The sequence below is a fragment of the Mesocricetus auratus genome, unplaced genomic scaffold (genome assembly GCF_017639785.1).
Source record: "Mesocricetus auratus isolate SY011 unplaced genomic scaffold, BCM_Maur_2.0 Super-Scaffold_100676, whole genome shotgun sequence".
Lineage (NCBI taxonomy): Eukaryota > Metazoa > Chordata > Mammalia > Rodentia > Cricetidae > Mesocricetus > Mesocricetus auratus.
In genome coordinates this window covers 69,019,840-69,308,197 of record NW_024429266.1, presented here as the reverse complement: position 1 = coordinate 69,308,197, position 288,358 = coordinate 69,019,840, and the positions used below count along the sequence as shown (strand labels likewise).

At 38.2% G+C, this 288,358-nt stretch overlaps 2 protein-coding genes and 2 pseudogenes across 9 annotated transcripts in view; 2 read left to right on the top strand and 2 right to left on the bottom strand.

The window, feature by feature from the left end:
• The window catches only part of Epb41l5 (erythrocyte membrane protein band 4.1 like 5), a 113,427-nt gene extending 2,806 nt beyond the window's left edge, over positions 1-110,621 (bottom strand). Inside the window, exons 1-25 of one of the 6 annotated variants that reach the window (XM_005070295.4) lie at positions 110,437-110,621; positions 105,673-105,860; positions 97,208-97,312; positions 85,715-85,757; positions 83,770-83,848; positions 82,640-82,684; positions 82,141-82,193; positions 80,142-80,262; positions 79,925-80,012; positions 78,781-78,869; positions 77,793-77,862; positions 73,291-73,460; positions 71,952-72,058; positions 69,727-69,754; positions 63,413-63,452; positions 62,922-63,037; positions 38,162-38,325; positions 28,061-28,161; positions 25,227-25,355; positions 23,470-23,531; positions 7,042-7,132; positions 5,206-5,280; positions 3,302-3,343; positions 2,278-2,408; positions 1-1,548 (exon numbers count right to left, since the gene is read on the bottom strand). The exon at positions 1-1,548 is cut by the window's left edge and continues 2,806 nt beyond it. In XM_005070295.4, the coding sequence (XP_005070352.1) occupies positions 1,485-1,548; positions 2,278-2,408; positions 3,302-3,343; positions 5,206-5,280; positions 7,042-7,132; positions 23,470-23,531; positions 25,227-25,355; positions 28,061-28,161; positions 38,162-38,325; positions 62,922-63,037; positions 63,413-63,452; positions 69,727-69,754; positions 71,952-72,058; positions 73,291-73,460; positions 77,793-77,862; positions 78,781-78,869; positions 79,925-80,012; positions 80,142-80,262; positions 82,141-82,193; positions 82,640-82,684; positions 83,770-83,848; positions 85,715-85,757; positions 97,208-97,312; positions 105,673-105,852 (2,193 nt within the window). In that variant the 5' untranslated portion in view covers positions 105,853-105,860; positions 110,437-110,621 and the 3' untranslated portion in view covers positions 1-1,484. Of the gene's footprint in view, positions 1,549-2,277; positions 2,409-3,301; positions 3,344-5,205; positions 5,281-7,041; positions 7,133-23,469; positions 23,532-25,226; positions 25,356-28,060; positions 28,162-38,161; positions 38,326-58,482; positions 59,565-62,921; positions 63,038-63,412; positions 63,453-69,726; positions 69,755-71,951; positions 72,059-73,290; positions 73,461-77,792; positions 77,863-78,780; positions 78,870-79,924; positions 80,013-80,141; positions 80,263-82,140; positions 82,194-82,639; positions 82,685-83,769; positions 83,849-85,714; positions 85,758-97,207; positions 97,313-105,672; positions 105,880-110,001; positions 110,299-110,436 lie in introns of those variants that run through there. The other 5 variants (XM_021227232.2, XM_013113543.3, XM_013113542.3 and 2 more) reach the window with 5 other exon arrangements.
• Positions 110,622-118,309: 7,688 nt separating this feature from the next.
• Positions 118,310-280,671, bottom strand: Ptpn4 (protein tyrosine phosphatase non-receptor type 4). 3 transcript variants are annotated; one of them, XM_013113552.3, is made up of 27 exons: positions 280,411-280,671; positions 250,267-250,421; positions 222,321-222,428; positions 212,802-212,844; positions 212,626-212,725; positions 207,274-207,318; positions 206,812-206,864; positions 206,365-206,485; positions 202,458-202,545; positions 198,513-198,601; positions 183,521-183,584; positions 179,654-179,826; positions 171,152-171,220; positions 165,963-166,088; positions 164,017-164,175; positions 159,201-159,360; positions 157,780-157,863; positions 157,640-157,696; positions 153,518-153,674; positions 151,488-151,654; positions 150,118-150,208; positions 149,872-149,933; positions 144,555-144,701; positions 142,645-142,773; positions 139,759-139,907; positions 135,338-135,473; positions 118,310-123,955 (listed from the first exon to the last, which is right to left on the bottom strand). In XM_013113552.3, the coding sequence occupies exons 2-27, from the start codon at positions 250,402-250,404 to the stop codon at positions 123,869-123,871; spliced, it is 2,802 nt and encodes a 933-aa protein (XP_012969006.1). In that variant the 5' UTR covers positions 250,405-250,421; positions 280,411-280,671; the 3' UTR covers positions 118,310-123,868. The 3 variants fall into 3 exon arrangements, with proteins under 3 accessions (XP_012969006.1, XP_005070354.1, XP_040593537.1); XM_005070297.4 differs by having other exon boundaries at positions 212,626-212,704; XM_040737603.1 differs by lacking the exon at positions 280,411-280,671 and adding an exon at positions 234,011-234,107 and having other exon boundaries at positions 250,267-250,398.
• Positions 230,952-232,565, top strand: LOC106021143 (annotated as a pseudogene).
• LOC101823273 lies at positions 257,128-280,782 on the top strand (annotated as a pseudogene).
• Positions 280,783-288,358: the final 7,576 nt, after the last annotated feature.

Here is a 288,358-nt window from a genome sequence, read left to right as displayed (position 1 = left end):
TGCATGAGCTGCCTATTGGCTGAGGGAGCCAGCCAGCAAGAAGGGTAATTCTGTCTCCTGTAACAAAAGTGGTTCCTAAACTGTCCAGCTTCCCTAAACTGTAAGACTGAACCTCCAAGCTTCCCAGTCAGACAGTAGCATTTGAAGCCAGGGTAGTCCAAACCACAGCATTTGAACGACACAGAGCTGGATGTCCTTTAGCCAAGAAGAATGAGCGCTCAACCATACACACATCACATGATGGGCAGAAACATGAACAAACTCTGGGAGATACAGCTTAACATCAAGGCAACACCAATGGCTTTACCAATGTTTACATGTCATTCCCATCCCCATGGCAACTGAGGTCCTGATCTTTCTGCCCAAACAATAAATGTTACTTTAGTGTCATTTCTCTGTGCTGGGATTATAGGCACATATCCACACACTTTTCTACGATGAGCATGTATTACTTTAACAACAGAACTTCTTTTGGTACAAAGAATGGGGAAATCTAGGGAACTTTAAAAACCTAGTGTAAACGGACATCATTCACTATACTGTGCATAGCTTCCTAGGCAATTCATTCAAGAACCCAATCTCTCTCACCACCATTCCTCATTTCTGCCAGGTGTTTTTCTTTCCTTTTCAGCTTGAAAACCACCAGCTCACTCAGTGTATACGGAGAACTGGAGGCTGTCATACACAGGTCCCAGTCTGGAGCACTGCTGCGCTGACTGTCACGACTGGCAAGCCTATTAGGGCTGCATTCCCCCGTGGCTCAGGAAGGAGAGCACAGGCCTCAGGTTGACGACTCAGGTCTCTGACTAGACATCTGCTCCCTCCCCCCCACTGCAAAGTTATAGACAGGTGAACGATGCGATGCTTCCTCCAGGAAAGGGGGTCTGGGGAGCTCACACATGACTGGAGATGATCTCTCTGTAGCTCCTAACATTTACCTCTGAAGCAAATTCAGAGCAGTAAGGTCATTGCTGCTCAGGATTCAAAGTGTGGGTGACACACAACCTGTGTGCTCTCAGCTTCCCTGAGAGCCCTAGTCACTGAGCTCTGGCCTGAGATCTACCACACAGTGCTTTCACCTGTTTCCTGAATTCTGACTTCCGGGGCAATGCGCAGGAAAATGCCATTCATTTTTCTAGCAGGCACTCAGGTCAGGTGTGCTCGCCCTGACATTACAGGGAAATGGCAACGAAAAGGCTCTTGACAGCAGTCTTGCCGTAAATTGTTATAAACAGTTGCAGCCTCTAGGTGGAGACAAGAGCTTGAAGGAAGCTAGTGAATTCACTAATTGAGGAACTGTCGATGTACAGCTATCTTCAGTTACGTGGGGGTAGATTTGCAGTTGGACGGAAAATGTAGCTACTTTCTTCATGGAGCTGAAGTCAAATCCAGGTAGAAAGTTTTCCCCAAGTAAAGGACTCAGCTGGATCCAGGGCTGACGGGATAGTGTGGGGCATTCCAGATACAGTGGGGAGCAGCAGCCCTCAGAGCTCAGTAGTCAGCAAGCACTTCTGCTTCAAGGCTGGGTCTTCAGCCAGAGGAGCAGAGCTGTGAAGACAGACTTAATCAGTGAAGACTCCTGGCTCAGTGGCCCACATGGAGACACGAGAAAAGAGATGACAGACCTAAATGGTGATGCAGTGCCGCCTCACGAGCAACGAGACATTCTGCAGGATGTTTTCTGCATCGTTGATGCTCTTGACTACAGTCTAGCATACATCTAACCCCTTCTTCACCAGTCAAGCTTGTTGTGTGAGAGTAGTGCTGTACCAGCACAAAAGCAGCATGTTCTGCTTCCATCTAACCTGACTTTGCTTATCCGCTATGGAGAGGAGACTTTGGGATAACCCCAAAGGCCCATGTTCACACACTATCTAGTAAAAGCTACCAGAGTGGCCTCACCTTGGGAATGTCATACCCTATTTCATACTGCTCCTGGTCCTGTGTAGTAATGAGTGCCACCATTCACCACTATGAGAGCAGGCCAAAATCATAAGAGTAAAGCAAGAAAGGATAAATAACAACTTGGTTTTTAAAGCAGAAATCTACAGCCTACTATAATTTTTTTTAATCCAGCAAAGACTAAACAAAGAAATCCTAATAATTATGTGGAAAATTTTCAACAGCAAGCAATATTCAAAGACCTATATCCTTTCAATGGAATTCAATCAAGACCTTATAAAATCTAACATTGTTATTTTAAATATAATCAATGTTTCTTATCATTTCTCTCCTATCAGACAACCTGAAAGCTGCAACTGAGAAGCATTTCCTCACCTGGTCACAGCATCTACCAAGAACGGTGCTGGAGGGGCAATGAGTGAGAATCCATCTTTAGCAGCACACCCTTCTGTCCCTGCCACAGATGTTCCACATCCTGCGAGCCTGGTGGAGATGGCAGCACTCTGCTGTGGAGAGGTACAACATGTCTTTACATAGAGGCAACAGCACCACCCACCAGCAGCCTCACAGCAGCACCACTGATGGGGCAGGAAAGAGGATTTCATATTCCCAACTGCTTATTTTTTTTGTGTATAGTGTTTTGCCTGCATGTATGTCTGTGCACAAATGTGTGGCTGGTGCCCAGAGGCATCAACTCCCCTAGAACTGGAGTTACAGACATGTGTGAGGCACCATGTGGGTGCTGGAAATCAAACCTCAGTCCTCTGAAGAGCAGTCAGTGCTCTTACCCGCTGAGTCATCTTCCCAGTGCCCAAGCCGCTTATTTATTTTAATTTTATGTGTATGGGTATTTTGCTTACATGTATGTCTGTGTACCACACGTGCACCTGGCCTGGTGTCTGTGGTGTCTGAAAGAGGGAGTCAGATCCCCTGGAACTGGAGTTACAGATGGTTGTGAGCTGCATTGTGGATGCTAGGAACCAAACCTAGGCCTTCTGCAAAAAAAGAGTAAATACTTTTTTTTTCCATGGCAGGGTTTCTCTGTGTAGCTATGGAGCCTGTCCTGGAACACCCTCTGTAGATCAAGTTGGCCTCAAACTCAGAGATTGGCCTGTTTCTGCCTCCTGAGTGCTGGGATTAAAGGCGCGCCACCATCGCCACCACCTGACAAAAGTAAGTACTCTTAACTCCTGAGAAATCTCTCCAGCCCTTTTCACCTCAAATTTATTTTTATTCTGTCTGAATCATTCATCATTTACAGAAAGTTGAGCCACAAATCTGAAGACATTAAATGAACAGAGCTATGACAATGCCCCAGATATTTGTAGGAAAAACAAGAACCTGAGCCTTCAAGCTTCTGAAACTGTAACCAAAAGAATCATAAATAGTATGAACTTACTGGGATAATCCACCGGGGTGTGATCATGGATGATGAAGACACCTAAAACAAATTTCAAAGTCAGTTTCAGAGAAGGCTGACTGATTTCCATAATTACACCCATAATATTTTCTATTGTGAAATGCACTGCAGGGAATACAGTTCCCATGGAGTCTCCTGAGCTAACAGAGCTTTCAGCCCAGGCTTTTATAGCACACACACTACTCAAGAGACTGTCAGGACTCCAAGGATCTCCATAACAGGAAAAATTATAACTCAGGAATGCTGCTGCTACTGTTAGTTAATTTATTACCCCCCTTTAAAGACAGGGTTGTCTAATGAGTGTGTCTCAGAGCTTCAATTACATAAGTTAAATTGGATATGAACCCCAGTATTTCGATACAATTCAGGTTTCTTCTTGCAAAAGGAACCTCTTGGTAGTCTTTTCCTGCTGTTGTTGGTTCTCCTTTTCCAGGCATTAATTTTAGAGGCTATCTCTTATTTATTTCAAGATTATTTCAAGTCTGGTTCAAGATCAGATTTGGGATTATTTCTTCTTCTTTAGTAATGTCTTCTTATTTGGTAGTCTATATCACCTGAGAACATTTTTGTAAATGGGAATTTTGGAGTCTTCCCAAGATACACCTAATTTGACATATACTCAAGTTTGTTCATTAATGATTTACATAACCAACCTATACCGTAGAAAATGCCATCTGCACCCCCTGAATCCTTAGAAAGGCATTTGATTCCCACAGCAGCTCTTGTTCTACAGTTAACAGTCACTGAAGTAGTTTTGTGTTTCTAACTAGATTGGAAGTCCAGCTTTATGGCAATGGTATTGAGTACCGCTGCCTTCCAGGTTAAACAAGGACTGAGATTTTCAATACTATTCATTAATTATGCTCCCACTTTTTTTTTTTGTAAAAAACAACAACAACAACAAAAAACCATGTTCTTATAGTTTTAGACAGGCTTTTGCTATACGCCTGGCTGGCCTGGAACTTGCTCTGTGGATCAGACTGGCCTTGGATTTGCAACAATCTTCCTGAAAGCTGAGATTACATACATAAACCACCAAGCCCAGATTATTATCTTAACTCTGAATTTTAAAAAAAAATTATTTTATGTGTCTGAATGTTTTGCCTACATGTATGTAAGGACATCAAAAGTGTTCAACAAATGCTAAGACCAGAGGAGGGCAATGTATCTCTGGAACTTGAATTAACTGGTGTTGTGAGCCACTACATGGGTGCCAAAAACAGAACCTTGGTCCTCTGCAGGAGTAGCAAGAGCTCTTAACCACAGGGCTCCTTGTCTTAACTCTTCATGCTGGTACAGGCCCCAGGTTTTTGCTCATGCTATTTAATACGGTGTTGAATTATGAATGGGCTCATAGTGACATGTGACTTCCATAAAGCAAAATGCAATTCAAAACAGCAGAATTTGAGCACAGAAAGGCAATGCTAAAGAAGCAAATATAAGCACTTTGTGTTCACGCACAGGTGTGCACACGGCACTGTACATGTGGAGGTCTTAGATTTAGTCTGTTTGAGGCAGAGTTTCTTATGCTCCACAGGTGTGCACACGGCACTGTACGTGTGGAGGTCTTAGATTTAGTCTATCTGTTTGAGGCAGAGTTTCTTATGCTCCACTGTACACATCTGCTACTAGGTCTGAGAGTTTCTGGAAATTCTATTCTGTCTCCTCTATGTGCACTACTGTGTCCAGATTTATCTGAATTTTGGGAACCCAAACTGAGGTTCTTACGATTGTGTAGCAAGTGCTTTATCCAGTGAGCCATTTTGCCAGCCCCCAAAACTCTTATTAAATGAAAAGTTAGTTATTAAATAAGAAAAAAATTGGAACCTACCAGGAACATTTTCAAAACAAGTCTCTACCTTGCTGTTTTGAGGCACATTTACCTGGGGTGTAACTGTGTGGTCCATCAAATTCTCAGTTAGAGAAAGAAGCAAGGCATCCAATTCATCTGTAGCATCCTGTAGAAGAAGAGGCACCAAGAATCCATGAATAATTCGGCACTGCACTGAACTTTCCCACAATCTCTGAATTCCTACTAGCGACCTGGGCCTAGCTAGTGCTAACCCTTTAAGCAGAAATGAATATTTGGAAATGAGCTATCAATGATTCCACTTCAAAGAGGAGACTATACTATAAGTAGAACCAGGAAAAGTAGTGCCCTGTATTTCATGTAGCTATTCCATTTAAATAGACAAGACCTGCTAGAGTAAGTCAAAGACTGGCTTGTGGCAGGTTTGGATAGGACACTCACGGTGTCCCAGTTGAAAGGGAAACAACACCCAGGTGGTGGTGGTGAGATGCAGGCTGTTGAATACAGAAGGGGAGAAAGCTAATGTCCATTCAGCAGTAGAATGTAGTCACATAAGAAAAGAATCAGTTAAGTGTTCAAATGGCAGGGAGGGTTGACAAGAGAGGACTCAAAGAAAGCATATGCTTTTGATATGGTTTTGGAAGCTAAGGACTATAATTGCACCATCTTTTCATAAAAAAACAATTATTTCTCAAGTTGATGAAGAAGTTTGAATATATGTTTTTGGGTTTGATTTAATACTAAAAAAAAACTTAACAGATATGGTCAAACTGGAGGAGCCAGCTCACTGTGGGTGATGCCACCCCTGGCTGGTGGTCCTGGGTTCTATAAGAAAGCAGGCTGAGCAAGCCATGGGGTATGAGCCAGTGAGCAGCATTCATCCATGGCCTCTGCATCAGATCCTGCTCTGACTTCCCTCAGTGATGGATTATGATGTGGAAGTATAAGTTAAATCCTTCCTAAGTTGCTTTTGGTCATAGTGTTTTATTATAGCAATATAAACCCAAAGTAAGGTAAGCCCTAACTGAAATATAATATACATAAATAAGCATAGTAGTATTAAGGGTAACTTATAGTTTTCCCTTTTGTGAAGTACGTAAATTTCTACAACAAATGTACATTGTACAATAAAAATGGCGTAATCACTTGGGTTAAGTTAGAAAGAGCCTGGGTTTCTGTGATTTCTGCACTGGTTAGGGTACAGCAAGTGGACACATAAGGCGGATACTGGGATGAGCTGGTCATGCTGTAATACAATTAGTGAGAAGTGCCTGTTGTGGACCACATTTACTTGCCATCTACTGTTTGAGACAGCAAGAATACAGCAACGAACCAACAGATTATCCAGGAATGCTGGTGTACTACTGCAATCCTAGCCTGGGGAAAGTGAAGCAGAGGACTGAGTGTCAAGGCCAGCCTGGGCTACATAGCAAGGCTGTGACTCAATAAAACAAAACAGAAATCAACCCACCCATACAGCTTGTGTTTTCCTAGGAAAATCAGACTATACATTACGGCAAAATCCTAGATGTGCTGGACAGACACAGCCTTAACTCTTTCATCTCATAATTACTTTATAAATGTCTGTTTGCTTATAATAGTGTGTCTTAGATGTGCTGGACAGACACAGCCTTAACTCTTTCATCTAATAAGTTCTTTATAAATGTCTGTTTGTTTAGAATAGTGTGTCTTAGAGGACAAATGAAAGCACAGCCAAGACTGCCCCAAACTGAAGCCACTCGAGCAGCATGGACACTGGGGAGTCTAGCGGCTCTTGGGAAGTAGGCAAGGAGGCTCAGCTGCTCCTCCCACCTCAATCCCAGTGCCACCGAGAAGTCACCAGATGTCCCTAGTCACATCAGAAGTTAAACTCAACAGTGTCCTGAAAAAGCGGAAAGTCATCTCTTACCTTTAGTACAGATCCACTGTCTGCAGCTGTGGCATGCACCAGAGTGAGGGAATCTTTGCAGAGGGGCACACTGTTTTCATTTAATACAGTACTGGAAGGAAAAATAAAACAGATCACGGAGGACTTGTACAGAGGTGACACTGCTGCAGAACTCTTTGGGAAGAATATGGAAGCCATGGAGAGGAGTAAGATGGGGCAGTTGGAGAAGAACATTCAGCTTGGGTATCCAAGTCAGATACAGATCCAAACAGCACACTAGCTTGCTTACTTCCCAAAACACACTAAAATGAGAGAAGATTTGTCTTTAGAAAAAAAAATTAACCAATTAACAGTACCTCAAACTACTAAGGGTTGCCAGTGTAGTTTAAAACCTTCAGAAAATTCAGAATGATACACTTTAGAAAAGAATGATTATAGCCTAAAATCCAGAGAAATTATGTAAAAAATAAGAAATGAGGAGGATCTACAGACTGACTTTTCTTTCTTTCTTTTTTAATTTGTTATCTTTTTTGAGAGAGGGTCTCACTATCTGCTCTGGCTATCCAGAACTCACTATGTAGACCAGCTGGTCATGAACTAACAGAGATCCATCAGTTTCTGCCTCTCAAGTGCTGGGACTAAAGGTGTGGAGCCACCATGCCTGGCCCTGCTGGTTTGGGTGCCCCCCCCCCAGTCAATGATAAACTAGATGAATGAGAAAGCTCAGTGGATCACAGATCTGATACACAGCCAAGACAAAAGAGAAGAATGAGGGACCAGGCAGAGCCATGGTGACAGCACAGGTTGGAGAGCTGCTGCAGAAGGCAGAGGCAACACCCAGGATGCTCCAGATACTGCAACAGATAAGAGGATGCTGGAGAACCTGTGACCTGCAGGCCTGGCATATGACAGGGGTTCTTATCTCCTGATGACAGTAACAACAATGTTCTGTCATGGCTTTGGTGCCAGGAAGAAAAGAGAAGTCCACAGCTGATTATCAAGTCATTATTCTCACTATCACTGACAAGTGTGGAAACATTAGCATCTGCCCCCATGTATCCCACAAAATGGAGAAAAACAATAAAGGATTGCAAAACTCAACGCATGACAATGAATCGAAGGGATTCCTGTTGTAGTCGCAGGACTAGGGTAAAAACAAAGAAATGTAAGAAAGAAAAGTTATGAGACACAAAAGTGATTAAAATGTCCCAACAAACAAATACTGAATATTCAAAATCAAAAGCCTTATGATTTTCTAGAACCCACCCTGAATATTAACAATAAAAGTGGGCCTACACTAAGTCTAGGAATAATGCAAATACAGAAAGCCAACAGCAAATAGCAAAACCTAAGAGTTACAAGACAGAAAATCAATTTGTGCTTCTGAACAAGGAAATGACTCAGAAAAAGAACCAACCAAGCACTGAATTTTAAAGTATGGACTATATTTTAAAAGGACTTCTCCGAACTCTCCAGGAGAGCGGACTCCTGTGGAGCTTGCTGTGCTGCCCGCATGGGAAGCAGATGAAAGGCCTCCCCGCTACCAGTACATGTGTCAACCCAGCATTCCACATAAGCAGTCCTTACATACTACTGAGTAGGGAAGGTCACTGAAAGTAAGAATGAACAACCCTGGTAGACCTATGAAATGGCAGGTAAAATGAAGAAACAAAAGGTAAGTTTCCCACCGGGCGATGGTGGAGCATACCTTTAATCCCAGCACTAGGGAGGCAGAGGCAGGCAGATCTCTGTGAATTTGAGACCAGTCTGGTCTACAAGAGCTAGTTCCAGGACAGCCTCCAAAGCCACAGAGAAACCCGGTCTCAAAAACCACTCCCCAAAAAAGGTAAGTTTTCCAAATTCACAAACAGAAAAACATAAAACTGAAGGACACACATATTTTATCTTACTGATGCAAGGTTTAAAAACCAATATACGGTTGTTAAAAATTTATGTACATGATAAAGGTAATAAAAATATAACAAGAACCTGAAAAAGGATTGGGAAAATGGCTCAGTGGTTAAGAGTGCTTATTAAACACACACCTGAGTTCAAAACCTTGGGTGTAGCCCTACAAATAACATGTAACCCCAACACTGTAGGTGGCAGAAACAGGAGGGTCACTTGGGCTTGGTGACTGCTAGCACTGCACCTGACTCAGCGTCAGGCCCTCACGGGAAGCAGACGGTGACAGCACAGGGCACTGAAGCTCTCCTCTGGCCCTGCACCACACAGCTTCTTGCAGGCTGGGGTTACAGGCTTGTACTTGTTTTGTTTTAATCTGCCTATGAATTTCCTAGAAAATGATGCAAGAAACATGTGTACTTTGTCTAGTTTAGAACTTATAGAACACTGAGATGAACCTACAAAGATATTCCTAGGAAATACTGTAAGCCACCTGCTGTTCAGGGCAAACAAACAAACAAAAATCTCTAACAAAACACACCAGAAAACAAAAACACTACCAACCATCAAGAAGCCAATACTATGGAAATACAAGTGAGGAGTGACAAAGTCACAAAGCAAGAAATTCTGGGGGAAAAAAGACCTTTGAGTGTCCACACGAAATGGAGGGATTTAAAAATGATACACAAGGTGGTGGTGCACGCCTTTAAACCCAGCACTTGGGAAGCAGAGGCAGGTGGATCTCTGTGAGTTTGAGGCCAGCCTGGTCTATAAAGTGAGTTCCAGGACAGCCAGGGCTACACAGGGAAACCCTGTCTTGAAAAACTAAGGAAAAAGAAAAAAAGAAAATGATGCAGGGCAGGACTTTGGGTCTCCTTCTGTGCATGCAAGGTAGCACACCACCACTGAGCAAGGCAATCTACTAAGTACAGCAAACCATCTGAACACATAGCTAACTATAAAGACTTTTTGAGAGCATTTTCTCTATTAAAAAGTTTCATTAGGCCGGGCGTTGGTGGTGCACGCCTTTAATCCCAGCACTCGGGAGGCAGAGGCAGGCGGATCTCTGTGAGTTCGAGGCCAGCCTGGTCTACAGAGCGAGTTCCAGGACAGCCTCCAAAAGCCACAGAGAAACCCTGTCTCGAAAAACCAAAAAAAAAAAGTTTCATTAATACTAGTTTACATTTTTAAAAAGTATTGTGTCTGTGTAGGCAATATTGTGCCAAGGCACAGGTGCATGTGTGGAGACTAGAGGGCAATCTGTGGGAGTGTGTTCTCTCCTCCTACAACCTGGGTCCAGGGATTAAATTCAGGTTGTCACGCTTGGCCACAAGTGCATCTATCCATTGAGCCATCTCCCTGGCCCTAAAGATTTATTTAGTTTTATTTTATGTGTATTAGTATTTTGCCTGCATGTATGTACAAACATCATGTATGTGCCTGATGCCCACACAGGCCAGAAGAGTGTGTTGGGTCTCTTTAAAGTATAGTTATGCTGTGCAATAATGGCCCACACCTTTAATCCCAGCACTAAGGAGGCAAAGGCAGGTGGATGTGGATTTCTGAGTTCAAGACCAGTCTGTCTACAGAGTGAATTCCAGGACAACCAGGGCTACACAGAGAAACCCTTTCTTGAAAAAGCAAAACAAAACAGCAACCAGAGAGGGGGGAGGAAGAAGGAAACTGCTACAGTTATAAATGGTTATGAGCTGGCTGTGGGTGCCGGGAATGAACCTAGGTCCTCTGAAAAGTATAGAGCGCTCTTAACTGATGAGCCAGCTCTCCAGCCCCATTTCCCTCTATTTCTTCATTTTCTTTTTCTCTTATGTCTTGGCTCCAGCCACAGGACACCTCTGTCAAATCACTAGCTGAGTTCTAAATTAGGGCAGCAGCATCAGAGGCTGCAGCTTACAGAGACGTCTCCAAATGTTACTTTACACAGCCACAGTTATTATACAATCACACAGCAAGTACAACCAAGAAAGCCCAAGGGAGCGAAGACTCTCCTGCTGAGAATTACATCATCAGGATCAAAATGTTCACTGTTCAAATTCAATGTGACAGAGTGCAGCTCATTCACAAGGAAGACTATAGCAGAATCTCCCTGAGACAGCACAGACAACGGCACTTACTGGGCAAAGGGCTCAACTGGGGCAAATACTCCCTGAAAGCAAGAACTACAGTAGATCAGGACACTGTGACAACAGGCATAAAATGGACCAAATGGAAGATTTAGAGCTAGAAAGTGGGACTTTTTTTTCTTCCAGAAAGGGTTTCTTTGTATTGTTTTGGAGGCTGTCCTGGAACTAGCTCTTGTAGACCAGGCTGGTCCCGAACTTTGAGATCCGCCCGCCTCTGCCTCCTGAGTGCTGGGATTAAAGGTGTGCGTCACCACCACCTGGCGAAAGTAGGACTTTTTTATTTAAAATTTGCTACAGGGATTTCAACAGCAGATTTAGTAGAATTTACAGAAGAATCAGTGATCAACAGAGTTTATGCAAAATCAGGAGCAGAACCCAAACACTGAAAAAACAAACAGAGCAGAAAGAACTCCATATTCTTTGTCTTATTGCATCCTACTTTAAGGAGCACTTCATCATACCTCCACTCCATACGTACCAGATTCCTCTACCTCCCACAATCCCTCTCGTCTGTTTTTCCTAGCTCATCTCTATTCCTCTCTGCCAATCACTAACTGGCAGAATTTTCTACCAGGGACCTCACAGATACTACACTTGCCTAAGATTATGAGATGGCAACAGTAATCAAAGAATGGATCATCTACCCAAAGATAAGACCCAATATCAAAACTTAGAAACACCTCAATCATAATTCAGATACCTAGACCTCAATGCAAAACAAGCACAAATAGCCAAGACAATGTCACCACCCAAGCCTAGTAATGTTACTACAGTACACCCTGAGAGTTCAATATAGCTGAAGCACAAGGCAAAGACTTCAAAATAGCAAGGATGACTGTGTTTAAGGACCTTAAAAAATCCATTAATTAAGTCCACGAAAACACAAAGAAACAGTATATGAAAGAAGAAAACAATTCAAGACATGAAAGTAGAAATAGAATTACTAAAGAAAAACCAAACTGAAAAAAATGGAAATGAAAACTTTAGGATGTCAAATAAAAACTTCAGCGGTAAGCCTCACTAATGAAGTACAAGACATGGAAAAGAGAATCTCGGTGCTGAAGTCAAGGTAGAAGAAACGGATAACTCAGTAAAATGTTAAAAACAAACAAACAAGCAAGCAAACAAACAAACACACACACAAAACCCAGGCACAAAACATCCAGGAAATCTGGGACACCATGAAAAGACCAAATCTACAATTAATAGGAATAGTGGAAGGAGAAGAAACCCAGGTCAATGGCACAATAAATATTTTCAACAAAATCATAGAAGAAAATGTCCCCAACCTAAAGAAGGAAGTGCCTATGAAGGTAAAAGAATCATAAAAAAAAAACTTCAAATAGACAAGACCAGGAAAGAAATTTCCAATGTTAAATAATCATCAGAATATTAAATGCATAGAACAAAGAAAGGATATAAAAAGCTACAAAGAAAAAGAACAAGTACACACTCAAGAAAACACAAGGAATAAATAATCCCAGAGCAGTACATCAAAAGAAGGGAGGGGGACCTACAGCATGAACAAAATAACAGGCATCAATAAACATCGCTCATTGATAACTCTGAATATTCAAGATCTCAATTACCAAGAAAATGACACTAACATTCTGGATTAGAAAATAGGGTCTAAGAAACACACAGACATCACCTCATAGTAAATGGATGAACAAGGGTATTCCAAGCAAATGGACCTAACCAGCACACAGGTATAGTCATTTTAATATCTGACAAAATAGACTTCATAGCAAAGCCAATCAGAAGAGATAGGAAATGGTACTACATACCTATCAAAGGATTGCAACTCTCAACATTGATACACCAAATACAATGACACACAAGTTCATAAAAGAAACACCACTACACATTGATCCCCACACAGTGACAGTGAGTGACTTCAACTCCCACCACTCTTACCAATAGACAGCTCATTCAGACAAAAACTAAACAGAGACATGCTGGAGTTAAATAGCATCATAATTCAAATGGACTTAGCAGATATCTATAGAACATTTGATCCAAACACAAAAGAATATACCTTCCTATAAGCAGCTCACAGAACTTTCTCCAAAACTGACCACATACTTGAACAAAAAGCAAGTCTCAACAGATACAAGAAAACTGAAAAACCCTGAATTCTATCTGACAACCACAGATTACAGCTGGAATATCAACAACAGAAATAACAGAAAGTGTACAAATTCATGGAAACTAAACTCAAAACTGAATAAAAAATGGGTCAAGACAGAAATCAAGAAGAAAATTAAAAACTTTTTGGAATGAAATGAAACCATAACATACTCAAACAGATGGGACACAAAAAGGCAATTCTAAGGCAAGTTCATAGCATTAAGTGACTACATACAAAAATTGATGAGATCTCATATTAATAACTTAGTGGCATATCTGAAAGCTCTAAAACAAAAAGAACAAATAACACTCAAAAGAGTAGACATAGTGGGAAAGAAATAAAAACAGAACTGAAATCAGTGAACTAGAAACAAACAGACAAAAAGAATACAAAGAATAATGAACCAAAGAGCCGGTTCTTTGACAAAAATCAGTGGAACTTAACAAACCCTTAGCTGAATTAGCTAAAGACACACAGAGAAGATCCAAATTAATAAAATTAGAAGTGAAAGGCAACATTACACCAGACAGCAAGGAAAATCCAGGGAACTATATGGATACACTTCAAAAATCTGTACTCCATCAAATTGGAAAACCTAAAGGAAATGAATGAATGTCTTAATATATATGACCTACTAAAATTAAATCAAGATCAGTTAAACAACTTAAACAAACCCATAAACTCCAGTGAAATAGAACAGTAATTAAGTCTCCTGACCAAAAAACAAACAAACAAACAAACATAAAAAGCCCAGGACCAGATGGAGTCAATGCTTCTACTAGACCTTCAAAGAAAAATTGGTATCAATATTCCTCAAATAATTTCACAAAACAGAAACTGAAGAAATATCTCCAAATTCATTTACAAGGCTACAATTACCCTGATATTTAAACCACATAAAGACCCCCCAAAAAAAGAAAGAAAGAAAATTACAGATTAACTTCCTTATAAACATAGATTAAAAAGATTCTCAATAAAATACTTGCAAACTGAATATAAGAACATGTCAACAAGATTATTTTCCAGAGAGAGAACATGCTAATTAACAAAATCAGGGATGAGAAAGGGGACATAACAACGGACTCTGAGGAAATCAAGAGAATCATCAGGGCATACTTTGAAAATCTGTACTCCACAAAATTTGAAAATTTAAAGGAAATGGACAATTTCCTGGATAGATATCACTTGCCAAAACTAAATCAAGAACAGATAAATAATCTAAACAGACCTATAAGCCCTAATGAAATAGAAGCAGTCATCAAAAGTCTCCCAAACAAAAAAAGCCCAGGCCCAGATGGCTTCAGTGCAGAATTCTACCAGAAATTCAAAGAAGAGCTCATTCCAATACTCGTCAAAGTATTCCACACTATAGAAGCAGGAGGCTCACTGCCAAACTCTTTCTACGAGGCTACAATTACCTTGATACCCAAGCCACACAAAGACACAACTAAGAAAGAGAACTATAGACCAATTTCCCTCATGAACATTGATGCAAAAATACTCAATAAAATACTTGCAAACCGGATTCAAGAACACATCAGAAAAATCATCCACCATGATCAAGTAGGCTTCATTCCAGGAATGCAGGGATGGTTCAACATTAGAAAATCTATCAATGTAATCCACCATATTAACAATCTGCGAAAGAAAAACCACATGATCATCTCACTAGATGCTGAAAAAGCCTTTGACAAAATCCAGCACCCCTTCATGATAAAGGTCCTAGAGAGATCAGGGATAACAGGAACGTACCTGAACATAATAAAAGCAATATACAGTAAACCAACAGCTAACATCAAACTAAATGGAGAGAAACTCAAAGCAATTCCTCTAAAATCAGGAACAAGACAAGGCTGTCCACTCTCTCCATATCTCTTCAATATTGTACTTGAAGTTCTAGCTACAGCAATAAGACAACAAAAGGAGATAAAGGGGATACAAATAGGAAAAGAAGAAGTCAAGCTTTCATTATTTGCAGATGATATGATAGTTTACATATGTGACCCAAAAAACTCCGCAAGGTTACTCCTAGAGCTGATAAACAGCTTCAGCAAAGTGGCAGGATACAAGGTAAACTCAAAAAAATCAGTGGCCCTATTATATACAGATGATGAAGTGACTGAGAAAGAAATCAGAGAAACATCACCTTTTACAATAGCCAAAAACAGCATCAAATATCTGGGGATAATGTTAACCAAGGAAGTGAAAGACCTGTATATCAAAAACTTTGTGTCTTTGAAGAAAGAAATCAAAGAAGATACCAGAAAATGGAAAGATCTCCCATGCTCTTGGATTGGTAGGATCAACATAATAAAAATGGCAATCTTGCCAAAAGCAGTCTATAGATTCAATGCAATCCCTATCAAAATTCCATCACAATTCTTCAAGGACCTGGAAAGATCATTAATCAACTTTATATGGAAAAACAAAAGGCCCAGGATAGCCAAAACATCCCTATACAATAAAGGAACTTCAGGAGGCATCACCATACCTGATTTCAAGCTCTATTATAGAGCTATAGTCCTGAAAACAGCTTGGTATTGGCACAAAAATAGGCAGGTAGACCAATGGAACCGAATCGAAAGCCCTAATTTTAACCCACACACCTATGAACACTTGATTTTTGACAAAGAAGCTAAAACTGTACAGTGGAAAAAAGAAAGCATCTTCAACAAATGGTGCTGGCATAACTGGGTAATGGTATGCAGAAGACTGCAGATAGATCCATGTTTATCGCCTTGTACAAAACTTAAGTCCAAATGGATCAAAGATCTCAACATACATCCAGCCACACTGAAACTTTTAGAAGAGAAAGTGGGAGATACTCTTCAACGAGTTGGTACAGGAGACCACTTCCTAAACATAACACCAGTGGCACAGGCACTGAGATCAACAATTAACAAATGGGACCTTCTGAAACTAAAAAGCTTTTGTAAGGCAAAGGACACAATCAAAAAGACAAAAAGGCAGGCCACAGAATGGGAAAAGATATTCACTAACCCTACATCTGACAGAGGGCTAATCTCCAAAATTTACAAAGAACTCAAGAAACAAGTCTCCAAAACACCAAAGGATCCACTTGAAAGGTGGGGTACAGAGCTAAATAGAGAATTCTCAGTAGAGGAGGCTAAAATGGCCAAGAGACACTTAAGAAAGTGCTCAACATCCTTAGCCATCAGGGAAATGCAAATCAAAACAACTCTGAGATACCATCTTACTCCTGTCAGAATGGCTAGAATCAAAAACACCGAAGACAATTTATGCTGGAGAGGATGTGGAGATAGAGGATCACTCCTCCATTGCTGGTGGGAATGCCGACTCATACAGCCTCTTTGGAAATCAGTATGGAGATTCCTCAGGAAAATGGGAATTAATCTACCACTAGACCCAGCAATTCCACTCTTAGGCATTTATCCAAATGAGGCAGGTTCATACAACAAGGGCATCTGCTCCACTATGTTCATAGCAGCATTGTTTGTAATAGCCAGAACCTGGAAGCAACCTAGATGCCCCTCAACTGAAGAGTGGATAGAGAAAATGTGGTACATTTACACAATGGAGTATTACTCAGCAGAAAAAAACAATGGAATCTTGAAATTCGCAGGGAAATGGATAGCACTGGAAGAAACCATCCTGAGTGAGGTAACCCAGTCGCAAAAAGACAAACATGGTATGTACTCACTCATATATGGATTTTAAATATGGATCAGGATAGTGCCAGTCTGCACTTCCACAGATAGAGAGTCTGGGAAACAGGAAAGAACCTAAAAGATATGCATATATGCATAGTACCCAAGAGAAGAGGATGGAGACAAGATCCTCTGAATGGATGGGGAACAGGGCGAGGGGGGGTAGTGGGACCTGGGAAGAGTAGAGGGGGTAAAGAGGAAGGGAGTGGGTCATGGGGGAACAGGAAGTTGAGGGGGTGGGGGTAAAATAGGGGGAAGAGGGAATCATAGGATCGAAGACAGATCAGGCACCAGAGTGACCTCGAGTGATCTAAAGGTATAACATCAATTGGCAAGCTAAGCAATAGTGGAAGGACCACCTCGAATGCCCATCCCTGATAATGAACTTGATGTCTATAACTATCCGGGAGCCTTCATCCTGGGACTGATGGAAGCAGAGGCAAACACACAACTAAGCACTGAACTGAACCCAAGGAACCCAGTGACAGAGAGAGAGGAGTGATGAGCAAATTGGCAAGGAATGGGCTGGCAAAACCAGCAGAGACGGCTGATCTGAACAGGGGAGTGCTCTTGGACCCCAGACCGACAGTGGGGAGGCCAGAATGGGACTGATCTGGTCCCCCCAAATGTGAGTGTCAGTGAGAAGGCCTGGGCAACCTATGGGGCTCTGAGCTGTGGATCAGTGTCTATCCCTGGTATACAATCTGTCTTCATGTGCCTATGGCACAAAGAGAGATGCTCTCTCAGCCTGGACTCTTAGGGGAGTGCCTTGACCCTACCAAGAGTGAAATGATAGACTCTAGACATCCCCTATGTGGAGGGATTTGGCAATAGGGTGGGAGGGAGGGTGGAAGGGGAGTGCGGGAGGAGGGGAGGGAGAGGGAACTGGGATTGACATGCGAAACAAGCTATTTAAAATTAAAATAAAAAATGATTAAAAAAAAAAAAAAAAAAAACAGTGGCCACCAGAGCTACTCCAAACCAAAAAAAAAAAAAAAAAAAAAAAAAAGATTATTTTCCACGGTCAAGCAGGCTTCATCCGAGAGATACAGGGATGGTTCAGTAAATATAATTTTATAAATATAATCCACTACATAAACAGACTGGAAGACAAAACTACAAGATCATCTCATTGGATGCAGAAAGGGCCTTTGACAAAACCTAACATCCCTTCATGATAAAAGTCCTGGAGACGCCGGGTGTTGGTGGCGCACACCTTTAATTCCAGCACTCAGGAGGCAGAGGCAGGTGAATCCCTGTGAGTTCGAGACCAGCCTGGTCTACCAAGCGAGTTCCAGGACAGGCTCCAAAACAATACAGAGAAACCCTGCCTCGAAAAAACAAACAAACAAACAAACAAACAACAAACAAACAAACAAGTCCTGGAGACTAGGGATACAAGGAACATATCTCAATGTAACAAAGGTGATTTACAGCAAGCCCACAGTCAACATAAATATAAACTCAAAGCATTTCCATTAAAATCAGGAACAATACAAGGCTGCTCACTCTCTACATACCTATTCAATATAATACTTGAATTCTAAGCTAGAGCAATAAAACAACTTAAGGAGATCAGGGAATACAAATAGAAAACAAAGAAGTCCAAGTCTCTTTACTGGAAGATGATATGATAGTATACATAAACAACCCTAAAAACCCCACCTAGAAACTTCTTCAGCTAATAAACACTATTAGTAAAGTGGCTAGATATAAATTTAACAAGCAAAACTCAGAAGCCTTCCTATATACAAATGACAGACTGAAAAAGAAAATCAGGGAACACCACCTGTCACAATAGCTTCTCTCTCTCTCTCTCTCTCTCTCTCTCTCTCTCTCTCTCTCTCTCTCTCTCTCTCTCTCTCTCTCTCTCTCTCTTCCCTCTCCCCTTTCTCCCTCCCTCCCGACAACTCCAACCAAACAAAAGACTTGTACGATAAAAATTTTAGGGGTTGGAGAGATGGCTCAAAGGACGGGAGTACTGGTTGTCCTTCCAGAGGTCCTGAGTTCAATTCTCAAAAAAACCACATGAGGCTCACAATCATCTGTAATTAGATCTGATGCCCTCTTCTGGCTTGTAGGCATACATGCAGACAGAATACTGTATACATAAAAAACAAAACAAAAAATTTCAAGAAACAAAGAAAATTGAAGATGACATTAGGAGTTGTAAAATTTCCTGTGCTCATGGACTGGTAGGATTAATATAGTGAAAATGGTCATTGTGGTGATATATTATTTATGGTTTATTAAAACTGCGAGCAGAAGATCAGAAAGGCAAATCAGCCGGGCACTAGCTCTCATTCTATTCCAGACTGAATGTCGATCCTGGCTCCACCAAACTTCAGACTGTAACTTCTCCTCATCGTGGCTGGAGAATCCTGAGACTTCAATGTCTTCCTATCCTCAATGTGGCTGGAGAATGAATCCCTGATATTGACTACTGAAGACACTGCTCCTATCTTTTGTACCCCTCTAGTGCTGGGATTAAAGGTGTGTGATTCCAGGTGATGAGATCATCTTTGTGTGAGCTGTTTCTCTTTAGGACTGGGTCAATCTTGTATAGATCTGGGTGGCCTTGAACTCAGAGATCCATCTACCTCTTAATCCTGAGTTTTAGGATTAAAGGTGTGTACCACCACCTCCTAGCTTCTGGCTGCTGGGATTAAAGGTGTGTGCCTAGTTTCTGTGGCTTTTAGGTGACTTTGCTTTCTGAACCCTCTGGCAAGCTTTAATAAATCATAAATAATATATCACCACAGGCCATCCTACCAAAAGTAATCTATAGACTCAATGCAATCCCCATTAAAATTCCAATATGATTCTTCACAAAACTTTTCAAACACAAATTTCAGCTTCACATGGAAGTAATCTAAAAAAGCAAAAACAATCCTGAATTATGAAAGATGAAGGTATCACCATCCTAGGTTTTAAGTTGGACAACAGAGCTATAGTAATAAAAACAGCATGGTATTGGCTTAAAAACAGACACATCAATCAATGGAATCAAAACAAAGGCCCAGACATAAATCTATATACCTATGAACACCCGATTTTTGATAAAGAAGCCAGAAATACAAACTGGAAAAAAAAAGACAACATTTTCAACAAATGGTGTTGATCAAACTTGATGGTTGCATGTAAAAGAATATAGATTCATATTTATCATCCTGCACAAAACTCAACTCCAAATGGATCAAGGACCTCAACAAAAGATATCCTGAATCTGATAGAGGAGAACATGGGGAATAGTCTTGAACTCATTGGCACAGAAAAAGACTTTCTGAATGAGATATCATTATCCCAGGCTCTAGGACCAATAATTAATAAATGTGACCTCATGAAACTGAAAAGCTTCTCTATGGCAAAAGAGATACCGTCATTTGGACAAAGTGGCACACCACAGAATGGGACAAGATTGTTACCTATAATACCTCTGATAGAGGGTTAATATCTAAAATACATACAGAACTAAAAAACCAAAAAACTGGGCATCAAGAAAATAAATGACCCAACTAAAAAAAGAGATATAAAACTAAGTAGAGACCTCTCAAAAGATGAAACATAAATGGCTGAGAAACACTTAACAGAATGTTCAACATCCTTAGTTAGCAGGAAAATGCAAATCATAACTACTTTGAGATTTCAGACTGGTCAGAATATCCAAGGTCAATAAAGCTCATGATGAGGAGGATGTGGAGAAAGGGGAGCACTTATTCATCACTGGTGGGAGCACAAACTCATACAAACACTATGGAAATCAGTGGCGTGGTTCCTCAGGAAGTTTGGAATCAATCTACCTCAATATCCACCTATACCACTCTTGGGTATATACCCAAAGGACTCTATAACCTATTACAGAGACACTTACTCAACCTTGTTCACTGCTGCTCTAATTGTAACAGTCAGAAATTGTAAACAGTCTAGAAGTTCATCAAGTGATGAACAGATAATGAAAAGTGACATATTTATATAATGGAATATTATTTACCTGTTAAAATGAAATCATGAATTTCACAGGTAAATGGATGGAGTTAGGAAAAAAATCACCCTGAGTGAGGCAATACAAATATATTTTATGTTTTATCTTATGCATGGATGCTGCTGCTTTTTTAAATGATTTATTAATTTTAATTTTATATACATTGGTGTTTTGCTTGCATGAGAGAATTATAGACAGTGTGAGCTGCCATGTAGTCTCTGACATCGGAACCTGGTCCTCTGGAAGAACAGTCAGTGCTCTTAATCACTGAGTCATCTCTTCAGTCCCATGGGTGTTGGGTTTTAAGCCTTTCATATAGATATGCTATGATCTATATAGACATAGATGTTGGGTACCTAGTAAGGGACTAGAAGATGGGAAGAGAGGATCTCCCAAGGAAAGGTAAATAGAATACATTGTTATGAAGACATGGTGGGCATCCTTGGTGTGTGTGGGTATCCAATGGGGGAGAAGAATGGAAAAGACAGATAAAGGAGGGGATATGGGGAAGGAAAACTAATACTGTGGGCCGTTTGAAAACCTACTGCTGTAGAAACTTCCTAAAATATATACATATATGAAAGAAATCTAAATGGAGTCAACAAACAAGGGGTGGACAATGCCCTACCTAGACATCTTTCACCAAGTAAAACCTCCAATGGCAGGAGTACGTTACATCTAGTTGAGTCATTAGCCAAAGGGGCACTAAGGAAACCCCAAATACCTCAGGCCAAGGTCACTGGTTGGTCTTCACAACTGAGGGTAAGACCCTATTGCTGAGGACAACACTGGCATAATTTCTTCAGACATGGAGAAGTCAAGCTGGTGCATAATTAGAGGTTTTACTGATACAGGCTAGTGCTCATGGTACTGGAAAGTACTATGCACACATCAGAGCAGAATAGTAACCATCAGACTAGCCTCAAACTCTCTTGCTTGCAAGATATACTGGTTCAATAGTATAGTACAGATGTTGCGGGAATAACCAACTACTCTGACTGGATTTAAGACCCACTCCAGGAGCTAGAACCCATACCTGATACTGCTTGGGTGGCCAGGAACTTGAGACTGGATAGGCTATGTGCCTAGGGGAAGACCAAATATTATAGTTCTGCTAAAGAAACATAGCAATGATTGCTCATGACATTCTGTTATACCTATAGATCGGTGCTGTGCTCAGTTGTCCGTAGTCAGAGAAGCTTCTTGCAATAGATAGGAACTAACTGGAAAATAGGCAGACAGCCAGAGATTTTGGCGCACTCAGTCTTAAATGGTATATCTTCACCAAACTCTTCCCCTCAGGGCTTAGGGAACTATGCAGAAGAGGAGGTAGAAAGATTTTGAGAGCCAGAGGGGACAGATGGCTCCAAGGAAATGGTGGGATGACCCTAGAAACAACAGGACTAATGTCATATGAATTCACAGAGACTTTGGTAACATCCACAGGACCAGCACAGGTCTAAGCCAGATAGGCTTTCATTGCTGAGAGGTAGAAGTGGATACAGGACACAGACTCCCACCTCTAACCAAGAAGCTATCTGCAGCTGACTCCTGCTTGCAAATGAAAAGTTAGTTTTCTCCAACAGAGTCTCACTGGATATATAAACCATACTTCAGGGTAGGTCTTAGCAGTAGATGGCCAACATAAAATGAACATTAGTAGTATCTACTTTTTGTCTCAAATTGCTTTGTTTGGGCATTTTTTTTATCTTACTAGTTTTTTGCTTATATTTTGTTTTCTGACTCTGTGTGTTTTGTGTGTGTGTGTGTGTGTGTGTGTGTGTGTGTATGTGTGTGTGTGTGTGTGTGTGCATGTGCACATGCTCAAGAAAGAGACAAGAGAGAGATTTTTGATGAAAAATGCCAAATATCCAACAACAAAGCCAAAACAAAACAACACAAATAGAAAATCCAAGATGAGAAGGCATTGCATGACGTATTTAAAAGTGTTACTAGAAAAGGAAGAAATGTCAACTCAGCCTACATCCAAGGGAACGAGGGGGAAATGAAGACATTCTCAAACAAAAGCTGAGCGGGTCTGTCACAAGTAACTATGTCCAACAGAAAGGCTAAGGAGAGTTGGTCCACTGCTCCTTAACTTGAAACTGATAAAGAAAACAGAGACAACAGACAAAGAGGACCAGCTCATTGAACATTGTGATGAACAAAAACACAAAGTGGCAAGAACAATGGATAAATGCCCAACACCACAAGCAAATGGTGACACACTCATTGAGGAGAAGAGCAGCCCAAGAGAAGGAGGGCGGCAAGACACTTGCTCAGCTCATGTGAGGATCTTGGCACTCAGTTTACTGTGAGAAGATGACATTCAAGAGTCATAGCACACACCAGATAAAAAGGTGATTTTGCTCTATAGTTTGAATCAGGTAGAGAGAAATAAGAACATAGAATGACAAAGAATATCTTCAAACAATCTAAAACTAGAATCTAAAACTAGACATTACCTGGCTCTCTGATGAAGTGCAAAGAGTGAATTCAAGCTGTCTTCAAGTACTAAAATGAAACCACTGGCATATAAAAAAGAGGTAGCAGAAAAAATGATAAGAAAATCAACTTAATTCACTTTACCCAGGATTGTACCTGTTTGTGGCAGCTTCCTGAACACTGGCATTTTTATGAGTTAAACTATCTTCTCTTGCAGCCTAGGAAAATAAAATAATAAAAAACAAATCTTTGAAAGGATACTCAAGTAAGAAATTTATCTTTCTGTTAAAAACAGAAAAATCAACTTGTTCCTGTTCAAATAAGAGGTAATTATATCTCCCTGACCCCTAAAGATTTACTTAGTTTTATTTTATGTGTATTAGTATTCTGCCTGCATATATGTACAAATATCATGTATGTGCCTGATGTCCACACAGGCCAGAAAAGGGTGTTGGGTCTCTTTAAAGTATAGTTATGCTGGGCAATGGTGGCACACACCTTTAATCCAAGCATTTAGGAAGTAAGGCACCACCATTGCCAGGCTGAGTGATTCAAGAAATTTCCTATCCCAATTGAGAGGAGTACTGGTCTGGAATCTTTTTCTTGTAATACATTTCTCTAGATTTGATAGAGGGATAACACTCGTAGCATAAATTAGGAAATGCTCCTTCCTTTCCTATTTTCTGAAAGTTTGTATAGAATTGTTATTGCTTCTTTTTAAAATATTGTGTAGATCCAGGCATGGAGGTGCACACCTTTAATCGTAGCTTTTGGGAGGCAGGTAGAACTCTGAGTTCAAGGCTAGTCTGGTCTACACAATGAGTTCCAGGACACCCAGAGCTATAACAATAGAGAGATCTTGACTCAAAATATATAAATGAATAGATAAATAAATAGAATATTGGGTAGATTTTTTTTAACCATGGAGTCATCTGCTGCTTGAATTTTCTTTATAAGGAGGTCTGTCATTATAAAATAAAATCTTTGTAATTTAGAGGCATTAAAATTATTTTTCATTTTATTCAATTAAAAACTCAACAACTGAAATATAAGGTCATGTTGTCTTGGTCCATTTAGACTGCTGTAAGATGCCATGAACCAGAGAATGTGCAAATAACAAGCATTCATGACACACTGGTAGAAGCTGGAAAGTACCAGGTCAAGACACCAGCTTCACAGAGAACAAGCCAGTTCCTTGGCCCTTTTCTAAGAGCACTAAAAAATTCAGATTTTATGTTTCTTTTCCCTTTGCATTTATTACTTTATCTTATTCTTTCAATGCATTTTAAGGAAGACATTACCATTATCTTATTTAAAATAGAAAAGAAAGCTTGAGAAATAAACTAATTTGCCTCAAAACACAGAATTTGAAAGGGATAAAATAGAAATGAGTTTCTAAAGCCTACGTTTTCATATCTTACATTTATCATCTATGATAATAGTATGTTGTGTGTTTGTTTGGTGTTTGTCCTAGTAAGGGTTACTACTGCTGTGATAAAATACTATGACCAGAGCAACCTGGGGAGGGAAGGGTTCATTTGGCTTATGTTTCCCCATCACTATTAAATTCATCATTGGCGGAAGTCAGGACAGGAACTCGAGTAGGGCAGGAACCTGGAGGCAGGAGCTGATCCAGAGGCCATTGGCAGCTGCTGTTTACTGGCTTGTTCTTCATGCCTAGCTCAGCCTGCTTTATTATAGAACTCAGGACCACCAGCCCAGGGATGACACTACCCACAATGGGCTGGACCTTCCCCCACTAATCACTAAGAAAATTCCCAACAGGCTTGCCTACAACCCAATCTCTTAGAGGCATTTTCTCAATTTCTCCTTTCTGATTACTATAGCTTGTGTCAAGTTGACATAAAACTAGCCAGCACACATCAGGGCCATATCTATTAAAGGAAGCTTACCTTATGCACTGCTTCTACTTGGGCCTTCAGAATATTGCTCTTGAAGTCAGGAGGAACCCTTACTGCATTCAATCCTGGGCTCTCAATGGCATTATTAAGACATTTCTCGGTCAACTTTATCACTTCTTCCTGAACATTAAAAAATATAATCATTCTTGATAGGCCATGTTATGTGAAAATAGGAATGTTGAAAGTTCATATTCAAACGACCAGGAACTAATACACCTCAGACAGCCACGTGCTGTTCAAGACACTCACTCCTGTAGCTATCTATTGCAGAATGAAAGGGACTGACCCTTAGAGGGTCTCATCTGAAATCCACCGGGGATACACGTCAGCAAATGTCACATATCCTCCATGAATGTTTTAATTCAATCATTTCAGTAACGCAGCTGCTTAAAGACAGGAATTGGGTTCTGAGAAGTGTAAAGGCCCTTACCATTCATATTTTGTATTTCTAACTCTGGAGCTGTCATGAGGGAAAAATATGACTTCATGTAACAAATTACATGTAACAGTTAGTTAACAAATATGTAAACCTTCTCAAACACAGTGCTGAAACAAATAGATCCACTCAATAAACACTGTAATTAAAACTTAGCTATCAGAAATAAATGAAGATAGACTAATACATTTAAAAGAAATGCAAGCAATTTGTAGTACATTTAATATTCTGCTACACTTAAATAGTAATTAATGATAGGATAGCAGCTGGATCTAGGACTGCAGACCATACCTAACTTTCCAAGTTTGAACAAATTTGATGTACTTTCTACAATTTTGATGTTTCTCAATGTGGTCTACTTTAGCCTCTAGGAAGCACCCTAAATTCTGAACTTAAAGATCTTGTTTTCTGAGACTCTCCTTATGTAACTCACTCAGATGGGCCCTGAGCTAGTAACGCTCTGGTCCCAGTGTCCTGAAGACTGAGTTATAGGAGCACACTAGCAGGTCTGGCTCCAAATCTCAATTTTTAAAAGCTCTCCTATGTAATTCTGATATAAAACGTCTGAGAACCACTTCTTAAGATTTGATCTTGCCTGTACCCCCTTGTTCCTGTTAGCAGAAGGAAGTCTTTGTGTGTGTGTGTGTGTGTGTGTGTGTGTGTGTGAGTTACTGAGGACTGAACCAAGGACTGTGTGTATTCCTCTTTCTGGTTTTAATTTAGAACAGGATCTCATTAAGCTGTCCAGGTTGGTGCTGAAGTCACTCTGTACCGTTGGCAGGTCTTGAACTTAACGATTCTTCTGCTTTAGTTTCCAGGTATCTGGGATTATGGCTCTGAGCCACCAGGCTCAGCACACAGCAATTCTCTACATCCTTTAACAATCATGGTTCAGTCAAATGTACTGATACTCCCCCCCTTTCCTTAAGACTACTATGTTGCAGAGTTGTGTACTTCTTAATCATTTGCACATTACAACGATCCACATTTCAAAGTCTCAGAAACACAAGATATTAAAATTAAAAAATATACAAACCACTCCACCTATGACCTTCAGTCAGCCCAGTAATGCCTTTTCACCGTGTACTTATTTAGTTTTCAAATTATGTGTATGAATGTGACTGTATGTGCATGTAAATGTAGTGACCATAGTGGTCAGAAGAGGGCATCGGACACCCTGGGACTGTGGTGACAGATGATTGTGGCTGCTATATGGGTGAGCCTTCCCGTGGGTGCTGGGAATCAAACCCAGGTCTATGCAAGAGCTGCCAGTGCTCTTAACCACTGTCTCTCTCCAGTCCTTCAGTGTGTCTCTGAAAAAACCACTATGAGCTGGGCAGTCCCAGCACTTAGGAGGCAGAGCAGGCAGATTTCTGAGTTTCAGGCCAGACAGGTCTGCAGAATGAGTTACATGACAGCCAGAGCTGTACAGAGAAATCCTGTCTCAAAAACAAACACACAACAACAAAAACACCAGCAAATATCCATCACGAGAGACCTTAAATTTTATTTAGTTTTCTGACTAAATAAAGTTATTTAGTCAGGGTTACTTACTAGGTAACCCTGGCTGGCCATGTATGGTGAGTTTCAGGCCTTGAACTCACTGAGATATGCCTGCTTCTGACCTTAAAATTATTTTTTCAGTGTTTATTTTTTTGTGTTTTTCCTGAATGTGTGTCTAGTGTCTGAAACTGGAGTTACAGATGGTTGCAAGCTGTCACATGGGCACATGGAATCAAACCTGGGTCCTTTGCAAGAGCAACAAATGCTCTTAGCCACAGAGCCCCTTCTCCAACACCGACCACTGATCCCAGCCCTCTTCAGCCTCATTAAAATTCTTAATGTTGCCATGCAAGTATCCTCCATCCTACCCACATATCGACATACTTTACTTTTTAAAATGGGAACACAGGTCTATTAGAGCTCAACAGTCAGACTTCCCACCAAAAATGAGACAGTACTGCCTTGCTAGTTAGCTTTCTGCCAACCTGACACAAGCTAGGGCTTTCTGAGAAGAGGAGCTCTCATCTGACTAAATCCCTCATTTGTGGGCAGTTGATTAATGATGTGGTAGAGCCCGGCCCACTATGAGTGGGGCTGCCCTGGGTAGCGGTCACTGGCTGTAGAAGAAAGTACACCAAGCAAGCCATGGAGAGTAAGCCAGTAAGCAGCATCCCTCTAAAGGTTTTGCTTTACTTCCTGCCCTTACTTCACTTCATGAAGAACAGTAAGCTGTAGGAGGAAATAAATCCAGCCCTCTCCAAGCTGCTTTGGGTCACAGCCTTTCTCACAGTAATAGAAAGCAAATCAAGACAAGTGTCTTGGAAAGTAAGTCTTTCTGGGAACTATTATGTTACATAACAAGTAGATACAGAAGGGATTCCAATACCTGACTGGTGACATTAATGTCAACAACGGGAGGTCGAAGAGACAGCAAGATGTTCTGCTCCATTTCCAGTTGTTTGAGCTTTTCTGTGTCATCTTTTAATGCTAGAAAAAGAAAATAGCAAAACTTCTTACTAGTTTGCCTGGCTCTGACAGTTACACGAGGGTGTACACTGAAGTTGTTTTTCCTTCATTAAAAGAAGAATAAGCTGGATGGTGGTGGTGCACACCTTTAATCCCAGCATTTGGGAGGCAGAGGCAAGTGAATCTCTTGAGTTCAAGGCCAGCCTAGTCTACAATGGGAATTCCAGGACAGCCAGGACTACACAGAGAAACCCTGTCTTCAAAAAAAAAAAATAGAGGAAGGGGGTGTTATGAAGTTATGTCTTTTGGGTCAAAGGGATCTTCGGAAAATGCCTGTCAATAAACGCAGTAGCTTCTGTGTCTGGGTGTACATTAGGACCATTACCTAGGGCTTTCAAGAAATTTTGAATTCCCAGACTTGTTTTAATCTTTTAAAAATCTCTGGTTCTGGTGTGTGTAGGTCAGAGGACAACTCTCAGAGGTTGCTTGCATCCTTTGAATTCTTTCTTGCCACCATGGGTTCTGCAGATGGAATTCAGGCCACCAGGCTTACTTAGCAAGCACTTTTACCCACTGAACCATCTCACTGGTCAAGAATAATTTTACCATACTTTTAGGACAGTGGTTCTCAAAAGTCCTAATGCTGCTGGCCAACCCTTTTTATACAGTTTCTCATGTTGTGAATGAACCCCCTCAACTATAAAATTATTTTTGGTGTTATTTCTTAAGTGTAATTTTGCTACTGTTATGAATTATAATATAAATACCTGATATGTAGGATATCTAATATGCAGTCCCTGTGAAAGGGTCATTTACTCTAGAATACACTTTGATAATGGACATTTCTTAAACTCTCCATGGGTCTTAATGCACAGAGCTAAAACTCACTAACTCAATACTGGTCTTTATTAAATTCCTGTCTCTGGCTTTGTTATGTTATTGATTGAACTTAGCATGATGCTGATAACACATATGTTTTAGCCTGCACTGATAAACTAGTATTTTCTTGTTTTTGAACTAAAGCTGCTTGGCTGACAAACAAAAACAAAAACAAGCAAATATCTAGCTACTATTTGGACCTACTCTTCCCATAAGAAAACGTTTTTTTAACTGAGATGAGTAGCCTATTAAGGGCCAGCATTCCATCTTGTGAAACTCTGGGTTCATTCCTATTTAGATAATTCCTAGAGACCAGACCCAAGACTTTACTCTATCACACCCCTTCCCTTTGCACTGATTAGGAATTAGCCCATCATGTTAGACTGTAGGGCAGAGCTCCCACCATAGGGTGACAGTAAACTCGCTAACTTGGTGTGCTTGCTTGCTTGATATGGGGACTAAGCATCCTGACTACAGGAATATTATTTTACAATTTGGGGACTTATCCTGGATTTCAAATTGAAATCAGACATCCCTTTGGGAGACCATGTCCTACATCCCTGTTGTGGTGGTCCCCAGGTTTCCAGTGAAGAATGGTTCTTAGATCAGTAATCATTCCAGTATGTAAAATTTCTCAGCGATGTGAGGAAGGGCCCAGGAGAGCTCTGCAGTGACCAGGCAACTCCATGCACCAAACAAGGAAGAAATATTATAAGGAGTGGCAAAATATTTGCTTGGTATTAGGGGCATCCTGGATATATAGTGCTTGAGTGAAAGAGATGTGCTCTGAGCATGAGGTGAATGTGGAGCCTCGGTTCACAGTTCCACAGGTGCTCAGGTGACCTCATCTAGCTAATCAGCAGTCTTAGAGCTAGTCGTGATTTATATCAACCTGACATGAGGTGGCAAAGAGTACAAGAAGCCTCTACTCCAGGAAGTAGGATTCAGTCTCTAAGGGACTCTCGTATTTGGAAGTCAGGATAGGAAATAGCAAAAATAAAAAGAGTTCTAGGAGAAAATGAACGTAAGAATACAATTCTCTCTGATAGTTCACTGGGGATTTGTGTTTAACAACTGGAAGGGTAATGAGAAAACTAAAAACAAAAATAAAACACAGACATAAAGAACTGTTGCTTCATGAGGACCCAGGGCTGATCTGTAAGCCTTTGGTCTTATGGACTGAATTCAAGAGTCCCATGAGAACTGAGTCCACCAACTCCTAACTGAATTTGCTGGCAACAAGAATTTCATCGCTCAGGAAGAGATTGATGAGGTGGTTTCAGTAAGAATGGCTTCCATAGGCTCCTATGTTTGAATGCTTGGTCACCAGGGAGGGACACTACTTGAGAAGGATTAGGAACTGTTTCCTTGTTGGAGGAAGTGTATCAATGGGGGTGAGCTTTAAGGTTTCAAAAGTCGAAGCCAGGTCTAGTGGCTCTCTGCTGGCTGCAGATTGGGATGTAGAACTTTCAGTACCTCCCCAGTGCCATGTCTGCTGTGTGTCACCATGCTCCCAACCATGATGACAGAGGACTACACCTCTGAAACTCTAAGCCAGCCCCAATCAAATGCCTTCCTTTATAAGAGTTGGTGTGGTCACAGTGTCTTCACAGAAATGCAATGACGAAGACAACTGAAATATTCTCTGTTGGAGAAAGGGACTCAATCCTTATCTGATGAAAATGGAGATTAAGAGAAGTCCAATAACAAGAAGGAAATCTTCAAAATCTTCCTTCCCCTTTCCCCTAAGAGAAAACTTCAGATCTTACGCCTTCAGGCTTTTGTAGCTGACTGATAGCCATGTGGTGGAAACAAAATGTTAAGTTTAATTCCTTAACTTCAATTTCAGTACATATGATTTTCCTTTCCACCATGGTTCCCTCAGAGAACCTAGGAAACTTTGGACCAGGCTTGGGGGAAGGGAGGGCAGATAACTACTGGGAGTGGTTCAGTCTGTCACTGCTTTAGACCATGTGGTCCCTAGGCAGTCGCTTTACTAACTAAAAGCACCTCACAAGGCTGCTATGCTTTTCAATCAGGATGAAATATTTTTCACAAGTTGGTTCTGAGGGTCTTAATTTATGTCAACATGGATCAGAATCACAGATGTGTTGTGCCCAAATTCTGAACCCCAAAATCACCAAGAGGCCCATTTCGATGCAAAAACAGTCTTTTATTAAAGTTATTTAAGGAGCTAAACCATTTAGCTTGGGTCATTCACCCCGCCACCATGGAGGATGGCTGGAAAGACACCACCCACCCCAGCAACCCCGAGGCAGGGATCTTAAAGGGCAGCATAAGGGGAGTATCTAGGGGTATGAAACAGTCTCAGGATTGGTGTGCTTCCAGGTTTGGGTGACCTTCCCTGTGTTGATGGGTCAACTGGTTGTTATGGCCCATAGGCCCTCCCAGGGCAGTTGCTATGCTCTGCACATCACTATTGTGCACTGTCCATAAAGGACAGCCCTGACAGCTAACTTTTGATTGGCTCCTTGGCACAAGGAGGGCATCTGATCTCCTAGTGACCAGGACAGGAGCCGCAAGGTCACACAAGCACATGGTAGCCTGTCATGGCTGCTAAAATGGGGAGGCTGGTCACTACAGATGTCTGACCTCAGCCATCACCATGCTCAGGTGGGACAAAATGGTGCCAAGGTAACTTTTTCCTTCCCAGTGACCCCAAGTACCCTCAGAGCACCATTTGACTTTACTACCATCTTGGTTAATGCAACCATATAGAATAAACCAAAATGGTAGCACCTATAAATCTTCCTAGTGCCACTGGACATTGCCCTGATTCTACAACGGCAGTTAGTGTTATTCCTTCAGGGTATATGAATGAGAGAAATGATAAGAACAGGAAGTGCAAACTGGCTTGACAGTTTAGGGTGGAATATGCCCCTTTCCTTTGAGGTAACTAGTTTCTTGGCTGAAAGCCAGAATGTCTAGAGATTAGTGATGCCAGATGTGTTTGGCATCTAATCTGGTTTCTAAATAATGCAGGGTTACCTCTTAGAAAAGGTAAAGGCTCATTAAAAGAAAACTTTTAGTTGAAAGAGTATAATCTCTGACCTAACATTCAAGTTGGTCCAGGCCAATCATGGCCAAGGACCACTCCTAGGAAAGTGGCACACCTAAGTCATGCTAACAAATCCCTTGTATGTTAGGGACCTTGTCCAGAAGTTCATCAGACCACTCTCACATTTCCCAGTCACTTTTAACAATAATTTGTTACTAGAGACTTCAGAAGGGCTGTGTATGCTGGCTGACGTGGGAAAAACAATGCACAGTGTGTGTGTATGTGTGTGTGTGTGTGTATGTGTGTGTGTGTGTGTATGTATGTATGTATGTATGTATGTATGTATGTGTGCGTGTGTTGTGTGTGAAAGTCTTTTCTTTCAAAGATGGGCAACCACCCAAAATCAGTATTTTACAAACCTTCTTCACCTTGTGAAACTCTTGCATACATGCCTGTTTACCAGACCCCTGGATGCCAAACATTCCTGAGACTTGACTCTATTCCACCTCTTCCTTTAGCAGCATTTAGGAATTAACTAATTATGTCAGTCTGGAAGGATGAGCTTCCAGCAATGGGGTGACAGAGTCACCACACTGTGATAGGATCAAAATTAAGTGCCCTTCCCACCCTGTTGTGCTTTCCCAGCTTGGTTGGCTTGGTTGAGCACCCTTTGCAAAAGAGTTGCTGAGCTACTTTGGCCTTGTTCATGTATCTCTCTGTATGATTCTAGGAGCATTCTTCTCCAAAGTACTTCACACAATTCTTCTTTTTCATACTGTAACCAATATAAATTACAGAGTACATTGGACAGAAAATATGAAGTTAGGCATAAGAACTTATGCTTGCATTCCCAAGACCTTGGAGGCTGGGGCAAGTGGATCACTGCAAGTAATCCCAACACTAGCCTAAACTACATAGCATAGTTGGGTGAGCCTAGATTATATACTAAGATTTTGTGTCAAAAAAAGAAAAAGAAAAAAAAAAGATCAAACAGACTTTCACTCTCTAAACAATTTTGTATGTGTGTATGGTATATGTGCATGTATGTGTGTATGAGAGGATGTGGGTAGTACAGAGACCAGAAGTCAATGTTAGCTGTCTTCCTCTAACACTTTTTTTTTTGAGACAGGGTTTCTCTATGAACCTGAAGGTCATTACTTTAGCTGGATTGGCTTGCCAATGAGCTGGGGGGGAATCCTCTTGTCTCTGCCCTCCTTGCTGTCCTGTTGGGGTCATAGACATGTGCTGCCATGCCTGGATTCATGTGGATGCTGGAGATCTGAACTTCAGATTCTTATGATTTTGTGGCATTCACTTTAGCAGTGGAGCCATCTCCCCAACTTCTGCTCTTAATGTAAGAGTGCTCTAACTAGTCTCATTGATTGACTTTAAGGAGATGGTATTAATACGAAGTAAGTTACATGAATGAGATCCCTATATGTGGGAAGAATTACTTCTGACACCACTTCAATAGCATTCAAGGCTTTCTTGAGTACTTTGTATAATGAGAAACACACTAACTCTTAGGTATCTATATCTAGAGTATGGCAGAAGGAACTTAAAAATATTTTCCTTATACTGATACAAAATTTGCTTTGCTCCACTTGTAAATTGCTTCTCTAAAACTCATCAGAAAAGCACTGTAAATACTTCATATATAAATACTTCAAAGTATATAGAGAATTATCATATCTTCGTATTTTAAATTTTATTTTTATTATTGTATGTGCATGACATGTTTGTAGGAAGGAGTTTGTGAGTGCCACCCTGGGTAGAGGTCAGGGGACAACTGTTGAATTCATTCTCTTCTTCTACCTTTATGTGAGTTCTTGGGGTCAAACTCATATCATCAGATTTGTGCAACAAATACTGCCCTGGCTGAGCCATCTTACTAGACCCTTATAGAATTATTTATAGGGATCCCTACTGTTGGCATTCTGGCATAAAGCTACAATACCTACTCCAATGCCATGTCATTCTAACACAATCTTCGAACAATTACATACTTAATAATTGCTTGGTAATACAGGATTATTATGGCACTGAAGGAACAATTAAACTTTTAAAATTTATATAAAATAAAAGAGAATGAAAATAAAATCAACATTTCCATCTCCATAAAGAAGATGTAGGACACAGTCCTTTATGTCAATTAGTCACAGTATTCATGAGATGCAGGTGGGCCACTGGACCCTAACTGAGTGTCCAGCCACTCCTCCTAACTCCATGTGGGCCGGGGAGAAAGTATCTGGGAGGGGGGCTAGGGTATACAGGCTGGGGAGGATGAACTAACATGGATCCATTTACATGGCTATTCGGGAGCCCACAGCCATGCTGGATACAGACCTTCCGGTGTAGCTGTTCTAGATCCACCAACACTCACCTTTAACTTCTCGCTCACTCTGTAAGTAAGCCCAATCAATTCAACATTGCCCAGGGTGAACTCTGGTGGAATTGTACTTTGGTTTGTCTTGGGGACTCTCAGAGGAGGGATCAGATTGTGTTCATATCTCCGCCCCTCCCCCATGCCCAGGAGGAGGAATTTTATTCTTATTCTAGAAGTACTTTGCTTAAAGGTAGTCCTGCCTCTGGCAGGATCTAGATCCTGATAGCTTTGGTTTGTTATCTTGTATCTTTTTTAAGTTAAGGAAGAGCAACCATTTCTAACAGAAGGTAGAGTTCAGGTCAAGGTTATTGAAATTGAACTATTAAAAGAAATTATAACATAGGAAACACTAATATCTGACAAACAGAAATGGAGAATTTTTTAAAGATTTATTTTTAACTATGTATATAGGAGTGTCTGTGTGTGGGTTAGGTGCATATGTGCACAGATGGCCTCTGGAGGCCAGAGTTGATGTAGACCCCTGGAGCTGGAGTTACAGGCTACTGTGAGCCATGCCATGTGGGTGCTGGGAACCAAGTTCAGATCTGCAAGGGCATCTGTGCACTTTGCCTCTGAGCCAACTCTCACCAGCTTCTTGAATGAAGAACGTCCAGTGACTTACTGCCTTTACAAAAACTAAATGATATTACTTCAAAATTAACAACATAATAATTTAGCTAACTCTTGTTGCAGTGTAAACATGGTGAAGTTTAAACAGTATTATGGCATGTTAAAAGGGCTGCTTGGCAGGGTGTTTGCAGTGCTTACCTAGGATTTCATCTCTACCACCAGTGGTACTTCAGCATGATCTAAGAACACTCACTCTGAATGACTAAATGCCACTGTCATGCTCTAAACACTTCAGGCAGCGGAACACCCATGCTTTCTGAGTTCCTTAAAGATGGCATCTAATTTTACCTACAACAGAACTAAAACTGGCAAGAACCATACATATAAACACAAGCTGCCTGAAAATGAACCCAATATATTACACTGAGCTGCAACTGGAAACTCCTGTTTAAAACGATTTCAGTTTTCCAATTAAACCAAGCTTGCAAATACCCAAGTATTTTCAACAAGCAATCTACTTCCTTTGTATCCCTGAAAAAAAGGTAAGAAAGGAGAATTCATTCTGCATTCTTTGTTTTTGGCAACTAGGCAGTAGTAGCAAAATATCTTCTAGGAGCTAAAAGACAAAACATCCACTCAACCTTGTACCCCAGGAAATCTTTAAGGAGACTTTCAGAGACATGAGTCTCATTACTCACAGCTAGGCTGGCCTGAAGCCTCATAATCCTTGTACCCTTGCTTTCATTATCTTCTTCATTTGTATTCAAAGAACAAGTAAAAACCCAGAATGAACAATTATAAATTTATAATCACTCATGTATTATGAACGTTATAATATAATGTTACATTATCTTGGCTTGAAGTATAGCTTATTGATAAAATGAGGTTACCTTATCTTAAATTTTCCCCAGTGTTCTCCTTAAATCAAAAGGCAAGAAGACGAAAGTATTCTATTCTCAACTAAGCTATTAGGATACAGCACTTTTGGAGGAACTGGTTTAAATGTCTTGCTTCAAAAGGAGATGTAAGTTGTTTCCAGGCTCTGGTTATTATGAATAAAGATGCTATGACCATAGCTGAGCAAGTGTCCTTGTGGTAGGATAGCGTATCCTTTGGTATAAGCCCAAGACTAGTATAGCTGGGTTTTAAGGGCAGATAGAATTCCATTTTCTGAGAAACCACCATATTGATTTCCAAAGTGGCTGTACAAGTTTGCACTCCCTTCAGCAACGGAGGTGTGTGTTCCCTTGCTCCATATCCTTGCCAGCATGAGCTGTCACTTGTGTTTTTGATCTTAGCTATCTGACAGGTGTAAGATGGAATCTCAGAGTTGTTTTGATTTGCATTTCCCTGATAGCTAAGGACGTTGAACACTTCTTTAAGTGTTTCTCAGTCATTGAGGTTCTTCTGTTGAGAATTCTATTAAGATCTGTACCCCATTTTAAAACTGGAATATTTAGTTTTTGTTGTCTAATTTCTTGAGTTCCTCATACATTTTGGAAAATATTCGTCTGTCAGATGTGGGGTTGGTGAAGATCTTTTCTCATTTTGTAGGCTGCTGTTTTGTCTATTGACAATGTCCTTTGCCTTACAGAAGGTTTTTAGTTTCATGAGGTCCCATTTATTAATTGTCATAATAACCAGAACCCCGAAACAACCTAGATGTCGGATTGAAGCATGGATAAGGAAAATGTGGTACATTTACACAATGGAGTATATTATCCAGCTATTAAAAACAATGATATCATAAAATCTGCAGGCAAAAGATGGAACTACAAAAACCATCCTGAGTGAGGTAACCCAGACCCAGAAAGGCAAACATGGTATGAACTCACTCATGAGTGAATATTAGCTATAAAGGATAACCATGCTACAATTCACAGAACTAGAGAGTCAAAATAACAAGCAGGACTCAAGGGAAGATGCTCAGATCTCCCTGGAAAAGGGAAACAGAAAAGATTTCGTGGGTGGACTGGGGGTGGGTGAGGAGGGGAACATGAGGGATCATGGGGGGGAATAACTGAAAAAGATGATGCAAAGGGGGAGCATTTCAGGGTAAGATAGAACCCTGGTTCAAGGGAATGTCCCAAGAATCTATATGGATGACTGTAGCGAAGACTCCTAGCAGTAAGAGTTGCTTGGGCGTCTCCAGTGACCAGACAAGCCGTCCAGTGGAGGGATTGGGACACCAGTTCAGTCACATAACCTTCAGCCTATAGTCTGTCCTGTCTGTGGGATCTGCTGGGCTAAGGGTGACACAGAGATTGTGGGAGTGGTCAACCAACTGGCCCAGCCTGAGACCCATACCATGAGAATGAGCCCACTTTTGACACTGCCTGCAGTGCCAGGGCCCAGAGGCTGGATGGTTCAGTGATGTAACCCATAGGAGCTCACAGAGACTGAACCATCAATCAGAAAGCCTGTATGTGACTGACCTAGGCCCTCTGCATAGACCTGACAATTGTGTAGCAGCTTAGTCTTCTGGTGCAACTTCTAACAGTGGGAGGTGGGGCTATCTCTTTTACAGGCTTTTGGGACTCTACTCCTCATACTGGGTTGCCTGGCCCAGCCTTAATACAAGGGAAGTGCTTAATCTTACTGCAACTTGATATGCCATGTTTTGTTAATAACCATGGGAGGCTTTCCCTTTCTGAATAGAAACTAAGGACTAGTGGACTGGGAGCAGAGCAGCAGGGAGATAAGGGAGGAACTGGGAGGAGAGGAGGGAGGGGAAACTGCCATCAGGATAAAAAATAAATTAGGAGGGGGGTAATCAAAAGGTGTTGGAATAGAGACAACTCATTGGGTAAAGGTGCTTGATTGGAAACCTGAGGATGTGGACCTAAGTTTGATCTCTTCAACTCACATAGTAGAAGGAGGGAAGTGACCCTCAAAGTTGTCTCAAATCTCCACATGCACAACATGCTATATCCCACCAAATAAATACATGGAATAAAAATGTTGCCGGGCAGTGGTGGCGCACGCCTTTAATCCCAGCACTCGGGAGGCAGAGGTAGGCGGATCTCTGTGAGTTCGAGGCTGGGCTGGACCGACAGCCTCGAAAACAATACAGAGAAACCCTGTCTCGTAAAAACCAAAAAAAATAAAAAAAATAAAAAATAAAAATGTTTTAGATGTCATTGATAAATTACAGAACAAGTACTTACTCTCACATTCAACTTTGGGCTCTTCTAATTCATTTGACCTGGTAACTACATTAATGTCATCTGGTGCTGGAGAAGTTTCCCAAGTATCTGATGTACTTGTTACATCACCAATGGTTGTTGCTAGTAAGTCTGGGCTATTTAGCATATCGACATTCAGAGGCAAGCTGTAAAAGTAAGAGAAAATGTACTTAATTCAGTAAATTTATCATTAAAATACAAACAAAAAACAATGTTGGAAAAATTTAATTGACACGTTTTATTGAAATGGCTTTATTCACTTTTCAAAATCTTTGGATATACTTTTTCCAGGCAAGATGTAGCAAAAGGGAATGCATGGTAGAACGGGGGACTACCTTAGGCAACAGGATGAGACTGAGAGCCTGGTAACTGGAGATCTGTGAGCAAACACCCAGGTTACTAATGAGGATACCCTTGGTTGTGTCCTTTGCACATCAATCTAACGGAAGACAGACATCTGGAATGTGAGCAGCACCAGACTATGGACTGGGTCCGAGAATGAATAAAGAAAGGGGGAAGGAGGTTGGAGAGATGGTTTAGCAGGTAAAGCATTTAAGGGCATGAGTTTGGAGCCCCAGAATCCAAGCAAGGATAGATGCAATAGGCAAAAATCTGTATCCCAATGCACCTACAGGGGATGCAAAATAGAGACAGAAGCATCTCAAAGGATAGCTAGCCTAGTGTGCAATAATGGACCAGAGACTCTATCCAATAGGATGGGATGTGAGGATCAGCACCTGAAGCTATTCTTTGACCATACTCACATACAAATGTGCACACAGATTTAAAAAAATAATAAAAAGGGAAGCTGAGCACTGGCAGTCACCTTTATGTTTCTTAGTCAGCACCATGGACCAAGCTGCCCCTGCCATTGTGCTTTCCCAAGAAGATGAACTGCATTTCTTTTTTAGTTTTGTTTTCTTTTTAAATTTAAGTTAGAAACAATCTTATTTTACATATCAATCCCAGTTCTCTCTCCCTCCCATCCTTCCCCCCCAACTCCCCATCTCATCCCTCTTCTGCTCCCCAGGGAGGGTGAGGCCTTCCATGGGGGATCATCAAGGACTGTGTTTCTTTGAACTGGGAGTTCAAATAAACCTTTCCGCTTAATTTGCTTCTGTCACAAAAAGGGGAAAGCAGCTGATACAAGATCAAAAGCTGAGTGCCAGAGGAGCAGGCAGGGTCTCAGAGCTGAGCAGAGGCATGAACGCTAATAATGATGGCATTTGCTGGAAAATCACCCTTACGGCCTGGGAAAGAACTACTCAAAGGCATGAGAGGGAAGTCATGGTACTCACAGTTTCTCCTAAGACCGTAAAAAAACGTAATTCATAGAGCACTGAGTATTTCAGGAGCATACTGTCTTTGAGGCGGAGGGCACTAACACACAGAAGCACTATATGTGACAGGCCCACCTAAAAAGTCATAGAAATGAGATCTGAAAGGCTCAAACTACGTAAACCACATTTGAAAACAAATCTCAGAAGACTTCAAAGACAACCAAACTATGTAGTAAGCAACAAAGTAAGGCTGAGTCAGACTACTCAAAGGGGGCCAGCCATGCAGAGAAGCATCAGAAAGGAAACTCTCTGAGCATAAACAAACTAGACAGTTAAAAAAAAAACTGTCCAGTGCATACGCATCTTTGAGTATGTGCAGACATGTTTCAAACTGGGAGTAGTAGGCATAGGTGTGTCTCATTCTCGTGGGAGAACAGGTGATGCTGGGTGTCAGTTTTCATTTTCTACCTTGTTTGTAACAGGGTCTCTGATTGTTTGCTACTGTAAATGCCAGGCTAGCCAGCTCAAGGGTGTCCATTGTGAATTCTTCTGTCTGTGGGAGTGCTGGGATAACAGAATATATGCTACTGTGTCCAGTTTTAAGTAGATTCTGAACTCAGGTTCTCATACTTGTGAGGCAAGTACTTTACCTACTGAACTATTTATTTTTGTTTTTCAAGTGTTTGCCTACATATATGTACATGTACCATATATATGTCTGGTGTCCACGGAGGACAAAACAGGGAGTCAGATCCCCAGGAACTAGAGTCACAGACAGGGTTTTTATGTGTAGTGCTGGGAACCAAAACTGGGTCCTCTGCTTTTAACTACTGGACCACTCTACAGAGCCCTTACATTAGTTTTCAAAATGAGTTCCATGAACATTAAGGAGTGGCAAGGAAAAGATAGATGGCATTGTGGTCTCCCTGTGATAACTTCTATGAGTCTTTAGTTTGATTTGGCAGGTAGATTTAGCTCACAGAATTTTATGTTTAAGCCACTTTGAAACCACCAAAATAAAAGCATCACAGGACCATTCTATTCCTAAACACAGCAATGATCTATAGATGTCTTTTCCAATGATCCAACTGTTAACTGCCCTTAACGAAATACGAATCAACATCACCCACGGGGATCATTTTTAAGAAGGAAAACGAAGTAAAAGCAAAACAAAAAAACAAAAACTGGTGGCGATGAGAAGTGAAACAAATAATAGATGCCTGGAATTTATTGAAGCTGGAACATTAGCTTATTGGGACTCATATACTCCAACATATGCTTTTTGATATTTTCAACACAAATCTTTAAAAATGGATATGAATATCTTGGATGAAAGGATATAAAAACCAGAGGAAGTTCATCTCATACGATTTTAGCATGAACACATGACCAAAAATATTTTAAAGTACATACAAAATTACAACAAACGTAAGGAACAAAAGGGGAGAAACATACACAATTTTTGAAAGAAAAAAACAGGTAAACAGCAAATATTGGACCACTGACTACAAAGCCTACACAATTCTAAAATCTAGCTGAGTATGGTGGCTCACATCTTTAGTCCCAGCAATCAGGAGGCAGAGGCAGGCAGAGAGATCTTTGTGTGAACTAGACAGGGCCACAAAGTGAGATTTCCATCTCAGAAACGCTACTAAACAATTTAAAATCTAATCTCATGGTAGGGGCTACTTAGGGGAAATTTGTCATTCCACAGAACTTCTCTTCGCTTCTCCCTCTCAGCTGCTGGCCTCACACTCACTGATCTTTCTGCCTCAGCCTCCTGCGTGCTAGCTCTCAGGTAAGATCACTGGTGCCTCACCTTTTCACCACTTAGGATACCCACTGAAACACACAAGAGCTAGTGGATCCACTCACCCACCTTTTATCACATGCTCTTTTAAATGTTGTGTCTAACAGACCTTTGTACAGCCTGCCGTATCATACCTATTTTTTAGCTACATTAAACGTAGGTCTGTTATTCATTTGGAACTAATTTTTTTACATTGTTTAAAGGACAGTCTAATTTCACTATGTGTGTGGGCCTTCCAGCCCCTATTTCAGTCTATGTGGAAGTCTAATTGAGTCAACACCATGAATTCCATAAAAAGTAAAGTTAATGTGAAAGTGCTGACACACCACCTACAATCCCAGTACTCAGGAGGCAAAGCTGGGTGATCATAGTGAGGGGCCAGCTTGGGTTCCAAGCATAGGGAGACTCTGTCAAGAGACTGTAGGAGACAACAAGCAGCAGCCTGATGGTGCACACCTGTAATCCTAGTCCTTGAGATGGAGACTGGAGAACTGAAGTCAGTTAGGTTGAATGTCCCTCCACAATTAAACAATAGCAAACATAACTAAATGAACAGAAGTTATTAAAGAAAAAGACAGACCAGTTTCTTAATATGAAAATAAAAATTTGTGTTAGAAAAAAACCCAACCAATGTAAAATAATGAAATGAACTGAAAATATATTTGTAAATTGTAACATATACAAAAAACCAGCCACTTAAAAACAGAGAAGAAAAAGGCTATCAGGCTGGTTTTTAAAAAGGGGGTGAGACTATAAATAAGAACAGGCAGTTTAGAGAAGAAAAGCAAGTGGTTCATGAAGGAAACAAATATTAACCACACTGGAGACTTTCACCCTGAATCTTCATTGTGGTGTTAATTTCATGGCTGATTGAATGTCAAAGTTCCCCAAGGCCTTTTTTGGGGTGGAACTCAAGGCTGAGCTACACCTCCAAGTGAAATAGCTGTTCTCTATTGTACATCTAGTGCAGCTCAATAAAACTGTAAAGAAAACAAAAACATCACTTCTTAATGTGCACAGCAGCAAAACCTCAACATTTGATAATGCTCAGTGAGGTCTGTAAGGGGCCAGACTCTACTGCTCAGATATAGAATCCAATGAAGGTGATTCCTACACTATTTTATTGTCTGCTGCAAGACAATTATTTGTCCAATGTGGGCAGAGAAGCCAAAAAGTGGGACACCCTTGATCTACACTAATTAAAATGTTTTTACTATCAAATCAATTGTCTACACACAGAAAAATTCAGACCTGACAGAAGTATATGTGAAACACAGTGCTTGCTTATTCTTGGCCTATAAAAGGAGTACTGGGCAGAAACTGGGTGGGGCAATTCGGGAATTAACATAATATGGAAATCCTGAGACTGTTGAGAGCTAGATTCTCACCAAAAAAGAAGGGAAGTGGGAAGAAGAAATCCCGGAAAGCTAAGAACCACAAATACTGGCTTTAGATTTATCAGCATGAATTTGTGACTCTAACAGCAACATCTTGAGGTGTCCACTGCAGTAATGAATAGACTTACTTGGTCAGATTGTAGCTCTAAATACTACACCAAAATTGGTGTCTTAAAGAATGGCTGATGTCACAGTTAAGTGCAGAAGCCCTGGTAAGCACTAAAAAGAGTCTATAGGACAGATACATATGGTATAGGTGCAGTTTGATAGGAACAGTTTGCCAAAATGTTAACAGTCATGGACTAACAAATAGGTTGAATAAAGGAATTAATGAAGTCATGTGTAAGTAGAAAACTCTTACCGCAGAATATCAATTTACCAGTTTAGAAGCTACTTGGTCAATCATGATTTGCTACCATCACAAATGATACCTAATTTTTTACCACCAGATTACATTAAAACACTTATCTTTTAAAGTTATACTTTTAATTTATTTATTGTGCATGCCGTGGAGCAGGTGTGGAGGTCTGAGAACAACTTGTATGGGAGTCAGTTCTCTTCTTCCACCATTTGGATCTTGGGGATTAAACTTAGGTTGTTGGGCTCGGCAGCATATGACTTTACCTGCATGATCTTGCTGGTCTGGGTTGCATTTTTGAGGGAGAGAGAATAATACAATGCATGTGGTAAATTTATTATAAATACAGGTAACTTGAGAACATAAAACTTGATAGATATATGGTCTGGAGAGATGGCTCAGTGGTTAAGAGCACTTGAAGCTCTTGCAGAGGATTTGGGTTCAATTCCCAACACATGCATGGTGGCTTATGATCATCACTAACTCCAGCTCTAGGGGCTCTGACCCTCTCTACTGATTCTTTAGGTACCGGGCATGCACATGGTGTACATATATATATGCATACATGTAAACAGAACATAGTCTTAAAAAGAATGTCAAATGTATTAAAAAACCTTGATATATATTACTTTTAACCATTATAATCAAGTAACCAAACAACAGTAATGGGACAAACTGATATCAAGTATTCCCTAGTCTGATGAATTATAAACATATTATAGATCTTGTCAATAATGTATAACTTAGGTTGAACCATGAGGAAACAATCAGGTTAATCTAAATTGTCTGTGAAAGAAACACACTATTTAAGAACACAACTGTTAGACAGTCATGGTTAAGGAACGGATGATTAATAGACCCAAGAAACACAAGAAACTACTAAATATAATCTGCCATGGAACAAAGATATAGATACAAATGAAAGCACTGGGAAAAACAAGAAATCAGAATGTGGAAGTGACTATTAATTAACAGTAGTTTTTCTTTTTTATCATAGTTTTTATGACTTACCTTAAGCTATGTGTATGTACATCTGTGTATGGATACATGCACATGAGTGTAGGATGGGAATCTCTGAACTAGAGACACAGGAAATTGTGACTCACCTAATCTGGGTGCTTGGAACCAAGCTCATTTTCTCTGCAAAACTGGTACTGACTATTAACTGCTGAGACATTTCTCTAGCTCCTTGATTTTGAGTCTATGTAGTAACTGTCTCAGATACAAAAAAGATTACTATTTTTCTCCTAAAACATACCCACTGAAGAATCTGCAGGTTAAAGCTCATAATATCTGCAAATTACTGCCAACGAATTCAGGGAGGGAAATCCACTTTGCCCCTAAACAAGGAAATCTTTTAAAGGAGCAGTCGGCATGTCATTCTCCTGCTTAAAACTTACTATAGGCTCCCAAGGAAGAAGACTCTCCCCTGCACATCAATCAGATGCAGGATTCCTTACTTAGCTCCTTTAAACCCTTCTATACCATTGTCTTCCTTGATTAAGTTCTTCTGACCAGTTTTCATCCTATCCTTCATCACTTTTTTTTTTCATTTCAGAGGCCTCTGAACTTTTGCCTGCAATACTATTTTCTATGGCTCAATCCCTACCTCAATTGAGCCATCTCTTCTTATTCCACCTCTCATCCTGTAGTCACTCACTCACAGAGACATTACCTTGTTTGCAAAGCTCCACCTTCTACTTAAAAATCACTGCATCTTTGTCTACTTGTATATTAGCAGTCCTCTTCGAGAGTGTGTCACTGTGGTAGGAACTGTCATGTCACTGTTCTAATTTTAGAATCTAGGCTAGTACACATACAAAAAAAAAGTACTTAAAAAGTGTGTGTGTGTGTCTTTAAAGAGAGTGAGGGATGGAGGGGAGAGGGGAAGAAAGGCAGAGGAGTATCCCTTGTTTCTACTGCTGAGCTGTAATTCTCCTCTCTGCCTCCCATCTCATAATGAAGTACTGAGATTACAAATGGATGCTAGCACTTGTGGCTTTTTATGAGGGCTCTAGGAACAGAACCCAGGCTGTCAGGCTTGTGTGCTGGCACCTTTATGATGAAGTCATCTCTTCCCTCTTGTACTTTTTACTGGCCACATGTAACACAGATGTAGCATCTTATCCTCCTGTCTTTCCTCGGCCACCTTGCTAAAGCAGAACTTTTTAACTTCTTTATTGATTCTTTGGGAGTTTCACTTCATGCACTCCAATTCTGATCACGTCTTGGCTCCCTCCCCCATATCCTTCCCTTACCCCTACAGCAGAATTTCTACTGTATTCCTTTCTACTTTTCACTCTGGGGCCAACCAAGACGGGCACGTGCACAAGCTATCTAGGCTCTCAGACTATCTACATTAGAACTCTCTAAGCTGTCTTTTGGTATATATGTATTATGCACTTTAATTCTTCACCCACCTAAATATCTTACAGCACTCTCAGAATTAAATATTTATTTATGCTGTACCTATAGAACATTGCCAGGCCCAGAAGCATCACCACCATTTAGACTTTACTCAATTATGAGTCATCATTCCTCAGTTATATACACTGTATTTTGCTACTTTTAAAATTTCTTTTGCTAGAGAAACAAAGTTGTAACAAGTTATATCTGTCTGCAATGACTTCAGAACCTTCCTAATTTCAAGCTTTCACTTTTCTAAGGCTTTGCTTTCCAATGGCATGTTTCTATCAGGCATTTGGAAAGCTGCCTGTCCCCAGGTTGTCAATTTCTTGAAATAAAGGGCAACAGTTTGAGATTATTTCACATTCATTAATTCAAATATGTTCAAAGTTCCTGTTCTCATGATAAGTAAATGTTTTGTTTAATGGAACTGACAATTTACTGAATACAGATAGCAAAGCCATAATCATACTGTATAAAGTGAGGAGAAAAAAAAGGGGGGGAAGGGACTACAGAATATCAAGATTAAGGGTACATATAATTATTTCAGAGTAGTCAGAATAGTCCAATGATAAGAAACTTGAAACTGACATGGGTTATTAAAATAGAGGTCTCAGTGCTTGGTGTGGGTTACCTCCCTACTGAGTTATTAGTCCGGGAGGTCCTAGAGACCCCCCCCAAACAATATAGGATTTTGCTACTGCTCTTGATCATTGTGGTGGTTTGAAAGGAAATGGCCACTAAAAGGAGTGGCACTACTAGTAAGTGTGGCCTTGCTGAAGTAAGTATGTCACTGTTGGGGTGGGTTTTGAAGTCTACTATGCTCAAGCTACACAGTGTCACAATTTACTTCCTTTGCCTGCAGATCAAGACATAGAAACCTCAGTTCCTTCTCCAGTAACATATCTGCCTGCATGCCACCATGTCCTGCCATGATGATAATGTAATAAATTTCTGAAACTGTAAGCCATCCCAATTAAATGTTTTCCTTTATAAGAGTTGCTGTGGTCATGGTGTCCCTTCACAGCAATAGAAACCCTTGAGACAGTCATTCAGCAGAAGTAGATGGGAAGATCGCATTGCTGAAGACACCACACACTTAAGTTGCGGAGTTCTGAGAAATTGGGCTGGCACTGATCTGTGGTTGTCTCTCTGCTGGCTCGCTTGTGTAGTGCCAGAGGTGTTATGTAAGCCACTAAGGGAGAAAAGTCACCGACAGTTTTACCAGTGGTAGGCACTGATGGGGGATGTCCTTCTGTATGCTATGAATATATGTTTCTCTTATTGGTTGATGAATAAAGCTGTTTGGCCAATGGACAGGCAAGATGTGGCCAGGCAAGAAGTACAGGTAGACCTACCAGACTAGGAAAGGCTGGGAAGAACTCAGAGTCTCAAGGGAGACTTCATGTAGCTGCTGAGAAAAGCAAGAAGCTCAGGCACCACTGGTAAGCCAAGACCATGTGGAGATATACAGATTAATATAAATAGGTTAATAATTAAGAGAGAGCTAGCCAATAAGAAGCCTGAGCCATTGGCCAAACAGTTTATAATTAACATGAGCCTGTGTGTTTATTTGGGACTAAACAGCTGCGGGACTGGGAGGGATAGAAACTTCTATCTACAAGGCCCTACATGCTACAATACTGAGCCACTAGGTATGCCTACTGGTGTAACAGTGGTATGAATGTTTTGGGAGTAACCCACCTTTCTGATTCATTGTGGAGATTGGTTCACACAAGGATTCCATGATTGCTACTACAAACTTTGTCAGAAGCCCATATTGAGGTGTCACAGATCCACAGAAGAACCTACTTACCGTTAGTTTGCTAAATGGACATATTGTCAAACTGCCTTCTAAATATTTGTGTTTAAGTATATCCATAGATTACTGCTGCTTTTAACCTAGGTCAGCACAGCTGATTTTTGTAGTGGGTGGAGGTTAAAATAGAGATTTATAATTTACCAAAATGCTAAGATTAAGTGAGTGTATGGCCCTAGACAGAACATCTTTATGAATTCCCCATCCCACACAAGGCTCAGGCAACACTGTGGAGAAGCCAGCAGAAAGAACCAGAGGATGGAGAAGACTGCTGTAAAATGCTGTTTTATAGACACCAATCAGCTGTTCAACTCATAACTCATAGGAGCTGTGGTTACTCATCAATATTCCTTCATGAACAGGAGGAGAGGGCATAGGCCTTCTAGCTGTGGAGCTATTGGTAATGAGTGACTGCTGGGAGGAGTAGTCAATGTTCTTCAAGGGTGTAGATTTAGGTAAATTTTCTCGTCATTCAATAAATAACCCCACACATCCACATAAGCAAAACTAATTAAACATAGTAGGTTACTATTATTTTCAAAAAGAAGTACATGCGGAGAAGAGGGGTAAGAAAATTTAAAAGAATAAAAATTATATTTTAAAAAACCCTGAAATGTTGGAATGAATTATATGCACTTTGAGGTCAAAATGGCATCTAGCAATGGAGTACAAACAGGAAGTGATAGGGGATGAGTCACTGGAAGCAAGTGAGCAAGCTGAAGACTGGCAGAAAATCACAAGTGGGAGAAATGTTTGTTAATGTGAGGAAAATACTAGAAGGTTATAGTAGAGGGTAGTAGGATCTAAGTTATGGCTGCCATGGCCACTGAAGAGAAAAATCAAAGAAAAACAATGGCTGAAGACCAGGTGATAGGACAGTACCAACATAAAACTGAAACAGGTGGCAGCAGTAGAGATGTCATCAAGTGTCGGATTCTGGACGCATTTTGTTGAACTCACAGTTGAACTTCCTAGCTGACGAGTATGAGACAAAGAGGAGCAAAGGGAATGATTAGGGTGCATGGAATCTGCAGGACCCTCTGCCCTTCAAAACCTCCAGCCAGGAACTAAGGCACTCTGGAAATAAGAAAGTAAGAACTGTGATTTATCAAGTTAGGAAAATCTGTAGATATGGGAAAACTAAGGAGGTCAAAAGACCAACTGCTTCATTTGGAACTATTAAATCTGGGATACCACAGCATCACAGTATCCCCCGTCAAATCCACAGCTTCAATACAATCATGTGCAAACACCATACAAGCCCAAACTGAGGGGCATTCTGATTCAACATGATTTAATGCAACATGGAACTTTGCTTGAGACCCTGAAGAGCAAAGACTGGCAAAACCTGTCCAGCTTAGATAGCAGCAAACTTAATTTTAGGGATTTTCTGTGATGTGTGCACACATGTGTGTGTAGAAGTCAATGGATAACCTCAACTAGCTGGTGATGGGCACTAGGAATCTTGTCTCTACTTCTCCGCATTGGGATTACAAGTGAAAACCATTACACTGGAATTTTAAAAACATGGCTCAAGCTCTATTATAGAGCTATAGTCCTGAAAACAGCTTGGTATTGGCACAAAAATAGGCAGGTAGACCAATGGAACCGAATCGAAAGCCCTAATTTTAACCCACACACCTATGAGCACTTGATTTTTGACAAAGAAGCTAAAACTGTACAATGGAAAAAAGAAAGCATCTTCAACAAATGGTGCTGGCATAACTGGGTACTGGTATGCAGAAGACTGCAGATAGATCCAGGTTTATCGCCTTGTACAAAACTTAAGTCCAAATGGATCAAAGATCTCAACATAAATCTAGCCACACTGAAACTTTTAGAAGAGAAAGTGGGAGATACTCTTTAACGAGTTGGTACAGGAGACCACTTCCTAAACATAACACCAGTGGCACAGGCACTGAGATCGACAATTAACAAATGGGACCTTCTGAAACTAAAAAGCTTCTGTAAGGCAAAGGACACAGTCAAAAAGACAAAAAGGCAGGCCACAGAATGGGAAAAGATATTCACTAACCCTACATCTGACAGAGGGCTAATCTCCAAAATTTACAAAGAACTCAAGAAACAAGTCTCCAAAACACCAAAGGATCCACTTGAAAGGTAGGATACAGAGCTAAATAGAGAATTCTCAGTAGAGGAGGCTAAAATGGCCAAGAGACACTTAAGAAAGTGCTCAACATCCTTAGCCATCAGGGAAATGCAAATCAAAACAACTCTGAGGTACCATCTTACTCCTGTCAGAATGGCTAGAATCAAAAACACCGAAGACAATTTATGCTGGAGAGGATGTGGAGAGAGAGGAACACTCCTCCACTGCTGGTGGGAGTGCCGACTCATACAGCCTCTTTGGAAATCAGTATGGAGATTCCTCAGGAAAATGGGAATTAATCTACCACTAGACCCAGCAATTCCACTCTTAGGCATTTATCCAAATGAGGCAGGTTCATACAACAAGGGCATCTGCTCCACTATGTTCATAGCAGCATTGTTTGTAATAGCCAGAATCTGGATGCAACCTAGATGCCCCTCAACTGAAGAGTGGATAGAGAAAATGTGGTACATTTACACAATGAAGTATTACTCAGCAGAAAAAAAACAATGGAATCTTGAAATTCGCAGGGAAATGGATAGCACTGGAAGAAACCATCCTGAGTGAGGTAACCCAGTCGCAAAAAGACAAACATGGTATGTACTCACTCATATATGGATTTTAGACATGGATCAGGATAGTGCCAGTCTACACTTCCACAGATAGAGAGTCTGGGAAACAGGAAAGAACCTAAAAGATATGCATATATGCATAGTACCCAAGAGAAGAGGATGGAGACAAGATCCTCTGAATGGATGGGGAACACGGCGAGGGGTGGAGGGGAGTGGGACCTGGGAAGAAGAGAGGGGGTGAAGAGGGAGTTGGTCATGGGGGAACAGGAAGTTGAGGGGGTGGGGGTAGAATAGAGGGAAGAGGGAATCATAGGTTCGAAGACAGATCAGGCACCAGAGTGACCTCGAGTGATCTAAAGGGATAACACCAATTGGCAAGCTAAGCAATAGTGGAGGGACCACCTCAAATGCCCATCCCTGATAATGAACTTGATCTCTATAACCATCCGGGAGCCTTCATCCTGTGACTGATGGAAGCAGAGGCAAACACACAATTAATCACTGAACTGAACCCAAGGAACCCAGTGACAGAGAGAGAGGAGTGATGAGCAAATTGGCAAAGAATGGGCTGGCAAAACCAGCAGAGACAGCTGATCTGAACAGGGGAGAGCTCTTGGACCCCAGACCGACAGTGGGGAGGCCAGCATGGGACTGATCTGGACCCCCCAAATGTGAGTGTCAGTGAGAAGGCCTGGGCAACCTATGGGGCCCTGAGCTGTGGATCAGTGTCTATCCCTGGTATACAAACTGTCTTCGTGTGCCTATAGCACAAAGAGAGATGCTCTCTCAGCCTGGACTCTTAGGGGAGTGCCTGGACCCTACCAAGATTAAATGACAGACTCTAGATATCCCCTATGGGGAAGGATTTGGCAATAGGGTGGGAGGGAGAGGGGGAAGGGGAGTGTGGGAGGAGGGGAGGGAGAGGGAACTGGGATTGACATGTAAAACAAGCTATTTAAAATTTAAAAAAAAAAAACATGGCTTCTTAGCAGGGTGGTGGTGGTGCACACCTTTAATCCCAGCACTCAGGAGGCAGAGGCATGGGGTTCTTGGGTCAGCCTGGTCTACAAAGCTATACAGAGAAACCCTGTCTCAAAAAACAAAACATGACTTCTTGGAAATGATCTTGTACCTTCATGCTTGCAAGGCAAACACTACCAACTGATTTCCTCAACCCATTAGGAAAAACAAAAATGAGGGCTGTGGGAGCTCTCAGCACCATCCTCGCAACTGTTCAGTAAACCTAACACTTTCCAAACACTTTTAAAAAAATGAGATGCTTAGAATACTTAAGTAAAAGTGTGAAATAGGCAGTATGATATATACATCTGGAAATAAACAAGCCCAAGCTCGTGAGGCAAATGAAAACAAGCATATACACACCCTTCTCATTTTTTGTGTGGTGTATGTGCATGTGAACAGAGGTTCACATCAGGTGTTTTCCTCAGTCACTGTTCACCTTGCAGCCTCTGAGACAAGGTTTCTCATTCACTCAGGGTTTACCTTTTAGCTAGGTTATCTGGCAAGCAAGCCCTGGAATCCTCCTGCCCCCACCTCCACTTCTCTAGCATTGGGTTTTAGACACACCACTGTGCCCTGATTTTAGGTGGATGCTGGGGATCCACACTCAGGTTCTTGTTTGGACAGCGGCACTTTTCCCAGTGAACCATTTCCTTAGCCCCACAGACGGCCTTTAATAAATATCATACCACTAGATGAAATTACCTACAGTGAGTTGATACAAAAAAAGGTCCTAAAACAGTTCATACAGTTAGGCGCAGAAGGACAACTAGCAGTGGGAACTAAAGGTATTCGGGAGGTTAGGAAACAAGAGAGTGGTGTCCTTAAGTGAAAAAAGCATTTCATGAGGAAGAAAGCACTTGGCATGAGTGCTAACAAATTCAGTGTAAACTGATTGTGGGTAGAGAAATGTGGAGGTCACATGTAAACCAACCAAAGCAATTCGACAGAGGTGGCATTTAATAAGCATTTCCTAAAGATAAGGAAAGTCACTGTCAAAAATGTGTGAATTTCCTTTTCAATGATGTACTCTTGAGCAGTATGCAACCTGTCCTTTTGTATCAGATACAAAGTCCAACTGGGTTTAAAAGACTAAGAGAATGTACTGAGCACAGACAATTCTCTGTAGGCAAAAAATTGTTATTAGTGGAACACAGAAATGAGGCAAGAGACAAGGATCATGGAGGTTTCTTCTTAAATGATTTAACAGGGTTATTTTTTTTGCAGCTGAGAAAAATCTGATGAAACAAAGAGAAGACAGAATGGATAGCATGATGGCCCTAAATATAGTACAGAGGATTCACTGGGGCACTGACAGGAAAAGCAAAGGAGAGATGCTCAAACACAGACACATTCAGTGCTAAGATAGTATGAGTGCACAGATCTGACTGCTTAGTTTCTCAATAAAATAGTAAGTCAGAGCAGCAATTAAGAGTTAAAAATGAGGAGGTTATCATGGATTGAAAGAGGAGAAACACTGCCCCAGCATGGTGAAGAACGACTTTAGGAAATGTTGGGCTATTAGGGCAGCAGCCACACCTGAAGTAACTCCATTCAACATGGCATGCATAACCGGAAGTGAATAGAAGGTCAAGAAATTTTAGAACAAAAAAGTGTACGCATACAATTCCTCATGTTGTGGTGATGCCCCCAACAATAAAATTATTTCATTGCTACTTCAAAACTGTAATTTTGCTGTTATGAATCATAATGCAAATATATGATATGCAGGATATCTGATATGCAACCCCTGTGAAATGGCTGTTTGACCCCCAAAGGAGTTGTGACCCTGAGTTGAGAACCACCGCTCTACACTGTGCTCCAGGAGAGTCAGGACTACAAATAAACAAATGACTTCCAAATATTTTTCACTTAAAACTTAAAAATGAATTTCCAAGACCTCTTTATTCAATCAATTCATTATTTCTGGGTTAGTAGTTATCAACTTTCCAATTCACTCAATACTTTTTTTTTTTTTAATGAGGCAGGGTCTCATGAACTAACTCTCTGTAGCAAAGGATAACCTGAACTCTGGATCTTCCTGCTTCTATTCCCCAGGTGTTACTGAGACCATGCATCACCATACTTTTGATTTCTACTGCTTCAACAGGATTGTGAAATTTGGCTGAATACACATAATTATCTAAATCTTTCCAGGTCTTTCCAAAGACTCCCCAGGGTTTTGCTAATGGTGTCCCCAAGAAGAATTGATGAAAAATTTTAAACTTATATCTTCAAACTCCTAGAGTCTACACTTAAATATGAAGCCCTAAAGCTCAGTGACTACAAGCAAACCTCTGCTAGGTGAAAATGGTCCATTTCTGAATGGCACATTATACTGTGAGGTGCTTTGCATAATGTCTCTCAGTGTGACCACACTAGCTCCACAGATGAGCAAGCTAGCAGTCATCTTCCTGCTATTAACCCTTATTTTATAAACAATGATTAGCGCCTATAGCAAGATATTTATTAAAGAATATGCAATTTGTTGCAAATCCTAGTCACAAACTGATGCATCTACATTCTTTATTAAAATTAGATAAAACCAAAATAAAACTTTTTTTTTGTCCAACAGCAAAAATTAGAATTATTGCTGTTGAATCTATTTTTAAAGAGGAGGAAGAAGTTTATTATGACACTCAAGAAGTCTTCAGTCCCAATCCTTGGAGAATGTTGCTCTCCAGGTCAGGTTATCTTTTTCCTGCCAAGATAAACAGAGTGCTGTAAGGAACACATTGTGAAAAGCTCACTCAAGCTCTGACACCGCCAACTGAGGCCAGAGGGTAATTAATTAGTATTAAAAAAATCAGGAGAACAAGAATGTGTTCTAAACTCCCAGTAATAAGATCACAGACTGCTTTTTATCAATCTTTAAACAGATTCCACTGCTCAAAGTACAAGCATGAATTAGCAACTGACAGGAATCATTGAAAAAAAAATGTTTAACATTTTACATGAAAAGTTATGTGCTTCATGTGCTCTTTATTTTTTGAAATTAATTTGTATACATGTGTGTGTTCCATGCCATCATGTGGAGATCAGAGGACAACCTGTATGAGTTAGTCCCAGGGACCAAACTCAGGTCACTAGGTTAGTGGCAAGAACCTGTAACTTGCCCATCTTTCTGGTCATGGTATAATTGCTATACCACCAAGATTAATGTTTCAAAATTAAGCCTCTATGTCAAAGCATTTTACACATGAGTGCTCATAACAATTCTGGAAGGAAGACAAAATTAATGCTGTGGTATAATTTCTATTAAAATATAATAAGGAGTGGCAAGACAGCTCAGCAGGTAAAGGAACTTGCCTTACAAGCCTGGTAATTGAGTTCAATTCTACAAACCACATAAAGATAGGAGGAAATGACTCCACAAAGTTGTCCTCTAACCTTAATATGTACCATAGAATGCATACATAGTAACAATAAAAAATAAAACTAAAATGTAAGAGTAATACTAAGTGTTACTGGCACCAACATTTTATTATTTTTGCAAATCCATATAAGCTCTAATATCAAGAATAAAATAAATTTATGCAGTGTGGTATTACTTTCAAAACTAATGCCTAACAAACTTAAAATTAATGGCATTGGAAATGTAAGTTGGGAAAGAAGAGCTTGTTTACTAAGAGTCTTATCCACTACTTCCCCCATCAGTGCTGGATTAGTACAGAACAATCACTTTCCTAACTCTTTGGGTCATGTTAGCGAATACAAACAGAGCAGGAGTGAAGCCAAAGTTGAAGGATGCGTTATGAGCATGGGAAGCCAGGCTCCTCCCCAGTAAGCACCCTTCTTTCTCTTGAAAGTCAAGACTCAGGACTCGTCTCTCAGCCTCCCCCAGCTACTGATTTGACAAAAAGGGGAAAATAAAATTGTGTCATAGGGACATACACAAGTAATCTAGCAATGTTAACGGATAAAAATCATTACATCAATCAAATGTCTAGTAAATATCTACGTAGCAAAGCAGAGAAGTAAATAAACTGGGCACGTTGCTCAGCAATGGAACACTTACCACTGTAAGGCCCTGGGTTCAATCCCCAGAACTGGGGAGAGGGCATGTGAATTACCTTTATTACCCTAAAAAACAAGTAGTCTCACTGTCCTTCACTTAGTATATTTTTATGCCATATGTTCTAAATATGTTATGTTTTCATATCCTGACATATTTACACAGTGACTTTTACATCCCAGGTGACTGATGTACAATCTCCACTCAAGAGTTTAACAAATACTTTACTGTATTTGTGCACATTGGGGTGCATGTTTGTAGGCCACTTCTGTGCAAAAAGAAGTTTTTACTTTTGCTTACTTTGTCTGGCCTAGAACTTGCTGTGTAACTGAGCTGGCCAGGCACTCCTGCTCCTGACAAAGTACTGGGATTAAAGGCATGTGCCAGCACTCTCCATTCATCACTTTAATTGAGCTGATACGATAGTAAGATGTTTGTATATTAGCTGCTTTAAATAACAGGTGTATTAGTTTATCCTCAATGTCTAGCAGCCCTGGGCCAGACAATGCTCTGACCTTACTGAGCCCTTTGTGCTGACTACAGGAGACCTGAGAACCCTCCTCTCAGCGTGCTCTTAATTGTGTCCTTCTTAATGATGTAAGCATTTCATGCTTCCTGGCTGCAATGGGTAGCATGCAGATAAGAATTTAACTTGTTCTTGAATTTGTAAAACACATTTTTTATAATCTTCAAATTAAAATAAAAATAGCCATAAATAAAATATTTCTGTAACTTCATTTAAAATGTGTATGTGATTAGCATTTCAAGATCAGAAAAATTAGATCATACTTATAGACAGATAAAAACCTATGAGTTTTGTTTTTTTCAGAGGGTCTAACACTCATGGCAATCCTCCTGGCTCACCTTCTTCCATGCATGAACTACTATGCCCAGCAGAAAGTTTTTAATCATAAAAAGAATAATTACAGCTCATTTATGAAAATCACTTGCTTTTCTTTGTTAACCATCCCATCTATAAAAACAACAGAACACAACCAACCTAACTAAAATATTAGTTATATTCACTAGAAATATTATTCAGTACACATGGAGTTCTGTGCTGATGATTTCCTTTGATCAAAAGGATAGTGCTATAACACTGCGCCTCTGGAAGGATTTCTCTAGTCTAGATTATGTATTTATGTATGTATGTATTTATTTATTTTTGTTTTTTTCGAGACAGGGTTTCTCTGTATTGTTTTGGAGCCTGTCCTGGAACTCATTCAGTAGACCAGACTTGGTCTCGAACTCACAGAGATCCACCTGCCTCTGCCTCCTGAGTGCTGGGATTAAAGGCGTGTGCCACCACTGCCTGGCTAGATTATGTATTTATTACAGTTCATTGAGACAGGGTCTCACTATGTTGGTCAGGTTGGTTTCAAACTCCTAGACTTGAAGGAGCCTTCTACTTTGAGTTCCAGGGCAAACTCAGGTCATCAGGTCATCAAGCTTAATGACAAGTGGCTTTACTTTCTGAATCATCTCGTTCTCCATCTTCAAGTCTAGGACTTTGATCATTGAACCATTACAAGGAGAGACATCCATCCATCCATCCATCCATCCATCCGGGATAAACTACTTATAAATCCCTCACTGCTCCAGTCCAACCATGTACTGCCATCTTGAGACTACCAGTCACAAGAGCAAATATTTATAGTACAGTCTGGATATCCTTTATCCAAAATACTTGGAACCAGAAATGTTTTCCATTTCAGTTTAGATTTTCAAATATTTGCACGTACATACACAGATGAAGTACTTGTGGGATGGAACCTGAGTCATACATTTTCATGTACATGGTTGGACGGTTAAATATATGTAACACTTTTGGTCTGCTTACTGCTGCCTTTAAAGTGCAATCTTTAACAAGCATGAAACTGCTATCACATCAGTTATCTGGAGACTTGAGATTTTAGACCAGGGATAATCAACTTATCAATATAAGAGCCTAAAGTACATAGGACACTTAGGAGACATGATTCTACTGCCCTCTGTCTTTTATTGTATCTAACTCCTTCCCCATTAGAAATTTAACAATAAATTATTTCATAACTAAGTTTCAAAGAAAGAAAACCCATGATGTGATTCTGAACCGTTAAGATTGAACACTACTGACTAACTCAAATTCTAGGAATAAAAATGACTACCTCCAATATAAACTTTCATTACAAGCTTTTCAGGTTTCTAATTAAATTTGCTAGGATATACAGGAGATGTTCATTGTATCAGTGTCAGGCCTCAGACTGCAGGATTAAGGTTAGGTGATGCTGAGCCATGAGACTTCATAAAGGAACCGGCAAGTCTTTTACTCATTGCGACTCACTTGCATTATGGAAATGCTAGTGCCTTTAATTATATTCATGTCCACTAAGACTTTTCATGCACAAAGCAGAGCTTGTGTGCTTAAAATTTTAAGAGCTAAATATTTGTAAGAAAAAAGAAAAAGGCACTGGGTGGTGGTGGCACATTGGGGAGACAAAGGCAGGTGGATCTCTGTGACTTAGAGGCCAACCTGGTCTACAGAGCAAGTGTCAGGATAGGCTCCAAAGCTACACAGAGAAACCCTGTCTCGAAAACAAAACAAGAGGCTGGAGTGATGGTTCGACATTAAGAGCACTGGCTGCTCTTCCAGAGGACCCAGGTTCAGTTTCCTGTACCCACATGTCAGCCAACAATTATCCACAACTCCTGTTTCAGGGGATCCAATACCTTTTCAGGCCTCCAGAGGCACCACACTAATGGGATACACAGTTACACAGACATACATGCAGGTCAGACACCCATTCACACAAATAAACAAGTCTTAAAAATTAAAAAAAGCACCATTGGGAATATTTAGTAACTATAATCCAAGCAAAAACAGAAAACAAAACACAATACCATCGGAGGGTTATCCATTAGTGCTTTTTTAAAGCACACTAGATGGTGACTGTCTGAAAGGTTGGGCTAAGATATGCAACTGCTCTTATTCAGCATATGTTAATATTTTGAACATCTATCCTATACTATCTATAATAAATTTAGGCAATGATCCCCTTATATGACAAAGCAGATTAAGACTTGACTACAAATTTCATGTTCTAAATAAATGTTTTAGGCTACATATCTGCCTTCTACAAACAAGCCCTATTATATCTGTAACAGGAGCCCTTTACCAAAGCCTTCTGAGGTCATCTTCACTGCCTAGCAGAGAGAACCCAGAGGATGACGCCAACCTGAGGTAAGCCAGAACAGTTCAATGATACAATGTTTATAACAAAGCTTCATTATTTCAAAGCATCGATAATTCTCAACATAAATCTTCAAATTTCTCTGTAAAGTTTAGAAATTTTTCTAAAATTTAAAATAATTGTAAGAGGAAACACTGCTTATTTTAAGTAGTGTTTCAATCATCAGAAATGAACTTTACCAGCTAGTTTACTTCCAATGAATTAAACAAAAAAGCTTGAATTAACTATATTGCAAAGTTCAAAAAGGACTAAAAGTGTCAAATATATGCAGCCCATCATAAAATGGTTCCATTTTGACATCAGAACTTTATTTTAAAAGCTGTATAAGGCCAGATTATGAAGGTGTTACAAACCAGGGTGATCTGTCAAGGATTTTCAGTAACAAAGAAAAAAGTAAGAAAAAATTATTTGGTATAACCTTCTGCTAGTAATGTAACATTCAGTCTTGTCTCTCTACATGAACTATTCTGTTACTGTAATTTATAGAACTGCAGCAGCAAAACACATAAAGCATAGTAAATGTTTATTAAAACCACAGGTACTTAGCTGAAATTAAGGCACAGGTCACTTTAGAAAGCAGTATGTGAGAACAGTATTGTCAGAGTACCACAAAAGACCACTACACCATGACAGAACATGGTTCCTTTTGTGTCTTACTCTTTTTTTTTTAAGATTTATTTATTTATTATGTATACAGTGTTCTGCCTGCATATATTCTTACAGGTCAGAAGAAGGCACCAGGTATCATTACAGATGGTAGCAAGCCACCATGTGGTTGCTGGGGATCGAACTCAGGACTTCTGGAAGAGTAATGAGTGCTCTTAATCTCTGAGCCATCTCTCCAGCCCTTGTGTCTTATTCTTTAAACTCCATCTACTTTGAAGGCATGGGGTAGGATGACAAGTGACAGTTTATCATAAACATGAACATTCTAAGAGATACTCTGAGCGATGTGCTAAATACTAAAATTATGAAAACCCTTCCCAAGGCCACAGTGGTACGCACACCCTTTCAACGTGGCAACACCTGCCATCATCTGTGACAGCTTACAGCTTCTTCAGATCCTCTTCCCTTACTCAGAAGAAGTCAATCACAGCACTGTATGAAACTAGTGAATTGGTATGAAATACATTCTCTCCAATATTCCTAATGGATGGCAGTTCCATGGCCTAAAAGGCGTTAACAACTCATATTTCAGTCATGGCTGCACGGCCAGAAAAATGAGCATCATGATGGACTCCTGCATTCTTCACATTGTGCTCATGTACAAAGTCAGTGTAGTTTCTATGTGCAGTCTGGGGTGGGGACAAGGCCCTTGTGCTCCACTGGTTTCCACCACGTTGACAGCAGTCACTGGTAGCAGAGAGCCTAGACGGTTGAGGATTGGGGAGTACAGTTAGTCAACAGGAACAGAGAACATGGGTGTGTAAGGGGAAAGGCAATGTGAGCAGCGTGCACCACCATGGAGAGCAGTTCCCAAGCAGTGATAACATTCAGGAATAGCAGAGGGGGGAATACACAGTTACATGGTTCATGTAATGGAAAGCGCCAATACAGAGACACATGTAACTATAATCAGTTAAGTGAATTAATTAATGAAGAAAAGTCACAGCTGGCAAAACACTCTGTTATCTGTCCCTGCTGTTGCTGGGACACTCCTAGGTAGAAATACTGTTTGGAATTCTAGTGAAAAAAAATTCTAGGTAAGGCTTTATTCAAATATTAGAAGAAATTCTACTGAAAGACAAAGACATATATAGAAAGGGCAATTATAAAAATGATCTCCAGGGGCTGGAGAGATGGCTCAGAGGTTAAGAGTACTGACTGCTCTTCCAGAGGTCCTGAGTTCAATTCCCAGCAACCACATGGTGGCTCACAACCATCTCATAATGAGATCTGATGCCCTCTTCTGGCATGCAGACATACATGGAGGCATGATGTTGTATTCATAATAAATAAATCTTTTTAAAAAAAGATCTCCAAACTTACATGATTTTTTTTTTCAGTTTTATGAGACAGGGTTTCTCTGTATTGTTTGAGGCTGTCAGTCCAGCCCGGCCTCGAACTCACAGAGATCCGCCTGCCTCTGCCTCCCGAGTGCTGGGATTAAAGGCGTGTGCCACCACCATCCGGCTACATGATTTTAAAAAAAGGATAATCCAGGAAACAAAATTCAGGAGTATTTTAAAAAAAAGAAAAACAACTTGTCTTAGACATCAAGCAAGCTCACATCAGTGCTTCAAATGAACAATAATTATTGTACTCTCTGTAATGAAGTTCACAGGAGTACAAGCTGAAGCAACAGGCACAGACCGAGTGCCGCAAGCACAGGGGACCTGGAGGGCAGACATGCACAGACATAGGCACGTGCAGCTCTGGATGGAGTCACAAGAGTCCTCCAGCAGAAAGAAAAAACCTGCTATGGCTCAAAAACCAAACTTTTGTGATGTGACAAGGACAGGACATACTTCACTAACTACCAAGGGTACCTAAAATCTAGATAAAAAAAAAACAGTATTATTTTTCAAATTCAATGAAATACTAATTTAATTTTTAGTCTATTTACTCATAAAAACTGAAAAGACTTTTCAAAATAAACATGGAAGGTGTGTTGTTTGCTTTTAACTACTAACATGATTTTATTTCCTTCCATTGAAATTCAACTTGCTCATCTGACCTAACAAAACAAAATTCATGACCCTTGGTTTAGAGTCTCTAAAAATTTAGAGATTAAATTCGGCTTATGTTCTGGTTTAAAGATGCAAAAGTTCCAAGTTCTACTTCTTTTTGTTTTTTGATAGTCTCACTACATAGCCAGGCTGACATCACGGGTCTACCTGCACCTTCTTCTTAAGCACTGGGATTACAGGCATGCTTTATTTTGTTTTGGGATAAGGTTACTTTGTTGCTCAGGCTGGACTCAAATACCAGGATTCAGTAGAGTCTCTATCCTCAGCCTCTCAAGGACATGCCACTGTTATCTTACTTCTTGCTAACAAACAATGTATGTGTTCCAAGTGATATGAAATACCTTAATAAATTCTAAGTGACTGACATATTAAATCATTCACCTAGTTCATGGTATCTTTTAAGATATAGGGGGTAGGGCAAGGGAAGACTTGAACAGGAAACAGGCTTCAATTAAATTGGCTCCAAATCATCTGCCAGGAGTGAGAAATTCCACACTCTGCTGTCACCTGGTTATCAGTTCCCACATTTTGTTACCTCCTTCTAAAGGAGGACTGTTTTCTAGTCTCTGAAATACAAGCATGCAGAAACAGAGAACAGGAGGCAGAAGGCACTTTACATTAAGGCTGGAGAATCTCTAGCTCTAAGAGTATGTCATTGTATGTTCAGGTCCATGCCCTGCTAACATACTCTGAGGCTCCTCAGGTTTTCAGGGTCATCTCTACTCCATTTTAGCAAAGGAGGTATCAGCATAACCATATAAAGGAGGAGGACACACGGCTCCAAGGTTTTTTCATTTTTCTTGAAACTCAAATTCAATATTCTCTAAAGGCTACAAAGCAACTGGTAGTGCCTAACAAATCAAATTAAATAGATTTAAATACGTACTCATTAAAATGGAATTCAATAAAGACGTAGCATTCATAACATAGGATGTAAACTAATCAGATTCTTATTTGGTATTAAAGAAAGACATGTATATATTAAGACAGTTCTTTTACAGCTGAAGTCTGGTTACTCTTTACGTGACAATGGGCTTCAGTGGCACATTAAAAAGATGGAGCATAACTGCTTGCTGGGCTGTTAACTTCAGCAAGAAACTGAAAATTATAATGTCTTGAAGACTAAAACTTGACATCTGTAGATCTCACTTGTTTTCTTTTGGTATGTACATGTGTATACACATACCTAAATACTCTATATTATGTTCCCATATATGTATATATATGGAGCAAAACAAGGGAGAGACCTCCCCCCCCCCTTGATTGATTTTAACTGCAAGCTATCTGGAACTGAGATAAAATACAGTGAACCATCACAAGCAAAGCATCCTGTCGTTAGTTAAGCCAACAATACCAGTGGAAAGATTACACAGCACAGATCAGAGATAGTCACCAATCACTACTGACCACCACCATGAAGGAAGAACTGGCTGCATAGAAAACCAACCCAAACCTTGAGATCACCACAGAAACGCATTAGGTTTCAAGTATTAACAAACTAAGCTCAAGAGAAGAGAGAAAAATCCCATGAATCATCCAAGTGCATCCAATAAACAGACACAAAGCCTGAACAGATAATATATCCATAGGACCAATCACTTCCAAGGAACCTCCGCCAAGTCATATGGCTTTTAAGGAAAGCACAAACCCAACTGATTGGATCCAACAGGCCACAAAGTATCCATATTTGTGAGTTTGTTGACTACATAAATAACTTTACTTTCATTGAACTAGTTTTCTAGCTCTCCAAACTGGAATTTTTCCTTTTTTTTTTTTAAAGACTTTTTATCAGCCATTCCCAGATCACACTAATGAAAGTAAAGCCAGATGTCTTATTTTCTGCCTTTAGACAACTGTCCTCCTTTCTTCATCCACAAACTTATGCTCACCATCCCTGACTGCTCAGTCTGCTCCTTTTTGGATCACAAATATGAATAATTTGTTTTCAATCACATTTAAAGTACTTTAAGATTATAGCTTAAAAGTTTAGAATACAATTACACAAGCAATATTTTGGTTTAGGAGGTTAACAAACCATTTTCTGTCATGTTGGTCTGCTGCAGAATTCTGTGGAAGATTCTCTATCTCCACCAGCACAGGACCAGAGGATGAGACAGGATTCATAGGTACAGGAGACCTCACACCCCAAGCCTTTGGGCAAAAATCATAAAATTCATTTGTTTTGCCTATAAGCAAGGTCAAATACTAACAAGCAGAAATAGCAACACCAAGAAATACAACTATATAAATCTATATAGCACATAAATGTTTGAATTTTAATACACTAATTTTAGCTGATAAGTGAACATTCACAATGTACTGATGCCCCAGATTTATAGTAACAGAAATGTTTAACGAATTATCTGTTTTACTCATAGAATCCTAGTAAAACAAGGAGAAGTGGTAGGAGTAAGAAATGTACAAAACTTATAAAATATCACGCACTACAAAAATCCAACTATAGCATTGACAGTCACTAAAATTTACTATGTGCTCTGGAGATTTGGAAACTTACTATTGTCTTACCTGTTGGAAGTCATTATTCTGGGTTGAAGCATTATGAACACTATAATAAAGAGGGAAAAAAACCTATTAAAAACTTATATATAAGGATTTGGAGGGAAGAAAGATTAAGAAAGATTGGAATTAAAATACAATCTTAAAAAAAAAAGTTAAACAAACATGAATGAATACAGACCCAAATTGGAACTGAATTAATTACAAACCATTTACTTAAATCCATGCTTAAATCATTGTATCATTGAGAAAATGAAATCTAAGAGCATAATTGTGTAGTCTTTTGATAAGCCTGACATATGTATACACACATATATAGTTTACATTAACTTTTATTATTAATGTAGTATATGTATAATAAAGCATTATAGGTTAAAAAACCTTACATATAAAATTCCAGGATATTACATTCTAATTTTTTTTTTTGAGAGAGAGGGTCTTATTACACAGTCCTGGCTGATCCAACACTTGCTATGTAGACCAGCCTGGTCTCAAACTCAGATCTGTCTGCCTTTGGAGTGCTGAGATTAAAGATGTGTGATACCATGCTTTGATTTCTAAGATTATAATATACTATTCAAAGCAGTACCAATGATATTAATGTTTTGTTTCCAGCAAAATTATTGATGATTTCTCAAGCTATAATGGTCATAGTTTCGACTATCAAGCACTTGCATTTCTATGACCATTTGTATTTTCCATATACACAGATTTTAACTGTGCCTTACATTACTAGTAATCTTTCAACAAATGCCTATCAAGTGTCTTGAGCCAAACAGGGTATTGAGCATTCCCATCCTAGTATCATTTATATTTGGAACCTTCAAATTTCTCTCTTCTAGACCTTCCTGAAGAGTTCCTTTAATACAGTTCCTTGTGTTGTGGTGACCCTAACCATAAAATTATTTCACTACTACTTCATAACTGTAAACTTGCTACTGCTATGAGTCATAATGTAAATACACCATATGCAGAATATCTGATATGCGACCCCTGTAAAAGGGTCATTTGACTCGAAAAGGGGTAGTGACTCACAAGTTGAGAACCTAACTGGTCTTCTTCCCCATATCTGATTTTATATGTTGGTCTTCATTCCTTCTCCCGTGTCCCCCTTCAGGCAGGGGTTCTCTGTGTAGCCTTGGCTGTCCTGGAGCTTGCTCTGTAGACCAGGCTGGCCTTGAACTCACAGAGATCTGCCTGCCTCTGCCTCCCAAGTGTTGGGATTGAATGTGTGTGCCATCACTGCCTGGCTCATCTTTTAAATTAATAATTCTATTTTCACTTACAACCACATTTGAAGTACTCAGTTTTATATAGTTTATATATTTATATATTGTTCTAGTTAGTAAATAATAAGGTAATGGGACTTAAGCTTCACAAATATTACACTTTTGCGAAACATCCTTTATTGAAAATTTAAACATTTACTTTGTGCATGTTTGGAGATCAGGACAACTGGCCAGAGGTTCTCTCCTTCCACCACATGGGTCTTGAGGATTGAACTCAGGACATCAGGTTCTGTGGCAGGTGCTTTTATCCATCATCTCCCATTTTAAAAAATGACTCATTCTATATTTATGTGTATGTCTATCCATGTGTGCACACATATATTAAGGTACCTGAAGAAGCCAGAAGAAGGCTTGTATCCTTGAGGCTGGAGTTACAGGCAGCTATGAGCTACTCAATGTGGGAGCTAGGACTCAAACTTGGGTCCTCTGGAATAACAGCCAGCATTCTTAGCCACTGAATCCCAATTATTATTTTATTACTGACTACTAAGGGTGCTGGACTTCCAGGAGACCCAAGAAAAACATCTCTCATAATAAGCCATATTATCTAAATCAAAATTTCTAGAATATACTACTTTTCTCATAATTCCTTAATAATTAAAAAGCAGGGCTTAGGATGTAGTTCACTGGTAGAATGCCGGTCTAGCATCCAGGAGGCCCTGGGTTTGATGTTTAGTACCACAAAGATAGAAACAAACAAAGCATCATTAATGAAGAGACAATTAAGGTTAGTTAGTTCAAAACATTGATGAAGGGTCCAGTATTCAGCACAAGACACTCTAAGACCAAGGGACAAAGGGCAAGGAATAAGAGACAAACACAGGAGACAGGATAAAGGAGAAGGGAAAAGGAACAAGGGAGAGGGGGTAGGATATTTGTTCCTGGGAGCAGGGGCATAGGACTGCCTGTAGATATAGGAGAGACAGATATGACACATAGGAAAAATGACGGTTTATAAAGATAAAAGGGGATGTTAATTAGGGCAGTCAAAGGGGGCTTTTGATAGTTGGATTTCAATACTTTGATAGCTGGATCTTGGTAGTCAGTCTCAGGAGGAGAAAGGAGTCAAATAAGGGAACAGACCTTGTGGCTAGTTTTAGGAATGTAATCTAGCAGTTTTTAGCAAGGCAGAGGGAAATTGGGGAGAAGGTCAAGGCCTGCCAGAGTCATGTTTGTTATACACTGACTGGCTAGACTCCCTTTCACTTGATTTGTGAACATATTCAGGGCATCTTAGAGAAGGACTTTGTAAAGGATCATTGACCTTTTTGCTCATAGATAGCCTCTACTTAATTTCCTTCCCTTGTCCTGTTCTATGCTGTCTCTAAGCCAGGTACAACAGCTATATGCCTACAGTCTCACCACTCAGTGAGAAGGAAGCTCAAATAAGAGTCTCAAGTTCAGGTCATGGGGCTAGCCTGTGCATCATTTAGAAAAATAAAACAGCATTAGTAACCATGAACATCAATTATCCTTTAAAGCACTACCTTCTCTTAATGTACTTTTAGTGGAACCTCATGAGGAGAGCCCGACACCAGCAATTTATAAACCTGTTATTCAAACTGGGCATATTTTATGAAACAGCAAGTACAAGGTCGAGAAGTATTTTTAGGTCAAATAGTTAGACACCATAAAAAAGGCACTGTTCTCCATGGTCCACTGCAACAAAACTATTCATGCAAGCAGAACGGCAAGGGCAAGAGCGAAGGGCATACATGCCAGTTCAAACTCAGGGCTTCCCAGGATTGCATAAAAGAGACGCAGACGCCTAGTAACCTTCAGGGGGAGATGAGCTGTCTCATCATTTAACTTCTGAAAGACACAGGCAGGCAGGCAGGCAGGCAGACAGACAGATTTATTAAGGTTTATTTATGTATGTGCGTGTTTGTCTGTGTATAAGTAATACATGTAAGTATATGGATCCTTGAAGGACAACTCAGATCATCCAGAGCTGTGAGCCACCCAACTTAGTCTCTTATAATTTTTGAAATTATAATTGTATTATTTGTCCCTCCCTTTGCTTCCTCCAAAGGGTCATCATTTTTTTGTTTGTTTGTTTCCTTGTTTGTTTTCCAAGATACAGTTTCTCTGTGAAGCTTTGGAGCCAGTATGGAACTCGCTCTGTAGATCAGGCTGCCCTTGTACTCACAGAGATCCACCTGCCTCTGCTTCCCGAGTGCAGGAATTAAAGGTGTCTGCCACCACAGCCTTCATGGGCCATCATTTCCTTCTTTCTTTCTTTTCTCCATCATTTCTTACATAGCCTGTTTATGTGGTCTTCTAGAGCCAAAAACATCACTAATAAGGAGACAATGACATTTATCCACTAAAGTGAAATTAACTTTAATTCTAGAAAAGAGACCATGTTCATATTCACTATGCTCTGACTAAAAAATTGTATTTCAGAACATCTTAAGAGAATGAATTTTAACTTTGCAAATAAGAAAAACCTTAATTGTTCCACATCAAGTCACTGATTAAATATTTTCTATTTCTACTACTTTCATGGCATATCTTTAAGGTGAAATGTCATGTCCTAGTATGTTTCAAGAAAGCAAGATGTAATCTACTAAATAAACAACACCATTTTTAAAAAACAGAAGCCAAACTTCCTTCCTAATTTCCTTGCAAGCACACCTTCTAAATGAGTCAAAAAAAAAAAAACCCAAAAAACAAAAAAACAAAAAACTCAAAGCAGATATCCCAGAAGGGCACAAAATTTTTCTTTTTAATCCGAAGTTTTACAGTACCAACTCCATATTCATTTTAGTCTTAACAGCATCAAGAGTCCTTGTTCACAAAGTGTTTCTGTAATGAATCGCTAATCACAACCTGGCTCCAATTTCAAGTGAAGAAAACTGAACAGGAAAATTCAGAGGCTAGAACGATGGCTCAGCAGGTTAAGGCACTTGCTGCCAAGACTGGCCCCTGTCAGGAGGGGTGCAGTCCCTGGAGCCCATATGGTGCAGCTCTCACAAGCTGTCCTCTTACCTCCACATGGGTACCGTAGTACAACTACACTAAACATGAACTGCTACAAATTTAAACACTACTGAGTATCGGAAAATAACAAACCCTTTTGAAGAAGTTCTAATTCAGACAGACAGACAGACCTATCTACCCACACCCCACACAAAGGTATGTTTGCATGTATGTTCTGAATCTGATTTTATTATAATAATAATTATTATGTCTATAAAAATATATAGAAATTTATAACACATCCAAAAATTCAATATAGATTACAAATTATATTATAAAATGTAGTAATAATAATTATTATTATTACAATTATGCATTTTTTGAGACAAGGTCTTGCTACAGTAGACCAGGCTGGCCTCAGACTCATACAGATCCATATCTACCTGCCTGTCTCCTAAGTGGTGGGATTAAAGGCCTGTGTGCCACCACAGACAGCTTTGAATCTGACTGTTTAGTAAGCATTCTGGAAGACACAAATACATAGTTGTTTTTGAAAAACATTGTAATACACACTACTGAAATTAATGGAACCACTAGAGTCAAATCTTAACACATTTAAAGGGACTGAAATAATATACAACACACTATCTAACCAAAAAATTTTGAAAATTTAAGATATTCACACATATGGGGAAATTAACCAATATATTCCTAAGTAACCAACAGTTCTAAAGAGAAATCATGGATTAGAAAACAACGTGGGAAGAACCAAAAAATGCAAACAAAACATACTACTAGTGCTCAAGGGGAATTTTACAGCTACAAGTTTATGTTAGGCATGGCTGGTTCAAGCCTGTAATCCCAGCAGTAGGAAGGCTGAAGCACCAGGATCAGGAATTCAAATTTAGTCAAGGTACACAGCAAGCTTGTGATCTGTCTGGGTCTTATGAGACCCTGTCTCAAAAACATGAGAAATAAACAGACAAAAGTCTCAAATCACTTAACCCACCTTAAGATCATACATAGAGAACAAGAAGTTGGGTGTGGTGGTGCATCCTTCTAAAGCCTAGCACTTAGGAGGTAAGGCAGAAAGTCCACAAGTTTAAGGCTAGTTTGGGTCCTCTTAAGATCATGTTTTAAACAACTAACAAACAGGCTAGACCAGGTGAACAAGCTGTGAGTTGTAGGCAGCCAGAGCTACAAAGTGAGACTCTGTCTCAAAGACCAACAGAAAACAAAAGAAAGAAGTCATTTGGGGATGTAGCTCTGTGGTAGAGCACTTGCTTAGCTAGCACTCACGGAGGCCCTGGGTAACAAATAAATAAGGAAGGCAGGAAGAAGAGGAAGTAGCCAGAGCAAACTAAATCTTAAGAGTAAGAAACATTAGAGCAAGAATAAATGAAAGGCTAGCGAACTGGTAAATACTCAGCTGAATTGACTAAGAAAAAAGGGAGATAATTAGAAAGGAATCAGGTATAGCACTATCGGTCTTAAACAAGACTGGAAAAAATTGAACTATATACCATTTAAAAAATATGTCTACAAGAATTAAGGATTTAAAAACTGGACTAGAGATAATGCAAGTTAGGTGGCTTTAATGGATTCTATCACAGTGTTAAGAAAGAATTCCTTACAAACTCTCCTCAAAAAATTGGAGAGGAAGGACTATTTACCAACTTACTCTGTTAGATCATCAATCGCTCTTATACCAAAACTGGATAAAGAGTCTAAGAAAGCACAGATCAATACCTCTGATGAATATAGAACAGATCAACAAATACTAGCATGCCAGATCCAGTAACACGGAAGTATGAATTACATACCATGACTGAATGGAATTCAGCCTAGAATAAAATTGCTTACCTGTAAACTCACCTTTCTTCTTTGACATTTTCAATATGAATAACATAGCTACTTCTGTAAGCAGCTTAATTTTTCTGAATGTCAATTTTATCTGGTGTTTATTTGTTCCCTACTATCCTCCCAATGCCTATGAAAAATCTGACATTTGGCAAGGTCTTCAACAAATATTTGTTTAATTAGTAATAGCAACTATATAAATTGCACAACTATGTAAATTGTCTCAGTTCCTATATTGCAGGCATTACTCACCCAAGATCTTCAGGTTTTGTTGTGTTTGCTGACAAGAGAAAAGATAACATCTTATTAGTCCACCTGGCATGACAAATTGCTACACTATTCAAAGTAAAACTGTGACTAACTGTGAAAACACACAGAGGCTGGGCTGAAGGTCAGACCAGTACCACGAGCAGCAGCCACTTCTATTCTTCAATAAAATCCTGTGCACACCTATTCGTCTCTTTTCCATAATTTCACTTTTGTTTATGCAGACCTGAGGGTGTCTGTACATGGCTACGCACACAAGAGGGCAGGTCCTCCTGGAGCTCAGAGAAGAGAGCATCGGATCACTTGGAGCCGGAGTCACTTGATGTGGGTGCTGGAACCAAATTCGGGTTTTCTGCAAGAGCAGTATGCTCTTAACTGCTGAACCACCTCTCCAGCCCCCTACTCTACTTTTAAAGATTTGTTTTATTTAAAATTCTTGCTAGACATTGGTGGGACATGCCTTTAATCCCAGCACTTGGGAGGCAGAGGCAGGAGGATCTCTGTGAGTTTGAGGCTAGATTGGTTTACAGAGCAAGTTCCAGGACAGGTTCTAAAGTAATGCAGAGAAACGCTGTCTCGAAAAAAAAAATCTTGTCTGTGTGTACATATGCACACAGTACAGGTGCCTGCAAAGGCGAAAGGTGTGAATCACCCTTGGAACTGGAATTAAAGGTGGTTGTGGTCCATCTGACACAGGTGCTATGAACCATACTCAGGGCCTATGGAAGGGGTATTTGCTTTTTAACTGCTGAGCCATCTCTCCAGCCTAACATCTATTCATTTTTAAATTCCACTAAAAATGGAATTTTGTGTGTGCATGTCAGTACCACAGAGCATATATAAGAGCAAGGACAATTTGTGGGAGTCCATCTCCCCTTCTGAAACATTGTGGGCCTTGGGATTCAAACTCAGGTCATCAAGCTTGGTGACAAGCAACTTCAGCCATGAGCTAAACTGCTGGCTCACAACTGTTATTTTAAACTAAATTTCTACAAGCCTCTTAGATGAAGGTGACTGACTCTGAATTCTGTCAGTTGAAAAGACTGGGTAATAGGGCTTTAAGCCATCATTTAACTATTTTAATTTATAGCTATACATTTAAATTTACAACCATACCAAAAATTGAGTATGGAGTAGTCATTCTGAAAAATCAAAAACACAGTGCTGTAATTATCAGATCATGGCATATTTTGGACAACTGATGATAATGACCTGACAGACATGCTAAAACCCAATTTGCATTTTAGTAGAAACTCAAATTTAAAATTTGTTAAACGGAAACTATGCTCTTCTTGCAGAGTTGAAGTATCTTAAGTGGCAGATAACATTTATGAATTTGTAAATATCTATGCACGACACATTGATAACTAAAAATTTTAATTTTATTTAGTAGAATTTCTAACAGCAAATTAAATAGGAACAGTATTATTTACTCATTTTTATATTGTTTTATCATGTGTCTTTGTGTGGGATGTGTATATGTAGGTCAGAGGATAACTCTGTGGAGTCTGTTTTCCTTCACTAGTTAGGTCCTGGGGACTGAACTTAGGTCAATTAGACTTGACGTAAGTACCTTTATCCACTAAGCCATTTATAAAATGCCTTTATCTCACCAGCCTAATATGGAATAATTTTTACTGAAAAATTCTTTGGGGCTGGAGAGATGACTCAGAGGCTAAGAACACTGGACGCTCTTCCAGAGGACCTGGGTCAGGTCTCAGCATCCACATGGCAGCTCACAACTGTCTGTAATTCCAGGTCCAGGGCACTGGCCTTCACATGATACATTAAATGACACACACGCACACATGCATGCCCTCACTCCCCTACACACAAAATAAAAAAAAATTAATGTATTCATTACGTGCTATATTAAAAAACATTTAAGGGGATGAAGAGGCATTTCATCATGAGATGAAATGAGACAAAAGAGAGAAAATACCTCTCTAGTGCAGACATAATAAAAACTAAGTGCAAACAAAAAGACTGCCCAGAACATCATCGGAAGTGAGCCTACTATCAAGTATAATCCCAGCTAATTACAGGAGCCATTAAAATGTATATAGTTTATGAAGCTCATACAAGGATAGTTTTAACTAACTGAAAAAGACTTAAGAAGACTCAGATTGCTTCCTCTCCAGCAAATAGGGATGCTAGCAAATGAAGAGTGGACAGGAAGGACAAGACTTTGGAACAAGGTTGCATTTCACCTTTCATCTGTAGTGTTCGCCGGGAGTATCGCTTGCTGGGCCTTCTTTCAAAGGAGGTCGATCTTCTGGCTTTGTTTGTTTTTGTGGTCTGATACTCTGTTTTGCCACTATAATAAATGAGGCAAGTCAACAGTAAGACAATCTGAGGCAACCAGACACAGGAGTAAGATGTCTGCACTCAGATTATCCTGCATCCAGAAGGGAACTACCGTCCCAATAGTTTTGTTTTGTTCTCTTCATCAAACAGTTTTATATTCTCCATGCTTTGGTAAAATATGTAACATTAATAATACAGGATTTCAGCAGGGCGTTGGTGGCACACACCTTTAATCCCAGCATTTGGGAGGCAGAGGCAGGCGGATCTTTGTGAGTTCGAGGCCAGCCTGGTCTACAGATCGAGTTCCAGGACAGCCTCCAAAACAATACAGAGAAACCCTGTCTCGAAAAACCAAAAAAAAAAAAAAAAAAAAAAAACCAAACCAAAACAGGATTTCTCCTAAGCATGTATATCACCTACAAACATTAACAAGGAGAGAATGCCCATGCCTTCAGGGAAGCAACCTCTAATTTCCTATTCACATGAATCAATGCAAAATATGTAATCCAAAACAAGATTTACAGTTAATTTTCTTCTTGTAGTACTGTAGATTAAACTGTAGGCCTTATACATGCTAGCAAGCACTCTACCAATGGGCTATGTCCTCAGCCCTAACTCGTTACTGCTATTATTTCCACAAAAAATTTCCAGAAATAATTTAAAAAACTACTATTGTACTTCTTAGGTTTCCAGCTAAGAAGAAAATGCCTCAGCATTTTTGACATGGCTAGAACAGAAATTATCTTAAGAATTCTCTGAGTTTGACTTTTTACATTGTCATCCATTCTCTGACTTCAATGGCATGCTGAAGTCTCAACCTGACCAGCTACTTGGATATAACATGAACTGAAACATTTCAAATTCACAGCAAAGGAGTTGGTAAAAGCAACTGGTCTTCAGGTTTATAGAGAACCACAATATTATTCGTACTAATACCCCATACATTTTCTGTATGAGAAAAACCTGTTAGATGGAGAATTTACCTTGTTACAAAATTTAAATTGTGGCTTGATTACTATATATAAAATATGCTAATATATAAATCAACAATATATCTGATTTCCCACATAATCAAAAATTATTAACAATAACATTATTTCTTTAAATAATTTGGCCAGTAAATATCTTTGGCAACATATACTGTTTCTCTGTCTTGGTTTCTACCTCAGTAAAATCAGTGGTGGCTTAACTTTTATGGCCTGTATGCAGGAGAGGGTGATGTCAAAACTTAGGGAAATTGACCTGTATCTAAATCGTGATCCTAGTCGAATGAATCCTGATCGTTGAGAACTCTTTTGGACAGGTCCTCGGAGACGGAAGAAGGCATGGTGCTCCACTGCGCATTTCCATAAGTGTTTGCAGGCTTTTGGATGATCTAGTCTAAAGACAAAGGTATGCTCTTGTTCTTTACCCTGAAAACGACAAAGCAGCGTTTACTAAGCCAATCATGTCTCCTATTTCTGCAACACAAATACAACCATACTAGTACCAAAAGGCAGTCAAGCCTGTGGTGAATGCCAGCACTAGCGAGGCAGAAGTAGGTGGCTCTCTTGAGTTCAAGGCCAGTCTGGCCTACAGAGTGAGTTCTAGGACAATCAGGACTACCCAGAGAAACCATGTCTCATGGAGGGAAACAAAAGAATACTAGAAGAAAGTATAGACAGTGATCTATAAAGACAAAGGTATAGGAAAGCATTTTCTGGACTAGGCCCCATTAGCTGAGTAGTTATAGTCAACAACTGAAAAATGGGACCTCATAAAACTAAAAGGCTTATGTTTAACAAAGGAAACAATCAGTTGTGTGGAGAGGGAGCCCACAGAGTGGGAGACAGTATTTGCCAACTATATTTCTGACAGAGGACTAGTATCCAGAATATAGAAAGAACTAAAACAAAAACAAAACAAAACAAAACCCCACAATAAAACAAGTCAAAAAAACAAGCAACCCAACTAAAAGTAGCCTAAAGATCTGAACAGAGCTCTCAAAAGAATAAATTAAAATGGTCATGAAGTATTTTTAAAAGTGTTCAACATCCTTAGCAATCAGCGAAATGCAAAGAAAGGCAAAAGTCAAAACACACAAACAGCAAAAAATGATAGAAGGATTGGGGAAATGAAAACTGTATTTCACTGTTAGTGTAACTGCAAACTGATGCAGCCACTCTGGAAATCAGATTGGAAATTTCTTTTTTTAAAAGATTTATTTATTTATTATGTATACAGTGTTCTGCCTGCATGTACCCTTGCATGACAGAAGAGGGTACCAGATCTCATTACAGATGGTTGTGAGCCACCATGTGGTTGCAGGGAATTGAACTCAGGACCTCTGGAAGAGCAATGTTCTTAATCACTGAGCCATCTCTCCAGCCCTCAAATTGGAAATTTCTAAAACAAGATAAAAACTAATGAACAACAACAAGAAACTAACTAAAAATAAATCTATTATATGGCCTAACTATATCATTCTTTGACCCATGTCCAAAGGACTTGTCATCTCACTCCACAGATACGTGGTTAGTCACGTTCATGGTCACTCTATTTACAATAGCTAGGAAATGAAAACAACCCAAATGCCCAACTGACAAATGGACATGTGATCATAATATATTGTGGATAAATGAAATGAAATTTGCAGGTAAATAGTTGAAAAGAAAATATTATACTGAGTGAGTAACCCAGCCCCAGAAAGACAACTGCTGTATGTTCTCTCATATTTGTGGATTCTTATACCGCATCTAGAGGTCAGATTATACAACCTGGAGAAACCATGGAAATCAGTAAAAAGGGGCCATGGTGGGGTCAGGAGCACTAGAGAGACACTGTTGTCATGAAGGGGAAAAAGGAGGCGACAAATAACACTAAGGATATTAGAAAAAAAGATCACACACACACACACACAGCTTAAGTTAGGCCACTTGGGGTGACAATGTTCCCTTCTTCTGAAATTATATACTACCCTAACAAGAAACCCTGGTACTAGACATGGAAAACCTCCTTTCAAGTTGTTGGTAGGAGAAACCAAGAGAGTCTCCTAAGCCAAACAATGTAGGTATTGCTGTTACCTTTAGTGCCTTCCAGACAAAGAAGGTAATTCTGTATTACTAAAGACACTACACACTGTGGACACAGGACTTGAAGGAATCAATTTGGATCTGACCTAAAAGTCTCCTTCCTAAGGACTATCTCTCATAGTATATTGGAAGGAGCCATAAAAGCTGCCAAGAAAGAAAAGCAGTAAGTAGTTGTATCTGGCTATAATGCCTACAAATCACAACAAAGACCAGCATAGTAAGGTATTACTAAAGGTGTAACTTTCATCTGGGCAGTAACCCACAGACACTTTACTGAACTTAAGGGCTGCTTACTTACCTGTGCCTAGTGAGGGCATGGAATCTAAAGAAACTACTACAGCCACATTCCTAAACCAGTGTAATTTCAAACTGAATCCTGAATACATTATCTTTGGATCCACAAGTAAAAGTGGTGCTCACCCCTCATCAAAGAAGCTAGTTGCTTTTGCAGGCAGACAGATAGTATTACAGAAAGATACACTTGGTCAAAATGCAAACATCAAATTGACCATGGGGTGCTGGACCCCAATTAATACATTTACAATACAACCCTTACAGTTTAAAGCTCAGGGAGCATTGCAGTAGAGGGAGATATTGTAAGATGTAAGAGCTAGAGGGTCAGGACACTTGTTGAGACAGTCTCTTATGGAAATAGCCTAGGCTACAAACTGAGACAATGCCTCAAAATTGAAAACCGAACAACCATCACCACCTTGCAGCAGTCCACCTCCAGTTTAGGGAGAGTAAAGAATTTATTTTTGTTGTTTGCTTTTGTTTTTCTGAAACAGAGTCTCACTGTAGTTGAAGCAGCCATTGAACTTCTGTTCCCTCTGCCTCTAACTCCAAAGTTCTGCCATTAGAGGTATAGACTCCATGCTCAACAAAAACGTGATACAGAAGAAAACAAACAAACAAACAAACAAACAAACAACAACAACAACAACACCAGCCTGGCATAGGCCTTTAATCCCAGAACTAGGAGGCAGAGGCAGTTGTGTCTCTGAGTTCAAGGCCAGCTTGGTCTACAGTGAATTAAACCAAACAACAACAACAAAAAACTTATTTTTTTAGGTGTGTGTGTGTGCGCGCGCGTGTGCATGTACATGTGTGTGTGCCATGGCACACTCATGAAGGTCAAAAGATAATTTGAGTTGGTTTTTGCCTTCCATCACGGGGGCCCAAAATAGAACTCAGAACCTTTGCATTTTCTGTGACTGGATCTTTTGTTTTACAAAACATATCTGAGAGGGAGGCGTGCGGGAATCAAAATCACAGTACAGACACAGTAGTTTGAAATACTGTCAAAACAAATGGAAAAATGGGGGAATGGGAGGAACTAGTGGGGAGGCAATGAAGGGTAGATTTGATGAAAACACATTATATACAGATATGAAATTCCCAAATATAAAATTTCTTTTTAAAAACTCAGGCATAAAACTATTTAGCATATCAAATGTTCACTGATTGTATTGTAAGTTCTTTCATAAACAATTCTATTTTTCTTGGTTACATATCATTTTTATGCATAAAAATATCATGAACATCTGCCTACCTATTTTGCAGACTTGCCAAGATCATATATTCCCATTTTACCACTAACTAACTACACTTTTTTACCACTAACTAACTACACTTTTAAAATAATGTCTCCAATGGACAATCTACTGCATTCAAATTCCCCTAAGAATATGAATGTTTCTATTCATTCTGTGAAAAAGCATCACACAGTATCAGCCACAAAAATTCTTTTTCTGTTTAATAATTGAATAGGTTTAGTTGTAACAAGAAAATCAAAGAGTATTAAGCAGTGCTTCCCATTAACCCATTTTTTGATAAACTATCATTTCATTTATCTAACACCAAAAAAACCCAGAGATGGTTTTATAAAAATGACCTGTCTAATGCCCATATTAATTAAAAAAAAAGTTTAACTATCTAAGGGCCTCCCTCACTCACCTTAAGTTACAGTCTCACTCTTTTGGCTAGTTACTATGTTTAATCAGATCCACACATATTCTCAATAGCAACAGACAAACAGAAGAAGGCTACTATCACAATACAATATACTATTTATCTGGTTTCCAACAATTAAATGGAGTCAAACTTAAAACAGTAAAATCTAATATCTGCAAATTTTCAGAAAGATTGATACAATTTGACTGTTACAACCATTTTAAAATGGGACAACACTAAAATTATATAAAAAAGCTACTAAAAATCGAATCACATTTTATTGTTAAAAAAAATGCCACCAGGTGTATCTTTTTTTTTTTTTTTTTTTTTTGTTTTTTGTTTTTTGTTTCTTTGAGAAAAGGTCTCACTGGCCAGAATTCTTGTAGACCAGGCTGGCCTTAAACTCAGAGATCCACCTGTCCTTGCCTCCAAAGTGTTCAGATAAAAGGTAACTGAATTGTTCTTTTAAACCTTTTATCAGGAATTAAGCAATAGTCACCTAAATGTAACCTTTGTACACTATCAATAAAGAAATAATAAATGGTAAGCTTTCAAATTATCTTTAAGATTTCAGGCACAAAAGTACATTTTTAGGACGGTCTGATCTGAATGAGGATCTTGCATCCACGTATAAGCAGTGCTAAGTTTTGTTCTATGAGGCGCATCCCCATTTGTTACCACATAACTATTGTTAAGTACATAATACAGAACAATTCTTACCTGATCATCATCTTCCACAACCACTAGGGTTAATTTATTCTTCTTAAAATCCAATCTGGTTATCTTGGGCCTTTAATAATATGAAATCAACAGCCAGATTAGGGGAAAATCCTTTTCTATATCAAACATGTCTCCTTATTTCCAATCACTGGTAAGAAGGTTAAAGCAGCCAGCACTGTCTGTTAAAGCCTCTAAAGGGAAGGCTAAAACATACTTCAAAAGCAACCAACTGACAAACTGATGTTTCCCATGTATCAGACATTAAAATATGAAGGAAATGAGATATATATGCATTTTGCACACCCCTAATGTGGTACAATGAATTCTGTAGCCCTAGGTAAAATTTTCAGGGTTAAATAGCACAGGTATTAAATATAACAAAAGCCATTAAGTGTTTTTAAAGGGTATAAAAGAAAACATCACTGATTAGAGTCGTCTTCTCTATTTTTACCAGTAACACCTGGATGTGAATGAGTTTGGTAGGAAGGCCTGAAGCCAACAGTCATGGCATGTTACAAAAGTAGTAACATGGGCCTTCTTTAGCTCTTGTCTGTAATATATGCCTAAAGTGCTGCATTAGTTCTAACAAAAATGTATTAATGCAAACAATTTCTCAATTCTATGCTTTAGGGTCATGAAACCTGTGCACCATCTCTCAGTATGGAAACAAGTGGGGAAGAGGAGGAGTGGAACTTGACATCAGGAGGAGCAGAAGCACTAACATCTTCCTTTTTCTGCCACAGAGAAGAGAGGCCTTGGACAATACTATATAAGAGCCACACGGACGGGTCATCGTGGAAAGAACATTTCATATGTACACAAACATGAGATAAGCTCACTGAGACACACTGACACGCTTTTGACACTACTGGGACACAGAGCTAGAGGACTCGGAAACGTAACTCCACTTGCAAACTTCTCATGATTAATGACACAAATCCTTTGACTTGTTAAAAACAAGAGTACCTCTGGTATTCACACTGCTTACCAGAAGAACAAGCCGATTTTGGTTTCTCCTTCAAAAACAAGGACTCCTGTTGGAGTTAGTCCCAAGCTATAGTCATTCCCATCTCTAGCCTAATTTAAAGAGAAAATACAAAATGCATTATGTTTGTACACAAGAAACAGGTTTCATGTTTTCATACAACTGTTTTTTTTTCCCCATATACGGGCTAATGTTTATATTCAAGATGTTTTCAGCAAATAATCTTCTTCAAGCTACAAAGCATCAACCTTGCTTCCTTTTTTTTTTTTTTTTTTTTTTTTTAGCAACGTCTACTCAATAGTGAGCTTCAGTGATATGAAACAACATCAAATAGTTAAGGATAAAAAGTGCTAAGACTAAAAAATGTTTTTCTCAGCTTAAACATCAGCATCTTACAAGCATCCATATACATTTCTGGAATCTTTCTAGAGATTCTAGTCTTTTGTTTTGGTTTTTGGTTTTTTGAGGCAGGGTCTCTCTACATTCCCTCCTGGTGGTCATGGCACTCATTTTGTAGACCAGGCTGGTCTCAAACTCACAGAGATCCACACTGCCTTCCAGGTCTGGGATCAAAGTCAAATACCACCACACCCAACTGATTCTAGTCTTTCCATATCTAATTTCAACCATTTTTTCTGCTACCTGTCATACATTAAAAATACTCAGAGGTATTCTATACAAACTCCATGCCTTCCCTCATACTACAAACTCATAATTGCATTAAAAATCTCAAAGGAATGAATTAATTTTCAAAAAAGGATTTATTTCTATTAATTTAAAATTATGTAGCCGGGCGGTGGTGGCGCACGCCTTTAATCCCAGCACTCGGGAGGCAGAGGCAGGCGGATCTCTGTGAGTTCGAGGCCAGGCTGGACCGACAGCCTCCAAAACAATACAGAGAAACCCTGTCTCGTAAAAACCAGAAAAAAAAATTATGTATATGGACACATTGAGTACAGGCACCTACAGGGTCCAGAAGAGGGGCCTGAGGTCCCCTGGAGATGGAATTACAGGTATTTGTGTGTAGCTCTGATGGGAACTCAACTCAGGACTTCTACAAGAACAGCGTATGCTCATAACTGCTGAGCCATCCCTCTAGCCCCAGGAATAAATATTTTTTAAAAAGGTACTATAAAATAGTTCTTACCTTGACCACATGCATATCAACTCCATACATTTCTAGCCATTTAGCTTTGTTTAGGTAATTGGTTTCAGCTTGTGCTGGTGTCTGACCTCTGAAATTTAAAATATAGTAATTACAAGATAATAAGCACAAAGTGATTTTTAATGAAAAGTAGAAAGAAAAAAATGCAAAATAGTGACAGTGGTGATGTTTTAAAAAGTGTGATCAAATTATGAGTTACCTGTATTCCTTCCATTTCTCAAAAATTGCCAGTTCCATCTCTTCCGTCTGAATGGGCACAAACCTGAACTCAGTGACAAGTTCAGGACTATGTTCAGCAAGATCATAGTCACCAAGTTCAGCTACAAATACAAGTTAACAAAGTTATGCTGTGTTAATAATACTAACAAGCTGGGCGGTGGTGGCACACGTCTTTAATCCCAGCACTTGGGAGGCAGAGGTAGGCAGATCTCTGAGAGTTCAAGACCAGTCTGGTCTATAAGAGCTAGTTCCAGGACAGCCTCCAAAGCCACAGAGAAACCCTGTCTCAAACAAAACAAAACAAAACAAAACAAAAAAAGCCCAAAAACAAACCAACAAAAAAATACCAAAAAGTCCCCCATAAACAAACCCCAAAAACCAACCAACCAACCAAACAAAAACTACTAAAAGTCGGTCAGTAGTGGTGAGCACCTTTAATCCCAGATGTTTGGATGGCCATCAAGTTCTTGGATCTGCCTACCTCAGCTCCAAAATTCTAGAAGCCTTTGCTAGATCTTTATACGGGTGCGGGGGATTGGTATCTCTCTATCTGCAGATCAAGAACCCTCACTCACCAGACATCCCCAGTCCATATAAATTCTATTTTTAAGCATATACTTTGGCTGTCACAAGGGACAAATAGAATATAGACAGCATTTCTAAACTAATGCTTTCCCTTCATTGTCTATATAGAAAGTAAGTTTTAATTAGGAGACAGATTACAATAGTGAAAAAAAATCAAGTAGATAAAAATCTCATCACCAGGAAAATATGCCTTCTTTAATAATAGATATATAAAAAAAGCAAAAATATTGCATTTGCTTTTTGTAAAACATGCAAACACTACTGATCTTAGAATAAATGTACAACCTAAAGTCCTGAGCGTGTTAAATATAACTCTAATTACAGTATATATAGAGATATTTCAGAAAAATCTTTTCTTTCAATGAGTGAAACAAGGACTCAAATTACAGTTTTCCTTTAAAATTGTGTCAACTTTTAGGAGGAAAACCAAATTGAAGTATTAGATAAGTTTCCCACTAATCTTATTTATTAAGAAACACCTTAAAGTGACCAACAGGCACTTTTAAAAGTGCAATGGCCTGATCCTGTTTGAGTAAGCTCTGATTCTTCAATAATTCATTTGTAAGAGAAGTGAAAAAAAGCCAGCTATGCAACAGCCATGACAATTTAGTCTCATGTCTCTGCATTCTCTTTATGGAAAACAATCAGCTTGGGTCCAATCTTAACATTTATTCAATTATCAGGTAAATTGCAAATTGTTTCAAAATACTACAGATGGGGAAAGAATAGGAGCTTGCACCTCAGCTGGGAGCACTGGCTGCTTTCCCAGAAGACCTCGTTTCGATTCCCAGAACCCACATGGCAGCTCACAACTGTCTGTAACTCTATTGGGGAATCAATGAACACTTCTGCCCTCCATGGGCTCCAGGCATACACATGGTACACAGACATAACAGCAGACAAAATACTTACCTATATACTTAAAGTAAAATAAATTTAAAAAGGAAGGAAGGGAGGAAGGGAGGGGCTGGAGAGATGGCTCAGCAGTTAAGAGTACTGACTAGTCTTCCAGAAGACTTAGGTTTGATTCCCAGCACCCAAATGGCAGCTCATAACTGTCTATGATTCCAGTACCAGGGGATTTGACACACTCACACACACAAGAAGGCGAAACCACCAACACATAAAAAATGAAAATAACTTTTTAAAAATTTAAAAAAAGAAAATTTAAAAGAGCAAAGAATTAAGAGGAAAGGGCAACAAAAACAGTAATTTTTAAAAGAAGTATTTTAGAACAAAGCAATTCAGAAGTCAAGAGTTGGACACTGGTGTAATTATACATAAAAACAAGTGCTGTACCTTTTCTAGTCTGCTGTCATGTTATTCTTTATACCTTAGACATGCAGCACACCAAAGAATTATGCTTCAGGCTTATCAAGCACAAGTTCACTTACCTTGCAGATTATAAGCTGCCAACTGAACTGCTGTATCAAAGGGACACTCTAATCTGAGATCAAAACACAAACTGGCTTAGTCAATTCCATAATCTTTAAGGTAAACAACAGTAATATACACTGCATCTTGAACCCTGGCTTTACACAACTCTGAACTTACTTGAATGTGTAAGTGCTCTTGCCTACACTGAGCTTGTGGAGGCCCAAGGACCATGCTGAGAATCTTCCTCTGTTTCTTTCCAACGTACTATTTTGGGGACTGTTTCTCCCAGAGTATGGGGCCCACTGTTTTGGCTACAGTGGCTGGCCAGTAAGCCCCTAGCACTGGGGTTACAGATGGCACAGAGCTCCTGGGATTTACATGGGTGCTGGGGATGCAACTTCAGGTCCTTTTCTTGCTGAGCCATCATCTTGTAGCCCTGTGCTGAATTTATTTTCTAGGTTATTTTCCTACTATTCAAAAATTTTGCAGTTATGTACTAAAAAATTTAATACTCACTTCCCATTGAGAATATCTTGTTTTAACTGAAGAACAAATAAATACCTAAGGAAAGTAAAAGACATAAAATAACTAAATAGAACAATGCACTATGGAAAAAAAATCCTATCATTTTAACTTGAGAACACCTCTTTCTTTTTTGAGGCAGGATTTCACTCATGGATGGCCAGAACTCAGATACACATGCCTCTCTGCCTCCCAATTGTTGGGGTCAAAGGTGTGCACAACCACATCCCAAGAGAACATCTCTAATTACAGAACTTTACACAAAAAGATGTAAGGGGAGAAACAACACAGGAAAAAGGGTGCTGAGAGGAGGAAGGAAGCACTCCTGAAGGTAAGAGAAGAAAAGCAGGCCAGAGTACAGTGGAGCAGCGCAGCCTAGAGAAAATGTCAGAAGCCTGTTATGTAAACGAACCCTATCTTAACTTTGGCAACACACTTATATAAGCACTGTAAGGATAACGGCAGCAACACCACTGCCAGGAAATTCAAAGGGAAACCCTTCCAAAGGCACTCTACTCTAACAACTCTGCCTTGTCACTTAATGAGGACTGTGTACAAGAAGCAATGTGTAGCTGGGCACACACCTTTAATCCCAGCACTTGGGAGGCAGAGCAGATGGATCTTTTTGAGTTTGAGGCCAGCCTGGTCTATAGAGAGTTCCAGGACAGCCTCCAAAGCTACAAAGAGAAACTCTGAAAAGAAGCAATGCATATGCTGTAAGGAAGGAGGCAGGGTAAAATGAAGAAATGGATACTACCTGACTCACCAGTCACCTCAGCTGGATGCATGACAATCAACTTCTTTTTCACAACAAATAAAAGAATCATACACTTTAGTTATTTTTTAATATTTTAAGATAAGGCCTCACAATGTAGCTCAGGCTAGCCTGAAACTCATTATGGGGGCCAGGTTGGCCTTGACTTAACAGTAATCCTCCTGCTTTAGTTTCCAGAATGCTGAGATTATAAGCATGAACTATCTGTCTTACCTGACTAGAATCAGACATTCTGAACACCTTGTTCTAGAATAAAAACTTACCTGAGACCTTATTGCTACACTGAGGAATCCTAGGAGTGGCTTTCTAAGTCTTAACCCCCTGACACCACCCTTTGTAGTGGGCTTACCGTGTTAGCTCCTCACGAAGATTGTTTGGTTCTGAGGAGTAAAACTTAACTCGAAGATGAAGACAATATGGTGATCCAACTGCCATTAAAAAAAAAAAAGAAAAGAGATTTAATTTTTATTGATTTACTAATAATTTTTCAGCTGGTGAAAAACTACTGGAAATTACTAAAGTATAAAAGAAGAGATTATTGTAGCATTATTTCAAAGAAGAAGATAGGCAGAAATTTGACACAAAAGTTTTAAAGTGTATCAACCACAGTGAGCATTATTGCATTCATCTGTCATCTCAAGACAGATGGCCCTGCATTAACTCTAACAATTAAGGGTCAAATGCATAATCTTGACCATACAATCAAGCAGCATGGAAAACCTGCTGAGTCACACTTTTAGCAAATGCTGAGGAATTAGTTTCTGCTCAAGGCCAGGCATCCCACACTTTCAAACTTAGTCCAGTGCACTCACTAACTGCTGTGTTCTCAGCATCTTGTCTTATAAAGACAAGAGTTAAACTGCCCTACAGATTGACACTACCGGGACAAGCCAGGCTGTGGGGACTGGACACTTATTTCCCCAAGTTCTACCAAGTTAAGATTACTCCATTTTACGTGAATTACTCATTTCATCACTTAACACTTACTTTTAATTATGTGTATGTGGGGTGTGTGTGTGTAGGGGTGTTACGTGCATGTGCAAATGCAGGTGCCCAGAGTCCAGAGGAAAAGTGTCAGATCCCTTGGAGTTGGAGCTGTAAGCAGCTGTGAACCACTGATACAGGTGTTGGGAACTAAACGGGGGTCCTCCACAAGACTGGTATGTGCTCTTAACACCTGAACCATCTCTCCAGCACTATCATTATTCTTCTTTTAAAAGAAATACAGGCTAGGGCTGGAGAGATGGCTCCTTGGTTAAGAGCAGTTGTTGCTCTTGAAAAGGACCTGGCTTTAATTCCCAGCACCCATATGGTTCACAGTTGTCCGTAATTCCAGTTCCTAGGGACCCAATGCTTCCCCCTCCCCCTTTTCATTGTTTTGAGACAGGGCTTCCTCTGTGTTCCTCTGTGTAGCCCTGACTGTCCTGGAACTTGCTCTGTAGACCAGGCTGGCCTTGAACTCACAGAGATCTGCCTGCCTCTGCCTCCTGAGTGCTTGGACTAAAAGTGTGCGCCACTGCCACCCAGCTCTAATGCCCTTTTCTGACCTATGAAAGCACTAGGCACACACATGGTTCACATATATGCATGCAGGCACAGTACTCATAAACCTAAAATAAGTAATTTTGAGAAAAACTTTTATAAGGATGACAGGTCTCTGGTGCTTGCCACAGGCTATGTTAGCTGACGGCACAGACATATTTCTTAAGTCCAGGCTACTGTGCACAGTCTGTATAGTATCAATCCCCGGAAGACAAGGGAAAAATTACTGCATCCTTTAGGTCTCAAAATGTTTTCTAGAAGCAAGTAGAACCTGCCAAATCAAAATCAGACAAACAAAAAGAAGAGGGGGGAAGCCCAATAAAATATTAGCACAAGCAATATCTAAAGAGAAGTTAAACATTCTATAAGAATCCAATTCAAATGTTTGTAAGCTGCAAATATTTCTCCTATAAACTCAAATTACAAGACTCTTGAGTCCAGACTTATTTTAAACCTATATAAATTGGGCATTACATATCACAGTGAAAGTTTAGAAAGCAGACATGCTAGTCAGGCACAGTAGAACCCAGCAACGCCCCTAGCATTTAGGAGGCTGGGAAGGCTTCTGAACTTGAGACCATCCTAAGATGTATCTTGAGGCTGACCAACATAACCCCCAGCCCATCCCACAAAAGCAGATGGTAAAGAAACTCAAAAGAAACATGATTTTTAAAAATGTTCTTACTATTAAGAATTAGTGTTTCTGATATATTTTATTTGCACTATTTCACAAATGATTTCTCAGCACTTACTTTTTACTTGCTTTTTGATGCTTTTTGTACCATCCAACCAATGCTGTAAATGGAAAAATAAAGTTGAGTACTTCTGCAAATAGTACAACTTTAATGTTTAACTAGAGTTATTGCTTATTTCAATTTTGTTGACAACCACTATGCAGTATTTCACAAAGGAAAAACCAAAGGGCCTGAATTCTTTCAAATTCTCTTTAAAGGTGGCTCTTACAACTTAAACTATACCCTTAGTTTTCCCAAATTCCCAAATTAATGGTTCTCTTGAAACTGTTAAACTAGAGAATAGGGCTCAGCTATAGAGCACTTGATAAGTACCACTATAAATAAGCACAAAACATTGAGAGAAAAATCTCATTCCTTTATAGGACTCACAGGCAGAACCTAACACAGAGCAGAGGAAATGTTACCTGAATTTTCCAACATAGCGACTATTCAGTACTCATTGAAAGAGCCTGAAGGGTTTTAAAAGATGAGTTTTTTTCCTTCAAAATCATGAAAATTTCTGTCAAGCAAGCAGTCACTACCACTATCCTTCTGCTTTATGAATAAAAATGTTTACACTTAACAAGCAGTTCTGCTTTCAACAGTAATAGCCCTTCTTTTGTATGCTGTTTTACTGTATCGACAACCAGTGTATATAAAATGTTAAACCTTGTGAAACAGAAATCCATGAAAATTCACAGAGGTAGATGTTCAGGACTGACAACGAGAAGGTTACATATTATGGCACATGTTATGGAGAAGTGTTTGTACAGACTTCAGACTTAGTTCTCTTGAATATTCACTGGTTCTTGAAGAGTGGTTTGAGAAGCCTCAAGAAATATGACTACAAAAAGGAGCAGACTTTTTGGGTCTGAAAGGATTTGTACTTGAAGACCCTCCAGGCAGCAAAGGGTCGTATTGACTATTCTGCAAATAGAACTGTTTCAAGTCTGCAACTGCTTGGGAAACCTTCACATAGTTGAGCCTGGCTTCCAGCCAGAGCAGCTAAAACACCTTCTTCATGGTGGCAACAATCTGACATGGCACTCGCGACAGCTGTGCCGACTAGTCAGTCTGAGTAAGCCAGCAACAGCCTTTTAATTTCTATAACCACTTCACTGGGACTGCTCATAACACAAACAGACCTGAAACAATTCCTGATGTTTCCACTGACAAAGCATTCCCAGCTCATTACAAACCCTTTACATCAGGCCCTCACAGCAACAGGCCGCACTGGTTCAACTATGTTACACATGAACAAGCTCACTTCAGCATGCTTTCAATTCCAAGCACCAAGAGAAGGGAGTGCTCTTGTGTTGACCAGTCCACAGAGCCAAGGATGCAGTTTCAGCAATCCTGCTAGGCAAAGAATAAATAAGGCTGCAATGCTACCAGTGCTTTGTTTGCTTTCCTTACCTATTATTTACCTAGCCTTTTCTTTCCTTTCTTCCTCAAGCAGAGTACCAGTCTACCCTTGAATAAGATGTTTTGTAAACACCTCAGGCAGGGACTGTGCAATGCTTTCTATCTTAGTTCTGATAGTAGGGGAAGATGGAACCCAGGCCTCAAATATGCTAGACAAGAATCCTGCAGCGGAGCCACATCCCAGTCCTATGCTATGTTTCCTCTGGATTCCAAGCTGTATAGGTTACCTGGCCATCTCTTTTAATACATTATTGGACACACACACACACACACACACCCGTGCTTAAATATATTTCAGCATGGCAAACGTTCAGTTGTTCAAATCCTATTGGCAGGCAGAACACAGACTGGGAATGGCTTCAATCTGGGGCAGCATATAATGCTTTCATCTTGGCCCAGAAAATCAATATGCAAATATCCCAGACTCAAAGTGGCCTAATGCCATTACATACTGAACATGAAATAAAAATAGTTTTTGGGTCTAGATGTTTTCTTTCAGAACTTCAGACCTGGAAGTTGCCCAAGCTCTCTCTCTCTCTTACTGTAGTTGGGGGGAAAACAAAAACAAAACAGAGCCCCAAACCCCATGGCTAGTCACCTGAGTATTGTCTCAGGTAGCTCCATTGCACACGACACTGACCACAAATGAGCACAGCCCTTCCAGGCAGCAATTTTTACTAGTAGACAGCAGTGAATGCCTCAAGAACTCATGTCTGACTCAGAAATAACTGTACAAAGATTTTCCTACAAGGAAAATACATGGCAACCATCCAATAGCAGACTGGTTAAAACATTTAAATATGACAAAAGCATAATGAGAGCCATTAAAAAATGAAAGCAAATACTCAAAATATCTGAAACAGATACTGCTATTTGGGGGGGTAGTGTGGTTTAGACAGGTCATAGCTGTCTCAACCACATAGTCATAGCTGTTCTGGAATTCTGTAGACCAGGTTGGCTTTAGACTTTTGCCTCTTCCTTCTGAATGCTGAGATTAATGGTATGCCTGGCCATAAAGTATTATAAATTATTTCATCAAAATGTATATTCTTTTAGAGCGAGTTAATAATTATAAAATAGTAATTGACCTTACTGGTAAGGGACTGGAGAGATGGCTCAGTATTTAAGAGCACTGGCTGCTGATCTTCCAGAGGAGCTGGGTTCAATTCCCAACACCCTCAAAGCAGCTCCCAGCCACATGAAACTACAGTTATAAAGGGTATGATGACTTCTTTTGGCCTTAATGGGCATTGCAACATGTGGTGCGCAGACATCTACACAGTCAAAACACTCATACACAGAAAAGGAAAATAAACAAAACTGAAAAAAATTAAGAGATTACTAGTGTTATGAACACAATTTGTTGTTAAGAATAATAGCTCCTTTATTATAACATTTGATATAGACAATCATATGGACTTTGGGGAGTAATAATAAAAAGCAGGTGCTACAGTGATGATGTCTTAGAAGTTATGAGTACTTGCTTCACTTTCAGAGAATCTTGAGTTCAGTTCCCAGTGACCATGACAACTGGCTCACCTGTTACTTCCAACTCCAGGGGATCCAATGCCCTCTTCTGGCCTCCATGGGCACCAGTACTCACATACCCTACACACATATACATGAAAAAACATACACAGCCAACAGTCTCACCACCAACAAGATCAGTCCCCTATAAACAGTATGCATTCCCCAGATATGAAGAGTTGCTCTTAATTCCTTCTCGACTTCCTTCATTGGAAGAAGAATTTCTCTTTGATGTACCTGTATTTGAAGAACAGTTAACAGTACACTGAAAACCAACAGGCTAATTATAACTATCCCTTCCACCCATTTTGTGACAGGATCTGACTGTGTAGCTCTGGCTGGCCAACATCTCATAGAGATCCTCCTGCCACTGTCTCCTGAGTGTTGGGACTAAAGGTGTACACTGAGATTAAAGGTGTACACTATCACGTTTGCCAATTAATTATAAATTTTGAGGAAATATAAGGAAACAGATGACTTACTAAAACCATTCCTGGTTGTTAAGAAATCTCTTCCTACTTGGAGCTATTCAAAACTAGTTTCAGGGTCATTAAGACTGCTCACCAGGGAAGGGCACTTGCTGCCAAATCTGACGATTTAGACCTCTGGGACTACAGTGAAAGAGAGAACAGACCTCCCCAAGTTGTCCTTGAGTTCTACATGTATATTATATAGGCACACACTCAACACAAAACAAAGTGTAATAAAGTATAAAATAATAAAGTGTAAAAACAAACAAAACCCAAAAGGCTATTCTCATGATTACACTTTCCCATGCTCTACCATTACACACAAAGTTACCCCAGCAGAGGAAGGGCTGAAGGCAACAATTCCAGTCTTCTCTACCAATTCTAGTATCTCCAGTCCAGTGAGGCAAACAAACAAACACATTTGAAAGTGTAATTTAGGAGTTGGGGGAGGGAATCCTGAGTCACTGTTCTTATGAGGAAGGTTTGAGTTCATGTTTGCAGATTCTCAAGTCTGTTTTCTTTTATCTCCTCCACATTCCAAGAGCAGGGACTGGAAAATTCAGAGCTCAGAGACAGGCTCTGATGCACTTCCTAGAATAAGAGTCTCTGAGAGTCATGTTTAAACTGCTAAGAAGATAAAGGAAAGCACGGAGATCCAGACTCTTGGGTGCTTAATGTAAAACTAAAATAGTTCACACCTTAAAAAGAAAACAAATTCCCCCTGACTTCCCATTTTTAAAGTTTAGCTGATATGCAGAAAGCTGCATTTCCTTTCAACCTCAGCAGTTGGCTATGAAAGAACAATTTACTCAAGTCTTTTTTTTTTTTTTTTTTGGTTTTTGTTGTTGTTTTCAAGACAGGGTCTCTCTGTGTAGCCCTGGCTGGTCTGGAACTCAGAGAGACTCATTACAGGCATATGCCACCATTGCCTGGCTTACTAATGTATCTTAAAAGATAATAACATATAATCGCCGGGCGGTGGTGGCGCATGCCTTTAATCCCAGTACTCGGGACACAGAGGCAGGCGATCTCTGTGAGTTCGAGGCTGGGCTGGACCGACAGCCTCCAAAACAATACAGGGAAACCCTGTCTCGTAAAACCAAAAAAAAAACCAAAAAAACAAAAAAAAAACAAAAAAACAAAAAAAAACAAACAAACAAAAAAACTATATAATCACAAACAGCAGACATAACTACACCAACACCAAAGAATCACCTAGGAAGCTTATAACACATCAACACAAACACACACACACACACACACACACACACCCCTTGTCCCAGGCCCTCTAGCCAAATAGTGTGCAAACAGCTGTTCAGCAAGCCCAGCCTCTGAACACTCACCCAGCTCACTGAAGAAACACACCATTACTGCTCAAAGGGGAAAGAGCCTAGAGCATAAAAATGTTAATTATCTTTCAAAATAGTGGCTACAAGAAATACCTCTGTGAACAAAGGCATTTTTAACATTTTAAAACTATTTTAGAAAATGTTAAGAAAGCAGTATTTGTAATGGAAAAACACTTCTGTTTAGTCTAGATGCTAGCTAGTCCTAAGTGACTGCTTTTCTTAGAGTTAACAGTCTCGTAAGTAAGTCATTTCAAATGAAAACTTAGACCAGACATTAGAAAATATTTTCCAAGTTACCTTTGTTAAAGTTTTTTAAAATGTCAAATTCACGACTGATATGTAGGTGACCTAAGTATGTTAATCATTTTTAAATTAAAATTTTATTGTTTGTGTATTTTTGTCTTGTGAATATGTACGTATACCATGTGCATGCCTGGTACCTGTGGAAGTCAGAGGGGTATCAGATCTTCCATAAGCTGTCTTTCTAAGGTATTTTATCACAGCAACAAGAAAAGTAACTAATAAAGTGCACACACTGGCGCTAGAGAGAAGGTTCAGGTGTTAAATCAGCTTCCGGTTTGGTCATAAGACTATACTTCAGTTCCCAACACTCACATAAGATAACTCCAGTTCCAGTGGCTCTGACACCCTCTGCTGGACTCCAGGGTCCTCAGGCATACATGCAGTGTAACATACATAAATGCAGGAAGTCACATACATAAAATGAAAATAAATACACCTTTAAAACAAGCGTTTACACTAAGAAATTAGAGCGATCAATGACCTAAAAGCAAGAAAAAAAAGCCAAATCTGAACTCAGAAGATGAAAATATATAACACAGATGAGACCTAAGATTAATGAAATAGTAATGAAAAGAACAATATATAATATCAACATAAAAAGAGATGGCTCATGCCTTTAGTCCCAGCACTTGGGAGGCAGAGGCAAGAGGATCTCTGTGAGTTTGGAGGCAGCTTGGTCTACAGAGCTACTTCCAGGACAGCCTCCAAAACAATACAGAGAAACCCTGTCTTGAAAAACAAGGATAAACGATACTGGTGAGCCACAGACCAAACTAATAATTATTATAATAATAAAGACATCTTACTTATAAAACCAGAGACAAATTACAATACTACTGATGTCCAGATGATTATGAGGGACCATTTTTAAAACTTGGAAGTTGGAAAAAAAAAAAAGACCCTAGACACATGACCTACCAAAATTAAACCAAGAATAATATTGAGGGACTGAAGGGATGGCTCAGAGGTTAAAAGCATTAACTGTTCTTCCAGAGGACTGGAGTTCAAATGACAACACTCTATCTATAATGAGTTAGAGGCCTTGGCCTCTGTAGGCAATATACACAGACCTACATTCAGGCAAAACACCCATAGACATAAAATAAAAATACCTATTAAAAACAATATTGAAGATAAAATAAAGAAATTCTCAACTAAGAAAAGCCCAGAATCAGACATATTCACTGCTAATTCTACCTTTAAAGATAACCAACATCAATGTTCCTTAAAGTACTACACAAAATAGAAAGGGAAGGAATGCTTCCAAACTCTGTTATAAAGACAGTATTACCATGATAATAAATCCAAGTAAGGACTCAACAGAAAACAAAACAAACATGGAAGACTTTCCTTGATGAAAAAAGTCTCAGTATTTGCAATTAGAACATAACAGCACATTAAAGAGATACATGGGCCTAGGGAGATGGCTCAGTAGGTAAAAGTGCTTTGCCATACAAACCTGAGGACCTGAGTTTGTACCCCGGAGCCCAGATTAAATAAACCCAATGTAGCGATTTGCATCTGTAATACTACCACTTCTATGGGGGAAATAGGAGGAGGGAGAAGAAAACTGGCTGGAAACTCAAAAGCCAACTAGCCCACAGTATGTCTGCCATGCAGAGGCAGAAACAAAAGAAATGTCACATCAACAAAGTGGAATTTAAGAATCTACTCCTGGGTGGTGGCCCATGCCTTTGATTCCAGCACTTGGGAGGCAGGGGCAGGCAGATCTCTGTGAGTTCCAGACCAGCCTGATCTACAAGAGCTAGTTTTAAGACAGGCTCCAAAGCTACAGAGAAACCCTGTCTTGGAAGAAAAAAAAAAGAACTTTCAAACTGTCCTATCATGTACATGCCAGTATACACACACACACACACACACACATGCACACACACACAAAAAACTAATAGTTCCTATAAAGTGAAAGAAGCAATCACCAGAGTCAAGAGACAGTCTAAAGAATGGTAGGGAATCTTGCCAGCTATCTATCTCAAAGAGGATCAATAAAATATTAAACACCTAAGAGAATCTACAACAAATGGGCAAATGAACTGAAAATGCATTTTTCAAACGAAGAGGTACAGCTGGCCAATAAATAACTGACAAGTCAATCTGTTTAGGCTCATCAGGGTAACACAAATCAAAGCCACAATTGAGATCCTGTCTCGCTGCAGTCAGAATGGCTATCATCAAGAAACAAAAAGAAACAAATGCTGATGAAGATACTGGGAACAGGGACAGGGAGAGAAAGAAACCCTTTATGTTGCTGTGGGAATGTGAACTAGTGTAGCCACTATGAAACACTGTAATCTCATGCACTGCTTGTGGGGATTCAGATGATGCATCTGATGTAGGAAAGTTTGAGCATTCTACAAATTTTCATCACACAATTTAAAGTGGCAAATTTTATAATAAAAAACGTATTTCAATTTTTCAGAGTGGCCACACTTTGACATAAAAATGCTATGTCCATCCTAGCTAAAAATCAACAGTTTTCCTCAAGCATGCCTTCTCCCTGCTCCATAATTCTCCCTGTCAAACCACATCTCCAGAGTAGATAACTTCAAAGGAGTTCTTTATACCATTGTGCAGTATGTAAGATAACTGAACACTACAGTTTCATAAGCCCTACCTCCTCACAAATAAAATAGTCTAAGAATAATTCGGTGGTTTAAATACAGTCGGTATTCACACTGGAGAAATGCATATGGGGGTTTATAATAGTGTGAAAGCAACACACATTTAACAGAAACTATTCTTTTGATCTTTCCCTGACTAAGGATAGCAGTCGCATTATCTTTTGTGATGAGAGACAGTGGCAGTGAATCACAGCTTCCAGTAAATCCCCAGGACTGTTTATCATGTGATAAACAACCAAGACTCTACCATTAACTGCAGTGCTCAGCTATGATATTGGGTAGATATATATGCATTTTGAACTTACAGCACTTTCAACTTACAATAGATTTATTCAGAAAAAAAATAAATTTATTCAGATATAACCCCATCTTCAGTCAATGAATATTGATAGACATATCTGTAGATGAGAACTATTACTACAAATATGAGAAGGTGAAAATACTTTAATAACCTTTATAGTATCAGACTCAAATTGAACTTAATAGAGGTTGCATGACATCCACTATATATCTATACAGAAATAACTGTAAACTTATGCTTTCAAATCTTATCACAAAACTTACCAAACAACTTGTTAATTCCAGGACTCAGATGGAAATACCAAATAAACCTGGAACATTTTCTTGGTCAGAAAGTTAGAGCCCAAAGAATGATACATTCATGTTGAATAACATGAAGGTATTTTGAAGCAGTTTACATTGGCCAAGCTTGGGAAAACATGAGCATCAAAATAAACAATACACCGAATAAAATAGGAATCAATTTGTTTATAAATAACTTGATAGGGAACAGTTTTAGAGAAACTGTTAACAAAACAATTAATTACAAGGGGTAAAAAGGAAAACCAGGACATGGTGGGACACACTTGTAATTTCGTCAGTACTTGAAAAGTGGAATCAGGAGACTCACAAGTTAAGGCCAACTCAGCTACATAGTAAGTTTGGGATACATGAAAAAAAATCAAAAGGGAAAGAGAATGACTTAGAAATGAGGCTTAGAAAACACACTATGTCATCAAGTGACAAAGTCATTAAGAATACAATGATGTGCCGGGCGTTGGTGGCACACGTCTTTAATCTCAGCACTCGGAAGGCAGAGGCAGGCGGATCTCTGTGAGTTCAAGGCCAGCCTGGTCTACAGAGTGAGTTCCAGGACAGCCTCCAAAACAATACAGAGAAACCCTGTCTCAAAAAAAAAAAAAAAAATACAATGATGTTACATGACAGCCTGTGGACAGAATGGAACACAGAATTACTTGCTTTCTAAAATGAACCTACTTCAGGAAGTAACAAATTCACAGAAAGGAGCAGCATGCAAAGTAACTGGCTTGCTTCTTCAAAAGGTCCAGTCATGAGAATAAAAACACAGCAAAACCACAATGTCTCAGATTAAAGACTACTACAGAGACATGACAACAAGCAAAGCAGGATTCTGAATTGGACCTTGGTGGCTATAGGGGACATTCTAGGGACAACTCTCATTCAACTAAAAGAACTTGAACAGTCTGTAGACTAGATAGTGATGATTTCTCAGTGTTAATTTGCTAGGTTTGATGGCTGTATGAAATTATGAACCATGCTTGTTTCATGCATACATGAGTTTTAAGAATGATAGGACATCTTACTCCCAACTTACAAATGGTATTTGTACCATCCTTATGACTGTTCTGTGCATATGACTGCTTCAACTATGAAATTACTATGCATGTATGCAACTACATGAAATAAAAATGAACATATGCTTTTAATTCTGACACTTAGGAGACAGAGGCAGACAGATCTCTGTGAATTCAAGGCCAACCTGATTTACAGAACCTGGTTCAAGGAGCCAGGGCTACAAGGTGAGACTTTGTCTCAAAAATATATGAGGGCCAACTGGTGATGGTGTACGCCTTTAATTCCAGCACTTGGGAGGCAGAGGCAGGCAGATCTCTGTGTTTGAGACCAGCCTGGTCTACAAGAGTTAGTTCCAGGACAGTCTCCAAAGTTGTGGAGAAACCCTGTCTCGAACCTTCCCCCCCCCAAAAAAAACATAAATAATAAGAACAAACTATACATACAAATAGAAAAAAAATAGAATTCAATTCATCTACTTATTAATTTTGGTTATCTCCATGATGACTATATAATTCAAAAGGTATCATACACATTTTGAACTGCTTGGTAGTGACCAATGAATTAATTTTAGATATAAGAACATGTCATATGTTCAAGATTAAACTATAGTATATTAATACCTTGTATCCTTTAATATTCTGCCCCCCAATTCTGTTCCATTAAAACAGTAAATATGACAAAGATATAAGGAAATATTGGGTAACTCAGTTTATACTGTATGCTTTAGCTAAAACACATTTATTTAATCTATCAAGATTATTATATTCATATAAAACATACTATTTATTAAATATCAATTTATTTAATTCTGGAACTGAATGTGACCACTAAAAAATAACTGAAAGGGGTTGCTATATTTATTATGCCATAAAATCAAATGAGTTAAAATTTAAGTTTTAAAGTGTTATCTAGAATTTACTTGTAATACCAACGATTATCCTAGTTCAACTCACTATTGTATTTACTACAGCAAAGATGAAGAATATAAACTTAATCCCCAAACCTAGCTGGATTCTTCATAGGAGGAATAAACTAGAAAATGAACAAAAACTAAAAGTTATAGGGTTTATCATTTGGATCTGCTTGCTACTCTCACAGAGGACCAGAGTTTGGTTTTCAACACCCATATGTTCTCTTCTGGCCTGAACAAATGTGGCAGACACACACCCACATATTAAAAGAAAAAAAGAAAAAAATTCAAATTCCAGCTTTACTAAAAGTTTGTATGACCAGAAGGCAAAGTATATATATATACAGTAGTTTCAGTAACTGTAGATATCAGCCAAGGGCTAAGACTAAAACCAAGTAATAATTTAAGTATAGTAAGAAATGGAAATAAAAAGCTGTGAGAGGGCAAAGGCACTTGCCATGTGACCCAAACAAACAAAACAAAACAAATTTTCTGAAACAAAAACTAATCTGCTTGCAAAGGATCCAATTTCAATTACTAAAGAGTAAGAATTACAATTATCACTTAACAATTTTGATACTTAGTTTGGAGGATAACCACCGATCCACCCCAACCCTACTGTCTACTTTTTCCAAACACCTCAGTGAAATCTCAATGTAATACTCAGTTCTATGAATAGCTTCCAACTTTCTCCTCTGTTACATACTCTGTTCTCTCACCTGAAATGCACAAAGTAGTTTTTATGGGCACAGAATCATAGTTCTGAAAGGAACCTTAGAGATATGCTAGTCTATTTACTTTATAAATTAATACCATTTACCTAAGGGCATATAAAAGTCTAGTGTTAGCATTCTTTCTGTTACACAGTGGTTCATAACACTCTAGACAGTATTTGTTAAAAACACAGATTTCTAAACTCCATCTTCAAAAATGTTGCTCTAGTAATTCAGGTTAGGACCAGATCTTTTTTTTAAAAAAAGAATTCCAGGTGTCTGTAAGGCAAGGAGCAGTCAGGTATGGTGGTACTTGACTATAGTCTTAGCACTTGCAAGGCTTAGGCAAGATAAGATTGCCAGTTCTAAGCCAGTCCAGGCTGCAGAACAAGACCACATCTTAACCAACAACAGATGAACTAAGACAAGGAGTACATGTTTCAGGCCACAGGAAATGACACAAGAATGCATAAAGTATATTTAGCCTTCAAGTACCTAAGCCATGATCTGAAAATTGACATTTTGTTTGTCATAATAGAACCTCTAAAAGATACTCACAGCTACTTGGGCTGAATCCATGAATCTCAGACCAAAATAGTCACTTTCAATCAAGTCCAGGTGATACATAATTTGGTCAAACAGTTCTTGTCCTTTGGCTTTTTTCTGAAATAGCAAGAAGATGATCAGTAAGTAGCTTAAGCAGGGTCACTGTGTATTTCTGATCTTCGGGAGAAAAAGGTATTTCTTTTAGTCTTCCACTTAAGTTTTTAATCTTTAATGCTTCTTTTCAAAAACTCCAATGGAGAAATTCCCAAATTGAGACAGGAAGTCTTGACTGTCCAGGAACTCACTCTTAGACCACAAGAACTCAGAGATCAGCCTGGCTCTGCCTCTGGAGTGCTGAGATTAAAGGTGCATGCCACCATGCCCCATACCAATTTCTGTTTTATGTTAGTTGATCACAACTTCATCAACTGTATTATTTATTTAAACAACATTTCTTATACTTTCCCCACCTGATAGTCCATTGGACCCTTTTCAAACAAGCTTTAGTTCATATTGTTAACTTCTCAGATTTTTTAGAAAACTTATTAGGACTTTTCTATTTCATCTGCGTTTGCCTAAGTATTCTCTGTAATGTTTTTATTGTCTTGGACTTCTGTGTATTTGTCTCTGAACTTTAGGAATGTAACTTACCCTCTCCAGATTAAATACAAGGAAAAAACCAATCTAGCCCTAAAGTCTATGAATGCTCCAATTTAGCTCTGATGGGGGCTGGGGAGGACCCTAGAGAAGACAGCCCCAAGAACCACAAAACCAGTCAATGGCTTCACTTTAATTCCTAAGGTCGGCAATGCACTCTCACTCCTAGAGGAGATATCCCTTTAACTATAACTCACTACAGTTCAGTAGGGAAGGAAACTTATCCAGGTAAGGGGATTCTAGGAGTAGGAATTTTAGAGGCAGAGAATAAATATATAAACTGATGACAAGACTGCTCCAGGGTATGGGGCTAAGTGGAATATGTAAGGGAGAGTCCAATCAGAGAGAGGCATCTGGACAATATAGAACAGAGAAAGTAGTGGACTGAACAAGGCCAACACACTGGACTTGACCATGAGAGAGGTGGGGGGGAGGGGATGAAGACAAAGAGTGCAGGGAAAGGAGACGAAAAAACATCCATAGCTGAAGAAATTTAGGGTAGGGGATGGGGTGAGAAGAGCCAGGATGGACTCTTAACAGGTACTTGTGATACAGAGGGACCCCAGAGGCCAGCATGCCTTTTGGTATGCTAATAGGCACGACAGATAGCCATTTGTCCCAAGTTTCTTTTGGAACTAACAGAGAACATTTCAGGTAGCAGCACTAGGGTTTATTCTTACAGACAATTACACAAAATAGCAGAATCACTGCTACAACACCACTCAGAGGGCACACATTAATGATTAAGACCACAAAGGGAGAGGGGGGGGACAAGACCTGTATGCAAAATCTTTTCCCTCAATTATCTTTCTTTCCACAGACACTCCAGTCTTCAGCAGGATAACCCCATATCCATTCCAGGATGGGAGGGAGGGAAGGAGGGGACAGAGGAGGAGAAGAGGTAGGGGAGAGTGACATAGAGTGGTTGTAGGGGGGATGTGGGTATGAACCAGAACTCCTGCCAATTTTCCCACTTACCTCCTAGGTTTCATGGGATAGTCTTAAGGCAGTAAATCAGCAATTTCTTTCTTGTCCAAAAAGAGCCAAAAGTCTTATTAAAATATTTGGGTTTGAGAATGATTTTAGCTTCACCTAGGGATGAATCTATTCTATGTTAAAGATCCATTTCAAATATTGTTCCTAATTTCCTTGGTTTACTTAATAAATATTAATAGAGCATTTACAATATTCTTTGGGCTGCCCTAGCCAACTACAAAGGAAAACAAAAGGCACTTATCTTCCAGAGCCTTATAGTTTAACAAGAAAATAGCTTGAGTACGTTAAAGGGTTTGGAACAAGATCAAGAATGGGAGACAGTATTCAAATAGGAAGGCTTTTAAGCAAGGAAAATTTCAATGAAATATGAGTAAAGCACACAATTATCTACAGAAATGCAAAGTCCTTACTTAACAGTGGGAGAAAGTGGTTTAAGCAGATCAAGAAGAAATACAGCAAGGCTAAAAAGCAGAATGAGCAAGAAAAGGAAGTGTCGAATTCTTAGGTCACAAAAACCTAAACTACACAGGCAAGTAAAAAACCAAGCTGTCCATCTGAATACAGTCTACAAACAGATGAAGGTGGTGGGAAGGAAGGGAATGGAAGTTTACTGGACATGAAAAAATAATAGTTTTAAACTATAAAAAGTTTTAAGATATATTTTTAAATTGTGTGTGGGGTACAGTGGGTATGTATGTGCATGTAAGCACAGGTGTGTGTGGAGAAACTGGACCTCTCTGGTGCTGGAGTTACAGGCTGTTGACAGCTCTCTGCTGTGGGTGGTATGAATCAAACTCAGGTCCTCTACAGCATCAGTACACACTCTTTTATTTTTATTTTTAAAGATTTATTTATTAAATATACAGTGCACGCATGCCGGCATTACACACTCTTAACCCATGAGCCATCTCTCTGGCCCTAGTGTTAACAAATTTAACAAGTAACAATTATGCTCATTTTGCTAAGTGCCATCATCAAAAACAGAACATAAAATATTTTGAACTCCTCCCTACCTCCCAATGTGCCAAAGTGCCCAACTTGTATTACATTAATTATAAGGTACACTTCTATATTTAATTTCACATTCCATCAACATTCTGTATTTGTTTCAAAAACAAAAGAATATGCCATTTAAAATGGCGTTCCACCTCCTTCTGTCCAAGCATCATTTCCAGCCTTCTGAAATATGGTACCTGTGTTCTAGGGGAGAGAATGGGTACTGCAGATGGACAGAGCAACAGCCTTTCAAAGTCGTGTATTTGACCTTCTTTAATAAGAACAACAGTGAACACACAGCATTTTCAAATTCCTCAAGTTAATGATGCCCAATCTAAAAAAAAAACCCTCTGTCTCTGTCTCTGTCTTTCTCTCTGTAAGTTTCTTGAAACAGGGTTTCTGTGTGTAACCACCTTGGCTATCCTGGAACTCACTCTGTAGACCAGGCTGGCCTCAAAACTCATGGAGATTCATGTGCCTCTCCTGAGAGCTGGGATTAAAGGTGTCACCACAGCACGATCTAAAAGGGAACTTCTTTAAATGATCTGGCTGCTAGAATAGCATGGATATTCTAAAAAAAAACTTTCATTCATAATATAGCCTGCAAGAAAAAAATTGGTTCATAATAATGTCAGAGTAATCTCAATTGTCTTTGCCAAGAACCCCAGTTTAAACCTAACAAATGAGCTACAAAAGGCCTGCAACTTGTTAGTTCTGCCTCAAAGTACCAATAGCCTTAGGGGTTTATGTTTCAAACTGAGCCTAAAAGAAAGAAACCACAGCTCTGTCAGCCTATGGTAAAACAAAATACAGAAAAAAGGGAGATCATGACAGTCTTTGTCTTTGATGACTAGAGACAAGCAAGAGTCAGAAGACCAAGTGACACAGCTACTCATGGGACATAGAACTATTAAATAGAATCATCATCCTGTTCTTCAAACCCCCCTATTAGTCATTATTTACACATTGAAGTACAAACTAGAATAAAAAAAAATCTTCCTAAGGACACCTTGCTTCCTCTTACGACTGTGTCTCTGTCAGAGAGTGCTGTCTATGTTCGGCAAGTATGTCACACCTCGGACCACAGAGAACATACTCCTTTGTCTTACACTGTCTTGTTTGAATCTCATCAACTCTTTGTTCTGGCTACTCAGAAACCAATGCATTTGTGCTGGTTGCTGGATGTTGTCCCTCGACACAAACCTAGACATATCTGAGAAGAGAAGATGCCTTCTCTAGGCAGGTCTGTAGTGCTTTCTTTTCTTTTAGATCTCTTAATTAAATTTTTAAATTTTTTTAACTTTCACACACTATACTTTGAACACCCAATTTTGTTTATTTTTTGTCTCAAACAACAAAAAACAGTACAAAATAAAGCAAAACAAAAACACTTGTGAGAAAATATGCCAAAATGAAAAACAAAACAAAAACAAAACAAACAAAACAATGTAGTTTGTGTTGGCCCACTACTCCTGGACAGGAGATCTCTCCTGGAATATAGTTAATATGATCAACGATAATCCATGAAAAACAAATTTGCTCTTTGTAAGCTGTCTGCAATTGCAAATAGCTTTTTGGTTGGGGGTGGAGCCTCATGACTACTTCTGCCTCTCAGTGCTGGGACCCTGCCTGGCTTGAACTAGTGCAGGTTTTATGCATGCTGCCAGTCTCTGTGAGTTCTTAATATGTGTATCCTGCTGTGTCTTCAAGATACTGTTTGGAGTCATTCACTACCTCTTTCCTGCATAGATACCTGAACCTTGAGGGTGAGGGGTCTGGCAAAGACATTTCATTTAGGACTAAGGGCTTCAAAGTCTCTCACTTTTTCTAATTTGTTTGATTTGGTTTGTTTTTGATTGCTGAGCCAGTGGAGAGACTTATCATGGTGCAGAAACTTTCAATTGCTCAAATAATTAATATGTTAAGAGCAGCCACTATGTTCAAGGGACTATAAAAAATTCAAAACAACTTAACTACCACTGGGACTTCCTTTTATTTTCTAAAACCTGGCTACCAAACACACTTGCCTTCCATGTGCTTTTCTGCACTTCCATTATTTTCCCTCTCTGTAACAATTGACTATACTTTCATAATTTTCCACACCATGAATATGGCCCAGTCTAACAGTGTGCTCATTACTTATCCTTGTTCCTTCACCTCACCACATTCATGTGCTAAACATTTCCTTTTTTTGCAATCTCACATACCCTTGTACCTACATTGCTTTAGTGCTTTCTAGTCCCCCCCCCCGTTCCAAATCAAGATTATCATCATAATTACAATTAACAAAATAACTCAAAACCTATATGCAGTAAAACAGACACACACACACACACACACACACACACACACTCTATTTTCTGTGGGGTGGGGGTTAAAAACAAAAAAGCTTAATTGAAATGTAACTCATATCCCATTCACCCATTAAAAGTATGCAATTTAGGCTAAGTGTGGGGGTACAGGTCTTTACTCTCAGCATTTGAGAGGCAGACACAGACAATGTCTGTGAGTTTGAGGCTAGGCTGGCCTATATAGTGAGTTTCAGGCCAGCTACTTCTACATTGTGAGATACTGTCTCAAAAACAACACAAATATGTAATTCAATGGATTTTAGAATACACAACAGGTGTGTATAACCATCAGAGTTGATTTCAGAATATTTTCATTACCTCTAAAAGATATTCCTTATCCTATGGCTATTAATTTCTACCTCCTCTACTAGTTCCCAAGCAACCACTAACCTACCTTTTCTTTGTTTTTTTTTTTTTTTTGGTTTTTCGAGACAGGGTTTCTCTGTATTGTTTTGGAGGCTGTCCTGGAATTCGCTCTGTAGTCCAGGCTGGCCTCGAACTCACAGAGATCCGCTTGCCTCTGCCTCCTGAGTACAGGGCTTAAAGGCATGAGCCACCAACGCCCGGCTTACCTTTTCACTTCTACAGCTCTCCATAAAACTAGACTTCCATAAAACAGAATCAAAATGTGTGGTTCTTTGTGACTGGTTTCTTTGACTAGCATAGTATTTTTACCAGTTATTTCTTTTATGGACAGCAACTTGATGTTACCTATACATCCTGATGTCCTCTCAGTCGTTCCCACCTTTTGCCTATTATAAGTAATGCTACTGTGAACATCTACACATTTCTGTGTAAGCATGTTTTTAATTCTCTTGGATAGATCTTGAAACAACTTGTCACAAGGTAACAATGTCCTATCATTTGAATACCTATCGGATTGTTTTCCAAAGCAGCTGTTTTACATTTCCCAATCTCAATGTTAACAGATTCTGATTTCTCCAGGTTCTCCAGCACTTGCTATTATCGGACTTTTGAGCCCTCGTATTTGAGTGCGAAGTAGTATTTTATTGTGTTTTTTGGTGCTGGGGCTTAAAGCCTGGGCCTCACACATACAAGCATACACTTGGCCACTAAACTATAACCCACCCAACTCTGACTTCTCATGTATTTTATATTTCCTAACTAAACAATGTCTACTTAGCTAGGTGGTAGTGATGCATTTAATCCCAGTACTCAGGAGGCAGAGGCAGGTAAATCTTGAGTTTGAGACCAGTCTGGACTACAGAGCAAGTTCTAGAATAGCAAGGGCTACAAAGAGAAACCCTGTCTCAACAAACAAAAAGTCTTAGATATTTTGCTTATTTTTAAATTGGGTTATCTTTTTATTGAGTTGTAACGGTTCTTTACATAGTCTAGATACAAGTTCTTTGTCAGATATATAATATGAAACACTTTGTTATTATGTTGTATAGTTTTATCTTTTTTAAGATTTATTTGTTTACTTATCATGTATACAGTGTTCTGCCTGCATGTTTGTCTGCATGCCAGAAGAGGACATTGGATCTCATTGCGGATGGTTATGAGCCACCATGTGGTTGCTGGGAATTGAACTCAGGACCTCTGGAAGAGCAACCAGTGCTTTTAACCTCTGAGCCATCTCTCCAGCCCCAGTCTTTTATCTTTCTAAGTGGTACCTTTTGAAGGGCACACATTTTTAAATTTGATTAAGTCCAATTTGCCTGAGTTTTCTTTTTTGTTATTCATTATATTGATGCCATTATCTAAGAAAATAAATATCCTACATTTTCTTCTAAAGATTTATAGTTTTAGTTCTTATATTTATGTTTTTGAGCTATCTTAATTTTTACCTAGTATGAGGAAAGACTTAAACTTTATTCTTTTGCATGTACATTATCACCATTTGTTGAGGAGAGTTGAATACTCTTGGTGCCCTTATCAAGACTCAACTGACCACAAATGTAGGCAAAACACTCACACATGGAAATAAATAAATCTGGTGCTGGAGAGTCGGCTTAGGAGTTAAGAGTGCTTGCTGTTCTTCTAGAGGCCTGAGTTCAGTTCCTAGCACCCACAATGTGCATGTCATAACTACCTGTAACTCCAGCTACAGAGGATATAATGCCCTCTTCCGGCCTTGATGAGTGGTACACTCATGTGCACACAGTCACACAAGTACACATAAAAAATAAAAGATTTTTAAAAATTGAATCTAAAAATTTTTTAAAGGCCATGTTTTTTGTTTCAAAAGAAACAAATCTAAAACTGTGGCTGTGTCACTGCAGTTGTCCCCTAACATGTCTAGACCCAATCAATGTATCACCATTTTGGTGGGTCACTAAACACTTGGTCTACTTCTTTTAAAGATAATACCCTTTCTCCTCTATACCACACTGCCCTTTAAAAAGGCTTCTCTAAAAATTCTTAGTATTAGCCTACCAATCAACAACCCTAAGACTTCATACTTCAAGCATTAGGTAATAAATTTTTCCCCGGGCTCTCACACCGCAATCTCATGCTTTTCACTACATATTTAACAGTAAATGGACTCGCAAAATTCTCAAGATTCTTATCAAATAAAAAATAAATATTAAAACTATTCTTACTAAGTTATCTCATATTGGAATAGCTCAAGCCCCTCAACAAGTCCTTACAGGAAGAAAATTTAGACACCTTAAAGTGCATGGAATAAAAACTCTAAAAAATGTGCAGTACACTTAGATAACAAACACACAATGAGAATTTGCAAACATTTCAAGAGAGCTAAGTATGATGAGCACAGCTGTGATCCAGTACTCAGGAGGTTGAGGCAGGAGGACCATGAGTTTCATGAAAGCCTGGGATGCATACTGAAACCTTGTCTCAAAAAAAAAATAATAAAACAAACGAAGGAAAACCAAGAAAGCCTGAACCTGAACAAACTATTCAATTCTTCAGCTAAACCTTCTGAATTTAAGGCCTTTTAGAATTTATTCAACTACATATCTTAGCCATACTGAGCCATCAGTTTTCTAAACAGACTTTTCAAACTGAATTTTAGTAAAAAGTACATAGGGACAGCAGACATCAAGAAACATTCAATGAAGCTTATGTCAAAAAAAAATCACATAACATAGTTTTGTGAAGTCTCTGAAACAGAACAAAGACATAAGAGATTTGGTATCTGTAAGTAGTTTTGAAATTAAGCCTGACATGGTACACACCTGTACTCTCATACTTAGTGGCTAAGGCAAGATGATCACAAGTACAAGGCCAACCTGAGCTACACAAGACCATGTCTATAAAAGCACAAGTGTGTGCACATGCACAGACTCACACAGAGTTAATTCACATCAATAACTGCCCATCATTCAATGTTTCTTGCAACTGCCACTAATTGCAGGTCCTCCTGGCCTACAGGTTCTAGTCCTCGTAACTGAATATTTCAGAGCCTGATCCATACTCACCCTATCTCACCTACCCCAAGGAAGCATAGACAATAGTGATCTCACACACAACTAAGAGAGGCCTACTCACCGGCAAGTCCACACTAACATCTGTACCATCCAGAAGGGACACCCTGCATGTGATGATGGATTTGGCATCCCCAGCTGCAGGAATGTGTGTGGCAGCACGTTGTGCCTCTCGGAGTCGCTCCTTCTCAGCATGTTTGCGCATAGACCGGCGGCCAAGTGTTCTTCTCAGGAAGCTCAGCATCTCTGCCACTACAAAGCCAGAGGTGAAAGTGATAGCAAGGAAAGACACTCCCAACAACTTGTAGTAAAATTAATGGTGGTATTTAGTGAAGTCCTCTGGATGTTAACTGGAAAAAGTTGAAACACATCACCTTTTATACATATTTCAAAGCATGTTGTATACAATACATTCAATTTTTATTTCAAAATAATTTTTAAAGCTAGATTTTAACATAAAGTTTAAAACATTAAAATAATGCAATGCTTGAAGCTTTTTAAACTTACTGTTATCTTATGAGGAGCTAATCTAGCAGGAGAAAGCAATCATTCATGACATTCAACAAGTGTTTTGGATCAGTAAGTGGTACCTAAGGCAGATGACTATCCCTACAGACATTACACAACAGTGCCAGACACCACTGAGGCAGACTTTTGAGTGTTTTTTTTTTAACTGAGCATTCAAAACACAAGTAATTATCCATTTTAGCAAAGTACAAATAAATTCAACCTCCTAAGTTCTATCAAATATTCTATTGCTTAATTTTCTACTAACAACATTAAAGTTAAAGACATAGTTAAAATAGATACTAGTTATTTAAAGTATTGTACATTATAACTGGAAACACCAAATACAGGTATGGAAACACATACAATGAAAATGCCATACAGTTGCTTCGTAAACCTAGTGTCTCAGTTTTACAACTAAGAAACTCCGAGAAAAGTAAACATTAACTATGTACACATAAAGACAATTACTAATTCCAGGAAAAAGGTGTAGAAAAGGAAAAACAGCCACAGTGTAAACAATAGGACTCCACATTAAACAGCTTAAGTTGTCAGGACACTGCCATAGCTCTACAATAACTACCACCAGAGGAGGTACTGCTTGAGGCAGAGGGTAAGGTTTGGAGAGAGTGTTCTCAGTTCACCAGTGGAAAGAGTGAGGAAGCCTGCGAGAGGAGGCAGCCGAATTCCAGGCAGACCTACTTTTTTAAAACCTCCATATTAAATGGCTATTTCAATCAGATATGGCTATTAATCTGCTTTCTAAAAGGGTAACTTTAAGATCATATTACTATGTTAAAATTTAAATACCCATGAACTAAACATTACCAAATACATTTCATAATAGTGTTTTACATGTATTTCAGATTTGAACCCAAGGAAAGAACTTCAATTTGGAATAGCCGACCAGCCTACAGGTCCCATATCCACTAGCTTTGTGGTCTCTCCAGTTGGTTTTTAAATAGGTGTCCAGTCTTCTTTCCCTGTGGACTCCACATTTTTAAAGCTCTATTTTTACTGAGCCCTACTTCTTCCTTTTAACCCAGCTCCATCATACCCACAGAAAAACATCCTGATGGCTATGTTAGTCATTATAATCACACTTCCACAGAACCTTTTATTATAATCAGATAATTATGCTTTTACTCTTCACTGTGAGCAACTTGAGAGCATAATCCTTCTTTTGATATTTACGTATCTTAAATTTTTTATAATGTCTTTTAAAGAAAAATATTCAAAATGCTTTATAAATTTATTTCCTAAGAAACTATAAAACTACGTTTCCTTCACCTTATCCTGACATTTTGAAAAAGAACTACTACTGTAATTATCTAATAAAGAAAAACATCTTTCTTTTAGATTTCTCTTATTTTGAACAATAAAACCCAATACTGTGAAGAATAGCAAGTTCTTTTCATAGAAACATGACAACATTAAATAACATATACATTTCAAGCAAAAAATGAAAAATTACTAGGAGGAAATAAAATAATAAAGGTATTTTGAAGGATTACTATGTAGTTTAACAGAGTTATACAAATCATCTCTACAGAGATACAGTTTGGTGATAAGAGTGCTTGCCTACCATACACACAAGGCCCTAAGTTAGATGCCCAGAAAGTAAAAACAAATTAACTAGATAAACAACGCAATAGAAGAAAATGGGTGTCATGAAAAAGGACATCCCACATGAGAATAATATAAGGAAGCCTCATAAACAATTCTTAGCACTTGAAAAGCTAAAACAGGGGAGTTCTGAGTTCTAGGCTAACCTGGTCCATATACATGCCACTTCCAGGCTATCTTGAGCTACATATGAATGAAGGTCCTGTATCAAAAAAGCAAAACAAATAAATAAAAAAGATACGAGGGCTGGTAAGATGGCTCAGTGAGTAACAGTCCTTAAGGCAAAGCCTGACATCTGAATTTGATCCCCAGAATCCACATAAAGGTAGAAGGAGAGATCTAACTCTGCAGGTATGCAAGTATGCCCCCCCAATCAAACACATGATTAAAAGAGTTCAACAGCAGCCAAGAAGATCTAAACAGATAGAAGCACACACATCCTTAATCCCAGCATTTGGGAGGTGGAAGCTGGAGGATCACAATCATCACTAACTACATAGCAAGTTCTAGGCCAACCTGGGCAACCTGAGACTATGTCTCGAATAAAACAAACAAACAAGTAAAAGCAAAGTTAGAAGTGGGATGCACCTGACATGTCTAGTGCTGCACAAGCAAAGCCCAGGAGAGAGTTAATCCAGATGTCATAAAAGTATGTGTGGCTTTAAGTTTTTAAATAGCTAAAAAAAATTGATGGTTAGGAAAAAGAAGTGTCCCCATATTTCTGTTCCTTCATCCCACCTGCCCTCAATCCTGTTCTCACACAGTCAGTGTATCAGTGGATTATCAGCCAGCACAAATCTGATTCCTTTTTAAATCTTTAACAGCTCTGGCTCCTCCTCCTGGACTTCTCAGTGCCCTATCTGGCTGTTTGCTGTCTCTGCTCCAGTGCTTTGCTCAGCTCAAGTGTCTAATTCCAGAACTTTCTTCATCAGTGGTTCCATCTTTCGGGGATAATCCTTGCTCACTCTTCCATTCTTCTCCCTCTTTAATATAGTTAACTCTATATTTACACCTGAAAAGCTTTTTCCTTAGAAAAGCACTCTCAGATCCTGAGGATAGATTAGATGACCCCGTTAGTACACGGGCTTTTCTAAATAACACCGAAAGAAACTGTAATATAATATTCCATTGACTTTTTATTTATTTATTTATTTATTTTACTTGCTAGCTTCCCTCCCTGCAAAAGGACAACAGGGACCTAGCATGACTTGTTTACTGTAATGGATGACCAAAGTGCTTGCTATGATACATATTAGACAATCATTAAAAAACTAACATGTTAGAATGAAATGATACATTAGAAAATGGTACTATTTGAAGAAGCAAATCCTAAAAGAGGCTAATAAAAAATATCGCCAGCCCGTGAAAGGCAGAGGCAGAATTCTCGGTTCCAATCCAATCTGGGCTGTATATACAGCAAATTCCAAGTTAGCTTGGGCTGCATAGGGAGACACCTTCTCTAAAAAGAACAAACTGAAGATATGGGGTCTGGAGTTGCATGGTTTCTAGTAAGCAAGTTTCCTTTTCATCAAAGAAATGAAAACTGAAGTAATCAATTTCCTACTTTACCCCCACCCCAAGTTTGTCATGAAATGTGTATATGCATATATTACTGAAGGCCAACTGCACCTCCTCCATTTGGTTCTTTGTGCAGTGTTGGGGACTGAACCCTGGACATCCAAGTAGACACGGAGCCACTGACTTTTAACAGTAATATTGTCAACACACAGAAAATGCCCTTACGTTATCAGTATTTATCATCCCAGTTATCTCCAGCAAAAGAAAATGCAATTGAGAAACTAAAAGCAGGAAAATTACGCACATCGTTTCCCAAACATGTTATCCTAGCAAAACAAAAAACATGTTTGAGGATTTAGCACAGCATAGCGAGCTCCTGGACAAGGGTTAGGTTTCCAGTACCTAAAGAACTAAGGAAAGGGTGTGGGGGGGGAGGGATAAGAAAGATACTAAAACGATCACGCAGACACAAGTAAGTAACCCACTACAGTAAGTGGTGTAGCCCTAGTTTATGCTGCAGTAGGGGCTAGCGTAGTTGTGAATTACGTTAAGAATTTATAGGTGGGCTTATCTTTAATTAAAAAACAAAAAACCACCCCAACCCACTACTAGTAACTTCAAACTATTGCCAAACAACTTCGGAATCTGGGGTCTCCTCGCTCTTAAAGCAGAACCCAGGAGACTGCAGTAACCACAGGGACAGACACAATTATCTTCTACCCACGGGAGGACCCGTCATTACCCGACGAGCGCCACGCGTGGGGGCGGGAAGCGCCCTCGGCCTTGGCGGTTCCTGGGAACGCACCTGCCTCACACGATTGATTCCCAAGTTTCACTGGGTCACGAGCGAGCTTTGCACGGCCCGTCGGGTGTGCGTCCACTCGCGACCCTGACGAGTTGACACTCTAGACCTCCCCCTAACCCCACCGCTACACGGAGGTCAGGGCTGACCAGAGTTGCTCCCACGACGCCCGAGACCCCAGCTAGGCGCCCGGTCCTCGGCGGCCACCGCTCGGTATCGCCCGAAACTCAGCGCCCAGCCCCATTGGCCGCCGCCGCCACTCCCCTCCCAGCTCGCGGCGCCGCCCGGGGAGCCGGGCCGCCCACCCGGCGCGCGCGGCCGAGAGGTTACGCACCGTGAGCAGAGCGAACTGGACACTCGGGGCCACACTCTTACCTTTTATTCGGGGGTGAAGACCGTGTAGCGACCGAGAGCACGGCGACAGGCGCTCACGACCCTTGGGGAGAGACGCCCGGCCGACCTGAGGGGAGGACGGGTCTCTGAAGACGCAGAGAAATGGCGGCGCAAGGGGCGAGCCCACCCTGCGCTAATCCCCCGGAGGACCCCGGCCGCCTGCGGGCACGCCCCTTATAGCCCTACCCAAGCCCCGCCCCGAAGGACGGGGTGCTAGGCTCTTAAAGGGGCGATGGCGCCGCCCCGGAAATCAGCCTCCAGAGAGTGAATTTAAGCCGGCAACGCCAGGTGGGGCCCACAGGAACAAGAAGCTACAGTTTAAGAGGCACCTGTTGCGCTTGCCCAAAACTTTGTCTTATCCCGAGGGCACTCTTAGGTGTATGGAAACCTGGCTGCTACACTGGTTCATTTGTTCATTAATTAAATAAATAAATAAAACAAAGGGGGAAAGACCTGGCACACTTTTAACCCCAGAATCTGGGAGGCAAAGGCAGGAGGATCTCTGGTGAGGTCAAGGGCAGCCTGATATATTTAGTGAGTTCCAGGACAGACAGGATTACATAGTGAAACCCTGTTTTGAAAGAACAAAAAATACATTTATTTGTCTTTGTGTGTATGCATGTGGGGCGAGTAAGGAGGGGTGCAGTCCACGTGGGAGTAGGGCTTGTAAAAGTTGATTCTTTCCTATCATGTGAGTGCCAGGGGAATAAAATCAGGTAGACACATTTGGGAGCAAGCACTTTTACTCACTTAGGGAGTATCTTGGTTTTACCTCTCTCCCTCCCCCCCTCCCCGCTGTCCTGAAAGTCACTCTATAGACCAGGCTGACCTGAAACTCAGGGATCCACTTGCCTCTGCCTCCTGGAATTAAAGGCTTGTGCAACCACCACCCAGTGAATTTTTACTCTCTCAATTATACAATTTAAAATCAAACGTTGAGTTTGGGATACAATTCAGTGGTAGGTTGTTAGACTAGTACACACTAGACCATGGATCCAATCCCTAGCACAGTAAAAATAAATAACCAAGATGTTGCTTTTTTGTTTTTCGAGGCAGGCTTTCTCTGTGGCTTTGGAGGCTGTCCTGGAACTAGCTCTTGTAGACCAGGCTGGTCTCAATAGAGATCTGCCTGCTTCTGCCTCCCCCAGTTCTGGGATTAAAGGCATGCAACACTACTGCCCAACCAATGTTGCTATTTTTAATGTGGTCTGGTATATCTATTTTTCTCTTACACAGTTGTTCATTGATTTATAAATACTTAAATGTTTCCTTTTTCCCCTACCCCCACTTCCTAGGGATTAAAATGGATTTAACCCTTTACTGTTAAAGCAACTTTCTGTCTACAATGGAGAACGAAAGTAAACAAATATGTGTCAAGTAGTGATAAGTGTCCTGGAGAAAAACAAACCTAGGAAAGGGAAATAACAGAGTGATGTTTAAGGTGCTGTGGCCAGGGGGTTCTTGAGTGGCAAGGCAACATTCCATTCATACATTCTTCAGATAATTTATCAAAATGCCTACTGTGCTGTAGGCCCTGGAGATAGTACAGATAAAGAAGAAAGACAAAAGTCCCTCAAGGCAACCACAGTGACAAAAAATCTGTAGTCCCTTGGGAGGGAGGCTCAGTAGTGAGATCAAGGCTACCTTAGGTCACATTTTGAGATTCTGTCATAATTAAACAAATTTATTTCATGGCCAAGCCAGTGTGGTAGAGTGTTCCTGTAGTCCTTGCTACTCTCAAGGTTGAGGCAGGAGGATCACTTGAGCTCAGAAATTTAAGGCCAACCTACCTAACACAATCTGAAGGAGGAGAAGGGGGAGGAAGGGGGAGGAAGAAAAGAAGGAAGAAAGAAGAAGGGAGGGAGGAAAGAAGGAAGAAAAGACAGGAGAAGAGAGGAGAGGGGAGGGGAGGGGAGAGAAGAAGATGGTGGGAAAGGGGAGGGGAGAAAAGAGAAGAGAAGAGAAGAGAAGAGAAGAGAAGAGAAGAGAAGAGAAGAGAAGAGAAGAGGCTACAGAGAGCAGAATGCATGAAGTCCCGGGTTCAATATACATGTTTGGTTAGCTGTTAGTAAATACTAAAGAGAAAAGTAACAGAAGGGAGTGTGGTCAGGGAACAGAAGGGCAGCAAATTCAGCAAGGAGGAAGGTCTCTTAAGACAGTGACATTGAGTTGGGCGGGTGTTGGTGGCTCATGCCTTTAATCTCCAGCACTCAGGAAGCAGAGGCAGGTGGATCTCTGTGGGTTAGAGGCCAGCCTAGTCTACAGAGTGAGTTCCAGGACAGCCTCCAAAACAATACAGAGAAACCCTCTCAAAAAAAAAAAAAAAAAAAAAAGACAGTGACATTGAGTTCAGACCTAAAGTTGTTGAGGAAATAGCCCAGTAGACATCCTGGTAAAGGCCTGTGTGGATAGGCTCCAGGACAGCCCTGAAACAAAAGGACCAAGAGCAGGTGTCATTGAAGAGGGAAAGGGTGTGGAGCCAAACCCTCTCGGGATCGTGCCAGAAAATTAGTGCATGGAGGGAAGGCCCAAGCAGAACAGCTTTCTGCTACAGTGGTGTTGCCAGAATGTTGTCAGTCACCTGGGTGGCACCTCAGCTGGGGCCAATAGAGAAACAGCTGAGTACTTCACTCAGCTCTACCCATAGCAGGCCCTTTGGGGTGGAAAGAGTAAAAACTGATGCTCCCTGGCTGATTGGGGACGAACCAGGAAACCAGTGTCATTTCTGCTGCCTGGTACAGGTTTTTAAAGCAAGACTAGTCTCAAAAAAGGGGAGTAGGCCAGGGATCTAGCTTACCTGATAAATAAATGCACACATACAAATGTAATAATTGTAAAATGTAACTATGGAACATCCATATGATGGCATAATTAAAAAGAAATGAGACAGGGTTGGTGAAATGGCTCTGCAAGGAGACACTTACCACCAAGCCTGATGACCTGAGCTTGATCCCCAAGGCTCACATGGTGGAGAAAACTGACTCCTGTAAGTTTTCTTCTGACCTCTACAGGAGTTCTGTGCCAGTACATACATAGTCATTTGAAATGACTCCCCCAAATAAATAATGTCTGAAAGAATGTGATACATGTGAATATGCTGACATGGAATTATCCCACAATGAAAAATGAAAAGTGCAGTGAGGCATTAATCTAATTAATCATAATTAATAAAAAATCGCGAGTCAAATATTGGAATCTGAACCTGGAAGATCAGAATACTGCGGAACAACCACCAATGACCACATACCTCTCCAGAACCTTTGACATAAATAAATAAATAAATAATAAATAAATAAATAAATAAATAAAGGAAGAAAAGGACCTCAGGCCTTTATGGTTTGAGGATCCTGACTCCACCTTCTCCAGAGCACGTTGTCACTTCCTGTCTCCACCTCCAGAGTGCTGGGATTAAAGGCATGGGCCACTACTTCTGTGGTTAGCTAGTGGCTAGCTACAAGCTCTGATCTCAAAGCAAGCTTTATCTGTCAGAACAGAAACAAAGTATCACACAAAATTGCAGGCTGTATCATACAATCCTGCAAACATAAATATATTTGAACAGAGGTCTTCAATGATGTGATGGGGCTTCCACTGCCCCATGGCTTCATATAGCTCAGTGTTGCTATTAATACTGAGATTTGCATGAGAAAAAAACAGGTCAATGATTTTGAGCCAAATTTGAAGCAAGCTTTAAGTACTGACAAGAAAAATGGACTCTGGTCAGATCCACCTTAGTTCCCAGCAAGTGGCCACAAGACAAGTGCTGTAGGGCCTTTTAAAGGACAGAGGCATAAGGCCACCATATTTACCACGTGGTTTTGTTATTTTTCCAAGAATTACAACTCCCAATATTCCAGTTAATTACCTGGCCCTTGGGAGGTGACGTTTACAGGCTGACTGGCTTTTACAGGGCCAAATTTGAATCTCTGGAATACTGGGATTAAAGGTCTGTTTTTCACTAAGTTTGGGGGGGCTTTTATCAGAGATGGGGAGTTGGTAGGAGGCTGCCATAAATCATGTTGGATTTTCCTCAAGATGTTTTTCATAATTTTTCTCTTATTTTTGACACAGAGTCTCTGTGTTGCTCAGGCTGGCCCTGTACTCCTGTCCTAAAATGATCCTCCTACCCCAGCCTTAAAAGTAGTAGGTGGGACTATAGGCACAAGTCACTATGCACTAGGTACCTGCCTTTGCCATGTATGCACCTAAACAGTTATTGGTTGCAGGGTGTGGTGGTACAGCCATTTGATACCAGCACTTGAAAGGCAGAGGCAGGCAGTTTATTGAGTTCAAGGCAAGCCAAAGCAACCTAAAAACCAAACAAAAACAAACAACCCCCCTCCAAAAAAACCCAAAACTAATACAAAAGTTGAGCTAGTAGTCCTTTTTTCTTCCCTCCCTCTAACATGCAAATGGCAAGCCTGACTGCACCTAGAAAGATGTGATTCAGGTTTACTTCCAGAGAAGTTTTTGAGTGACAAGGTATTGCTTTGGGATTACTGGAGGAGGTGTGGCCACAATTGAGACTGCAGATACTTTTTATCTCTAGGCTGGTAGAGAGATGGCTTAGTAGGTAAGAATGCCTACTGCTCAGCCAGGCAGTAGTGCCTTTAATCCTAGTGTGTGGGAGGAGAACCTCTGTGAGTTCTAGGCCAGCCAGGACTGAGAAAACTCTTGAAAACACAAACAAACAAAAAGAATGCTTACTGCTCAAGTATGAGGACCTGAGTTGGGATTCCCAGAACCCATGTAAAAAGCTGAGCACAGATATGTGTCCCTGCAACCCATGCTGAGGTTGTTAGAGATAGAGATCACAGACTTGTTGGCCAGCCAGTCTTAGCTGAAAAATTCTAGGTTCAATGAAAGATCTCGACTCTCAAGAGAATAGGGTGGAGATTGATAGAGGACAACCCAATGCCCTCCCCTGACTCCCACAAGTGTGAGAATAGGTAGCTGTTCCAGAATATGTATATGTCCATACACCACACACACAAATGTTCTTTAATTTTCTAAATTCTCTTTAAATCTCTATTCTCCCCATTACCTCAAGAATAGTCATTGTATGGCTGGGTGGTGGCACACCTTTAATCCCAGAATTTGGGATATAGAGACAGGAGAATCTCTGTGTGTTGGAGGCCAACATGGTCTACAAAGTGAGTTCCAGGACAGCCAGAATTTACACAGAGAAACCCTGTCTTCAGGAAAAAGAAAAACAAACAAAAAACACAACAAAAAAGAGCCACTGTGTGTGCTAGTACTTCTAGAAAAAAAATCCATCATATTAAGCAATCAATCATCCCTTTTGATCACTCATTAAGGACTAAATTATTGTTGATAAATTCCCATGAAATAATCTTGACACAAAGTCATTAGATTAGTAAAGCACATCTTTATTTTTCAATTGAATATTAACAGCTAGAGGTGTGTTTTTTTTCCTTTTCACATTTGTACCTGAACAACTACTCAATCAAAATGAAATATGCCCAACAAAATATGTGTACTAGCATTGCACATAACATAACATAAATTGACATTAAGACTAAAACAGTTTCAATGCAAACTAGCATTTTTTTATCCTGTTCACTGTTGGTATGTGTAGATTGTTTAAAAACATGAATGGCAGGAATTCTAATTTTCACTGAAATTAAGACAAACACATAAGGCCTTTCAAACATATAGTAATCTGCAGTGACAAATGCACAGTGATCATTTCAATTAATCCAGTGTTGACCAAATTCAAGCTTGTTGTATTTGAAGTTTTCATTCTTAGCTTCTTTGCCTCATAATCACGAGACCAAAGCACACAGAGATATCTTTGTACAACTGGGAGAAAAGGTAGTCAACAACATTAAGGGACTAATTACATTTTGCTATTAGTTCAGTACAAAACATGAAATGGAAACAGAAATGAAAAATATTTTAATAAGGAAATAGACTTTTAACCAAGCAAACTTCTCACTCCATATTTACATATAGCACCTATTACAAGAAAAGAAAGTTCCCAAAGTAAAATACCCTCTACATAGAAATAATTTTAAAACTACTGCTTAAAAATAGTACTGATAAGTATAAACTATCAGTCCTAAAGTTAAACCTACACTGTAGAAAACAAGGACTAGCTTTTCTTATTTGAAAAGATTACAACATAGTTCATAAGTAGTATGTTCTGATGCTGGAGAACACTGGGGTAGACAACTTTCATTTTTTACAGCAGATATACTGTATTGGCAGAATATGAAAACAGCTTAATATAAACTGTTACAGCATCATAAATTCTGCCCTTTGTCTTCTATATAAACTATGTACTTGTGGTGCAGCATCTACTTAACATCTAGGTACTACACTGAAAAAATGTGATTTCTAAGTATTCATGTGATGCCCGCAAAATGCAGAGCAGAAACAATTTTAGTAAGCCAAGCTTGGCGGAAGCTAGCTGAGAGAACTGAGTACAGTAACACAGTAAGTTGGGCAGCCTCTATTGTATTATACAAATTACAGAAAAATTGCAGAGCTAAAATCACATAGGTTACCTCTTAAATATCAAAGAAGCTATCAAGAGATAATTATAAAGCATTTAAACTTGGGGCCAATCTAATAAACTCTAATACTAATCATTTTTTTTGTATTTACAAAACTTCTAGGATAGATAGTTTTAATGTATAAATTAAGTCAGTAGTAAGCATGAAATAAAGTGCTATTTGAGATCAATTTTAGCACTGAAATATGACCTACTCTACAGGATTCAGGAATGAGGAGTCTTGCTAACTCACTGAAAGATTGGGAAAGATGAACCCAAAGAAATCGCAGAATTGACTTGGAGCATCCTTGACCAGGAAGACAAATAACTAGAATACTATCATACAAATATTTTAAAAAGGTAAATAGGTCCATTTATGATAATAGTGGATGTAATGACATATAGTAGTAGATCTAGGGAAACCACAAAGCAGCAACTATTTGGGCCAAAGGTTGAAGAAAGTTATTTTCTCTCTCTCTCTCTCTCTCTCTCTCTCTCTCTCTCTCTCTCTCTCTCTCTCTCTCTCTCTCTCTCTCTCTCTCTCTCTCTCTCTCTCTCTCTCTCTCTCTCTCTCTCTCTCTCTCTCTCTCTCTCTCTTTCTTCCTTCCTTTCTTTCTTTTTTGAAAGCTATTTTCTTGATGAGCCCTGGCAGCGACTTTACTTAACAATGTGACTTCTCAGTTAACAGAATTAATAATGACAAACTTTATAACTGCTGGGGTTTAGGAAATCTGACACTAACCTTGGATTACCTTTTGGTTGTTCAGGGTACGTCATGATAAGTTAAAATTAGTATGGAGGGTTAGAAAGTATTAAAACAATGAATTCCCAATTTCATAAAATTTAATAATTGATAATTACTAGATTTAAAGGAGCTATTTAACAAATAAATCATGCCTACAGGCACTGATTTAAAGTGAAAAGTTTTCACGTAGCTAAATAAACTTGTAAGCATACAAGCCACCACTGTTCTAAGTCACTAGAGTTGGGCCCAGTGGTCCTACTAGCCACATCACTGAAGATAAAAAGAGAAACTCGTTAGCAGGGTCAGAGGCCTCTGCACAAAATTGCTGCAGTGGCTCTTAGGCATGGGTTTCTGGCTTCACATTCTGATAATGATGCCCCCATTGGTGGCTGTGACATTGACAAAGCTTGGGAACTTTCCTCCATGGTAGACACATGCAGAGCACACTTAGCCTAACACAAAAACATTCTTCCACACCCTACAAGTGTAGAATTAAAATACTTTACACTCAAAATAGTATATACAACTTTTAAGGAAAACTTCTAGAGCTAAAACAGAGCAATGTGAAATGAATGTACACTATATGTGAAAAATGCTTTGACAGTGACCATTTATAACAAAATTCCATTTCTTCCAACAATGCATTTTACATAATGACTTGTAACACTCTTTTCAGTCCTTTGCAGATCTCTCTCTTTTTTAAAACACAATATACTTAGACTCAAGTAGTAACTGTAACATTTGAAAGATACATTCATTTTCTTTACAGCATGAAAGACATACCAATATTGTTTTATCCCTTTTAAACAATGAAATTAAAGTTAACAGTTTTATTAACCTTCTGTTCATAGAAAAATATTTTCTGTATATCATTTACATAATAATAGGAAAACTCTACAATGTTTAATTGAAACCTTTATGACTTTAACAAGGTTTTCTTTTTCATTCTTATACTGGAAATTTCACAAGGTTCCAGAAAGCTAAACATTTGAACTCTTCCTTAATCGTGTAGCTTTTAACTTGCAATATTGCTAATACCGTTCTGCAATTAAAAGTACTACTGGCTTACTTGTGTATGCATACCTAGCTAACATTGATGAACTGCTGTCAAGCAGCTATGACTAATGGCTGTCCATTTAGCTTTGGAGAACTAAAAAATTAACAAAACTTTAGAAATCAACAGTATATCATAGTAGAAAATCATAAAATAAGCAGCAACACATTTATATACGGAAACAAAGTAACTTTATGGTATGAACTCAAAACAAATTCACCTAGGGCATGGAAATAAAGTTAATTATGGGCTGGAATACATGGGTTCCTATTTCTGTTAACATAGAGAAGTTTATTATAGTAACTACTACTTAGAGTAAATGAAATCCATGAAAAACAAAATTTGTGGTAAAAAGCAGAACCCAAAACATACAATTTTGGGACTGATTTCTTGTACTCTCAAAATTGATGAAATTATCTATTAGCAATTAGCCCTCAAAAGTTAAGATTATGTAAATTTCTTTATATATATAATAATTCTCTAAGAATTTCACAAAATTCACTACAGTTTTTGATCACACTGAGACACAAGTGAATATTTGCACACAGACCAGTAATTGTAAATATTTGATAAATTCAATCCACTGATAACATAGTGACAGCTGTTTGGCTAGGAGGAAGCACCACAAATGGCTCCAGGAATGGCAGTTGGATGGTTGGTGCAAATGTGGGACATGAGAAATGTTAACACAAAGTACTTGCTTTGTGGATGCAGCACCTTGTATGAAAGCAGACTATGGGATCATTTAGATATGATTTGCTATATTACTGAGATGTTTATTCCAGCAAATATTTATCATCACATATTTACTATAAATGGCTTAAATACAAATTCATCAGAACTACAAAATAAGTACTATAAAGAGCCTGTAAACATATCCCACATTATTGTGGTATAAACAACTTACATGAATTCAAAACTACTTTGGCAACTTTACCATCAGAGTATTTTAAATATTCAAAGCACAAACATTAGATAGCATATTGCTATAAATTCATGTTTCCTTCTCTGTTCCTGATAAACAAGTCATACTTCAATTTTATCACGTTCACATTATGAATATAAATAATTTTGCAAGTAGATATAAGTTGTAAATCTCAGTTCTTTGTTTTAAGTGCTTTAAAACTGCCTTCCTACTTGCAGTTCAGTTTGCCTACTATATGTTTATCAGCCTAAATACTTCACAACAGCTTATAGTCATCTGTTAGGGAAGCATAACTAGCAAACTTATCCCAAGTCCTAATTGGCATCACTTTTGAAGCCTACTTTCAAATTCCTACGGGTGTCAAAGTTTCAAAGTGACAATACTGAGCGTGCTTCCCAGGTAGAAATAGATAAAATATCATATTCACAATTTACTGAAGTTCTAGTCTAATATACCAACAATTCTCTAGATTGAGAATTAGAAAACTTGAAGATGACCAAATTCTATTAAATTAATTGCTGGGCACTTGTCCTTCCTATCATAAGAAAGTAGAGATTGGACAAAGATCTTTCAACTTCTTATAGCTCTTAAGTGTAGTGAGACAAGAAATTTTTTGCTCAAATAACGAATTAGATTTGGTTAAGACCTGCCAAGAGATATAAACAACCCCATGGTTAAAGTTCACTCAGTCTCTGGACTTTCTTTATGAAGTACACATGCAAACCAATGCACTGATGTTTTTCTATGAAGGCATGCACAGTAGTACCCCAAACCTTCAAATAACTGTCTTAATGGCTCAGCATAACTTTGTGCAATTTTCATACAATGTTATCTTTATTCTTAGGTCAAAATGATCAGTTATTGTCCTTTTCCAATTACTTGCCCCAGTTGGCTACACAAAAAGTTTTCTGGGGGGCTGTTTATTCTGCCTCACTCTTGAGTGGTGGATTAGTTTAACAAGTACAACCTATTCTTTTTGTGAATGCATAGTCTACTGCAAAATATTACTACAGAGTATCTAGACAGTGCTGATGAAAACCAGATGCTCAATAAAATCCTTGAAAGAAGCATAGAAAAATTATCTAAATTCAGAAAGGGAAAATTTCACATTTACTATTTAGCATCTACAAAAGTCCCTAATTCACCAATATTGATTTTCATTTGTCAGAATAAATGCATTCTTTCTTTAGTTTGTCAGGGTTTGGTTCTAAGGGTGGCTAGGGAAATGGAAAAGTACTTTAATTCAAGAAATTTTTTCTCCGTCACATAATATTACATTAGTATGTATGAAGTCTAGCACTACTTGGCTATGAAAACTATCATTATTTCTAGAAATCTATTTAGATTAATAAACTGATTAAATGCTTAGGTGCAAAAGACAGTGTTATAGGTTAGATAACTAAGAAAGTTTAATTAGCATATCCATATTAACAATTTGTGAAGGGTAATTTTAGCTTAAGATTCTAACAAATATTCTAAAAGGACTGTTTTTACATGTAAAATACTGATAGAGGACAGTTCTCCGATGAGAAATTTAAATTTAAGTCTACACTTGTCACTTACTGACAAGCATCAGTGATTTAAAAGGCAGCAATGCTCATTGCCAACATCACTGTTAACTACAGAGGTGTGAACAAACCAAAAAGTTAAAGAGCAAGGGAATCATGACATTGCATTTTTACTTCTACACAGCGTTTCTTCTTTTGCCTATGGTCGTCACATTCTATCCACATGGCAAAGGCAGACATTTAAAATCTAGACTAAAGTCCACCAAGGGAATAAAGTAGCTCTATAATGTATAGATCTCCAACTTGATTTCCCTTTTTAACTTGTAATGATATCTATCCTACTAGCCTAAATTACTTTTGCCTCTGGTAGAAAATGGAATGTCTGAGTGAAACTATTGTTCACTATCATATATTGTCTTGCATGTGAAATAAGAATAGGAGGACTTCTGTTTGACATAAAGATTATGTTTACGTCTCTCTTTAAAAAATAAGACACAATATTTGTAAATGATAATTTATTTGGCATGCTGGCCATTAATGTTTAGAGTTTAACTTCTGAATTTTACTATCATGGATTCTGAATATGTGAATTGATAATTTAGATTTTACTAAAGATTTGTAAATGTATGTCACCCATCCAATTAAATAGTTGTCCAAAATACTTACTATTGGAATCTATGTTTTATCAAGACTACAGAAATATTCTGAAACCATTAGCAAATGTGCCTATTTTAACTATACCCATATAAATATCATTTGACTAGGTAAGCAAATTCTCACATTAAATTGGGCAATTTTAAAGATCCATCTCCATAGATTTAAAAACAGATAAAGCTGACAAGGAAAATACACATATCTGTAATAGGAGTTGTATCTTCAGTCAAGATGGACAATTAAAAGCCTCACTAAACATGCTTATAATTTAATAGACATATATAAACTAGATAATATAATTGTATACAAAAATGACAAGAAAACCTACATTTTCCTATCTTGGGAGTCACATTTAGAAGAAGTCAATTGTTTTTAATTACTTATCTGAAGAATTTCAATGAAAAGACCAGTATGGCCAGGCATATGCCTTTAATCCCAGCACTCAGGTGGCAGAGGCAGGCAGCTCTGCATGAGTTCAAGGCCAGCCTGGTCTGCAGATAGAGTTCCAGGGAAGCTGGGACTGTTACACAGAGAAACTCTGTCTTGAAAGAAACAAAACAACACTCAAAAAATAAAGTAAAAATTAAAAATGAAAGAAAGACCATTGTGAATACAGCCTGATATGAACTGGAAAGAGTGCTGGAGGGAAATACTTCAGTTAGAGACAGGAATAAACCCAAATAATTACCTTTGTAACTGTAGCTTAGAGTGTTAATGTACATGTTAAACATCACTTTTTAAGTTAGGGGGAAAGTAATTATGAAATCTGAAGAATGAACTCTCTTTTTAAGTTAAGCTGCTGAACTTTAACTCCTGTCCCTCAATAAAGGAATGTACAGATTGTGAACAATTCCATGGCAGCAGAATGCACTCTCAGCAGAACTCAGACATTCTGGCTTTTATGGCAAAGTACAAGCAAGCACTGAGTAAGACACAGAATTTCCGCCGGGCAGTGGTGGCGCACGCCTTTAATCCCAGCACTCGGGAGGCAGAGGCAGGTGGATCTCTGTGAGTTCGAGGCCAGGCTGGACCCACAGCCTCAAAAACAATACAGAGAAACCCTGTCTCGTAAAACAAACAAACAAACAAACAAAAAACCAACAACAACAACAAAAAAGATACAGAATTTCCTTACCCTTCTTTGTATAACTCTCAACATAAGAAGATGTTTTTTTTTTAACACTGTGAACCTATTAAAAATTCATAAAACTATAAGAATGTATAGTATGCATACCTCCTATTGGGTCAAATGAGTGCCTTTTCATTAGACAAAGATAATTCAAGGCACTTAAGGGGTTAAGACACAATGCATGCATTCCTTTACATCAAGAATGTGAAATCACATGATTTGGAATAAGCCAACCTTATGATAAATATAAGTTACATTATTAAATCCAAGAAAATCCATAGATTCATAGATATAGCTTCTATAAGATGCTGGTAAATGGACACTGTGCAGCATTTCCTGGGAACAGCAAGTCCCACTTTTCTTCTCAACAGCAGGTTCCTACTGGGATGTCAGGGAGGATGTGCTGCATCCACAGGCAGTGTACTGGCTAATGTTGAGAATGGTATTGCTAACGCTTGGAAAATAAAATCTGGTAATCAGTAGAGTAAGTACATGAACCACTGGAAAGACCAGAGCAGACTCCTGATGTTCACTCCTTTTTGCTTTCAGGTATAGGTGTGTAACAGAGATGAGAATTCTGAGCCTTGTCTGGGGCAATTCCACCAGAGGGGACAGCATGGCACCACCTCGAAATTCCATAAACTACCCTGAACATATTCAGTTCCCACTATTTGTTCAGAGCAAAGCACAAAATAGTCAAACATATGAGTTATAGGTTTTGAGTGACTTTTTTAAACATAAAGTGCAATAGTGCTGAAGTTTTCAAAGTTTGTTTGAGTTCTCTTTTTTTGTGTGAGATGCCATTTCCTGCAAGCAGCATTATGGCACAGTGAATGTAACAAAAATCAGTTTCCCAACACTTATCCTAATCTTTTTGCTTTCTTATTTATTTGATGGTGTTGTTAAGGGTTTAACAAAGCCTTCTTCATATACTTTCAAAATAGCTTCACAGACAAATCTGTATTGACTCTGAAAAACACAAATAGAAAAAACAGAATCATTAGAAAATCCAGAAAACCAAAAACTAACATCTCACTTGCCTTGCTTATTAAAAAGAAGAAGAAAGAGGAGCAGGGAGGAGGAGGAGGAGGAGCAGGGAAGAGGAGGAGGAGGAGGAAGAGGAGGAAGAGGAGGAGGAAGAAGAGGAAGTGGAGGAGGAGGAAAGAAAGAACAGTAGAAAAACACAAGATATATTTTTTTCCCCCGAGACAGGGTTTCTCTGTGGCTTTGGAGGCTTTCCTGGAACTTGCTCTTGTAGACCAAGCTGGTTTCAAACTCACAGAGATCTGCCTGCCTCTGCCTTCCAAGTGCTGGGATTAAAGGTGTGCACCACTACCACCCGGCACTTATTTTTTTTAACCAACAGATGGACAAAAAGCTTTAAAAAAAGAAAAGAAAAAGAACCTCACATTACACTTTGTTGGCAAAATGCTGCTGATAGGAATGTTAAAACACTAAAACTATAAACAGAAATTTGAAAGCATCTAATAAAATTGTATTATTTTACTTTTGGATCAAGCAATCTCACTTCCAGAAAATCTAATTCAAAAGATAAACTAGAAAAGTAACTGAAATATATATATTCAATCTTTTAAAATAAAAAATTAGAAACCATTTAAGATGCCATCAATGTGCTGTGTAGAGAAGGCTAACCTTAAACTCACAGAGATCCTCCTCTCTCTGAGTTTGAATGCTTGGATTAAAGGCATGTATCATGCTACCTGTCAGGATATTTTCTTAAGTGAAAACAAACAAGGCAGGTCAGGCAAAGTGGCTTACACATATACTAACCCTTGGAAGACTGAAGCAAAAAGTTCTGTAAGTTTGAGGAACGTATCAGCTATATAATGAATACCAGACCAGCCTGTTTCAAGAATACAAGGCAAAATAAATATGAAAAACAAAAACAACAACAAAAGGCAAGGAGGAGGGGGGGAGATGGCTCAGCAGATAAGAATATGTGGATAAGTAGGAAAATTTGGATTCATATCTCCACTACCCATGTGAAAAGCTGGGCATTTAGGGGGTGTCAGGGCAGACACAGGAGAGAGATCATTATGATTTGCTGGCCGCCAACTGAGCTTCAGGTAGAGTGAGACCCTTACTCCTGAGAATCAAGTAGAGAGTGACAAAGACGGACACCTAATATCCTCCTCTGGCCTTACTCTCTGCCTTGGTCTCTTTCTGTGCATCACATAAAAAAAGTTAAAAGGTAAGGGATAAAAAGTATGTGCAACATTTATAAAATAAGAGAATAAGATAGACAGGTCTCTGTGAGTTCAAGGCCAGTCTGGTCTACAAAGCAAGTTCCAGGATAGATAGAGCTGCTATACAGAGATACCCTGTCTTGAAAAACAAAACAAACAAACAAACAAAAAGACACCACACAGACAAAAACAAAAAAGAAAAGCAGAAATATAAATATGTATTTAAAATTTTACTGTTGGTTTACATTTATTTTAAGGAAGAATAAGATAAATCTTTAAAATGTTTTCATGAAAGGATGGAAGGAAAAGAGAGGAAAACATAGATCAAGCTCCATAAAATAAACCTTTAGTCTTCTTTTTAAAGATTTATTTATGATGGGGGAGGTTCTTCTGTATATATGTGTCTCTTGTTGGTTGATGAATAAAACACTGGTTGGCCATTAGCCAGGCAGGAAGTATAGGCAGGGCTGCCAGACGAGGAGAATTCTGGGGAGAGGAGGCAGAGAGAAGCAGCCAGGAGACACCATGTAGTTACAGAGAAGATAGGACGCACCAAGCGTCCTCTGGTAAGATAAGGCCATGTAGGAATACATACATTAAAAGTTATGGGTTGCCGGGCGTTGGTGGCGCACGCCTTTAATCCCAGCACTCGGGAGGCAGAGGCAGGCGGATCTCAGTGAGTTCGAGGCCAGCCTGGTCTACAGAGCGAGTGCCAGGACAGCCTCCAAAACTACACAGAGAAACCCTGTCTTGAAACCCCCCCCCAAAAAAAACAAAAAGTTATGGGTTAATAATTAAGAGAGACCTAGCCAATAAGAAACCCGAACCATCAGCCAAACAGTTTATAGTAAGTATAAGTCTCTGTGTGTTTATTTGGGTTTGGGTCTAAACGGCTGTGGGAACAGTAAACTCCATCTACATTTTTTTCCTATGTATTGTTGTTGTGTCTGCATAAGGGTATCAGATCCCCAGGAAGTGGAATTAAAGACAATTGTGAGCTAATGTTCAGGTGCTAGGAACTGAACCTGGGTTCTCTGGAAGAGCAGCTGGTGCTCTTACCTACTGAGCCATTTCTACTTTTATAGATTTAAAATATAAAATTGACAATATCCTAAAACAAATCAACATGCCTGTATCAAGCTGATGATATTACCACACTCAGCAGTTATTTGGAGGGATTATGATAGTAATTAACTATGCTTTGAAGCTATACTGAAATTCAAAGAGAACTCTGAAGCTAAGAACTCTTCATAACCATACTGTGTATGTGATGCCAGGGCTGTCATTTTGAAACAGACATGCAATGTTAAATAAAACAGAAGTGTACTTTTAATATTCTTAGTCTTTCATTGCTGCTGCCCTAGAGAACATGTACTCTTATTAAACAAGAAAGGAGAAAAGAGTAGACAAAGAAAGTAAAAAAAAAAAAAAAACCAAACCCATGTGCTAAATGAATTCACATTACACCATAAGTGTATTTTCCTAGCTCTGATAATTTAGAGAAACAAACCAACAATAACAATACCCCATCCTGACTATTCAGAGTGTCATCTAAAATAATTTCTCAATAAACAGAACCAAAAAATAATTTCTCAATAAACAAAAGTAAGAATTATTGGAGCAGTTACTGTTTCCAAATCTGGGGCATAAAAGACAAAGCCAGGCTTAGCAATCTTTTTGATAGCAAGGAAGTTACCAAAGTTATTATGGTCTTAGGACCCAGCATGAGGTTCCTGCAGGCCAAACCACAGGATAGTTCTGGGCACCACTAAGTAATTAGATATGGGTTGAAACACATAAAATATGTTTATATACAATTTTTTTTTATTTTTTGACTTTTTTCTTTCTCTTTGAGAAAGGGTCTTACTAGGTCTGGCTGTCCTAGAGCTCACCATGTAAACCAGGCTGCCCTTGAACTCACAGAGATCCACTTGCCTCTGCCTCCAGAGTCCTGGGATTAAATTTTTACACCACTACAACCAGCTAGATTCACAGTCTTTCAATTATATCAAAATGAACAAAAGTCAGTTGCTGGTGCTGAGTAGTGAATGAACACTGAAAATTTGGGCTGGGGAGCTCAGTGACAGAGCACTTGTGCAGCATGTGTGAGTCCCTGGATTCCACGCCAGTACTGTAAAATATGATAAAAATATAACAGCACTTGTAAATCAAGGGAAAGAATCAAATATTTATCTTTAAAGAATCATTCTAGGAGTTGGAGAAATAGCATAGTAGTTAAAAGCACTATCCATATTTCCAGAGATCCTGGGTTCAATTCCCAGAACCCACACTGTGGCTCACAGCCATCTATAATTCCAGTTCCAGTCTCTTCTGGCCTCTAGGGGTATAAGGGTACCAGATATACACATTATACACATACACATATGCAGATGAAATACTTAAACACAGAAAATAAAAATAAATAAACCTTTTGAAGAAATAATTCTAGCTAATAAATGAAGTGGCCTAAGCCACTGTGGATTATGCCATTCATAGACAGGTAGCTCTAGTCTATATAACAATGGTAGCTGAACATGAAACTGGGAGCAACCCAATAAATGGTAAAACCAAGCAAACAAACAGAATGCCACCACTCTACAAACCCAATGAATAATGAATAGAAGCATAGATCACTCAAGGATGCTAAGATCACAAAAAGAAATATAATCAAATACCATGTGCCTCCTGAGGAAATAATTACCAACCTGAACTGCTTGAATCTATGAATCCATCTGTCACTCTGAGGAGAGAGCGCTACCTTGAGGTTATAAACCAAATCAATTGACACTTGGGAATGATAATAGTTCAAGTAATTTGGTTTGTTCATTAAATGAATTGGAAAAAAAAAAGACAGGAAGCGGAGAAGGAAGTTTTTGATTAAAAGAAATTTAGAATTTAGAAGAAATATAAACTAATTCAAACATGCAGGCCTGTGGTATTTTGAAAGAAAATGGACCCCAGAGGGAGTGGCAGTATTAGGAAGTGTGGCTTGTTGGAGTAGGTGTAGTCTTGTTGGAAGAAGTGCATCACCGTGGAGGCAAGTTTTGAAGTTCATCTATGTGGAAGCCATGCCCAGTGAGATAGACTACTTTCTGTTGTCTTCAGGTCAAAATGTACAATTCTCAGCTACCTCTCCAGCACCATGTCTGCCTGCACGCTGCCATGTTCCCCATCATTTCATGATGATAATGAACTAAACCTCTAAAACTGTAAGCTGCCACCTCAATTAAATATTTGCATTTATAAGAGTTGACATGGTTATGTGGTCCCTTCACAGCAATAGAAAATCTAAGCAAGACAAGGCCATTAATTGAACACCAATTTCAAATAAATTGTAAAAACAACCATGGTGACTGTTATGACACAGCAACTTTACTTCTGGGTACAGATCTGAAAGAAAACAAACTGCAGTCTCACAGAGATATTCTCTATACCCTCCATCATATCAGCTTTATTCATAATAGCCAAAAGCTAGAAACAAGCCACATGTCCACCAATGGAGAAATGATTAAACAAAAGGTAATAATTGAAACGGGAGTGTGGTTCAGCCTTGAAAGAAGGAGATTCTGACATGGCTACAAAATGAATGAACTGTGAAGACATTACCTATCTGAACTAATGCAGTCAGAGGTAGACAAACATTGTGTGACTACTTATATGATACATCAAACTCAGAAACAAGAAGTAGAATGGTGGTTACTAGAGCTTTGGGGAAAAATATGAAGAATTTTTTAATGGGGATGAAAAAATCCTAAAGTTAATTCTACAACAATGTACATATATTCAACACTACTGAAATGCATACATAAAAATGGTTAAAATGGCAAATTTTGTTTTGTGTATTTTATCACAACTAAAAAAAAGGAAAAAACAAAACAAAACCCCTGTGCACCAGACTTCACCCCACCGGAGCAACACCCAACCTCCAGGCCCAGACCAACCCAATCTGCCCTGCCATATCCTACCGAGTCTGCAAGCTCTCCAATCCTCAGATCTAGTCTAGATCTACATCTGGTGCCTACTCTGGTGAGCCCCTTCCACAACATCCCCAGTCTCCAGTATGTCAGACCAACTCATTGTATCCACCCAACTTTATCCCATTCTCACCATATCTAATCTTCAGGCCTAGCCTAACCAACACATCCTATGATCTGCGCCCAGCCTGCTGTGTCACCTCAGACATAAAATGAATAAAAATTTCACATGCACAGGACTTATCATAAAAATGAAAGCAAAATGAAAACCCAATACACAATCTATCAGTCCCTGTCAACACCTATCAGTCCTATAGATTAGTCCTATAATGTCTAATGTTAATTACCTAGATGAGCCCCAAGACAAAGAACTTGAACAATCATAGTCTGGGCAGTGGTGGCACATGCCTTTAGTCCTAGCACTTGGGAAGCCAAGGCAGGCTGATCTCTAAGTTCAAGGCCAGTCTGGTCTATAGAGAGAGTTTCAGGACAAACAGGACTACACAGAGAAACCCTGTATAGAAAACCAAACCAAAAAAGAAGAATTATAAACTTCATGAAAAATTCAGGTTTAAAAAAGATACAATGAAGTAGCTCAGTGAACTTGGAGAGAATAAACTTAAAAAGAATAAATGCCTAAGTGATACACAAGAAAAATACAAATAAGGTTGAATGATCTGAAGACAACAGGGCTTGAAAACTAAGGTTCAATAAAGGGAAATATTAAGGAAAAAAGAAGATGGAACTGGAGAACTTAAAAGTCAGAAGCCCTTACAAATAGAATGGATAAAAAGCATAAAGAAAAAATACAAAAAGCTGCAAGAGAAAAAAAATATAAGCCACATATAAAGAAAAAAATCCATCAGAGTAACAACTTTTCAGTGGAAACATTGAAAGCTGAAAGAACCTATAACAATGTACTCAAGTTTTAAAAGCCATAGATGCCAAGTCAAACTAATGCACCCAGCAAATCTGTCAGCTGTAATTGAAAGAGAAAGAAAAACTTTCCATGATACAAATAGGCAAAAAGAATTTGTGTTCAACACAACCTCTCTATAGAGAATACTGGAAATAAGGCTTGACCTGAAGAAATGAATAAGCATAGCCAGAGACTGTAGAAAGGAAACAAATGAAGTTATAAGTACTGAAACACAAGGTGAAACTAACAATACAAACAGCAAAACAAATAAAATGACTGTGATCAATACATACCTTTCGATAACAACTTTAAATATTAACAAACACAAAAATGTATCCTTTGCTGTCTACAAGAAAATCACCTTACCTTTAAAGATAAGTACCACCTTAAAGTAAAAGGATAAAAAAAAGTATACTAGCAGATGGGACCAGGAAGCAATCAGACATTGCTATCCTAATATACGACAAGATAAACTTTAAAGTAAAACTAATTAAAAGAGATGGTGAGGAATACTTCATTCCAAAGGGAACAATTAATCAAGAATACATTACAATCTTAAACATAATTGCACCAAATTTGGTGCACCTAATTTTATGAAAAAATGTACAACCGAAATTAAAAACACAGATTAACATCAAACCATTGTACTGGGTGAGTTTAATACTACACTTTCTCTAATAGGTCATTTGGTAAAAAAAATAAACACCAGAATTAAACATCATACATCAAATGCACTTAACAGATAGCTACAGAATATACCACCAAACACTAGAGAATATATATTCTATTCAGCAGCCCACGGAAGTTTCTCTACAATAGGGCATCCCAGAACACACACAAACACAAAACATTAACAAATTACAAAACCTAAAATAATTCCATATATCCTATCTGACTTTAATGCTATAAAACTTATTGACAGTAATAAACCTCTCCTGAGCACACTAACTCATGTAGATCAAACAACTAAATGATAAATCGGTCAAAGTCAGAAAGAAATTTTAAAACTTCCTGGAACTAAATGAAAATGAAAATACAAACTAATAAAACCTCTGGGTTTCATTAAAAGCAGTCCTATAAAGAAAAGTTATAGCTAGAAGCTATAAAGTCAGAAAGCACAAATTAATTAATGACTAATGATATGCAGATCAAGAATTTATATAAATGAGAAAAAACAAATTCAAATCCAGTATATGGCAAGAAATAATAAAAATCAGCAGAAATTCATGAACTAGAAATGAAATACTACAAAGAATCAATGAATCCAAGAGCTGGTTCTCTGAGATGATAAATAAGCAACAAAGAAAGAAAGAGAGGACCTCAAATTAACAGAATCAGAAATGGACAAGAAAACATTACAATAGAAATCAAAGAAATCCAGAATCTTATAAAGTATAATACCTTATAATTAGTATAATTTAAAAACCTATACTCCATTAAGTTGGAAATATTGGACATTCTTTATATTCACATGTATAATGGACATATATATATTTATATATAAATGAATAAATTTCTAATTTTATACAAGTCACTGAAGTTAAGATAAGAAAAGATATAACAACCTAAACAGACTGCCTATAATAAATAAAGGCATTAAAACAAGGAGAGGTTCCAAAGCTACATGAAGAAACCTGTCTCAAAAAAAAAAAATCCCTGCTCAGATGTATTGATCGCAGAATTCTACCATATAATTTTTAATTAATTATTTTTTGTTTTATTTTTGTTTTTCAAGACAAGATTTCTCTGTGTGATATCCCTGTCTGTCCTGAAACTCACTCTATAGACCAGACTGGCCTTATTGCCTTGAACTCACAGAGATCTTCTTGCCTCTGCCTCCTGAGTGCTGGAATTAAAGACATGTGCCGCTACCACCTGGGCAGTCAATACTTCTAAAAATTATTTTTAAAAATTAAAAAAAGCAAAAAAGAAATAAAAACAGAAAGAAACACTTCTAAAAACAGTGTTACTTTAATAAAAGCAAACAAACAAACAGGCAAAGACACAGACAAGAAAACTACAGACCAATATTCCTGATGAACATAAATAAGAAAATCTTCAATAAAATATTTGCAAATGGAATTCAGATATATCAAAAATATTATCCACTATGACCAACTTGCTTCACCCTGTAAATGCAGGGATGGTTCACCATATATAAGCCAACAGATAAAATAAGTCATATAAATTAACTTAAAGACAAAAATCGTATGATCATCTCAATCAATGTGGGAAAAGTCTTTGAGAAAACCAACAGACTTTCATGACAAAAATCCTACAGAGATTAGGACTGGAGAGAACATACATCAACATAATAAAGGCTATATACAATAAACCTACAGCCAACATTATCTTAAATAGAGAAAGCTCTGAAGCAATTCCATTAAAGTCAGAAATGAGACAGAGCTGTCCATAATCCCCACTTCTTTCCAAATTAGTGCCAGAAGCATTTGCTGGAGCAGTAAGGTAAAGGAAGGAAATTATAAGGATACAAATAGGAAAAGAAGAAAACAAACTACCTCTATTTGCAGATGATTTAATATTATGCTTAAGAAATCTCAAAAGTTCCACCACAAAACTTCTGGAAACAATCAACTATTTCAACAAAGTGGCAATATAGCTTTAAATAACTTAGATTAAAAAAAAGAGTCTTTTATACACAACCAACAAACATGCCTTGAAAGAGAGCATGAGTATATCCCCACTCACAGTAACTTCAAAGAACATAAAATATCCTGGAGTAAACCTAAACAAATCTAGGACCTCTACAATGAAAAATAAAAAGAAATACCAGACTTCATTAAAGTTAAAAATATTTGGGTTATTTATTTATGTGGTGCTGGAGATTGAATATACATACATCTTTATATTCCTAATCCAAATTTAGGTCTTAAATGAGATCAATAAGGAAAAACAAAGTAAAAAACAAAGCAAAACAACAACAATCCTCCCTCCCCCAAGGGTCAGCAAACTAGATAACCTGAAGTTTGGTCCCTGGGACCCACAAGGAGGAAAAGAACCTACTAGACACCTCACTTTCACAGGTGAGCCATTGCATGCACGTACCCATCTACATAAGTAGCACACGTGAAATAAATAAATGGGAACATTTTTAAATAAATGGAAAATGAAGCAAAAAGAATGAAAGTGTATGAAAATACACATTTCATATAGGACTTCTATCTAGAAAATATAAATCCAACATTATGACAAATAAAAATGAGCAAGACAATTTTTATAGAATACACTTGATATCATTACTAAGAGAATGCAAATCAAAGTCACAATAACACTTTATATCCATATACAAGCCAAACTCTTTTAAACATATAGATTTTCATGATGTTAAGATAATGGAACCCTTATTTTCCATTATTAGACACAAAATTTTGCCTTTGATAGAGGATACAACTCAGTGGTTGAATGTGTCCCAGCTCACTGATGTAGCAGTTCTACTCATGAATATACCCAACAAAATAAAAACATGTCATGTAAGTGTTCATGAGACAGTGACACTCTAAACATCCATCAGTTAATAAAGAAATATCCCAAATGTGCTAGACCTATATAATGAAAGATTACTCAGCAATAAAAAAAACATGAAGTGCTGATACACATTGGAGTATACATTAACTGATTCACTTTTGCTTAGCCTGGGGCTAAGGGATAGTGAAGGAGAGTATCAGAAAAAATTGGAATAGGGCTTAAAGAGTAAGGAGTTTCTTTATGGGATGATAAAAATTTCTAAAAATAGAGAGCGCAAATCTGAGATATCCTGAAAAACTACCGAAGTAATGCTTTGAAAGAGCAAATTTATGGCATGCAAATTGTATTTCAATAAAGTTGTTCTAAAATTCAAAAGTGAGGTTTTTCTGAAACTGGAAATCTGAACACTATTTTATAATATTAAGAAATTATAAATATATTTAGGTGAGATAATAGTTTTTTGTTTTGTTTTGTTTTGTCAGACAGAGTTTGTCTGTAGTGTTGGAGCCTGTCCTAGAACTTGCTCTGTAGACCAGGCTGGCCTCGAACTCACAAAGATCAGTTTGCTTCTGCCTCCTAAGTACTGGGATTAAAGATGATAATGGCATATTTTAAGGAAAAATACAGTTCTTATCTTTTAGATACATACTAAAATATTTATGACAACCAAGATTTAAGTAGTGAGAAAGTGACTGTATAATACATAAAATTAGTCAGAAAATGGTGATTTATAATGTTTTTTATAATGTCAACTTTTGAGAAAGTTTGAAATTTAGAAACTTTGAAAATGACAGGTGTTTTTAGATTACTTAGGTCAGATAGCATCAAGTAATCTTGTTGCCACTAACAATGTCAACATCTCACTCTGGACTCATAAGTATGAAACCAATCTTAACACTAATTCTAAAGTTTCTTGATGGTTTTGATTCCTGACACATAATGAAAAGTTAGTGGAGAATATTATGAATAAGCAGTTTAATTTCTAGGAATTTTATTATTGTCATGCAATTTAAATTCTTAGGAAAAAGGAAGGTTTTCTGTCACAACTGTGGTCCCAACCAAAGTCCTACTAAGTCTCTTCAGTTAAGCTAAGAGGTGGTGGCACTTGCCTTTAATCCCAGCACCTGGGAGACAAAGGATGAAAGATCTCTATGAGTTTGAGGCCAGCCTGGCCTACTCAGGGAGTTCCAAGACAGCCAAAGTTACACAACAGAGAAACTCTGTCTTGAAAACCAAAAGCTCTCCAGTTTAGGGATGAGCTCAGTGACAGTATTCCACTAGGACGGCACTCAAGAGTTAACATGCTAACCATCTACATGTTGGTAAAACTATTTCTGTAAAAGGCCAGATGTATTTTACACATTGTCAGCCATAGGTATCTGTTGCTTCACTGTGTTATTGCAGCATAAAAGCATCAGATGACACCTAAAAAGGTAAATATGGAAGCTTTCCACTGTATTTTTATCTATAATACAGAGTGAAGATGACTATTATAATTCAAAACAATAGCTTTTGAGCAAGAATGAAAAAGATGAAAGTATAATTTGGAGGTAGGCTTTATGACACATACTTGTCAGAAGGCTGAGAAATTGGAGCCTGCCTGGGGTACATAGTGAGTTCTAGGTTGGCCTGGACTACACAGTAGGACCCTGTCATGTATATGTGTGTGTTTGTCTGTGTGCTAGAAAAAAGATATAGAGTCAAGATTAGTAACAAGATCCACCATGTTTAAGAGATATATATTCTTATGAAATATAGTGCTTACAGGTGTTTGGATCATCATGGCTCTTTGATCTCTCATTGTTCTTACAATATCTAGTGGATAAACTGGCTGATTGCATTCAATGAGACACATGGCAGTTTCCATAGTAATAAGAACCCCAGTCCTTCCAATTCCAGCACTAAAAAAAGAGAGAGATAAATACAAAGTTTTAGTGGTACAATTGCTATTACTTGTGGCTTTTCTGCAGAAATATCAAAGTATCAAATCACAACAATTTCATCTTAAGGTTTATTTCATAGAATGAGAAAGTCAACTGTTAAATGTTTTAAAACCATTTTAAAATGCAAAGTATCAGATTTAAAATAATACTTTATTAACAAATACATAAAAAACAATAATGTTTTATACCCTATATAATCAATGCTTTAAACAAAGTTAATTTACTGCTGGGTGGTGGTGGCGCTCGCCTTAATTCCCAGCACTCAGGAGGCAGAGGCAGGAGGATCTCTGTGAGTTTGAGACTAGTCTGGTCTACAAGAGCTAGTTCCAGGACAGCCTCCAAAGTCACAGAGAAACCCTGTCTCGAAAAACCAGAAAAACAAACAAAAAACAAAAAAACAAAGTTAATTTATATCAAACTTACCATTGTGATACTTAAAAATAAACCTCCTGGAAATGATTTTGAGTATAACTATAGTAGCTACTGAAGATTTCTCTAATATAAAGAAGCCACACATATTTCAGCATTCTTTTGTTTTGTTTTGTTTCTTTTCGAGATGGAGTTTCTCTGTATTGTTTGGGAGGCTGTCCTGGAACTCGCTCTGCAGACCAGGCTGGCCTCGAACTCACAGAGATCGGCCTGCCTCTGCCTCCCAAGTGCTGGGATTAAAGGCTGCGCCACCAACACCCGGCTTATCTCAGCATTCTTAACACTGAATCTTACTTGTTTCTTAAAGAAATATTTTATTCTTATGTGTATGAGTGTGATGGGAGATGCCCTTCTGTATACTGTGAATATATGTTTCTCTTACTGGTTTGATTAATAAAGCTGTTTTGGCCAATGGACAGCCAGAATTTAGCCATGTGGGAAATCCAAACAGGGATAGAGAAAGGTAGTAGGCGGAGTCATGGAGATGCCATGTAGCTGCCTAGGAGCAAGAAACCTGGGCATCACTGGTAAGCTAAGACCACACGGAGATACACAGATTAATAGAAATGGGTTAATAATTAAGAGAGAGCTAGCCAATAAGAAGGTGAGCCATCGGCCAAATAGTTTATAATTAATATAAGCCTCTGTGTGTTTATTTGGGAATGAACAGCTATAGGGCCAGGCAGGGCAGAAACTTCTGTCTACATGAATGTTTTGCCTGCATGTATGGAAGGGCCCCCATGTGCATGTGCCTGGTGCTAGCCAATGACTGAAGAAGGTGACATCTCCAGCAACAGGAGTTATAGATGGTTGTTAGTCACTATGTGAGTGCTGGGTACAGAAACCTGTACAAACAAGTACTCTTAACTACTGAGCCACCAACTCTCCAGCCCAAACACTTAATGTGAAGTGTTTAACCTATGTTTTGCTCTAGGAGTTTCAGATTCTCAAGTCTTATATTAAGGTATCTGATCATTTTAAATTGATATTTATGCAGTGTGAGAAATCTGAATCTAGTTTCATTCTTTTACAAGTGGATATCCAGTTTTCCAGCACCATGTATTGATGAGGTTGTTTTTTTCTACAATATGTGTGTGGCTGGTTACTTTTTATTAACTCAGCATGAACTAGAGTCACTTAGGAAGAGGCTTTAATTGAGGAACTGCCTCCCTTTGTCTGGGGGGGCACATTTTCTTAATTGTTGATTGATAAAGGAGGGTAGAGAAGCTTGTGGGCGGTGCCCTTAGGTTATATAAGAAATGTATGTGAGCAAGTCAGTAGCAAGGGAATAACCATTGTGGGGGTTCTTCAGTTTCTGCCTCTAGGTTCCTGCTGTGAGTCCTGCCCTGGCTTCCCTCCATAATGGAAAGTAAGGTATTATGGTAAAGTAAATCCTTTCCTTCCCAAGTTGCTTTTGGTTAGTGGTTTATCACAGCAAAAGAAAATCAAACTACAGTAGATACTGGTAATGAGAGTGAGGTCTTGCTGTGGTGGACCTGACTATGTAGCTTTTATGCCTTGGGATATTTTATGGGGAAAAAGGTAGAGAATTTGGAGTTTTGACCTGGAAAAGTCATCGAGTGTTTGGAGCTTAATGAGTTGTTGGAAGATAATACTGAGAGCAATGAAGATGATGGAGGCCTACCTTGTAAATTCCTCAGAACAGTCTATCTGGGCTGTTCATATGATATTTTGAATTAAGAATCTGTTCCTTCTTGTTAGCTGGGGCTGAAGAATAATTTGTGATTAACACGAAACAAGAAAAAAAAGTATGTTTTTAATAGTTGTAAAATGGTAGAAATAACTGTGTACATTTACTTCTGGCTTCATTTTCTAGTTCATTGGTCTCCATGTGTGTTTCATGTCAGTATTCCCCTGTTTTTGTCACTATAGCTATATAGTATAATTTGAGACCAGGTATTTGGCACTCTCTGCTTATGATTGGGGAGCTACTTGGGGTCTTTTGTGCTTTTATGTGAGTCTTAGGATTGTCTCAGTTTTGTGGTGGATGTTACTAGAATTTTGATAAGGATTATGTTCAGTCTGTAAGTTACTTTTAGTAACACATTTTTAAAACTATTCTGGCAATCCATGAGCATGGGAGATTTGTTCAAATTTCAGAGTCTTCAATTACTTTCTTCAGTATTTAAATTTTTATAATAGAGGTCTTTAATGCCCTTATATTTATTTTTAGGTATTTTATTTATTGAAGCCATTGTAAATGGAACTTCCCTGAATTCTTTGTTGACAAATTTGTTAATGATACCTATGAATGCTACCTATTTTTGGTTTATGTGTATGAGTTCTTTTTTTAAATCATGTTACTTTGCTAAAAGTGTTCCTTAGAGCTAAGTTTTCTCGAGGAATCAACAAGGTCTTTCAAAAATCGGATCATGTGACAAGAAACTAGGGCTAATTCAACATTTTCCTCCATTATTTATATCTTTTCATTCTCTTTCCTTATTATTCTGGCAAAGATTTTGAGATTATACTCAATCAAGTACAGAGCGCTATGTTCAATGACTGAATTGTCTTTTTCCTGACTATAGAGGAAATGTGTTGAGTTTTCCTGCATTTAGGGTATATTGGCTACAGGTTTGTTGTAGTTAGTTTTTATTTTGTTGGGGGCACAGTTCTTCTGCCTTTGCTTTTCTTTCCTTCCCGCCTTCCCTCCTATAATTCTGCTGGTTGTTGTGGTGGTGGTTAGACTAATAATTGCTCTTTTTACTTTCCCTATCTGCATTAACAATTTCACTGGCAACATGGGTTTAGGTATCTTTTGCTCATTTAGTCCTCTCATGAAATTTACTCTTTCCTGTGCTCTATTGATGCTATCTTTCCTACTCCTGTTTTTAGGATCCCTTTAAGTACCTTTTGCAATGCTGACTTAGAGGTTGTGAACTGTTTCAGTCTTTTCATATTAAAAGGTAGCTTTGTTGGATATAGTAGTTTTACTAGTTACTCACTTTCAGGGCTTGCAACATACCATTCCATGCTTTTATGGTTCTTAAAATTTCTACTGCAATGTCTGTTGTGCTTGCCTCCCCTCCGCTTCCCCCCAAAAACAATTTACTATCTCAACAATGTTTTTCAGATTTATATATTTTGAAGTATGTGTTTATGTATGTACATCACATGTATCCCTGGCTCAAGAAGTCAGAAGAAGGTATCAAATCCTCTGGAACTAGGCTTATAGAAAGTTATAAGGGGGGCTGGAGAAATGGAGAACTGAGGATCAGGATTTCACAGTTATTCAGTTTCAAAAGAGGTACAAGACCAGCACAGGCTACAGGAGACCTCATCTCAAAAATTTAACATATAAAAGAAGGATGACAATTTGGATCTGATTCTTTCCATACTGGCTAAGCTTCAGAGGCCCACAGGGCTATTTTCACTTTATTAGCTCCCTTTGTTTGTGTACTATGGGCCTTTGCTGGCCACACTTACTTTTGCAATCTAAAACTGAAAACTACATTCCTGCTTTTATAAATTACACAGTTTTGAGTATCTTGCTATACCAACACAAACACATGAAGATAAAGGTAGTAGTTCATCAAATCTTAAGTTACAATCAATTGTAAGATACATTCTAATTTCAGGATATTAAAATAGGAAAAGAAGTAGGAAAATGGCTATTCTTTTCCTTTCCATAGTTCTGGACACTGTACTATGACAATATTTCCGTTGTCTCCCACCTTTGGAGCACATCTTTTATTCTAAATATCACAGTATTAATCACAAGAAAAAGCCAAAATATACTATATATTCCCCCAAGCACTTAATTATTCATTCATTAAGGGCAGGAAATAAATACCTGCAATGAACAACAATTGGTTCTTCCTTTCCAGCCCTCTTATTTCGGACATGAGAAACAAAATCCAGAAAGTCACTTGAATCATCAGGTACTCCATGGTCAGGCCAGGCTGTGTACTGAATCTGAGTGAGTTGACGACTTTCATTTTTCTAAATGAAAATAAAAAGTTACATATTTTGACATAGGAATTACCTTTAAAGTCTAAAGTCTAAACATTCGTTTTTATTTTAGAAGAAAAGCAAAACTACCTTCCTTTTTCTCTTGCCACAATGTATAAACTCACTAAAATGTAATTTTTCAACACAAGGAATATATTTCACAGAAATAGTTGTATCCTTTTAAGGACAAGTTATTTATATTAATATACTTTTTTCTTTGTTCGTTTTTGTTTTTTGAGATGGGATTTCTCTGTGTAATAGTGCTGGCTATCTGGCTGTCCTGGAAGTTGCTTTGTAGACCAGACTGGCCTGGAACTTACAGAGACCCACCTGCCTCTGCCTCCTGAGTGCTGGTATGTGCACCACTACTACCTGGCATATTATTAAACTTTTACAACTCAGTTTATATATTTATAAAGTATTTTGAGCATAGTAATCAAATAAACAATCAGTAATAAATTAAGATCAGAGAACTATTTAAAGGATTATCTAAAAGAAATTCCAGGTGAGCAAAGGTGGTAAAGTAACAACTTTTATACATGAACAAAAATTGAGATAACCTTTACATGCCAACACAAATGAAATTGTGGAGATTCAACAGGAAAAAGCCCCAGGAGAGTGAAATGGTTCAGCAGCTAAGACCACTTGTGGCCAAGAATGACATTCTACGCTCAAACTCTGGGACCCACATGGTAGAAAGGAGACCATCCATATTCCTACTAGTTGTCATCTGACCTCCACAGGTGCACCATGACAAAAGCACAAGCACCTGCACATACGTAAGTATAACAAAACTTTAAAATAAAAACCCCAAATATACACAGATTAAAAATTAGAATTAAAAACACAAAGTTGAGTAAGGATTAATTCTACTTGGTGAGGGAGGAGCAATTGTGGATATAATGAAAGTAAGGACCTTGGCTCAAATATTGAATCTGCCAGTATGGAACTTAATATTTCAAGGCTTTCTTCTTTCATGTGAAAAGTGAAATGACACCAACCGCTCCAAAGGGCCATGTTTACATTGAAAAGGCTTTATAAAAAGACTAAACAAAATCAAACCACTTATTTACACACTTTAAAACAGGTAACTATCATTCAACATCATTTAATCTGGAGGTGTCATTTATGTTAAAGGGAGATCATGGAAGTAAACGCTAATCAAGACAAGGTAGTAGTAGCTACCTATTTATTGTCTATTAGTGTATGCATACTTGTATTTGCTGAAAATTTGTTTTGTCAATTATATTTGGCTCAAATTTTAAAATTAATTTATCTTGGCATAGTTCTGAGGTACTCAGCATATACAAAAAAAAAAAAAAACCCGCTATGGCTAATTTAGATAGACTCAAAAAAAAGGACTACATTTAAGATAGAAATCAATATACACAGACATACCAACTACCTTTGTTTTGGTTATCTACTTGGGAAAATAAAGATTAACATAAAGAACTATCTTAACGGTTTGACATACAGATAACATATTATATGTACCATCAAATCCTTAATTGATTCTTATTTGAATGAGTTTTAAATTTTTTCCTCATAACTTTAGCTTCATTCAAAGATTCCTGCTTCCTTCATTTTATTGTGAGACAGATTCCACCCCACATATCACTTTCAAAGGTTTAACTTTGATGGGAATGCCCTGAGCCTTCACAGCTCGTGCTGCAGTTACTTCCTTCTTTCGGCTACCTTTAAAATGACAGGCAGTGTCGCTGGGTGTGGTGGTGTAAGCATTTAATCCCAGCACTTGGGAGGGAGAGGCAGCATGTGTTTCTGGCCAGTCTAGTCTATACAACAAGTTCCAGGCCAGCCAGGTCCATATAGTAACACCCTGTTTCAAAAACAAAAGTGATGGGCTGCTATCAGGGAAAGAATGAATTTCAGGCAGTGAATATGAGATACACAGTCTCTAGAGCCTGCCAGGACTAGCAGCATGATGTCCTTTACATGTAGATTTCAACCAGGGGACCAAGCCATCACTCATTAATCAGTGTCTACTTTTGGCTTTGGAAACCAAAAGGAAATGACTGGTAGAACTAAGAAGAGCTAGCAGTCAGAAAGTTGCAATCTGTTTGCTGTCAAAAGGCCTGTAACTTTCTTCTCCGTTATTTGAAAAAAGTTAAACAACTTGACATATATAGTTCAACAGCTTTATCTATTGCCTGAGACATATCCAAATACTTTACTAATACTGACTGCACTAAATTTTTTTATCAGCAAATGCTATTATGAATAAGCAAACTAGTAATAGTAATAGGATTTGTCAAACTCCTTTCACTAATTATTCACACTTACCACTAGAAGTGAAAAATATATTTATTATAATACAGAAGAATAATATTTATAAAGCAAACAGTTGATACTTAAGTGTGTGTGCGCATATGTTTATGTTAATTATATGAAGAATCATTACTTTATACTAGTCCCTGAACCTAGTCCTTGCTCATAGCTATGTTGAAACTCAAAAAACCACAGGGAGCCTTCTGTCTCTGATTTCTCAGAGTTGGGGTTACAGGCACTTGCAATTATGCTCAGCTTGTTATATCAGTGCTGAGATCTGAACTCTGGTCTTCAAGACGTGCAGCAAGTGATCCTAACTGCTGAACCATCCTTCCAGCCAACAGTTGAGTGATTTTTATTTCCTAGTAACTACTACTCAGACATTTTCAGCTTTCAAAATCTTTATAGCAGTTCTTCTGAATAGACACTCTTGACTTCTTACCTCTTGGTTAAACAGTGTCATCTTCCTGAAGATATAGGCAGGGTTTCCTTCTTCCGAGTGACAGGTGACTTGATAGCATCCATAAGATGAGCTTCCTGTGGGTTCTGGCCAATACTGATGACATTTAACCTGATTATCAACAGGATTAAATACAAAAAATTACATGTTTAGGTGTAGGAATTTAAATTCTCCAACTTTCAAAGTATTTTAATTTTTAAGAACTTTCAAATTTATAGAAAAATTCAATTCTCATATAACCTTCACTTAGATCTCCAACTACTAATATTTTTATGTGTATATACATAAGTGAGCATGTGCACCCATGTAGAACAGTGGTCAGTGTTGGGTGTCTTCCATCATTCTTTAACTTTCTTGAGAAAGGGTCTGGTACTGTACTTGGAGCTCGTCCTATTTGGCTAGGCAAGTTGGTTGGACAATGAGCTCAGGGATCTGTATCTGCCCTGCCCCTCCAGCTCTAGCACTACAGATACATGCTACCATACCTAATTATTATATGGGTGTAGAGGTGAGCCCACAAGGACAGGGGCACGGGCACAGGTGAGGATAAAAGGAAAAGGGAATGCAAAAGCTCTCTCTCTCTCGGAAGCCTGCCACGCTTCTGATCTTCCCAGCTTGTGTGTAAGTTCTTTCTCTGGTAAATAAATATACTAGTTTCCATATTGCATTGATTCCTGTCACATATGGGTGCTGGGTATCTGAACTAAGGTCTCTAGGCTTCCATACCACAGGCACTTTACAAACTTAGCCATCTTGCCCAGTTATTATTCATATTTTTACAAACCTTTATAATAATAATAATAAGCAATCTGTTTGGCTATATCTTGAATAGAGTTTTATCACAGGTATGTGTGTGTACTATATAATCCCAGCCCTATTATCATATAGCTGACCGACTTAGAGTGCAATTGCTTTTAGCACACTTCATAGAACTGTACAACCATTACTCTAACCACCTTTAGACATTTTGACCATAGTATAGTCTCCCCCCATATTCATTAATAGTTGCTGTACATTCTATTCCATTCCATCCTCTTTCTCAAACACGGACTTAGGCATCTATTAATATACTTACTATACTTATGATTCATAAAAATAGAATCATGAAATTAATTTTTGTTATCAGAACATTTCACTTAGTATAATGTTCTTCATGCTCACCCAAATTCTAATATCAGTACCTCAGTTATTATTATTACCAAGTATTCTTCAGCAATTTAAAGATATTACAATTTAGTTGGAATATGCAAATTTCCATATCATGGCTAATATTGTGAAGGCATGAACATATTTTCAATTCTTTGGTGTATATAGTACTGAAATTGATGACTTAAGAAAAACTATATTTAACTTTTTGAGAATGGCCACACTTTCCCAAAGTGACTGTACATATTACCAATTTGTTAGCAGCGTATTTTCTCCACTCCATCACTAGCACTTGTCATTGTCTGTCTCTCTTTTATTCTAGTCAGTCTACTATACAGTAGTGTTGCATTGTGACTTTGATTACATTTACTTGTTGTATACAGTATCTTCTTATGTGCTTAACAGACATTGGTGTATCATCTTGGAAATTGTCTACTTAGTTTCTTTGCCAAAATTTTAAATCATCATGTAATTTAACTGTTAACCTGTAAGAAATCTTTACATATTCCATGCACAAGCCTCTTAGACATACATGCTTTTAAACAATTACAATTATAAGAATTATGGCATTTCTATTACATGTATATATTGTGTTAGGCACAGTCTGAAGTATTTAGCTGTAATAATTCAAAGCAAGCATGGAACCACAAGAAGAGATTAAAGGCTACAAAAAATATTCTGAGTACATAAACACAATGTAATTTGGAAAGAGTTCAAGTAATGGATAAGACTCAACTACAGCTTACTCTGCCACGTTCAACTTGTGTGGTCAACATCACAACCATGGAGGAGCCTTGTTCCCAAGTCATTTGCCAAAAATCTTTACAAGTGTGTGGTAATGGCCCTTGACAAGCAATGTACTGATTTATAATACTTGAAGAAGGAATTTCCATCTAAAAAGAAAAAGACATTAAAATTTTTGCATTTTGACTTTTTACTGTGATTGGGAAGATGAAAAACATCCATTAATGTTAAAGTGAACACAACTAATCTCAATAAACTGATTTGTACAATAATCTTTGTTAATAATTTTATTGGTAAAAGAATTTCCTAGCAATGTCCAAAGTCATACATTTAAGTGGTGGAAAGAAGAATTAAAAAAAATTCCCAAATACTTTCTTCCTCTTCCTTCCTTCTTCTTCTTCTTTTTTGGGGGGGGGGCGGAAAAGGTCTCATTATGTATCACAGCCTCACATATATTATAGGAAAGTATGACCATATCTGGTACCACTATGACTTATAGGACAGCTTTACAGAGAAATTTACTTTAGAGGCAGAAAGTTTGCAAGGAAAAATTTTTTAAAGCATCTATAAATAGTTTATTGGTAAATTTTCTAAGAGAAATTTTGCATTTTAGCTGCATTATGCTCATAAAACAATGTGAAGAGCTATTAGAATGATGTTTAAAATTGTTTATGGAATGAAATAAGATGAAAAAAAAAACCTGGGGAATCACAATTGAGCTACATCTGAGGTTTATTTTAACAAGGTGATACCACATAGAAATTTAGAGAGTACCAAATGGTGTACACTTGAAGGCTCCCCCTCAAACCAGCTTCCAGTTATCACCAGAAGGTAATTTGTTTTTCTAGTTTCTAGCACCTCTCTCACAGTCTGTACACAACAAATATTTTTCTATATAACAATCTTTAAAATGATAGCACAGTATACACAGTCCTATTGTTTGAAAGATAATGCCAAAAATTAGTACCTAAATTTCTTTCTTTTAATGGCCATTCTTAAAAAAATTAATTTATTTAAAAGACATTTAAGGCACAATGTTAATATGTTTGTAAGCAGTAAGAATGTTAAACTGAATACTTCTCTGAACTTGACATTTTGTAGCAATTTGTAAAAATGCTCCTATCTGGGCTGGAGAGATGGCTCAGTGGTTAAGAACACTAACAGCTCTTCCAGAGGTCCTGAGTTCAATTCCCAGCAACCACATGATGGCTCACAACAATCTGTAATGAGATCTGGTGCCCTCTTCTCACCTGCAGGCATACATGCAGGTAGAATACTGTATACATAATAAATAAACCTTTAAAAAGGTCCTATCTGCAACAGGAAGAAATAAGAATGCTGCATCAAAATTTATGCATACTTCAAATTCTGACAATACCGTACCTTTCTCCAGAGTTTTACCTACCTACCTACACTTCAACCAACAACACACAGCAATGTATTTCCATTGGTACTTGCTTTTATAACTATAATCCCTTATCTATAGTTCTGAAAATACCAACAGTATGAAATGCAAAACTGCTTTTGGTGTTTGGAAACTTATCCTGACTTGAAGGCATTTTAAATTTGACCTTACTTGAAAGCATTTGACAGCAAAATCTGACTTTGATTGACCTAAAGGTTATTTATACTCTATTTGGTTGACTCAGAATGTTTATATAATATCAATATAAAAATTACAGTGTCCTTATCCCATATCCTGCTAGGGACATTACTTCTTCCTACAGGATTGGTACATGAACTGAATATTCTCCCCCTTTTTTTTTTTTTTAAGTTTTTCAAGACAGTGTTTCTCTGTAGCTTTTGGAGGCTGTCCTGGAACTTGCTCTGTAGATCAGGCTGGCCTCAAACTCTCAGAGATCCACCTGCCTCTGCCTCCTGAGTGCTAGATTAAAGGCATGCACCACCACCACCACTGGGCATAACTGAAAATTCTTTAAAAAAATAATCTAAAAATTGTGAACCCCAGAACATACTTGAACCTAAGGCTTCAGATAAAGTACTGAACTTGCATATGTTATCATCAAATTTTTGGTCTTTCAGTTTCATAGGTAAATAATAGTACTTCTATGTAGTTTACATTTGTACTTGGTTTTGAAAATTGAGTATACTTTCATTTAATTGTAATATTATTTTTCTAAGTTTTATAGTGGTATTATAGTTTGGTTTTGTTTTAAATGTGACTGGTGTTTTGCCTGCATGTCTGTCTGTCTGTCTGTCTGTCTGTGTGAGGGTGTCAGATTCCCTGGAACTGGAGTTACAGACAGTTGTCAGCTTCCATGTGGGTGCTGGGAATTGAGCCTAGATCCTTTCAGAAGAGCAGGCAGTGCTCTTCCACTGAGATATTTCTCTAGCTCTGGGTTTGCTTGAAAAAAAAAAAAAAGAAAGAAAGAAGAAAAAGAACAACCTCACAAGTCATTATTTAAGGCCAGAGGAGGAGTTGTGTGTCATCTTATATCACTCTCTTCCTGCACCTTTGATTCTAGAAGGCTCTCTCCTTGCACCTGGAGCTCGAGTCTAGTATTCTGATAGATGCCAGCAAGCCCCAACAATCCTCCTAACTCTGACACCTCAGAAACAGGGTTAAAGGACACCCATCTTGTTAGTGAGTAGGTGTTAGAATCTTAACTCTAGTCTTCATGACTGTACAGCAAGCTTAACTGCTCTGACATCTCTCTAACTTCATAACTGTTAAATTTCCTATGTAACTTCAGAACACGGGGAGAGCTTTGCTGGTCATTTGTAGGCATACTAGAAGGCAATAAATAATTTGAGTCACTGGATAAGCATGCTCCAACTAACACCAAATAAGGCAACTCTGCTTGTTACCCTCCTATACTGCCCACAAGCAGCACCAGTACTGTTTAATACCATATACTTCACATTTTTCTGTTTATTGTGAGTAATTACACCATTTACAATCACAGTGATGAAGTGCTGTCTAGTGTTCTGACGTGCAAGAAGGCTGTGATATTTATCCATTATGGAGAAAGTATAAATTTCTTCAGACATGAGTTACACTTCAATGCCACTGGATATACATTCAAAGTGAACAAATCAGCAGTGTTAATATTAAATAAGTCTTTGAGCCGGGAGGTCATGGCGCACACCTTTAATCCCAGCACTCAGGAGGCAGAGGCAGTCGAATCTCTGTGAGTTCGAGGCCAGCCTGGTCAACAAGAGCTAGTTCCAGGACAGCCTCCAAAGCCACACAAAAACCCTGTCTCAAAAGCCTGCCTTCCCCCAAATAAGTTTTTAATGTAATTATGTATTGACTGCCTGATGAAAGTGTGACTATACACTTTTAAAAGCTATTTACTCTAGAATAATGATTCATTACTCCCTATTTCATCATTCGTACAAACTTTGTAGAAAGAATCTATACTATTTCTAATAGTGAGAATTAATTGTTCATACATATAAGGTGATATATTTTGCCTTAAAAATAATTTATAGGGAATCACTTAAATAATATTAGCCACTTATGGACAGATTTTAAAGTTAGGTAACAGATACACTAGAGAGTCCTCATACTTTTCTCTCTTTTTTATAGACATTTGAAAATAGCCAAGTAGTTTACAATGTTCAATGATGCTTACATTTCCCCTCCTGCCTTACATCCATTTTGCTTTAATTGAGACAGAGTATCTTGCTTTGTAGTCCCATTAGTTATGAACTTACATGTGTGCTTATAGGCCCAGCCTATGTGTAAAATTTAAACTGGACAGCATTTAAAAAATCCAGACTGTCATTTGATCTTAGTACCCTTAATGTACCAAATATAAAGATTTTTCACTACCATCATTATTTAAAGTTTTTGAGTGAATTTCACATTGATTAGCTGATAGAATGTGACAAAACTGTCCTTTGGAGATGAGGTCTTGCTGTGCTGCCTTGACTAGTTTTGAAATCTTGAACTCGAGGGATCCTCAGTCTCAAATGCAGAGACTACATACATCAATGTAGCTTAGGCATATATCCATCCAACTTAACAAAGTTCTTCCCCATCTGAAATACTTAATAACTGTCACATATTTTTTATGACTCCATTTTTCAAACTTATATAATGATACATTTTCAACAGATGTCTCCATCAAAGTTGAATAGGCAAAGTACTTACAGATGAGAAAGTGGTGTACAATTATGCTATGTAACAATCTAGATGTGGGAACATAGGGAAATAATACTGTCCACGAGTTCAATGGTCAAAGTTAAGTGATGTGTATGTAAAGGTTGATTTTACAGTACAAAAAAACAAACCAACCTCCCCATAACCAACCCATTTCTCTCTCTGCTCTCTCTCTTATACATACACACTTGAGTGTGTGTGTGTGTGTGTGTGTGTGTGTGTGTGTGTGTGCGTGTGCTCGCACATGTGCGTGCATATGTAGGAGCATGTAGAGGTTAAAGGAGGGCTCCGGATCCCTTGGAGCTGAAGTTACAGGTGGCTGTGGGAGGCCCAGTGTGGGTGCTAGGAACTGAACTCTAGTCCTCTGCAGAAGCAGCCAATGCTCAGGCATCTCTCCAGTTCCTTCATTTCACTTTCTGCTCCAATTCTATACATTTAAAAATTTCTATATTATGAAATTAAGGAAAGTGATCTTTTCCTTCATTAGTTGGGGGGAACTAATCCCTTACAATGTTACATTTTGGGAAGATGACCCAAATAACTAACCAAATAGGTTGTTTTTATCTCTAGTGATTTAAAAGGCTGCCACTACCATAACCTGAGCCTACAGTAGTATTATAGTAATAATATATTATTCTATTTCTGGAGTTGATTATTCTACTGTACTGTTCTAACTACATATTAATATAGCAGTACCAAATTAATTTAGCTTTCTTGGGGAGAGTGAGAGGTGGACAAGGACCCACTGTGAAGGTCTGGCTGACCTGACCTAGAGCTTTCTATGTGTATCAGGTTGGCGCTGAACTCACAGAGATCCTCTTGTCCTGCCTCCTGAATGCTGGGATTAAAAGTATGTGCTGCCACACCTGGTTTAATATTTTTGTTTGTTTTATTTTTCAAGATAGGATCTCTCTGTGTAGTATTGGCTATCCAGTAACTTGCTCTTATAGACTTAGGCTGGCCTTGAACTCACAGAAATCCATCTCCCTTAGCCTCCTGAGTGCTGGGATTAAAAGCATCACCAACTGGTCCTGCCTTATCTTTTTTTAAAAACATTAATTTGATAAAATATTCCCATCTTCAAATTTTAATATTCTATCAAAGTTAGGCCTTCAATAAAAAAGAATTAACCTTAAAATTTACAATGGTTTCATTTATTTCAAATAACAAAAGCAAAACAAAAAACTTACATTTATATAGTTTGCATTGATGTAGTCTTCATTACCTTTTAAAAGGACCCGTGTAGCATCATCTAAAAAATTTTAAAAGAAACAATGGATTTCTTTTTTGTTTAGATATTTCAGATTAAACCAACAGACTTGGCATATGATAAGCACAATGTTCAAACATTAATTTACACTCTGACCATAAAAATCTTTAATAAAGTTTTATTTAAAAGATTAAGCTAATGATGGTAAGAGTTAATAGATACTTACAAGGCGAAATATCTCTGTATCTATTTTTGGAAATGTTCTGAGGTAATTTGGCACAAGTCATTGTCATTCCAGGTTTTTTCCGATACAGTTGCTTTAAAAACAAACAAACAGAAATAGTCCAATAAGTTATCAATAATTCTGCTTTTTGTTTTTCAGATCCGCCTCTATTCTAACAGGAAACCCTATCCCCATACTGCACACACTATGGTACACTTCAAAAAAGTAGAGTACTGACCCAGAACTGTATCAGTTCTGCAACTTTTGACACACATTATATATCTATGATATTCTGAAAAATCTGAAAACAGGTTTGTGATCAAAATACCTGATATTTGAATAGCAAATCTGCAGAGAACATTTGACTTTATTTTAGAAGTACTCACAGTACGCAAACTGAGATTATTTTTAAAGAAAAGATACATGTTTTGTATGTTTTATTTTAAGCACTTATATACGATATATACTAGAGAATGGCAAATATTGATGACTATTTTTTTACACACATAGAAAATTCCTAGTTTTAGTAAAGATAATTTAAGTTCACTATGATAGGATAGTACCATCTACAAATGTGTTCGAGTGGATTTATAAAATAACTATCCTGAATGTACACAGCCTGTGAGGCACAGGCTGGAAAAGTCTGTTTTAAATACTGACTTTCAAAATACTCACTAATAAAAATAAAGATTAGGAGTGAAGAAATGTTCTTGTTCTTCTGAGACAATGATCTGAGGAGTTTTAAGACTTACAGATAAAACTAAAGAAAGGCTAAATAAGACAAAATATGAACTTAAAATACCAGTTATTTTCTTTAACTTGGGGGTTTTGTTTATTTTTATTTTATTTTTTGAGATGAGGCCTTTTGCTACATCAAGCCCAGGATGGCCTCAAGCTCAGAGAAAACTGCATTGCTGCAGATATGAGAGCAATAAATGATGTGTGCCGTCACATTTGGCTTTGCTCAAGCTTTAAGTATACATCACACTAACCTTATCTTCTACCTTTCATTAAAAGAGCTAGTAAATTATAAGGAAAACCACTTAAGATGTCTTTACTACTCTTAAATTTTGAGAGGGGTCTCACTCACTATTCTGGACTGACCTTGAACTCAGGAACATCTTCCTGACTCAGTTTTATTGAGATTACAGGTATAAGCCACTATCCCTGACTCTTATACTTTTTTCAAAAAGACACTTATTTATATATAGTCATAACTAGTATTATGAGAATAAATTTTAAAACTACATTTTAGAGCTTTTGATGTCAACCAGTTCGAAAGCTATCATTTTACCTTATAAATGATAAGGTTAGGCTCTTACCACACTCAAACTAATTAGCAAATATTATTTTAATATAATGATATCACTTACATCAAACTGTGCCAGTACTGTTCCAGTGATAAGCCCCTCAGCTAGCTGAATCATTGACTCCCGCAGGGAATGGTCATCTTGATGGACATTATCTAATGGGGCTTTCTCAGGAATATACTGGAAGTCTGGCTCACTTTCCAGTTTTTCTTCTACTACATCATATACAGCTAAAATAAAACAAAACACATACACGAGAATCTTAATAGAATTCAGTAAACAATTACTAGGTATTTTCTATAGATTCAGCTATCAATAATTCCTCTAGATCTGATGATGCCATTGTATACGAACCAAGAATGGCTTAAAATTTGAAGAGACATTAAGAAAATGAGGCAGGACTACAGAGGTGGGTGGGTTAGTGGATTTCTCTTTCTCTGTGTAGTCCTGGCTGGCCTGGAACTTGCTGTGAACACAGAGAGATCTGCCTGCCTCTGTCTCCCGAGTGCTAGGATTAAAGGTGTGTATCAACACTCAGTGAGATTTTCTTGTTCATTACATAAATACTTACTGACTACATAACACTACTATTAGAATGGCTGAAGAGGAAAGCCACTTTAGGTATGGTAGAATAAGCAGAGAAAGCTTTCCTAAATGACACAAGAACATGTGTTACATCAAAACCAAGAACTGTTAGCCGACTGTTCAGTTAAGGGGCATCTAGGTTGCTTCCAGGTTCTGGCTATTACAAATAATGCTGTTATGAACATAGTGGAGCAGATGCCCTTGTTGTATGAATTTGCCTCTTTTGGATATATGCCTAAGAGTGGAATTGCTGGGTCTTGTGGTAGATTGATTCCCATTATCCTGAGGAATCTCCATACTGATTTCCAAAGTGGCTGTACGAGTTGGCACTCCCACCAGCAGTGGAGGAGTGTTCCCCTCTCTCCACATCCTCTCCATCATAAATTGTCTTCGGTGTTTTTGATTTTAGCCATTCTGACAGGAGTAAGATAAAGTTGTTTTGATTTGCATTTCCCTGATGGCTAAGGATGTTGAACACTTTCTTAAGTATCTCTTGGCCATTTTAGCCTCCTCTATTGAGAATTCTCTGTTTAGTTCTGTACCCCACCTTTTAATTGGATCCTTTGGTGCTTTGGAGACTTGCTTCATGAATTCCTTGTATATTTTGAAGATTAGCTCTCTGTCAGATGTGGGGTTAGTGAATATCTTTTCCCATTCTGTGGACTGCCTTTTTGTCTTGTTGACTGTGTCCTTTGCCTTACAGAGCTTTTTAGTTTAATGAGGTCCCATTTGTTAATTGTCGGTCTCAGTGTCTGTGCTACTGGTGTTATGTTCAGGAAGTGGTCTCCTGTACCAACTTGTTGAAGAGTATCTTCCACTTTCTCTTCTAAGAGTTTCAGTGTGGCTGGATTTATGTTGAGATCTTTGATCCATTTGGACTTAAGTTTTGTACAAGGTGATAAACATGAATCTATCTGCAGTCTTCTGCATACAAGTACCCAGTTATGCCAGCACCATTTGTTGAAGATGCTTTCTTTTTTCCATTGTATAGTTTTAGCTTCTTTGTCAAAAATCAAGTGTTCATAGGTGTGTGGGTTCAATTTGGTTCCATTGGTCAACCTGCCTATTTTTGTGCCAATACCAAGCTGTTTTCTGGACTATAGCTCTATAATAGAGCTTGAAGTCAGGTATGGTGATGCCTCCTGAGGTTCCTTTATTGTATAGGGTTGTTTTGGCTATCCTGGGCCTTTTGTTTTCCCATATAAAGTTGATTAATGTTCTTTCCAGGTCCTTGAAGAATTGTGATGGAATTTTGATAGGGATTGCATTGAATCTGTAGACTGCTTTTGGCAAGATTGCCATTTTTATTATGTTGATCCAATATAAGTGAATATAGTATGAATAGGAGATAAGGGAACCAATATTTTGGATTTTTTCCCTAAGAATAATAGATGTCACTGTCATTTGAATAAGAACCAGCACGACATGTTTAAAGAAGCCTACTCTGGCTACCATGGCCAGTAATAAACTAACAAATTATGACAAATAGTGCTAAATAGAGTACTTACCATTAGGTCGAACTAGAAGCACAAGTTCCCCAGAATGTCTCTCACAGCTAGTTTTAATAAGCAAGACTACTTGATCATGGGTATGTTCTGCAATGTCCCGACCATTAATCAGTACCACTTGGTCCCCTTCATTCAATCGAGGGACACATAGGTCAGCCTATAATACAATGTAGGTTAAGTGTTCAAATATGCACATGGTATCCTGAAAATACAGAAGTTTACTTTTTATACACTATCGCAGAACTAAAACTACACATAGCAAAGCATCCATGAAAGATTAGCATGATGGCTCAGTCAGTAAAGTGCTGGCTAAGCAAGCATAAGGGCCTGATTCTCAAGCCCCAGAAAGCACATGAACATCAAGTACTGCAGTATAAACCTGTGATCCCTGTATTGGAAAGGCAGAACAGAGTCCCTGAAGCTTGCTGGCTAGCCAATATAGCCAATCAGGGAGCTCCAGGTTTACTGAAAAACTAAGGTGACAAGGTATAAAGTGATTGAGGAAGATGCCAGCCTCCTCTGGTTTACACACACACACACACACACACACACACACACTTTCATCTATTTGAAAAGCCTTACAGCTTCACTGAACAAATTCCTTCCTTATGGCAGGTCATGTTCATAGAGATTCAGAAAACATGTCAAAATACATACATACAAGAAGCCTTAATTTTGTACTGTTTAAATATACACAATCTTAGTTCCCACAGCTTAAATAACAGTTTCTGAATGACATCCTCCAAATTTTAGTTTTCAGAAACACTGTGAATTACTGCATAAAGTATACATTTACTGCTAGTATTACAATCCAAAAATCATTATCTTAAAACCAAGCACTGGGGCTGGAGATGGCTCAGTGGTTAACAGCATTGCCTGCTCTTCCAGAGGACCCAGGTTCACTTTCTAGCACCCATACTAAGTGTGGTTACAGAGAAGTTAAAAACCAGTTAGTTGCCGGTAGGTGATGGTGCACGCCTTTAATCACAGCACTTGGGGAGGCAGAGACAGGCGCATTTCTGTGAGTTTGAGAACAGCCTTCAAAGCCACAGAGAAACCCTGTCTTGAAAAACCAAACCAAACCAAACCAAACCAACAACAAAAAACCCAGTTAGTTACAGAGAGACTAAAGCCCTCTGTCCCTCCAGTTCTAAGAGGCAATCAGATTCCCTCTTCTGGCCTCCACAGGGACTGTTGGCATACAGTGCACAGACATACATGCAGGCAAAATATCTATACATATAAAACAAAAATGAATTTCAAAGAATATATATTTTTCTTTTTTGAATTTTAAAACAATCTTATTTTACATACTAATTCCAGTTTCCTCTTCTTCCAGTCCTCCTACTACCCCTACCATCTCCACCCACCCATCTACTCTTCAGAGGGTGAGGCCTCCCATAGGGAATTAACAAAGTCTGTCACATCATTTGTGTCAGGACTGAGGCCCTCCCCACTGTATCTAGGCTGAGCAAGGTACCTTCCATAGGTAATGTGCTCCAAAAAGCCAGTTCATCCACTAGGGATAAATACTAGTTCTACTGCCAGCAGCTCCACAGACTGCCCAAGCCCCCCAAACTGACACCCGCATTCAAGTGGCCTAGTTCGGTCTCATGCAGGTTCCCCAGCTGTCAATCTGGAGTCAGTGAGTTCCCACTTGGTCTGGTCAACTGTTTCTGTGGGTTTCCCTAACATGGTCTTGACCCCTGTGTTCATATTATCACTCCTCCCTCTACAACTGGACTCTAGGAGTTTAACCCAGTGCTTAGCTATGGATCTCTGCTTCTGCTTCCATCAGTTACAGGATGAAGGCTCTAGGATGGCAATTATGTGCTACTTAATTATACAATGGAGTACTATTCAGTGGTAAAAAAAACAATGACATCTTGAAATTCGAAGGCAAATGAATGGAACTAGAAGAAACAATCCTGAGTGAGGAAACCCAGACACAGAAAGACAGTGTATATACTCACTCATAAGTGGATATCAGATATAAAGCAAAGGATAACCAACCTACAATCCACAACCCCAAAGAAACTAGGAAACAAGGAGAACCCTAAGAGATACATACATATTTTTCACTGTCTGCCCCCACCAACACCAAGAAGAAGAAATAAACAAGATCTGCTGAGTAAATGAGGAGCATGGGGAAAGGGGGGAAGGATAGGGATATAGGAGAGATAGGGTAGATAAGAGAGAGAGAGAGAGAGAGAGAGAGAGAGAGAGAGAGAGAGAGAGAGAGAGAGAGAGAGAGAGAGAGAGAGAGAGAGAGAAAAGGTAAGGAGAAAATGAAGGATCAGGAAGGTTGAGTTGGGGGAAGTACAGAGGGAGAGCAAGGAAAGAGACATATTTATAGAGGGAGCCATTATGGGGTTAACAAGAAACCTGGCACTAGGGAGGAATCCATAAGAATCTAAGCAATATTGGAGAGAGTATCTTAACTGCCCTTCCCCTATAATGAGATTGGTGGCTACCATTATTGCCTTCAAAGAATATCTTAAAAGACCAAGAAGGAACACATCACACTTGTCAAAGCATTTCCATTAGTTTGTGACCAGGAACCAAAGCACACGGCTGTGCTTCTTGATTTTCAGTGGAAAACCATACAATAATCTAAAAAAGGAACCAGAAAAGGAACAAAACATGGTGGACCCCAGAAGTGTACTTTGACCTGAGAAGACATGATGATGGAAATGTGAGCATTTCAGCTGTCTGGGGCTCTAGGTAAATAGTCAAAGGGACTTGAGTTACTTCCACCAAGGTTTCAAAGGACAAAACATTGGAAGCAGATTTAAATGTAGAGGATTATGACACTTCACTAATGTAAGGTAAGAGACTCATTCTGTATTACCAATTTTATAGCATACTATTCAAACTACTTGCAGTAAGTATTCATAAATAATTGAAATATTACTTTTCAGTATTTCTGATGTTTTGGACTATGGAACACATTTTTTGCATCCCTCACTATTTTTGTAGCAGACGGCACAAGACTTTAAAGTATAGAAATTAGATCTAAAAGTCACTAAAACAGTCTAATTTTTCCAATTGGTTACCAGATCATTGCATGATTTTACCTTGCATGGCCATCTTTACAGTTCTGCACTACTGCAATAAGGATTGCCTGAATACTGAGAAAAATCAGCCAGTAATTAAGATGAAGGAGACAGGGCTGGAGAGATGACTCAGCAGTTAATAGCACTGAGTGCTTTTTCAGAGGATCAGGGTTTAATTCCCAGTACCCATGTGGCAGCTCACAACTGTCTGCAACTCCAGGATCCAACACCCTCACACAGACTTACATGAAGGCAAAACACCAATGCACATAAAATTTAAAAATTAAAAAGATAAAGGAGATAAAAGAAACAGAAGTATGAATAACATGTTCTATGAAACATGAGACCCATATTGTAACTCACAACTGGTCAAAACTCGAGTTCCATGGGGATGCTATACTGCATTCTGACCTCTGAGGGCACTACACACACAGAAGGTGCACAGACATAAATGCGAACAAAACACTCATATACATGAAATATTTTAGAAAGTACATCTTTGTTGTGTCTGTTTATTTTCAGCTTTGGTTGGTCTGGAACTTTCTGAGTAGACCAAGCTAGCCTTGAACTCAATGGAGATCTGCCTGCTTCTGTCTCCTGAGTGCTGGGATTAAAGGCAGGCAACCATCACACCTGGCTCCAAAATATATACATATCCTTTTTATTTTTTTGGTTATTCAAGTTTGAGACAAGGTTTCTTTCTCTGTTGCTCTGGCTGTACTGGAACTTGCTCTGTAGGTCAGGCTGGCCTTGTGGCCTGGAACTTACTGAGATCCATCTGCCTCTGCCTCCCAAGTGCAAGGATTAAAAGTATGTGCCACCACCATCTGTTCCCAAAGTATATATTCTTTTTTTTTTTTTTTTTAGTTTTTCGAAACAGGGTTTCTCTGTATTGTTTTGGAGGCTGTCCTGGAACTCACTCTGTAGACCAGACTGGCCTCGAACTCACAGAGATCCTCCTGCCTCTGCCTCCTGAGTGCTGGGATTAAAGGTGTGTGCCACCAACACACGGCTCAAAGTATGTATTCTTAAAAACAGTATTTACATAAAAATTTGGATAACTTACAGGTGTTCCTGGTGCTACTCGGGACACAATTACAGGCATCTTCTGATCATATCCTCCCTGGAAAACACACAAAAAAGTCAAATACTACCAAACTGATAACATCCTAATTTAAAAACTAAATATGACAAATTCCACATTACCTTTACATTGAACCCAAACCTTCCATTTTCATCAGGTTTCATTTTGATTAGAACAAGATTATCATGTGGAATGCCACCATTAGGCTGAAAAGACAAAAATAAAGAATTTTCAGATTATATAGTACATATTTTATCTTCTTGTATTATCAAATGGTATATAAATAAAATTCTAAGAAAACCGTTTGTTAGGGAAAGTAAGTTTCTTTGCCTAATAACTTGAAGATGGATTCTTTCATTCTTCCTTCTATCCTACTGGCAAATGTGTTTGCAGGTGTGTATATAGGTATGTGAGCCTAATTCTGGAGGCAGGAGGGCAATGTTGGGTAGCATTTCTGAGGTGCTGTCCATCTTGTTTTTTGAGAGCATCTCTCACTAGTAGCAGGGACTTACCATGTAGGGCTAATAAGCAGGTTGGCCAATGAGCCCCCAAGGATCCACCTATCTATACATTCCTAGTGCCTGTGTAGCTAGCACTTAACCAACCAAGCTATCTTCTAGCCTTTACTAAATATTTTTGAAAGAAACAAACTAGACTGTTAGTTATATAACAACTGCCATGTGTTAATTATCTTTGCATAGCCACCTCCATCAAAATACAAGTTCAGTAACCATGAACAAATCAATGCATGCAAGAAGAGACACATAAACATCACCATTGAGTTAGCACTAGAGTCGCCTTTTTTGTTGATTAGGTCTATTGTAGTGGAACAGTACTCATGAAAAAATAGAATGGTTTCAACTTTTGGTAATGGAAAAGGCTCTGAGTAAATAACCAAGAAGGCAGGGAGTACAGTAACTGCCAAAGGCCTTTGATACTAGATGCTAGGTGATGTCTACTATGGATGAAATTTCCCTTTTGCATCTCATTTAATTTTCTAATGTCTCTTTAAATTTCCTGAAACATATCTGCATATGACTGTGATTGCATTTTTAGGAATACAGTGTATTCTTAACTGGTAACCTCACTTATGGCTTATTTAAATCTTCTTGAGAAATAAAATTAATAAATCATTAAGATTCTAAGAACTCATCATTTATTATATAAAAGCATATTCTGGAGAAGCAAAAGTTATAAATTATTTTGTAAAATGTAGAGTGCACATACACTATTAGAATCTGTACTCAATTTTAAAAGGTTGGGAGATATATCTACACTAAGAAATTACATAGTAAAATGAGTATTTACTGAATTATTAGCATTTGTTCCAGAAGCATATGTATATATTGTATACTGAAATTACAACTAATTTGTTAAGACATTAACTCAAAGCAATAGGTACTTTACAAATAAAGAAAAAGGTAACTCCATAGTGGTATAAATCATGATCAAAGAACCAGAAAAAAAAAAAGACTATTATAATTTATACCTAAATCATGCTATTCAAGATTTTAAAAATTCAAAAGGAAGTGAGACTACCTACAGTGGACTTTTCAGGGGAAGAGGGCACATCAAAGGTTTCATTACTCTGGTTGACTAGATCTTGCTGAGAGCGGGAAAAATGAATTTGGTTCCAACTGTTTTTCTTAGATTGTTTGGGTGGTAAAGCTGGAGGCTGCCCATCTTCAGGGGTCTCTTGTGATCTAGGTTAAAAAAAAGAAGGAGAAATTAATATTTTTAGTAGTCATCTGCTGGAAATACCTTATTCTTTTTTTTTATTTTTTATTTATTTTTTTATGAGACAGGGTTTCTCTGTATTGTTTTGGAGGCTGTCGGTCCAGCCCGGCCATGAACTCACAGAGATCTGCCTGCCTCTGCCTCCCGAGTGCTGGGATTAAAGGCGTGCGCCACCACCGCCCGGCTGGAAATACCTTATTCTAAATTAGGTCAAGCAATCCAAATACCAAACATGACTAGTGTGGAGAGGCTTTGAATATATTTGCTTGGAAATGCTACCTTTTAATTTAAAAAAATTATTTTAAAGTAGTAAATTTTTTAAAAGTCAAACCAATAAAGAGATAGTCCTACCTAATTACAGCACCTGTGAACCACAGAATAACCCTAAGGGTATTTAGTGGCACACATACCTTAGTAGTAACCAACAGCTTTCTAACTAGACTTAAGATCCACTCAACAAGAATGAAATCATGATAGGTACTTTCTAGAAAACTAGCCAATTACCCATGGCGAATGGACTCATGAATTTTGGACAGGAACTTATAAGCAAAACTTTACTAAAATAGTCTAATTCCTAACTACACTCTAAATATTTGCCCTTATACACACATATAGGTGTAGTTCTCATCCCTCATCAAGCAACTCTTTGTAACAAACAGAGGCCATTACAGAAAAAAAAACTAATCAAAACTGTGGAGTCTAGTCCCAAAGGATACATCTACATAATTACCTCTGCACCTAAGGCACAGGGACCATTGCAGAAAGTGAGGTGCAAAGAGCCAGAGAGGATCAGGGAGTTCTGTGAGACTATATCTCCTAGTAACATCAGAAGCCACATCCATAAAGTCTCACCAACATGGCTGCCTATACATGAGCTGAACAAGGACAACTACAGCAGTCATACAAAGAGGAAGGGGAAAAGCTCACAAGGCCCGAACTCTACACAAAAAACGACAGGTAACTAAGCAATGCTGAGAGAAGGAGAAATACTCTTCTAGGGAAGAGCACACCAATTATTTATCCAATACCAAATGGTCAGCCCTGAAAGCGCATAGACCAGTAACAGACAGTCCAGGCTATTTATTTATTTGTATAAATAAATATATATGAACACCCATGTATGTAAAAATTAATGCAAAAGAGGCCATGAACTTGAAAGAGAGCAAGAGGGGGGGTTGTGAGAGGGTTTTGAAGGAGGAAATAGAAGGAGAAATGATGTACTTATAAGCTCGAAATAAAAGAAAAAACCTGAGAATTGGGTGTTGAACAAAAGAAAAAAAAAGCCTCCTGGTAGGTATAGTCTAATGATTTTAAATGATAGTCCTCCTTTACCAGGGCTCATGAGGCTAATAAATGCAATCATGTGATAAAGATTAGAATATTAAGGTCATCATTGATAAGACAAAACTGCATGGAGTCTTGTTATAAATTATATTAAAAAGTATAATTCTAATTTGTGGCAACAGGAACTGATAGGTATTTGGGAGAGATTTCAAGGTAGAAATTATAACTTTTAAGAACAATCTATAGAACATAACTTGTAGTTTTCCATAAGGGCCAGAAGGAAGAACCTAAGGTTCAACTTCTATCCTATTATGCTGGCATCCATGAAAGTGAGCTTGGAAAAAAAGAGAGCAGGAACAGGAATCTTTTTTCCTATTAAAATTAGCATATATTAATTGCAAAAAATTAATAGAGCAAAGTTTTATAATGGTATTTTTATATATACAATGTCTATTATATATTTTATCACATTTGTTCTCCATTATCCTTATGTGCTAATGTCCTCCTTGCATTTAGTCCTTTCTCAATAACTTCCTTTTAAACTAAGATTTCACACATGACCGAAAACTTATTTCTCTTTCTGGGTCTGGCTTATTTAACACTATGATCTCTAATTCTATCCAAATTCCTTCAGACAACATGATTTCATTTTTTCCTATGCTTGAATAATCAATACTTCATTGTATCTATAGTCCACATTTTGATTCTCCATTCTTCTGATGGGCACCTTGGCTGATGCCATAATTTAGCTGCTGTGAATATCTCCAGTGAATATGGGTTATCTCCAGTTATCTATAGTGTATGATAACACTGATTCCCAACAGTATTAAAGATGAATCATATGGTAGTTTTATTTTCATGTTTTTTCTGTAGCATTACTTTACATTGCCATTAACAGAGTACAAGGGTTCCTTTATGCAATCCTCACACTGCCAGCACTTGTTTGGTTTTTGTTCTTTTGTTTTTGATTTTTTTTTTTTTTGTTTTTTCGAGACAGGGTTTCTCTGTGCAGCACTGTAGAGCAGGCTAGCGTCAAATTCACAAAGACCCACCTGCCTCTGTCTCCAGAGTGTATCACCACTGGCTGGTTTGTTTGTTATTTTTTATCATCATCGTTCTGATTGGGATGAAATGGAATATCAATGCAGTGTTGGGCTGTAGTTCCCTGATGGCTAGTTGTTGACTGCCCGGTGTTGGTGGCTCATGCCTTTAATCCCAGCCAAGAAGATAAGCCTCTAAAGGCTAATGTATTCAAGCACTGTTAGTCTAGAGAAGTATTTCTATGATCCTGGGACCATGGTCTGCATTGGAATGAAGGTAAATTAAAACAGACATCCTTTGGTAGAAAGTCACAAATGTCTAAAACGTGGGTATTAAATGGCTCCTCCCAAACCTAAGATTTTTCTGGCCTTGCAAACAGCTGTTTACTTAGGAAGAATTTACCCTCAAAACCAAAGGCTTGGAAGAAAAGGGTGTGGTGAGGCTGAAATTAGCTGACAATAGAGTCAGAGAAAATTTTTTTTTATTCTTGTTCTGACCAAAATACATAGCAGGCTCAACTGAAGCATGGACTGCTGTGGAATATCTGAGTGGTGATATAGGGCATAATATAGCAGTGTTGAGCTATGTGAGAGGGACGGCATGTATATGAGAGACTTTGCAAAAAACAATTAAATCCACATTTCTATGGGTTAAAACAGTCTAAATATACAGTTAAAAGCTGGGGGAGGGGAGGTTCCCCAGTGTACTTCTGATTAGAAATTATTGTTCTGGACAGTGCTTGTTCAGTTTTGGCTAACATATATTTGGACTGTTCACTGTTTTTAGAAAATGTTAACAAGTACATTTTGAAAATTATATACAACATGAACTTTCAGAATGAAAATCTAGATGCTCTGGGAAGAATGTGTATGAATCATCAATTATTAAACACTGGATAAAAGCAAGAGGCCGCTGTTTTCTGTATTCCAGAACCAGTGCTATCTCAAACAAAAGGTAGAAAGTATATAAAGAGTGACACTCAAGGCTGTCTGCTACTCTGCTATCCTCAAAGACAGATACTAATATAAACCTGGATCACAAAAGGGAGTTCTATTAATGACTCTCATTTTCTAAGATATATGCCAGGAGATCATGTCTCATTTAACACATCACTAGTGATAACTCTGCTATTATCAGTCATTTAACCTGAAACTTCACTTAAATTATAAAATCTTGGCTTAAAATATAGGTTTCTTGACTCTTTGGCTGATTTATACTGATGCTGAGAGGACTTTTAAATAAACACTGCATTTATATAGATGACTGTTATAGTTTGGACATGAAATACTCCTTTCAGGTTCATGTGTTAAATATTTGGTTCCTAGCTTGAAGTAGTTATGTAGGGAGGTTGTGGAACTTCATTCAGCAGGTAGGACCTACCTGGCAGACAGTAGTTACTGAAGGTACGTCCTTGGCAAGTACCTAGTCCCTGGTCCCCTCTGCATTTCTCTCTGCTTCTAGACAACTATGAGTTAGAAGTCTCTGCTGCATGCCCTTGTTGCCATAACATTCTGCTTTACCATGGGCCCAGAATCAACCGCCAAGGACTCTAGATTGAAATCTATGAAACCGTAAACTAAAGCACATCTAAAGTAGTTCTCTCAAGTATGCGATCAGTTATGCACAAAAGTAACTAAAACACTAATCAGTGCTCAAGGTAAGTTAAATAGGCAGTTTAGAAAATACATGCAACCACTCAAGTATATAATTAATATAAAAAATAGAACTGTTTGGTTATGTCTTAAGGTTTATTCATCCCTTTAAATTTTCAAAATTAGAAAATACGATTGTCAAAACCTAACAAAAGAGTTAGTTATGATTTTCAAAGTAATAAAATATTTAATTTCCATCAAGTCTATCTCTTGTCAACTCAGTTTTTGCATGTTTCATTGTGTATGGTATATTTGTTATAGTCTTCCATTCCTTATAATATAGACATACAAAATGTCTTTTTTTACAATAATATAAGTTACCAAGGCTAGACTTTTACATATATTGGCAGCTTTAAAAAAATTTTAAGATGACTGTCTTAACATTCTCCTACTGCCTGACTACAATGAACAAATATTTGAGAGTATACACTAAAAATTAAAGAATAGTCAGTAACCAGAGGAGTAAAGAGAAGAGAGGCAACAAAATATTTCAAGAACAAATAAATACATTCACAAATATGTATTTATAATTATATAAGTAGCACTTTGTATCAAGTACTCTAATTTCCAGGATTATTTCAAGTGAAGCAATTTAAAGTATTTGAAAATAAAGATTTAAGAAGAAAAACAGAAAAGGGGTCTTACGGTGATGATTCCAGAACTATGCTATTAGCTTGTGTTGAAGATGGAGATCTCTGATTTACAAAATCATCACTGGGGGATGTATGAACCACATGGTCTACTAAATGACCAACAGAAGACGGCCGGACCCGGGTGCCTTCTTGTGCGAATGCAGAATTCCGACTAAATGAAGAGAAACAAAGGCTAAATTTTAATTTGAGTTTTCCATGTTTTTGATTATATGGTTTCATGAGAAAGTAGGTATATGTTTGTGTATGTTTTAAAGACTATGTTGACTATGCAGAATCTCTGACAGTGATATAAACAGAAAAACCACAACATGGGAAGTCAAGATGAGATTGCAGTCTACAACCTGCCATAAGGCCTTTATCCATTCTACTATTATCTTTACCTAATGTGATTAGGTTTCAGTAACTACTAATCTTATGCCGTATTCAACATTTATGAAATTGACTAGAATAAATATTCAGAAATAGATTCTAGTCTCAATTATTTTTTCTTAATGTTTTAAATTTGTGGAATTTGAATTCCTATGGCTAAATGATGAAAAAGTCAACTATCCTAACTGGCAGTTACATAAGTATCACCATTATAATTAGTAATTGTAATAGTTAATAACTGAGCATTTTTCTAAGTAATTTTCATTTATTACCTAATTTAACAGCATATTAAGACTGCAGGACACTTCCTATAACAAGAATGCTGGGATTAAAGGCATGTGCCATTGTGTCCACCTACAAATAGGATTTTGCAGGTGAGAAAATGGTATGGAAATTGATTTCAAGATTTAAACATTGACTCTAAAGCCACTGCTTAATCATTGTGCTGTACTTACTTTTACCCCCCAGATCATTCCTTTAAATTATTTCACTTCCTAGAAGACTTAATCAGAGCTATTGTTATTTAGATCACCCCCTCTTACACTCCTTCATTCCTTTATGCCCCCTTCCATCACATCCTCTCTCCCTTGCCTTTCCTTCTAGAATGGGATATCTGAGGAAGTCTTCCCTTCCTTTATTATCTATACCAAAACCCGGCAGCTTTGTGAGAAACCCTAGACTGTGGTACACTCATGGTTGGAGCTGCACCACATGGTTCTTGGCCCAGCTCTACCTGAGCTTATGGGGCTACAGTTAGAAATCTTTTTCTAGGCCACAGGACATGCGAGAGCACTGAATGGCAATCACTCAAACATAGCATTTTGAAATAATTTACACTCCTTTAGAAATCCAGGTGGGGACACACACCTTTAATCACAGCACTTGGGAGGCAGAGGCAGAGGGAGTCAGATCTATGTGAATTCAGGGCCAGCCTAATCTACATAGAGAGTTCCAGGACAGCCAGGTCTGTTAACACAGACAAACTCTGTCTCAAAAACCAAAAAAACAGAACAAAACAAAACAAAATCCAGGTGGTAATCTATGTGGAAATGGACTATATAAACAACAGCTCTATGAAATTTTAAAGTCATGATTACACTTTCTATGAGAGTCAGCTATAAAGGAAAGTGAAGGCTGCCCTTCAATTTTCTACTCACTCATTCCCTAAAGCTATTGTAGGACACTCTAGCAATGAGTAGCAAGCAAAGAGGCAATAATGCCTGAAGTAACAAAAACCACGTTTGGGTCTGGTGAGGTAGTTAGTTAGGTAAAGCATCTGCCATCAAACATGAATACCTGATTTCAATTCTGGGGACCAATATAGTGGAAGAATTGATGCCCCCCAAGTGTCTTCTAATCTTATACGCCCACTATTACATATATGCACATGCCCTCACATATAAACACACACATACACACATACAAAATAAAATACAATAAAACTATTCCTTTGAAAATTTGATCAAAGGACTTAAATTTTTATATATTATGATCTCTACACAATAAAATATGTAACCAATAATTTGAAAACAGAAAATAATGTAAGCACAATGTTGGCTTGCTACTTACTGATTGGGAGTTCCAGGTGGAGACCGGGATGGGAGGCTTTGTGTTTCTAACCTGTCATCAGATAACGAATTTCTGCTAACTACTTCCCAGTCCATTAATTTTCGTGCCAAAGGCTTACTTGGAGATCTGTAGAAAAATTTGAATACATAAAGAAGTTTGTTTTTATATAACATGAGTCAAACATTAAAATTCACTAATAGATCATATTCAAAGAGTTTGCTTATAAGAAATGAATTGTTTTGATAGTATTTATCAAATAATTTCAAAAAGGCTATACTTGCTTTATATGACAAAAAAAGAAAGATGGGGCTATGAAGAATAAGATAGAGAACAAGGAATATTAAAAAAAGAAATAAAAAGAAGAAAAGTAGTAGCCTGTTACCAAACATTTTTTTGAATTACAAAGTTACAGGTCTTTGATCATTTGTATTCTGGAGTAGTTGGAATGCTGTTTATCATGGGGTGCACTGAACAATTCTCACATTTTCTCCTCAACAACTTATAATTCTGAACCTCTGCTTCAGTGAGGAGAGGGTCAAAAAAGATAATTTTTATATACTGCATATATAATATTTTTATTTTATGTAGACTATGGCCAGGGAATTTCTTTCCCTTTCTTTTTATAAAAACATTTTTAAAACTTATGGTTTACTCTATTTTGAATTGTGTGTATGTGTTATTGTGTGTTGTGTATGCATGTAAGTATGGGTGTCTGCAGAGACGAGAAGAAAGCACCAGATCTGGAGCAGGAGCAGAAGGCCACTGAGAAGCTGCCAGATATGATTCTGGGAAATAAACTTTAGTCCTCTGCAAGAGCAGCACTGGATCCCATCCACTGAGTGATCTCTCTAGTGCAAAAGGTTAAGTTTTATTATCTATTGTCAGCTATCATATAAATAAAACAGAATTAAGTGGCTTGCCACAGAGCAAACGATATAACTGTATTCAGAGACATAAACCCTGAGAATTTTAGGAATATTAGTAATGACAAGTTTTAATATGAAAATTCAAGTACTACCCAAAAGACTCTTCTACATAAAGGTGTACTTTATGATATGCAGAAACATTCTGGAAGTTAATTAAATGAATTGAGTGACAAAACATACAATAAGTCACCCAATGTGGTTTTTAATCTCAGTAATAAATTCCTCAAGATCCACAAAAATCATGTATGCTATTTTTTGTTACATCCTAGTAAAACAGATACCATCATACCATTGCAAAAATCAGATCATTAAAATACTTATTTGTATAAAATAGTGCAACAGGGCAGCCACACACATGAACTCAAAGTGCTTGTGACAGCACACACAAAAGCTGTGTAAGTCAGGCACTAGTGGCGCACAGGTTTATTCCTAGCCGGGAGGCAGAAGCAGGAGTATCTCTGTAAGTTCAAGGCTAGCCTGGTCTATAGAGCAAAGTTCCAGGACAGACCCCAAAGCCACAGAAAAATCTGTCTCGAAAACCAAAAAAAAAAAAAAAAACCAACCAAACAAACAAACAAACAAAAAAGCAAAGCCCAAGCCAGACCAAATTCCACCCCAGCTGAGGAGCTACTGGAAGTTCTTAGCTTTTTCTAAAAGGATCAGTTTTCTTTAACAGTGTAGCTGCTAAGGCTACCATGCTCTAGTGAAAGGCTATACATCCAACATGGTCTTGATGGAGAAAACAAAACAAAGCAAAAAAAAAAAAAAATCATGACAAACTCAAAGTTAGAGAGTAAAAGAAGTAAGGAGTGAGTCTAGGAAGAGTTGGGAAAGAGAAGGTGAATATGATCAAAATTATACAAAATTTAAAAAATCTTATAAAAGGCAATAAACACACCTTTTCAGTGCTGGCCCATTATATTCAAAGGTCTTCATTCTGTGAATTTTATTTTCAGATTTCCAATAATAAAGACTGTACTTATTACTGTGTATGCTTTTTAGATTATTAGAAGATTTTTGCCTTAAAAACTGTCCACAATTTTCCCTTCTTGTCATGTACTATGTACGTACTTTTATATAAGTTAAGAAAAAATACTAGGTAAGGCACAAAATAAATGCAAATTTAAGCAATCCAAATAGTAAGATCAATAGGTACCCAAATCCAATGTGTTTAATTTGCGGTTACAAACTGAAATTTACTTTGTAACACATTGACTACACAAACAGAATGGCCTGAGAGAACGGCAACACTCAGCAAATGGTATTCCACAGTGTATTATGTCCACAGCAGCAAACATTAAAATAATCATGTCACCAGGGACATGGAATGCTAATTCTGGCCTATACTGGTAAAATTATTTAATCATCTATATTCAATATCTAAATTCACCAATGCAATAAGGTCTTTACATCCTTCCGTATCACTTCAGTTTTATATCTTAACAGTGTCTACATTTTCAGTGCAAAGTTTTAGACTCTTAAGTCTAAGTTTGTTAACTTATGAATAATAAATACTTAAATCTAAATCATATTAATACATTAAATCATTACAGTATTTCAGTCAAATACTCTTGGTTTGGTCTAATCTCTTATAACTCTAAAACCAATGGGTATCTTCTAAGAGACATGATGCTACTGATAAAACAAACAAGCAAGCAACCAACCAAACAAGAAAATGTACTCAAATTTCATTTTCTAAATGTAAAGTCAAAGTAATTTATGCACAGGTACTTCTTCCTATCATCATGAGTTTAAGTTACAGAACTTCTTGACTTGAACTCAGGATATCAGCAGAGTCAGTCCCTCACAATGGAGGATGCATCTTTCCTCATATATTAGATTAAAAGTAAGTCCTGAGAACAGACTAGGATCAATTATTAAGAGAAGGAAAAAAATTAATTGAAAATCCAGCATACTTACCTACTATAAACTGTCTGGGTACGTTAAATGTCTTGAATTTAAAACTAAATTTCAGGCATTTTACTTTATTAACAGTTTTAACCTCAGAGACCCACCCACTCAAGCTTGCTGTCTATGTTTCCTGTTCTGTGCGGAAATTTCAGAGAAAAAAATACCACACTGTTAGCAATGTGGTGAGTTTATTTTCTGACCATGGCATATTATTTTTCTGTTGATGAGAACTTTGTTCTCCTCTCTTCCTCAGTTATTATTACATGATAACTGAAAAAGTGTGAAAGCAACTTAGAGTTGATATATAAAGGGAGAAAGTATTGGTAAAATTTTTCATAGAAAATTTAAAGATCTTTTTTTCAGTTTCTATTTATATTGCCATGAAATATTCTGAGAGACAAGAAATCTGAAATTCTCAACTAAAATGACTTAACACGGTATAAGACCATGAGAGAATTTTAGTAGTTATGTATGAGGTAGGAGTCTTACATAAAACAATCCCAGGAAAGTATAGTCTTTCAGAGACAGAGCAATCATTAGGATGGCCCTCCACTATTAAAACTGCTCCCCAGGATGACAACATAGAGCTCCACAGTAGAACACTTGCCTAGCATATATAAGACACCTATACCTCATCCACCCACACACTCCAAAAACCAAAGACAGAGTCCTACACAAACTTTGAAGCATTTTAATAATGAATATACAAAAACAATGAAGATGCAGGCATATCTGCACATTTCTAAAATCTATTATGTTCAAAACCATTGAAATGACACAATAGTTTGTTTTTTAGAAATAGGGGAGTACTACAAATAAGAGAGAGTATAAAAATCCAGAATAAATTCTTTCTAAATTACAATACTTAGGTTCATAAGAAGTAAAATTATTTCTTATGGACAGTTATACAGATAGTCACAACACACACACACACACACACACACACACACCCTCTGAAGTGTATTCAAAGAAAAATCTTGAATAATACCACAAAGATTGTAGGGCTGTTTCTGATGACTTATATTCACATCATTTGATACCACTGGGATTGCAGAATATAGTGAACTGTCACCCATTGTTAGAAATGGATCAATTTTTACTTTAGAGGGAAAAAAAGAAAAAAAAAGACAAAACACAAAACTGTTTCTTCTAGAAACACAAAGCTAGAAGGACTTTTGAATAGATATTCAGAATAAAATTACTTATGAAAGTTTCAAAGTCTCTTATAGCAGTAGTTGCAACACATACAACTCTTCAGGGATTTATGATTTTAAAATAATTTCCACTAGGAACAAACTCGTGTTTCATTGTGCCTGTAGTCATCAATCAGCAGCTGATGCTAGTTCCCTCAAATTTGTCCCCTAGGCTCCATTAGTGTTTAGTAAAGGTCTTTACAATTACTTGGATTTCTGTAACTATCTCCTAATTAGTCACTGGGTATTCAACTGAATCTTTACTAACACATTACCTGCAACCATTTTTCTGAAATATAAATTTGATGTATCATTTCTGTCACTAAAAAGCAAACTGGCCCTAACAAATCTTAATGAAAGGAAGATAAATAAGTTTTTTAAAGAAACAAATGAAAAGAAATTTATCTTTTAATTGCATGATTTAAATAAATATGGAAATGGGCTAGATAACAGAACTCAGTATATTTATTAAAAATATGTAACAGGAGAGTAACTTTCCAACAAAAATTTGTATTCGTGATACCTGATTTAGCCTGTTCAAACCTATTGTATTCAGTGCATGACTGATGCTCTTAAATAAGTAACAAAAAAAAGTATCAGGACACTAGACAAACTAGTTTCCATTTCATAAACATAGTATATTATGTACTTCACAGATTGTTTAAAAAGTATTTCTAATAATTTAAAAATGTTTAGGAGTATGTGTGTTTACCTGAGTATATGCATATACACTACATACATGCAAGAGTCCATGGACCAGAGGAGGGTATCAGATGCCCTGAACTGGAGTTATAGGCAGTTGTGAGCTACCATGTGGGTGCTAAGAACTGAAATGGATCTTTTTATAAAAGAAGTAAGTGCTTTTAACTAGTGAGCCATCTCTCCAGTCCCCATTTCTAATTACTGCTATCCTTTTAAAAAGCTCAGATACCTGTTGGGCTGGTTCAACCCCAGGACCCACATAATGGAGAGAACCAACTCCCCAAAGTTGTCCTCTGCCCTACACACACACACACACACACACACACACACACACACACACACACACACACACACACACACACTGCATATATCACAAAATAAAATCTTTAACATGCTAAACAAAGAAACAAACAAAAAAACCAAAACTACCTCAGATACTAAAACAGAATTGACTTACCTTGCAAATACCCTGTATTTATTTGCCTTTTCTTTGCCATATTGAACTGACTGGACTTCAGTTCTCCCACTGAAATAGATAAATAAGCATAATATCTTAAAGGGGACTACAGGATCAAATGACAACATACAACATGCTTATATTACACTTTTGTAAGAGACAAGACATTTCTGATGACAAGAACAACAATAAAAGAGTAAAGAGGAAAAACTGACTACTTTCCAGTTTCATGTGGATGGACAAAGCTGAGCTAGCAGGTCTTCAATTTACAAGATGTGTGCAACAGACATATGTTTGATGACAGGAGCCCCTTTCCTGTTGTGCCTGCTAACATGCTCTCTCTAGTGTTAGAGGTGCTCTGTATCAAATGATTCTAGCTATTCTGACAGGAGTAAGATGTTTCATAATAACCACAATTTAGAAACAATCTAGATGTTTCTCAACAAAAGAATGAATAAAGAAAAATTGATATATTTACACAATGGAGTATCACTCAGTTGTTAAAAAATGTCATCATATCTTGCCTAGTCTAGACAGATGGGTGTAGGAATGGAGAAGTGCCTTGGTCCTGCCTCAAAGAGATGATGGGACAGACTTAGTAGAATTCCTAGGGGAGGCCTTACCCTCTCGGAGGAGCAGATGAGGGGGCAGGGGTAGAGACGGAGGAGAGGAGGGAGTGGGAACTGAGATTGGAATGTAAAAAAAATAACTAAAAAAAGGAAAAAAAGTCTTTAAAAATGGTATCATGAAATTTGCAGACATTAGAATGGACCTAGAAAAAAAGTCATCGTAAGTGAAGTATCACAGACTCAGAAAGACAAATATGGTATGTGTTGCTTATTTATGGCTATTAGTTGTGAAGTCAATGATAACCAAGCTATAATCCATAGAAACACAGAGAGTATAGAGTAAGGGTCATCAAACTTCCTGACTTTGTAACCCTTTAATACAGTTCCTCATGTTGTGGTGACCCCCAACCATAAAATTATTTCTGCTGATACTTCATAATATAATAAGAAGCATAATGTAAATATCTGGTATGCAGAATATCTGATATGCAACTCCTGTGAAAGGGTCATTCGATCTCCAAAGGGGTCGGGTCTTACATGTTGGAACCACTTGTCTACATGGACCAAACAGCTCTCATTAGGAAAGGGAAATAGAATAGTTATGAATTTATGGATGGATGGATGGATGGATGGATGGATGGATGGATGGATGGATGGATGCATGAATTAAAACTTAGTCAGTAGGGTAAAGGCAACTACTGAACTGTCACATACCTGCTGGAAGGAAAATCAGTTTTCTCTAATAGAGTGACACTGGGCATGTCACAGTACAGAACAGGCCTCATGTTCAGGAGTATTTGAGCAACATATAAGATGGACTCCACATTGTGTGTGTGTGTGTGTGTGTGTGTGTGTGTGTGTGTGTGTGTGTGTGTGTGTGTCTGTGTGTATATTGTTGTTTTCTTGCTTTTTGGGGGTTTTGCTGTTGCATCTGGGGTGTTTGTCTTTTGAAAAAACTTAAAGGTGGGTGAGTACGGAGGGAGAGCAGCTCTGGAAGGACTTGGGGAAGGTAAGAATATGATCAAAATATATTTAAAATTAAAAATTGTTTTAAATAAGAAAAAAGTATAGAACTGATGTTATAAAAGACTTACTAATAGATTTTCTTAGGACACATTAAGTCACACAAAGTAAAATTTAGCAAGGGGATTGACTCCCTCCAAAATACCTCCCAAATAAATACTCTGCTAACCAGAACTGTTGGAGATAAGCAAAATTTAGGGTGCTAAATTTTATTTGTTCACTAATAGTTTGTTGACTAGCTATTAGGCTCCATTCCTATAACAAAGGAGACAGGAGACAACCCTAACTTATAGTCAACCACTATGTTTATCCCTATACGAAACAACATGCCTCCAACAATCAGTGAGGGGGCAGTACAAGAGTTACAACCAACATTATAGTCATGGTCTATCATAAAGACCCCAGATCTACTCTTTTTTTTTTTTTTGGTTTTTCGAGACAGGGTTTCTCTGTGGCTTTGGAGGCTGGCCTCGAACTCACAGAGATCCGCCTGCCTCTGCCTCCCAAGTGCTGGGATTAAAGGCGTGAGCCACCAACGCCCGGCCAGATCTACTCTTGAGGAAAGCCTAATTCTGAGATAGGCAAAATGACCATGGGTAACAACTATTTGAAAAAGAATGACACAGGTGTAGTTAAAATAATTTGGATAATATGTAATATCTTTGCTGTGTAAGTCTCCCATGTGCTTAAATGCCTAAGGAGAGTTATAGTCTGTTGGCTCTGTTTAAATTGTTCAAAGTGTAACCTGGCCTATGGTTGGAGCCTGAAAGAGATTTAAAGGATGATAGCATGTATGGAATGCTTAAGTTATGGTGTACATAAGTTAGCAAAATCTTCTAATTAAGGCCAGTTTCCTTAGGGATGTTACCCAGAGTCAGATATGCACTATATTAAACAGCTTTTCCTTATATTAATCTCTAAGTGTACAGAGTGAGTTCTCACTGGAAAAGCATTTTAATTCTAGAATGTCAGAACTCCTGGCACTAGAGTTAATTAGTTTTAAGCTAAATATTAGGATCCCAACCTAGGTCCTCTGTAAGATCAGCAAGTGTTCTTAAGCACTGTGTCATCTCTCCAACTCCTAATTCAGAGATCTTGAAATTTCATATACTGAATAATGTCTCCTATGTTGGCTTTAAGCTTACTTGAATGGCAACCTGGCTGACCTTACCATTTTCAGGTACTTCCATAGAAACCTTATTTTAGAACTGAGCTACAGAAGAAGTCTGAATTAAAAAAATATATTTGGCATATAGATTGTTTAAAAATAATCTAATCTGAAAGAGATTCTATCAAGACTGATTGGGGAAAAGGAGACAAAACACACAAGCAAGAATGAAAGAAGTGAAGTAACATTCCTATAAATTCTAGACTTATAATGATAATGAGGGTCATTAGGAACTTTATGACTACAAAGTCAACAACCTAAATGGAATGAACTACACCAACTACCAATATTTGCTCAGAAAAAAATAATCATCTGAATTGGCTAATCTAGTAAATTATTTGAATATGCTGTTTAAATTTTTTCTATAAATGAAATTACCCCTTGATAAATTCTATCAAGCATTTACTTCCTTTCCTATAAAAAGGAAGTAAGAGCCAGGTAATCAGGTAGTAGTGGCACACGCTTTTAATCCCAGCACTTGGGCAGAGGCAGGTGAATTTCTGTGAGTTCCAGGCCAATCTGGTTTACAGAGAGAGTTCCAGGACAGACAGGACTAAATAGAGAAATCCAGTCTCAAAAAACCAAACGGTAATACAAACAAACAAAATGTTTAAAGGAAGGACTGGAGAGATGCTTGTCACACAATCATGAGGACCTGGGTTCATTCTTCTGGAACCCAGGAAAAGCCAGTGTGGCAGCCTGTGCCTGTAATACCATCACTGGGAAATGGTATTTTGACTATGCAAAATCTTTCAGAAATTAAATTTTTTGAACTCTTTCACTAAAGCCAACCTTACCCTGATTCCAAAACCCAACATAATTATATGAAGGACAATTATAGACAAATATCCTTCACAGGTATGAATGCAAAATTCCAGAAAATTTTTTGGTTATGTCAAATTAGACAGTGTATAAAAGGGATTCCCTGAGCAAATGAGATTTATCTTAGGAATAAAGAACTTGTTTCCCATTTGAAACTCACAATGAAATTCCTTATATTAACAACTAAAAGGGAAACCATCATGATGATATCAACAATTACAGAAGAACCATCTAACAAAACCCAATATCTAATCTGGATGAAAACATTCGTAAAATGAGAGCGCTTCTTCAATGTATCATATACTGGTCATTTTTTTTTAAACTTCACAACCAACATGATACTTAATAGTGAAAGACTACATGCTTTCCCCTAAGAGGAAACAACACTTGAACATACTATTTTACAACACTGTAAAAGGATTCTCCATGGAAGAAATGAAAGGCATCAAATTACAAAGGAAGAACTAAGGCAATCTTCATCCTGTAAGCAGAAAAACCCTCGAAAGCTTAAGAACAGTTTGCACACTGAGCTTGGCAACTTTTCACAAAAGAATATTGATATTAAAAGAAAAAGCCTGCCAGGCATTGGTGGCGCACACCTTTAATCCCAGCACTCGGGAGGCAGAGGCAGGTAGCTCTCTGTGAGTTTGAGGCCAGCCTGGTCTACAGAGCGAGTTCCAGGACAGCCTCCAAAACAATACAGAGAAACCCTGTCTCGAAAAACCAAAATAAACAAACAAATAAATAAAATGAAAATAAATAAAGAAAAGGCAATTCTATTTAATGGCAGGAATAACCAATATTGAAATTTTAAACCACGATTTAGAATAAAAATATCAAAATACTTAAGGGTAATAAAGACCTGAAAGACATGGGCACCCAAAACTACAAACATTGCTGAGAAATGAAAAATAAAACACACTGAGCTTCATGTGTGGAAAGAACCAGTATTTTTAAGATATCAGCTCTCCAACAATTGATATTATCAAAACAGTCAATCCTGCTGGAAATTTTTTTTTAAACCTAGGAATAGAGACACTATTAGTAATTCTCAGATTCAAATGGAAAAAAAAAGCCATGAGTACCAAAAATTCCTTTTTTAAAAGAACTAACTTGGAAGAGTGAATCTTCTACACTTTAGCCAAAAAGTGAATGAACAAGACCGTACTAATATGAACAACAAAAGAATGAAGGAACAACTGAACATCTATAGGCAAGAAATGAATTTCAGTGTATACTTTATACCAAATACAGGAATTACATCCAAATGATCTATGGATCTATATGCAAGAGCTAAAACTGTGCAATGTTTAGAAGAAAATAAAGGAACAAATATTCATGACCTTAGGTTACATAACATTTTCAAAGATATGACAACAAAACTTAAGATTCATAAAATGACATACGGGTAAACTGAACTTCATCAAAATAAGACCCAGGCTGTTCAAAAAACCCAGGTAGACAATGAAAATATCAAACACTGATGAGTCCATGGGAGAACTGGAACTCCACACTGTTTGGGGGTAGTGCTGGGGATTGAACCGAGAGCCTACTATATGCCAGGCAAGTTCTGCCATGAGGCTATACCACCAACACTGAGCTGGAACCCCTCCACATTGCAGTATTGTATATAAATGGCATAATTACTTTGAAGACATATTTGGAGATGCCTTCATAGTCTAAATATCTACCTGTCATATAACCTGGCCATTCTACTCCTGTTTTCCCAAGAAAACAAAGCAAACATGCACATAAAGCAATACATAAACACATATAGATGTGTATGCATGTGTGTATATATGTATATTATATGTATATACATGCTCACAGAAGTTTTATTTATAATAGCCCAAACCTGGAAAACAGATATTCATTATTAGGTGAATGGATAAGCAAACTTTATTTATATAGTAGACCAGTACTCTACAATAAAAGAAAACTACCTATATAAGCAATATGGATGAGATGACATAATTATGCTGAGTAAGAGAAGTCACATTATAAAAGAATATGCTTCGATTTATGTAAGAACCTAGATAACGAAAACCATCTTAAAGAGACCACAGACCAGCAACTGCCTAAGGACAAATGGTGGGCAAAAGGAGTTCAAGAGACACACGAAGGCCCTTTTGAGAATAATGAGCATGTGCGCTACCTTGACTGAATCTTCACAAGGGAATTCAACTTCCAAACTTTAAAACTTGAACAACGCTGTTTACTATATGTGAATGCTCCAATAAAGTTACTTTAAAGCATTTTATTCAATTTAAAAAACATCCATAATCTTAGTTTTGTTAAAAAAAATTATATGAAATGGGCTGATACTAGGCCAGTGTTACCAAAGGGAGTAACTGCTTGAACAGTTGCTTTTTCTCCTTGCCAATTTTAGTTTTATATTTATTTTTAATCATGTGTATGTGTGTGTCTATATACATGACTACAGGCGGCTCCAGAGGCAAGAGGTCCTTGGTCCCAATGGAGCTGAAGTCACGGGCAGTTGCGTGGTGACATGAGTGCTGATAATTGAGCTCTGGAAGAGCAGCACTTGCTCTTAACTACTGAGCTCTCTACTTCTCCAGTCTCCAGTCTTAAGTTTCTTTCTCTTTCTATACACAAGCAGTTGTTGAGCTTGGTTTTTTAAATTACTATCTATACTAGAAAGTTCCTTCTGCTTCAGTGATTTTTCTTTTTCATAGTAGTTCTTCAACTATCTTTTCATTTTGAATTCATCGTGACTGGGTTTTCTATTGGATGTTGTATGGTTTGAGTAATCTATTTGACATTTTTCTTATTTTATCTGAGACCTCTTTGAATTGCAACTGAAGGCTAGTTACTACAATCTATTCATTTCTTTGTGGCCTAAATTAAACACAGTGTGTGTCTTTGTATAATTACACCACTGGTCACTTAGGAATTAAACTCATTTAAGGAGTACCTTTATTTATTAAGGGCTTGCAAAGTCCTCCAATTCACAGAGTGCACTGGACATTCTTGTCTCTGCTGAGGGTATGATCAGGTAGGTAAAAGTAGCCTCGGCCTTTCCTTAATTGTCACCACTGACCTGGCATGCTCTTCCTAAGTCCATTTAACTTATAAAATGGCAAGTACTGCACCTTACCTTTCTGAATGTTGCTTTTAGGAAAGTAAACAAGGCTTTGCTAAACCATGTTATCAAGCTAGAAGAATCTGCTGTGTTTTTCTTTTTGGTTAAAAAAAATTATTTCATGATTCATACTTAACTCCCATACTTACATATTTTCTTGGGGGGAACAGGCATGTATTTCAAGTGATATATTATGTACAAATGTTATTATTATTTTTACTGATATTACAAGTTGAGCATTTATACATGTTGGGGTTTATATTATTAATCTTTTAGAGGAATGTCTAAACATTTTTCTTATCATATAATAATTTCTTCTAGCATAAAATATTAGAGATGGACAAACAAAAACAAAAACAGGTAAAAATGAATACCATTTGTTTTATTAAAACACCAGTAACTTTTTCTGCATAAGTCTTAAAAGGTTCCACTTTAAAAATAGCTATTATGTATCTACATGTAAGACTAACCAGGGTTTCTTCACAGTTATTTCCCCAAAATTGCTACCTTTGGGGGAAATTTTAAAAAGTTAATAAATTCCAAAAGACACGGCTAAATAGGAAAAATAACTTCTTATATTCTATAGCACACAAGATTGACTATGACTGACATTAATTGTACATTTCAAAATAGGTAATAGACAGTTTAGACTATTCCCAACACAAGGGCACGATGTATATCTGAGGCTGTGGATATATCTGGTGATTACATACAGCATACATATCAAGGGCCACACTTTATCTCTTTACATATCCATCAAAAAATTACTTTAAAGAAAACAAGTAATACAAATTTAGGGGGACTTGAGAAATGGCTAAGCAGTTAAGAGCACTGGCTGCTCTTCTTGAGAACCCAGATTTGATCCCTAGCACCCATACATTAGCTCACAGCTGTCTATAATTCCAAACTCAGGGGATCTCTTCTGGCTTCTGTGAGAATTGCACACATGTGGTACACAGATATACATGCAGGCAAAACACCCATACACATAAAATAAAAATAACAGGAAAGACTAAGAGATAATTTTAGGAAAAGTTATTTCTTTAGATTTATGCTGTATTATAGACAAAGAAAACAGGAAAATGTCAGGATCTGGAATTACAACTTAATCTTTTTTTTTCCCGCCTAATAGTTGTTTTGAATTCTTTCAGGTTAGATAGCTCCAAAAAATGCTAAAACTGGAGATTTAAAAACCAAAACAAAACTGTATACTTATGTAGAATATAATATCTTAGTTTGTACAAATGAAATGAACATATCTTATAGAAAAGTTTCTATATGTGTAATAAATACACTGGGAACTGCAAAATTTGTAGACAGTGTAACTATGCAAATGTGGCTAATTACTTTATAACTATATACAGAACAATCAAAGGCACAGGACTTCAAGCTTGGTGTACACCATAAGATACCATAGGATGTACTGATACAGACATACAGACAAGATTCCATGGGTATTTTGACTCTGTAGGTTTTGTGACTAACAATGATTCCATTGCTTTGTATCTAGGTCTTTAATGAATTAATATATTTTTAAATTTTATGTATATGGGTGTTTTGTATGCAATACTCTGTGTCCCCAGGTGCTTCTGAGGGTCAGGAGAGGGTGATGGGTGATGGATGATGGATGTCGTTAAACTGGCGTTATAGAAACTGTCAGCTGCCATTTGGGTCCTGGGAATTAAACCTGTGTCCTGGAAAAGAAGTCAGTGCTCTTCTTAACCGGTGAGCCATCTCTCTAGGCCTAAACCTTTAATCTAAAGGTAAAGGGGAAAAAATCTCCCCAAATAATGTCTTAGTATAAAAGTGCTACTTACCAGTACCGGAATTTGGAACCCAGGGTAAAATAATGTGCAAAAAAATTCTTTTGAGGTGGAAGTGGTCTATCCAGGCGGAAGAATGTGTGATGTTCTACACATGCTTTCCACAAATTTTTACATGCTCTGTAGTTCACCATGTTAAATCCCAGCAATGTTTCTCTAGATTCATGCTGAATTAAATGACAAAATTCAGAGAATATGGAAAATATCAGGATCTGATAATACTTTTGACAAATTACGCAAGCCCTGCAAATGCTAATCTCTCCCTCAATGATTTTGTTTATTAGACAAAGACTTAGTGAACTAAATGAAAAGATTTGTAAAATGTGTACTTTAGTAATTTTTCAACTTTTGGGATCTTCTATTCTCTACTTTTAAATTTTATCAACTATGATTCTGCTTCAAAATACAATCCAAGGCCATAGATTAAATTTGTAATAGGCCCACAATTTGTAATTCTGCCTTGATTAAAAATAAGAATATTCAACATCTCCCAGCACTATTACAAAGTTACATTAGAAATTCACTAGCACTAAAATAGAATGATTTCTCCAATTTTTTTCACATAAAGCACAGTATAGCAAAGCACACATCTCATGAGAAATAGATCTGATTTCCAGGAAATGTGACCACTTAATCCAGACTATGATACAGATCATCCTATAACTCCTATAATATTCTCTGTTGCTTTCTTCCACTAAATTATCTCCTAATGATAATCCCTTTTCTGTCATGATCATAAATTAGATATACTTGTTTTCATTTTTCATTATATTATATTGTAATATATCCACAATATTTTATCTACTTAACCATTTATAAACATTTGATATTTCCATTTGGGATAGAAAAGTAATGTTGTATTATATATATTCCTAGTGTCTATATACGTATGTACATATTTCTGTTCCTAGATCATAACATGTATGTTTAGCTTGAGTGGTTAATACTTCCTCCCTATAACAGTGTGTGTTCCATATACTAACTAGCTTTAGTAATTCTGTTTTTGTTTTGTATTTGTTTGTTCATTGAGACAGTATTTCACACTGTACCCTAGGTTGGTCTGGAACTCACTATGAAGTTCAGGCTGGACATTGAATTCATGACAGTTCTCCTTTCTTATCTTTTGGATGAAGCATTATAAGCATGGACCACTCCATCTATTTTCAGTCTTTCAAACTTCACTGTCTTGATAGACATACAGAAGTAGAACATTTTGGTTATGACATATATCTCTTATTGATGACTAATAAAATTCAACATCTTTTCATGTTAATGGTCATGTAGTTTTTTTTGGGTAGGGGAAGAGTGGTAAAGCATGGCATCTTCTGTAGACCAGGCCTTGAACTTGTGGCAATACTCCTATGTTAGCCTCTCAAGTGATGGGATTAGAGGTATGGGCCACCATGTCTACCTTATTTTAGTTTTTGTGGTAGATCAAGGTGATTTTGAACTCACAACCTTCTTGGCTACCATGTGGACACTGTCATTCCTGAAGTGATATTCAAGATATTGGCATATTTTCTCATTGGATATTATCTATATGCAAGGACTTGTGGGGGCATATGTATTACATATACAGTCAATGCTACTTCCCTCTCTTAATGATACCTTTTGATGATCAGTTGCCAGTTTTCAAATATTTCAAAATGATCAATCAACTTTAAGGTTAAAAAGGACTCCTGTGTATTATTCAAGAAATTTTTTCATCATGAAAATATTTCCCATAATTAAAGCATGATAAAAATGTTCATATAAGAATATACTTTCATATTAGAATGTAAAATGATTACAGAATAACTTGTTGGTTACTAGAAAATTAAATGTACCATTAATAATTGTTTGTATATGCACTGTCAGTTTATGTGTTGTATGATATATAATAAACATGAAAAATGACAATGTCTACTGAGTATAAGACAGCAACTTCATTCTCAATGTGTGTGCACTAAGATGCATACATGTTACCTTTCTTTTAAACAATCGCTTTAAACAGTCTGTGTATAATTCTGACACTGGAACTGTATTTGAAACACAACATTTTTTCCAATTTGTAAACAGTGGACATAAAGTGTCTTAAATGTAAGTGTAGCAAAGGAAAATTTGGATTTGCTGCTGTTGTTTTGGCACAAAGTCTTGCTATGTAGCTCTAGATGGTCTGAAACTTGCTAGGTAGACTTGAACAAGCAATTACTCCACTGGCTCTGCCTTCTGAGCACAAGGATTACAGGTGTGCATCACGGCACCAGGCTGTAATTTGGATAGTTAAAAACAAATGTTTTACAGAGAAAACATTTGCAATGTGACCTTTTGCAGAGTATATATGTATGTGTTCTTTATAACCACTCACTAGTTGATTTATGATGTTGTTGTTACTTACAGCTAACTGATACAATCTCAGAACAAGCATGAGAACTAAATAATAAAAATGGCTCATATATTGCCAGGCACACACACTGTTTTCAATAAATGTTACATTTCATAACTTATTACTATTATTACTGATAAGACATTCTCCCACATTCAGGTGAACTAGAAAAGCTGTCTTCTACAATAATCTCTATATTTACTCCAAGTAAAATATCTATTTTCTAGTTTCTGGATAAGAAGATTTATTATACTTCCTACTCTGGATATTTACACACACACACACACACACACACACACACACACACACACACACACACACAATATGACAGTTCTACACCACCATTACTCATAATATTCCCCATTGGGAAATGATAAAATTGCCACTAGCAGAAGAATCAACTGCTAATTTATGGCATATGCACTTAGTGGAATATAACACATTACGGTTACCATGAAACATCATGAATGACAGTCTAACAATATGAATTTCACATAGTTAAAGAAAAGAAGGCAAGCACATGCTGTATGCTGTACGGTTTCATTTACAAGCCATGATTGTAAACTAATTCATGGCAGAACAGATTGGAATAATGCTTTTATGTTGGGAAGGTTAATACCTGAAGTAGATAACAGCTCCATTAGCATGAGACTAGGACATGCTCTATATATTCTGAGTTTACCAAGTATATACTTAAGGTATAGGTACTTTCCCAAACTAAATTTCATTTTTATAAACATTCTATTATAAAAAAACAGCCATAAATGATAAACCATAATCACAAAATAGGCCAATATCCCCAAATAGGTGGGTATTACATTGGACTCAAAATACATTTTTAAGATTTTTACGGAAATTTTACACATATACACCTTAAAACATGCATTAATATGCAAAGACATAAAAAATAAAGCAAACCAAAAAACAAGGATAGTTTGTTTGCATATTCATGTCTGTAAATATGTATGTTTTTGTGCCAGGGAAACCCAGGATGGCTTCAAATAATTTTGTCATTCCGCATGCTGTGATTACAGCTTTATGTCACCATATCAGGCAAAGCTAGTTTAACTTAATCAAACAGGTAAGATAATTTACAAGATGAAGTTGTTTTAACAGTATACTAACACTTTGATACAAGATAAACTAAAAAACTAAATATTCAGCACTTCCAAAATGAAATAAGCTTTCCTAGGAAAGTAAGTCCTATGGATTTAGTATGGAGGATAATCTCAGGTGTTATTTTTGGAGTCAGTCTCTCATCAGCATGGAGCTCTCCCATGAAGTTAGACTGGCAGGTCAGGGAGTTGGATGGATCATTCTGTCTCTGTTTGCTCTTTGTTAGATTATAAGAGCAGCTTTTTTATTTGGTTTCTAGGCATCAAACTCATGTTCCTTCACTGTATAAGCCCTATACAAATTGAGCCATCTTCCCCACGTATGGCTAGACAATCTTAAAAGATTTCATTTATATCAATAATTATTAGATCAATACTCACCAATTCTTTTCTAAGTTGAATAAAAAATTGTTTGCATTTAAAAGAAATTTTTACAATCTTCAACCTGCATAAGATAAAATTGGAGTATTTAAAATTACTGGTTAAAGATGGAAATATTTAAAAATTGGGAAAATTATGGATATGATTTTTATACTTCATAGTTTTTAAAAGTTTCATACATTTATAGGATGAATATTTAAAAAACTATTCACCAATACTAACAACTCCCTCTAATACCACCACCCCTTCTCCCTTTTAACTTCATGGCATCTTTTAATTTTTGTTTTTGTTATAAATAACCCCAAGTCCAATTAGTGCTGCCTATATGCACACAGGTGAATGAATGGCCATGATCTTAAGTTTAATGTATACCAATATCTTCATATTCTATCATATAATCTCTAATACATATAACATATCAATAATGTAAAGTTTATGGTGCTTCCTAGAAAGCGAAACAAAATCTAGGTGCTCAACTCAGAAAAAAAATTATCAAACTTTATCCATTATGAAGTATATATTTCCTAATTTTCTATTTTCAGAAATATTCATCCCAAATTAAAATCTCAACAAATATGAATAATATTTAAACTTTTAATACTATAAAGTATGCATAAGGGAAAATATAAAGTTTCAGGGTTTCATAAAACATTTTTCATTTTAAAAACCATAATTATTTATCTCACTATATAATCTTGGCTGGCCAAGAATTCAGTTTGTAGACCAGTCTGTTTGCCTCTGCCTCCACTGTGGCCAACAGACCCAATCTAAATATATGCAATTTATGTAACACTAATTTTTCAACATTCCATTAATGTAATTCATGTTTCAAGCTGGCTTGGTTTCTTATAATAACCATATAAAAAGTAATTCTCAGGTCTTTGGGGGCTGTAACACTTAAAGGCTATGAGGCCAACGAGACTGAATCTTAGTAAACTGTGATTTGGAACCCAATTTTCTAATATTTCACAGTAAGTTTTGATCTTCATGACTCATACCCGTATCCATTAAGAAGCTATGAGTACTCTCAGAGAATAAACTCCAATCTCAAGTTACTTGAGAAGACGAATGTACCAGTGGTATTCAGGCAGATCCATTTAGTGTGGGGAAATATAAGCTTAGGTTTTAGATCTGAATTTTATTTATGCTGATGGATTAAACCTAGGACCTTGTACATGTCACTGAAGTGCTATATACTAAGCCAAATTCCCAGCCCCAGGGTAAATTTTATTATTTTACTATTACATCTTGTACTCTTACTGCATAGATATATAACAACATGATAAATTATTTTCTCATATAACCGAAGGTACTATTTCCAGAAAGTGAAAAGAGGATTGAGTAAAACATCCTATATTTGTGGAAAGTAGGCCACTTAAATTTATAATTAACATTAAGAACCATCACGCAAGCAACAAATAAAAATTCTATTCATTTCTAAATGAATGAGACAGAAAATCTAATCTAATTTCTAGTCATCTTCAATTTCCAAACACCAGAAAACATTAAACAATGAATACAAAATTTTACACTGGATGATGGTCTCTAGCAAAAATCTACTTGTATTTTTTACAAATATATTCTATCAAGCAATGAATAATACTTGTTTTGCATAATAAGATAGCTACAATACTTTTCCTTTGATTTCCATGTTCTTGGTTTATCTTTTATAGTGAACTTAACCAATCTATCTCTTTATGTTTCATATATATCTCTTATAAATAGTATACACATAAAAATTTCAGTTCCATCTAAGTATTTCAAAGAGGATAGATAAAAGAATAGGGATATAAAAAGATGTTTAGCACTACTAGCCAAAAAGAATACAAACTGAAATTAAAATGAAGCATCATTTCACACCCACCAGGACAGCTTTAAGCCAAAGACAAACAATAAATGGTAGGGAGAATATGGCAAAATTAACATAGCACATACTCCAGTGGGGATGGAAGGTGATAGGTACTGCAGCATGAGACAAAGTTTAGCAAACCCAGAAATTCCTACCAACACTTATACAAATATGCAGTGTAGCACTGTTCTTAATAGCCAAAGGGAACAACTGGTGAGTTATGAAACAAAATGGATGTAACTAAGGAATAGAGCATTATTCAGCAATAAAAAGAGACACCGATTTATATATGTTCTAAGAGAGATAAATGTCAAAAATAGGTTAAACAAATCATTCAAATACATGGTACATCTCATTTCAGAATATTCAGAATAAAAATATGATTAGGACTAGAAGTAGAGGCAAGACCAGGGGTACGAAATGATTTATAACAAACGATCTTTTGGGGGTAATGAAAGTGGTTCAAAATTATATTAGGTGGGGCTGTGTTCTTTAACTATGTATACTACAATTAATATATATTTTAACAATGAATTTGTTAAATATAAAGCATATGAATTATACAATAGGGCTTAAAAATCCATTTTGATAATCTGCCACTTTCAGTATGAAGGAGTGGTTGCTGCTTTTTCTGAAGAACTTAGTTTAACATTTCACACAAGACTGGCCAACAAGTACAAGATTCCTTTAATTCCTCTTGCTTTTTAAAGACAATTATAGACCAAGTTGATGAGTTTCTTTTCTTTGAACACTTGAAAATATTTCCCTCCATTACTCGGGGGTTTTCCAAAGACAAATTCCATGTAATTCTTATCCTTAATTCTTTGCAAAGTGGTATTTTGGGTGTTTTCTTTCAAGATTCTCTCTTTGTCTTTGAATCTCTTGAAATTTGAAGTTGAATCTAGATATGATTTACTGAATAAAAGGAACCAGGTAAACATTCTAGCTGAAACTTCATGTTTATCTGACAAGGCAAATGCTGTGTTGACTGTACTGTGAGCAGCCTGTAAAGTAATCTTAGCTTCTACTAGTGTCCTTATTCTGTCACTCTTACTGTCTTTGGGTTTCCATTATTCTCTTTAAATTGCCTACCTTGCAGTTTTTCAGTTGTAATCCCCTATTATTATGCAGGTCCTTTGTTGATACGGCCTGCAATATGTGAACTGGGGAATCTGGTTTAATCCTATGATTAAATCTAAGTGGCATAGTGGTCCAAGAACCTTAACTCTCACCATGGGAACAGGAAAGGGCACTTGGCTCTGAAACTCATAAAGCTTGAAGACTTTGAGAAGACCAGACACCACAAGTTTTTTTTTCCCTCAATCCAGTCTAGATTTGCCACCCTGCAATAAGTTGCCAACTTTAAGCGCTCTCAACTGTCCATTCTCTGTAACCGCCTGTCTCCAGTTCTCAAGGTGGTAGTTAGTGTCTCCAACTCTGTGAAGAACATAAGACTTGCCAATTTTTCAGTTTCTACTGGGTTTTTCTTTGTTGTGGGAATAGGATAGTGAACATCTAACAAGTCAGACCTGGAAGCTGAATTCTCTGTCCCTCTTTTACTAGCTTAATGTCCTCAGGCAAGTTTCCTTGTACTGTAGAGAATAGTTGGGGGGGGGGGAGGCCGGATATTGGTGGCACACACCTTTAATCCCAGTACTTGGGAGGCAGAGGCAGGCGGTTGTCTGTGAGTTCAAGGTCAACCTGGTCAACAAATCAAGTTCCAGGATAGGCTCCAAAGCTACACAAAGAAACTCTGTCTCAGGAAAAAAAAAGAAAAAGAGAATAGCTGGAAAATATCTATTATAGCCCATGGTGATATGGGCTTGATAGTGCTAGCAAATTTAAATCCCATCTATTTAGTTACTGAAAACAATATTTAAAATTCATATTATGAAATATTTTCTAATTAATATTTCAATGTTAACATTCATTGTTTGGTTTTCTTGAGCCCAACTTACACAAGGCTTTGGACATATAAGTACTATTCCCAATTTTAAACTAACTTCAAGTATATTTAAATGATGCATCAAGTCTTCTATTATGAATATCTTACATATATTAACTGATTCCTCAAAATTCACTGTCTCCTTCCAACTGAGGAACCTTCACTGCATCCTATAAAAGCCATCTCAAATTTAGCAAAATATTCTATAGAGCATATTATTTTCTGTTCACACAGAAATGTCAATAGTTAGCTAGAATCCTTATTTTATAATAATTAAACAGTAAAAAAAAGGCCAACAGATTATATAACATAGAACTTTGAAAATACAAAAAAATTATCATTGGCATTTAAAGTCATATCATCTGAAAATAAATTATGGTTTTGACATTTACATATAGTATTACATAAAAAGAAAAATTACTCTTTGAGCTCCTATCTATACTTATAGGTAAGAGTTATGTTTTTGGTCATTTGATTGTCCTTGAGCAAGCCATAATTTCAATTACATAGGAAACATTTCAAAGGTAGAAGATTAAACACTAAACAGCCTTTAGTTTCCAGGTTTCATAGAGGTGCAATTTGCATGTATAATACAATTTACCAACTTTAGTTGAACAATTCAATAGGCTTTAGCAAATCTGTTCAACTGCAAAACCAACACAGAGCAATCATCATGTAATAGTTCTGTCATCTTAATAAGTCTCCTTGGTGCCCATTTACAGTTAACAGCCTCTTCCAATTTTTAAAATATATGTATTCTAGGATTTCATATAGAGCAAAATGCATTCTTTTGGATCCGGTATAAAGATCTGAAGGTAAGAGGTCTCTGTGTTTTAGTATAACAACAGTCCATCTCTTTTTAATGCTGAGCAGAATTATACCATGTAGATATACCATAATTTGTTTATTCTTTCAATTGATACACATTTTGATTTTATGTTATGAATGCTGTAGCTATGAATTTTGTGAACATATGTATACACACATATATATATATACATGAACTATGTTTCTCATATATAAATCTCTATGAAAAGAATTGCTAGGATAACATGGTGTCATGTTTAGTTTATTGCCAACCTGACTGCTGTATTTATTAGTTACTTCCCTTATTACTGTGACAAAATTTGTAACAAGGGCACCGAATAAGGGTTTATTCTGGCTCATATTTGAGGGCATAATCCATTATGGAAGGAAGACAAGGCAGCAAGAGCAAAAGTTAACTGGTCACACTGTGTCTACAGTCAAAAAACAATGAGAAAGACAATACTAGAGTTCAGCCTTCTATTTTTAATTTAATTTAAGATTCCAGCCCATGGAATTGTGTTGCCCACACATATGGTAGTTTTTCCAGTTCAATTAGCCCAGTGGTTCTCAACTTTCATAATGATGTGACCCTTTAATACAGTTCTTCATGTTGTTGTCATTCCCTCCCCCGACCATAAAATATTTTCAGTCCTACTTTATAACTGAAATTTTGCTACTGTTATGAATCACAATGCAAATATTTTTCGATATAGGGGTTTGTCACAGGGGTTAAGACCCAGAGGTTAAGAACCACTGTTTATCAGCCAATGCAGACACTTCTTTACAGATATTTATTTGTGTTCCCATAGTCTTTAACAGTCCAACACTGCTCAGAAGTCTTTTTCAAGCCTCAGGCAGTCCCTTAACTATGAGCCCTAGATAATTAAAAACTGAGTTACATACATGCAATGAAATCGTCAATAGTTTCATTTCAAATATCAGACCAAAGAAAGATAATAAACCCTGCATAGGCTTATTATCCAAAACCTGTATCTCCATGTGAGACTTCAGGGGATCATGTGGGTCCAAAGGGTTGGACAGTCAGACCTCTCCAGTTTCAATTTCTACAGTATACATAGAGTCAAGCCAGTTCCATTTCATTTCTTGTATCATTCTTTCAGTGGACATCCCTTGGTTCATCAGTAAAAAACCACTGTCTCCACTGAGACTTGAACTTCACCCTTTTACAACTGCATGCAGTGGCCTCCCAGTGCCACTCTAACCCTCCCACATATTGCCTGGCTTCAGCAGATCTCTAGAACCATTACGTAAGACTGCATGGCCTCCACAATCACATGCCCAAAAATGCTATATTCTGTTGCCAACTCAGGATGGAGCTCAGTTGCAGTCTGCGTGGTAATAATTCTGGGAAACAAGTTCTTAAGACAGTTGTTTTTGAGTAAGGATCCCCCTTAAGCAATATTCTGTTTAGATTTTCTCTTTGCAAATAAATTTGTATTTTCACAAGATGGAGCCTTTGGTATTCTTGGGATACTATTCCTACTGAACCAGTGTGAAGGTTTTTCTTCAATGGGACATGCCTTTTCTGTAGTTCTATACTTGCTCATACTCTTTTTCCTCACAAACAGTTTTCATATCTCTCTGTTCTACTTTTTACTCGTGGTCACTGTAACCTGGAGAAGAGCTGTAAGCAGCAAGCAACACGGTCTGAATACAAAATTGCCTTGAAATTTCCTCTATCAAATAAATTAGTCCATGTGTTTTAAACTTGTTTAACTTATGTTCTCAGGAAAGGGCCAAATAAAGTCAGATTTTTTTTTGTCAGAATATAACATGAATAGGCTCTAGCCCAGTTCCCCATATAGTCCTTGTTCCCCTTCAAAGCCTCATGAGCCAGATCTCTACTGTCTCCACTGTTCAGGTCTCTCTACATCTTGGCCTTTCAATTTCCATCACAACAGCATTCTTGGCTTTTTCTAACCCAAGTCTACATTCTTCCACATCTTCCTGGCACAAACTAGTTCCACAGGCCAAAGAACCACATAGTCAGGATTATCGAAGCTACCACCTTGTTCCTGGCATCAATATCTATAATAATTATTTCTCTTGTTGCTGTGACAAAACCAACTTGAGGAAATAAAGGATTATTTTGGCTCACTGAAATTACAGTTCATCATGGCAGAGAAGGCATGGTCTCAGCTCATTATACTGAGTCCGTAGTTAGGCAACACAAATTAACAAAGCTGGTACTTGTGTTCTTTTTCAGTCCATCACCCCAATCATGGAATGCTGCCACCCTCATTTAAGAAGGTCTTAACACTGCAATTAGTCATATGGGGGAAGTCCCTCACAGTCAGGCCTAAAGGCTTGTTTCTATGGTAACTTTTCCCATTAACTTGACAAGATAAATCATCACAGTAGGTTTTGGAATCACTGAGGAGACATACCTCTAGGGGTATCTATGGAGGGTTTTCAGGAAAGGATTAACTGAGGAGAAGACCCATCCTCAGCAATCAGATACAAAAAGGTCCAGACGTACACCTGTCTCCCCCTACTTCTTTCTGAACAAGTTCATCTATGGATGCTATTCCTGTTACTCCTTCTTGACATTATGCTCTAGTTCTTCAGTCTTCTGAAGATTGAATAGCAACAACTTTCCAGGGAACTTCCAGGCTCTCAGCAGTGGATGGGTTGAGACAACTGAGCTTCTTAGACTGAACTCAAGGCTTCTCTACGACTCCAACAAGCAGAAGACCACTATTAAGACTATCATGTAAGATAACCTAACAAATCCCATCTTTCTTCTTCTTCCCCTCTCCCTTACTCTCTCCTTTTTGTTCCTGTAGAGCAATTGCTTAATACATTTTTTTCAATTTTAAAGAAACTGTCAGTTTCCAAAGTTAGAGTATCTGTCTGCATTTCCATCAGTAAAGCAGTGTTTCCAAGGTGTTGCATCACGTAAGTCCTGGCATTACAGCTTTTTTTGTTTGCTTTTTCTTTCTTTTTAATTTTTTCATTTAAATTAGAAAAAGGTCTGCTTCATATGTCAATCACTGCTCCCTCTCCCGCCCCTACACTCCACCAGCCTCCCATTCCATCTTCCCTCTGCTCCCCAGGGAAGGTTAGGAACTCCATGGGGGATCCCCAAAGTCTACAGCTTTTTTAAAAGACAGAATTATGATTGGTTCCTAAGACATCTGTTAGCTATCATATTTCTATTTTTATTCTACCAAAGTATTATAAAAATAACTAATTATGGAAGCCTATTAAAGATAACAGATACTGAATAAAAAGAAACATATTGATACAATATATTGATTTTTTTCATTTTTTTATTTTAATTTTAAATAGCTTGTTTTACATGTCAATCCCAGTTCCCTCTCCCTCCCCTCTTCCCGCACCCCCTTCCCCCCCTCCCTCCCACCCTATTGCCAAATCCTTCCACATAGGGGATATCTAGAGTCTGTCATTTTACTCTTGGTAGGGTCAAGGCACTCCCCTAAGAGTCCAGGCTGACAGAGCATCTCTCTTTGTGCTATAGGCACATGAAGACAGTTTGTATACCAGGGATAGACACTGATCCACAGCTCAGGGCCCCATAGGTTGCCCAGGCCTTCTCGCTGACACTCACATTTGGGGGGTCCAGATCAGTCCCATGCTGGCCTCCCCACTGTCGGTCTGGGGTCCAAGAGCACTCCCCTGTTCAGATCAGCTGTCTCTGCTTGTTTTGCCAGCCCATTCTTTGCCAATTTGCTCATCACTCCTCTCTGTCACTGGGTTCCTTGGGTTCAGTTCAGTGATTAGTTGTGTGTTTTCCTCTGCTTCCATCAGTCCCAGGATGAAGGCTCCCGGATGGTTATAGACATCAAGTTCATTATCAGGAATGGGCATTCGAGGTGGTCCCTCCACTATTGCTTAGCTTGCCAATTGATGTTATACCTTTAGATCACTCGAGGTCACTCTGGTGCCTGATCTGTCTTCGATCCTATGATTCCCTCTTCCCCCTATTCTACCCCCACCCCCTCAACTTCCTGTTCCCCCATGACCAACTCCCTTCCTCTTTACCCCCTCTATTCTTCCCAGGTCCCACTCCCCCCTCCCCTTGCCGAGTTCCCCATCCATTCAGAGGATCTTGTCTCCATCCTCTTCTCTTGGGTACTATGCATATATGCATATCTTTTAGGTTCTTTCCTGTTTCCCAGACTCTCTATCTGTGGAAGTGCAGACTGGCACTATCCTGATCCATGTCTAAAATCCATATATGAGTGAGTACATACCATGTTTGTCTTTTTGCGACTGGGTTACTTCACTCAGGATGGTTTCTTCCAGTGCTATCCATTTCCCTGCGAATTTCAAGATTCCATTGTTTTTTTTCTGCCGAGTAATACTCCATTGTGTAAATGTACCACATTTTCTCTATCCACTCTTCAGTTGAGGGGCATCTAGGTTGCTTCCAGGTTCTGGCTATTACAAACAATGCTGCTATGAACATAGTGGAGCAGATGCCCTTGTTGTATGAACCTGCCTCATTTGGATAAATGCCTAAGAGTGGAATTGCTGGGTCTAGTGGTAGATTAATTCCCATTTTCCTGAGGAATCTCCATACTGATTTCCAAAGAGGCTGTATGAGTCGGCATTCCCACCAGCAGTGGAGGAGTGTTCCTCTCTCTCCACATCCTCTCCAGCATAAATTGTCTTCGGTGTTTTTGATTCTAGCCATTCTGACAGGAGTAAGATGGTATCTCAGAGTTGTTTTGATTTGCATTTCCCTGATGGCTAAGGATGTTGAGCACTTTCTTAAGTGTCTCTTGGCCATTTTAGCCTCCTCTACTGAGAATTCTCTATTTAGCTCTGTACCCCACCTTTCAAGTGGATCCTTTGGTGTTTTGGAGACTTGTTTCTTGAGTTCTTTGTAAATTTTGGAGATTAGCCCTCTGTCAGATGTAGGGTTAGTGAATATCTTTTCCCATTCTGTGGCCTGCCTTTTTGTCTTTTTGACTGTGTCCTTTGCCTTACAGAAGCTTTTTAGTTTCAAAAGGTCCCATTTGTTAATTGTCGATCTCAGTGCCTGTGCCACTGGTGTTATGTTTAGGAAGTGGTCTCCTGTACCAACTCGTTGAAGAGTATCTCCCACTTTCTCTTCTAAAAGTTTCAGTGTGGCTGGATGTATGTTGAGATCTTTGATCCATTTGGCCTTAAGTTTTGTACAAGGCGATAAACATGGATCTATCTGCAGTCTTCTGCATACCAGTACCCAGTTATGCCAGCACCATTTGTTGAAGATGCTTTCTTTTTTCCACTGTACAGTTTTAGCTTCTTTGTCAAAAATCAGGTGTTCATAGGTGTGTGGGTTAAAATTAGGGCTTTCGATTCGGTTCCATTGGTCTACCTGCCTATTTTTGTGCCAATACCAAGCTGTTTTCAGGACTATAGCTCTATAATAGAGCTTGAAGTCAGGTATGGTGATGCCTCCTGAAGTTCCTCTATTGTATAGGGATGTTTTGGCTATCCTGGGCCTTTTGTTTTTCCATATAAAGTTGATTAATGTTCTTTCCAGGTCCTTGAAGAATTGTGATGGAATTTTGATAGGGATTGCATTGAATCTGTAGACTGCTTTTGGCAAGATTGCCATTTTTATTATGTTGATCCTACCAATCCAAGAGCATGGGAGATCTTTCCATTTTCTGGTATCTTCTTTGATTTCTTTCTTCAAAGACACAAAGTTCTTGATATACAGGTCCTTCACTTCCTTGGTTAACATTATCCCCAGATATTTGATGCTGTTTTTGGCTATTGTAAAAGGTGATGTTTCTCTGATTTCTTTCTCAGTCACTTCATCTTCTGTATATAATAGGGCCACTGATTTTTTTGAGTTTACCTTGTATCCTGCCACATTGCTGAAGGTGTTTATCAGCTCTAGGAGTAACCTTGCGGAGTTTTTGGGTCACTTATGTAAACTATCATATCATCTGCAAATAGTGAAAGTTTGACTTCTTCTTTTCCTATTTGTATCCCCTTTATCTCCTTTTGTTTTCTTATTGCTGTAGCTAGAACTTCAAGTACAATATTGAAGAGATATGGAGAGAGTGGACAGCCTTGTCTTGTTCCTGATTTTAGAGGAATTGCTTTGAGTTTCTCTCCATTTAGTTTGATGTTAGCTGTTGGTTTACTGTATATTGCTTTATTATATTCAGGTACGTTCCTGTTATCCCTGATCTCTCTAGGACCTTTATCATGAAGGGGTGCTGGATTTTGTCAAAGGCTTTTTCAGCATCTAGTGAGATGATCATGTGGTTTTTCTTTTGCAGATTGTTAATATGGTGGATTACATTGATAGATTTTCTAATGTTAAACCATCCCTGCATTCCTGGAATGAAGCCTACTTGATCATGGTGGATGATTTTTCTGATGTGTTCTTGAATCCGGTTTGCAAGTATTTTATTGAGTATTTTTGCATCAATGTTCATGAGGGAAATTGGTCTATAGTTCTCTTTCTTAGTGGTGTCTTTGTGTGGCTTGGGTATCAAGGTAATTGTAGCCTCGTAGAAAGAGTTTGGCAGTGAGCCTCCTGCTTCTATTGTGTGGAATACTTTGATGAGTATTGGAATGAGCTCTTCTTTGAATTTCTGGTAGAATTCTGTACTGAAGCCATCTGGGCCTGGGCTTTTTTTGTTTGGGAGACTTTTGATGACTGCTTCTATTTCATTAGGGGTTATAGGTCTGTTTAGATTATTTATCTGTTCTTGATTTAGTTTTGGCAAGTGATATCTATCCAGGAAATTGTCCATTTCCTTTAAATTTTCAAATTTTGTGGAGTACAGATTTTCAAAGTATGCCCTGATGATTCTCTTGATTTCCTCAGAGTCCGTTGTTATGTCCCCTTTTTCATCCCTGATTTTGTTAATTAGCATGTTCTCTCTCTGTCTTTTGGTTAGTTTGGACAGAGGTTTGTCTATTTTGTTGATTTTCTCAAAGAACCAACTCTTTGTTTCATTGATTCTTCTCAGTGTTTTCCTGGTTTCTACTTGATTGATTTCAGCCCTCAATTTGATTATTTCCTGGCGTCTGCTCCTCCTGGGGGAGTTTGCTTCTTTTTGTTCTAGAACATTCAGCTGTGCTATTAATTCTCTAGTATGACTGTTTTCCAGTTTTTTCATGTGGGCACTTAGTGCTATAAACTTTCCTCTCAGCACTGCTTTCAAAGTGTCCCATAAGTTTGTGTATGTTGTGTCTTCATTCTCATTGAAATCGAGGAAGTCTTTAATTTCTTTTTTTATTTGTTCCTTTACCCAGGGATGGTGCAATTGTGCATTGTTCAATCTCCATGAGTTTGTAGGGTTTCTGCGATTTGTGTTATTGTTGAATTCTAATGTTAATGCATGGTGGTCTGATAAGATGCAGGGGGTTATTCCAATTTTTTGTATCTGTGGAGATTTGCTATGTTTCCTATTATGTGGTCAATTTTAGAGAAGGTTCCATGTGGTGCCGAGAAGAAGGTATATCCCTTTGTATTTGGGTGGAGTGTTCTATAGATGTCTGTTAAACCCAGTTGGGTCATAGCTTCTATTAGTTCTTTTGTTTCTTTGTTAAGTTTCTGTCTGGAGGTCCTGTCTAGCGGTGAGAGCGGAGTGTTGAAGTCTCCTACTATTAGTGTGTGAGATTTTATGTGCATTTTGAGCTTTAGTAATGTTTCTTTCATGAATGTAGGTGCCTTTGTATTTGGGGCATAGATGTTTAAAATCGAGACTTCGTCTTGATGTATTTTTCCTTTGATGAATATGAAGTGCCCTTCTTCATCTCTTTTGATTGATTTTAATTTGAAGTCTAATTTGTTAGATATTAGGATTGCTACGCCCGCTTGTTTCTTGGGGCCGTTTGATTGGAAGATCTTTTCCCAGCCCTTTACTCTGAGATAACGTCTGTCTTTGGTGTTGAGATGTGTTTCTTGTATGCAGCAGAAGGAAGGGTTCTGTCTTCGTATCCATTCTGCTAGTCTGTGTCTTTTTATAGGCAAGTTGAGGCCGTTGACATTGAGGGATATTAATGACCATTGATAGGTGATCCTTGTTTGCGCTTGATTTATTGTTAGTGAAGTTATTTTGTGTAGTTTCTCCTCCCTTTTTCTTTTGGTGTTTTGTAAAGTATGATTATATATTGCCTGTGTCTTTGTGAATGTAGTTATCTTCCTTGGCTCTAGGTTTTCCTTCTAGCATTTTCTGTAGAGCTGGATTCATGGATACGTATTGTTTAAATCTGGCTTTGTCATGGAATATTTTGTTTTCTCCATCTATGGTAATTGAGAGCTTTGCTGGATATAGTAGTCTGGGCTGGCATCCTTGTTCCCTTAGCGTTTGTAGGACATCTGACCAGGATCTTCTGGCTTTCATCGTTTCCACTGAGAAGTCAGGTGTAATTCGGATAGGTCTGCCTTTGTATGTTACTTGGCCTTTTTCTTTAGCTGCTCTTAATATTTTCTCTTTACTCTGTAGGTTTGATGTTTTGATTATTATATGGCGAGGTGACTTCTTTTTCTGGTCAAGCCTATTTGGTGTTCTGTAAGATTCTTGTACTTTCATAGGCATATCTTTCTTTAGGTTAGGGAAGTTTTCTTCTATGATTTTGTTGAATATGTTTTCTGTACCTTTAAGTTGAAGTTCTTCACCTTCTTCTATACCTATTATTCTCAGGTTTGGCTTCTTCACGGTGTCCCATATTTCCTGGATATTTTGTGTTAAGGATTTGTTGGTTTTGAGATTTTTTTTGGTTGACAACTCTATATCCTCTAATGAGTCTTCAACACCTGAGATTCTCTCTTCTATCTCTTGTATTCTATTGGTGATACTTGCATCTGTAGTTCCAGACCGTTTACCGAGCTTTTCTATTTCCAGCATCCCTTCATTCTGTGTTTTCTTTATCGTTTCTATTTCAGCTTTCAATCCTTCAACTGTTTGAGCTGTTTCCTTAATTTTCTTGGTTGTTTTTTCTTGGTGCTCTTTAGATTCTTCGAGAGATTTGTTTATTTCTTGAATTTTTCCCCCATTTCATGGATTTTTTTGTTTGTTTTTTCTTCTATTTCTTTAAGGGATTTCCTTGTTTCTTCTTTGAGGGTCTCCATCATCTTCATGAGATAATTTTTAAGGTCTGTCTCCTCTTGTTCATCTATGTAGTGCTTTTCAGGTCTTGCTGGTGTTGGATCCCTGGATTCTGGTGGGGTCATGTTGGTGTTTCTATTGCTGAGTGATCTCTTATTCTGTCTTCTTCCCATCTCTTCTTCCAGTGGGTGCTGGTGGGGTCTTTCCGTCTCCACTGGTCTCCTTCCTTACTGCAGCTGAAGCTGGGGATGCTGAAGCTAGACTCGCTGGGGTTGGGGTCTTGGAGGGGTTGATGTCTTTCCTGAAACTGGGCTCGCTGGGTTGGGGTCTTGGAGGGGCTGATCTCTTTCCTGTGTGGGCGGCTCTTCTGGAAGCCAGGAGCGGCCCCCAAGATGGAGGGGGAAGGGTGATGGGCGGGCGGTCCCCCGCTGGAGACCCAATCTCACCTGAAGCTGGGCTTGCTGGGTTGGGGTCTTGGAGGGGCTGATCTCTTTCCTGTGTGGGCGGCTCTTCTGGAAGCCAGGAGCGGCCCCGAAGATGGAGGGGGAAGGGTGATGGGCGGGCGGTCCCCCGCTGGAGACCCAATCTCACCTGAAGCTGGGCTTGCTGGGTTGGGGTCTTGGAGGGGCTGATCTCTTTCCTGTGTGGGCGGCTCTTCTGGAAGCCGGGAGCAGCCCAATATATTGATTTTTTATTTGTTTCTTCCCCTAAAGTCACTTTATTTAAAAGAGCAAGACCTTTGAATAACCTTGAATACATTAAGTTCAGGGATATGATCGAAGTGATTTTTATAATCCTTAATTTATCCCCTTAAAAAGAAACATAAGATGCTCTTTCTTTTTCCTTGCTTTGAGACACAGAAATCATGAATTATAGTGGTGACCCAGCTTGGACAATAAGAGCAAGAACAATGAACAGAAGGATGAGACAAAGGAAGCATGAGTGTGAAACCTCTGTGGAATCAACATACTTTGCTTGTACTAACTTAAACCACACACTACTGGGTTGTTGGTTCAGTAGCCATGCATCCTTCAGCCACTAAACTGGCATTTCAATGGATGCATTTAAATAAAACCAGTAAGTGTATCTCGTAATATATTAGCCTCAAAATGAGTATTCTTATGATAATATTTGTATATTCTATAACAAGAAAAATTAAGCCATATTAAAAAAAATCATCTGGATGTCTTTTGATTAATTTCCAGTAAGCAAAATAAAGTATAAATTGAATCACACAAGTAAGCTGACAAGATTAAAACAGTTTAAATGTTATTTAATATGAACTATTATATTTGGCAATATTATGATAAAAGCAAAAGTATTTGTAGAAATTCTTACCATGGAAAGGTATTCATACGTATTCTGTTCTTGTAAATCAGAATTCCTCCTGACATCACTCCAATCATGATTTCATTGTTACTTTGATCCTTCAAAATAAATAAACACATGACAATCTAAAATAATTAAAACAGGATTACATTTTTTAAAAAAGCACACACATCTGAAAGGCAACACAAAACTGAATTATACTTTATTACAAACCCAAATAGTTTGTTGTTGCCTCATCAAAGGCAAGTTTCAAAACAAGTTTAATTGTGGCAGTATTAACATTCAGTAATCTAGGAGCTGAAGAGATGCCTTAGCAGTTAAGCACTTGCTGCACAAGCATGAGGACCAGAGTTTGATCCTCAGAAACCCTTATGGGCCTGGCAGCCCATCTGTAATCCCAGACTTGGAAGGAGGAGAAAGGCAATTCCCTGAGTGAGCTGTCTAGCAAGACTAGCTGTATCAGCAAACTCTGGGTTTAATTCTGCCTAAATGAATAAGAAGAATAGCAATCAAGGATGATTCTTTACATCAACCTTGGGTCTCTATATACACATGTATACATGTCCAGGTACACCCACACATATGTAAGGACATGAATACCACACAAAAAGACAAAAAAAAGTCATTGTCCTAAAGTACAAATAATCTGATGATCTTTTCTCATGACCAGAACTCTTTGGCCAAGTGTAACCTATAATACAACAGAAAATCCAATAACTATTTATTAACATCATTGGAAAAGCAAAACAGAGGATTTGACACATTTCAAATATCACAAAGAAGAAAATGAGAATTAAGTTTTGAAGAATGTGAGTCCTGGTTCTGAACCTGGGTGGTAGCTGGATTGGTTAACCCACCAGCTTTCCCTGATTGTCACCAGCTGGGTGAGTTCCCCAGCACTATCCAGACATTTCACCTGCTCTCACACCCTCGGGTCCAGCTCACCCACACTCACACCACCAGGGCCAGCTCCACTCTTTTGCCCAGTCGAGGTGCAGGGCCCACTCTCCAATTGCAGCACTTGGTGAGGCATAACCAGCCTTCCATTCTCATACCCCCAAGGCTGGCTCTCCAGACTCTTAAAGGTGGTGGGAGTTAGGGTGCAGGGATGGGAGGGACATGTTTCATTTTACCTTGAAGCATCATTAAAGTTGGCACACATCTTTAATCCCAGCTCTTGGGAGGCAGAGGCAGGCTGATCTCTGAGTTTGAGGCCAGCTTGGTCTACAGAATGAGTTCCAGGACAGGCAGAGCTACACAGAGAAACCCCACCCCCACTTTAATTTTTCTATGATTCCCTATTCTAACAATTACATTTGTATTTTTATCAAATGTGCCATGTTCTCTTTTTATTTCAAACTTTTATTCGTGCTGATTGCTCTACAGTAACAACAAGAAAAAAATTCACTCTCTTGGCACACTCCCTTCTTCCAGCATAAGTGAATATACCACTAGAGTCATCCCTAGGCTAGTTTATAGTTTACATGCTGTTGCCACACAATCCCGCAGCATCCTGTACTTTCTCCCTCGGTCTCATGGATGTAACTGTAAATACAAGACCCATGGATTGGCTTGCTTTTCTTCCCTGCCCATTGCCCACTATCCTGTGAATTTCATGAGGGCAAGAATAATTACGTTTCATCCACTAAATAATGTTGAGAGTGAACTCTGTGGAAAGCACAGAATATCCCACCACAATGATGGCTTAAAAAAATATTTGAATCTTGGACCTTGAGATAAATAACTTTGTTCCACTTGAAAGCAGAGAGCAAACATTTCCCCTTGCTTGTTATTTCAAATAGACTTTTGCTTATGATACCCAATTAACACTTAAGTCTTCTTTCTATGGTTCTCTTTTTAGAAAATTCCCTTTATACTTACTGAATGATCTCTTGAGGTCTTCATATGCACACCCAAGAAATAATGCCTTCCCTAGCCTTTTTGGAGATATAATAATACCACGTAGTTAGGCTGGCCTGGGATGAGTGATCTTGCCTCAAATTCCCAAGTGCTCAAATCATAAGTCACTATGTGGGACATTTTTTTGTTTGATTTGGTTTGGACAAAAGAGTTAACCATTTAAAATTTAAATCTCTTTAATCTGACATTCTACATTTAGCCTCAGAAACTGTTTTACAATCTAACAGTTTAAACAAATGAAAACTACTTTAATTAAATCAATAAATAACAGTATAGTTATATGAGATTTATCTAAATCTGTATTTAATTTTTAAAAATTTAATATTCTTTGCATTTAATTGCCAAGAAACCCCGCAGACATAAAAACCACTTAGAGCTTTCTTGTCCCCTCGCTTTTGTTCTCTTGCTCTTGTCCATCTGTCTGTCTCTCTCATGTCCCCACTCAGAGATAGCCTTTTGTTTTCCCCCAATAAATCTCTTGCATGAGAAAAAAAATCACTTCTGAAACAGCATAGGAGTAAAACTCCCTTTTCTGGCCATTTTAAAGCATAAACTAATCAAAAAATGTAGTTCTATCAGTTATAAACTTTCCTATAATAAAAAGCAAAATCTAGCTGTAACAAACCTAAGTTCAAAAATAATAAGCCCCAAACAAGAAGCAGAGTGAAGCCGGGTGGTGGTGGCACACATCTTTAATCCCAGCACTTGGGAGGCAGAGGCAGGCGGATCTCTGTGAGTTTATGGCCAGCCTGGTCTACAGAGCTCACTTTAGGACAGCTAGGGATATCACACAGAGAAACCCTATCTCAAACCCCCACATCCCACTAAAGAAGCAGAGTACAAGGCCTTTAAAAAGAAAAGAAAAAGAAAAAAGTTCAAGAGACACTTAAAAGAATTACAAGATATTAATCATTTGAGGAAACCAAACCATCAGATCTTTTTAAAGTGAGACAGACATAGGATTTGTGAAACATAGAAAGAACTCATCCCCCTGAACCTGATCAGGTGAGACCCTAAAAGACAAAATTACTGTGAAGCATATAACTTTGAGTACTTCCCCAATGGACTCTGTACCTGCATGTGTCTGTGTATTGAGGCAAGTTCAAAATAATTTACCTAAGGAAAACCATGGTTCTTACTCCCCTTCTGGGATAATATTAGCCTAATTAGACTCATGAATGTGTCTAAGGGAATAAAAACTCCACTACTAACTCAATTAATGACTATAATGCTATTTAAAATAGTTGCACTTTAGGTACTTCAAAGGAATTTAGATCTTCATAACTCACAAAAAGGAATATAGCTACATATGATGGACAGAACTTACAAATATAGGGAAAAAGATAACAGTGTCTGAAAGGAAAACTCACACACACACACGTACACACACACACACACACACACACACACACACACACACACACACACACACACCACAGTGGAAAGCCAGTGGTGATAAATTCCACTTTAATAAAGAGATGCTAGGCAAACACAAACACAGCATACTGATATTCTTCATTTGAGGGTTCACAAATAAAATTCAACCATAAGACAGCTCAATGTTGGAAACAATAAGGACAAGAATGAAAGTTTCAGTGACATGACAGCATCTTGAATGATCACGATTATCAAAGATTTATACAAAAGTACTTTCCTAAAGCAACCTTTTGTTTATAAAATAAATATTCTAAAACTGCTGCCCCCTACAGTCTACATTGTTTTTGCAACATAAACAACCACCTGGAAGAAACAAGAGCAATCCATTTCCACCTACTTTGTACTTATGCTATTGTGAAAATGTTTATACTGGGAAGAAAGTTTTACTCAACAGCAAACACAAATTATCTGTTACCTAGTTCTCTCAAGGAATCAAAATCTTGAGGAGTTGGGTTTCTATGCCTAAGAATACTTGCTCAACACACATGAGGTCCTAGTTCATCACCCCAGTCTTGTACACACATAAAAAGATTTTAAAATCTTTAATACTAAGGAATGAAGCCTAACTCTACATGTAAGAAGTTTTTCATTACTTACCCTTGCATAGTGGAATTCAACTCCATAGAGTTCTAAGGTACGTGCTGTGTTTAGGTAATTAAATTCTGCTTCTGCAGGAGACAAGCCACTGTAAAGAAAATATCAGGTCAAAAACTAGATCCATAGCAAAAATTGCCAAATTACAAAAAGATTATATGAAGAAATGAAGATTCTAACTAATCACCAAGCAGAAGTACTCCTTTTAGTTTTATATAGTAACATCTAACTTAGTCCAAGGGCATACCTTTTCTAGATTACTTTGTTTTCCAGCACTGTAAGAACGCTGTAAGTCCTGGGGCTCATGAAGTCATGAGATCCCAACCACAAGCAAAGAACAATTAATACCTACTGAGAGGGTTGAAATTAGTCCTTTCCAGGGATGAACCCTCTAATTGGTTATCCAATACCACATGATCCGTCAGCAAGCTGTACCCATATTTACGCATATATATTGTGTTATATATATATATCATATATATATATAATAAAGAAAAAAGTTATCAATTTAAGAGGGAGTCAGGGGAGTACTGGAGGGATTAGAGGGAGAAAAGGGAAGGAGGAGAATAATAAAATATTTAATTAAAACTATTTTTAAAGGGTGGGGACAATTAGGAAGAAACTATTAGGAAGTATTACAGATCAGAAGAGAAAAAAAGAAAAGTAATACAGCAAGTTTTAAAACCTGTAACTGATCTTACAGCTCTTAACAAAGCCACTTAACTTCCAGACAACTTTCAAACATTTCTTACAACACAGTTTATACACCATAACCACATGTAAAATCTACAGGGCACTTCAACATGCAACACTGTCACAGCATACACAAACACAAGTATCAAGAGGATTTTAGAGCAACCTTGAAGCCTTTAAATGTTTTCAATTTCTCTGTGCTAACCTGTCAACTATTCATTTTTACTTTATATTTCAAACTATATCATATATAGTCTAACACTGACTGATGGGAAGGAATGAGCCTTTCATCTGAGATGCTTAGAAGCATAATGCCACAGGGAGACTGAGGTGCAAGCTTCATATTTAATAAATATTTCCAGTGATTCTTAAGACAAAAATTTCAGAGCTACTCTAAAATATGTCTACTCTATTTCAAACATAGTTCTAATGACCTTAGTTATATGGTGTTAGGAAGCAATACAGCAGAAAGTTATAAAAACTAAGATATCAATTTTTACATCACTGATACTGGAAAGGAGCCAGTCACCTGACAATGCATAATCAAAATGGATGTGACCCCCTCAACAATAGTCCTTCCAATTAAACTTAATTCTATTTTTGCTTATAGCTCTGACAAATCAAGTTTTCAAACAAAACTAACTTGTGGAAAGCAAATGCCCTTTCCTTATTTAAGGGACTTTTAGTAGGCAAATTTTAAAATTCCAGTTTATGTTCATTTACTCAGATAGGCTATATGAAAAGTTTTCACTATAAAGGGATGGCGTTTAGAGGAAAACAGCAAGCTCACCACATAGACCACTCAGTTTAAATTCTCAAGTCATTACCGCAGGGCAAAGGGACCAGTCAAAGAAACACCCTGAGCAGAGAGCCAAAGAAACACCCTTAAAAGGACCAGAGAAAGAAACACTGTGTAACACTCAGTATTCTGTGACTCCCAAGTGCCAGAATACCTGACCCACTCCTGTATCATCCTGATCCAACCCGAAACACTTACATTTGGTCCCGAAACCTGAGAAATGCCAACAATTACAGTCTACAGCAGATCCAAAATCAAAAAGCCTTTTACTAGAAAGGACTAAAACAGTATTTTAAAGCCTTATAGATAAACTGGCTTTGTAGCAACTACTTTATCATGGAAAGCAAGCCACCTCCAACATAGAAATGAGTGAGGATGTCTGTTCATTTATAAACAATGGGTTTCAGAAAATTCCACCTCCTATAAAATATTATTTTCCCCTCAAGCAATTAAAGTATATAGACTGAACATGTAGCTCAATTTTAGAGCACTTTCCTAACATAAGCAAGGTCTAGGTTTGATCCAAATATTTTGTGACATGTTTAGATATATTACATTTACAATATACATATATATTATATTACATTAAAAAAAACATGTATTTGCCATGCTTAGCCCACTGGCTGTTCAAAATTAGGTACTGAGCTGTTGTTTTCTAACTTGTTTGAGACACTTGAATTATTATCAAATTGGCAATAAGAGCTATTATTTCTTTAGTTTCTATCATGTATTAGGTACCAGCTTGAGAACTTTGTATATATAATCTCACTTAATACTCAGAGTTTCTGGCCAGTCATAGTGGCACAAATCTTCAATCAACACTCAGGAGGCAGAGTCAGGCAGATCTCTGAGTTCGAGGCCAGTCTTGTTTATGAGTTCCAGGATAGGCAGGGCTACACTTTAGAGAAACCCTGTCTTAAAAAAACAAAGACTCAGAATTTCTAACTCAAGATACTTTAAGTGTCTCAAATTATATAAGGAAATAGAGCAACACAAATAGAATTAAGGCCAAGGTTATAAAATAGTAATCTGACTAGAAGTCCAAGCCAGTGAGTCTAACTCTAGATCAAACTTTTAGTCAATGTGCTACACTATCTTTGTTCTGTCACTATTCTGAATCATAGTTTAAACCAAAACTTGACCTCCCCCCTCAAAAAAAGAAAAAAAAAGAGCAACATTTGTTATTTTTCAAGTCTGGGTTTCTCTGTGTAGCCCTGGCTGACTTAATCACTCTGTAGACCAGGCTGACATCGAACTCACAGAAATACATCTGCCTCTATGTCCTAAATGCTAGGATTAAAGGTATGCACTACCCCCTCCCAAAAACAATTCTTAAAACCAGGCAGTAGTGGCACACACCTTTTATAATCCCAGCACGAGGAGGCAGAAGCAGTCAGATCTCTGAGATTGAGACTAGCCTAGCAAACATGGTGAATTCCAGGACAGCCAGGACTCTGCAGTCTCAAAAAACAAAACAAAACCCAACAATTGTCTTTTTAAAGAAAATGTCACAAGTAAATGCAGTTAGCTTAGAAGGTGTTGCTCTTCTTATTCTTGAAGATGAGCCAGATTCAATTCCCTACATGGTAGCTCACCATCAGTTCCAGGGGTTCTGATGCTTACTTCTGACCTCACTGAGTACCAGATAGGCATGTGGTCCATACACAGACATGCAGGCAGAACATGCATACACATAAAGTAATAAGTAAATCTTTTAAAAAGGCCACAAAAGATTAGACTAAAATAAATTCAAAGCTGAATACTACTGTGAACAAAGCAAGCCAACTGCCTTTAAAAAGACCATTAAGAACTACAATGGGTTGTTTGTTACTTTTCTCCTCCTCACTTGTTACCAGAGAATAAACATCCTTTAAAACCTAAAAAATTAAGAAAATTACCAAGTGCTCTGCATACTATAAATACATTGCTCTAAAATTTTCTTTTTTAAAATTAAAGTTTTATTTTGTTTTTAATCACAAAGAATGTGGTATGTGTACTTATGGGTAGGTGTGCACGTTTAAGTATGGGTGTCTACGGAGGCCAAAGAGGGCATCAAGATCCCATGGAGCTGGGGTAATACACACTTGTGCGTCACCTGATCTGGGTGCTGGGAACTAAACTTGGGTCCTCTGTAAGAGCAACAAGCAGTCTTAGCCATTGAGCCATCTCTCCAGCCACCTAAAATTCTTTCTAACAATAAGCAATGTTACATAAAAGCAAATAAGCTGTTTAAATATAATGTGAAATAAGCAATGAAATGATTTTAGTATAAATCATCTGCATAATATTCCTCTATAATATAGAAATTTCTATATTTAAATACAACAATAGAATTAAGAATGATGTAAAACATTTCTCTTTCTAGAAAGGTTGCCAATAAAGCTTATCAAATAAGCAGAAAATTAAATAAATGCTTACATGTGTTGTTGATGTAACTTCACAATTTCTTTTTCAAAATCTTGAGGTTGATTAGGAATGAAAGAATAATCTGAGAGGTAGCCTGGCAAGTTTTCTGACTGATTGTAATCTCCAAGTTCAGCTAATAAGAAAAGGAAAATATAAAATATTTTAATTATACTCAAATAAGCAATGTCATTAATTTTTATATATTTTTGGAATGAATACATGTTTCTAATGAAACCACATTAAACAAGTTGCAATAAATCATGTATTCTTCAGGGTCTCAATATCATAAAAAAATTTCAAGAATCAAAGTAATTGTTACCCAACCGGACATTTTGCTGCATTTCCTCAGTAGTTCCTACATTCTACACATCTGAAGAGCTCCTGTACTAATAGCACTGTACTATCAATACAGACTACAAAACCACATGGTACTTGACTTAAAAGTAAGCTGATACTTACACTGAATAGCAAATGAAGCTAAAAGGGCAGCAGTATTATAAGGACAGGACAATCTAGTAAGACAAAAGAGAAAATATATAACCCAAGGATAAATATAATTTCAAATGTGCTGTAGTTTACATTATACTACTGATACTGGAAGTTTCTCAATGCATTAATTTTAACCACCATTAAATTAATTAAGCTGGGCTTTGTGGCATACATCTACGATCCCAACACTCATGAGTTTGAGATGACTGCCAGTTTGAGGCCAACCTAGGCTACATAATAAGCCAATGTCTCAAAAGACAAAAACAAAAAACAAAAAAACCACACCAGAATCCCCTCCTAAAAAGTCTGATAAAAGGAACAAATACTACATAAAACCATTTTTAATTTGTTACAGCAACCAATCATGAGTTATTTAATACAGAACTTAAAGTATTTTTATACTATTAAAAAAAAACCTTAGAAATAGCTCACCTTCCAGTAAGAATGTCTTGCTTAATTTGCAAAAAATACTGATACCTTAAAAAAAAAGAACATATTTACTAGAATCATCAATTTGAGTACTTATATATGCTATGCTTACATTAACAAAACTAAATGTTTAAATATTTCCTTTTTGCAATCTACACATCAGCATATATAAACTCAGCATATGTACACATTAGTAAAAAAACACCAGAAAATAGGCTTGAAATGTGAATTGACTACAAGTCTTTAAAATTCATCAATATATGGACCTTTGTATTTTGAATGTCTTGTTTCTACTATAAAACTACTCAAGACTTCTAAGATCTCTGTTGCTGTGAGGATTGGTCCATGCAAGAAGTACTGGAAGCACAGACAACTTAAGCATCAATGACACAGAAGTAGACAACACACACAGAAACCAATGGAAAAAAGCAATCCTTTCTGTGGAAACAGGAAGTCAATACAAGGACATGGTGTTAGTATTCAGGCATCTGCACTGGCCTGTCCTTGGGGTTCTGACAGGACATACCCTCAGCTGCAGCCACTAAGAGCACCACCTGTGCATATTCACTATGTTCCCTTTTAAAAGGGGCCCTGACTACTCCCATCCTCCTCCTCTCTTTCTTTCTCTCCCTCTTTCCTTCTATCTTTCTGCCCCTTTTTCCTTTTTTCCTGCTGCTCCTGACCTCTGAGACCGGTCTCCCCACTTCCCTTTTCATGAGTCCTTTCCCTAATAAAAATCCCCTCTGCTTGAACCCTGTCGCAAGGCATCTATCTCTTGAGCACTGCTTTCCTTAAATTACAACATAAGACCTATGTGCAGACCATTTTGTTCTTATAACTACTGTGGAAGAACAACTGTCCACTTCCACAGGAGGTAAGAATGCTCTTTTACCAGAAAATTACTCAAATTCCTTCTCCTACTATCTGAGTGGTTACATGATCAACTTCTTTTAACATGAACAGAAGTATGCTGTGACACACTGCTGGGGCTGCTTACAAAATGGCACCGTCATGCTTTCCCTGAGAGTGGGTAAGCTAGTCAACATCTGGATAAAATCACTTGTGCTGAATAAAATGGACATAAAAACAAATTTCATGATTTCAAGCATTAAACAGGGAGTTTAAGGGCTTCATTCAACTTTTAAAAAGTCAAAACTCAAAACATAAACATTACTTACTTAATTCAAGACAGTACAATTTTATCAGATCTACTTTGTTTGATAATCAAAAGTTAAAGATGCGGCTGATGCAATACAGAGAAACCCTGTCTCGTAAAAACCAAAAAAAAAAAAAAAAAAAAAAAAAAAAAAGATGTGGCTGATGGCATGAGTCACTAGCAGAGCACATGCTTATCATTGTATAAGGCCTGATATCACTAAAAAAATTTTTAAAAGGAACTTGGTACAAAATAGGCTTATAGTTGTGATTTAAAGATAATATAAACTCTTGACATAATTGTAAAAATCCAAATAATATTTATAATTAACAAAGATCATTTACATATTCGTTTGACAACAAAAAAGGAATTATTAGGGTAAAATCCAGAATTCAAGTTCTAAAGCAGTCTATTATTTGAGGTAAATTACTAAAATTTGGGCAAGTCTTAGTTTCTATATTTATAAAGGGAAATAAGATCACCTGACAGGAGTGTATGGTTTAGGAGTTTAAAAAATTTCAGTTCTGACTTATTCAGACCCCCTGAACATGGGTGTCTGTTAAGAAGTCTGGGCAATCTATGGGGCCTCTGGTAGTGGATTAGTATTTATCCCTAGTACACAAATGGACTTTGGGAGCCCACTCCACATAGATACTCTCTCAGTCCAGACACACAAGAGAAGGCCTAGGCCCTGCTCCAAATGATATGACAGACTTTGAAGATTCCCCCATGGAAGGCCTCACCCTCCCTGGGGAGCAGAAAGGGGATGGGATAGGGAATTAGTGGGGGGCAGGGGAGGAGGGGAGGGAGAGGGAACTGGAATTAACATGTAAAATAAGCTTGTTTCTAATTTAAATAAAATTGAAAAAAAGAATAAAAATTCAAGGAAAAAAATTCAATTCTAATGATGCTGGTACTTGCCAATACTGAAGTACATTTAACATGATGGAAGACTTTGATGCCACTATTTTTCTTCCCACTAACTCAGAATGTTATCTCAAAGCAAGGAAGTACAGCAAACTTCTTTTTTTATGAAACTGAAACTACTCCTGAAGAATGGGTAGCTGTAGCTAAGGGGGCACTTGATGTTAATCAGGACCATCACACTAACATATTTCTCTCTCTTTTTTTTTTGAAAATGGGTTTTTTTTCATACACTATATTCTGATTATAGTTTCCCATCCCCTGAAACTTCTCTCAGATCCTCTTCCCCATGCACCCAAGTACATACTCCCTCTCTCTCTGATTAGAAAAAACGCTTATAAATAATAACAATAATAATAAATATAAAATAAATACATAAGCCTGAATAGGACAAAACAAACACACAGACAAAAGAAAAAAAGCTGAATAAATGCACAAGGAGCACATACAGACACAGAGACAAACACATTTGCACACACAGAAAACTTATAAAAACAAAACTGGAAACCATTGTCTCTGTGTACATATACAGTGTGTGGGTATGAGAACATGAGTACATGTGCCCACAGAAGCCAGAAGAGTACCCTAGATCCCCTGGAAATGGAGTTACAGACAGTTAAGAGGCACTTGACATGGTGCTGTGAACTAACGTGGGTACTCTGCAAGAACAACATGTACTCTATCACTGAGTCATCTTCTTCAGACTCACACTGAAGTATTTCTTAGCCCTGGCCCTCTTGCTGTAATACTAGAATACCTGAGGAACTAAACATGACTTTAAAGACTCAAGTGCCATCTGAGTCACATTACATCACAATACCTAGGGTTATAGACAATTACTGTGGTTTAAAGCTCCCCCTAAAATTATAAATTACCAATTAGGTTAGAGAATCACTTTTGTATAGTTATGATGATTAAATAAAATATAGTAATGTACCACAATTTACCAATAGCAATACTTACATGTTACAGGATTTCCCGGCCAGTTCCGCAGCCACCTTGCCCCAAATGCACACTCAGAGACTTATATTAATAATATTACTGTTGGCCGGATGACTAGGGTTCCTTATTGGCGAGCTCTGTCTTAATTATTAACCCATTTCTATCAATCTATGTACTGCTACAATGCTGTGACTTACCCCATAATGCCCAGTATTGTATTACTCCTCTGGCAGTATCGCTACTCTGGTGGGCTCCTGCCTACCTTTCCCAGAATTCTCTTTATCTCCTAGTCCCGCCTATCTTCCTGCCTCATTGACCAAACTGTTTTATTCATCAACCAATAAGAGAAGCATATATACAGAAGGACATCCCCCATCACTTATAAGGTATGAAGAACTTTGAAATTAAACATTACTTCTAATAAAAACAGATTACCTCCTACACTGATAGTTGGAGCACAGGTTAATTCTCAACTGCTTACACAATTTTACTCTCAAGTTCTGACCCAATTATCAATGAAATATACCCTCATCGTTTCCATTACATGCTATTAACACACATTTAGGTTCTAAGAAGAAATTCAGTTTTCTGTGTGAATTAAATATTGAACCCAGCTATTGTTTGAATGTGAAATGTCCCCACAGGCTCAGGTATTTGAACACTTGGTACCCATCTGGTGGTGCTGTTGTAGAAAGTTCAGAGCCTTAAGAGGTAGAGCCTTGCTAGAGGAAGTGAGTCATTGGATTCAGGCCTTGAGGTTTGATAACCCAGGCTACTTCCTGTTCTCTCCCTGCTTTCTGACATAATAACATGAGCTGCTTCATGCTCCTGCTGCCATGCCCACCCTGTCATGATGGGCTGTAATTAATCCTAAATTCCAAGTCAAAAAGAGCCTTTATTCCCTTAAGTTTCTTCTTGCCAAGTATTTTATCAAAGCAACAAGAGAAAGAACTACTACAATATAACTGACAGTATTTTAATTGTTTATATTAACATTATAAACATTAAAAATACTAGAAATCTAATTTTAAAATGTTGACTTTAATTGTTTCTTATATATTAAAAGTCTAATTACCTAAAACCTTTATTTTATAATATTTATACTGCTTGATAATTAAAATTGTTCCCTAATTCTGACTAATTTCCTTGGATTTTAGTATCCTGAGAATTATTTATAATGATAAAAGATTATTTTAAATATTTAACATCAACAACACATTTGCTAAATTTAGTGTGCAAATTGTATTGCAATACATTATATAAAGTATGGTTTTAAAGGGAGAAAAAGCAACAACAAAAACTAAGAGCTATAATGGTAAATTAAACAACTTGGTTTTTCAAGAAAAATTAGCTTGGATTCTATTACTTTTGCAGATATTCCAACTGTCTAATGTAGCACCTGTACTCCAGTGTCTTCTCATTATCATAAAAGCAACATCAGCAAACAGAAAAGACTCTCAAGGACTATGATTTTTTTTAAGCTTGGTTTAATATTGAGAACTCCACAGAAATCCAAGGAATGGCACTGTAGACTAATTCAACAGCTTCATTCTTCAGCTGCTCCATTCTACCACATCACTATATAGGTCACTCACCTATATTCTTATACCTGATAAGTATATAGAAGATATAGTATTCTAATTCTTTTCATTTAAATTATTAATTCTGCATTTCACCAAATGCATAGGGTTATCACTGAGCTTACCATAACATTCACTGTCATTACTTCTCTTACTTCTATCCTAAACATTTTACCTAATTCTCAAGAACATTCCTGGAGGGTTCCTACAGATAACTCTTGAGTACTTTCAAGTAAAGGTGACATGCTGAGAATGGGCAGTCAGGTGGGCATGCAGAGGCCCAATGTGCTTTATCCCTTTATCCCTGCAATATCCTTAATAAAGTCCAGTGTATTTTCATATTTTCTTTGCTCGAATGCTCGCTCACACTCTCCCCTCTCTCTCTATAATATACATATATATTATAGAATTTTATGTTCTCCATAAAAAGAAGAAAAACCTAAAATATGCTTATGCATGAAAAATATATACCAGACACTCTCACTGTGCATCATATCTTGAATATAATCCAGTGCCATCTCATTTCCTCATTTAATTTCAGCTGTTTGTAGCTGGATGAGGTGGCTCTGGGTGTCCAACTCCTGAAAGCTCTCCAAGTCATCCAATTACCTTGGGACAATATATAACCTTTTCAGTATGCTAAATTAGAAGTTCAAGTTTTCATCATGCTGATTTATTTTTGCCTAGTTAATTTCACTTTTTCATATTAGATCTTTGTCAACGTTTTCAACAGAAACAATTCCATAAACTCACCTTGTGTATTCTTCTTGTAACTTGTTGGGGTCACTTACAAAGAATTTGACTCTAAAGTTCAAACTGTAAGGAGATCCTCCTAAAATTAACAAAAAGAGCTCTAATTAATCAGATTGTATTAGTCAATCATCTTTATAAGGCATATTTGCAAAGCACCAAATACATGGTATGCTTACTCTTTAGCTGCTTCCTTATTGGTTTGTTTGGATCCAGCCACCTCTGAAAAATAAAGAAGATTTTTCTTCTTGAGAAACTAGCATAACAGTTATTGCATATATGTTCCACTTGAAGATTGCATCTTGGAAAAGAGTTAAGTTAAAAAAATTAAATTAGAAGCAATATTGTTTCATGATTACTAGTAATGTATAAGGGGAATATCATCCCTAGGCAGGTGAACCTGGGCTGCATTAGAAAGGCAGTCCAGCATGAGCCTGGAAGCAAGCCAGTAAGCAAGGTTCCTTCAGGGTTCTGTTCAGGCTCCTACCTTGATGTCCCTTGCGTAAGATGAAATAAAATCCTTTGTCCCAGAGTTACTTTTTTTTTTTAAAGAGTTAATTATTTTGTATAGAGTGTTCTGCCTGCATGTATGCTTACAGGCCAGAAAAGGCCACCAGATCTCATTACAGATGGTTGTGAGCCACCATGTGGTTGCTGAGAATTGAACTCAGGACCTCAGGAAGAGCAGACAGTGCTCTTAATCTCTGAGCCATCTCTTCAGAGGCCCCCTGAGTTACTTTTGATCAGAGTGTTATATCAAAAGTAACTAGTACAGTTATAAACTACATTTACTTTACTGATTATCTAAATGTGGGATTAATCTACCTAAAGCCTGATTTCCTTGTTCAGCTCTCCTTCAAACGAAAATGCTGACATAAGAAACATGAATACGAGCCGGGCAGTGGTGGCACACGCCTTTAATCCCAGCACTTGGGAGGCAGAGGCAGGAGGATCTCTGTGAGTTCGAGGCTGGGCTGGACCGACAGCCTCCAAAACAATACAGAGAAACCCTGTCTCATAAAACCAAAAAAAAAAAAAAAAAAAAAAAAAAGAAGAAGAAGAAGAAAAGAAACACGAATACGTAAATAAATGTGCAAAGCTGACAGAACTTAGAAACAGTGTATGTTATAATAAGCACTGAGAAATGTAACAGTGCTCAGGAGTGACATCAATAAGACAGGACTTAGGTTCTTAATTAAAACCATGAAGGTGGAATACTGATAATATGCAGTACTGGACTGTTAAAGAACAACATTCACAGCTAAAAAAATAGATTTTAAATCAAGAAAATAAACAAATAAACAGAAAAATAGGAATGGGCTATCCAGATGGCTCAGTGAGAATGGCACTTGTAGCCAAGTCTGATGACACGAATTTAATCACCTAAACTCACATTGTAAAGGAAGACTTGATTCTCAAAAGTTGCCCTTTGACCTCCATACATGTGCTGTGGCACAGATGCATACCACCACCACCACCACACACATGTAGAAAAACAAAAAGAAACAAAAAATTCAACAAATCAACCCACAAAGAATCTTATACTTCAATTAGAAAAAGATCAATATTAATAGAAAAAAAAAAGGCAAGGGAGGTCACAGCTGCAGGAGTTTGAAGCAGCTAGGTATTTACATCACATCCACGGTCAAGAGCAGAGTGAAATAAAATAGTGCACACATGCTTGTGCTTTGCTCACTTTCTCCTTTCAATACAGTCTAGGACCCAAACCCAGGGAATGATGCCACCTACTTTTAGGCTCTTCCTTCCCATATAAATTAACATACGCAAGAAAACCTCACACAGACACTCCCACAGGCCAACTTAGACACTCACTCTTTGGGACCTCTTTCCCAAGTGATTCTAGATTGTATTGGTTGGCAACTAAAACACAAACTGCTTTTTACTGCCAATTAATATTCCAGAGCATAGATGTGACACTTTTGGGTGGATAGGTTATTCTGCTCTTTTGAATGATAGTGCTATGAACATCTAAGCACAAATTTTTTGTGTGTGTAGAAATGTTTTCAAGCCTTGGGTACATTTTGAAGACAAGTATTATAAATTCCATTTTACTTTGTGTGCATACCAGTATATGCAGATGAACAAACTCACACAAATGTGGGTAGTATACCTGCGTGCTTGAATGAGCATGTGTGTATGTGTGTGCACATGAGTGTGTGTGTATGTGAAGGCTAGAGAATAATCTTGGATGTAGTTCCTCAGGAGCCATGCACCTTTTTTTTTTTTTTTTTTTTTTTGGAGACTGGGTCTCTGAAGGGGATGTAAAGTGCCCTAATTTGGCAAATACATGCTCATTTTCTGGAAGAAGTTCCACCAGAAAAAGATTGTCTGATTATATTTGATATTATTGTTGCTACAATGAAATCATTAGCTTCCCACAGTATCTACTGTATCTTAGCTAGCAGGTGCTACTAGCTTTTTTTAAAAACTATGGTAACTATAATTTCCAAAATTGTTCATTGTTTTTCTTGTATAAATGCTATAACTTCTGTAATCATGGCACACTAGAGTCTATATGAGGGTGGAGGGCAGAAATCAATGCTGGTGTCTTCCTCAATCATTCAATACCTTACTTTAAAAGGAATTATTACATTTTGGGGGGCACATAAATATACCATGTGTGCATATGGAGATCAAAGGACTACTTGCAGTTCTCTCTTCCCACCACATGGATCAGAGGGATCAAACTTGGGTGATCAGGTACAGCAGTAAGCACCTTTACCCACTGAGCTATCTTGCTGAACCTCCATTTTATTTTTTGAAACAAGGCCAGTAAGCTGCAGGTTCTCCCTGTTTCTGCTTCCTTGCTGTTGGGATTATAAGCATGTACTGCTGTGCTCAGATTTTCATATAGTTTCTGTAATATCAAACTCTAGTCCTCATTAGGTATGGCAAGCACTTAACCATCTGAAGCAGTCTCCCGGCCCCCCAAAATTTTTATTTTAATATTTATTATATACTTATTAATGTGACAAGCCCTGCTCTATGTAATGCATACATAAAAACTCAATTTGTCTCCTTAACCCCAAGACTGGCACTATTTGTACATCTTTACAGATCACTCTTCACAATATAAAATATGGTTTATTCACTTGTATAAATCTATTTCACAGTGTTGACTTCCCTCAAATGTTGGTGTCTATTTGTTAAATGCTTATTTTTATTTGAAATTCTCTGGAAGATTTTCTGTGAATACTTTCTACCTTCGGAGAAAAGACCAAATACATAGTTTGACTCTCAATAGTTGGTGAGGGATTAATAAGCTGCCACTAGGTTGTGAAAGCTAGTGTCCATGTTCATCTAGTATAAAACTAGTCCATCAATATGTGAACTGCTCTGCTCCATAGCTCCTCCATGTCATGAAGAACTCACACTTCATAAATTGTAAGCTGAAACAAGTGTTTTCTTCAGGGTTACTGTTAGGTATTTTGTCACAGCAATACAAAAGGAATGTATACAGTGGGGAAACTTTTAGTATAGCTCTGCTGTAATGTCTAGTACCTTTCCATTTCAACTTGAAGGATATACCTTAAGCAGTTAAGGTAATTCTAGTGGTAATACACTCCCGCAGCTGTAATTTATCTGAGAATAGCTTAACCTCCACCTAATTTTGTTTTGTGAGACTGAATTTCGCTGTCTTAGGGATTTATTGCTGTTAAGAGACACCACGACTACGGCAACTCTTATAAAGGAGAACATTTCATTGAGACTCGCTTATATTTCAGAGGTTTTAGTCCATTATCATCATGGCAGGGAGCATGGCGGTGGAGAAAGGGCTGAGAGTTCTAAACCTTGATCTGCATGCAGCAGGCAGAGAAATGGTTTGAGCTTCTGAGACCTCAAAGCCCACCCCCTAGTGACATACTTCCTCCAACAAAGTCACACCTACTCCAACAAGGCCAGATCTTCTAATAGTGCCACCTCCTATGGACTTGACTTTAAACACTCAAGCATTTAAACACATAAGTCTATTTGTACCTTTCCTATTAAAACTACCAAACTTACTAAGTAGTCAGCTAGGCTTTACCTCCGAATCCTTTTGTCTCAGCCTCTAAGTGCTAAGACAACAATTGCCATACCTGAATTCCCTCACATTTGAAGTAATTTTGTTGGATAGAGTTCACTGTAGTTTTCATTCAGTATTTTAACTACATTATCCCATTGTCTCTGGCTTACAAATATTCTATCAAGAAATCTTCTATGTTGAGGGCCCTATATGCCTGTTCAGACATTTTTCTCGCACTTCTTTCAAAATTCTGTTTGCCAACAGTTTTTAACCACTCAGATGTTTCTTCAAATAAGAGGTGCTTATGTCATTAACTTCTTCAAATAATATCTTTATTCCCTTTCTTCTCCCCATTTTCTAGAAGTATTTGTCTGGTTTGATTTTTCTACTAATCCTTCTTAGATTCCATTTTCTAAGAAATCCTTAAAATTTAGTTAGTGGTATGTAAATACCAGCACAGGTGTACCATATGATGTTAAAATTAACCAAAGGTGGAAAAAGAAGCAGCTGGAAAACCGAAGACATTTGAAGGAAGTCGACACTATGAAATAGGTTTATCCAAGTAAATAAATCATATTTTATACTGGGAAGGGCAATCTGTAAAGATAAACAGTACCATTCTTGGGGCTGAAACCAAAGTTGAAAAACAGAAAATGACAGTGAGCAAGATTCACACTTTTCTAGTTTTAAAACCAAAGGCAAGCTGTAGTTTTTTATGAGACAACCAACATGCTTGAGATGTCAGAAGATAGTTAGGAAGAAAGAACCTTAGATAACTGAAGGTTAAGTTCTAAAAGGAAGAAATCAATGAAAAAAAAGCTAAGGTCCAAACAGGCAGAGACATACAAGCCACCACAATTCTTGCTAAAAGATGAAATACACAGGAGCATGAGATGAAATACTCAAGAGCACCTCACCACCACCAACAACAACAACAAAAAACCAAACAGCTGGAACTTTAAAAAATGGCTGAGAGGTCAGCATGGGACTGATCCAGACACCCTAAATTTGGGTGTCAGCGAGGAAGCCTCGGCAATCTATGGGGCCTTGGGTAGCAGATCAGTATTTATCTCTGGCATACAAATGGACTTTGGGAGCCCATTCCACCTCAATGGATGCTCTCTCAGTCTGGACACATGGGGGAGGGCCTAGGCCCTTCCCTGAATGAAATGACAAACTCTGGAGATCCCCCATGGAGGGCCTCACCCTTCCTGGGAAGCAGAATGGGAATTGGGTGGGGGGGTTGGTGGGGAGCCTGGGAAGAGGAGAGTGAGAGGGAGCTGGGATTGACAGGTGAAGCAAGCTTGTTCTAATTTAAATCTTAAAAAAGATTTTTAAAAAATGAGTAGAGTACCAGCAAAATAGCTTGGTAAAACCTAACCACCCAAGCCAGATCCCTGGAACCCAAATAATGAAAAGAGAACCAACTACTACCAAGTTGCTCTCTGAATGCTGTGGGACACTTGTACCCACATATTCACACAAAAAGTATCCACACCCTTCTTCCTTGGCATCCTTTATACTAAAATTATAAAAGCAAACCATTGGTTACAAGAAATTTTCTTTTGTAGTATATTACTACCAATAGTTGATAATAATCATTAATTATTAATCTATGCTGGGTTTCTGGGGATTGAACCAAAGGCTTTATATATGCTAAGCAAGTGCATTACCACTGGACTATATTCTCAAGCCTTTCTATACTTTTAATTTTGAAATAGGGTCTCATCAAGGCTGGCCTTGAACTTTTCCAGTCTCCTTGTAAGGACCTGGAAGCTATAGTCTAACTCAGTTTCTCAAGTAGCTGAGTGCACTACCTTTGAAATTCTTATCTGTACCAGCAGGCTGACTAGGAATACTTAATTCAGTGACTCCAGTGAATGTATACTAATCTTTCAGTTTCCTGAAGCATTTTAGCAGTTTAGCAAATATTCTCTTTCATAGTGAAAGGGTACGTTTTCTTATGGTTTTTCATTATGAATGAATAGATACTAAATTTTATTCTATTTAAATGATTCTTCAATTATGTGTATTTAATTTAAAAAAAACCCTAGGGTTCACAGCTTGATAATGAAATACTCAATATTTTCTTCAGATGGAGAAGACAAAGTTACCTCCCAATCACTGCTATTTAGCACCATCCTAGTGATCCCTTGCTATGCAACAATGAAAAAAAAAAAAAGGAGAAACAAACAAAAGAATAAAGACTCAGTGGACAGGGAAAAATAAAAGTGCCTATAGGATATAATGATTTACCAGTGCACATTAGGAATAATGGAACAAATTACTTCAATAAGAGTTAATAAAGATACAAGATTGCGACATAATTAATTGAGTGCTCTGGGGTTGATACAAAGAAATAAGGTAGTTTTGTATTAATTTAGGTGTTCCAGGACAGGGTTTTTCTCTGTAGCTCTAGCTGTCTTGGAACTAGTTCTGTATATTAGGATGCCCTTGAACTCACAGAGATCCATCTGCCTCTGCCTCCTGAATGCTGAGAATAAAGGTATGATCCAACACCACCTGGCTTGTAAGCATTTATTTTTCACTTAAAAAAATTTACTGATATTTCTTAATCATAGTAAGAACTAAACAGCTGACTACAATAGATGCTTCATAAATATCACTCCTTATTCCTTTCTCTTTAAGGAATATAATATCTTTCTTTTAATATATTAATTATCCTCAACACTTTAGGATAATCTCACATTGACAATCAGGAGGGCAGGGCAGATGGCTCAGTGGATAAGAATGCTTACTATGCTCTTCAGTTGATGAGCAAAGGGGTTAAGACTGGGCTGGTTTAACCCACAGAAACAGTTGACCTGAACAAGGAGGAGCTCTTGGAACCCAGACTAATGGCTGTGTGGAAAGTATGGGACTGATCCAGATCCCCTGAATGTGGATGTCAGTGAGGAGGCCTAGGCAATCTATGGGATCTTGGGTAGTATTTATCCCTGGCGTACAAATAGATTTTGAGTGCCCATCCCACAATGAGGGAAGCTCTCTCAGTCTGAACTCTTGGGGGAAGGCCTAGGCCCTGCCCTGGAAGAAATGACAGTCACTGGAGATCCTCCATGGAGGGCCTCACCCTCCCTAGGGATCATAATGGAGATTGGGTGAGGGACTGGGGGGGCCTGGTGAGGGGGCGGGGGAGGAGGGGAGGGAGAGGGAGCTGGAATTGCCATGTGACACAAGCTTATTTCTAACTTAAATTTTAAAAAAAGGAAAAAATAAAAAGAATGCTTACTATGCAAGCATGAAGGAGTGAGTTTGAACTCTTAGCACCCACATAAAAAGTTCAACATGACAGCTTCTACCTGTAACCCCAGGAATTAGAGGATGGAGACAGGTAGCCTAAACAGTAAGCTTCCAGTTCCATGAGAAATCTTATCTTAAAACAAAGCAGAGGGGGTGCTGGAGATGGCTCAGAGGTTAAGAGCACTGACTGTTCTTTGAGAGATCCTGAATTCTATTTCCAACAACCTCATGGTGGCTCACAACCATCTATAATGAGATTTGGTGCCCTCTTCTGGTGTGTAGGTATACATGCAGGCAGAACACTGTATACATAATAAATAAATCAGGAGGAGGAAGAGGAAGAGGAGGAGGAGGAGGAGGAGGAGGAGGAAGAGGAGGAGGAGGAGGAGGAGGAAGAGGAGGAGGAGGAGGAGGAGGAGATGACGACGACAAGGCAGAGAATGAAAGAATAAGACATCCCATGAAGTGGCATATTGTTTCACCAATAGACTTGCAGTGATGGCCAATCCTAGGGGTGTGGCTTCAGGTGTGCAGACATGACCCCTTATAAGGAAAAGGAGGGGTTGGCTTGCTCTCTTGGGCAGTAGTAGGAACTCTGGAGACTGATCTTCAGAAGCAGGAAGACCACAGCTGTTATTTACTATTAATTGTGTAAGCTCTTCCCTAATAAATATCTGTTAATCATTTATCTTGGGTCTTGGAATTCATTTAATCCCCACCTTCAATCCCACATCTCCTGTTTGCAAACCCACACATTCACATGTATGCAACACACACATACACAACACAATTAACTGTGGGACAATATAAGAATTGAACTTTTAAATCTCTTCTTTGGAAACATTCTGGCATTAGATAGCTCTTTCTGAATACTTAAATATAAAGTTCAGTGGTAGAAATAACAGTTCTGTATGAAAAATGAGTGCAGGGAATTAAGAGAACCAAGTTCTTGGTTTTATTAATGTCAGAAGTAGCTCAGTCTTTAAGCATGTGGATTCAAATAATGACTTCTAAAAATATTAGTGTTATACTGGAAAATTTCCAAAGCTTCTTTTAAGATTTAAAATTCTATAGCTATTTATTCTATTAAAATAGCCTTATACTAGAATTTGAAATATATGTATACAAACTTGTCTACTATGTGAGTAAGAACCTATAGAGGCCAGAAGAGGGCATCAAATCCCATAGAACTAGAGTTACTGGATGTTGTGGAGCTAGCTGTCATATGGGTGCTAGAAACCAAATCCAGGTCCTCTTGCAGAGGAATAAGATAGCTTAGCTATCTCTCCAGCCCCATAAATAGAATAGAAAACACTGATTCAGAGAACCCTGTCTTCAATCTACAAATTTTCTAAATACAAGTATTTCTTTCAAAATATACTCCTCTTGACCAGGTGCAGTAGCACTCACTTGTATCTCAACATTGGGAGGCTGAGGACTGAGAAAGCGGCCAGTGTGGGCTACATAATCAACACTTCATGTTTAAACAGAGGGTGGTGAGGGGGGAACAACTCTGTTCTATTATCAAGAGGATACCATGTTTTTGTTAAGTTTATCACAGTCTAATCACATAAAATTACAAAGAATTCAGCTAAGACGTGTTAGCATATATCCTTCATCTAGTTCATAACAGGTGTATTTCTTAGATGCAGTTTATAATGCTCAATTGTCAAAGTAAGCATCTCTATGATTCACCACATCTTATCCTCTATTTATCTGACCTGTAGTTTCTAACCAGAAGAACCATGACTGGGAGTACCAAAAAAGTAGGTAAGGAGTTTAAGACAGGATTTGCACAGCTCTGAAATGGAATATCTCATTTAAAAAGTATCTTTATAAGATATTCTTACTTTGAAAATTTCTACTAACACATTAAGACTTTTGTTAGAATATCCATGAATATCTCCAAACCAACCCAATTTCATTTTAGTAAACTTACATACACCTAAAGCAGTGGTTCTCAGCCTTTTCAATGCTGCAACCCTTTAATGATGTGGTGACATGCAACCGTAAGATTATTTTCATTGCTACTTCATAACAGTAACTTTGCTACTGTTATGAATCATAATGTAAATATTTTTGGAGACAGACGTTTGTCAAAGGGATCATGACCCACAGGTTGGAAACTGCTGATCTAAAGGTTATCTCTCTTTAGATCATGAGGCCTTAGTCTAACTTTTTAATTGTCCAAGACACAATGAAACTAGTACTATACTTGCAAGTTGACTTACAGCCATGAATATCTAAAAGAAATAGACTCAGATACCTTAAAACAAGAAACATAGAACAGACAAAGGTATTAAGTCTAATTAATGAACTAAAAATGTTAAAACTCATTAAACCAGAAAGGGCTTTATATAATGAACACAGAAAAACTACAAGGAAATGAAAGGCAACCACTTGAACTTACTGGGTTATCTGTGGAATCATCAGCCAACTGTAAACCAAAATAGTCTCGCTCAGTCAAATCAAGATGCTTGAAGACTATATCCAACAGAACTTGTCCCTGATCATGTTTCTGGAAGAAAAATAATATAAAACCATCTTCAATAGGCTGATTTTATGATATTTCTTTTCTTTAAGACTGGTCTTGAACTCGGAGCTTCCCAAGTGCTTAATAGTTTAAAAGCATGCGCTACTTACTACACTGGTGTTTTATGTTTTTTTAACCTTGCATAACTTTGTCCTTTTTTACTACAATGGCCATTGCTTTTATACCAATGACTTGGTTAAGAATAAAGCTTTACATGCGCATACTTTAAAGAGAAAATAAATACGGAGATAAGAAACCTTTAATTGAAAATGCCTCCTGTAGGCTATTATCAAAACATTTTTGTTATTTTATATTGTTGCCACAGTAACATATGTATGTATCTGTATATATGTACACATGTGTATATGTATATATGTTCATGCTATCTCTCTACGCCTTTTATTCTTACACTGAAATGTAACTAGAAAGCTGACTGGTTTAAAATACAGTTTTGTGTAGAAGTCATAAAAGGAAGCAAATGGAAAAACTTTTCAGGAAATTGGAGAAAGGCCTTTAATTTGACAGGATATACCTTTACAATTACTTAGAGAATTTTAGAAAATATCTAACTTTAACCTTATCAATTCAATAATGTAGACATTATTATTACCATGTTCCACAGTTTTAAATATGATACAAAAGACATGATTGAATAATTTATTAAATAATGAGTAAAAACTAATAGATAAAAGAAAATTAACTTCATCAATAATAATAAAATTAAAATGAGAAATCACAATGATATGCCATGAGTATATGATAAAAAATGAAATTCAATAAGTAAGATAAAAATACTTAACTACATAACTGTAAAATGTATGTGCAGGCAGAAGCAAGCATCTGTTTGAATATGTATGTGTTTGTGTGTGTGTGTATGCACATGGAAGTACCTGTCCGTGTGTGCATGTGAAACACCCACCTGGGTGTGTCATGTGGACCCATCTGTGTGTGTATGTGAATGTGGAAGCACACACCTGGGTTGTACATGTGGAAGTCAGAGGTTGATGTTAGATATCTCCTCTATTGCGCTTAGTATCTTTTTATCTTTTACATTATCTTTACATTATCTATGTGTCTACACAAGTACACATATACATGCCACAGCACATACATGCAGGTAAGAGTTCAACTTTCAGGAGTCAGTTCTGTCTTTCCACCATGTGAGTTCCAGTGACTGAATTCAGGTGGTCATGATTGTCAACAAATACCTCTACCTGGTGAGCTATCTCCCCCTGCCTCTCTCTTATTTTTGAGTCAGGATCTATCATTGAACCTGGAGTTCACCATTAAGATAGACTGGATACCCAGAAAGTCCCTAAGATACTCCTGTCTCCATACCCCAGAATGGAGTTACAGACAGGTGCTGCTAAGCTAGCTTTTTATATGAGTAGTCAGGATCTAATTTCAGGCCTTCATATTTGCATACTTTATAACCAAGAGCCACCCCCCCCAGCCTAAATTTGTAAGTATTAAGCAAAAACAGTAACTTTATCAATTATTTCAGGGATACCTGAACATCAGAATAAAGTCTAATATTGAAAGTAATAGCTAAAACTCATTAATGTGTTCACTAGAAAACATAGTATGGCATATTTTATCACTATTATTTCTTCTCATTGGCTATAGTAGTCAGAAAGATTCTAAATAAAACCAGAATCAATTTCAGAGCTGAAAGGACATATATTTTTCTCATAATATAAAGCATAAAGGTAGAACAGATCCTAGAGCTAAGTCAACCGATGAGAGGCAATCAAGAACTAGTTTCCCTCCAGTTCAGGCTGTATTTGTGGGTCTTTAGCAGCATTACCAACTCCAAGATCCATATCCATACATGATAATGTTCAAGAGAACAAACACACTTGTAAAATTACCACACACAAAAAAACTATGCATCATGTCTTACTGATCAAAACTGTGTCAAGACTGACAACCAATGCAAGGAAGTATGTGCTTCAAATGGTACTACTAAATGCTAGTAGTGTCCATTTGGTTACCTGCATTAAAAACAAAATTAAGTCCTGCAATCTCCTCTCCCTTTTTCCCATTCTGATTAATTGGTCTAGGGAAAAGACTAAGAATTACTTTTTACAGATACTATGGTGAATCAAAATGCACTCTTCTGAACAAGATGGGAGTTGAAATGCAGATAATGAACTAATTGAAACACATACAAGTTTTTAAAATGTAAAACAAAAGCCACCATATGGCTTTGTGCAGTGAAATGGAGATGTTAAGAATAATGACAGGTCAGGCATTGTGGCCTATGCTTTTAATTCCAGCACTCAGGAGGCAGAGGCAGGCAGATCTCTGTGAGTTCAAGGCCAGCCTGGTTTACAGAGCAAGTGCCAGGATAGCCTCCAAAGCCACAGAGAAACCCTTTCTCGAAAAAAAGAAAGGAAGGAAGGAAGGAAGGAAGGAAGGAAGGAAGGAAGGAAGGAAGGAAGGAAGGAAGGAAGGAAGGAAGAAGACAGAAGGGACTGGAAAGAAGGGTAAGGGTATTTGTTGCTTTTGCAGAGGACCTGGGTTCAGTTTCTAACACTCAAATTGTGGCTCACACCCATCCATGACTCTAGTTCCAGGGGATCTGAACCCCCCTTCTGGCCTTTACAGGCACAAGACACACACATGGTACACAGACAAACATGCAGCAAAAACAAAACAACAAAAAAGAATTAATCTAAAAAATAAAGAATAAAGACAAAGTTCAATTAAGAAATGACTGTACTAAACTAAGAAGTGACCTAAATCAGAGTATCAAAGATGGACCTATTACAGAATAGCAGATTGGTGAACAGGGTGAGAAAAAAAAAATGACACATCAAGAACGCTGTGTTTATGTGTCCTGATTAGCAAATGGATTCCTGGTGGTGTCACTTGCTGATTTAAAAGGAATAAAAAAAAAAAAAAACTTTGCAGTCCATCAGAGAAATTCAGCTTCAAAAAACAATGAGCTTTGAAAGAAAGAATAGAAGGACAATTTTAAAAACACAACTAAGAGGCTAGTGAGATGATTCAGGAGTTAAGAGTACTCATGGGCTGCTCTTGTAGAGGACCTGTGATCGGTCAACAACACCCACATGACGGCTCACAACCACCTGTAACATGAGTTCTAGGGGATTTGATGCCCTATTCTGGCTCTCATGAGCACTAGTGCACATGATGCACATAAATGCATATATGTAAAACACTTAAATGCATTAAATAAAAATAATCTTTGAAAGAGGAAGCTGGACTTGGGGGTTCCCTGGATTTCTTTGTCCCTCTTCCTATTGTGACCACAGTGAAAATGTGGAGGCTCTTTACTTTAAAAATACAAATGTAAAAAAGGAATAGTCTACTCATTCCTTGCTTCATTAACTTTCTGTTGTCAATACCACAATAAAACAGATTGGTTATGTTTAACCCCAAAAATCTTTATTTTGACTCATGGTTCTGAAAGTATTAAGTAAAGGGACCACATATAAGGACAGCCTTCTTCCTAGTAGTGTGCAGAGGTCATACAGGCATCACAGAGGTCATACAGGCATCACAAGAAACAAATGCATGACCATTTTATGGTTCAGATATGAAATATCCTCCCCAGGTTCATATTTTGAAGAGATGGCCCTCAGCTGGGGTGCTATTTAGGGAGGTTCTGGAAACTTTAGGAGATGGAAGAAATAAGGTCACTAGGAGCTAGCTGCATCTTGCTCTGGATCCTTCCTGTCTTTCTAATTCTTGGTTTCCATGAAGAAAACAGCTTTGTTCTACTACAGATCACATTATGATGTTTTGCCCAACCACTGCCAAGACACAATGACACAATGAAACCAAAATAAGTCCTTTCTCTCTCTCTCTCTCTCTCTCTCTCTCTCTCTCTCTCTCTCTCTCTCTCTCTCTCTCTCTCTCTCTCTCTCTCTCTTTCTTTCTCTCTCTCTCTCTCCTTTTCTTTTTTTGGGGGGGAGGGTCATGTGTAACAGCTGTGAAAAACTAAGAGAACACTGGAAGCAGAAAACTGCAGTAAATGATGTGATTACCTAATCATAGGGTTCTAAAGCATGAGGGATTCATTTAAGGGAGAAACTTGGGAAAATTTGGTGACAAGAGCAGAAGAGGCTAAAACAAGGAGTACATAAAGGTGTGAGAAGGTCAATAGGAATACAGACTGTAAACACCAGATTCATGAGGTTTGGAACAAAAATAAAGACTATAAGGAAATGGACTAAAGGCCATCCACAGCAAGGAACTTGCTGGCATTTTGTCTGTTCCCTGAGACTTTCAGGGAAGCAGAATTTAAAGGCAATGAATTAATTAATCTGATGGAGGAAATTCAGTACTCGGGCAATGATACAGTCACTCATTGCTAGCTTTTTGTTTTGGTTTGTTTATTTTGATGTGTTTTGAAGCAAGGAACAAAACCAGAAAATTAGAAAAATACGTGGCTTGGCCAGAAAATTAAGTAGTTTGGCATATAAATTTGCTGACAATGAGGTTGTGGTTGTTAAAAAACCTGGAGTCATCAAAGAAAGCCAAGTTTTTGTATCAGGAAAATAAGGGTGATGCCTTGATGATCATAGATATCAATGAGACTACCTACCACTCATGCCATGGTCAAGAATATAAAAGTATAAACTCACTGGAAAAAGATTTCCCCTTCAGTAGAGAGTGCTACCCAACACCTTGATTGCACAAGACCACCTAGAGAAGCATTTTCCCTAAACCCAGCAATATTAGGCACAAGGAGGCTACTTCAACCATTGTGCAAGAGAGTCCAACTACCATTCAGGCTGGCAGCAAAACCTTGGCTTTGACCATATATTTTTGCAAGCATGCAGATTAAAAGATTTCCAAGATAACAAAGGTTTCTACCCACATTGAAAAGGAAAGCCTATAAAGCCAGGCAATGGGCAGAACAGTCATATTCTTCACAGGCTGCCACTGAAAGGTGGCAGATGAAATTGCCCACATGAGAATAAAACGAAAACAGCTGAAAAAGAAACTCACCATGAACTAACAATTCTCAGTAGGCTGCTTTAAATAGCCAGTTAATTAATATTTGATTGGATGAGTCAGTGAATGACAAAATAGTATAGTGAGACAATTCTAAAGTTTATGTGTGGTTTTTTTAGTTCCTCTGTGAGTATTGCCAGCCCTTCAGTTTTTATTTCACATAAGAACCATTAAAAGAACAAAGCATTTGGGAGAATAACTAAAGCTCAAAGGATAATACTACAGATAACTTAGGGTAAACTGTGCTTTTAAAAGTAAAGGCTAAACTGGGCAGTGGTAGCACATGCCTTTAATCCTAGCACTCCTGGAGGCAGAGGCAGGCAGATCTCTGTGAGTTCGAGACCAGCCTGATCTACAAGAGCTAGTTCTAGGACAGCCTCCAAAGCCACAGAGAAACCTTGTCTCCAAAAACAAAAACAAACAAACAAGCAAAAAAGTAAAGGCTAACCCTAACAGAATGTATTCTGTTTTGTTACGAATAACTGCCTCACTAAAGATTCTTGCTGGTAGGCTTATGACAAGGAGAGATTGTGTTGAGACCTGGCTGAAGGGAACGTTGATCAGCAGTTCTGCAGACTTAAAAAAGACAGTTATACTCTTTGGAAAGCAGAATAGCAAAACTTGAACAAAAAGTACTTAGATCCATTCTTTATTGGCTGATTAGTTTCTTGTGAGTTTCTGTTCCTATGTAAGGCAGTTTTATTGACCCTAAACTATGAAAACTATTACTTCAACAGCATCAGAGCTATGTTTTATAGAACCTCAAGCTGAATGGAAGTACTTAGGGGCTGATGTACTGAAGAGGGAAAGTCCAAGGCCAGATTGGGCCCCTTGCAATTAACTATAACTTGATCCATTACACATACACAGGTCACATATACTCATGTGTTTTCACTGGAAAATAAAAAGGATTATGCATTTTAAAATGTAATAATCTAACCTAGATGGTATTTGAGGTACTTATTCCTAAAGATGCTCTCATGATGACCACCAGGATAACAGTGAGAATTCCCTCCATATTTAGTCCAACAGCACATTATAATATAAAAGACCAAAATCTTCAGCCATTATCAGAAGGTAGACTTTGATCACCCTTCTGAGTGAAGAATACGTCCAGGAATAGATATTCCTAACAAACAATAGGAACATCAAAAGACAAACTGATTTTGATAAGATTTCAAAATATGAGGTGGAACATGATTGAGAAAGATACTCAATGTTGACCTCTGGTAAGCACTGTGCACACAGAGACAGGCACTCGAATACACACACGCACACACAGTGGCAATAGATTTTGTTTTCTACCTTGAACTCATTCATAAAACAGAAGTGGAAAAAAAAAGCATAAACTGAACCTTTTTTTAAAGGAAGGGCCAGTGAGGTGGCTTAATGGCAAAGAGGTTCTTGCTGCCAAAGCTGATGACCTGAGTTTGAATTCATGGTGGAAGGACAGAATCGACTTTCATCAGTTGTCTTCTTACCTCCACAGGCACAGTCACATACATACACAATAAATTAAAAGATGTAATACAAAATACTTTTTTAAAAACTAAACATTTCTGTGTATTATGAAACTTTCTCATAGTTTTAGGGTTGGTAAAATTACATAAAACTTTTCTATATAGAAAAAGGAGACCCTAATGTAGAAGCTAAATATAGATAAATTTCTAATAATAATATTAACAATAGTTAACACTTACTGAATACTATCACCAGACATTCCTATTAATAAATGCATGTGGTCTGATTTTGTTATTGTCAAAATAACTGTAAGGGCTCTAAGGCTTTAGAAATGAAGAGGATGGGGCACAGACCATGCAGACTTACAATGACTTTGTAGGTAGTAAGTGGAGGGGTTACAAGCTATCTGAGATTACTGACTCCAGAACTGTGTGTATTTCTTTTTCTTTTGTTAAAAATAGAAGGTTGTTTATATTTAGTCCTCACACTTAAAATCAGTATTTAGGCTGACAATTCATCACAACTTTGGATAGCCTACTCTAAAATACCAAGTTCTTTTTTAGGCAATATGGTAAATCAGATAATAAAAAGTCCTGCTACAAAATACCTAGATGTGCTGGATAAATTGCAATTGTCTTACATTTGTATACCCCTACTCATTTAAGTTTTAAATTTCTATAGTTGTATCACTTGAAAGTCAAAATAGGTATAATCCAGTCCTGCCAACTCTTGCTATTAATGAAATTCATTTCTCTTTTGTATCTTATAATTTTTGGACTGTGGTCTTGCCTTTCCATAAACATTAACTCTGAGACTCATTTCTAGTCATCATTGAGACTATGTTCATTGGGACTAAAGTGGTGATTAAGAACACTTGCTGCTGTTCCAGAAGAATCCGGTTCAATTCCCAGCACCCACATGGTGGCTTTGGAACCATCTGTAACTCCAGTTCCAGGTGCTCTACACCTTCTTCTGACCTCTGAAAACACCCCATATGTGATATACAGACATGATCTAGGCAAAATATCCAGGCACATATAATTTTAATTTTTTAATTAAAAGAGCATGTTCCTTTACTGTTTCATCAATTTGGGGATTCTATAAACAGTAAACAGTATAAAATTCAAACTTCAGATTTATATTAAGACAGTGTCATAGTTACAAATTTTCAGGATGACTTATCTAGATTCCATATAGAAACAGAAAAGCCTCTTTGTTCTCCTATATTTCCCTTATTTTATCTTACATTGAGAATGCTGCCATCTAGAATGCAGGCTTTTCATAGAATGTTTTTATAAAGTATTTTTGCTTTATTTGGACTCACAGATTGCACATGTGGGATAAAACCAAAGTGCTTGCTTTTTAACAAGCCCCAGTACAATATGCACTCAAGTTTTACTTATTTTTATTGTGTGTTGGAGTTTTTTTTTAGCTGAATGGTACACACACAAGCATAACTTAAATATATTTTTAAGTTTCTTAGATATATCATATAATGATACAAATAGGTGAAAGTAAATGATAATGAAAAAGATAAACCATGCAAACATGAAACATAAGTGTGTCTATATTAGTATCAGAGAAAGAGGACCTCAAAGCAATAGATTTTAAGAGACAAAGAGGTAATATAAATGACAAAAGTCCCAAATCCACCAATAATACAGTAACCTCTTAACTACATGTCTAGTGCTTGTGTGCATTTAAGTGAAGGTTAATGAGGGAAAGAGTTACAGATGGCTGTAAGCCACCCAACATGGATGCTGAGAACTGGACCTGATACTCTGCAAGAGCAATATGTTTTTAGTCACTTGAACCATCTCCCCAGTCCCAAGACAGCAATCTTAAATGCATACTTATGAAAAACAGAAAAGAATAATGCTGGAAAACTTGTATTTCCCAACTTTGAAATTTCCTATGAAACTACAGAAATCAAAATGATGTGATACTCTCATAACAACAGACATTCAAGTAGGAAAGAACAGGGAGTCCAGAAATCAACTATTACATCTGTTGTTACAAAAGCTAAGAACATACAGACAGGAATGAATTGTCCTTTCAATGGATGATGCTAGGGTAAGTGGACATCCATGGACAAAAGAATAAAATTGGATCCCTACCTGACATCTTGTAAAAAAAATAACTCAAATTCTACCATGGACCTGTGGTTTTTTTGTTTGTTTGTTTGTTTTGCTTTGTTTAGATCTGACCAGCTGGAATCCAAAGGTTAAAACTTTTCTATTAAAAGAAACCACCAAAACCATGAAAAGATAACCCAGAGAATGAAGAATGGAAGGTAATATTTGAAAATCACATACCTAACCTAGTAACTAGTGGCTTATATCCAGAATATAAAAAAGAATTCTTACTATTTAATAATAGAAAAGATGTTAAAATTTGCAAGATATTTGAGTAGGCATTTTTTCAAACATATACAAAGCAGCAATAGACTCATGAAATAATAAAATACAATTTTTTGTTCCAGTACAGAAAAACATTCAAAGAAAGCTACATGGCATTTTGAAATAAAACACTGACTGAGCTGGCTCAATGAATCACCAAAGAAAGGCACTTGCAATCAAGTTTGATGGCCTAAATTCAATCACTGGGACCCACATGTTAAAGCAAATATTTAATCTCTGACTTCCAGGTATAAGTGCTCCTACCTCAAAGGAATCAAATGTAATAAATAAAAATAAATAAATAAATAAATAAATAAATAAATAAATGGAAAAAGTAGGGCTGTGAAAAGGGTGCACTTTGCTGGAGTCAGACATGTGAAACACAGTATCACTTTTGAAACCCTCCAGGAGCATTTTAACTGCAGGAACACAAAAATGGCTCAAGCTGAAACATACTCTACAGAAGGGTCTAAGCTTATGGAAGTGAAAAACAAGCTGTCATGTGCCTTATGGATTTGAGCCACCTCATCCTGACAAAGCCTCAGGAGGATCTCTGCTGTTTTGAGGCTGGTGGAGATTCACAAGGCTTTAGAAAAACTTCATCCCTTGGACTAAAAACTGAAGTATTAAACTGACAAACTAATCAAGACTGTAGAGATGGGTAGCCTCAGTGAGAGTGACCCACTTAGTTTTAAGCCCCATTCTAGCAATATGCTAAGCAAGTTAAGCTCTAAAGATGAAGAGAAAGATGAATCAGAGAAGGGCCAGTCTCAGGCTTCAGGGAAGAAATCTGTAAAAGGCATGTTTAAATATGACTCACCACACTTGGTTCCAGTACATAATGATGAAACAGAAGCTGAGTGGGGGCAAAAGCATCTAGAACAAGACAAGAGATGGGTATTGAGCATCTCTGTCATTTATGAGCTTAAGGAGCAGTGCTCAGATACCCCAGAAGAAATCATGATGCCTGGCATCCTCATGTCTGTTGTCAGACACAGGAGGATCAACACAGAGCTAACTACAAAGACAGAGCATGAAGGTGTGTGTAAGTGCTAGCAAGCAAGAGAAAGGACAGTGAAAAGCAAGCAAGCATTATGAGCTCACAACTTCATTCCCTCACACACTTCAGCAGCATCAGTGCTTTGATGGGAGGAACCACTCATTTGATGAGGATCAAAATCCTATTAAAAAGTAGAAGTAGATACCTAACAAAGGTGACAAGAAGAAAGGTTTCAGAGGCATCAGTGACTTGCTTATCCTGGAATGCTTCTAACTTTACTGTATGTATGTTTTTTCCTTGGGCTGTATTAGCCTTAGAAATGTGGAAAGATCTTTACCAAATAAAACTGACTTTGCTTACAAATGAAAAGAAAAGGTAAAAGTGTTGCTAAAACCATGCTAAAAGATGATAAATACATAATTTACTGAAGTCATAACAAAATTTAACTGGTATGTAACAAGGTAGTTACACAAGGCTCACAACTGCCATGTAACTCCAGTTCAAAGGGATCTGACACCCTCTTCTGGCTTTCATGGGCACACAGAGATACAAATATCCATACGCATAAATCAATTTTTAAAAGAAAAATGACCAGTTTCTTTATGCTTAATATCCAGAACTGTCCTTGGGCCTGTTGAAATCCTTACCCTTTCCAGAGGAACAGATGCCAAGAAGAGGTCCTAGCTTCTCCTCATCTCATTCCCATTCTGAAAGATCCCTTTCCTAGAAGCCATACTGTGAACATGACTAAAACTTGAGACACCTCAACACCCAGAACAGGAACTAAAGTGACCAGTGCATTCCCTCCTTCCTTCTCCCTCATCCAAACAGTGAAGTCTTTACTAACACTAAGGCAGGGAGGCTTAGTGGTATCCCAGTCCTGGGAACCCTACATGCTGTACAGGAACTCTTCTTGTCTTAAGTGCCCTATAATAAATACTTCTTTATAAACCTACCCTCCATGGTCAATAAATTTCACTCTTTAGAATCACAAGGGAAAAAACAACAACAACAACAACAACAACAAAAAAAAAAGCAAATGGCCAGCTCCCTAGTTAAGTTCATCTAAGAACTGAGAAAGGTTCCATCACTCTCAAAGATACCCCAATATTCCCACAACACCACTTAATACCTACACTACAACTTGATACCTCCAAGGAGTGCTGTACTTTCAAAAGAGAGAAAACCGTCAAAAGAGAAAAGGTTGTCAAATAGCAAAAGTAACTAAACTCTAGTATAATGCTGTCAGGAGTTGATTATAAATACTCCAAAGAAAATAAAACCAAAATTCATACAGCAGTGTATGGTATCTTCATATCATTATTTACAATAAGCAAAAAACAAAAATAACTTGTTGATCAAATATGGATAAACAAAACAGTATACACATAACAGGGCATCATCTAAGAATAAAAGTTCTGATAAATATTTCATGCTACCTTGAAAACATTATACTAAGTAAAATACACCAGGCAGCCAAGTCTAGTGTCATAAGCCTGCAATCCCAGAAGACTCAAGGCAGGAGCATAAAGAAGTTAATGCTAGCCTAGGTTATATAGCAGGACCCTGTCTCATCCACCAGCCTACACTGGCATAAATAGATATACAATCCTATCTATAGAAGATAGTTTCTTGTATACTTGAAATAAACCTTAGTGTTGACATGATTGCTCTTCACTGTAAATTCAAGTACATTTAGCATTATTTTAGAAACACACCTCTGGGAGTGTCTGTGAGGTCATTTCCACAAGGTTGGCTGAGCAGAAAGATCCATTCTAAGATGGGTGATACTATCTCACGGGCTTTAGTTCAAGGCTGAATTAGAAAGAGAAAGCAAGCTAAGCACCAGCACTCATTTTCTTGCTTCCTGACTGCAGACACAGTATGGTTACCAGACATCTCATGCTCCTGCTGCCATATACCCTCCTACCACCCCACCCCACCCTGTTGAACTGTATCCTTTCTTAAAGTGGAAACAGGCTTCTTATGACCAGAAATCACAAAGAGGAACTTTGCCAACAAGGTTAAAAAGCAATTCACAAAGGCCAGCCAAAATTCAAAATTTATAATGAACAACATGAGTTCACAGAGGATAGGGTCATCTTTGGATACTAGCCACTACAGATGGAATACTATATAGTAATTGGAAGAGAAGAAACCAAAAATCACATATAAAATTGTTGACGATTTTAATACATTTCAGCTCAACATTCAAAAACAAAGGTAATCTACAGTAGCAGACAAACAAGACTACACATAAGATGAATAATACAGTGCCATGGAGAATGTACAAAGGCAGCTGAAGTACTGATACCACCACCGTTTTCAACCTGTGGGTTGCAACCCTTTGGAGGGTCAAGCAACCCTTTCACAGGAGTTACTTAAGATCATAAGAAAACATTACGGACTCATAACAGTAGAAAAATTACAGTTATGAAGTAGCAATGAAAATAATTTTATGATTGGGGTCACCACAACATGAGGAACTGTAGTACAGAGTCTCAGCATTAGAGTTAGGAATTTGAGAACCACCGCTCTACACCACAGTTCAGAAAATCTTCACAACCAACTTCATAGATTATTTCTTCTCAATCTTATATTAAAGGTTAGGTTTTTACTGTATATATGCTATACTTCAAAGCAAAAATTATTTCTGAGCCAGAGCAATAGCTCAGTGGGTAAAGGCATTTGCTGCCAAACCTGATGACCTGAGTTGGACAGAAAGGACAGATATTATATGATTTACTTTTATTTAGTACTTAAAATAGGTAAATGTATATAAATGAAAAAGTGGAGATTACTATAATTGACAAGAAGGAAATTTAGATAGTTGGAAGCCTAGGACATTACTCCATGTACCATCTAAGAGATACTAGCATACACATGTACTATCCTTTATATCTTCTTTGACTATTTTGAGATTCTGTAGCCCAGGCTGGCCTGGAATTTGAGACAGTCCTCCTGACTATCTTCCCAGCACTTGGCATAAGCCACCATACCCAGGGTTCCTCATATCCTCTCATATTGGGGACTTGGTTACCAGTTGACAAGACTGTGGAGAAGTGAATGGATTGTAAGTTAGGGGTCTTAACTAACCAAAGAAATTATCCTGTAATTTACAGTCACAATGTTGGGGGGGGGTTGGAGGTGGGACCTCTCTGGAGCAAGCAGATACCTAGGGGCATGTAATTTGGGTTATATCTTGGCTTAACTCCAGCCAATTTCCCTTTTCTCCTCTGCTTCCTACACAGCCTCTGGAGTTATGGGAAGACATCAAGGCATGAGGCAATAAATACAATCCCTAGCAAGAAAAAGTGAAAATCAAAGAAAAAAAATTCAACAGAAAATATTCAAGGATTATTAGTACATAAGGAACAGGTGATCAGGTGTTGGTGGCTCACGCCTTTAATCCCAGTGCTCTGGAGGCAGAGGCAGGTAGATCTCTGTGAGTTTGAGGCCAGGCTGGTCTACAGAGAGAGTTCCAGGACAGAGAAACCCTGTCTTGAAAAAACAAACAAACAAACAAAAAAAGGGAACAGGTGATGCAGACACAGGATGTGACTAGAAAGGTAAGAAACAAGATTGGTTTTTTTAAAGTAAGAGGTTGACAGCTCTAAACATTACTTGGAGTCATTGTTGATGAAACTGTTGGGTTTCTTAGCTAGACAATAATCACTTAAAGATCTTCAGTGGGATGAGGGCTAGGGCACAATTGTAATATATTTAGATACTTGATGACAAGAATCTAAATATAAATAAGAATATATCAAGAATCACCTTACCTACTTTGTCATCAAGTACATTTATATATGCATTTCATTTATATTCAAGAACAAAAGTATAAATTTTAAATATGAAAATCTTAATTCCTGAGATGGAAGACAGACATGTAAGTAAGTAAATAGAAAAGTGAAAATAATGACCTAAAAATTAGGTTCAATTATAAAATGGATTAAGAATATTGAGTCATTGGCCAGAAGTAGTAAGTAGCACATGCCTATAATCTCAGCACTTGGAAGGATGGGCAGGATTAGAGTTTGAGACCAACAGGGGAATTATACCATGAGTTCTGGGCCAGCCTGGGCTACATAATGGGACCCTCTCTCAAAAACAAAAAAGGGGATTGGAGAGAAGGCTCAGTGGTTAAGAGCACTGACTGCTCTTCCAGAGGACCCTGGTTTGATTCCCAGCACCCACATGACAGCTCACAGCCATCTATAACTCTAGTTCCAGGGGATTGGACACCCTCTTTTAAAAGCCGCAGCTGTCACTCCATGTACATGGTGCCCAGGCATACATGGATGCAAAACGCCCACACATAAAAATAAAAAGAATCTTTAAAAACAAAACAAAAAAAGTAAAGGAAGCCAGAAAGGCTTTTGTAAAGGCATTGTCAGCAAGCCTCACAACCTTAGTCCAATCCTTGGGACATACCTAGTGGAGACCAAACAAGCAACTCCTGAGGCTTGTACTCTGTTTTCTGCATTCATGCTATTACATGAGGGTGCTCATATTTTCACCTCCCCACTGCTACCTATCTACACACACATACACACACATACACACACACACACACAGACACACACACACGCAAATAAATAAAATGCATCTTTTGAACTGGAAAAGAATAATTACAGCCTCATCTTATAAATTAGAACATAAAACACCTGTGACTCTAATGAGAAAGAAATACAAATTATCCTGTAATCTGTCCAATATAATCCTTCCCTGTAATAAAACTCAGAGTAGAATGGCTTTCACTAAGTTTGTGAAATAATAAAAATTCAGTGTGATTTTAGGAAACTCCAAAATTGCAACTGTCAGAGTTGAAGGTGGTTCAGTGGTCACTTCCCTCTAATCTATGCATTTGGTTACTACAGAGAAAAGAGGTTAGAAAAAAGGAAAAGGACAAAAAAAGGAGTTCTGGCTGGGTGGTGGTGGCCCAGGCCATTAATCCCAGCACTTGGGAGGCAGACACAGCCAGATCTCTGTGAGTCTGAGGCCAGCCTGGTCTACAAGCGGTACCAGAACTGGTTCCAAAGCTACAGGAGAAATCCTGCCCACCCCCCCCCCAAAAAAAGGAAAAAAAAAAACAAAACAAAAATGAAAACAACAAAAAGTTCCATTTCTAGAACACCTAACAGGATCTCCATTAAGTACTATATATACATTCATTTAATCTGAAAGCCCTATTAGATGATATTATTCCCATTTCATATGCAAGCAAATTAAGGCCAAAAGTAATGGGGACAATGTCACAGATGAAGCTGTAGTGGATCAAGATACAAATTAAGTCTTTCATATCCCAGGGGTCATGTATTGGTTTGCTTGTTTGTGTAACAGTGGTAGTTTGAATGTAATTGCCCTTGTTGGAGGAAGTGTGTCACTGTGGAGGTAGGCTTTGAGGTTCAAACATGCTCCTGCCACAACTAGTGCCACAGTTTACTTCCTGTTGCTTGTGCAAGACATAGAACTCTCAGCTACCTCTCCTGTACCATGTCTGCTTGCATGCCATCATGTCCCACCACGACCCACCATGATGATAACGACTAAACCTCTGAACTGTAGGCCACCCAATTAAAAGGAAAACCGTTTGCTGTAGTCACGGTGTATTACAGAATATTAATTTAAGATGTGTTATGTTCATTTATGCTCTGGAACATTTGTTTAATGATGCAAAGATGTGCTGCATTCTTTTATGCTGTATTTGTTTAACTCTGTAAAGCTGTGTTACTGTGCCTGTCTAAAATACCTAATTGTCCTAATAAAGAGTTGAATGGCCAGTAGCTAGGCAGGAAAGAGGGATAGGTGGGGCTGCCAGGCAGAGAGAATAAATAGAAGAGAGAAGAGGGGCCAGCCACAAAGCCACACAGCCACACAGCCACACAGCCACACAGCCACACAGCCAGCTATGGAGTAAGAAGTAAAGAAAGGTATATAGACTAGAGAAAGATAAGCCCAGAGGCAAAAGGTAGATGGGATAATTTAAGAAAAGCTGGCTAGAAACAAGCCATGCTAAGGCCAAGCATTCCTAAGCAAGAATAAGTGCTCGTGTTTATCTGGGAGCTGAGTGGTGGGCCCCCAAGAGAAAAGAGTTTAAAAAAAACTACAATGGCATCTCTTCACAGCAATGGAAATCCTAATTAAGACAGTAGCCAAGGCTATACTGGAACTCTGTATAATTCTTGTAGTCTTTGAACTGAAAATTCTTCTTCAGCCTCTATGTGCTGATTACAACAGGTATATACCACCACATCAGACAAAAAAAATTATTATGTTTCAAGTGCTGTGGATCAAGTTTACCACCTCAAGCACTAACTCTAGCACTGACCTATGTTCTTAGCCCCAAATTTTTATTATACTATGTTGTATCCCTGTACACTGCTTATTGTAGCAACGTTTCAGAATACTTGAACCTTTTAATTTTGACATCATTATATGTTTAACTACCTGTCTAATATCTAGATAGCAAATAATCCAAGACCAGATCTAAGTAGGTATCCTGGAATTTTTGCACAACTAGTAGACTTTTCACACAATATATAAATGATTAAGAAAAACATGTTTTCTCATAATAATTATAATATAATCCAGGCATGGTAGTGATACTAGTACTCCCAAAATTCAAGAGGAAGAGACAGAGGCACAATTGTATACTAATTGCCTTTCTGTGGCCATGATAAAACACCCTAACCAAAGCAGTTTAAGGGAGAAAGGGCTTATTTAGCTTTCAATTCCTGGTTATAGTTCATCATTGTGGAGAAGTCAAGAGCGTTCTCTTCTCTCCGTCTCCTTTTTGTTCAGTTTAGGACTAGCTCATGAAATAGTGTCACTCGCATTCAAGATGAGACTTCCCACTTCATTGAACCTAATTAAGAAAATCCACCACAAAAATGCCTATGGATCAAGACTATCTTCTCAGGTGAGTGTAGACTGTATTAAAAAGAAACCATCACAGATCGCCACAAATGCAAGGCGAATCTGGTACACACTGCAAGACCCTGTCTCAAAAGAAAATGAAATAAAAGAATTATACAATAATAAAAATAAATGACATTGGAGCTAGAAAGTGGCTTAGATTAAGAGTAGTTGTTTCTCTTACAGAGGATCTGGACTCAGATTCCCAGCAGTCACAGGGTGGCTAACAACCATCCCAAACTCTAGTTACAGGGACTCCAATGACCACTTCTGAACTCCACGGGCCATAGGCATACATATGAAACTATACATTCATAGCAAAATACCTATATTCATAAAATAAAATTTAAAAATCTAAAAACAAAGTGACATGTAAGATACATGGTAGCATGGTGATAGTATGGCTTAGTGGCAGAGTGCTTGCTTAGCATGAATGAGACCTAGGGTTTGATACCTAGCACTATAAAAAGAAAAAATTATATAATGAATCCAAGATGCAAGCTAATTTAATGCTAAAATTCAGTAGTTATTCAACGAATAAAGTGTCTATCTCCTTCCAGATCTCCTTTTACTTAGTAATTTTAAGTTGCAAAAAGAAGCAGCCAAAAGTATCAACTCTGATGTTTATCATAAACAAAAAGGAAATGTTTGTACATTGAGGGGGAAAATGCCATACTATTGCTAACTATTCATATATAGCAGCTGTTGCTTTCTTTTGTGGAAACTAAACAAATTAATATGTTAAAATTTAAGGTGCTAGAAAGATAGTTCTGCCGTTAAAAGCAATGACCGTTCTTCCAAATTATCTGCATTGGGTCTGAGCACCCACATGGCAGTTCATAACCATCAACTCGTAGAGTATCCAATGCCCTCTTCTGGACTCCAAGGGTACCAGATATGAATTCAGTACACAGACATATTCTAAATGTATGCAAAAACATTCACACACATAAAATAAATATTTAAATATATGTAGACTTCAAAGGAGTAATGAAAAACAAAGTCAGAAAACAGTACCAAGAACAATATTTAAAAGGAAGGTATATCACTATAACAAATTGCCAATGAGGAGGAAAAAAGTTACCAGATAAGAACTCTGCATGCATGTATCATACATACATATGTGTGTATGTGTGTTTGTGTGTGTGAGAGAGAGAGGAGGGGGAGAATGTGTGTAAGAACAAAGAATTTAAAAGCAATATATGTACATACAATGAATATAAACATATAAGCAAATTCCAGCATTGTTTCAACATGTGGAAGTGAGCCATATCAAGAGCAGCCCAACTCCCCCAACTGAGTACTTTTCATTTACAGGGGGATTAGCTAAAGAATAAGTGCTCGGCAGATTACGTTTAAATGTTAGACTACAGAGTCTTGGTCCTCTAAGTAATCAGTTTTTATTTTCTGTGGGTGATACATTTTGCATTGTTGTTTTTAAAATGTTCTTAACTTCATTTTAAAAACCCAAGCTATTGGGGTTGGCAGGAGGGAGGAGAATAGCCTTCACTGACAAGAATAGGCCTTCTTTTACACTTGGCCACTGGACTGCTAACCCCACACAAACATCACTATTAAACCACAACCCTTCCTTTCTTTTCCATCCCCAATATCTCACATTAAAATCATATTTTTCAAAGTCCCACAGTCTTTACAAATTCAAACATATCAAAATTTCAGTATTTAAAATATCCAATCTCTTTAAAAGAAGTTCAAGTTTTTCATTTGTGGGCTCCTTTAAAAATCAAAATTAAGTATCTTCTTCAAGAGGGAAGAACCAGGGCACCATCACAATCTGAACCAAGCAAAATCAAACTCTAGTAGCATAAATAACTCAATGTCCAATTATCTGACATTCACTTAGTCTTCTGGGCTCCTCCAAGGAGCTTGAGTCACTTCTCCAGCTCTGCTCTCTACAGCACATACAGCTAGGCTCAGGCTGGTTCCACTCCACTGATGATCTTGGTGCTGTTCTTGGTGATCATCCCATGGTACTGGCATCTCTAAAACTCTGGGGTCTTCTGCTGCAACTGGGCTGCACTTTCACTAATAGCCTCTTATAGACTCTCCTCATGGTGCCAAGCCTCAACTTCTTTGCATTACGTCTTCAGTCCTGGGTCTTCAACTGCCACTGAGGCTGCACCTTCACCAAACGCCTCTCCTGACTTCTCACGGTGCCAAGCCTAAGCTGCTCTCCATGACACCATCATGCCTTCAAAATGAGTACTACCTGGGTAACTCTTATACACAGTCTGGCTGCCAGAATGAGGTACAACCTTAGTTGCCTCTGGAACACAGTTTCTCTGTGCTCTCAGAAAACACTTTTCAGAAGATTTCACCTCAGTGATGCTGGTCTCTTCTTAATCACTGCTAACTTATTAGTGCCAGCTAACCAGCATCAATTGTACCAGTAATACAAAGATTTCACTTTAGTAGTTCTGGTATCTTGTTAATCACAGCTGATTTTTCAGCCCCAGCTAACCAGAATGCAGAATCTTATATCAAAATAGCAAACTGCTCCAATAGTCTTTAAACTTTCTTTAAAACTTCATAAGCCAGGCCTCCATCTCTACACTTCTCTCAACATTGTTATCTTTCAATTTCCCACAGAACATTCCACAGAGCTCTTAACATTCTTCTGGCCCAAACTTCCAAAGCCCTTCTACAATCTGCCCAAAAACATGGTCAGGTCTGTCACAGCAACAGTCCCTCTATGCTGCTACCAACTTGTTAGGGTTTCTATTGCTCCCACAAAACACCATAACCAAAAAGCAAGTTGGGGAGGAAAGTGTTTATTGGCTTACACTTCAGCATCGCTATTCATCAATGAAGGAAGTCAGGACAGGAACTCAAACAGGGCAGGATCTCAGAGGCAGGAGCTGATACAGAGGCCAAGGAAGGGAGCTGCTTTCTGGCTTGTTTCCCCTGGCTTGTTCAGCCTGATTTCCTATAGAATCCAGCCCAGAGATGGCACCAACCACAATGGGCGAGGCCCTCCCCCATTAATCACTAATTGAGAAATGCCTTACAACTGGACCTCATGGAGGTATTTCATCAACTGAGGCTCCTTCCTCTCTGATAACTGTAGCTTGTATCAAGTTGAGTCCAACCAGTATACCCTTCCCTGGGATACAGACGCCCCAGGTCATATAAAAATGGGATAAGTTCAGAGCCACTGCTGATATCTCCCAGGAGTTCCACCATATCTGGGCTAGGACAGACACTGCCATTATTCCTGGAGTCCATTCAAAGGAAGCTACTATAATTTCAGCCTATAGCTTCCACAGAAATCACAGGTGCTGTCATTCCTTTAAATGATCTGGCCAAGCTGTTGACAGTTCCTGCTATTCTACATACCCAATGACAGCTCCAGGAGACTTCACATCTGCTACCACAGCTTTGAATGTCCCATGATCATTCCAGAAGACCTCTCTTGGTCTGCTGCATAATCCAGTTATCACCAATGTAGGAAAGATTTGGCTGAGCCATGCAGCCACCATTGCAGATATTCCCACTCTGGTCAAAAGAAGAATCTCTTCCCACCCATGACAGCTAGCAACAGTGTATGTGCAGGCTGCCTGACAGTGCAGAAACTGCAGACAGCAGAAAGAAGAATGCAAATATGTAGACCTACTCCCCCCATCCCCATATATGCAGCCTACCTCTTACCCTCACTTGGTCATGTGGAGACCTCCATCCTAGCATTGTCAACTGTATTCAATATAGGAGCTGACAAAGCATCGCTCAGATGAATTTATGCCTAACATGTTTTCTGCTGCAGCAAAAGCAGCTAACACCAGGGCTGCTGGGCTGCTGGTCCAGAAAAGCCTAGCAGCCAGAGGGCAGCTGAAGTGCTCCAGTGAGCTGCTCAGAGCAAAGAATGAGCTGCTAGAAAAGCTGCAAGATTTGCCAAGAGAAGCAGAGAAAGCTGTCTAATGCCACCTGCTGAGAGTTATTACCTAAGAGCTCAGAGATGTGAACCCTAAGAAATGAGAGCCACTGGCACTCAAAGCTCAGAGCTGTAACACTAACAGAGCTGTAACCAAGTCCCAGTGACAGATTCTGTATTACATAAGGTGAACTGAAGAATGATGTCTAGCCTCCACATGCATATACACACATACTTGCACACACATATATATATACATACCAGCTCATAGACACAAAAACCACAGAGTAAGTCACAAAGTACTACACTTAACAATCAAGTTTTTAATATAAACTTTGACTATAGACAAGAAACAATACTGATGAAATGTTTTAAGATGGTGACTACGTAAACAAAAACACAAAAATGTTAAAATTCAGTGTTACCAGTTGATCACCACGGAAAGATGTTTTTCTAACAAAGGCTAAACCTAGCTCAACAAGGGTTAAGTTTTATCTCAAATCCTGTAAATGACTGTTTAGTTGAAGTCTAAAATACCAAGTCACAAATGGCCCAGCTGCTCATGGTTCCATCTTTGGAAATCAAGTATCATTTTACTCCCTTAATCAAACCAGTATATTTCCGACCATTTTGATTTTACAAAATGTGTGTATGGATTAGTGAGAGACAAGTCCTTCTACCTCATTCAATTATCTATCTTGACCAAATGAAGAAGGGACCAGTGAACACATGAATATATTAAATGTTTCAAGTAAATCATCCATTTTCATATAATGACATAATCTTATATTTTAAAACAATAAGAACTTTCATTCTTGGTTAGAAAGAGTAGCTGGTACTAAAATACTGTCCTGCCACAAACACCTATTAAAAACTGGATACATGTATGGGGTGTATACATATATACACATACCTGTATGTGTATGTCTGTGTGTGTATTTTTTTAAAGAAGTGACAATCTATGATCCTTGGAGGAAAAAAGAAACAGATGAGCCAAGTTCTACATTGGCTTTGTTCTTATGGGCATTTCCTCAACAAACATATAAGAAAATACTGACCAAGAAGAGAGTAGCAAGCAGTCTTAGCTAGAGTGGTAAAGCTAAAAGTATAATTGGCGCTACTAAAGCAGTTGAATTGTGTAGGATATTAGACAAGAAAGGGGCAAAGAGAAAAAGCTACAAAGATCTACATAAAAATTCTGCCATATCCTCAATTGTGTTCTAGGACAGAAAGAGATTCAGAGGTAGCATGATTCTAGGAAGACAGAGGACTCCAGATTCAATCAGAGGCAAGAGATTCTGATGTGTATCTGAGGCATGAGTTAAGAACCCAAAGAGCAATAATCCATAACCTAATTCTAGTTCTGTGCAATTATTTACTTTAAATATTATAAAAGTGGAATCCTGTATTTGTTTTCCTTTATCTCACTCATTTTGTTCAGTCTTCAGTTTTGATGCATATTGCAACGCGGATTAAATCTCAAATTTTTTATGGCAAAAAAAAAAAGAACCCAAAGAGCCTATGCTCAGAATAAGAATACAGTTAGAATAAACCCAAAGAAAGTGGATGACATGACTGAGGATTGTCTTGTAGTATCCATACAAGCTTATATTATCACATTAAAAATGAATAAGTAAATAAAATGGAACTGGGAAGATGGCTCAGAGTTAAAGAACTTGCTACACAAGTAAAGAACCTGAGTTTAAATCCCTTTATATTATAAATGAATGAATAAATGAATAGATAAATAGTTGAATGAATGAATGAATGAATGAATGAATGAATAGCTGAACCAAGAAGCTGGATCAGAGTAAAGCGCTTGCTACATAAGCTTAGGAACCTGAGTTTGAATCCCTAACAGCCACATCAAGGACTGGTATTGCGCCTTGCCTCTGTAATCCTTATACTGGAGGATTAGGGAGGAACTTGCTGGCCAGCCAGTCTAGTTTGAAATGGCAAGTTCCAGGTCCAGTGAAATACTTTATCTCAAAAGTAAATAAAATATGGCAGGGAACTACAGATAAAAAAGATACAAAGTTGAACTCTGACCTCCACATACACATGCATAGGCAAGCACAATCATCCATACATTCACACACCCATACAACACACACACACACACACACATACACACACACGCACGCTCACATGCACACACACACACACAAACACAAATAAAACTACAAGTTGTGGTGTACATGTGGGAGTCTTGAGGGAGGAAGGGACTGAAATTAATTCAAAACCATCCTGAGCTATATAGCTAGTACTAAACCAACTAGCATTACACAGCAAGACTGTTCAAAAAAAGAAGGAAGAAAGCACAGGCCTTTAATCCCAGCAATTGAGAGGCAGAGGTGGACACATTTCTGAGTTCGAAGTCAGACTGGTCTACATACTGAGTTCCAGGACAGCCAGGGCTACATAGAGAGAACACAGATCTCTAAAACCTAAAAACAGATGGAGGGAGGGGGAAGGGAGGAAAGGAAAGGGAAAAAAGAAGGGGAAGAAGAAGGAGAAAAGGGAAAGGGGGACTTGAAGGAAGGTGAGAGGGAAGGGGAGGAGGAGGGAGGAAAGGGAGGAAAGGGAAAAGGAAAAGAGAAGAGGAAGAAGAGAAAGGGAAGGGAAAAGGGAAAGGGGGAAACAGGAGGAAAGGGGAAAGAATGGAGGGAGGGAGGGAGGGAGGGAGGGAGGGAGGGAGGGAGGGAGGGAGGGAGGGAGGGAGGGAAATACTTCAACAAACATTAGCACAAAGGTAGACCAACTTGAGTAGGGTAACTACCAGAATTTTTTTCAGTAGAAGTAAATTCATTTTCAGTAACAAATTAATATATTGCAAATATAACATGAGAGAGACCTAAGAACTACACTTGGCCCAATGAAAATGCAATAGGCAAAAAAAAAAACTGAGTCAACAGTTCACACTATAAATCTGATTAACAGTTTCCTCAAGCATAATAAACAACTACAGTCAAAAGGGCACCCCAAATGACTCTAAGTTCCACCATATAATACAAAGTTTAATTTCTCATATATTTCAAAATTCACAATTTATCATGTGTTTTACACTAAAATGACCATTTCCATTTTAATACCTGATTTTATATTATTTTTTTAGGAGAGGGTTGAGATGAGGTTTGGTTGTTCTGGAACTTGCTATGGAGACAAGGCTGACGTGGAACTTACAGAAATCCACCTGCCTCTACCTCACAAGAACTAGGATTAAATGCATACACCACCACACCCAGCTTTATTTTACTTTTAAAAGTTTTGTATTCAATAAATTTCTCAAAGCAGACACTCACTGTTGAAAATCAATTTGAGGGAGTCTAAACAAAAATGCTTGCTTAAATAACAAAATAGCTAATGAACCAGCTACTAAAAAGCTTCCATCTTAGGGTTAAATGATATTATCATATAAAGACAAAGTAGGCTTATTCCTGTTTATGATTAAAGCTCTGTTTCTCAAGGATTAGACTATGCCACGATTTTCCTGGAAACAGCAACCATACCTTTATTTTAAAATCATCTTGCAACCTTAACTTTGTTTTAAAAGGTTGTTATGACTACCTTGTAATCATGTCTTTCTTTCAAAAGGTTGTTATGACTAACTTGCTATGCTTATGTTCTGCTCCTATAACCCCATGTATTTTGCCTGCCAAATCCCCTATTTGGAAACCCTCTACCCCTAAGCTATAAAAATGTCTTCCTCACATCCAATGCTGATCTTTGAACCCCATTTGTAGGGAGACACAGGCTACGTACATGAATTAAAAGGTTTGCTTTAATTAATTTGGCCATGATAATTTATGATCTTTTCTCCTAGCATCTTTGGGATTAACAAAGCATAGAACAGATAATACTAACAAAAATTTTTAAAATTAAAAGCAACTTAAAAAGATAAAACAAAGCTAGCAATGTGAGAAAGACCCAGGAACAAGCCAATTTTTCTAGAAACACAAGTACAAATCATCTTTGAAAAATTAACTCCAGAGAAGACATAAGATTGAGAAGGTTTGTTGATGAGAGTCTCCACGACCCCCACTCCCCATCATGTACCACCACCAAACTCCTGCTTCTTGTTTTTGGTATTTGGGGGTAGAAGCTCTGAAGAAAATCAACTTCAACTCTGGGCTAAAGGACATCAGGAAAAATTCATTTTTACTGCACTGAAAATAGGCAGTGAAGGTTTTCACACTGAATAGTTGGTAGTACTCAAACCCCTTTCTCTCACTCACTAAGATGACATGTAGTTGGGCTCTCCAAACTCAAGCCAGATAGATAATTGGAGCCTTTTTTTTTCCCCTCTGGGGAAAACAAAGGCTAAACTAACCAAATATTATTACATACCTACTGTGTTTTTTAAAAGAAGACAAAAGTATTTGTATACAGAAGGGGGATGGAATTGAGACCTAAATTCTCATTCTCCAAATAAACAAACAAAAAAGCTCACAAGACTAGAAACATACAGAACAATGAGTAGTAAGTAATGAATATTGATTATGTCTAAGGAGTAATGAAGCAAGGGACCCCTAATTTTGAACTCTAGTTTTGTTAATTATGCCCTTGACTACATCTATAATTGTTTCTTTTTTTTTTTTTTTTTTTTTTTTTTTTTGGTTTTACGAGACAGGGTTTCTCTGTATTGTTTCGGAGGCTATCGGTCCAGCCCGGCCTCGAACTCACAGAGATCCGCCTGCCTCTGCCTCCCGAGTGCTGGGATTAAAGGCGTGCGCCACCACCCCGGCTATAATTGTTTCTTTTAAAGTAATACATTATGTGTAAAAAGTATTTTTTAAGGAGTTAATGTGATGCTGGAGAGATGCCTCAGTAGTTAAGAGCACTGGTTGCTCTTGCAGAGGACCCAAGTTAACTTCCCAGCACCCGGCATGGCAGTTCACAACTGTCTATAATTCCAGTTCTGTGGGATGATGCTTCTTGTGACCTGTGAGATTTTCTGCATGCTCCCCCACATAAAAACTTTTTAATGGAATTCATGTATCAATCTGAAGGAAGAACTAGAGTAATCACTTAGTAAACAGTATTTAATATTTACTGAAATAATAGTATTGTAATAAGGCGCGAGGAGCGCGCGCGCGCGCACACACACACACACACACACACACACACACACACACACACAGGGGGAGAGTCATGTCTCTTTGTAAATAGCCTAATGACTCAAAACTATTTTTGTATTTGTTAACTAATGAAACAATAACTAGAAGAAAGAAATTCCCAAATTTCTCTTTAAAAATATGACTAACTAGGCTGCTGATATAGATCTGTAAAATCACTGTTGTCCTCTGAATGTAATTGCCCCATAAACTCATAAAAAGTGGCACTTACAGGAGGTATGGCTTTGTTAGAGGGGGTATGGCCTTGTTGGAGGAAGTTTGTCCCTGTGGGTGTAGGCTTTGAGGTCTCCTTTGTTCAAGGTATGCTCTGTGTGACAAACAGGTCACTTCCCACTGCCTATGGATCAAGATGTAGGACTCTCAGCTCCTTCTCCAGCATCATGTCTACCTGCACGCCACCATGTCCCACCATGATGATCATGGACTAAACCTCTTAACTGTAAGTGAGACACCTGAATTAAATGTTTTCCTTTATAAGAGTTGCCATGGTTATACTGTCTCTTCACAGCAATAGAAACCTTAGGACAACCACCAATTCGAAGTTAAGGCAGGAAGGCTGCCAAATTCAAGGCTTGTGTGGACTACAGAGCAAGCAAGTTCAAGGCCAGCCAGCACAACTTTATGAAAGTCTGTCCCAAAATGAAAAATAGAAAGGGGTTGGGAACAGAGTGCAGTGGCAAAGTGTTTGCCTTGCATGTGCAAAGCCCTGGATTCAATCCCCAGTACAACAAAAATAAACAAATATAAAAATATGATTGTAGAATAGTTCTAAGTAAATATTAACTACAATTAAAAAATAAAACTTTATATTAACTTAAAATAAGATCTGAGCCAGGCATTGGTGGCGCACGCCTTTAATCCCAGTACTCAGGAGGCAGAGGCATGCAGATCTCTGTGAGTTTGAGGCCAGCCTGGTCTATGGAGTGAGTTCCAGGATAGCCTCCAAAACAATACAGAGAAACCCTGTTTCGAAAAACCAAAAAAAAAAAAAAAAAGATCTGAGTCTATAACAGGAGCAAAAAGACATTTTGTCAATTGATACATAATTTATATTATCAGGAATTTTTATGAAGGAGAATTCTCTTTAATTTCTATTTCTGTTTGGCAACCTAGAAAATAAGAAATTTAAAATCTAACATTTCAGACAGCACACTGAACTGTTGGGTTAAATAATCTCATAAATAATATTTTCAATATTTCACAACTTATTTTCAAATGTGAAATGAAACTTAAGATTTTTTGAAAGATAAATTAATGATCCTGTTACATACTAAGTAATACACAGAAAAACTTAAGCTTAAAAAACAGGTAAATAGACTGGCAAGACTGTAAAGTGGATAAAGTTCCTTGCCTCGAAAGTCTAACACTCTGGATTTGATCCCCAAACCCATGTAAAAGTGGTAGAATGAGAAAATAAGTTCCACAAAGTTGTCCTCTGACCTCTACCATTGATACTGTGGCATGTGTGCTCCACTTAACCCCCATGCACATTAAAATAAAGGGTTTTTTGTTTGTTTCCTTTTTGTTTTTTGTTTGTTTGTTTTTTTAAGACAGGGCTTCTCTGTATTTATTGTTTTGGAGGCTGTCCTGGAACTCGCTCTGTAGACCAGGCTGGCCTCGAACTCGCAGAGATCAGTCTTACTACATATCTTTAACAAACGTTGTATTCACAAGCAATACAAATAAGGCTTTAGTGAAACATATTAAGAAGGTATCTAGGATAAGAAATTATTTTCAGGCACTGTCATGCACATTATAAAACCACCCACATACTGTTTATTGATCTGTTCACAAACTAGGATGCTCTGCTGTTTGTGAACAGTCAGTGGGCAGCACTTTTTAAAACATCTAGTTTGAATGAGCAGGCATACTGGATATAAACTTGTATCAAAAAGACTTCCTTAACTAAAAATGTTCAAACTATACTGTAACTTAATGGTTTTGGTTTTAAAATAAATCTAAATTCAGACTAATATCCAGAGATGATCATGGTAATGTTAAGGCAAGGAGGAGGAGAAAATAAAATACTCACATTAACTCTGAAAGCCTGTACAGTGTTATCCAGAAGAAGAATGTTGCAAACCACCTCTGTATGCTGTCTGTCTCGGGCCAACTCTGATGCTCGGACATTGTAGGTTCTGCCAGCAGGCAATCGGAAACGTGCGGTCATTACTGTCCACACAAGATCTATGTTTAAAACCCAAAAAAAAAAAAAAAAAACACTAAATAAAAGAGTAGAAGATACGATATAGCATAAAAAGAAAGTTAATATGTATTTAAAATTAAAGCATTGATAGGAAACAATTAAAATTTGTTCATACAAGAAATAGAATTAAAATACAAGAATCACTAAATAAAAGGAATAATGGAAGATATGGTATAACTTTAAAAAATTAAGCTATTATGCATTTTAAATTAAAACATTGACAGAAAACAATTACAAGCTTTAAAACATCAAGATTAAGAAAATTAGGTAATGCATACATATACATATACATTCAATCTAAAATAACAAACCACCCTAAAGAACTTTATTTTGAACTGCTCTGAGAAGATTTAATGGGTAAAAGTTTCAGTAAGTCACACTGCAATCCAAAATCTGTGCATGTAAAGGGTGGAAGGAATATGGGATGTTATTCACTGATGTGTTTTTTAAAAATATTGTAGAAGGACAAGTGGGGAGAAGACTTTCATTTCAATCACTATTTTTCTCCATTATTTAAAAAATACTGTGGAATGGCAATAGTGAAGATTGCTCTACTTCAACCAACTACTACATCTGTTTTTATGGAAAAAGGGAGGTGTCAGGCCTTACTATGTACCCAGGTTGGCCTGGAACTCCTACCTCGGTCTCCCAAACTGCTGGAATTACAGACATGTGAGAAGTGCCTAGCTCTTTGCAACTTTCCATTTTACACACATGGAGGGAAAATATAGACCACCTATTAAAAAAAAACAAAACACCATACTGCTGTAAATAATAGCTACTAAAGACAATGAAACTGTACTTTCAAAGTTCTGAAAGAAAATTGTTGAGAATACTGAATTCTTTGCCCAGAAAACTAATGGTCATATTATTTAGAGAAAAAAATCATTTCAGGCATTCCCTGACTCAAAAATTCATAAAACTTCGACCTTAAAGACAATGCAATAAAGGAAATAGAGCAAGAAGAAACACAGACACTTGGGATATTATTATTTTCATTTTTTTCAACACAAGATTTCTCTGTATAACCCTGGCTGTTCTGGAGACCAGGCTGGCCACGAATTCAGAGATCCACCTGCCTCTTTGGGACACAAAACAAAACTAAATATACTTAAGGAACTGAAATTATACAAAGTATGTTCCCTGAGAACAGGAGAATTAAACTAGAAATTAACAATATTTGCTTCTCTGATCTTCAGCTTGAACCCCAATATCTATCTTTGTGCTACACACACACACAAACACACACACATACACACACACACACGCACACACACATACACAAAGGTGATCTAAATGAAACTGTCAAATATTGTGGGAGACAGAGTCCCGACTGATCATCTCTTGTCACCAAATGAAGTTTCCAGTACCAGGGTTGTGTTACATCTAATTGAGTTGTTGACTATAGGGGTCAGTCCCATGAGAATCCCCAAACAACTCAGGCTCTTGCCAAGACTAAAGGTTGTACTCCACAAACTGACAACAAGGCCACATCTCTGAGGACAGCACCTCACAATGGTTGAACATAGAGAAATCGAGCTGGTGCCTACATAGAGCCTTAATCCCTACTTTCTAGAATCTCTAGTACATAAACAAGCCAGCCTCAAACCCTCTTGACTTATAACACTGCCCTGCCTGCAAAATATGCCAGGGCAATGGTGATACAAAGCTTGTAAAAATAACCAACCAAAATCTGATTTGACTTAAGACCTGCTCCATTAAATTGAATTCATACCTGACACTGCTTGGGTGACCAAGAATCAGAGACTAGATAGCCTAGAGACCTAGGGTAAAACCAAATACTACTGTTCTAAAACAAACAAAAGGAAAAAAAAGCAGCAATAATATTACTCCCGATGACATTCTGCAATACTCATAGATCATTGCCTTGCTCAGCCATCTTCAGAAAAGCTTCCTCCTACAAAAACAGAAACCCACACCCAGACATTATACAAACTTTGGCACACTCAGCCCTAAATGGAATGTCTACATCAAATCTCTCTCCTCATGGCTTTGGGACCACCAAAGAAGAGGAGGTAGAATTTAAGGACCAGAGGGAGTAGAGGACACCAAGAAAACAAGGCCCTCTAAATCAACATGGTCAAGGGTCACATGAACTCACAAGAGTCTGAGGCAGCACGCACAGGGCCTGCACAGATCTGCACCATGTACTCTGTATATATATTATGGCTTCCAGGTTAGCTTTTTTTTTTTAATGGGATTCCTGAATGTTCTAACAAATTGATCTCTGATTCCAGTGCATTCTCTTGGGCTCTTTTACTTCTGGTTGTTTGTCTTGTCCAACTCCAATGTGCTAGCTTTTGCTTTATCTCATTCTATCCTCATCCCTTAGAAGTTTGTTTGTTTTCTAATAAGAGACAGAAAAGGAGTAGCTCTGGGAAGGGAGGTGGGGAGGAACTTGGAAGAGAAGAGGGAGGGGAAACCATAATAAGGTTGTATTATATGAGGGAAAAATCTATTTTCAATAAAAGGGGTAAAATGGAGAAGGAAGGAAGGAAGGAAGGAAGGAAGGAAGGAAGGAAGGAAGGAAGGAAGGAAGGAAGGAAGGAAGACAAGCAGGCAGGAAGCCCCAGGCAGGCAGGCAAGTAGGCTGGCCAGCCAGCATGCTAGCAATTAAGAAAGCTATAGAAACATTCTTGCAATGAGTGGATCAGAAAACAAAAGCCATGAAGCTCCCTCAAAGTCCACATTCTAGATAAACCATTATCTAATCATTCTAAAAGATACCTAAAAATTCCTACTTGCATAGCATGCTTATTTTATCTAAGAACCTGACTGTTACAAACAGCCTTTTATTCAAAGCACTTTTTAAAAAATTACTAGTAGTATTTAATAATATAGCAGCCAGAAATATCAGTAACTACTAGGGGGAAAAGAAGGTAACCAAAACAAAAACAGTACAAACTGGAGAAGACCCATAAAACACCGAAAAGCTCCCCATATACTCTTGGAAATGCAGAAGGATGCCAGCAGGTGCAGAACTTTGTTCATCTTAGCAGACTAAGACTAAAAGGATACATTATATTCTATATTCAGTATAACCAATGGCATAAGTGAAAATCTCACCATTAGCATCAGACTTATGGTAGCTTCACATAGGCATCAAAGTCATAGATGCAATGTAAGAAAATAATGAGAAGAAGAGGTAAAAGTATCTCCATTTGCAGAAATATTGAGCTTACATGGAGAAAAGCCTAACAATCCATACACAAAAAAGACAAATTTAAGGGCCAGGTATTGGTGGCACAAGTTTTTAATCCCAGAACTCAGAAGGCAGAGGCAGGCAGATCTCTGTGATTTCGAGGTCAGCCTGGTCTACAGAGCAAGTTCCAGGAGAGAGCGAGAGCGAGAGAGAGAGCGAGAGAGAGAGCGAGAGAGAGCGAGAGCGAGAGAGCGAGAGCGAGAGAGAGAGAGAGAGAGAGAGAGAGAGAGAGAGAGAGAGAGAGAGAGAGAGAGAGAGAGAGAGAGAGAGAAATTTAGCAAGGTACAGAATACAAATTCAACTCAATAAAATCAGTTGGGTTGCTAAGTACCAACAATGTATGATGCCAAAAGGAAATTAACAATTCAGTTTATAAAAGTGTCAAAAAGTGTATATAGGAGTAAACTTAACCAAGAAAGAAAACTGTAAGACTATATATGAAAACTACAAAATACCAAGAAAAAGAAGAAATAAAGGCACAAATGAATTAGAAGACAGTACTATAACAATTGTTAACATTTGTTTTAACAATTGTTCATAGCACCACTCAAAAACCCACCCTCCCTCCCTCCCTCCCTCCCTCCCTCCCTCCCTCCCTCCCTCCCTCCCTCCCTCCCTCTCTCTCTCTCTCTCTCTCTCTCTCTCTCTCAGACAGGGTTTCTCTTTATAGCCCTGGCTGTCCTGAAACTCACTCTGTAGATGAGGCTGGCCTCAAACTCATAGAAATCCACCTGCCTCTTCTTCCTAAGTGCTGGATTAAAGGTGTGCACCACCACCATCCACCACTACCCTGTTATGCTTGGATACTTTGTCAAGCAGTTAACTGGCTTTGCGGAAGACATAAACTTCTACTTCTTCCTTATAGGCTTCCAAAGGCAAGCCAAAGTACAATTCTACCAAAGTTCAACTTGGGGAACCAATGAGTTTATGGAGCTTATTTACAAAGTGTGGATGGCAAATTACCTACAGGAGCGTAAGTGACTCCAAAGCAGTGGCACCACCTAAATGTCTCACCCTAGCATGAATGGTGACTTCCCTGCAGCTGCATAGGCCATGTCTCTCCTTTAGTTAACCTTCTATCCGCTAAATACTCTAACAACTCCTCAGACCACAAGGCCATCAACTAGAGTAGAATTTCAAACCACTAGGCAATCTCAGGAGAAGATTCAAAGACTCTCCCATGCACTCCTTTTGAGGGAATGTTAACAATATGCCCAGTCTCAGTGGTCTCTTCTAATGAAAATGACAGCTATTAGGCTCAGAGGATAGTGCTCTATATAACATTTTGGCTCACAATTCTGAGGACAGGGAAGTTCTAGAGCATATGTCAGTATGTATTTATTTTCTGGAGGGCCTCATATTATGTCACCATATGGTGGAGTGGAAGAGACAGCAAAGAGAAAACATTAATGCAAAAGAGATATGGAAGGGAGCCTGGCCTGGTTTAGAGCAACTCTCTCTCTCATCGTAACTAATCCAATCTTGAAAAGACTAACTCACTCGTAGAAGACCTAAGTCTTGAGAGAACTAACCCAGAAAAGCATTAGTCCATTCACGACTAATTAACAATGAGTTAATTACTTCCCACCAGGCTTTACCTCCTAAAGGTTCAACTACCTCACAACAATACATTGAGGATCAAGCTTCTAACACATGCCGTTAGCAGGAACAAACCTCTGTAAACAACAGGATATTAATGAAGAAAATGTATCTTTTCAATAAATGGTTCTGAAAAACCTAAATATTCACTTGTAAAAAAAGATTCATCCTTATCTTAAACCACAAACAAAAATTAAACAGACCTAAATATGAGAACTAAAACTATAAAACTCTTAAAAGAAAACATAGGGAAAGCTTCATGACAATGAACTGAGAAATAGTTTCTAAGAAATAACACCAAAATGAGAGGCAACAAAAAATATAGGAAAAATGAAATTCATCAGAATTTAAACCTTTTGTTAATCAAAGAACAATACCAAGAAAATGACTAGAAAAAGCACAACATAAGAAAATATTAGTAAGTCATATATATTATAGGTCTAATGTCCAAAAAACATAAAGAATGCCTACAAAAGGAGGAAGGGCTGAGAGAGTAGTTCACTAATAATATATTTAGCATGCAGGAGGCCCTGGTTTCAAACCCTGACACAGCAAAAAACAAACAAAAGGTCTAATTTAAAATGTACAACTACACTCAAATGAAGATTTCTGCAAAGGTATATAAGTGGACAATATGCACATTAAAAATATGTTCTGTGTGACTATGATTGATCATTGAGAAGTTGCAATCATGACACGCTCTGCATTCACACATATTTGGATAGCTACTACTTAAAACGGCAGAAGGGGTCTAGGTCTGTATCTCAGTGGTAGACTACCTACCTATTAAGAGTAAGTACCTAATTTTGAGCTTCAGCATTGAAAAACAACTACCACCAAACAAAAAACAATGAAAAATAAACATATTACCAAAACTGAAAGCCTTTAAGATATTTAGACAGCAATGTTTACAGAAGTACTATATAACAATCAAAAGGTAGAAGAAGCAACCTAAGAGTTCACTAAATGGATAAGTGAAACATGGTCTATAACTACATAATGAAAGGAAATTCTACCACATGCTACAATTCAGAGTAACCTTGAGATGTTATGCTGAGTAAAATACACCCATCAAAAATGATAAATATTCTACTTCCAATTACATCAGTGGTTCCCCACCTTCCTAATGCTGCAGCCCTTTAATACAGTTCCTCATGTTGTGGTAACCACAAATCATAAAATTATTTCTACTTCTGTAATTTTGCTACTGTTATGAATAGAAATGTAAATATCTAATGTGCAGGATATCTGATATGCTACCCCCAAAGGGGCTGTGACAGATTGAGATCAACTGACTTATATAAAGTAAGTACTACAATCAAAAACAGAAAAATGAATGGAAACTACTGCTATATCTTTAAAATGAAAAGCATTCAGGAGATGGGAGGTAGCGATGATTCTACAATGAAACAGAAGCACACACGATTACAAAACTGTGCATTTAAAAATAGTTTAGATACTACATATTACATGTACTTTACCACAATGAAGAATAACTTCTTAAATGCCACTCCATAAAGGAGCGATCTAAGTTTTTGTAGTTAAAAATGTTACTATATTTTCTAATTTAGTAGGATTTGTAATGTTAGCTTTCATCATTTATAACCTAATGTTTTATTCTTAAGTGAATATTTAGTTGGAGTTCTTACTCTTTTAAAATAGAAATTTCCAAGCTAGCAAAATTTCAAAAGGAAAATCAATAAAAACAAAAGCACCCAGTTAATTTGGGAAGAGAGGAATTCTAGATTTACTCAAGAACATGACAATAGAAGAATAACAAAAAAACAAACAAAAAGGCTCAACAGGCATCCTCTTTAAAGTGATATCTTTAAACGCTGTGTGGCAGTCCCTGATGTACCACTGTGATGCCCAAGGAAGACGGGGTGGCCTAGAAGTTCAACTACTTCCTTAAAATCATCCAACTTTTGGATGATTACCTAAAATGCTTCATTGTGGGAGCAGACAATGTGGGCTCCACAGATACAGCAGATGTGCATGCCTCTGTGAGGGAAGGCTGTGATGTTAATGGGCAAGAACATCATGATTTCCAAGGTCATTCAGGGACATCTGGAAAACAACCCACATCTGAAGAAACTGTTGTCTCTTACCTGGGAGAATATGGGTTTTGAGGACCTCACTGAGATTAGGGGACATGCTAATGGTCATTAAGGTGCTGGGTCACCACCCATGCCAGTGCCATTGCCCTGTGTAAGGTACCTGTACCAGCCCACAATTCTGGTCTGGGGCCTGAGAACACCTTTCTTCCAGACTTTAGATATTACCACTAAAATCACAGAGGAAATTCTGAGTGAATTTCAGTGCAGCTGATAAAAACTGGAGACAAAGTAGCAGCCAGTGAAGCCACAATGCTGAACAAGCTAAACGTATCTCCTCCTTCTCTTTTGGCTGATCATCCAACAGATGTTTGACAATGGCAGTATTTGCAATCCCAACGTACTTGACATCACAGAGCAGACTCTGCACTCTGGCTTCTGAAAGGTTGCCAGTGTATGTATGTAGATTGGTTACCTGTTTCCTCTGTGCCACACTCTACTATCAACAGGTAAAGGTGGGTCCTGGCTTTATCTGTGGAGACTCAGTCCACCTTCACACTTGCTTAAAAGGTCAAGTCCTTCTTAACTGATCCATCTGCATTTGAGGCAGCTGCCACCACCACTGCTGCTTCTGCTGCTGCTGCAACCCCAGACAAGACTGAAGCCAAGGAAGAATCAGAGAAATCAGATGAGGCTATGAGAGTTGGTCTTTGACTAACAACCTCGAAGCAACCAACTCAGCCAGCTTAATTTAAGAAAGCTTACTTCTCTTTTAAAAGGAGGTAAGGGGAATGGAAATCAAAGCAAGCAAAAAAAAATTTAATGCTACTAACATCTGATACTAATTCCAAATATAAGCCTGTGCTGGAGGCCAAAGAACAAACATTTCACAATTGATTGAATAGTGAGGGCACTGTCCCTAGGTGGCAGCATGCTACTTTTAAAACTTCAGTATGCCAGAAGCAATGGTTGTAACTAAATGGTTATAACTACCACACATGGGAGGTAGAGGAAGGAGAATCAGAAATGCTGGGTCATCTAGGACTACAAAATTAGCTGAAGGCCAGCCTGAGCTACATGGCAGACTGTCTCAAATAAATAAACATTTAAATTATGACCAATACTCATCTTTAACACAAGTAGTTTCTTCTACTTACATTCACAGAGCTTTAAAACCAGAGGTGGAAGATATACAATATCTTAGGGATGCATTCTTAATACTGTAAACCTATTTTTACAAATGTGCATAGATAGTAACTTTATTTCTAAAGACGAAGAAAGAGGCTAACAGAGGGGGCATAACGCTGGAAAAGTTACATTGCTAGAAAATATAAAATCTAATAGGCCAATTTATCCCTTTTCTTGGGATATTTTCTTTTTCTGGATGATTTTTCCTTTTTCTTTATATATCTCATTTGTCCAGTGGTCTTCAAATTCCAAATAAAAGCTGGATGTCATTATTCTCCTGAAAAGACAAAAACAAAACCCTTCTCCAATCTTATTTTTGGAGAGGGTCCCTTTTTACAAATTATATCTGATCAAATGAAAAGCACTTGTTAGTTTTATAGGCTAGTTTAAATTGCCATGCTGCCTGATGAACTATAATCTATTCTAATTAAGAGGTGCCTCTTGTAAAAAAACGAGTCTTTGTCAATTTTGACAGTATCCATGTATCTTTTCTCCTGTGGAAACAAAAGTAAAGCCCCTTCCCCCAACGTAACACATGTCCTGGTTTCTATTCAGAGGTCAACACCTCTTTGAAATATACCAGCTGATTTAATTCCATAGGTTGTTGTTATTATTATTATTATTATTATCCAATGTCTCTCACAACTGTTGTTCCTTTCTCATGAGCATTTACAAACCTCAAAGTTAAAAAAGCACTATGTAATCTATTTCTGGGATTCTTTATCATCCTTTTCTGTTTATTTAGCATTCATTTCCAGTTTGATTGGATCTTCCTATGACTGCCTGCCCTGTAGGATTGTGTGGTATTATCTATAACATGCTTTACATTATAATAAGCAAAAAAAACTGTTTCATTTTCTTAGAGACATATGCGGGAGCACTGTCTGCTCTTTCTTGTACAGGTATACCCATGAAGGTCAAAACTTCTAGCAAATGTTGTGATTATTGATTCAGCCTTTTCCAAACTCAAAGCAGTTGCCCATTGAAAACCTGAATAGGTATAAATGGTGTGGTGTACATATTTTAATTTTCCAAATCCTAAAAAATGTAAAACATCCATCTGCCAGATTTCACTCCTTTGAGTAGTCTTTCTTTAGGTTACTTCCTGCAGGCAGTGGAATTTAGTTGTATAAAGAAGGACATTTCCTTACAATTTCCTTGGCTTGCTGCCATGTATGTAAAGAAAAAGTCTTTTTTCAAATCTTCGCTATTGACATGGTGTTTTTCATGAAATTCTGAGGCTTCTAGCACATTTCCTATAAATAGGTGATAAATTTCATCATTACCTTGTGCTAGAGTGCCTGGCAGACCCATAAGGGATTGGATATGTGTTATATATATGAGATGATTTCTATTCCAGGTTATAACTTGTAACTGAATAAATAATAAAGTCAATTCTATTTCATCTGGTATAAATTCAGTGGTTTCAATACGCAAAACAACTCTTTCTGCATATTGTCAATCAGTGAGTATGTTGAGATCCATTAACACCTTAAGAATAGCATATAATTCTGACTTTTATATTATAAGGACTTAGATATACAATATCTAAATTTTCTGGTTTGTAACCTGCCTTTTCTTATTTATTTGCATCAGAATTTATTGGCTCCAGATATTGACAATTCCCATACAACACGAGGAAGGATCCAATTAGTTTTCTTTATAAGTATAATTCTCCTGCTTTTGGGATAACTGTTATTAATCTCTCCAAAAAAAATTACTACAAGCTCTTTGACAGGGTTCACTTTCTGCCCGTAATTTGTCAATTTCATCATTAGAAAAAGGTACTATAATTTCTGAAGGGTCTATTCCTGCTAATTGACAAACTTTCCATGTAAGTTTTTAGTTTTTTCTACCTGGTTTGTGTGGTAAAAAGATCCGTTCTATAATACTATCTTTCCTATAGGGGGATGTTTATAGAGGGTAATATGACTAGAATGCATTTAAGCTTTGGATCCACACGATCCTCATGTACAATCTTCAATTTCTCTTTTACCAAAGCCAATTCTCTCTCAGCTTCAGCTGATAATGCCCTGGGACTATTTAAGTCTTTGTCACCATCTAAAGTTTTGTTTGATCAGTTGATGAGGTTTTATCCCAATAATGTGACATAGATGGGAAATGTTTCCTATCAATCTTTAAAAGTCATTAGAGTCTGCAATCGATCTTTCCTAATTTGCACCTTTGGGCTCTAATTTTTTGGTAAACTTATTTTATACCCTAAATAATTGATAGAATCCTCTTTGTACTTTTTCAGCAGCAATTTGTAATCATCAACAAGGCAAAATTTTCTTTACTTCTTCAAACATTCTTTCTAAAATATCTACATTTGAATCAGATAGTAAAATGTCATCCATGTAATGGTAAACTATAGATTGAGGAAATTGCTTCCATATTATTTCCAATGGCTGTCATACAAAATATTGGATTGGGGTAGGGCTATTTAACATTCCCTCTGAGAGAACCTTCCATTGATATCTCTAAGTAGGCTGAGAATTATTATAAGTAGGCATCGTGAAGGCAAATTTTTCTCAGTCTTTTTTTTCGGTAAACGTATACTAAAGAAACAATCTTTTAAATCAATAACTATAAGAGGCCATCAATTAGGCAACACAGAAGGCAAATGAATTCCAGAATATAGAGAGCCCATTAGCTGAATTACAACTTATTAACAGCTCTTAGATCTGTTTCCAGATTTCTTTTTAACAACAAATACAGGAGAATTCCAAGGGCTGGTTGATTCCTCAATATGCTGAGCATTAAGGTGCTCCTGTATGAGGTCAAGGTTGCAGGTTTTCTGTTGTTAAAGGCCAATGTGCAACCCATAAAGGTTTGACTGTCAACCACTTTAAAGGTATGGCTATTGGTGGCTATGGAAGATCAGCAGCATGCCCTGTTCTTATACAACCTGAGTGGTCAGTGACTATTCTTTATAACACCTTCTAGCATTTTTCTCAGACATATATGCTATATGCTAATTTATGGTTTGTTACTAAGATTGGGGGAAGATGAATCTGAGTATTCCACTGTTACAACAAATCACACCCCCCCCCACAAATTCACTGCTATGTTAGCAACATATAGTTTTAATTTTCCTCTCTCTCCTTCTGGCCCTATACATTCAACCCATCTTGTGTTCTGTTTACCTGAGATAAAGTTTCAATTTTTAAAAAGCTGAACATTTACCTCCTGAAGAAACCAATTTGGATGCCAAGATTCTGGTGAAATTATTGTCACATCCAAACCTGTGTCTACTAGACCTTCAATGGCAATATCATTTATCATATTTCTAATTTTGGTCTTTGCTTATTCACAGAAGATTGCCAAAATACTTTGTAGTTTTTCCTGAATTTTTTGTTCTCTCCTTTTTCCTTCTTCCTTTTTTAAAATTTAAGTTAGAGGGCTGGAGAGATGGCTCAGAGGTTAAGAGTACTGACTACTCTTCCAGAGGTCCTGAGTTCAATTCCCAGCAACCACATGGTGGCTCACAACCATCTATAATGAAATCTGGTGCCCTCTTCTGGCCTAGAGGCATACATGCAGACAGACTACTGTATATATAATAAATAAATCTTTTTTTTAAAAATTTAAGTTAGAAACAAGCTTGCTTCATATGGCAATCCCAGCTCCCTCTCCTTCCCTTCCTCACTGCCCTCCCCCCAAGCCCCCCCAGGCCCCCATCCAATTTCCACTCCAATCCCCAGGGAGAGTGAGGCCCTCCATGGAGGATCTCCAGAGTCGATCATTTCATCCAGGACAGGGCCTAGACCCTCCCCCAAGAGTCCACGCTGAGAGAGCATCCCTCATTGCGGGATGGGCAGCCAAAGTCCATTTGTATGCCAGGGATAAATACTACCCAAGACCCTATAGATTACCTAGGCCTCCTCACTGAAACCCACATTCAGGGCGTCTGGGTCAGTTCCATGCTGTCCACCCAGCCATCATTCTGGGGTCCAAGAGCTCCCCCTTATTCAGGTCAATTATTTCTGTGGGTTAAACCAGCCCAGTCTTAATCCCTTTGCTCATCAATTCTCCCTTTGTGTCACTGGATTCCAGGAATTCAATTCATTGTTTAGCTGTGGGTGTCTGCCTCTACTTTCATCAGTTGCTGGATGAAGATTCTGTTTCCCAGACTCTGTGGCAGTGGCATTGTATGATGGCACTCCCCTGATTCATGCCTAAAATTCATATATGAATGAATACATACCATGTTTCTCTTTTTGTGACTGGGTTACCTCACTCAGGATGGTTTCTTCTAGTACCGTCCATGTGCCTGCAAATTTCAAGATTTCATTGTTTTTTTTTTCTGCTGAATAGTACTCCATTGTGCAAATGGACCACATTTTCTCTATCCACTCTTCTGTTGAGGGGCATCTAGGTTGCTTTCAGGTTCTAGCTATTACAAATAATGCTGCTATGAACATAGTGGAAAAGATATCCTTGTTACATGAATGTGCATCTTTTGGGTATATTCCTAAGAGTGGAATTGCTGGGTCTTGTGGTAGACTGATTCCCATGTTCCTGAGGAATCTCCAAACTGATTTCTACATTGGCTGTCCCACCAGCAGTGAAGGAGTGTTCCCCTTTCTCCACATCCTCTTCAGCATAAACTGTCATTGGTGTTTTTGATTTTAGCCATTCTGACAGGAGTAAGACGGTATCTCAGAGTTGTTTTGATTTGCATTTCCCAGATGGCTAGAGATGTTGAGCACTTTTGTAAGTGTCTCTCAGCCATTTTAGACTCCTCTACTGAGAATTCTCTTTTTAGTTCTGTACCCCACTTTTTAATTGGATCCTTTGGTGTTTTGAGACTTGCTTCTTCTTGAGTTCTTTTGTAAATTTTGGAGATCAGCCCTCTGTCAGATGTGGAGTTAGTGAATAACTTTTCCCAATCTGTCAGTTGCCTTTCTGTCTTGCTGAATTGTGTCCTTTGCCTTACTGAAGCTTTTCAGTTTCAGGAGGTCCCATTTATTAATTGTCAATCTTAGTGTCTGTGCTACTGGAGTTATGTTCAGGTAGAGGTCTCCCGTACCAATTCATCAAGGGTACCTCCAACTTTCTCTTCTAACATGATCAGTGTGGCTGGATTTATGTTGAGGTCTTTCATCCATTTGGACTTAAATTTTGTACATGGCGATAAACATGGATCTATCTTCAGTCTTCTACATGTCAGCCTCCAGTTATGCCAGCACCATTTGTTGAAGATGCTTTCTTTTTTTTCCATTGTATAATTTTAGCTTCTTTGTCAAAGATCAGGTGTTCATACGTGTATGGGTTAATGTCAGGGTGTTCAATTTGATTCCATTGGTCTATCTATTTTTTGTGCCAATACCAAGCTGTTTTCAGGACTATAGGTCTGTAATAGAGCTTGAAGTCAGGGATGGTGATGCCTCCAGATCTTGGCTATCCTGGGTCTTTTGTCTCTCCATACAAAGTTGAGAATTATTCTTTCAAGGTCTGTGAAGAACTGTGCTGGGATTTTAATGGGGATTGTGTTAAGTCTGTATATTGCTTTTGGTAAGATTGTCATTTTTACTATGTTGATCCTACCTATCTAAGAGCATGGAGATCTTTCCATTTTCTGGTGTCTTCTTTAATTCCTTTCTTTAAAGACTCAAAGTTCTTGTGATACAGGTTTTTCACTTGTTTGGTTAGCATTACCCCAAGATATAGTATGGTTTCTTACAATAGTTATTAGGTTCTTTAATTGCTCTGGGAAGAAATTTCCATGACTGAACCAGATTTGGTGTAGCGGTCTGCAAGAAGCCCCTCGACGAGTTTCCTGATGACAAAGTATTGCCTTGAATGTCTCTTGTTGATCTATACTCATTAGTCCAATTTCTGCTTTTGCAACACCTTCTGTATAATCCAGAAGGGTGGTGTGTTCTCATTGTGTTTAGAAAAAGCATTGCTTCTAGGAATGACCTGTTTACAATCCCTTTTAAGGCGACCTTGTTTACCACAGTTGATTCACTTGATGTTTCAATTTTTCTTCAAACTTCTTAAAATCACCTCTCCTATCCATGCATCATCATGATCATGAGATTCAATATAAATTGTATCTCAGATCTATTCCTCCAAAGGTGCTAACCTTGCCTTAAGGCCTAATTATCCTTTTGCATTGAGAATTAACATTTTCAAAAGCCAGAGATTCAATTATTATTTTTTATCTTCTGAATCCAGTACCATTTTATCTGCTGCTGATGCTAATCTTTGTAAGAACTCCATGAAGGCTTCTTTAGGGCCCTGTATAACTTTAGTAAATGACTCAATTTTCTTTCCAACTTCTCCAATTCTGTCCCAAGCATTCAAAGCTGCTGAGTGGCATAAAGTCAGGGAATGGTCATCATATAGAGACTGAATATCAGCATAATCTCCATCTCCAAGAATTTTATCTTGGGAAATTTCCATCCCTCTAACTTTACACCACTGTTTAATGATCTTAGCCTCTTCTCTGAACCAGGTACCTCATTATAATTGTGAACCAGGCTCTAAGAAAGCATTAACCAAGTCTATCCAGTCTTTAGGCATAATTCGATTACAAAATGGCTACAAGTTTAACATCAGCTTCACAAATGATGAATGCAAGCTCTATGAGACTACCATATCGTTGAATCTCTTTAAATCTAGCATTGGCACAGGAATCCAATTAGCTCTTATAGAGCCTCTATCATTTGACAATTACTGTAAGGTTACTTGCTATATTAAGGTTGGTTGTCTGAAAAACATTATTCTGTTCCTCACTAGCCTTATAATGCAATGCTGAAATTGGTTCTCCATCAAATCCCTCTGTCTGGATTTGAACATCTCTATGATCTGCTTTAATAAGTTTTTCTAAGGCTGTGTCTTGGCATTCATATCAACCAACTTTTTTAGAGCTAAACCAAGAATTATCAAACCAACAACAAAGATTATCAAAATGATAATATTATGCCAATCCCGGTTTATTATCACTTCATTTAATTGTTTCATTTTTAAATCATGCATTGCATAATCATAAAAAGACCTAACTCCATTGTTATAGTATTTCCAATACTTAATGTGGGAAAAACTCTCTCAACTAATTCTTTCCCAATTGTCTTACCAAATCTGCCAACAGTGTAAGTGAATGATGATCCAAGAACTAATTTTTGGCTGTGAGCTGAGAGTGGCAGACCATGGAGAGGGGCTGTAGGGAAAGCCTTCAGCCTATGGCAGTGAGGAGGAAGGATGGGGGGACGGGGCACTGCTGTCTAAAAACTGCACACGGAATCAGTAGTAGGAAACACGTGTGGCAGGAGCAGCCTAAAGGCAAAGCCACCTAATCTAGGGCAGGTAAGTCCTGTAGCATTTGGAGCCCAGGTGCTCCTAGCCAGCAAGCAGCTTTTTCATGAATTCATACCTTAACGTTGGGTGCCAATTTGTAGCAGAAATAATATAAACTCAGAGACAGATATTGGGGTTCAAGCTGAAGATCAGAGATGATCAGGCCTAAGGGGCAAGCCACTGAACCTCAGATTGCATCTCCAGACTACGCTGTTCTTCACCAAATCTCAGATTGCTTTCTGAGACCACACTGAGCTTGTTCCTTATATTCTCTCTAGTGCTGGGATTAAAAGTGTATGCTCGGTTGCTCTTTTAGACTGCTTCATGTAGCCCAGGATGGCCTTGAACTCACAGAGATCCATCTGCCTCTGTCTCTTGAGTCCTGGAATTAATGGCATGTGCCACCACTGCCTGGCTTCTATGGCTGTGACTAGTTTTGCAATCTGATCTCCAAGCAAGCTTTATTAAATCATAAACAATATATCACCACAATTATTGTTGTTTTGTTTTGTGTGGGGGAGGGGGTAACTTGTGCAAAGTTCTCAAGTATACAGTTTGCAAATGAGAATACTGTTTTGAAATGCCAAAAGGTTGGGCATGACAGCTAGAAGGATTATGTGACTGGCCTAAAATTATGCAAGCAAAATTGTGAGAAGTACTTGAATATATATCTACTTAATAGCAAAGACACCCTTTCCATTTTCACCCTTAATGACTTCTACTTCTTCAAGCTATAATCCTTACTGCATTTTTCTATCACCCATGGAAGAGTCTAAATTAATTGAAAAACAGACACTATTAGTTTGCAAAACTTCCATTTGATCTATTGCATAATGTACCTCAACATTACTACAAACACAAAAACAGAATGAGTCACATATTAAGATGTTAGCCTAAATGTGGTGGCATATACTTTTAATCCTAGCAATTGGAAGGCAGAAGCAGGTAACTCTCTGACTTCAAGGCTAGCCTAGAGAGTTCCAGGTCAAGGGTTCACAGTGAAACCCTGTCTCAAAAAAAGAAAAACCAGCCAAACTAAAATCCATGATAAGAACTCACTACTCCTATGGGTTGGAGGGTGGACAGTGGACATTTACAGGGAGGATGACAATCAATATTAGAGTTTTACTATTTTATCTAACTCAGCTCTCCCCCCAACATCTCAAAACAAAACAAAACAAAACAATAAAAATTCCTAAATTGACTTCCTAAGTCTGTACAACAGAAAAATGTTTTTGATGCAAAATGAATAGATGCAAATGAATAAGCAAGGCAGTAAAAACAGGACATATATTAGACCAATTATTAGCTCCAGAAATAAATATTCTGAAGTTACTATATTGAAGACGAGGGTTTTCAAAGCAAAGGCAGAGGTCATTCCTTTTTAGTAATAACAGCAACATTTGGAATAATTGGAAAGCTACTGAGATAATACCCTAAATTTTAATACCCACAGCTTCCTTGAGGCGGCCATCCCATTTTTCTTCCTCTGTATTGTCCTTTAAGGTAACCATGCCATACTTGACTAAACACTTAAAAATGTGGTTCATATGGCTTAAGATTTGTCTTTTAATGAGTACTGAAGACTGAACCCCAAGCCTTAACATATGTACTCAAGGGCTCCAGCACTGAGACAATCACCCGTAGGCTCAAATGTTTTTTAATTAAGTTAAAGTTGCCACTTCTGGTTAATGCTTACCCACTGTACAGAACTACAAGAACTGCAAGATTGCATGACCACTCTGCATAGACTCATAGTTTTAAAATGAATAATTTCTAATTCCCAATTGTTTAAAAGTCTAATCTCTCTAAAATTGAGTAAATAAATATAACCACATAATTGGTAATACAACCACAACAAGGTAATACAACCACAACAATCCTAGTAACCATTAAGCATAATGTTCTTGACCAGAACTGATAAAACATTCCTACAAGGAGGGTGCCAGAGAGATGGCTCAGTGATTAAGAGCAATTGCTACTCTGCCAGAAGGACCAGTGTCTGGTTCCCAGCGGTGACATGACAGGTCACAACTCTCTGTAACTCCAGTTCCAAGGGATCCAAGGCCTGTTTTTTGCCTCTGTAGGCATCAGGCATATACATGGTTGCGCAGACATACATTCAGGCAAAAGACTCAAACATAAAATAAAAATTCAAAAACTTTTCCTGTAAGGAGGCAGTTGTTTTTTTTAATTTTTTTTAACGTGCTGCATTTCTATATGAGGGTATTGGATGCCCTGGAACTGAAGTTACAAACAGTTGTAAGCTGCCATGTGGTTGCTATAAATTAAACCCAGGTCCTCTGGAAGAGCAACTAATGCTCTTAACTGCTCTTAACTCCAGCCCAAGCCAGATTTTTAAAAACTGAGGTTTTACAAGTAAGGTAATCTCCATTGGAACAATTTAACTCTCTCATTATAGCATGAAATCAGACACAAATAACAAAAACAAAACAGCATGGCTGTGTTCCAAAAAACTTTACTGATACTGAAGTTTGAATTTCATATATTTTCAGGTCATCAAATGTTATTCCTCTTTTGATTCTTTTTTAAGAGTTAAAGAGGCTAGGGATATAACTCAGTGCTAGAGCACGTGCCTAGCAAAGAAAAAGCCCTGAGTTCGAGGCCCAGCACTGCAACAAAACTAAGAAAATTTAGAAGTTAAAGTTGTTTTGCCAGGTGGTGGTGGCACACGGTTTTAATAGAGGCAGAGGCAGCCTAATCTAGCTGGGCTACACAGAGAAACCCTGTCTCAAAATAGGAGGGAGGGAGGGAGGGAGGGAGGGAGGGAGGCAGGGAGGCAGGGAGGCAGGGAGGCAGGGAGGCAGGGAGGCAGGGAGGCAGGGAGGCAGGGAGGCAGGGAGGCAGGGAGGCAGGGAGGCAGGGAGGCAGGGAGGGAGAGAGAGAGGGAGAGAGGGAGAGAGGGAGAGAGGCAGGGAGGGGAAGGAAGGAAGGAAAAAAGAAAGAGAAAAAAGAAACGATAAGAACAATGCTTGTATTACTCTAAAGACTCACTAAGATGACAACCATCTGAAATGGAAGCAGGGAACCATCCCAGATTGTAGCAGGAAATTTGATCACACTGTGATTGTCTGAGGCTTGAATCAGGGAGTGGAGTTAGAGACTAGCTAACCAGAACTGGCCATAAAGAAGCCAGCAATTTGGATAGAAAAGATGGACAGAAAGGAAAGGGTAAGGACTTGATTTTGGCTCTTCCTTTTTGGTTTTGGGACAGTGAAGCAACATATCTCTTTGCTTGGTCTCCAGAAAAAAAGCAAGGTCAGCTAGTGCTAGCTCCAACCCCTGATTAAGGTAAACTTTATTTAACAGTCTCAGAGTATCACAGTGAGACCAAAATTCCCAAAACACCAGATATCTCCCAAGTTACCTCAAGAGAGTTTCTAACAGTAGACACTGCCATATGACTCTGTTTACCTGCCTTCTAAATAACTACTCTTTCCCTTAATCCCAACAAATTTAAAATATATACAGCCTTTTACAGCCTTAAAGGCTGACATTTTTCTTGATGCTGTCTCTTTAAACCTTCTGATCCAGACATTCCTACTTCTCAGATTTCTTGAAGGACTGTCTGGTTTATATTTATGATGTGTAGTTTCCTCAATTGTGTTTCTTAACAAAGCCCTATTCTACAACTCTTCTGCTAGAGCAACAGGCCTCTGATAAGAATAAGTGAGAATAACTTTAGCAGCATCTCAAAGGATTTCCTCTGCTATGCTACCACCACCACATTCCCATCTATTCTGAAAAATCTGTAGAGCCTGAGCAGAAACCCAAAGAACTTAATGTTTAATCCATATCTCAAACAGCTGACTTGCCAAATACAATTGGCTAAGGTTACCAATAACTATCCAATAGTACAAATCACAGCAATTCTGTCTTAATCTTTCACTTAGCAGCATTTGACACTTTCTCAAAATTCTCTACTTTACCTTTTACTCTATAAGCAGATTTCCTTATATTCATTCAATATTCTGCCCATCTAAGAACACTTACTTTCATTGATGATGATTAGGACCACAATGTCACCTTCATAAACTGACAAAACAACATTTCAACAAAGCTATAAAGCCTAAACAACTTTAAGTCCATTGCTTCCAAATCAGACTTACACAGGTGGTCACAGTCTTGCAGTATAGGAATATACTGCAGTTGCAACAAGATGCTTCAGTTGCAACAAATCTTAATCTGAAAAAGTTGCCTTGCTATTTACACTTATAGACCAAAAGGCACATGACTTTAAAATGTATTAATTTGTATGTTTGCTTATGTGACTGTTAGGGAGGAGAGAGAGAGAGAGAGAGAGAGAGAGAGAGAGAGAGAGAGAGAGAGAGAGAGAGAGAGAGAGAGAGAGAGAGAGAGAGAGAGTTGGTACACAAGAGGACATGCAGATGTATGCACATGAATGTAGAGGCCAGAGGTCAACTTTGGGTGTTATTTTTGGGAGCTGTCCATTCTTTGTATTTTAAGGCAGGGTTTTTCACTGGTACCTGAAATGTGCCAATTAACCTAGGCTGGCTGGCCAGAAAGCCCCAAGAATCCACCTTGCTTCATCTTCCCAAAACTAGGATCACAAACTTCTGCTACCACACCTGACTTTTTATATTCGTACTGGAATTTGAATTCAGATCCTCACATATCCACAGTAAGCAATTTACTAAGCTGTCTCATTAGACTAACATAAAACTTCCTGAAGTTTACCTTTGTTCTCGTTTACAACTAGGTATAACTCTTCTCTACAAATTTTTGTTATGATTAAAGAAAAAAATTAAATGGGAAGTTTCTACCCTATTTTGACAGCATGTCCTAAGGAACTATGGATCTCAGAAGTAGCAGTGAAGGAGACACTAGCAGGGAAGACACTAGTCTGGGGTTGGGAGAGTAGCACACACAAGATGACTGAACAAATAAGTAGTTACACTAAAGAATGGTAAGAACCAATTTCTTACTGCTAGATAAAAGAGTCATAAATACACAATGGAACATGGGTCAGTGGTTCCTACCTAGCATGCCTGAGGGTCTAAGTCTCTCCACACTAACAGAATTAAAACAAAATCTAACAAACACAGAAAGGGAAAAGGCAGGAGAGAATTCCAAGTGCTAGACTAGAACTGGTTTACCAGTTTAAACAAACACACCAGTGTCTGTTTTGTTTCTAAACACCTCCTCTACAGAAAGAAATCAGGATTATTTGTAGAAAAGAAAAATCCCACAGCTGGAACAGAAAATATAAGATTAATTTAGAATACAATGGGAAGTACACCAATGAAGGGGACATGTCCAGAAGACAAGGAAGTCAACTTCAAAGGATTCCTCTACAAAATCTGGGACAGGTTGAGCAGTAAAATAAAATTTCAAATCACAATAGCTAATAAAAACCACCAAACAGGAACAGAAGTTCATGGGTATATATCTGTATCAATGAGTGAGAGAATGCCTATCCTGACAGGGGATAAGCCTAGTTGATAATGTTTAAGCTCTGATAAGAGGTATTGGTACATTTGGGTGTCTGCCTAGTATGTGCAAAGGCCCTAGGTTTGATCCTCAGCACCACAAAAGAGGGGTTAGAGATTTAGCTCAGTGATAGAGCACCTGCCTAGGAAGCACAAAGCTTTGGATTTGGTGTCTGATATGACAACAGAAAAAAAAAAAAAAACAGAACCAAACCTAAAAGGTGAAAATGATGACTTCACATGATTTACATAGTAGACACTCAGCAAGCATGAGCTTACAGTGTTCAAGGTCAAACATCAGTCGTTGTGGGCCAATACTATGTCTCTGGGAGGTACACTAAGAATAGCACATCTTTCTGTAGTAGCCACTCCTGCCAACAATGTTCTTAGTGTGATGTAAGTTGCGATTGGGAGTATTTAACTAATGTTACAGAATAAGAGGACTGTACTATATGAAACTGCCACGGTCATTAAAAGGAAAGGTTACTAAAGAATTGTTCTAAACTCAAGAAGGGTAAAGAGGGACTAGCAAGATCACTTAGCAGGTAAAAATGTCTGCCACCAGGTCTAAAAATCCACCCACACAGTGGAAGGAGATAACCAACTTCCAAAGTTGTCTTTTGACCTATATACAATTGTCTTAGCACACAGTAAACACAAAAGAAAAACCAAAAAATAATTTTTAAATAAAAGAAGAGTGAAGGGACATGACAAATGCAATATATGATCCCAAATTAGCTCCTGGACTAGAAAGGGAAAAGAAATAACATTAGGATCACTGGGAAAATTCGACTGGCATTTATGGATCTGAAGTTAGTGTTGTATGAATGCTCATTTCCTCAGGCAGTTTTATAGGCAACTAACTGTCTGTGTTTTGGTAAGTACAAACTAGAATATTTAAGCATTTTGTCCACAATTTGCTCTCAAGTAGTTCAGAAAGTCTAATCAGATTACAAATGATGCACTCATTAGAAATGCAGAACTAATGATGAGAATGCACCAGCAAAGACATCAGGTAGTTTAACCAAAACTGAGAATCCAAGTAGCTACAGTACAAAAGGCCTGAGATAAAGACATGACTAGGTCAACAGAGTGTTTACCTAGCATACACAAAGCCCTAGGCTCCATCCTTAGCATCACATAAACCTGGAAGAGGGGCACATGCTATAATACCAACATTTAGAAGGAATAGACATTAAGATCAGAAGTTCCAGGGTTATCCTTGGCTATACAGAGAAAGTTCAAACCAGCCTAACATGAAACCCTGTCTCCAAAAACAACAAAATTGATAAAGCAGATGAGAAAAAGTATCAGTTCAAATGCCAGAGGGACTTCTGGACAACTGAAAGGACATCACTATGTCCACTTTATTAAGTCAAGAATAACAAGATGTCCCTGGCTAATCTTGTATACACATATAGAATATATAGCTAGTTCAATGTTAAAATGTGATTGCAGGGGCTTCAAGAGTTCTTTATATGTACCCTAAGAATTTTCATTAGGTGTGAAATTACTTCAAAGTATTAATTTTCAAAAGTTCAGTGTAAACTCATGACAACCATGGTGCCAGCAAAACAGCTGGTTCACTAAATACACTCAAAAGTATTTGGCCCTCCCTTCCCAAAGAGAGTTACCAAAAGATAAATCTTAGCACTAACTTCATCTTTTTTACTCCTTCCCCCATGTCTAAATGTATTCTCATTCTTTATTTCCCCATCTCAAATTCTTATCATTAATACCTCACCTACATCATTGTTAACAACCTTCTTGTCTCCCTGATACTCTTATAAAGCTTTGTACCATTAACTATAAAATCAGGAACCCATACTTATAAAACCTATACTTAATTTTATTTTTTTATTCAAATATCTGTAACCACTGCCTATTGTTAATAGTAATTTACAAGGCAGGAAAATGAAAAGATATTCCATATACATATTTATATATCATACACAAAGAAAACAATGAATAAATTAAGTACCTAGGGGAGCAAGAATGGAGAAAGGAGAGTAAGAGATCTTTGAGCTAGGCACAGCAGCTCAAACCTATAACCTCAGCACTCTACAAGGCCAAGGCAGGAAGACTGCCATGAGTTTGAGATCAGACTGAGCTAAACACTGAGACCCCCAATTCAAAAAGAAAAAAGAGTAAGACTTTACTTGACTTTTAATTTACGCTTACTTTAGGACTTTGTATTTATTTTATTTTTTATGACATGGTACGGATGCCAAGGTGGGGTGGAAAAAAATTTCAATAGTAAGAACTTCTAAAACTCTACTTTTTCCAACTTGACATCAAATAAATAAAACAATCATTTACCACACTGGGATAAACCAAGGAGATGATTTAAAGTCAAAAAGCAAACAAACAAACAAATCTTAAAGCTTCTACTATGCTCAACAGGAAGCTGCATTCTAAAGGTAGACATGACCAATTTGCCCAGGCACAAGAGTGATCTTACCTGGTTTCATCTCCTACCCACACAGAAACAAAAACTATGCCCACTCAGAGACGGCCAGGCATGATAAGACAACTTGTGTTTTTTTTAAACATACTACATCCCCTTTCACATTTCTAACTTTTATACATGCTGTTCCTCTACCCTGATCAGTTCCAACTCATCCTTCAAGACCACATCCAAATGCCAATTCTTATTTCCCCCAGATCTTATTAATACACTGTCACCCTAAAATTGTGTATGCAGATAGGTATGATCAGCCTAGACTGAAACTCAAAGGAAAGTATCAAATTGTATTTACCTTTATACATAACACTGTTCCCATTATATCAGAGATTTAAATGTTTGATTAACATATAAAGAAACATTTGCTTCACTGTTCCCCAATAAGACAAATTTTTCAAAACTGTAATAATTAAAAGGCACAATTATTTTTCCAAAATAAGAACACCTACAGTGTACTTTCATACAAGAGATAGTTGGGATAACCCTGAACCATTATCCCAGCCTTCTAGTTTAAGACTGAGGATATAAACAAAAGGTTTAACAATAGGCAAATAACTTAGTTATAAGTCATCTGAATGACTATCATTGGAATTATGCTCATGAACATGGAAATATAAAACAGAAAAATTCACTATGCCAACTGCCACTTATTTAAAACATAGTCCTAGATGCTTTGAATATATATATTCTTAGTACTCAACTACAATTCAAGGCCATACTAGCACTCAGAAGCCAGAGATAAAAAGATTGTCTTTGTTCAAGGCTAGCCTGGGCTAAATAAAAGTTTCAGGTCTGAGTTACAATATGAGGCCTTTGTCTCAAAAACAAAACAAACAAATCAATTGGCTTAAAGGTCATATAATTTGCTAAGGTTTATAAAATCAGATTTTATAAACTCATTTATCTGGCTCCAAATTTTGTGATCTTTTTCTTATATTAAAAGGCCTCCACTATGTAAATTGTATCTTTGATCACAAAACTTTACCAAACACACACACACACACACACACACACACACACACACACACTGGGAGGGGGTTGCCTGAAAAGAAACAAAAATATCAATTCAAGTAGTGACATTGGTACATGTTAATATTTTTTAATTACTTATTTATTTTGGTTTTTCAAGACAGGATTTCTCTGTATAGCTTTGGAGCCTCTCCTAGAACTAGTTCTTATAGACCAGGCTGATCTCAAACACACAGAGATCTGTCTGCCTCTGCCTCCCAAGTGCTGGGAGGCTTGTGCTACCATCACCTGGAAATTGCTAAACAGGGATTGAACTCATGAAGCAAACAAAACAAACAGTCCTTGTTTTAAATGTTCTTATTATATAAAAGCTTACCCCTCCCCCAAAATTAGCAAGAAGTGGGTCTGGGGAGATGGCTCAGTGGGTTAGGTACTAAATTTGAACTCCTAACACCTAAAGCTGAAAATGGTGACATCCACCAGTAACCCAAGCACTAGGCAGGGTTTGAAACAAGCTCACTGGCTAGCCAGTTTAGTCAGAACCGCTAAACTCTTGTCCAGACTCAGTGAGAAAACCAGCCTAAAAAAAGTAACCAAAAATAAGGTAGAAAAAGGACTGAGGAAGACAACCCAGTGTTGATTTCTTGTCTATACATGAGCCCACATCAACTAGTACACACCTGTGAACACACAAATAAAAAACTTTTTAAATTAATTTAAGAATATACAAAGCTATATCTAAACAATATTCATTAACCCTGAGTCATTTACTGCTAGTTCTAAAACCCATATTATTATGACTTTATTAATCAGTAGTCTTCTAACAAAAAAGTGAGTTCTGAGGAAGACTTAAGAGCAGGTATATGGACTGAAAAGTCAAGAATGTATAAACTGAGCAGACAGGGGTAAAGGGAACCACAATGTTGTTGTTGTTTTAAGCAAGAATAGCAAGATCAAACTGGGAGAAAAGCCTTGTAGCTCCAGCAAACGGGTTAAGAATTACGTTGATAAGTACCAAGAACTGCTATGTATCTTACAGAGGAAGGTGGCAAGGATTGCTTCTTTCCTGTTGCTTCAGAAGTCTGGTGCCATGTTCAGCAATTCTAGTTTTTAAAATTCTAATATTAAAAAAAGAAAATGGGATCTCTAAAGATTCCGTTTTTTTCCGGGCATTGGTGGTGCACGCCTTTAATCCCAGCACTTGGGAGGCAGAGGCAGGCGGATCTCTGTGAGTTCGAGACCAGTCTACCAAGTGAGTTCCATGACAGGCTCCAAAACAATACAGAGAAACCCTGTCTCGAAAAACCAAAAAAAAAAAAAAAAAAAAAAAAAGAAGAAGAAGAAGAAGAAGAAAGATTCCTTTTTATTCCAACAAGTACTTCAGTGGCAGAGAACTTATTTAGCACCGCCTTGACTCTGTGTTGGAACAAATAAAAAATAAAGTACTGCTTTGGGTCACACACTGCTTTCACCAAACAACTGTGTATGGAAATACATGCAGAAAATAATCCCTTATCCTCTGGGTACACTTTATATACTTCTCATAAATAAATTCCTTTTTGTGAATGATGAACACAATGGAGAGTGAGAACCCCTTCAGAAATAATGCTTGTGAATATTAAAGGTCATTGTACATTGTAAGAAGTTACTGAACTTTAAAGCAAGATGGGGTCTTGGAAACAATCTTTCAGTGGTAATCCCTTCATTTCTCAACAGGTTAAACTGAAGCTCAAGAAGTAAGTCATTAGCCTTGATGTCATGACTAAACCTGTGGAAGACTGAATGTCAGACCTCTAAAAACTGTGCTACTCAAGATTACATAACCAGCAACCACATTTAACTAGAAATTTGAAATGATTAAAACTAAATGCAACTTCAAACTCAGTTTCTCACATATATCAGAGTCATACTTCCAAGTGTTCTATAACCTATACATAGTTAATGGCTACCATATCTAACAGCATAGGGGAAAAACCATTCCCTCATATTTGTCAATTATACTGCAATAAATCTGGGAAAGGGGAAAGTATTTTCATCACTACAGAAAATTTAATTGGACTGCACTGCTCTAAAGATTAAGCTGTAAAGTCAGGTATGGTTTAAATTCCACTTGGAGGGGAACAGATAACACAAGACAGACATAACACACACCTCACAAAGTACACTATTTTCATATGTACACTGCCTAGAATTTAACAGATAATAAATACTAACATCCTTCCCCTCAGAGTACTCTTCTTTCTACTACTTTACAGAACATCCTGTTAGAAGATACAAATAAGTGAGCCTCCCAAATTAACGCCTTCCTCTGAAGGTAGCCTATTCCATTCTTACCAATTTCTTCAAATACTTGTAACCTCTCTTCCAATGTTTCTATTTGGGAATAATGAAATAAAAGGTGATTGTGAACATAATAAATATCCCTTATATTCCATATGACTATTCTGAGTTCTCATTCAAATGATATAGAATAAATTGTACAGTTTCTAGACAACTGTTCTTCAGTGCTGGTAAAGAATAGTCTATATTACTTCTTCATTATATTACTTCTCATTATCTTTTCTGATTGAACATTACATGAAAATGTAACAATATGTTCCTCTACAGTACTTTAAGTACCCTCCCCACCCCACCCCAAAACCCAACTTCCAGAAGCTAAATCAATCTTTAAGACTTCACAGTACTTCAGCTGACTCAGTAAATTTGACATCTCTGAACTGTATCACTTTTAAAACTTTGTAAAATATATAATCCAGAAAAATAACAAAATTCAGCTCACTAGTAAACCAGTACATTTCTATCCATAAGCAAATTTCATTTATGAGCAACTATTTGGCTACATTGAGTCACATAGACTTGCATTCTTAACAAGTTCATCAATTTTGTATTCCTAATATGAAGAATTCAAAGAGTCCTTTAAACCATTTGCCCTTAAACATCTACCAAGCATCTGCCTACTCTTAAGTAAGATTTCTTGCTTTTTGCAGAGTAGTGGTGCATACCTTTAATCCCAGCACTAGGGAGGCAGAGGCAGGTGGATCTCTGAGTTCAACGCCAGCCTACTCTACAAAGAGAATTCCAAAACAGCCAAAGCTATCTCAAAAAAAAAGAAAGAGAGAAAGAGAGAGAGAGAGAGAGAGAGAAAGAAGAAAAAAAAAGAAAACGAAAACCTGACAACTACAAAAAGATTTCTTGCTTTTTAAACAACCAAACTCTCAGAGGAGGAAAGAAGTACTCGCAATAAGTGTCCCCTTTAAGTTCCCTAACTCCTATTTTGTTCCTTAAAGAAAATTTACTCAAAAAATGTAGCCACTGATCTCTTTCGAAGTTGAGAAAAAGACATAAATACTAAATGAATAACAATACAAACTATACATCATTTTACAACTGTATGTGCAATAGATAAAACATCTCAAAGTATACAAACCAGAGTACTTAAGAGTCAATAGAGTTCACAATTAAGTTTTCTTAAAAACTGAAAGTTTCTATTACTATCACATTTTTTATTACTGTCTCACTTTATACATTAAAAAGGTGGCACCTGTGCCTAAATTGATAAAACCTAATTTGTAGGATTCTGGAATTTTACTAAAGTTCTTAAAAAATGATAACCTCCACACTGGTCACAGTGGATGTTCCTAAGGCTGCATTCTAAGTACATCCGACCCAGAAAGTATTTTTAGCAAATGTGTTCAATAGATGCTGGTGTTATGCCTAGCCTAAATTAGAAATTAGTGTCATAAATTTAAAGCAACAATGTTACTAGGAACATTTTAAAGATACTCAATTAGGACATAGTGGGGGAGGAGAGAACAAGACTTGACATAATTTACCCACCACCTAGAAGCTAAGATACTAGAAACCTGAAGTAAGTCACATCTGTCACTACTTTTGAGGAATCTGTGACATTCTACCTTAACAAACTTTAACCAACTCAATATTGAGAAAAACCATAAAACAGTGATGCTGCCTTGTGTTTAAAAAAGGTCTTTTTAGCAAACATTTAAGGCAGATTAGGTAAATACTGTGGTGTACACATGTACACACACACACACACACACACACACACACGAAACTATGTTGCTCTTATAAACCAGGCAAGATCACAATATTATGGGGTCATCCATGCGCATGTGTCAATACAAAATATGAACAAAGAACACCACAGAAAATATGAAAAGACACAAAAATAGCTCTTGTGGTAATTGGAGCAGAAATGTATTCTGACAACAGCAAGAAGAAGAAAAAAAAGGTGTATCCACAAGATGATTAATCTCAAATTATGAGTGAAACAATGGTTTTATATTAACTCATAAGCTTTCCTTTCAAACTGACTCTTCTCTTTAAAAGAACATTGAATTTGAGATCCTCAAATTAGAGATTTAAATAATATACCTAGCTATAGTCTATTAAGCACACTGAATAACTGTGTAAAGTAATCCCCTCCCCTTTTGGAAAACATGTTTCCCCTCTGACACACTAATGTCCACAAACCCAGGCTTTCCAGAAAGCTGTGGCATTTGCTGCTCCAGTCCTCTTTCTAGCCAACTGTCTTTCACAAGCCAGACACACGGGCTTTTTGTTTTTGTTTTTCCTCCACAGCCATGTTTGAAATGTGACCAATGAACTATGGTATTTCATTTGGAACCAAGATCTGATCACACACTCAGTGTTTCTTGAATTGCTCATTCCAAAAGTAGCTAGTAGATACGACAGGTCCTCCTGGAACAAGCAGTGTTTTAAAACCCCACACATCGCCCTTGTACACACTGATGTCACTCTGTGATGCAAGGCCAGGCTTAAAGTCTCTAGCCTAAGTTTCAAGGCAACATCCATATGCATTATCAGTGACACTGTAAACTGTTCATTATTGAAGAAACCCCGCAAATGCACCCAGTCATGCATTTAACTACATCTCAACTTTATTTTTTAAAAATCTCTGAATTGAACTGGTTTTCAGAAGTCTGTCTTGGGACAATTCAGGTGAATAAGGTTTTGTAAGAACAGTTCCTGTTCATAAAAAAATGACCCATACGCCCCATTTTTCCTGTAACTATTAACAAACACCGCCACAGAAACAATTATTTTAAAAGCAAAAAGCCACAGATCACTGCGCTTACATTTACAAAAAGCCACAAACACTCATCAGTCCTTTACTACAGACTCACAATCTGAACATTAGGAAGGCAGTGAAGATTCCAAAACACCATGAAAACCTAAGTGAAGGATTCAGATCTACATCTCAACTTTTTTGGGACCCAACTACAGATTCCTAAAATTCAGTAGATACTGGCAGAGTCACAAAAGACATTCAAGTTTAATGGGAAGGGTCGTGTGCTCATGCAACATGCGAAAAAAATTGCTTATATGAGTCAATTAACGTAACAATAATAATTATAAAAAAAGAATCCCACAAACGGAATACAGAAGATTTTAATTCACCCTTACCTTGAGTTTAGGAACACTGCAACAGTCCTTCTCGCATCTATTCCATCCCTTAAACCCCTGCACTCATCCCTAGCAGAGGTTTCAACTATAACCCCCAGGAAGATACGAGGACCGGGACCCAATAAGAAAAGGGAAGTTTGATCGGGTAGCTCTGGCTACCTGGCTCCGCAAGCTTCAGGTGCGCGCCCACAATCTGCAAAGGAGACCCAAGAAGGCCAAGCCAAGAACCTCCCCAAGCGCCCCTCTTACCTTCGTTATCACAGCCGCGTCCTCTCGGCTGGAGAAAAGAAAAAAGAAAAAATCCAAATACAAAAAGCCAAGGAGGCCCCGGGCGCACAGCCGGGGAGGAAGCGGCGCCTGGTCCGCGTCGGGGTGCTCGCCCCTCAGCGCCCCGCGAACTGCCGCCGCCACAGCGGCCGCGCTACGGCCGCGGGCCGCCAGCACCCCGTCATCCTGCGGGGCTGCGGCGGGGCCGGCGTGCGCGGGGAGGCGCGCGCTCGCACCTCGCGGCGAGATGAGCTAATCCCTTCACACGCGCCCCGAAAGTGCCGCGGATCCCACAGCACGCGGCCCGGGGGCCGAAGTCACGTCTCTTTCGAGTCCCGGAGCCCCGGTTCCTGACAGGTCCCAGGAGTCCTAAAGAACAATGTCGCGTCCGCCGAGCAGGAAAGCGCGCGGCGTGAGGCGGCGGGTGACTCCAGGGAGGCGGCTCTGTGTGAGAGTGCAAAGGAGAAGCTCGGTCACCCTCCTCCCTCTTCTCCTCTCCTTCCTCCTCCCTCGCCTCCACCGCCTCCTCCGCCTCCTCCTCCACCTCCCTCAAGCACACCCCGTCTCCTAGGCCGCAGCATAGCAACCGAACATGGCGGCTGCGCAGCCGCCGGCCAGTCAGAGTCCGGGAACGGCGCCCTCAGCAACAGGAGGCGGTCTCGCGAGAGGTGAAGCCCCGCCTCTGCCCCGCCTCCTTCGCCCCACCCACCGTGCTTGGCTTCGGAGTGCCCGAGCCTGCCTAGGAGCTCAGGCACTCGCAGGTGCGAGAGAGGCGGGGTTTAGCGACTGGGTGGAGAGGGCGTGGCTCCGCGTCCACACCCCGTAGCCAGGCCGGGATTGGTTCCTTGACTGTCAGCCCTGCCCCTCCTCCGTTTTCCTCCCAGTGCCTACCTAGTGACTCTAAGGCACACAAAAGATGGGGATAGCGCAAAGTGGGGAAACTCGACCTCTTGGATTCAGGATGTTCCAACTAAGTACTAATAGAGGGAACAGGCTTTGAAGAGCAGTTTTCAGTCATTTCTCCTCCTAAATAGAGACTCTCGAAAACAAAACTTAAGCAAAAGGCGTTCATGGGTAAAACAAAGAATGGGCTTACTGTGCGTCAGGAACGCTGCGTTTTAAAATCAAGTTCGGTCATTCATTTTAAAAATGAGAGTTAGTATTATCATGCCTTGAGGAGGGTGTACTCTAATTAGCTTTCTGGGCGGTAGAAACTTGTTGGTGATAGGACATTCCTATAACCTGGGTGACCTCAACTGAAATGAGGAAAGGATTTCAGGATACCCTCGCATTTCCTCTGCCTCTTTTTTTTCGTTTTTTACATTTCTTTATTTTATATATACCCAAAACATGGGTGTGTGTGTGTGTGTGTGTGTGTGTGTGTGTGTGTGAACAAGGTTTGAGAGTTGGTAATCCATGTGAGTCCCTGGGGTTGAACCCAAGACTTGGCAGTAAATTCCTTCCTTTACCCTATGACCCATCTCGAAGGTCCTTGCCTCTTTTGGGGGGGGGTGTCAATGCCCTTTTCTGTGGCCAGGCTTCTTGTTAGTTCTTGTTTTTAATCTTTGTACCCCACCAGAGACGATATAAAAAATATTTCTCTGGGGGGTGCCTTTAATCCCAGCACTGGGAAGGCAGAGGCAAGCATATCTCTGTGAGTTCAAGGCCAGCCTGGTCTACAGGATGAGTTTCAGGATAGTCAAGACTACACAGTGAAGCCCTGTCTCGAAAAACCAAAATAAAATAATGATGATGATGATGATGATGGTGTTTCTTCAGGGGTTTGAGGAAAGAGCACTTGCCTAGTATATGCACAAGGTCCTAGGTTCCATCCCCAGCACCCCCAACAGTCCCAAAGCTGATCTTTTCTCCATGGCGACAAAATTATTTTACCAATCAGGGAAGTGTGTGCGAAAGTGCGGGAAAACAGTAATTTCTATCAAGTTCTCATTCGAGCTCTGCTCTTACTTTTTCTTGTCCAGTTGGTGGTGAGCCTTTGGACACTTGGGAGGCTGAGGCAAGAGGATCGGAGTTCAAGAACACCCTCAGCTATACTATACAGCAAGTGCCAGGCCAGCCTGGGCTGCCTCAGAGTGCAGGTGGGACAGAGACACATCAGTCCCAGCCTGTGCTCGTTCATCCCCCCTAAGTATCCTTCCCTCCAGCTGTCCATTTTGAAATCCTTTGTTCATGGTATTGCTAAAATGCTTCTTATGTCACTCTGTCAACATCCATCCATTCGTCCCTCAACAAAATATCAAAGAGAATTCACCAGAGTTAAACAGTAAGAAATAATTTCTTCCTTCTGTGACACAGATAGCTCTAGATTTAAACATTCCTTTGGTGTTTTTCCACAACATTCATTTTACTTCACAATACTTAGCCCTGTCATGGGTGTTACTGAGAGTCCATGATCAGATCACCACTGCTACCCAAGGCAAATCCTCTTAGTCATCTCTGTAGCCCTCGGAATGCCTGAGGACACTGCCTGGCAGGAAAAATAAAAGTTGACAGAAAGAACAAAACGTTTGAATCACTGGTGGGTAGGGTTTCAAGAAAATACCATGAAATAGGACCTGGGAAGATAATTCAGTCACTAAAATGCTTGCTATGCAAGCATAAGGGCCTGTGTTCAGATTCCCCAGAGCACACACACAAAGCCAGGCATGTTAGCCATTCCCAGCTGTAATGCCATCACCACCGACTCCACCTCAGAATTATCACTACTAATTATCACAAAAGAAATCCCAGCCTGCTGCTCAGTCTCCAGTTTCTCCTCCCCAAACCTGTAATCTACTCTCTGTCTCTATGTGTTTGCCTAGTCTGGATATGGCCCATAAACATATGGAGCTCACCTACATATGTGCATTGGAAGTCACATACATGGTCCTCTGAAGTTACCAACACTTATTATCATTCCTAGAGAATTCTAAGTTCATCCTAAACCTACCTGCATCCCTGAACAAGAAGGAGCAAGCGATTGTCAAAGAGATGGAAAAGAAGAGGAGGAGGACAGAGTTGTTTTACAGGCTTTGTAGCCAGTCAGCAGAATGCTTGACTTACATTCATGAAACCCTGGGTTTGATCCTCAGCACAGCAAAAAACCCCACATGACAATTCATGGGTGAAATCCCAGCACTCAAGAGATGGAAGTGGGAGGACCAGAAATTCAAGGTGATTCTCGGCTACATAATGGACTTGAGGCTAGCCTGGGCTATACAAGAACCTGTCCAAAAAAAAAAAAAAAGAGAGAGAGAGAGAGAGAGAGAGAGAGAGAGAGAGAGAGAGAGAGAGAAACCTTTAGACCATGCCCCATGTTCATATTTGCCCAATGAAGAATAAACTGGGAAATAAGTTTGTGCTTTTCAAATTTTAATCTGGACATCTTGTTTAAAATGTTGGTTCTAGGCTGGCAAACAGGTAAAGACACCTGCTACCAAGCACAATGACCTGAGACCAGTCCCAGGAACCCTCATGGTGAAAGGAAGGAACAGACTCCTGGACCTTGTCATTTGACACCCACAGGCCTGGCACGGCACATGCGTGCGGGCACGCACACACACACACACACACACACACACACACACACACACACACACACCACATTTTAAATTGCAAAAATTATTTCTAAAATGCAGGTTCTAATTCTCTATATTTGGGGTGGGACCAGAGACTCCAGGGCCCTGTATGAACTTGGCAAACAAATGCTCCTGTGCTTGAAAATTCTATATAAAAATTATTTAAATTATATCCTTTAAAACAATGAATATATTTCAATGTCTATTCTGAACCATCTTTGCAACCAAACACTGTGCTTGACCTTACGTCTGACCCTAGTTATAACCATAGCAGTGAGTTTCACACTCTCATCCCAAGAGACAATATAATCTCTGGAAAATATTATCTATCATGTTACATGCATAATAGAGTTTTACATTTTTGATTCAATTTGTATATTGAATACATTTTACAAATGTAGGTACCTCGTGAATAAGGATTTTATACCTAATCTAATACTTGCACCTAAGAAACTTAATTAAGGCAATTAGACAGTTGGGAGTAGCAAGGCTTCTTTTCAACTTAGAACTGGCAAACATTACTGGATGTTGGCAGCCGCTTCTCCTGACTGTGATGTTTTCCTGTGTCTGCAGTCTGCCCTTGGCTGTGCTTCGAGAGGTTAAGAGCATGGGCTCTGTCCGCACTTGGAGGTGGTTGGCAGGCGAGAATAACTGGGCCTTTTACACTTAGTGACTGATGGCAGGACTTATCCTAGCCCTGGGTACAAAGCCCTGGAGGGAACAGGCATTAGTTCTATCCTGTAGAGCCAAGTCCAGCCACCTAGGCCTTGGCAGTGGCTCCGTGTGACAACAGGGCAAGAGAGACTTTGACTGATTACAGCTGACTCATAAGCTGTGTTACCATCAGTGACTGGGAAGGACCCCTTTGAAATAAATGAGCAACCCAACCCTGGATCCCAAATTTAAACTCTAACTTCTGAACTATAGAAGAAATTCATGGACATGCTGAGAAACTTAGTGAGACCCTATCTCAGAATTAAAAAAAAAGGCTGAGTTTCTGAAATAGTTTTGAGGGTAAAGGCACTTGCCAACAAGCCCGATTACTTGAGTTCTATCCTGGAACACACATAGTAGAAGGAGAAAATGTACCCCCACGATTTGTCCTCTGACATCTACATCAATGCTATGGCACAAAAATTGCACCCCACACAAAATAATTGTAATAAAAACACTTGCATGGCTCAGTGGTGAAGCACTTGCTTAGCATGAACAAAGCCATAGATTTTATTTCCAGTACCAGGAGAGGCAGAGACAATGGGGCACCTTGGGGTCAATGAGGTGACTCTCAAGAAAAATTAGACTCCTTTTACTAGGGTAGCTCAAAGTGATATGAATTTTAAGTTTAAAACCTACTTGTGATAAAATGGCCTAGTTTTGTTTCCTAAACTTCTGAGGTGAAGCATACAAGGTGTATGAATTTTCAGGGCTTGGAGGATATCTCACTCAGCAAACTGCTTGTCTTCCAAATGTGAAGGCCTGCATTTGACCTTCAGAACCTACATAAAAATGCTAGGTATGGCGACCTGTGCTTATAATCCTAGCATTGGCAGGTGGATCTATAAGGCTTGCTGTCCACCCAGCCTAGCCTAATTGGTAAGCTTCAGTCCATTGAAAAACACTGTAGCAGATGGCCTTCTTGAGTATAGCATCCAAGACAGTTACATGCATGCACATCTGCTCCCATGTGTGTATATATACACACACACACACACATGCACACACACACACACACACAATGCCAAAAACAAACAAAAAGGTACACAGATTTTCAAATGATTGTGAGTACCACAGAGTACGATACAAGTCTCTGGCAAGAGGCCTCAGCTGGGCATCTATCTGCCTTAGCCATATAATTGGGGATGAAGGGGATGAACTTTTTACCTATCTGGAATCTTCATGCCTAACTTAAATTCAAGCAAGACAAACCAAGAAAACTTAAATAATTTAACCCTTTAAAAGGGTGTCAACAGGCTGGATTGATGATTATGTTAAACCGAGTTTAGCTTGGTTGGTAGAGGGTTTACGTAGCATCCACAAAGCCCTAGGTTCAATACACACCACTGCACAAAATTCCCATGGCAAGTGCATCCCCATAATCTCAGATTTGAGAGATGGACATAGGGGCTCACAAGATCACAGTTAGCTCCATAGTGAATTTGAGGCCTGTCTGGAATACATATGTCCTTATCCCAAAAGAGAAGGGAATCTTAGCCAGGCATTGGTGGTGCACACCTTTAATCCCAGCACTCAGGAAGCAGAGGCAGGTGGATCTCTGTGGGTTTGAGGCCAGCCTGGTCTACAGAGCAGCCTCCAAAACAATACAGAGAAACAAAATGAAAAAAAGAAAAGAAAGGAGGGAATCTCTAGCTGTCCTAGCACTTAGTAGGCAGAGACAGGCAAGTCTCTATGAGTTTGAGGACAGTCTGGTCTACATACTGCGTTCCGGGCCAGTCTGGACTACAGAAGGAGGCCCTGTCTCAAAAAAACAAGCAGAAAATAAAAAGAGGCAGGTGGTACTGGGGAGACGCTTTGGTTGGTGAAGTGCTTGTCATGCAAGCGTGAGGACTGCAGCTTGATGCCCAGAAGCCACATAAAAGCTTGTGGTGGCATGTGCTTATAATCCTAGCTCTGGGGATATGGAGACAGCAGGAACTCTGGAACTCACTGAAGGGCCAGCCTCGCCTACTTGGCAAGCCTCGAGTCCAATGCCAGTGAGAGATCTTGTCTCACAAACAAAGTTGAAGGCTGCTGTAAGGAGAAACTCCCAAAGCCTGGCCTCTGGACCCTATGCACACATGCACACACACACATGTGTTCTCTCTCTCTCTCTCTCTCTCTCTCTCTCTCTCTCTCTCTCTCTCTCTCTGTGTGTGTGTGTGTGTGTGTGTGAGAGAGAGAGAGAGAGAGAGAGACATTGTACATTTTCTCAATAAATGCAGAATGTGCCTTGGTCATCTTGTGATTACAGAACTATATCAAATATGATTTTTTAAGATGATTTATAACTCTGAGACCCTTGACCCAGAAGGGTCGCTCTGTCTACATGGCTCCCTCTTTCTCTGTGATCCATTTTTTTCTAAAGAACAACAGAAGCCCCAAGTTAGGAATCCTGAGATCAAGAAGTATATAGAAAGCCAGGTGGGTGAGGGGGGGACTACAGAGATGTTTCAGCGGTTAAGATCACTGCCTGCTCTTACAAAGGCACTGAGTTCAATTCCCAGCAACCACACAGTGGCTCACAACCATCTGTAATGAGATCTGGTATTTTCCTTTTTTGTTCGTTTGGTTTTTGTTTTTTGAGACAGGGTCTCACTATGTATCTCTGGCTGTCCTAGAACTCACTATATAGACCAGGTTAGCCTCAAATTCACAGAGGTTCACCTGCTTCTGCCTCCTAAGTGCTGGAATTAAAGGCATATTCCACCATTACCAGCATATTTTCCGTTTTTAAGATTGTGACTTATGAAGTGGTTTGGACAGAACTCCCTGGCCACCCATCAAGTCTGACATGGAACCCGACAGCTAGAACAGAGGCCCTGACCCTGCCGACTCAGGTTTCAGTGTTGCTGCTCCTCAGACCCTTGGCAGGGACCTGGAGGAGCCCTGTGTCATGAGTTTTCAGATCAGTGGGCCTGGCCTCCTCCTTGCTCGTTGCCACATTCCCCTCTCTGTTCAGGACCACTAATTGTTGAAATGTGGATGCATACCAAAATAAAGGCAATTTGTTGTATTGCAAGGGATTTTGGGTTTGGGTTTTTTGGGGGGGAGGGTGCATTAAGTATATGTGAACCTGCCTGTTGAAGAAGCAAAGCTATCAGGTCTGAAACGTGGCTGATGTGGCCGTTGATCTTTCCAGGTCAGACTGTAGCTGTCCGGGATAGACCTCGTGTAAGTCAAGTTTAACAGTGTCCTTCCGTAAGCAGTGTGCTGCCAGTAATCGCCTGATTTTATGATAATAAACAAGTGTCACGGGAAAAAAGATTGTGACTTATTAGTGGGTAGTGGGATCAATTTGGAGAATTATGACCCGAGTTTTGTAAAAAAAAAAAAAAAGAAATGAAATAGAGTAGACTAGAACATATTAGAGTGTATTACACACATAATAAGATTATCTTGCGGAACCTTGTAGGTTGAAATGCAAAATCTCTTTCGTCCTTCCTTTTTTTCTTACTTTGAGTGTGCCAGTCAAGAATGTCAAAATGTCCCCTTGAAGGGAATATTAATAGAGGTTGGGGCATGGTTCATTAGGTGAAGTGATTGACACATATACTTGAGGACATATACTGAGTTTGGTTCCTTAATACCCACATAAAAAGCTGGGCATGGAGGTATGTCTTGTAATCCTGATACTA

What these genes read in the sequence shown, in the direction of transcription:
- Ptpn4 (XM_013113552.3), bottom strand. Translation starts at nt 250,404, where the DNA reads ATGACCGCACGTTTCCGATTGCCTGCTGGCAGAACCTACAATGTCCGA. An exon ending in GAGTAGCACCAGGAACACCT is followed by an intron (nt 153,675 to 157,639) that starts GTAAGTTATCCA and finishes ATTGTATTATAG; the next exon opens with GCTGACCTATGTGTCCCTCG. An exon ending in CCAATTGTTGTTCATTGCAG is followed by an intron (nt 135,474 to 139,758) that starts GTATTTATTTCC and finishes CTCTTTTTTTAG; the next exon opens with TGCTGGAATTGGAAGGACTG.